Source organism: Neopsephotus bourkii, unplaced genomic scaffold, assembly GCF_033783945.1.
Source record: "Neopsephotus bourkii isolate Nb327-2 ecotype Australia unplaced genomic scaffold, CSIRO-AGI_Nbou_v1 NB_1036, whole genome shotgun sequence".
NCBI lineage: Eukaryota > Metazoa > Chordata > Aves > Psittaciformes > Psittacidae > Neopsephotus > Neopsephotus bourkii.
The window spans coordinates 4,094,394-4,356,981 of record NW_026901525.1 but is presented as its reverse complement, the minus strand read 5'-3'; the positions used below and the strand labels follow the sequence as shown (position 1 = coordinate 4,356,981).

Here is a 262,588-nt window from a genome sequence, read left to right as displayed (position 1 = left end):
TCCACCAGCTTCCTCCTCATTCACACAGAGCTCCTAGTTCCTGTCCTCCCACAACCTCTGCTGCACTCTGCAGGGCAGGTCTCGAGGGGTTCCTCAAGGAACTTCAGCACAAAGCGAGATGCATGTGGCTCCTTGGGACTGTGTTTCAGGTTTTTAGAGGAAGGCTGTGGAATGGGGCTCTGGACTGGAAACTCGGAAACCCGGGACCAGCTTCCATCACTCCCTAGGTTTCTGGAGTGAACCTGGACTCTTTGTTCAACGAGTTGGGTCACTATTTGTACCTTAAGTCACTTTTATTGTCTTTTTTTCTTATTGTCTTGCTTACTGAGGGTGTAAAGGGGTGAGACCTTCCTTTGTCGTTACCTTACGTAACGAGGTGGGGTTGTCCCCGGGGGTGCGCTCCGGCTGGAACCCCGAGCTCTGAGCCACCGTGCTCCTTTATTTCGGTTGTGGCGGGGGCCTGCCCGTGTGCTGGCCGTTCCGAACATGGCAGCAGCAGCGCTGTGCCCGCCGGGCGCTCGGGAGCCGCGGTGCCGGTGCCACCGGTGGAAGCTAGAGCCGTGGGAATCACCGGGCGGGCCGAACCACTGAGCGGGGGTGAGAAAGAGCGGGCTGTACCACTGCCTCTGTGCGCTATGTGTTGGTGTGGATGCAGCCGTGCACACATGCGGCCGCAGGGACAGCCCAAGTGCGACGGAGCGGCGGCGGGAGGGCGAGGCCGGGACGTACCAAGTGTGAGAGGGGGTAGCGGGGCGGTGCGTTCCGCTTCGTGCCGTGCAGGGCGAGCCGCACCACTGCTCAAAAGGAAGAGAAGGGAAACGTGCTAATGCTACCTCCCACGCGCAGGCGGAAGGTCTGTTGTAACAGCAGCGGGACGGAGGGACCCGTTCCTCGCGGCACGGGGAGGGGTACCCGGCACGGAGAGCCGCGGCAGCGCCTAGCGAAGCCGCCCCAGCGCTTCTTATGCGAGCATCGACATAGCGGGAGCACCCCCGCGGCGCTGCGGATGGGTGCGCCTAGCGCGCCGGATCGGGTCGGGTGGACCGTACCAATGCCGGGTGTGGGTGTGAGGCGGGTCGTGCCAATCAGCGGCGGGCTGGGCCGTACCACGGGGCGCGGGCGGGGAGGGAGCGGCCTGTGAGCGAGGAGCCGTGTGGCAGCGCGCGGGCTCTCTGGTGTCTCCGGGCCGGACCGGTCCAGCACAGCCCCAGCCCCAGCCCCGCCGCTACCGGTCCCCCTCTGTTCCCTCCGCTCCTTACCAGCGCCCGGCCCGGTGCTTGGGAGGCACCGGGCCCGCTCGGAAGAACGCTGACGCGCTCAATGCTCAGGGTGAGGGTCTGCGGCGAGGAGGAACTGGGGGGCTTCGGGTGAGGAGGAGGCTAGTCCCCGGTGCCGGGGATAATGGCTCTGGGGAGGCCTGTGGGGTCCTTCCTTCGGCTGCTTAGGAGGTTGTGGGGGGATTCCGTGGCCTGCGGGGCAGGTCAGGGACTTCCTTGGCCTCTGCGGACGGTTTGGAGGCGCCTTTTGTGCCCAGGGCCCCTCGCCTGCTCCGCCGGGATGGCTTGGGGGGGGGGCATCCTGGTCTTGGGGGTGTTTCCTGACCTCTGGGGCCTGTTTGGGGAACCCTTCCGGGCATTAGGAGCTGCCTTGGGCAGGCGTGGAGCGTCTCAGACTCTGAGATCTCTGCTCTGCTTCGGACTCGTTGTAGGGGATTACCTCTCTGCCTGTGGGGTGGGATGGTGTGAGGGGTCCCCATGGCCAGGAAGGCTCGTCTAGAATAGGAGCCTTTGCCTGTAGCGTCGGGTGCTTTGTGAGGTGTCCCACCTGCGAGACTGGTTTCGAAGGGACCTTCCTCGTTGGTGGGATGGGGTTAACGTCCAGCACCCATCCTCCAGGGCTGTGCGGCTATTTAGTGTGGGTCCCCCTTCAGTAGTGGTGCTGAGGGGGTGTGGACCCCAAATAAATGGCTTAGGGGAGAGAACTGCTTTCTGCCTGGGCTTGGGGTGCTGTAGTTTTGCAGCAATGAGAGGATACTGAGGCTGAAAAGGGGCTGATGTGCGTGAATGGGGGATCTTGCCTGTATCTGAAAAGGGGGGCATTTGTAAGGGTTGGTTTGAGGGGAGGGGGTGTTACTTCCTCTGTGTGTATGTATGGATAGAGAAAAGATGGGTGAGTTGTTTGGGGGGAAGAGGTTAGGCCTGGAGAAGGTCTGTGAAGGGTAAGAATTTTTTCCTGGGATCTGGGCTGGAAACTGGAGGGGAAAGACTGGGAGCAGTGTGTGTGTTGAATCTTTCTCAGGCTCAGGGGGAGCATGTGGAGCTGGAAAGGAAGGGTGTCCAGGATGTGGTGGTTTTCCTGGGGTTTGAGTGGGGGCAGGGTTGTGAATGCAGAGGGCTGCCCTGTGGGACTTGGAGCTTTCTGGGTTGGAAGCAGGGAGCTGATGAAGCCTAGCCAGGGCAGCAGCTAAAAGCCAGTGCTGATGTTGCTGAGGGTGCTGAGTGACCTGCAGGAAGGCCTGAGACAGGAAGTGCTGTGGTTGCTGGGCATGGCTGGGGTTTGCTGCTTTAGTGGGTGAGGAGCCCTAGTTACTGAGAGCTGGAGGTTTGGGATTTGGAGGCTGGGAGGTGTTATGGGATGGGGATGATTGTAGATGTGGCCTCCACTCAGCTGCAGTGATGGTTCCTCGTGGTTCCTTGGTGTGATTAGTCACAATCTGCTTTGTCTCTTGGGGCAGCTGTATGCTCCTTGGTTTCAGTGTGAGGAGGAGTAAGGCAGAAAGTTGGCTTTTAAAGGCTACTGTATAAATGGAATCTCGCTTCAAAACTCCCCAGATGAACCAGTCAGGTTCTGACTCAGAACTGCAGTTAGTATTTAAAGAAGAAAAAAAAGATAAACCCACCAGCAGCAGCAGCCAAAAACCTCTATCTCCGTATGACTCAACACGTAGAAATACTTCGATTTAATGAACCCAACTGCTGGAAAGAAAAGATTGGTCGGAGTTAAGGTAGGAGTAGGTATCTGCATACGTGTGGCTGCAGAACCAGAAATCTAGGTGGCCTTGCATAGGGGCTAGCTGCCATCTTTTTAATGGAATCTCTCATAAATGTAGATGATTGACTTCAGGTTTGATTACCTGCAAGTAGTCAGCATTCTGTTGCACGCAGCTGTACTCAGATGTCCTTCCTTGAGCAGAGCTGAGCTGTGATCACAGTAGCTCACCTCACTCCTGTCACTGGACTTTGCCCTGTGGTGGCATGTCCTGTTGGTTGACTGTGGTGACGCCTGGGAGGGAGAGTTGTTGCTTGTGGAAAGGCACATTTCTGTCCTCACTTGAAGGAGGATGGTGATCCACAGCTGAAAACACAGCTCTTGAGATCCTGCAGTGCAAGCAGATCACATCATTAAGTAGTGTAGGTTGTGTATTTTGATAGTACCTTGGAGGAGAAAACACGTTGTCAATGATGCGCCATTACTGAGCTGGCAGAGAGGAGCTCTGGGGTGTTTGTTGCATTTGGATTAGTTTGACAGCTTCTTTGCCTGGTAAAGAGCTGGAGATGTAAACTAGCTGTGTCTGACACTGAAAAATAGACCTAATGGCTTGAGGATCTGGGCTAAAAGTTACTCCTCTTTTTGAAGCTGGGTTAGGCGGGCACTTATTGAGCCTGGTATCTGGCTGATGCCTATCATCAGAGAGTATAAATTACCTTTAGAGTGGGTGTTGACTTTGATATCATCTTGGGGCTCATTTTTCTAATTGAGAAGGGCTAAAGGAGTCTTAAATCTCCTGATCCTTTTTTTCAGCTCTAAGAGATGAGACACTGTGGTGCTGTTTCTATTCACGTCACTGTTAGGTGAACCTTTTTGTTGCCTCTTGTTTCTCTGTTCTGTACTAAAAAGATAAATTCTGTCGCTTACACTGAAATTTAGCTCTGCTCAAAATAATGGACTCTGGATTCTGACAACTGAGACTCAGTGGAGGTGCAGTGAGATTTATCAGTAAGCTTCAGTTTGTGTTGTCAGGCTGAATTTAACTGCTGCAGGAGCAGGGAGAAGGAGCTAGCTCTCCACTCGGTCATTTTTCTGGCCAAGGCGCACACACATTCAGATGAGTGAGATGAGTAAGATGCAAGTAACTCAGTACCTCTGCAGGGTAAAGTCTCCATTGCGTGGTGTGAAAGTCCTGCTTGACTTGTTAAGGGCTTTTTTCTGGGTTGTTTGGTTTTTTTTTGCTCCGTCGTCTGAAAGTGTGAGAATATTTAGTTTGAGTTGTTGGGGAGCTGCTGACCTTGCAGGGCTGTGTTTTCAAAGACCAGCAGTTGATACAGTTCAGAGCACTCAGCATTCAGGTTTTTCAGGATGAGCTCTTAGTGTCACATTCTCATGAACTGTTGTCTAAAGTGATTTTTAATTTTATTGAAATACAATTCTGTGCGTTAAATGGGGTAAGAGCTTAAGTTTCTTTTTCATAGCAGGGCCTTTTGCTTGTGACTTTCAAAGACTTTTAGTAACTTTAAACTATTTGAGACATAGTATGTAAATAGCACTCAAATGTGTCTTCTGAAGGGGTTTTAGTAAATAAATGGTGGGTGGGGAAAGTGTTCAAAAGAGCCTGTGTCAAAACAGGATTTTTCACGACGAAGCAGCTTCTATTTTGCAGGAAGGAATCACAGAAACCCAGTCTGGTTTGTGTTGGAAGGGACCTCAAAGCTCCTCCAGCTCCAACCCCTGCCACAGGCAGGGACCCCTTCCACTGGAGCAGCTTGCTCCAAGCCCCTGTGTCCAACCTGGCCTTGAGCACTGCCAGGGATGGGGCAGCCACAGCTTCTCTGGGCACCCTGTGCCAGCGCCTCAGCACCCTCACAGGGAAGAGCTTCTGCCTAAGAGCTCAGCTCAGTCTCCCCTTGGGCAGGTTCAAGCCATTCCCCTTGGCCTGTCCCTACAGGCTCTTGTCAGAAGCCCCTCTCCAGAAAGAAAAGTTCTGAGTTGCAAAGCACATGTACCTGCTGGGCCTCGGAAGGAGCTCCGGTGGTGTCTCATCGCTTCCTGCTCCCAGCTTGCAGGGTCGTGGGCTCTGTGCATCAATGTCCTTGTTAGATGTTGTGGTTTGACCTCACTCAAATTTGGGGATGGCAGCTAAACCTTTCCTGTGTAGTACTCAGAACTGAGTTGTGCTGCAGGATTCTTCTCAACCCGAGTAGTTTTGCACAGCATAGTCGACAGTTCTTGCCGTTTCCTCATGTCACTTTTGAGTTACTTAATCTGTACTTATTTTCCCTCTCTTGCTCTGTGCTGCTGCGGCTTCTATGGGTGGGTTTTACAGCCTGGGCTGGGGTTGGTGTGAAAGGAAACGTGTGAGTCACCCGCAGAGCTTGTCTGCAGGCTGGGAGGGGAGGGTGGGACAGTAAAAGTTTGACCTCACCCCTCTCTAGGCACGTGTCATTCCAAGCAAGCTTCCTTCAGAGACCGTTCAATAACTCCTTCCAAGAACGTTCCAGAGTTGCTTTCCCATTTGTACTAGGAGAGTATATTTTAGAAAAGATAGTTGCTTTGCTTCTTGCTAGTGTGTGTTTCTGCTGGTTTAAGGCTCAGTTTGGAGGACTGGGTGAATTCGTTCACCTCTGAAGCACTCAGATGAAACAGGACGTTTTAAGGGTGTATGGACAGAATGTGGGTCACTTAGCAGGGCAGCGCAGAAAGGGGAGGTGAAATCTGACATACACAGTGTGTCAGGAAAAGCCTGGCTGGCTGCAGCCTCATATGGATGGGAATTTTCATGGGATCGGCTGGGCACCCTCAGCGTGCCGTGATGTTGATTTCACGTGCGGAAATGCTAACCCCAAGAATGAGGTTTCATAGAAAATGAAAATGAAGCACCACATGACCTGACTCTGTTAACATCCAATGCGGATTCCTGCTTACAGGAACAAAACCAGCTGAGATCTTTTGAAAATACTGGACTCCAGAACACAGCAGTGTTCTTCACTACAGCCTGACAAATTAGAGGGCTCTGCTGCACATCCTGTTGCTGGGTTGTTTTGAAAGAGGATCCAAGTGACCTTTCCACAGGTACCCGTGTTCTGCAGTCTGTGGAAACTGCAGCTGTTGCAGGCTCTTTGCTGCCTCGATGTAGCTAAGGCAGCACTTCTGCCAGTGTGTTCTGAAGGAGCTGGTGGAACTGGGAATTCCTGATGATGTTACTACTTTTTTTTCATTAGCCCTGTCTTCCTGCTTTGCATGGGCTCAATAGGGAAGAGCAGCAGCTTGTCCTATTGAAGCATCTAATTAAGGCATCAGTGTAATGACTGAGGCTGCAGGCACTGGAGGTGAGTGGTGTAGGTGTGCTGGGTTTTTGCTTAAGGCAATCTCAGGTGAAGCTTTTATCCAGTCAGGAATTCATTTACCTGTTCTCTTAATTAGTTAATCATCCTGATTTATTTATGTTAGTTAATGCATTGCCCCCTCCTCATGTTTCAAGCATATTCTTCCATGTTCATAGTAGTTTGAAATACATTCTTCTCAAATTGTTCTCTTTAGGCTTCACCAAGCTCTCTTGGCATGTGTGGCTGTGTGTGAGCGTGAGGTGGGGAGCTCATTGCACCTGAGTCCTGGCCGTAAGTGCACTGGCACAGCTTGCTAAACTCGGTTGTATAGATGCACACCTTTATTGGTGGTGATTCCCTATAATTAAGTTAAACAACATCATGATCTGACTCCCAAGCATATTTAGTTCTTTTCAGATGTATGTATGGCTATTGCTTGGCTTGTTTGTCCTCTCCCTCTGCCTTTTCTCTTCCTCCAGATCCTGATGGACCTCTTGCACTTCATTCATGGTGTTGACATGTTGGATACCTCCACTCCCTTTCTGAGGCCAGCCATGCAAGACGTGGTGTCATCTTTTGGTTTCTCTCCATGTACTATCTCACTTTCTAAATATAAAAAGTTGAAGATTAATTGGCTGAGAAATTATTCCTTTTTTATGTTGTGCATAGACCTGGTTTCTAGTTACTCTTGTTGGTTTGGTAGCGCTCTGTTCTCTTGGGATTTTTGAAGTGCAGATTTGCTTGCTAGCACAGGGAGGAAGAAAATGGTAAAGTATTTGCTTGGGGAGATCAGAAGTTGCAGACAACAGGGGTTTTCCTAGTTTTCATTTCCTTAATGAGGAGCCTAGTTTTTCTTTTTAAACTTCAGCTTAACAGCAGCTGAAAATCGAGGGAGGAAGGGATGTATGTGTCAGTAACCCAACTTCTACAAATAGGCTCCTGTGCTACATGAACTTCTTATCCTTTTGGAAATTATTTTTCAGCCTTAAATACAGCACACTGTTTTTAATCATTTCTTAGCTATTAGCTGATTAAACACTTCAGTTGTACTCCTTTGGGGAAGGTAAATTGTGTCATTTTCGCTCTACAGGATGAGCTGAGCTACTGAAAGTGGCTTGGCCAGGGTCAGACCACAAGCAGCTGCAGATCAGAGCAGAGCTGCCCCTGCCACTCTGGATTCACTGGAACATGGTATCTCCATGTGTCCTTTCTCAATGACTTGGTAAATCAGTTTTACAAAAAACTTAAAATAATTGGGTTGAAATTCCTTCTTTGATTTGCTTGAGGGAGGTGAAGTGTAACTATAATGATCTGGGCTGATACAACTCAGTGCAAATAGCACTGCATGAGGCTTTTCCAATGAAATTATTGGTGCTGAAAAGAAGAATGTCTAAAGGATTTGTTTAAATACGATGCAACAGCTCTTCCCCTCATGACAGTGTACTTTGTAATGCTGCAAGCCTCTGATGTGCAGGATCCAAGTTCTGATCTCATATGCCAAGATCTGTTGACCACTAATTTTATTTAAATGACCTTTTTGAGTGCTCAAAAGTTAGTTTTGGAACCATTGTGTAGCATAGGTGTGTGGGTCACTCTCAGGACATGCCATATGACTGGGCTGTGTTCAAAGCAGGGAAACCAGGTCAGAGTTGGCCTGAAAAGGGACTTTCTTGCATCAAGTTTTACAGACGTTGCACATGTGGACACTGTGACTTTGGTCATTCTGTTCCTGGTGCATTACAGCTACAGCAGGCTGGAATTGATTTTAGCAACCTCTACCCTTTGAGATTGGGTACTATGTAGGAGACAAATTGGGTATTGTATTGGGTAGTATGTGTGTGACAAATGTGCAAGAATTGACAATGTGTAAGGACTTGAGCGTGATGTGCTTAGATGGAATTCTTCCAGCTGGGGTGAAAGTGGATCCTGTAGTCATGACACTGCTGAAATATTCCTGGATTCATTTTTGAAATGCGCATTTGAGTCACTCAGTGGAGCTGTGCTAAGGCTGGGGCAGGTCATTGACAGCATCTCTGCTTTTGCCTCTGGCAACCTAATCCACGGATTTTTTTTGGCACTGAGAGCTGTTCTTTAAGGAAATAATTGTTGTTCTGTGGGTGAGTTCTGTCTTCATGTCAGTGAAAAAGGTGATTCTGTAGGACTTAATTTGACTATTTTCAAGTGAGGATCTCTTTAAAATGTTGGGTGCACCAGAAGTTTGGGGGGTGAACTTCCATGTGTGTATGTTTCCCTGATGGCATTCGCTGAGTTGCAGGTTTGTGACTTCTGGCTGTTAGTTTGGATTTGATTCAAGATTTCAAACTTTTTCCTTAAAACCCTGAAGTGTCAGTAGTGACTCTTTGGCTTTTTAAATGCAGTGAAAAGCCATGTTGCTTATTTAGTATTTCAGCCTTAAATGAGCTGAGCTCTTTTAGCTCCATTTTCATCTGCCTAACCTTCATGGTTGAATTGCATGGTTCCATCTTTTATTGCTTTTGCTGAAACATCTGTATTTTGAAGCCTATGTGTTAGGACTGGAATCTGCCACAGGCTTTTAATACCCTAGTCTGTGAACACAGGTAAGACTGAGAATAACTTACAGTTATTACTGTTAAGTGACCATTTGACTGCTGTTGAAATGGCTGATTTCTGGAGGGTGTCTCGCTGCTGCTGTAGGAGTTTGTGGATACAGCACTGTGGGTGAAATTTATCTGCTAGCAAAAGCTCAAATACGTGGCACTTTAGGTACACTCTTGTTTCTGCTTGTGCTGCTTATTTTGCTCAGGAAAAAATAAGCTATACCAACAGTATTTGTAACATATTTGGCCTTAAGCCAAGCAGGTATGACTGTACCAACAGCCACTTTGGAGAGTGTACTCGGCTTTGTGCTATTTTCTTCTCTTTTGAGGCACCTGAATGGGAGGGAAGGGCTGTAGAGAGCATAGAAAGGTTTCCTTGTTCTCAGTTCCGGTGTCTGCCAGGAGCAGCACTTACCAGAAGTCCATGTCTCAGTGCCCACAGGATATTCGGGATTGCAACTGTGAGGAGTCTAATGAAGATTGTTTTTTGTTTGTTTTTTAAATACAGTCTTCTCTAGTCTAACTCAGGTTTCTCTGGGAGGGTCAGCATTCAGTGTTTCTGCAAGTAGAAGCAACAAATCCTCTTACCTGATCTTTCTCTTCTCTCAGGTGTTCTGTTGGAGCATACGCTGCACATTTATGGCGATTCTGAGTGTGAGGGCAGAATTCTGCCAGGCCCAGCACAGCATCCTGGCTGACAAGTGAGCTGAGTGCAGGGGCTTCCACGTGCCATAATTACTTTGCCTTGAAGACTCCGGACACAGTAGACACTCAGATATATGGGATATCTTCTGCACATTGGAAGCATTTTCCTTTTACTGACTCTAGCAAAACGAAGCATCAAGAAAACAAAGTGGAGAGAAAATCTGCCCTTACTTTTTTGCCTCACCAGTGCCTAAATGTAGAACAGGCTGCCTAGTCTTGCATGTAGTCAGAGTTTTGGAGTCTGAAGGGTACCACCTGCAGCAGTTGAGGCCGAAGTTGAATTCAAGTGGATTCTGAAGCAAACCAGCTTTTCTACCAGCAAATTCTTTACGGAACAAACACGTCAAAGCAAGCTCTGATCTGTCCAAGGCATTTTAGTGGTCTCTTTAATGTTTTCTGCTGTGAAACCTTTCCAAGGTTATTGATTTTTTTTAATTTTTTTTTTAATTATTTTCCTCAATCTTTTGGCCCCTTGCACACTTCAGTTGCCATTATGAACCGTCCAGCCCCCGTGGAAATCACTTATGAGAACATGCGTTTCCTGATCACTCACAACCCAACCAATACAACCCTCAACAGGTTCACAGAGGTAAGGCAACCAGATAAAGCTTCCTGGCATGCTCATACTTCTGTAGAAGCACTGGACAGTCGGTCTTCACACCTGTGGCTCCATACTTTGGCTGTATATTATGTGTTACCTGAAACTTAAGGTGTTTTTATCTTTAATATATTGGTCACATTCTCCTGACAGGATGAGAAGAGAATCCACCGATTGCTTTTTCCTAAGTCCTGCATTTCTTTAATTACAAGAGGCTGAATGAACTTCCATTTTAGAATAGACTTACCTCGCCATGTTCTTGGCCTGGTTTCTGAAGGTCTGCATGTTCTGTGGTTCTAAATGTTATCTTTCATTAAATAATGCAGTGCTTCCAATATATCAATCTGTGGCTCACCTTTTGGCTTTTAAAGTAGTCGACAGAATTGTAATTGGTTTCTGACCTGCCTTCACCCTTAGACTAGGGGTAAGCACGATACTTAAACCCATGCTGTAGTTCACAGACTGTGTTACCAAACTGCCTTGATCCAGAACAGCCCAAGATTTTGGGTGCTAGACTGTATCTGTGAGACATGACATCTGCTGGGCCTGAGTGCTGGGAAAAATCAGTTACATGGGCAGTGGGTCGCACTGTCACTGACGCAGTCAGAACTTAAATACAGTAAAACCTAATATTCAGCTTTCTGAAAAAGCAGCTGATGATGGTATCATCAGAGGAATGGTAAGATGGTGTATTTCTATGTCCTGGGTCACTGCAAACCTACAGTTTCTTTGTGGCCTCATATCTAGAGGATTTCATGTTGCATGTGCAGGTCTATTTCTTCCAGAGAGATCCTGTCATCTGATACTGATGGCTGACTGTGGCTGTTGACTTCCATCATTCAGCAGTGGCCATTCACCAGGAACCTGCTCAGATATTATTGGTTAATTTTGAAAGCCACATTCTTTTGGTCTTTATGTATATTTTCCCCATTAACATGGATTGTCTTCCTTTTTCAGGAGTCCTGACTGGAATAGGTATTATTGCTAATTGTTAGAAGTTACAGTGATTCATTCCAAGCATGAGAGGAAATTCTGCTTGCTGTATGAACCTTCAAAGTGAACTGGAACAGCTTTTGTTTGATCTTCTGATTATTTATCTAGCACAATGTGCTACTTATAGTGCATTACAAGGAGGCTAGAGTATGATGGTGTGTGTGTTCTGTTCCTCCCTGCCTTAAAATGTCAACACTGTCCGAAGCAAACAGTTCCAGGCTTCTATTTAAAGAGAAGAAGCAGCTGCTTGGAGAATATAAGTGGTTATTTTAATATGGCTCTTATATATGCATTTTTTTTCCCACCTTGGCATTTCCCTGGATAAGGAGGATTCAGAGTGTTTTATGTTTATTCCTGTTATTTGTAGCCCTTGTCCTCTTATAGGCCATAGCCTCCCTTCTTGTGCTGGCATTTGCTCCTTCCCTGTGTAGTCACCTTGGAGCTGTATGGTAGTGGTGGCACCACTGACTGTTTAGTTCTGCAGCTCCTGGGAAAGTGCTTGTGTTGGTCCCTGTGTCATGTGCTCACCTGTGTTCCTTTTCCCTAAAGGAGCTCAAGAAGTATGGAGTGAGAACCCTGGTGCGAGTTTGTGAAGCCACTTACGATCAAGCTCCCATCGAAAAAGAAGGAATCCAGGTTCTAGTGAGTTGCCTTTGAAACTGTCTATAAATGAAACCCACGATAGGCAGAAGTGGCGGGGATGCCCCAGGCTTTGGGCAAGCAGTTGTGACTGTTTCAGACTGGCCAAAAGCAATGTGATCTCCATCATCAGCTAACGCTGGTTTTGAGAAGCTCACTGTGCTTTTGTAAGAGGTACTTGCTGGTTTATTACTATTGCCAGAGCTCTTTAGTTGGAGGAAAAATGCCTATTCCTGGATATCTGGGTTTGTTGAGGTACTTCAATTGCCTTTTAGTGACTAGTTTGTTACTAACCCTGTGTTCAGCCTTGTGGTTCATACAGCTTAGTGCTTTTCAGCACTTCCTGGCTTTACTGTTGGACCTTCTCAGGGTGCAGATAAAAGTCCATCCTTCAGAAAGTGCCGCCTTTTGAGACTTTCTGACATGTTGATACTGACTATGGCGGGATATTGGTCGACAGCCTCATCACAGCTCATCTCCAAATGGAGCCTGGCTGCTGGTGGCTCCCCTCTTCAGCAGGTGGAATTCCATAACTGCTGCTCACAGCTACCATTATGCAGTGACTGTCTGACTGTATGGTCTGGTGTTGCTCGGTGGTTATGGGAAGGTTGTTTTAGTAGGTGTGTGCTCACACGAAGCTAGCAGGCGGTATTTTTCCAGGCAGTACTTCTGAATCATCACAGTGTGTCAGATATAATCAGTTTATTTTACTGGAGTGAATAATACTCTGTTCTGAGGCCAGAAAATGCATCTTACCTTCTTGGTGCAGGTAGTCAGCCTTCCATTACCCCTTGATTTTTATGGCTCAGGCGGAGAAAAACTGCAGTTTTCCATTAGGAGAAAAACTTGTATCCTCACATGTCTGCGAACACTCCTGTACAGGTCGATTGGGTTTCTTGGCTTCTGGCCCTGGTAAGCATTTACTCCAGTTCTAGGCAGCCACGTGTGCCTCAATGTTGTTGCAAAAATCAGTCATTATAGGGTTAGCCATGCTCCCAGGGCTTTTTTTGTTCTCTCTGGAGCTGTCTTGGACTGGGACATGCAAGTGTTCTCATAATGCTGCTGTGAAGCTTCCAGCTGTGATATTCCTGTGCTTGCCAGAGACTGGAAGGATTAAACTTCTGGTGCCAAGGGGCTCAGAGCCCTGATTTAAGGTGGGGTTTAAGAGTTTGTGTTCCTGTGCTAGATCAAGAGCTGGGTTCTTTCTGGAAGACTTGGGACAGTTTTGCAGGTGTCCAGCTCTGCCCTGTGAGACCTTGGCGTCTGCAGCTGGGAGCCAAATCGACCTCCTGCAGTCCATGCCCCCGGGTCAGCTGCAGGAGCTGGAAGTGCACTGTCTTCTGCAGCCTCTGCTTCTGAAATAGTTTGGGGATTTTGGTTCTCAGGAAACTTTAGGAACTTGGTGTTGGCTTGGTTTGAACTGAAAGCAGGTTTTTGAGGAAGCTTTTGTAAAAACTGGAAATGTTTTTTTCTGTAGCTGTGCTAAGAGATCCTTTCACTTTAAGTAACACGTGAGAGTCTTGTGTCCACAGGTTTGTCTCAGCTAACAAGCCTCTTTGCACTGGGTGCATACGAGATCTTAGTGTTCCATTGCTGCAGAAGGACAAACAGGAGAGAGCATAAATCTGCCAGGCATCTGTTAAGGATAACAGAAAGCAGAAGGTAACAGGGAAGGTTTGCTGCTAATGTTATCCCTGATCCTGATGATCCCAGTCATGGGGTTGTCTTAGTAATTCACTGTATTGCAGTAGTATTTTCTATTTCAGATAAGCTTTAACTAGTTACCAGAATGACCAGCTTTGCTTTCCTAGGAGCACTTCCTTTTTCAAATCAGAGTCCTGTTGCTGTTCAGAACTCATACTGAATTACCAGCTGGCTTAGAAAATAACACGTCACTATTTAAAGCTAATATTTGCTTGCAAAAATAACATTAAGATTAAAACCAGCCTGACAGATTAGTGTCTATTTTAAAACTGTTGAGGTCAAAAGCATAGTGAAACCTCTCAAAATGAGAGCACTTGAGCAGAGCCTGCTCTCAGGCTGTGAGAGGAGTGTGCACTGGCAGGGTGGGTAGAACTGGCAGCTCCAGAGCTGCTTTGGCAGATGGCATAGTGAGAAAGTAGAGAATTGGATGTTCTGTGTTTGAAGTAGTACTATTACATGCATGTGTTTATCAACAGAGATTAAATCCAGGAGGTGGGAATGGATTTCGTTTCTGTGGGTTTCTGCAGTTCTTGGGTTCATGCATCAGGTCTTGTAACACAGAAATGTTACATCACAAAAACTGGTGGTTTTCTGGAAATAGTTTTGCACTGGCTGGTAACCAAGGAGGCTCTAGGGGGTTTGTTCATCTTCAGGATCAAAGACAGATACCATTGTTCTTCTCTCAGTCCTTCATGTGGGTTTTGAACATGGGATTCTTGTCACCTTGAAGTCCTGTTACTGCTTCTTGGTTGTCTCAGTTCTGCATTGCCAATCCTGCAGTTGTTGCCAACTGACAAACCCAGAGCTGTTCTGCTAAGCGACGCTGCTCCAGCTGAAGGATAGATAAGAATAACCCCTTCTTTCCTATCATCCTTCCCAGATCCTGCACAGTGGCACAGAAGAGTTGTGTATTCTGTTTATGCAATCTCGGTGCATCATCCTGGTTATTAAATGACTGGTTTGGTTGGGGAGCTTAGCAGTTGGGTTTTATCCTGTCTGACAGAAGCTCAGAGGTGATGCTGGCAGAACTCCTCAGCAGGAAAGACTCGCAAAACTTTGCTGCATTCACTCCTCCAGTCTCAAAAGTGTTCTTGTTCCTTGTCCTGAGCAGGGTTTTGTCAGTGCCTGTTCAGTGTCAGGGCTGTACCGTTCCTGGGAAGGTGATGCTTGCATGAGGTTGTGATTAACTGAGGCCAGCACAAGAGCTATGTGGATGTGATGTTTAATATATAAGCTCAAGCAGTGTAATGAGCTCCTGTGTTTAGTTTGAGGGAAAGGGTTTAGTTTAATGGAAAACCAGGAAGCAGAACTGACATGCAAATCCTGTTCTTTGGAAGGCAGTTTCAGAAGAAAGCACCTTGCAGTGGGCAATGCGTCTTCTCTTGGCAGCCCATACTTCTCTTCCTGGGACAGTGCATAATACTAGGTCTAAAATAATAGAGCTACCCATGTGTGATGGAGTGGAAAATCTGGTGAAAGCCTTTAATTAGAAAGAGCAAGTTTCACTTTATGATCTTGTTTCTATAGCCTTGTTGTCCCAGATACTTTTAATTTCCCATTTGCCTTAGAAAAGGAGTTCTCTGTGCCCCTCAGACTTTGTGTGTCTTTCTGAATTCATCACATACAGTGTCATTTCAGGAACTAAAAGCTTTTTGATTTGGTAGTTCCAAGACACAATTTCCACCTTTCAGCTTTTGTAAGTGCCAGCACATGTGCTTGGGTTCTCAGGCCGAGGGTTGTCCAAAGTTGTATTTGCTGTTCAGGAATTATCAGGGTAGCAGTAAAAAAAGGGAAAGCCTGGTGGGTTTTTTTACCTTTAGCTGTACTTGCTCAGTTTCTGCATGCTTCTTTAAGGCTTCACAGAATATTACTTCATATTAAGCTGTTCTCAAGACACTACATGAAAGACCTGTTTCTAGCCATTTCCCTGCCACTTGGAGAGGTGGCTGAATAATACAAAGCTCTGGCTAAGAGTCTCTCTTGTAAAAGGCATTGCGGTCTAATGAAAAGTGCTAAATAACTACTAAGTATTATGTCCCCCCCTGTGTCTGGTAGTGCTCTTTCTGCAGCACTCCCTGTTGTCTTGAGAAGATTATAAAGCACATGATGATCCTGAAATGTAGGACATGTACTTCACTTAGTGCAAGTTCCAGGAGACTGCTTGTGACTTCATGGAAATGGGAAACTTCTGACATGCAGTTTTGATTGACAGGCACGGTGATGCTGTCAGATGTGATCTCAGTAGTGAAATGGTGGCTGCCCCTTTAGTAGGCAGAAAATTAACTGTAAATGCTGTTTGCTTGGTGATTTGGCTGATGTCTGAGCACTATTCTTGCTTGTGAATGGGCTGGGGGATTTGGACTTGAGCTGTCTTGCTGACTGGATTCATGGCAGCTGGACAAGGTGATCCATTTGAGTTGTTATGAATAACCTTCTCCTCTGCTGATCCCCTTGAATTTTTAGGAAGTAGCTTCTTTGTACAGTCTGAAGTACAAATAGCACCTTAAAAGATTGACAGAATCACAGGCAAAAGTCTGCAGAGTTCTCATTTCTCAGATGTTTATTTGAAATGTCTTAATTTTTATTATTTTTAATAAAATGGATTTCCAAGGCAGCCATTTTTCTAAAAATTCTATACCACACAGGAGTTAGTAGAGTTTTATTGAAATGTTATTGGAAAGTGCAGTTTAATGGTTGTTAAACATTTAGTGTTGCATTATATTGACTTTCCAGCTTTCGTGCAGCCAGAAAAATAGATCTGTTTGTAGCACGCACTTCTTGCTGATGCAGTATTTTCTTTCTCCCAGTTCCGGTTACCTTGCTGTTGACTATGGTTTGAAATCCATGTCACTAATGCCTTTTTCTTTCCTTCAAAGGACTGGCCATTTGATGATGGAGCACCACCCCCCAATCAAATAGTTGATGACTGGCTCAACCTGTTGAAATCCAAATTCCGTGAGGAGCCTGGCTGCTGTATTGCTGTTCACTGTGTTGCAGGGTTGGGAAGGTTGGTGTTCTGCTGGCTTCTTTTTATACTGGACTTAAAAATTAGTTCCTTTGTCTGGAAGGTCAAGGAGGGTGTTAAGTAAGTGCCAATTCCTCCGTTTTCTCACAAGTAACACTTTAAAGCAGCAGCAAGTTTGTGCCATTAAAGCAAGAGAGACTTACTGCAACTTAATCTTGAGTGGTTTCATAACTCTTATCAAGGACGGAAGGAAAAACATGGTGAGATTGTTGAGAACACTCCTGTCAGGAGTGACACAAGCAGTTGAAGGTGCTATTCATTTGAAGGTGTCTTTTTGCTGTAAATCTCTTGGGCTTCTTGACACGTGTGGTACAATTTCTGAGGCTGTACAATTTTTAATTTCCTCCTTTTCAACTGATACACATAGTAAGGATGTGAGAATAATAATAAAAAAAAAGGCATTTAGAAAAACCAATTCAGTGACTTTCTTACTCTATGAAGTGGCTTCACTTCGGTTTCAGGAGGAGTTAGGCTTGTATTTCTTGCTCACATGAGGACTGATGTTTCTCTCCTTGCCACTCAACTTCCTTCTTTGCAGAGAACTTCCTTTCAAGATGAAATAATAATTTAAGCAGACTGATTCAGGAGAGCTCAATGCTAAATTCATATTCCCAAATGTAACCTCTGAATGTTCTGTTTATTCTGTGAGCTAGGAGGAAATGGAGCTGTCTACTTAGGTACTCAGCAGGCAAATGTTGTTCTATAGGTAATGCTTACAGAGAAAGTACTGAAGCTCTTTACAGATTAACTTGATGTATTTTGAGGGTTTCAATGTATGGTTTCTCTAGATCTTTCTAAAATACCGATTCTTCTCCTTTAGGGCTCCTGTACTGGTTGCACTTGCTCTCATTGAATGCGGAATGAAGTACGAAGATGCAGTTCAGTTTATAAGGCAGTAAGTTAAACTTCCCTTTGCTCAAGAAATCTCTCATTTATGTTGTATTTGAACAGTATGCAGCAGAATTCATTAGATTTCTGATTTGATTTCTAGTGCTTATATTCTGACATGATCAGCATGACTTTGACGTAAATATTGAGGCTTGTGCCCTCTCTCTCTCTCTCCCTCTCTTTTATTGTTACTATACATATATATATATATATATATACACATTAAACCTGGGCTTATGTATTAAGCCATTGACTTGAGACTCGAAGATTTTGAACTTGGGAGGAAAAAATGTCCAGGCTGGGGCTGTAAAAATTGTAGATGACCCGATCATGGGCTAGTTGCTCCTAATGAAACTGATACAAATGGTAGTGTGGGTGGGCCAGCACATGAGCACCAGCGCTCCTATGTGTCCTGTGGGGAGTGTTACCCACCTAGGAAATGTCTGGAAAATTGACAAATGTGATGAAGGATGAGACTGCAGAGCTCTGCTGGTTTAGTGATAACATCACATCTTGAAATGAAGCCCAGCAGGTGCGATTTATGTTGAATGAGCTTTGCCAAAAGAGCAGTTCATCCTTATACAGACTCCCAGGGTCCTCAGTTCCCTCTGTGAACTGTATTGCTGTTGAGAGATTTTCCTGAATTTTAACTTCCTTAAATTCCGTTTTTCTCATCTTGGGGATGATACCTTTATCCCAGGAAGCAATTTCCTGAGAACCTCTTACATGTTTGTATCTGAATGTCATGGCCTTGCTTAGCTGATACAAGTAGCCCACATACCTGCAAGAAAAGAGTAACCTTGATGTTGTTCAGCTGCTGCTGCTGGTGATGGAAATAAGCTCTCCAATCCAAGAAAACAGACTGAAATTTGTTCCCTGGATTTTAATATTTTGACATGTAGGCAGTGAGCTGGCCTGGTTTATCCCTCCTCAGAGAGTCAGTGAATTCAGAACTGAGACAGAAATGCTGGTTTTGTAGCTACAGGAAGGCTTTGAACAGAGGACTGATCTGCCTTGGGGGGTGTGGCGATTGAAGCGGTACTTTTTTCCACTGATATTAGCCTTCATTCTCTTTGTTTTAGGAAAAGGAGGGGAGCTTTCAATTCCAAACAGCTGCTTTACCTTGAAAAATACCGGCCTAAGATGCGATTACGCTTCAAAGATGCCAACGGTCACTGCTGTGTTCAATAAAGCATAATCCCAAACGAAGGCAGAAGCTAGCATGGCTCTTTTCTGGACTCTTGGCACCTGGAAATGTGAATCTGGAATCAAACTACAGCATCAGATTGGGGGGAGTCAGTCAGTGACCTCAGCCTCTGTCCTAATGGTGGTGATGATTGAAAAAAAAATAAAAATTAAAACAAACCTAAGAGCAACATTTCAGTGAAGGATTGTTTTCTCCTTGAGCTGCAGTTGGAACATCTGCAGGGAGAAAATCAGTTTCTGAATCTTGTGTATTTTTAACTTTTTAAGAAAAGAAATAAAGTAAATTTTATGTCTAAGGAAAACCAGCAGAGCATTGGCTTGTGCAGAAACTGTTTTCTTGATTGGAGGAAAGTTCCCCAAGATTAGGGCCTGATAAATTAATTCCTATTTAAAAGGACTCGTTGAAATGGAGTTGCCTTGCTTTTTGCCTTGCTGGGCCCTGGTTGAGGCACAGGAGGAGCATTTGGTGCTGGATGGGAGCAGTCTTGCAGCCTTAAGCCCAGCCTGGGCAAATTCTAGAGACTGGGTGTTGTCTGTTGTATGCGTACATGGTGTTCAGGCTCTGCAGGTGTGAGAAGCTTTCTTGTGGGCTTGAACAGAAGATTCTCTGCCTGATACTTCTGGTGACTCTGCTAAAGGCCTTTTCTGATGGGTACAAGGTTGTACTTTAACTGAGTGTGTGTAGCATGTGTGTGTCTCTGTCTTACTTTTCCAAAGCATTTGGCTGAGATGTTAATTGTCTTTCTGTTGTTAGAAAATCTATCCTGGCAGAAGACTGATGTCCAAGGGATGATTCAGACAAGGACTTAAAATGAATTAAGCTGTCATAAGAAAGAAGAAAAGGCTTTTCGCTGCTGTCCAGATTCTCTGCCTTGCTGAACACAGTAAATGAGGATTTTGGGGAGGGTCTCATTTATATCACATCTGAGGTAAAGGTGGGGGATGCACATAGAAAGGTGGTCTGTGAATAAATGCCTTGTATGGGTCTTTTCCCAGACTAGCCCTCATGTACAGCTCCATTTAGCCACTGATTGCCTTGTTTTTTTATTAGGCTCTTTTGGAGGGAAATCTCTAGTTATACAACAACTTGCCTCTCGTTCACCATTGGCAGGCTAGAAACGCACTCATTTTAGGAGTGTGATGGTACCATGTTCTCTTTGTATGCCATTGGTGTTGTCAGTGAATTAAGACAAGTCATGTTACAGCCTCTAATAAGTAGTTTCAACCAGGCTACTTCTACCAAACACGTTAACTTTGTGCCCTGCCCCAGAAGTGACCTCATATGCTTTGAACTTGACATTATATCTGTAATATTGAGCCATTGAGGGCTCTGAATACAGGTTTAGTGTCCTACTCTTCTGTGATATGCTGTGAAGCACCAAAGGTTCTTGTTGGTCTGGATCTGTGGTAGTAGATTGGTATCTGTCTCTACCTGTGCTTCAGCTTCGGGTGATGTGAACTGCTTCACAGGATTTCTTCCTATTCCAGATCTCTGCTTTTAGCCTGCAGGTTAACTGGGCACATGTTTTCAGAACACAGGTAATGGCCCTTTAGAATTCTATTCCTGGATTTATAAATTTAAGCTAAAAATAATGGCACTTGTGAAGCCCCTCCCCTCCCAGAGCTGCTGACAAACCTGTTTAAGGTCCATGGCTAGAAAACAGCAAGCTCCACAGAGCTTGGTTTGAGCCTGACTCAAGCTGTGGTGGTGTACTGAGTTCCTTCCTCCCTTTAAGATGTGTAACGTTTCTGATTAATAGATAAAGAAGACACAGAAGTGTTTGTGATGTTGATGCCTTCATTAGGGAAATAACATATCTGGTTGTGTTTGAGTCCACATGAAAGGTAGATGATGCTGAAAGGGGCTTTACCCTCCCCTTGCAAACTAGAAACCTAATGTTCTAACTGTTTCTGCAAAGTAAAATGGATGTTTCTAGTAAAATGAAATACCGGTAGTTAAAGCTGGGTTGGCAGATGGTGGAAGGTTGGAGGGGAAGGTGTTGATGGATTAAAAACCAAACCCTAAGCTCTTCTGAAAAACAATAAAATCAGTTTTTACATGCTGTATGTATAACTGCATTCTTCCCCCTAGTTTTACTCTTGATTTTTACCATACTAAGTATCCTATACTATGATTCTGCAGCCTTAATTGAGAAAAAATAGTGGAAAGTGCAGACTGTTATGGAGTGTAGACACAAAGGGGGGTGTAACTGTGACCAATGTCCAGTAGCACAAGACTTGGTTCAGCACTTGAGCATAGTGCAATAAAGTTCTTGCAGTAAAATGTCTTCCCTCTGGCTCCTGATGAATTTATTGCAGCTAATTAACATTAAATGCTCTTTAATCTGCTTTGTAAAGGCCCTTGGTAAGTTTGTTCATGCCCCTTGTGTTACTGGTGGCCACTGGGTTCTACGCTTGGGTTTGCTGGTGGGAAAGGCAGCTCTGCCTTGGAGAGAGGGTACAACCCTGAAGCCAGGAACAGTTCCCTTCCTTTCAAACATGTAAACTTACGTTCAAAGAACCAAAACAGCCCCCAACCCAAACAGCAGCTCTGAGCTTTCCCAAGAGCTTTCAAGGGTCTGTTGCAGAACCTACTATTGAGCCACAGCACAGGCCTGGGGTGGCAAGCAAGTTCCTGGAGCCTTGGATCCCAGGGAATTACCCTTGCTTGGCATTGGAATGCCAATGGCTCCATCCGTGTAATTCATTTAAGTAACAACAAGGTGCTATTTACTGGGCTTCATAGATAACAGCCCAATCAGCTCTGCTTTGCTGCCATCAAGGAAGTGTGACTTGGGAATCAGTGTCATGTTCCTAACATGTATCAGATTTTTCCAACTAGGATGAATATGAAGTGAAGAATTTCTTCCTCATACCTGATGTAAACCTACTCAGAGGGACACAACAGGTAATGCTTTTCACAAGTGTGTCTGGAACAGCTTATGCCTTAGGCCATCCAAGGGCTATGCAGACATCATTACCTTGCAAAAATATTTAACATCAGACCACCCAGGGACAGGAGCTCCTTTTCCTGGGCTTTGTGGAGCACTGGGTAGACCCTCGTTTGGGGGCTGTGGTTGGTACCAGGTAACAGCACTTTGGGAGGGTCGTGGTGTGACTGGCAAGGAGCTTGCCTCTTGGTGAAACATCTGGGTGAGGTTTAGAGGCTGCTGGAACAGCTGCAGCAGACAAGAGTTTGAGGGCTATGTCTGTGTCCTTTCTTACAGGGCTTAACTCTGTAGATGGAGACAAGTGAGGGACACCCTGAGCCAATGCCAGAGGAAAATCCTTGATGTAATTCTGTGGATGGATGAGGCGAGCTCAAGGAGGGAAAAGCACCAAGTAAGGAATCACTTTGGCTTTGTCCAGCAAGGGAAAACAAAAGCACTGAGTAGTAACGTGACTCCTCTAGGGCTGCACAAAGTCAACAGAGGGAGGGAATCTGGTCCTAGATGCGGTATGTCCTCTGTGGTTCCTGAAGCCACTTTGCTGGGAAGCAGGGCTGAATGTTAATGACTGCAGTCCTTCACTGAATCAATTCCCTCACTGACAAGCACCCTGAGGGGATGCATATGCCGAGAGTTGAAGGGTGGAAGGTTGTGAAAGGCCCCCTGCTCTCAGCGAAGCTGGAGGCTGGCGCTGGGAACATCTGCAAGCTTGTGCAGAGAATGGAGAGCACAGCATGGGCCCTCGGTTGTAATAATACTCATCAAGCCCTTGGGTTGTCTTTGGCAAGGCCATGTTCATGTGAAGCTCCTGACTTTCCTGGACTACTGTTTCTGTTTGTTATCCTTGCTATCCAGGGGGCTGCTGGATCGTGGGCGTGCTGGGTGGTGTGGGCTGGCTGAGCTGGTTATTTCAGTTGACTGGACTTAGTGCTTGGGCTGCCTTTAGCTGCAGGTGACTCTATGCAGGCAAGACTTGTGCTACTTGGTGATTTATTGCCATTTTGAATTTCAGTTTCCAGCAGTAAAAGGGAAGAGGAATTCTTGTGTGGAATAGAAATGGCTTTAGGACTGAAGTAAGAAATTTTCCTAGAGAAAGGACAGTGGGACCCATCAGGCTGAAGCTGAGCGGGGTTGAGGCAGAAATGTTAGTTGCAGCAGCTTGTTGGCATCTAACCCTTGCTGCTGCTCAAGCCTTGCTGCCTGTGCTTGGAGTGCAGGCAAAAAAGCCTCCTGCTTCTTTGAGAGCTATGATGGATCTTCAGTCCCATTGTTTCCACATTTGGCAGGAAGGGGAGCTTCTGTTTTGCTGGAAGATCTTTGACTATTCCTAATAATGAGCCTCACTTTTGTGTTTCTGCTGCTGAGGGGCAGTGAGTATGTCAGTGGGTTTCTTGCTATCAGACCAGGCACTGGAGTGGTAAACTAAAGATTTGATGGGCTCCCTGGGGACAGAGGGGTTGGCTGGTGCTTTGGAGACAGTCAGATGGGATGTGTTGTACTGCAGAGCACTGGCTGTGTGACTTGGGCTGGAGCAGCTCGTGCTGGGGTGGGTATAAGCCATAGATTTCTCTCTTTCTCCCTAGACAGTGAAAACAAGATGAAGGGTAACACAGTATTGTCCAGGTGGCAGGTAAAACCTAGGGGAAGAACTGTGGGATGCACAACTTCATGATAATTAGTAGCTTCTCAATTTTCTTTAGCTCCTGTGCCACTGCAGACTGTGTGGGACCAGGACCTTACATTGCAAACTGGCATCTATGGTGTTCCTTTTGTGGAATGCTAATTTGTACTCATAGAATCCCAGCCTGGTTTGGGTTAAAGGGACCTCAAAGCTCCTCCAGCTCCAACCCCTGCCATGGGCAGGGACCCCTTCCACTGGAGCAGCTTGCTCCAAGCCCCTGTGTCCAACCTGGCCTTGAGCACTGCCAGGGATGGGGCAGCCACAGCTTCTCTGAGCACCCTGCCAGCGCCTCAGCACCCTCACAGGGAAGAGCTTCTGCCTAAGAGCTCAGCTCAGTCTCCCCTCGGGCAGGTTCAAGCCATTCCCCTTGGCCTGTCCCTACAGGCCCTTGTCCCAAGGCCCTCTCCAAGTTTCCTGCAGGCCCCTTTTGGTATTAGAAGGCTGCTACTCATGGTGTCTTTGCAGTTGGGATTCAAAGTCAGGCCTTGTCTCACAGCCATGGACTGGGGCAAGGGGAATAAGAGCTGCTATTTAAAAGCAAATGTTGCCAAGGAAACTGCTCGGTGGCAGCACCGCGGCAGTGTGCGGCGCGGGTTAGCTCCACAAACGTAATTGAGACAGCAGGAATTCAGTGCTAACTACAAAGCCTTGTTTTGATTACCGCGTGGACTCCATCCCAACCTACTGTAGTTACTCTTTGTACCCTGGTTAAAGATCCAGCCATGCTTGCCTCTTCTGTAAAGCTAGCCAGAAATTTTAAATAGGAGAAGGGGTCAGGAGGAAGGTGACAGGGAATTACAGCAGCCTTGCTTTTGGTAACGCTGTTCTGCCTACAAGGGTAATTACTTAAAGCAAGACGAATGCACTGCATTTCAGTGAGCTCCTCTCCAGCCTGCCTTAAATCCATTACAGGATGGCTCAGTTTGACATCTGCGTCTTTGTCCTTAATGATGACAGTAAATTTAAACACCCTGGGAGGGCTGCGGGAGCTGCTGCTGCTACAACTCCTTTAACATCACCCCATGGGTGAGGCTTCTGGAGCTGCTTCACCGGGGAGTAATGAGAGAGGCTCCCACACACTCACATCACAGGGCAAAGCTGCGCTGTCAAAAGCTGATTGGATTCTGGTAACCTGCGGTTGCTTCCTGGTTACTAAGTAATAACACTGTCCCAGGTGAACCCCTCGTGCCTGCAAAGGTGATTTATCATATGGCTTTCCTGTTCGTGTTCTGCGAAGCTGAATCCAAACCTTCCAATTTATTTCGGGACCTTGGTAAGAAATCAAAGCAGGGTTGCCAAAGGGCAGCAGAATTAAAATGTTTGCCTTTGCTTGGAAGTGGCTTTAGATACTAATTCTGGTGCTCACAGAGCTGAGTCTGCCAGTGATAGTTGGGATGGGAGGCAGTTCTAGGCAGCTGGTTTGCACTTTGCTGCCTTTCCCAGCCCTGCAGCTGTGTAATGACTGATAGTGATAATAAAATCATGATATATCAGTAATAATGGATACATCACCAGAGCTTCTCTTACTGCAGACATGCATTGAACTCCTCTGGAGTGACATCCAGGGCAGCTCCACTGTGCTGCCAGGGCACTTCCCTGCTGACCCCATTGCTGCTGAGGGGCCTGCTTTATGTCCTGAGCTGGGTGGTCTGCAGGGGAGGGAATTCTGCCCTGGATGCTGCAGTGCCAGCAGGGCAGTGACAGAGCTTCATTGTGAATCCAGGCTGTTGTTGCTGCTAAACAAAGCAGCTCTCTAAGCCAGGCCTGCAGGGCTGAGAGACTAAATGCCCTCCAGCTCTCATGTTTATGCATATATGCTGTATACATTTCCATTATTCCACCTGTTTGGTGATAATGGGTGTTTGGGATGGAGCAGCTGCTGAAGTGGCACATGGGGCGGACTGTATCAGCAGGTGACATTTTTCACCGGGTTTATCTCTGAGGACAAGCTGGGCCGGCGATAAACTGGCAGCTCCTTCGTTTACCAGAGGACAAAGCTGCCATTATTCAGGGGCAGAAGAAAGTGAAACCCCAGGGGATGAGCTGAGTGCATGTGTGATAGCCCCGTTCTGGCTGCGCTGGCATTAATGCGAGGACTCAAGGTCAAAGGCTACCCGGCTCTGAGCCTCGGAGGCAGAAGGGGCCTCCAGAAGGAAGAATGGTTTATTTCTTTCTCTCATGGAGTCATGTATCAATTATCCCTGGTGTCTAGCAGCCTAGGAAGGGAATAGAATTTCTGCTCTTTGAGAGGTTCTGCATCTACCATTCATTTGCTGGGCAGAGGATTGAAACTCTGCATGCTTTTTGGGGCAGGAGGCTAAAAGCAGAGATGTCATGTAGCCTTATGAAAGGGGAAGACCCAAAAGGCAGCAGCTTTGCTTTTAATCTCAGGTGGTCCTTCTGTCGTTCATGAGGCAAATGGTGCTGATTATGTGAATTAGGGAAATCTGCTGTGCTCTGTTCTAGAGGGATTGTTGAGAAATTGAGGAAGAAATTACCAGTCCTGTGTGGCAGAGGAATGCGGCAGGGTTAAAATAACGAGATCAGCTCAAAACTGGAGAGACTTAAAAATCAATTTTGTCAAGCTTTTCTGACAAGAAACCGGTACCTGGGTCTGCTGCAATACCATATCATGACATGACCAGCTGTTGGCTGCTGCCCGGCTGCCTCTGAGCCCTTGGTCTTGCCAGTCTGCAGAGCAATGCTGCACCCTCCATCAGGGATGCTCATGAAGTCCCTGCCTCGTGATGAGCCTCAGGAAGACTCTGCTCACCACAGCCTAACAAACCAGCTCTGGGGCAAACCTGTCCTCAGCAGGAGCTTGAACAGGAGCAGAGCAGAGCAAGCTCTGAGCATTCATCACAGCCTCAGCTTCTGCAGGGGGACCCCGTTGGCTGTTGTACAAACAGGCAGAGGAGAGGATCCTGTGGAATACAAATGGATCTGGGCTTCGACACGGGCATCCTGCAGCACGCTTATGCTTTCCCTCACACCCAGCCAGGGCTCTGCTCACTCAGCAGGTTCCTGGGCCAGCTTTCCCTCGGGCAGCAGTGCTTGCTGCCAGCTCCTCCTTGGTTGAGAAACGTGCAGGCTAGAGAAAACTGGCCCTGGGCAGGAGAGGCTCCGAGGTGTCCCTGGCAATTCCCAGGCTCCTGGCCTCTCTGGGATAATGGGAAGCTGTTTCCACCTTCAGATCAATTGAAATCAGCACCTTGTTTGGGTGAAAATACAAGATCTGTTGTGTCATGGCCTCAGCAGTGAATTGATTACAGGAAGCAGTTGCTGTACATGCAAGAAATGCCTCTCAGCTAGACAGCAAGGAGCAGGTTGGTTTGTGTCTGTGATCTGTGTGCTTGCCTCAGCAGATGAAGGTGTCAGCAAGCACACCAGCAGATTTCAACTCTGCTGCCGCCTGACTCTTCCAGCTCGGCTCTTGGAGCTCTGGAAATGTGTTCCTTTGGAAGCAATGTGTGGAGCAGCCCACGTGAGCAGGGAGCTTTTTCCTTTCCTCTTGAAGCACCAGCATTTGGGTGCCAGGCACAAAATCCTGGCTGGATGCTGCTGTGGGCTGTGAGCTCTGCTGCCCTTTGCAGCTCTTGCCTTGATCTCCTTAATGGCCTCAGCTTGGGTCCTGCTTCCCAGCTGAAGCCAAATGGGAATGATTCATGTGGGAGAGAGGATTTGAACAGTTACGGTGCAGTTCCACAGGGGATTATGATGTCCCTGACAGATGAAGGGGATGGCTGCCCATCTTTTCCAGCAGCTCTGAGCCCTGTGTGCACCCCTGCTCCACAGGAGGAGCAGGCAGGAGGTGTGAGAGCCCCTAGCCTGGTGCTGGGGGATCGTTGCTATCAGCAGAGCTGTGGTCTGTGCTGGTTACAGCGAGCTGTGAGACGAGGAGAGAATGTCTCAGCCTTTCCCCAGGGGCTCTGGCTGTCTGCACCCTCTCCTGCAAAAGCACCGTCTCTGCTTACACAAGTTACATCCTTCCCTTTCCTGGGCCTTTTACTCCTTGCAGTAAGCCTGCAAGATCCCAGCAATGGGAAATGGTTGGTCCAGGCAGATGGAGGCCTCCTGAGTACCGTGTGAACCAGCTTCCCCAGTGTGAATTTTGGCATGAGATGGGAGTGGGTTCTTTGGGAGATGCTCTTTGGTGGAAGCCAGTCGTGCAGCACAGGATGCAAGAGCTTCCTTCAGTCCATCATCTTCTCTTGACACCTCTTCAAGAATTATCTGGCTGGCTTTATCCTGTGCTTTGTAACTTGGCGTCTGGCAGCTCCCTGGAGAAGGGCCTCCTCTCTCCCTTCCCTCCTTACAACAAGCCAATGTCTCCCTGCTGCCCTGCCCCATTTTCCTGGGATTACTTGCAGATACCCTGCAGTGCTCTTGCTGTCTGACTGCTGGGGCTGTCATTCGTCCAGTGAGCCATTTTTGATGGGAATAGATGTAACCTCTTAGAGATCAGTCTCGTATTGAAAATGCAATAATATAGAAAGCAGTTGCTCTTTGAGTCAGCCCTTGAGGGCTTCTGACTTATGTCTGCAGGGCTTAATGCAGCAGGGAGCATTGTCCTAATTGATGAGAGCTCTGTGTTGCTCCAGAACAGCAGTATGTGATCAATATGGGGTAGAAATGGAGCAGCATTAAATCTGTTCCTTCCCAGGACCTCCCATGAGAAGTGCAAGAAATATTTCCAGCCTCAGAAAGTGATTTCCCAGCTGGAGACTGACGGGGCCACATGTCTCTGTGGGGCTCTGCAGCACTGCCTTCCCAGTCCTGTCCCGTCCCCACGTTTCCATCATTACATCAGATCTCTGCGCTTCATAAAACCTGATTCGAAGCTCGAGTCTCCCTCACATTTGCTGTGTAGCTGAGGCAGAAAACAGATGAGAACAGCACTGAGAGCTGAAGTCTGGGGGAATGTCTCCAGCTCTAGTGAGAAAAGGGTCATAAAACACCAGGAGTGTTGATTTAATGCATGTCTTGCTTTTGGTGTGAGAGAAAGAAGGGATTTTAGATAGATTCCTTGGCAGAATGCAGGAAGGAGATGATCTTTGTTCCCTTGACAGGAATGTTTCAAGGGCAGACAGTGATGCTGAGGACAGTGACCTTCTAAATCTGCACTGTAATCTCAAGTATGAGCAGCCGTGAAGGCACATCAGTTACTCTCATGAGGAGCTCTGGCTCCTCGCTCTGCAGCATTGGGGCTGCGCAGTTGGGCATCTCCCTGTCCCATTGTTCACAATGATGGACCAAGGCCGTGGCCCTGTTGCTTGTGGGGTCCTGCTTGTGGGCTGGGGTGAGATGCTCTGCCAGTGCCAGGCTATGCATGGCAGGGCTCTTTGGGAATCTCACCTGGGAGTGAGAATAATTCCCAGCAGCTGAGGCAGTGGGACCCTCAGTTGCTCTGTCAGAAGCCTGCCAAGTGCAGGATTTGCCTCTTCAGATGGCATCAACTCATTCCTGTATTGGTGAGATCACAGAGCCAGATGTTGTTGCTGTTAGAGGAGAGGTTTCAGAGGCTGTCTCCTCATGACTCCAGGGTGGTGACTTCTCCACGCCTCCAGCTGTGTAAACCTCCCCTTAGGAGCCACGGGAGCCATGTGGAAGATCAAAAGGTGCTTCAGCTCTGCTGCCTCTGTTGCCCTTATACTTAGAGTGTAATTAGAAATACAATCCATCCCCTGTACGCCGGTGCCATCCCAGCCTGTCTGAATTCCACAGCTATATTTTGTGATTACCAGCACTGGAGCAGCTATTCCCGGTTCCCTGACTTCCCCATCTGCTGTCTGCCTCGCACAATCTGAACACAATCCCACTGGGAGACAGGATGTATTTGTCACCTGGCTGAGCATGACCGTCCGGACCCTTGAGGTCTTCTGCATCCCTTAGTGGAATGTCTTTGCTAACTAAGAGTGAGGAGGATGTAGGGGTGGCAGCGCCTAGCATGGGCGGGTTCGTGGCTGAAAAACAGCAAGTTCCATGAATAACTTCCCTTCTTGGTTATGATCCAGAATGGTGTATATCACTTTGAGAGGCTTGTGGGCTCAGACGCCTTTGGTTTTGATGCTCGATACATCCTTAAAGTTCAGCCATCTGGTAGAGCACCTGCCTTTGCCTTGCCAAGGAGTGAAGAGCAGATTCCTGTGGTGCAGTACCCTGGGATTTATCCTGACGGAGCTGAGAGAGACAGGGACTGAGTCATCCCAGGGGGTGGAAAGGGGATAAGGAGTGATGTCTTGCTGTGTCCTAATGGAGCGGTTCTCCTGCTCCATGCCAGGTGGAGCCGCACATGCCTGGGCTCCCAGGGCAGGGGTAGGGAGGGTGTGATGTGCTGTGGCTCAACAAGGTGCTGCTCCCCTGCTCTGCTTCCCATCCCCTCACTGCTGGCAAAAGGGAAGGCTCGTGTGTGCTGTGCCAGCGGTGGCCCTGGCATTGCCATGGCCAGGCTGCGAGTCCCCTCTGTCCCCAGCACGTGCACCACCCTTCCCAACATGTGGGCTGTGTTTCCCAAGCCCCATCTGAGGCAGGCTAGGCTGCTCCCATGTGCTCCAGTGGAATGCTTTGCAAAGCTTGCGAAGCGCCACAGGGATGAAACCTGAGGATTTTATGACGCTCTCCTTGTGTTTCCAGGCAGGGCTCTTGGCCAAGGCAGGGCTCGCTGAGCTGCAGCGAAATGGGATGTTTGGGCTAACCTGTTTCTGGGAATCTCCTGTCCTGGGAGAGGAGCCCAGCTTGCTGGTGTTGCTGCACAGTGCTGCAGCTCTCCTCTTTGCCTCTTCCCACTTCCCAACTGACTTTTAAAAACCTGTTAAAAGCACTGGAGTCCTTCTCAAGTCACATCCCTGTGCTTTGGAGGACATGCTGACGAGTGCAGCAGCCTGAGAGCATGATGGGAACACGTTTTTCAGAGCTTCTGATGCAAGGGGAAGGGGAGGGGAGCTGGCCTGCGTGGGAAGGGTCCCTGGCACTGCAACACAGAGAGCTTAAAAAGAAAGAAATCTGCAATTTGTTTAGCTGTTTCCTCCCCAGTTTTCTCACATTCCTGGGGCTGACTCATAAACCTGCTGCTCTGCATTTCTGGTACTCAGCCTGAGGGCCTAATTCATGTGGTACTGGGTGTCTTGTAGCTCTGCAGTACTGTTGTGGAGCATGTGGAAGAGCTCAGCACAACATGCTCTGCACCCTACAGGATTCATCTTGGGGACCCCTTGTCTGTAGCAAAGGAGAGAGCTGATTGCTATGGAATTAAAAACAGTTTGCATGTTTCTTGAGCCTTCGGGAAGTGTCCAGACGAGCTCTGTTTGGGATGCTGCTCTGTGCTTTACCCAGGGCTTGGGCAAGTTGTTAATGGGGATTCAGACGGGGATGGGGTGTACATCAGATCCCCTCGGCTGGGGAAAGTTGGCCTGGATAGTCTATAAATACAGCAGGGTCAGGAAACAGATCCGTGACATTTTGCATTAGCGGGGAGAAAACAAAATTTCATCCCAGGTTTTATTCAATAGAGTAACTGATAATGAACCTTCCTCCGAGCGGTCCATCGCCATGGCAACCGGCGTGACACGCTGGGATGGAGGCGAGTGGCGCCGAGAGGAGGGCGGGCTCCTGCCTCCGGGGCGGGCGGCAGCAAATGGCTTCACCGCGGTGCATGGATGGGCTCCTGCCCTGGCTGGCTCCCGGCGGCAGAGGTTCAGGTTGGCCCGGGGACGCGGTGTTGGTCTGGGGAGCGTTGGCTGAGGCTCGAGGTGTTGGGTTTGCAGCACTGGGTGGTGGTGGAGCAGCTCTTTCCATCGTGGAGGCTGTCACTGTCTGTCCTGTCCTAAAGGGAAGAGGGAGAGAGCGTTGTGCCTCGTAAAGCTCCACTGCCTGTCAGCAGGTTCATGGGCTGCTCTCTTCCATGGGATACACCTGAAGGACCCTGCAGGGCTGAGCAGGGGATGAGACACCTTGGAGCAGACCCTCGAGGTTGTGATCTCTCTTCCCTTTTGTCCAGGGAGGAAGGGTTCATCCTTTGGTTCATCAGTCACACATTGTGCAACCCATGTGCATTGCTGACCTTTGGCTTTTCTTGTTTGGTGTTTTTCCCACCCCCTGGAAGAGCAGGCAGTGGTGCTCTGAGGTCAAACCCAGCACTCTGAGGTCTTATCTTCATGAGCAAGAGCAGTTGTCCGACTCCACGTAGCCAAGAGCATCAGGCACTTGTCTGGGATGCAGATTCAAGCTAAGTCCCTCCTGTGAATGTGTCCCCAGCATATCATTGCTGGGGACCCTGACACAATGAAGTAGGCACTGGGTGAGAGACAGGCTTGCCTTGTGAGGCAGGGAAAGGGTTTAGGAGCAGCTTCCTTCCCAGGGAAGGGCTGTCAGGGAAGCAACAGGAGGTGGAAAGGTGCCAGCTGGAGCTGCCCACCCTTCCCGGGGTATGGCAGGGAGAGCCACAGGACTGAGTGAGGCCCTTGAGGCTTCAGAGAGGGAAGGCAGCTTTTCCCTGGCCCTTGGTTTTGTAACCTTTCTGCATGTTAAAACCTCCTGGTTTGTCCTTCAGAGGCTGGTGATCACAGAGCCTGTTGGGGCTGGGGGCCTTGTCTGTGCTTGTCACCTGCCTGCTCGAGTGCTTTGTGTCCGTACGCCAAGAGCAGGTCACTGTGGACTTTAGGATGGAAAATAAAAGCTGGAAGTGGAGCAGGTTGAATTCCTTCCAGGCGGGAATCATAGATCTCCTGTCTCCTGGGGGCATGTTGATGAATGTGGCAGACGTTCCTGGTCATTATTTCATAGCCTGTGGGCTTCTTTGTGACAGGCATCATCCCTGTGTCTGGTGTCCTTGTTGGTCATCTGGTTTGAAGACTGAATCTCTGAACTCCCCAGCCTGCCACAGGGAAAGCTCTTTGCAGAGTCGCTCTTTTATCTCTTGCAGAAGCAGGCGCCAGAGTCAGGAGGGAGAGCAGATGGTGACCTGGTTTTGCCAGTGAAAGAATGAGGCTGGAAAGGCACTGTTGAAGTGAGGACACGGGGAAGAGGCTGCCTGGCAGTGCCTTACATAAACAAGAGCTCATTTGAGCCAGCCCGGGCCTGAGACCTGCCTCTTCCCATGCTCCAGGAGGAAGATGTGATGGGGAGGTGATGGTAGAAAATGTAGATCTATGTGATGCTTGATTCTTAACCTGTGGTGTTAAAAGCACGTGTGGTACTATGGGAGGAGTTTGTCCACCATGTAGCTGGTCTTTGATTGTCACTGCATAAGTGACCCTCCATGAGATAGACCCCACTGTTCATGTTTCTGCCTGATCCCCAATATTTTTCCGAAGCAGGAAGGATGAGTGTGTTTTTCCCTTTGTTTTCCCATGTGCAGTTAACTATTTGAAGATGATTCACTGTTATGCTCATAAACATATGCTTCTGCTTGGTTGTTGCTAATTTCTTGGCTTCCGCAGCGTCTTCTGGGAGTTTGGCCATGTCTGGTTCGTGTCGAGTGAGCAAGTGTCGTTAGTGCCTATTGCTTTGTGAGGGGTTGGCTGTGGGGGAGTTGTGGGTTGAAGCTTGGTCCCTGCTCACATTCATCTCCTGCCTTCATCACAGCTTCATCGCTGGCAACTTCTGCTGTAGCAGGTTGCCCTGCAGAGCGGGTTGCCCTGAGCAGGAGAACTCAGAAGTCACTTGAGCTGCAGGGCTGGGAGGTGCTGGATGCGTTACCCTGGGAGGGACTGGCTGGTCTTGAGATGTGATCTGCAGTGGAAGATGTGGCTGTCACTTCCCAGTGGGGAATATGGAATAATGGAGAAAGGATTCAGAGGGTGGAGAAATGAGCCCTTTGCCTTATGATAGTTCATGCAAATCTGTCCTAGGTCCTATGTAGGTCAGATTTCCAGCTGCTAGCTCCTGCATGAGATGGAAGGTGGCCATCAAGGCCAGGCTGGGGCTTGGAGCAACCTGCTCTATTGGAAGGTGTCCCTGCTTGTGGCAGGCGGTTGGAACTGGATGAGCTTTAAGGTCCCTTCCAGCCCAAATCATTCTGTCATTCTATGGTCTTGATCCTACACAGGGCAATGCCCTACATCAGCTGCTCCCCACACCACCATGGCACAGCTTCCCTGGAAATCCCAGCTCTGTTGGAGCTAGCCCAACAAGGGGATGGATGTCCCTGTGTTTAACAAGGGTGCCGTGTACCAGCCAGTTATTTGGGAGGTATTAATGGGAGGGAGAGAGCGTTTCCAGGCCTGGGGAAGCAGCAAAATAGTCTGGAATGGTGCAGATGTGGATGTGCAGGGACATACTAAGAGCAAGAGGCTGAGGAGTGCTGTGGTGATTAGGAGGGGATACAGGGAGGCAAATGAGTCACTTGGAGATTAGGTAAATCTCAGCAGGATTATTACAAGCGAAAATCCTACAGATGTTGGATTTCAACAGCTTGAGAAGTCACCTTAAAAGGGGAATTTTCTAGGGCACTGACCTTGGAAAAATGCATCTTGTTTTAATGGGGATTTAGGTGTAAAACCCTGTCTCGTTCTGGCTCTGCTGGTCCATCCCTCTGTAAAAGAGATTCATAGCCCTTCGCAGCCCACGTGGAAGGGCAGATGGCCCAGCACACAGGTCAGCAGTGTCCTCTGGGTGCAGGACAGGGTACCCCGGCTGTCCTTTGGTGCTCACCATGTCAGGTCCTGCTGCTCTGAGCCTGCCATGGTGATGCTCCCCAGCTGTTTCTGCAGGACAGCAGTGATGAGACAGAGTGGTCCTGGTTCTGCTCCAGGGCATATGGCACTAGGGGATGCCTCCTGTATCCCTAGTGGCTGAGGCTGGGCTTTGAGCAAGGGGTTGCTTGCAGGGGAGATGTGATTGTAAAGGCCATCAACACTGGCTCAGAGAGCCAAGGGGAGCAGGCTTTGTTGTCTCAGTAGGACTGTGCACTGTCTGGGAAGCTGGCTGCTGCTGTGATCCAGCCTGTGATCCTTCTGGATGGAATATTAACTTTCAGAGCATGAAATGTTTATGAGTGAGGCAGTGGTATTTGGGCATGTGGTCGTGCAAGGCAGTAGCTCTGAGAGAAGTGCCCTCCTCTTTTTCTGGCAAACTTATCAGGATCATCAGTTTCTTTTTATGACCATCCAGTGGGAAGAAGGGGGCAGTTGGACTATGAAGGTTTCTGTGGGAGGGTTATGCCATGATGGATTTTGCTGTAGGGATGCACCTTGGGAGAGTGTGGCAGTTTAGCTGGCTGCTCTTCAACCCCTCTCTTTGTCTCCTGCAAGGTTGTAGATTAGCCTGGTGTAGGCAGGGGAGGGTGCAACTGATGGCCCTGTAACTGCCTCTTGTTCACTCATGATCAGTGATTTCAGCGTAGCTCACCCTGCCCTTGTCCTCTGGCTTCTGCAGGGAAAATGGGTATTAATGTCGATTTGGAGTCTGGCTCTGCAGCCCTGCCTCATGTCCCTTGGCTTGGTGGGGCCTCCTGTGAGCACCAGGCAAGAGGAGAAGGAGCTACCACCGCCCAGACCCTCATCAATGGGGGCATCTGCATGGCCTTGGGTGCAGAGGGGGTTGTTCCCGTTACTTGAGCTGTCTGCAGGGGGAAGCACTCCTCACGGGTCGGTGGCCCATTCGCTGGCAGTGCTCCTGAGTCAGTCTCTTGCACCCTGCCCCTTTATTTCGAATGGCAGCTCTGCAGCTCCCCAGGTAGCAGATGAGCAGCACTCCTGTCCTGGAGCACGGTGCCTTGGCTCACTAGGAACAGATTAGAACTTAATCCTGAAAAGGTAAAGCAGTGCTGCTCCTCAGGGAGATTAAGTGATAGCAGGAGGAATTTTCCAGCCCATGGAGCAGGCGGATGGAGGTGGTGAGCATCCCCCTGCATGGCAGCCCCTCTGCTGGGCTGTCACAGGAAGCCTTTATTCCTGACCCAGAGCATTCTGTTCTTTTAGGGGTAACTGGGCTCTGTGGTGCTTTGAGCTGCCAGGATCCACCTGTCTGGGCTCGCGTTCCCATCACTGGGATATGCCCGGCGAGGGGGACACATTTCCACAGCCACGTGCAGCGATGCTGACCTGGAAAGATCTGAAGGACGCGTATCCACAGCAGATAAAAGTCTGCCTTGTGTTTGCCACAGGCTGCAGCTGCTTCCAAATGCCGTTGCACAACATGAGCTCTCCTGTCGTGTGGAATTTGGCTTTAACAACCTTACAATTTAGCAGAGTGATGATTTTTCCCCTGACTTGTTGCCATCCTGGGAGTGCTGTGCTGCCCTTAGAGATGGACTGGAGTTAATAAAGGGTCAGCCCCTTTGCTAGGCACAGCACAGCTTTCTGCTGGGGCAGGGGTGAGGAATGAACTAGCTAAGCAAGCTGGCATAGGCAGGAATGAAAATACTGGCAAATACACCTTGGTCAGGCAGGTGATGGCCTCAGCCCTCCTGGTTCAGCAAGAGCACATATTAAATAGTCACCTCATGCAAGAGCAAGGTGCCTCTGTGCCATTAATGAGGAGGCTGTGATGCTGTGTGGGGAGATGCATGTCTGCATCGTGTTTTAAGAATGATTTCAGGCAGAAAATGATTTTGTTCTCTTGTCTGCATTGATACAAACAGGAGACAGGTTTGGGGAAGGCAAAGAATAAATTTTAATTGGATGCTGGGACTCAAATGGGCCTTCAATAGATCTGAAGAGCACCTTGGCCCGGAGGCAGCCTGCCAGCACTGGGAGTGCTCTGCTCGAGCCTTCAGTGCTCCTTGGCCTTGGTGTGTTGGTGCTGGTCTCCTTCACCTCTCCAGGGGCTGCAGTGGTGACCCTGGGGCCCACAGTCCTGGCACTCACAGGTTGGTGAGGACCAGTTCTTGGTGCTGCTGCTGGCAGAGGGCTTTATGGCACAGGTGAGGTTTCCCAGGGAAACCAGCGCTGTCTTGTTCAGCCTCAGGTCCTGCTTTCTGAGCACAAAATTAGGAATTCAGAGAGAAACTTGGAGCCACAGGGAGGTTTGGCAGGGCTGGGGTCTGGTCCCCAGAGTGCTGAGCCCCTCTTTGTCCCGTTTCCCAGAAGTACCTGCTGGCTGTCCACATGCTGCTGGGACACAGGTACCTTTAGCATCACCCAGAAATGTGTGCTGGGTCTGTGCCTGCTGTGCAAGGGTGGGCTGCCCTGAGCATCCCCCAGGCTGGCAGGGAAGCAGAGCCAGGAGCTTGCAGGTCGCTGTTCAGCAGAGACCAGGAATGATGGGCAGAGCTGCCTCCAAGTCCTGAGGGATAAGTACTGGGCCTCCCAAGGAGGATGTGGCTGCCAGCACCTGCGCTGGTGGCCCCGTGTCATCAGCCCTGGGAACAGCAGCATTCTGCTGCCCTCTAGTGAGGTCTGTCAGCCGGGCTCCCTTTAGGGTCCCCAGCACACTAACACCGCCCTTCTGGGGTCTCCAGAACAGGCCACGTCTGCAGGATGGTGGCACTTTGTGGTGGGAACTGCTGTCCCAGGGATGGCTGCTCCATGTCCTGCTGCAGGACAGGTCACCAGCTTAAAACCGATTGATTCCCAAAGCATCTGGGCTCATGTTCCCCTTCCCATGGCCTTATGGGACCCCTCTGTCTCCCTGCCATGCCCTGGGCTGCAGAGTGCTATCACCAGGGTGTCAGCCCCGGCCACCCCTTTCACTCTGAGACCTTCTCTTTGCCAAGCAGCGAGGAGACACTTACCCTGGTCCTGCCCGGGCAGCTGTTGCTATGTGTAAATAATACAAATTAATTAAAAGGAAAATCAAACCGAGGCACATTTATAATGACATAATCCGTGAGCCCCTGGGATAATTAATTATGGTAATAGGGCCGTCCGTACTGTGAGGCCTTGCGGGGGATCAGCGGTGTGGCACAGCAGGTCACAGTGGGAGGATGCAGGGATGGTGGCATGCAGGGATGTAGGGTCCAGCTCTGCCTCGGCTGGGCTCTGCTCCCCTGTGGTGTGGATGCAGCCAGGCCCCTGTCCCTATCTTAATGAATCTCAGCTGTGGGAGGTTTCCTGTTCCCAAGGTGTTTTATCTCCTTGCTTGTGGTGCCCCAAGCCCAGGCTCACCTCTTGCCCCTTCCAGCTGGGGAATAATTCAGTTTTGAGAATGAAGTGCTTCTGAAGTGCGTCTGAAGGAAAACAAGGGTTAGAGCTTCCCTCTGCTCTGCCCTTGGGGGTCCGATCCATCCCTTTCTGCTCAAGGAGAGACGTGGGCACAGTGGTATGTCGGCCTGTGACACCATGTGTGTGCCACATCTCTGTGTGTGTGCAGGGTCTGCCTGGGTGCTAAGATGCAATTTGCAACCCAGCACCATGGGGAAGAGTGTTAATCCCCAGGGATCCCCCAGCAAAGGGCCAAGTAGCCTTGGCTGGCACGTGACACTGGGGATGCCACCAGCACCTCCAACATGCTCCCTTCCTGCCATCCCCTTTCTTTCCTCCTTTCCCACACCATTTTTCATCTGTTCAGGCAACAGGGACAGGGATGGGGATGGCCAGGATGGGACTTGGTGTCTCCCTGCCCCCAGCCATCCCCTGCCCTGCTCCCAGTGCTCTAGGTCAGAGGGGAAGATGGAGCTTATGAACAGGCAGATGGATGGAGGCACCCTCCACCAGTGCCACAAATCCCTGTGTTAAACAGCTGCTGTAAGTCAAGATTAGAGCTGACACTTGGAGCTTGACAGGGGAAGATGTTGTTAGGAAACCTTGCAGGGCTCGGGGCGTGCAAGCGAGTGTGCTTGTCTCCTGCAGTGATAGGAATCCATCACTGCTGGGAAGCGAAGGGTGGCTCAGCGCCGGAGGGGAGCACAGGCAGCCCTGCACTGGGCCAGGCTCTGTGCTGCATGGCAGTGGGACATGGGGAGGTGTGTATGGGCATGTACAGTGTATGCAAACCTGTACGGGCATGCACAGTGTGTGTACACACCTGCATGGGCATGTACAGCACATGTACATACCTGCACAGGTATGCACAGTGTGTACACACACATGTACAGGCATGTCCTCTTCCTGGGACAGCCCTAGCTGCACCATCCCCTTGCCCATCCACTCCCCATGTGTGGCTCCCTCCAGGGCTGAAGCTCATTTGAGCACAGTGAATATGTAGATGTATCTGCTTTCTCTGAGCTTCAGACAATGCTCAGGTATTCTGAGAGCTGGGCGCCCTGAGGACACCTTGAATTAAAGGGAATTTTTCCATATTTGCCAGCTAAGTTTAAATAAAATAATGAAAACATCCCCCAACAAACCTGAGCCCTTGGCCAGCCCACCAGGAGTTTCAGCCGAGGGACTTTATAGTCTAAACCACCATAAAACAGAGCCTCAATTGCCTCACTTGAAACAATTACACTTTTTATCTGTGGGTATTAAGAGATGATTGCTCAGTGTAGCTGAAGAAGCCTTTCTTCTATAATTTAACCTTTATGGAGCTGAGGAGAGGGGTGTGGGGCTGCCCTGGGGCTAGGGGATGGGAGAAGGGGTTTGGGTGCACAGCTGCAGTAACAAGGGGCTTGAGCAATGCAGGTCCTCAGGGCTGGGAGAGCATCACTGTCTCTGTGCCGTGCTGGGGCTGTGCTCTGCAGCATCTCAGATGATGGGCTCCAGCTCTCTTACCACCTTCTTCCAGAGCTGTTCCTGGCCCCTGGAATTTGGGTGCTGCTGGAGGAAGATGCTCAAGTGCTTGGAGCAGGATTTGGGCTGGTTGCTGCTAAGCTGCATTGCTGCATGTGAGCTGCTCCAGTGTAGAGGTGACTGTCTGGGCTGGGGCTGGGAATGCAATTGCTTCTTGCTGAACCAGGCAAGGATGGCTCTGGGATACACATCCCTAGGATTCAGGGCTCTGGGAAGCATCCGTCCACTGGCTTGATTTAGGGACATTTGCACTTCTAGACCTTCCCAGCCCCCCTCATCATGGAGGGAGAAGGGGTCAGGATGAGGTTTTAGGGATGGGAAGGAGCCTAGCATGGCCCCATGGTGCTGCTGCCTGCTCTTACCCCAGGTAATTGGATTTACAAGGAGTGCTGTATCCAGTTACAGGATCCTAATTACGGGATCTGAGTTACAGTGTGCTGTGTCTTGCTTTCAGCAACTGTGATTAATTTTGCCAGAATACACACGCAGACGTTGATCACAGGATCCATGGGCAAACAGGAGCTGAATGCTGTTAACTGGGCTGTCAGCAAGGAGGAGCAGTGTGGGGACAGAAGGTCCTGCTGCCACCAGGCCAGGGGACGGTGTAATTCCCAGGGATGCCCTGGGATACACTCACGTACTGATGCATGGGGAGCAGGAGCAGCATCCCTGTGCAGCACATCCCCTTTGCTGCATCAGCACTCGCCCCTTGCTGGGGTTTTCCACTGCAGGAGCTGTTCTGTGGCTGTTTCTTGCCTTGCCAGGCTGGAGCAGCTCCATCTATGCTCAGGCTGAGCCACCACCGGGGACAGCTGGGGGAATACCAGCAGTGCATTGCTTGTGCTGTGATGAGCCCTTGGCAGGGAAGCTGCTGCGCTGCTGCTGCTGCTGCTGCAGAGCCAGGTGCCTGCCTTGAGGCGCTGGAGGGGAATCATCACGTTTTCTCTCCTTTGAAAAAGAAATAACTCCCCCCGCTGCCCAAAAGTCCCAATTGCTGGAGACACTTCAGTTGCAGCAGCGGCCCTTGGGCTTTGCTTGCACCAAAGCACTTGCTGCAGCATCCAGCATCGTGCCTGTCCAGTGCCAAGGGTACCTGCTTCCCTGCCAGGCACCCTCCCAGCTCCTCCAGCACAAGGGGGCTGCCCGGGCCAGGGGGAGCACGGCTCTGTGCCACGCTGAGCCTTATTGCTCCGTTTGCTGCTGCTTATTATCCTGTTCCCAGGCAGCTGCGAGTCCCCGGCGTGGGACACTAATCCAGCACAAGCCAGAGGCTTATCCAAATAGGGAATCTTCCTCTGTGATTTTTAAACAAAACTTGATAAATCCTTTGTGAAAGAAAAAGGGTTTTCATCTCCAAAGGGGCCGTTGTGGAGCTGATGAGTGATAAACGCTCCAGCACTGCACATCTTCATTTGCTGCACGTTTTCCTGCTGGGAGCCCGGGCTGTTCTTGTTCCCACTGTGTTTCCTGCTATCACAGCTCAGTGGAGGTTTCCCAGCCTGGGGACCAGATGCTGTGCCCCACGGCCTTGCTGCTGGGTTTGGTGTCCCTCATGAACTAGGGCTTTGTACTGGGGGCTGATGGGGTCTCAGTGGCCCCGGTGCTCAGGGATGTGCTGATGAGCAGGAGGGACCTTACCTCTACCTGCACCTGGGGGGACCCTTTGGTTGTCCCTTCCTGGGAGCATCCTGGTGGGTCTCTGCCTCCTGCCAGTGGGGACATGTGCCCTTCTGTCACCTCACCCCCCCCCGACCCTAGGGCTGCTCTGCAGTGCCTGATCCGGGGACATGGCACTGGGTGGTGGAGCTGAAGCGGGTGGCCAGCACCAGCCTGGACATTTTATGGTGGCTGGGGGCAGGGGGTCTCGGGCTGCCCCTTGCTGCCCTGCAGCTGCTGTCCCTGATGTTCTGCTCCTGCCCAGGCAGTGGGGAAGCTCCAAGTGCAGTCTCCAACCAGTGCTTGGAGCCACATCTCTGTCCTCTCCACCTCCTTTTGTTCCCAGCCCTTGCTCCCTTCCTCCCCATCCTCTTTTTCCTCTGCTCCCTCCATGTCCCTCAGCTCCTCCAATGCTCACGCAGGGCTTTGATCTCCTCTGGAAAGCCCCTTCCTCATGTCAAACTGACTGCAGTGCCTCAGCCGAGACTCATTAAAATAGATGAAGAGCTCCCTTTGATCACTGCGGTGCTCCCAAGACCTTTCCCCACTGCGAGGCTTCAAGCGAAGCTGTCTGCCTTTCATCCCCGGGCTCAGCGGGCTGGAGACCTGGAACTGCCTTACCCTTGGTGAGCCTGGCATGGACGGAGCAGGGCCATGGCACATCCCAACAGTTCGGTACCTGCCACACACAGGGATATCGGGATTCAAACCCAGCAAGGACACAGGCTTAGACACACCGGGGAGGAGTGTGGCTGGAAAGCGGGGGAAAACAGAGAGGAAAGGGAAAGGTGAAGATAAAAATAGTCCTGGGGAAAAAAGGAGAAGGGCTAGGAAGCAGAAGAGAAGGTGGGGGAGGGGGGGGGGGAGTGGTGTAGCTGCCTCCTGGGCAAAGCAGGAGCTTGGCAGATGTGTCTGAACCGGATAAAATATTAATTATTAATCCTCTTTCCCTCCTGCCTCCCCAATGGGGCTCTGTGTACATGGTGTGTGTCTGCAGGCTCTGAGCTGCCGCCGGCTGAGGAATGGGAGAGCCCCCACCCTGTTGGGATGCAGGAATGCAGGCTGTGGGGATGCAGTGTGACTGTGGAGATGTGTGGATGTGGGATGCAGGCAGTGGGGATGCAGTGTGACTGTGGAGATGTGTGGATGTGGGATGCAGGCAGTGGAGATGTCCTGGGCAGTTCCTCAAGGGAAATGGCCCTACTTGGGCCTTTCCCCTCAGCAGAGGTGACGACCAGGGCAGCATCTGGGGCCACAGGGGACCCATGGGGATGCTGCGGGCTGGACATGGCTCCTGCCCTTTCCCACACCAGCTCATCCAGCCCCGTCCCCGCAGGAGCCAGCCTGGCTGCGGCTCCCAAGCACGTATTTGCCCAGAGCACTCCACCGAGATGGGTGCTGCTGCTCCCAGCTGATGGCCTGCCGGGGCAGCCGCTGCCCTGTCTGTCGTGGAGGTGCTCACACTGAGCCAGCACGGTGACTGCTGCCGTCCCGGTGGGGACTGTCCCCAAACCAGGTGCTCTGCACATGGCATCTGCCCTCCTGGGTGAACGGTAGCACTGAGGATCACACCATGTCACCAAGTGAGAGCCGGGGGCCCATGAAAGCTCTGTCCCACCTCACATGGAGCCTCCACCGTGAGCCCCCATTGCCCGGTGGCAGAGGCTGCTCTGAGCCCTCAATAATCGTGATTCACACCGTGCTCAATTAGCAATTCAGTTAACGGTTTGTAATTCAGGCACGACCCTGATTGCATCCGAATGCTACTTTATTCCTCTCTGCTGCTTGCATTCTGAGCACTAATTACGCCTCTTTGGATGCTAATTGCTTCCCAGCCCTCTGCCGCTGTCTTTCCTGAACAACATTTATTTTTCATGCATCCATGTGTTTAAACTAAGGAAAGCCGGGAAGGGGAGGAGGGAGCTGCCTCCACGCAGGGCTTCACTGAGACCGAGCACCCCAGGAAGGAGAGCCGGGGTGTCTTAAGCACTGCCACTGCCCTCACTGCGGCTCCGGTGGGGAGGAGTGAGAGTGAGAAAGAGCTAGGCTGCCCTGTCCTCTTCCTCCTCCAGCCCTGGCTCTACCCTGTGCCAAACCTCCCCACGCTCTTCTCCTTCTCTGCGGGGTGGCCAGATGGGAACCCTCCACAGAAAGCCTTAAGGCTGGGTTAGGAGTGAACACATGCACCATGGACCAGCTCCCATCAGTTCAGTCCAGGACAGGCAGAAGATGCCCATGGAGGGTACAGGAATGAGCAGTTTCCAAGGCCGTGGGCTTGTCTCTAGCAGGGGGACAGGGCTGGGCTGCAGGCAGATGGCAGATGTCAGCCCCATCGCATGGGAGCAGACTGGGGAATCGATCACAGTGGGAGCCAAGGCAGCAGCTGGGGCTCGGGAGTTTTGGCTGCTGCACTGAGGTGGGAACGAGAAAGGAGCCAAGGGAATACTGCAGGGACCTCTGCTGCCCATGACCCTCCCAGGGCTCATCCTTCCCGTCTGCATTGCTCCTTAGAGAAGATGGGCTATTGATGGGCCACCTGAGCACATGCAGGAGCCTCTCCTGGTAAAGGTCCCTGGCCACAAGCCCTCACTGAGCCCCTTCATTTCCCCTGCAGATCTCTGTGTTCCCCATCCCACAGGAGCCTGAGCAGCTCCTGCTCTGGGCTGCTTGGAGGGGATGCTGCAGACAGGGCTTAAACGTTCCCCAGATTCCACCTCTTCCCCACGGAATCCTGCAGCAGCCTCAGGCCCCACAGGTCCTCGCTCTGCTGCTGTGGGGTTGTCCAGTGACCCAGCTGGTGGGAGCTGAGCCCTCTACATTCATTGCACGGGTGCTGATGGAGGTTTCCAAGCCAGGTAACGAGTGAAACTGGGGTGGGTTTGCTGCTCCCTGTTCTGCTGGGGGTTGGCTCTGGCAAAGTGGGGTCCCACTGAAGGGGCCCAGACCCCCAAGGCCTGCAGCATCCCTGTAGAGCCCCAGTGAGCGACCCAGCCCCCAGCCTGGGGCTTGCTGCTGATGGGGTTAACTGGTAGGTAATTGGTTCCCATCACTTGTTCACCAGCAACCTGAGCACATTGGTTACTGGGGTCCTGGGCCATTCACGGAGCAGCAGGACCGGTGACAACCATGGCCAGGAGGGGTGAGTCCAGACTTTGTGCTTTGTGGCTTTGTGCCTCAGTTTCTCTGGTGTGTACCTGAACACTTGGGCTTCCCAAAGCCAGGGAGGAATCTCCCATTAGGAGCAGAAAGAGCAACTCTGCTGAGAACCAAATTGCAGCACCCAAATGGGGCTGGGCAGGGCAAGGGTGAATGAGAGCATCCTGGCAGGCAGGACCCCCCTGAGCTGTGACCTGCACCAGGAGGAGACACGAGCCTCTTATTTGGTTTTCCTGCCTGTCTTGTTATGGTGAACAAAAGCAGGCTCCAAACTGGGGCTTTTTGTCCCTCTCAGTGAGTTTCCTGGGCTCTGTTTTGCATTAGTGCCCAGCACTTGGCTGTCAGGATGTCACTGGAGCAGGGCTGTGTTGTGTGCACACCAGCACCCATGGGACCCAGTACTGCGCTGCAGGTTGCTGTGCTGCAGGCGCTGGGCACAGTGCAGAGCAGAGGAGCCAGGGAGACCGGAGGTGGATTTTATTGCCCTCGTTAATGAGTGTATCACTAACAGGTATTTAATTAGCTCAGCTGCTCTTATTAATGGTCCAGCAGGGCTGTGAGCTCTGTTTCCGATGGGGAGCGCATTGCCATGCACTGGAGCATGCTGGAGCTTGGGCCCAGGGCACCAGCTGAGGGTGCTGAGGACTGCAGATGTGCAGGGGGGGTTGCAGTGACCAAGCTCCCACCACCCAGCACCGCACTACAAGGGGGGACCCTGGCATCCCTGCATCCATCCCCCCCACCCTGGGTGCCCCAGCATCCCACAGATGAGATCTGAAGGCAGACTCGCCTCTCCCAGCATTCCCAGTAGCATGGGAGGGTGAGGGTCATGGCCAGCGGTGCTGCAGGAGCTGCTTGCCACGGACCAAACCCGTTAACATTAGCATTTTGCCTGGTGTTTCATGAATAGTTAATGGTGTGGGAACCTGCGGAAGGGTCCCGCAGCAGCAGTGGAAGCATGAATATTCATCTGCTGGGGAGATGCGGGCTGAATGGCAGCTGTCAATCTGCAGCCTGGGCAGGCAGCGGGTACACTGGGGCATCCCTGACTGAAGGATGTGCTTGGTGTGGGGCTGGGGTTCTGTGGAGCTCCGTGATGTGTCAGACCGATGGCCATGGGGGGCAGGAGGTGGACACTGACCCACAGCAACCAGGATTTGGAGCTGGGATTTGGGCTGGTTGGGAGCCCAACACCTGGCTTTGAGCGCAGAGCGAGTCTGGATGCGGCTGCCAGGGGATTAAATTGCTGCTGGGGTGGGAGATGCCGGCTCTACTGCGGGACATTAATGCAAAGTGTTGTTAAGCAGCTGGTTCCCAGCCTGGGCTGGCACCGTGGGGCTGGGGCTGAGGCACGTGCTGGGATGCTCTGGATGCTCCCAGCAAAACCCCTGCCCGGCTTCTCCGGGAACGGTTTGAGCTCACCCCAGCACAGCCGGGGGCTGCAGGGGAGCCCGCAGTGGTGCCGGTGCCGGTGCTGTGCTGGGCCCGGGATGGGTTGGCACAAATGTGTTTATTTATTTAAGGTATTTGGCAGGCGGTGAGGGAGCAGAAGGAGGTAAAATCCTGTTTGCGCTGGGGTGGGCACGGCCCCACCGCCCCCCAGCCACGCGCCAGCTGAATACCCATCAGTAACCAGGAAAACAAACCCATGGATCCCTAACGCTCCACGTTAAAAGTTAATAATACAGGCAGCACCTGCAGCAGGAGCGGCAAATTAAGAGCAGCACTTGGAGTAACACAGTAAATGGAGGAGGGAGCAATTAACAACCATATGAAGATGAAGACAAACAACGGGGGGGAAGGTGAGCGCAGGCACACACATGCGCAAGGTGCTGTGTCGGATGCCTGGGGTGCTGCTGCCTATTCCCAGTGCCAGGAGTTTCTGTGGTGCCTCATTGTGTCCCTGCAGACCCCCACAGCGGAGGCCTGCGAGGCTCAGAGGAGGTCAGAGAATCCCAGCCTGGTTTGGGTTGGAAGGGACCTCAAAGCTCCTCCAGCTCCAACCCCTGCCACGGGCAGGGACCCCTTCCACTGGAGCAGCTTGCTCCAAGCCCCTGTGTCCAACCTGGCCTTGAGCACTGCCAGGGAAGGGGCAGCCACAGCTTCTCTGGGCACCCTGTGCCAGCGCCTCAGCACCCTCACAGGGAAGAGCTTCTGCCTAAGAGCTCAGCTCAGTCTCCCCTCGGGCAGGTTCAAGCCATTCCCCTTGGCCTGTCCCTACAGGCCCTTGTCCCAAGCCCCTCTCCAGGTTCCCTGCAGCCCCTTTAGGCACTGGAGCTGCTCTCAGGTCTCCCCTTCAGGAGCCTTCTCTTCTCCAGGCTGCCCCAGCCCAGCTCTCTCAGCCTGGCTCCAGAGCAGAGCTGCTCCAGCCCTCGCAGCATCCCCATGGCCTCTTCTGGTCTTGCTCCAGCAGCTCCAGGTCCCTCTTGTGCTGCTGCCCCAGAGCTGGATCAGGGCTGCAGGGGGGTCTCCCCTTCACGCAGCAGAGGGGCAGGATCCCCTCCCTGAGTTGCTGCTCACGCTCTGGGGGTGCAGCCCAGCACAGGGGGGGTTCTGGGCTCAAGCGCCCACTGAAGCTGGGTCACGGGGAGCTCCTCTCCCAACACCCCCAAGTCCTTCTCCTCAGGGCTGCCCCATCCCGCCTCTGCCCTGCCTGCAGCTGTGCTGGGGATTGCCCCAGCCCCTTCCCAGCCCATCCTTTCCCTTGCAGTGCCGTGTCTGGCCATGTGCTGCTCCTGTCCCCATCTGCCATAGCCCAAGGTGCTGCCGGCCCCGGCGCACGAAGGAGTGCAGCTCTGGCTAATCCCCTCCCCTGCTTCCATTGATCCGGTATATTCAGCTATTAAATGACTTTGCTGGTTTCAGCACTTGGTCAATAAACACTGAAGCTGTAGGAGGGAGCGACCTTTCCTGAGGGCTGCTCTTGGGCACGAAACCTGCATCCTCACTGACCAGTGATGGCTTTCGATGCTGCTCCGGGACCACTCCTCTCCCCTTCCTGCCACTGGGGTGTTTCCCTTGGAAAGGAGAGGAGCTGAGGCTGGTTTAGCAGCACCAGGTTGGTTTGTAGGTGCTGCTGAGGTGATGGGATCAGGCACATGCTCCGAGGTTGGGCACTGAAGGGGCTGGAGCCAGTGATGGGGCAAGGCTGGGGACACTGCTCTGGGCTGTGATCACGACACCGATTTTCCAGTGCCGCATTCTGGACCACTCCACATCCCAGTGATGCGGTGGGGCCAGCCCCAGCTTGCCTGTGCCATTAGGGAAACTGAGGCACAGCACTGGAGGGGACATCTCCCCTCTTTGGGAGGCAATGGGGATCTGTATGGGTTTGGGAAGTGAACCAGGGGATGGAGCCCCTGCAGCAGCCTGTCACCATCACAGGTGGGGATGTTTGCTGGGGGGGTTGTAAACCTGTGCTAAACGCGGTCTGGAATTGCAGCTGTAGCAGATCCTGGTGGCACCAGGGCTGAGCCGGCTTTGGAATGCCAGGAGTCATTTGGAAATATGGGGGTTTGTTGCCCTTCCTTTTTGAATCGGTATCAGAAGGGAGAGCTGCTACTGCTGCATATGCAGGAGAATCCTTCCTTGGGGCTTGAAACAGAGTGAAAGGTTTTAACTCTCACAATAGGGTATTATTAGAATGGCCCCAGCAGGACGGAGGCTGGCGCTGCTGGCGGAGCCACGGTGAAAGACGTCTGAAATCCTGAGAGCTCAAAGCCGAGCGAGTCTTTCCATTACAGATGTATTTTTGGCAAGCAGAGAAGTTCCGTTTTGGGTATATTTTGATCTGACAGATTACTGAACCCTTTGAGTTTTGCATGAGCAAAGTCAGTGTCTGGGGGTGGTGATGGTTAAAATAAGCCCCAGTTGCTCCAGCCTTCATCCCGGCCCACACGTGCAGCAGGAGCCGTGTCCCCACCACAGCCCCGGCCAGGCTGGGGAGCCTCAGCTCCATACTGCACTCAATGAGATGAGCAGCGTTGGTGGCTGCTCATAAAGCAGGAGCCAAAGCCCGTCCTCCACTGGTGATGTCTGACTCGCTGCCTATCACCACCACGCTGTCCTGTGAAGCTTTAGATCCCCGAAGCTGCTGTAATGTCATTAGTGACTAATTGATTCTTTGCAGCATCTTGGCGAGATGCAGAAGCAGGATCCTCATTTTGCAGCCAGACGAATGGGCTGCTGGAGCAGCAGAGTCAGTGCCCGGCTTCACCAGCGGCCCCAGCTCAGCCCAAACCCGCGCCTGGATCCTGTTTCTGATTTTTAAACCATTTTCCTTGGATTTTGGCATCCTGGGAAATGACTGGGGATTGGGTTGGCTTTTCCAGCGCAGGGGTGGAAGGGGGTGTCCGGGCTTAGCAGAGAGCAGCCTGGCTCTCCAGCGTGTCTGGGCCACCCTCTCCATGCCCAAAAGCCACACTGGGGATGCTGCAGCTCCAGCACCAGCCAGGGGTCGTGGCATGGTCCCAGCCACTGGGATCCCCAGCAGTAACTGGGATTTATGCCAGTGAACCAGGAAGGCCGGAGGGAGAGATAAATTAGAATTAGTTTTAATAAAACAGGGATCATTTTTAATCACGTTTCAGTTCCTTTTCTGCACCACCTTGCCCGGTGCAGGTTCCCCTGAAAAATGGGCAACTTTCATCTCTTACTGCTTGGAAATTAATTCTTCCCTGACAGCTGAGGTGCTTAATGTAGATAATAACTATTAGTTCTACCCCAGACAGCGCGTCCCGTGGGCCGGGGCTCGTTTTTCTCCCTGGATTAGACAAAGTCCTTCCAATGGCAGTGAATCCCTTGGGAGAGGAGGGGCTGGGGGGGATGTTAAGCCATGACGTTAAGCTGTATGGATGCTCCTGGTCCCCATCCCTGTGTGCAGTGCTGAGCGCAGGCAGCCTGGGAATGGGGTTTTTGTGCAGGTGATGGGGCTTGGTCCTGCAAATGGGTGTTTGGGGTTGGCATTGGGGTTTCCTCCTGGATTTCACCATCTCTGTGACCAAGGGAGGGGGCATTGCCCCACTCCCAGCACATGCCGTGGGTACCCTCCATCAGCAGTGACAACACCTGTGTCCTGTTAAAAGGGGTTGTAAAGGTGGAATGAATGGAGCTGGAAAACTGTCTGTTTCCTTGGTGTGAGTCCCTGGCTGAAATGTCAGGGCTTGTTTGCAAGTGGCTCCAGGGATTTAGGGGATTTACAGTGGGAATGGGGGGTAGGGACAGGGCTGGAATGACCCCCCTGGCTGAGGGGGTTTGATGGCTGATGGCAGCACCAAGGTGTTTGGTGTCTGCCCCCTGAAAATCTCAGTGACATGAGAGGAAAACAGGAATAGAAAATACTGTAATGGAGGGGATGCTGGAGAAGGACCCTGCTGGAGGCTGTGTCCATCAGAGCAGGGCTTTGAGGGGGCATCCATGGTGCTTTTGTGTCCTTGTGGCATTGCAGGAGTGTGGGACCAGCTGGCAAAGAGCCCTTTTCTCCAATACCTGCTCTCCCTGGTGCCCCAGGAGATGCTACAGGGAGACTGGGACCATTGCCTGGTGGGGTCAGGACTCCTGAGGGGGCTGGTTGTGCCCAGCAGCCCCAGTGTCACCTCTGCCAGCACCTCATCCATCCATCCCTGATGGCTGGCCCCTGCCCGGGAGCGTGGATCCAGCTTTTCCCTCCCTGGAGTCATTAATCTGCTCCCATCACTCGGGCAGAGATAATCTCCTTCCATCAGCAGCAGAAGCCCGTGGGGCTGCAGCAAGAGCTGCTTAAAAGCAGCACAAAGAAGCCGACGGTAATTTAGGTACAATAAAGGGCTTCCTGCTGCTCCCCCCGCGTGGAGCAGAGCCGGGCTGAGCTGTCCTCCCCTTGCATCCTCCTGTCACCAGGATGCAGGCAGCGATCGCTGCTCTCTCCTGGGCTCTTGTGCAAAGCCACGCTTCAATCAAGCATCCCCTGGTCCATGCTTGAGGCTCTGCTGGGGCTGGTTGTGCCCCCCGAGTAGGGCTGGAGGGAGGGGATGGAAAAGCCCCTGCTCGTGTCTCTGGAGAACCCTTACGGGAGCACTTTCATCCCCTTCACCCCGTAAGCATCTCACTGGTTTGTCCGCTGGACAGAGGCACTTAGCGCAGGGATGCTGGTGCTGAGGGGAAGAGCAAAGCTGGGATTCCCAGGGAAATCTCAGGAAACCTGGAGAGGGGCTTGGGACAAGGGCCTGTAGGGACAGGCCAAGGGGAATGGCTTGAACCTGCCCGAGGGGAGACTGAGCTGAGCTCTTAGGCAGAAGCTCTTCCCTGTGAGGGTGCTGAGGCGCTGGCACAGGGTGCCCAGAGAAGCTGTGGCTGCCCCATCCCTGGCAGTGCTCAAGGCCAGGTTGGACACAGGGGCTTGGAGCAAGCTGCTCCAGTGGAAGGGGTCCCTGCCCATGCAGGGGTTGGAGCTGGAGGAGCTTTGAGGTCCCTTCAATCCAAACCAGGCTGGGGTTCTGGGATTCCTGGAATGCCTGGCCACTTCCCAGCCTCCTTCTTCTCCAAGGGCATCACCCTGGGTCTGGCCCAGGGTCCAGCATCACCCACCCCATCTCTGAGCACAGTGGAGCATTGCAGCCAGTGCAAAGCCTTTTCCCCACACAGGCTATGGATGCTGTGGCTGAGCTAGGTGCCAGGGTTGGTGCCTGGGCTCACAGTGGGTTTGGGGGAGCAGAGACTAGGATGTGACCCGTCTATCCATGCTCTGCATCCCTCCGGTTGGGTTATTGTAACAGGAATTACCTCTCTAGTGTTGACATGCAGATCACAGGAGCGTTTGATCCAGGGTGTTTTTCTCTTTTGCTGCAATTTCACATTCATTAGCTGCACCATTTACTTAAAACATTGACAAACACACCAAAAGCCTGGGCTATTGTTAAAAGGATGCTTCCCTCAAGGGGTAGGTGATGCCCTCCTGCCTCCCGCTGGGACACAGGGCAGAGGGGATGCAAACAGCTCTGGGCTGGCAGCAGAATGGGTTGCAGGTGGGGCGTGATCCAGCTCTGGGATGCTCCCACTGAGCCTTAATTAGGGCTCATAACGGAGATGTGAGGATCCCGCGGCCGGCGCCATCAGTCCGTAAATACGGGAGCGGTGCCTGTGCTGGGGCGGGTGCCCGAGGCAGGGCTCGCTCTGCTCCGCACCCCTGGGAGCTCCCCCCGCCCGCAGCCGCTGCCGGGAAAGGTTCTTTTAATCAGGGGTAATTTTATGCATCATTAATATCAGGCCTGATTATAAGGAATCAAAGTTCGGCAGAGGGAAAGATGAAAGGAGGTGGGACGGGCTGGGGAAGGGAACCGCGGTCCCCGGCTGGGGCCGTTCTTTGTGCTCAGCGCCTCGGCATCCATCCTGTCCCCGTGTCACAGAATCGCAGCCTGGTTTGGGTTGAAGGGACCATAAAGCTCCTCCAGTTCCTACCCCTGCCACGGCAGGGACCCCTTCCACTGGAGCAGCTTGCTCCAAGCCTTGTCCAGCCGGGCTTGGAGTGTTGAACACTGCCAGAGACAGAGCACCCATCCTCTCTGGTGGCTGCGCCTGGCCAAGGTGACAGAATGCACCCTTTAGGGACCCTTTGGCTGTGGGTGTTCACCAGGAGATCGGGGACAGGAGCAGGTCTCCCAGTGCTGGAGCAGCCAGGGCTGGGGAGAGCAGTGGGATTTCAGGGAGCCCCAGCCAGCCCTGTCTGGCACACACAGGAGGGATTATTCCCTCTCTTCATTAATACCATTTTATGGATGTAATGTGCTTTTGTAGCCTCCTCTGCTTCAAAGGAATTTCTTTTCACAGGCAATTCATCAAATAAGCCTTGAAATCCCTTGTCCCCAGGGCTCATCACCCCGGGGCATTCCCATCCTCCCCAGCAAAGAGCCGTTGGCAAGATTGGGGCTGAACACCATAATGGGGCTCAGTCAGGCCCCAGGACTCGCTCACGGGTGGGGAGCTTTGGTGGTGGTGGGGGGGGACATGCAGCATTATGGGGGTTCACCCATTCATTTTATGTGGCTGCTCCCTGGGAGCAAGTGCAAGGATGAGCAGGGACAGAGCAGCAGTGAGCTGAGCGAATGGCTCCTCGGAGAACCCCCTGTTTCTGCCCCCTCTTCCTTCTCCTTGCCATCTCCTCCCCGCTTCCCCTTCGAGTGTGGGCACAGCCGTAAATTAGACCCTCTGTGAGGAAAACAACATCTGTTTACCCTCCACCAGTGTGCGGCTCATAAAGGGAGAAGGAGAAAAAGGCTCCCCAGTGGGTTATTTCTTTCTTTATCCCCTGGCTGGCACCAGGCACGGTTGGTCCCTGTGGCCGGACCTCCTCTGGATGAGGCTTCCCCACTCCAGGAAACAGTCATGGAGAGGGGCAATTCTCATTATCTGGGGTGTTGAGGGAAATACACCCAACCTCAGGTTTATTCCTTGAGAAGCACAGGATATAAAGTCTAAATGCCAAAAGAGTCTTCAGTGATGGGGTGTGAATTTATGAAGCTTCACCCCAATAAAACTTGACATCTTGCTGCTGAAAGGTGGCTGCATCCCTGGGGTGCTCGGTGTGATGGGAGCCAGGGAGGGAAGAGGTTCCTGCTGCTGGGATCTCCCAGCAGAGCTGGCACATCCCAGCGAAGCTGCAGATCCCCCAGTGGGGAAGTGCTGATGAATGTGATGTAAATGGTGGTTAATTGGATCAAGCCATCTCGGCGGCTTTCCTGCCTCACAGCTGGGAGCCGGTGCCAGAGCAACACTTGCACCTAAATGCCGTTAGCCACAACGTTAACAAGGTGCATGTTTAGTTAAACACTCATTTCCCTCCCCATCCTTGGCAAGGATGGAATGTGATGGAACCCTCTCCTTAACTGCCGCCCAAAGTTCCCCTATAATGTTAAACTGTAATGAGGTGAGCTTAACTGAACATGATGTTATACTCAGTTCCCTTTCCCATTAGGTCCTTCCATAACACATGAAGCCATAGGATTGTGAATTTCCATGAGCAGTTCGTTCCTGAGAGCCAGGATTAGTGGGATGGTTTAGAGATGCTGAAGTGGCTCCTGACTGGGGTTTTGAGAGAAGCACCGATGCTGCGGTGGGTGCAGGGGCAAAATCCTTGGTGCTCAGGGGATGGCAGAAGGAGGGAGGAGATGCTAACCCCATCCCAGCCCCTCACTGCTGGGTGCTCTCCCTTCCCCATTGCCTCTGTCTTCCCACCAGGAGTTAATTGCACTTGGCAACATAAACGACCTAATAAAATAGGGGCAAAAAGTAGAGAATGAAAGATGAGCTACAGCTTTGATTTAATGGCCTGCTGGCTAGGGAATTGTTTGGAATGCATAGCACAGGGCTGTCTGTTGACAGAGGGTCTGTGCAGTCCTGGAGCAGCACCCCACAGGAGATGGGGGTTTTGTCCAGCCCTTCCCTAGCACCATGGGCATTGGGATGTCTGGAGCATCCCTTCACCATGTCTTCCTGGAGTTACCACCCTGTGGGACCCACTTGGGCGCAGCCACCTTTGTAGTGGTAATTCCAAAGACCACGTTGGATGAGCCCTGCTGCAAAAATTCAGGGATTCAGCTTGTTTTTCCATGATGCCCAAGCCAGCATTTCAAAGGATTGACTATCAAAGGGCTGGGGGTAGGGAGATGTGGGGGGTAGGAGCTCACATGGGTGCTGCTGGGGGTCAGCACCCACATGCTTCCTATGGGTGCCGAATGGGATGAGCCCCTCACTGACCACGCAGAGCCTGAAACTGGGGCATGGCCCAGGTTTGTGTGCAGCGCTTGCACCACTGCGGTTGTTTGCCTCCCTTCGGGCTCCGAGCAGGTACGTTGCAGGGCAGAGCACTTAGTGCATTAGCAGCAGCTGTAATTAATCATTCATAGAGCTCCGGGACCCTGGCATCCTTGAGAGGGGATAATTGCACTTCTGCTCCTCTTCCTCACCGGGTGAGCCGGGAGGTTCTGACAAGGTGATCAATGAGGGCTGCAGCGCCGGTGCGGCAGGGGCAGGATGGGGAGGAGGGAAATAGAGCAGAAAAAGGGGCCTGGGAGGAGGGAGCCCATCCTAATGGAGCAGCCGGGCCGCAGGTTTTCCCAGCAGGCATGCCGGGGGAAAGGGGGATAAGAGCTGGAATGTGGCTGCGGTGGTGCTGACCCCTCACTGGAAGCCCTATGGAGACCTCGGCTGCTGCTTGGGATGCTGCCCCAAGTGTGCGGGGGGGACGTGATGGGAAGGGTTTTGGGGGTCTGGTGTGGGGCTGCTGGTGGGAAGCACATGTTTGCACATGGTCCCTCCAAGAGGAAGGTTGGGGCCAGTTTCTCTGCAGGGTGATCCAGTAACACCAGTGCTGCATTTGCTGCTGTCCCTGGAGATGCTTGAGGGTCACTCTACTGCACCGTGGATGCAGTTTGACTTCCCACAACTCCAGTGCAGCTGGAAAGAAGGGGGGAAAAGGCATAAAACCCACAATTTGGGATTGAATTTGCATCTCCAGCTGCATAAGGAGTCCTGGGATGGGTCTGAGGGGGGAACTCAAGAGGTTTGGGGGTAATGGGACCCATGGGCTGAGCCTGCAGCAATGTCAGGGTTGAAATCACTCCTCAGCCCCAACCTGAATCATTGTGAGGCAAAAATCCCACAGGAAAAATCTTGGTCCTTAAAAATGCAAATAACATGGCATGCTGAATGTCCTTGTTTGTGTGTAATTGCAAAATTCTTAGACTCAATCAGCCAAAGATAAACTGTGTTATTTAGGAGCAATTTGGAAGCAGACGGATTGAAAACAATGGGCGGGGATTCAGCTGTCAGCAGCTCAGGAACGAAGCCAGAATCCTGCTGGATCAGTTGGGCTGTGCAGGATTTACACCTCTTGGATGGAGAGCAGAGAGGTGCCTGGCATCACTTCCAAAGGCAAAGCCTGCGGGATGCATGCTGCCTGCACGCGTCTGCCTCCTGCCAGGGAGCCTTTTCCTGACAGATTTCCTGGGCATTCCCAAAGTTCCTCTACTTTCAGCCTTAAAACACCTGAATTGCTGCAGCAAACCCCTGGCTTGCTGGTGGCTGTGGGACGTACCCTGGAGCAGCATGTCCTGTTCCCACATCCCATGTATGTATTTAACATGTAGGGAAGAGCAGGCACAGGGACTCGTGAGCCTGCAACCTGCGCACATAAATCACTTCAGGCCCCAGCCCCAGCCCCTGCCTGGCCAGGCTCTGCTCTAGTGCTGCATGGGAGGCTCTCCTGGCAGTTCCAAGTGGGAATTGTCCCACTTGTCCCACCTGCACCCAGCTCCATGTCCTGGTGCTGTCAGCCTGGTGACAGCTTGGTGGGCACAGCAGTTCCCTTCTGCCCATAAATACAGGTATTCCCTGCTCTGCTCCCTGGGAAATGGAAGCTGGGACCGGTTGGTCTCTGCCTGTACTGCAACAACTCAGAACAGGACAAGAGCTGTCCCTGGGAGCTCAAATCCAGCTGGAGCTGCTGCTGTCTGAGTCCCGTCACTGCCTGTGCCACGCAGAGCACCCTGCTGCTGAGCAAGCTCTCCCTTCCATGGGTGCTGTCCCTTCCCCGGGTTCTCATCCTGACATGGATGCTCATCCTCTCCTGGGTACTCTCCCTTCCCTGGCCAGGGCACAGCATCCGATGCCCTATCAATACCCAGCAATCCAAGCCTCAGCCTTTGCCCAGCTACCAGGTTCTGCTGGATGCTCTCTGGGGCTCTCCTGGGTGCAGTGGAGTTGGGGGGGGGGGGGGTCGGTTGGAGAAGCAGGGGGGGCCCATGGTGATGCAGAACATGAAGGTAATTATCTTTAGACAATCACGTTTCCCTTCCTGCGCAGACCTGCGGGGATGTAAACAAGATCCCCTTTAAACACGCGCTTCCCGGCCATCCATCACCGCATCCACACTTTATTATGCTCTGCTCTATATGTTATAAATTACATTTTAATGATACATTACACACTCCTAATGCAAACCGCAGCCTCCTGTAGTTGGGAAAAGCAATAATAGGGTTGTAGAAAGTGAAAATTGGGAAACACATATTTATGAGGTTGGACAGTTTGGGGGGAAAAAGGCAATTGCTTGCTGAAATGTTTGGATTTATGAATTACTTCCGATTTTAAAAGGTCTCTGTGTCTTCCTGCATTCCCAGTGTCGCTGCAGCTCCTGTGTTGCCCACACCAGGCTGCTTGCTGGGTGGGCCGGAGCAAAGCCTGGTCCTTCATGGGCTTTATGGGGTGATAAAGAGCCAGGGAGGAAAGTTGTGATGCTCTGATGATGCCTGCAGGGCTGGGATGGAAGCAGGGACCCCCACAGGCGGGGCTGGGGCATGCAGCTGAGATTGCGGCTGCTGGGCAAGGGAGGGAAGCATCGATTTGGTTGGAACCAGATGATCTGAAGGTCCTTGCCAGCCCATTCAATGATTCAGCAGCACAAACACACAGCAGAGGGGAGAGCCCCCCCGCTCCCACCCCCATTTAGTTTAACCATGTCATAGTGGAACTGCTGTATTGAGGCTCCCCAGGGCTCTGCCAAGGCCATCCTGACAGTGACAGTCAATGTGGGGTTTATGCGAACTCGTGCCCTGCACAGGGGCAGAGGAATAGGGCTGTGATTTGGGAGGCTCAATCTGAAGGGGAAGGATGCGATGGGGTGGCTGCCTCCAGCAGAGCAGCAGTGGCCACTGTGCAGTGAGGAAAAGGAGCAAGAGCAGGAGGAAACATTCTTGGGTGTGCATCTGCTCTCCTGCCCCATCCTTGCTCTCTCCTTCCTTCCTTCCCATGATGTCTCCGGGAGCTGGTGGGTTTGGCAAAGGCACCTCTCAGCCCCAGCCGCATCCTGCACAGCTCCAGCTATTGGGGTGCCAGGACAAGGCTGTGTACCAGGATCCCTGGGTTTGGATGGAGACGAGCTGCCTCGTGCCCAGTGGCACACAGGGCTGGGGGCAGCCATCCCTCAGGAAGGAGGGGGTGAGGCAGCCCCCAACCCTCTGCTGCCAAGCCGGTGCTTTTGTCTGCACATGAATTACTGGAGCAGCTTTTGCCTTCAGCAGAGATCGTGTCTCTGGCCTTCAGCAAATGGCTTTTTCAAGGTGAACATCAGCTCTCTGCCAGAGCCAAAGCTTTTGGGAGCTTTTAAAAGAGCATCCTCGATTCAGCTGCAGCAGCTGGAATCCTGCATGAGATCAGGGCCCATGGGGGGAGCCCCTCAGCTCCTGCCTGCACAAACTCCCAGGGAAAACAGAGAGGGGCAGGAGGCAGGGAGGGTCCGAGGGGACGCAGTAGCCATGGGGCTGTCCCAGCCCTGGATGGGTGGGAAGGACGGAGGTCACCCATGGCTGGCTCCAGGAAGAGGAAGAGGTTTTGGGTTTTGAAGACCAGGGGCAAGGGGGGCAGCCCAGGGACAAGAAGGACAAGGAGAGCTTGCGCTGGTATCCCAGGTGTTGCTCCTGGATGTGCTCCAGCAGCTCCCAACCCCTTGGGAAGCCGCTCCAGCACTGGGACCAGCCCCGTTTGTACCTTTGTGCTCACCCCAGCTGCTTCCAGAAACGTCTGCTTTCGGCACCTGAGCTCACATGGGAAGGGCACATGGGAAGGGTGAACTTTGCCTTTGCTGCAGGTCATCTCCAAAACCTTGCCGGGCTCTTCATTCCCATCAGGCTCTTCATTCCCATCCTTTCCCATGCGGAGTGAAACCCATTGTTCCCTTGTGCCCACAGTGCTTGCATGGGAGAGCAGTGTGTTGCCTGGCTGTCACAAAGGCCAGCAAAGCTTCCCTCCCCCTGTCCATCAGTCCCAAGCCTGTAGCTTGGCATCACCTCCTCATCCCAGTACTCCATGGTGACCGTGGTCCAGCATCACCGCAGGACCCACCCGAGTCCAGGATCCCCATTGCCCCTGCAGCACTGGTGTCACCTCCTTTGTCACTGGGGGGCTTCTGAGGATCCAGTGGCCTGGAGCAGGGGACTGTGTGAATGCAGTTGGATGCTCACAGCTACGCCTAAGCTCCAGCACAGTGTGTTCCAGCTTCCCATCACCAGGAATAAGAGGAGTGAAAGCTCTTGTCGCTTTCTCTCTCCAGTGTGGTTTGCAGCCAGGGGGGTGGTGGTGTGATGGTGCAGGGGGGATGTCACCAGAGCCAGGGGCATGGGCGGAAGGGGTAAGCTGCCTAAACGGCACCAGGCTGCTGCCAGTGCAGCTGGGAGGTGCTGGGAGCTGGGCTGGGTTTTGGATGGGGGCCCTTTCACCAGGGCTTCTGGGTGCTGGCCTGGTCCTTAACATTCCAGTGAGGAATTTCATCCCTCCTGCTGGTCTCCACCTCTGCGGGACCGAGCGCTGCCAAGCAGCCAATGCAGCTGCTGCCGGTCGGGGCATTAAATTTAAAGAGCTGATTAAGTGCAATGAAAACCGTGTCAGCTCCTTGTCAGGAGGAGAATGCATCAGGGCTGCGGATTAGGGGTTGAGTGATGGCTGGGATTGCAGCGGGCAGCCGATCAATCAGCCACAGAGGGAAAGCTTTCCCGGTCCCAGCGTGCAGCCTGGGGTGCTTCATGTTCTCCTTCCCTGGGTGCTCGTCTCAGCCTCACCCTTCTCCCATCCAGTGGCTCACACCGAATCCACTGGGAATGCTCCAGGCAGAGGAGCTGGGGTGCATTCGGTTGTTATAGTGCAGGTACCAGCCCGTGCTGAGCTCTCCCTCACAACACAGAGCTCCAGTGACTGCTCCCACCCGCTGCTGCTGGCACTCGCAGGGTCCATGCCCACTTCACACCCTCCCTTCCCGGAATGTGGAATTCTCGCACGCCTGCGAGGTGGGAGCAGCGGCACCAGTGCTGCGGGGGGGGGGTTCAGCACTCGCTTCCCAGCCCTCCCCTGCTCTGCATCCGTCAAGGAATGCCGCAGGGCTGCGGGAGCTGGAGGTCTCACATAGCTCCCGCCACCTCCAGCTCTTTCCATGCCTCATTTCCCAACCTGGAAGGAAGGAAGGTGCTGGCAGAGCTTCCAATGCCAAGGCCAGCTCTGCCCATGGGGTCCATTGCAGTGGGCTGGTGGCTCTGCCCCATGTGTCTGGAGCAGCCCGGGACAGGCAGCACTGGGGCTGACCTGCCTTTAATTTGGGTATAAATGAATGCAAAATGATCATCTTGTTCTTTGGGGGCATCCAGCCTTCCCTCTCCTTCCCTTGGCTAATTAATTTAATGGGTTTATGATTGCAAAGAGATTAGCTAAGAGATATATAATCTATATATAGAGGTATAGAGGGGACTATAGATAGCACATAAAAGTGAGAACAGCCCCCACTCCCCTTGAATTGAGAACTTTGGCAGTGAAGGGGATGGTGATGGGAAGCCTGCAAATCACTGCAGATCGCTCCCTGGAATTTGGTAGGGCTGGCACGTGCTGGGAGGCAGAGAGGGCAGGGTGGGAATCCCAAAATGCTGAGCTGGGGCTGTCAGTGGCTGTAATGGGTGGTGGATGAAGTGGCTGTAATGGGTGTAATGGGTGGTGTCCTGCCCTCAGGGGTGCCTAAGCCTGCAGCACCCATCTGCTTTGGGGTGCCCGGGGTGCCGTGGCAGGTCAGGCCCAGCAGAGCAGGGAGACCTGTGGTGCTCTGGGAGAGATAGAAGTGCTCCCGGCTCTGTGTATTTGAGCTTTGGCAATGCTGGTGCCATGCCCATGATGTCCCCATGTCACACAGCCCAGCCTGGTCCCCCTCCAAGGGCTCCCTCATCACTACAGAGCAGGGGCCTGAGGAGTTATGGGCAGATGCACCCATAAAAGCACTTTTGGTGTGTTTTCCTGCTCAGGGAGGACCAGTGATGGCCCTGTGAGGGGCTGAACCCCTTTGCAAGATCTGATCTCTGGCTCTTCCCCCTCTTCCCCTCCACTTCCACCTCAATCCGGTGCCACTGTGCCTGGCAGTGCTGTGAACAGCCCCGTCCTCCCGCTCCAGAATCCTGGTCCCTTTGCCTGTTCCCTGGCAGAGAGCACAGGAACACAGGACCCAGCTCTATCACAGTATCACAGTATCACAGTATGCTAGAGATTGGAAGGGACCTCAAAAGCTCATCCAGTCCAATCCCCCTGCCGGAGCAGGAACACCTAGATAAGGTTACACAGGAACGTGTCCAGGCGGGTTTTGAATGTCTCCAGAGAAGGAGACTCCACAACCTCCCTGGGCAGCCTGGTCCAGTGTTCTGTCACCCTCACTGAGAAGAAGTTTCTTCTCCAGTTTAAGTGGAACCTCTTGTGTTCCAGTTTGTACAGGAACAGGGTCAGGGAGGATGGTCCCAACCAATGCCAGTGTCTGCATCCCATGGGTACCCCCAGATCCCAAGGCACATCCCACCACAGCCGTGCCTACACAGGGCATCCTCTGGATGCCTTCCTCCTGCTGGCCAGGGCTGCGGGATGCTGGATATGGCCGAGAGCCGCGTGGCGCCGTGGGCAGCATCCCAGGCCCCTGCAGCTGCTGTGGTGGCAGGAGCCATTCGGGCTCCTCTGGGCTCCATCCCCGTGCTGCTTCCCATCTGCTGTATTATTTCAGCATTTGATCAGTTACCGCGGGCTGTGTGGGCAGCTGCACTGAGGCAGCTCCTGCTTAATTGAGCTACTTGACTCCAGAGCTGCCAAAACAATGGCACGTGGCAAAACCGGACACCTCCTTGATGGGCAGCACCAGCCCAGGGCTTCCACTGGGAGCCGGAGGTGTTCTCACTGCCCCCATCCACACTGACGCAGACTTCAGGGCTTCCCCTCCACTAAGGTTGGAAATAGGGAGCTTTGTGGCGTTTTCCTGTTTCCCAGGGGGAATCCAGCCCCTTCTGCCACCAATTCCCTGTGACCTCCCTGTCTGTTGTTAGGCTCTGTGTCCCCACAACTGCTGCATGGGACCCCTGCCCCTGTGGCTGGCAGTGAAGAGCCGGAGAGCACAGAGCTCCAAGGATGGAAGCCTGGGGTAATTGATATTGGTATTGAATCCAGCAGGATGCAGATTGTCACAGAGCAAACATCTGCCCACTGCTCCTCAGGGAGCCTGGAGGAGAGGAACGGGAGAGGCGGCTGCTTGCATCTATCCCTGTAGTGGGGCTGGTGATGATGTGAGGGGGGAGGAAGTAAATGAGACCTAAACATATGTGTTGGGGCATGTGAATGCATGTGTGTGTATAGGTGTGCACATGTGTGTGCACATCCATGTATGTTCAAACCAGTGACTGCCAACACCCCTGGGGTTTGCGGTTTATGGTGGGGTGAGGGGGTTCATGGCAGGGTTTGGTACATCCCTGCCAGTGGCATCCAGTTCCACCCCCCCTCAGACACCTTCCACTGGAGCAGCTTGCTCCAAGCCCCATCCAGCCTGGCCTTGAACGCTGCCAGGGATGGGGCATGTGTACATAGAACAGGTGAACAAGCATGTAAAGGTCCTGGACTGTGGGTGCTGGGTGGATGGATGGGTCCTTTGTTTGTCCCTGTCCCCTAAATGTTTTGGGATTGAACTCAGGATGGGTTAAGCCCAGCACTGGACAGGGCCAAAGACAGGACCACACTGATAGGGACAGCACAAAGTGATGGGGGCTGTGGGTCCTTAATGAGAATCTCTAACGAGGACAGTGAGCATCTGCAGGGCTGGGTGGGTGGGTGCTGCTGCCCTCCCCACCCATGAGCCCAGCTGTGGGGTATAAGGAGGGTAGTGGAGGTGGAGGAGGCTCTTGCCCTGTTGGAGAGGGTTGAGCACATGGTGGGGAGCTCAGAGCAGCTTTGTCCCTGTGCTGGGGCCCCACGGGGCTGTGCACAGCCAAGCTGGGCCACTGAGACCTGGGGCACAGATGGAGGCAGGAGGAGCTGAGGGGGTGAGTGATGCGTACCGGAGCTGGGTTACAGACCCTGTGTGATGTGGGGCAGCTTGGGGTCATCCCTGGGCCCCCACAGCGTCACTGAGCCTGGCAGTGCTGCCTTGTGTCCCCAGAGCCACCCTTCGGGAAGACCTGGCCATGCGGGGCTGGGAGGAGCAGTTGTGTGCAGAGCAATAAATTAATTAAACCCATCAAATAAACCAGCACAACAGCCCCAGTGGGATCCCTGCTAATGCATTTGCTGCTTGCATTTAGGTATTAATACCCTGACAGGAAGGCTTTCATTATCAGCCTTTAAGCCTATTTTTCTCCTCCCTGCCTGAGCATCTCCTGGTGCGGGTCCCTGTGTCCTGTGGGAGCTGCTTGTTGGCTTGTGCTGCTCTCCAAGTGTATCCCTACTCCTCACTCAGCATCCACAGCCCCATCCCAGTTCATTTCCTGCTGTCATCCTCTCGCTGGCACTCCTCTGGGACTCAGCAAGCAAGGATCAAACTGAATGAGCCTGAAATTCTTGTGTAAGGATCCAGCAGAGTGACTCCCACTTATCCCATCGCACTGGTGTAACCTGTGCTGCGGGGGAGCTGGGGGGAGAACGTGCTGGGGAAGGGCTGGGGTGTTGTGTGTTTTGATAAGTTACTGGCAATCTGGGCTGCTGGAGTAGCTCGTGGGATCTTCTCGTTAGTCAGGAAAGGAAGGAATCACGAATCCATGTGTTTAAGCAGCCCCAGTTGTTGGTGTGAATCCCAGGCTCATAGTGTGAACAGTGTGCTTCAGGCAGCACAGAGGTAAAGCATGGCTTTGCCTCCCTTGGGTCCTTCCATCCCCACATGGGAGCATGTGGCTGGTCTCTTGTCCCTGTGTTCAGAGCCATCCTCAGTGCCAGCTTGTGATCACATCAATCCCCAGGCTCAAATCCGCCACTTGTAAATGGAAAAATGGGATTTTCCATATGGAGGGGTGAAGGAAAGTGTCTCTCCCACTCAGTCCTGGGCTCCCTCCCACCCATGTTCATCCTGGGAGCACCCACTCTTGCTGCCATGCCAGCATGATGCCATTGTGCCCATCCAGTCTTGGCATTCCTGCCTGGAGCTTTGCCTCCTCGCAGGATGCGATCCAGCAGGAGGACATGCACAATTTAGCCAGATATTGCAGGCTTAATAACACAGTCATTAGGAGTTTAGAAATTAGAAGGGGAAAACCAAGCCAGTGCTGTGCTCAATGCACTGGGTGCAATGGGGGTGAGGGTGGGATTTAGCTGTGGGAACCCCCCTGCCTTGGGAAGGGAAAGGAAAGGAAAGGAAGGAGCATGGGTTGGTGGAGTGGCTCTGGTGTGGTTTTGGTGCTGGCGTTTCCCAGCCAATGATGGTGTTGGTGGCCGGGAGCTTCTGGTCCTCAAACCCATGGGAGAAGCTGCCTGGCCAGAAGGGATGAGGCACGGCACAGCGCCTTGTGCGGCTGTCTTTTGATTGTAATTAAATAGCTGTAGTGAGCTGTGCTTCAATTAGCAGCGAGCCGCAGCCATGGAGCTGCCATGGAACCCAGGGCTCGGTGCTGTGCTTGTGTGTGGAGCTCATGGGGCATCTGGCAACAGAGCAGGGGGATCATCGGGATGGGTGCTCGCATGGGGAGGAAGTGGTGCTCCCCCGGGATGGGTGTGATGCTGGTGGGAAGGACTTGGATGGCAAAAGGATGGGGATGGTGCTGGAATGAGCAGGGGGAGGAGAGGATCCCCGTTGGAAACTGGGAGAGACCCGGCTCCATTGGAGGGGTTTGATCCTGGGCCAAACTGCAGGTGGGGCATGTGGATGCTGTTCCCAGACCGGCGCTGGGAGCAGGGATGGAGCTGAGTGGATCAGTTCTCTGTGCTGAACGGCTCTACCGGCTGCCTTGTGGCTCTTAATTCATTGGATTGTTATTTTAAGTATAGTGCAAAGCTTGGCACTAGATGGGAAGCAGCTCTCTCAGGAGCCTGTCTTGGGGCTTTCTCTCTATTTCCCTTCAACGTGTCAGAAATAACAAGTGTGCCATGTGGATAAGTCAACTTCCCATCCCTCCCGCTGCCCGAGCTGCCATGCTGGGCTATTTCTGACCCAGGCATCAGCATGGGAGCGACCAGGGCTTTGCTGGCAACTTACTGGCCGGTGCTCATCAGCAGCCCTGGGTGTTGCTGGCTGCTCACTGGGGTTCTGCTTAAGCAGAGGGAAGTCAGGAGCAATTCGAGGGACAGGAGGTGCTGTCGCGCCATGCAGTGTGCTGGCTCTTCCTGGCACTGCTGTCCATCAGGTCCCGAGCCATAGGGTTGATGCTGTCCATGGCGAGCAGCTCTGTGCTTTGGGAAAGCGGAAATCCTCTGAAGATGGAGAGGAGTGATCCCAGTGGGCACCCAGCAGCGTTTCCCTTGGGATGCTCCAACCCCAAACTCACTCCTCATGGGACAACACCAAGGACATCCAGCGGTGTTGGAGAGAGCAGCCCAAGCTGCTTCCTTCCTCAAAATCATTCCTTCTCCTGTTTCACCTTGGAGTGAGCACGCAGTGAGACCCAGCGCTGGAGTCCCCTTTACCTGATCGTTTCCAGTCTGGTGCCGTTTCAGGCTGCTCGCAGGGTGCAGCCACCTTCCCCAGCCCCCTGGACCACACATCCCCATCGGAGAGCTCACACTGCTCACAGCTCAGTGCCCCTGTTGGAGCTGGCAGCGCCAGCAGGAGCAGATCCGGCCTGAGGAGGGATGGGTTCCTTTCGGAGCGCATCTGCCACAGAACAGTTGTCAGGGCTGGCTCGTGTGAGCGCGCGGATTGTCCCACCAATAAACTTCTGCCACAATTACCCCATTTTTTATCTTTATGGTGTTGGACGCTGCAGGAGAGATTGGATCCATATTGGAGCAAAAGAGGACATGAAAAAAGCTACTAAAAGCAGAGAGGAGATCCGTCAAGCCGCCGGGTGAAATACGCTATTTTGATTAAGCATTCAGCAGGTAACACAAACATAATTTATGGGCCTTAAGCAGCTGCACGCTGGGTCTCACTCAGCTCCTTCGAGGAGCACCAGCTCAGCATCATCCACAGCTCAGCGTGGCCCATGGAGAGCAAGGACAGCCCTGGGGACCCCCAGGGGCCCTCAGCCTGGCCCTGTGGGGTGCTGCACCCCGGGACGGTGGTTCTGGGAGGCTGAGATTGATAAGAAGCAATTTGGTTGTGCTTGAACGGAAGAAGAGGCTTTACCCGTGCAGCTGCTCGCTGCTGAGGAGCAAGTGAGAAGCAGCCAAGGAGATGCTTTCCAGGAGCAGGGATTTAATTGCTTGAATAACGAAGCCCCACTGAGGGCAGGACCTGTGTTCTTACCCCCCTGAGCAAGGCTGGCTGCAGAGCCCTGTGGTTTTGGGTGCTCAGGGGTGGGCTCTGGGTGATTTTTTGGTGCTTTCGGCTGGGGCCTGCACAGCTCTGTGATCACCGTGCCAAGGGGACGTTTATCCTGGGGATGCTTTAAAGCCCTCATCCATCACCTGCTCTGATCGGGGCACTGGCAACCCCTCATCCTGCTGCTGCTGCAGGTCATGTGCAGGAGTCGGCCCTGCCGCAGGCTGCTGCTCTGGGGCTTTACAACGTGTATTAAAATCTAAAGTCAATAGGAAAGGGCTGGGAGGGATGACGGGGCCCATCCATCATGGGTGAGGAGCTGCCGTCGTGGCTGAGGCTTATCCCAGGGAGAGGACCATGGAACTGGCCAGTGGCCTCATCTGTGGGCTCAGGTCTGGGGTGCTTGGGGAGGAAGAGTGAGCGCTTTTGTTAGTTAGCCATCAGAAATGAGGCACTGTGAGACCTCAGGGGCTGGCAGTGGGTGATGCTGATTGGGATGCCCCAGGGACTGCGGCCTTCAGGCAAAGCTTGATCTAAATTCCCTCCCAGGAGCAAAGGCTGCTTTGGAGGTGTGTTGATGCTGGGGCTCTGCAGGGCGGGCGGGAGAGCAGAGGCCAGAGGATTTCCCTGCCCAGTCCATGGTCCTGTCATTTACCAGCAGCTAATGAGCGCTTGCAGCAGTATGTAAATCTGCTCTTTGCTCTCACCCCAAGGAATCACATCAGAGCAGGTGCCTTTTATTTTCCCATTCTCTTTTAATCTCGCCACAGATTGTCTTTCCTTTTTCCTCCTTTTCCTTTCACTTAGCAGCAAAGCAGCCGGGAGATCACAACAAAAGCTGGATTTACACCAGGGTATGTGGGTTTTATAGCCAGGCATTACCTGGGTATTGGTACCACGGGTGCTGGTGAAGGTTTTTGGACCCGTGGCATTAAAAACTCCAGCAAGAAACACGCAGCCTTGATGCCACGCACTGATGCTCAGGCAGGGAGCAGTGAACGCAGAGGTTTGGGCTGGGCTGAATTCACATGTGTTGGTTCAATCCTTTGGTGCACTGCAAAAGCAAGGACTTGGCTTTGTGCACATCTGTCTCCTTGAAGTACTTTTTAGCCCCTTTGCTTAGTAATTATTGTTGGTGTGAGAAAGCAGCTTGCAGACCTGGAGGGAGGAAACGTGTCAGTCATGGAACGATTTTCTCAGTATTTTTGCCCCTTCAACTGAAAGTTGGCTAATGGTTCATTTCGAAGAAAATAATTGCCACTGATTTCTCCAAATTGCAGAAAATGTATTAATGACACTTCTGAAGACAGAAATAACACCATTTGCATCTAAATGCGCCTCATCTTTGCAAACTCCACTTGGTATTTTCTTGTAGACACGTAAAATACTGAGCACTTCAGCACATCGGGGTTGTGGCGCGGCTCCAGAGCAGCACTGGTGAGCGGTGCTGGCAGCAGCAGGTGCCTGACAGCCAGGAATGGTGATAGGGAACGGATGGAGGAGCAGTGGCTCCATCTCGGAACTCTGGTGCAGGCACTGATGTTCAAATCATGCCGGGTTTGCTCGCCCCTGTGCTGCTGGGGGAGAGCGCAGCCTCCCTGAGCTGCTTTGCTTTATTAATAACCTGGCCCTTGATTTCTTTATTGCTGCCTCATTAGTAAGAGCCCATGGGAAACCAGTAACAGAAGTGATTTATGCAGTGGGGCACAGCTGGTGCAGGATGGGGAGCCCAGGAGGAGCTGAATGTCCCTGTCCTGCAGGGATCACCAGCAGTGAGGATGGCATTGGGGTGTCCTGGGCTCTGCCCTTCACCTCCAGATCCAGGGCAGCCTCCTGTGCTGCTGCTTCAGGTCTTGGCATCCTCAAAGGCTGAGGCTGTGGGTGAGCAGGCAGTGGGGTTTGGGTCATCGCGTCCCTTTGCTGTCTTTATGTGCCCACAAGCATTGCTGGTGATGGGAGGGATGATGCTGGGAGAGGTGGATGTGTAGAGCTTGGCGAGCATCCTATGCCTGGGGAGCAGGGTCATGTTGCAGGGAGGGCTGCTCTGCCCCCAGACCATTTGCTGTGCACCTGCACTCTCCACCACAGCCGCTGCAGTCTAATTCTACATTAGGCATAAACATACTTGAGTTTAGGAGATCAGAACAGACTCGGGGCTATTGAAATTGGACTTTTCCCTGGCTTGGGCAGGGCAGAACTGCTGCAGAGGAGCTGAGAGTGAAATCCCCCCGGTAGCTTCAGTGGGAGATCAAGAGTAGTCAAGAAATCACGATGAATCCTTGGTCTAATCCTCCTCTTCCCCAGTAATGATCAATCCCAGCTCCCTGCGCATGGGCTGCCTGCAGACTGAGCCCTCCCCAGCTGTTGCATGGGGAAGCTGAGGCTCGGGGCAGCACTGGTCCGAGCTGGGACAGTGCTGGGGGCTGGCTGGAGGGTTGCCCCAGGGGCAGCAGTGCAGGGCCTCTGCCCTCCTTCCACTCCTTGCTTTAGGAGAGATGCATTTACCTGGAGCACAGGGCCTGCAGACCCTTCCCCTCCTGCCCAGGCAGGGATGCTCAGGGTTCTGTGCTCCACCCCACCTTCCTGGCTGGGTGCCGGGTGTGCACCTGCAGTGCTGGATTAACACACACTGTGCTGCATAGCCCTGGGGGCTTAGCTCACCAGGTTGTGCTTTATGGCCAATGCACTTGGATCCCCCCTGCACCTCCAACTCCATAAAAAGCAAACTGCTGCCTTAAAAACTAAAACGAGGAGGAAAAGCTTTGTTTTTTAACATGGTCCATGTGCTCACCTTTCTGGGTCTGGCTTTCCAATTGCTTTTGCTCTTCTCCCCTGTCTTCAGGTCAGACCCTTTGCAGAGGGGCAGAGGCAATTCCTGCTTTGAGACTGGGTTTGGGAGCATCTCCATCACCCACAGTCCTGTTGCTCCCAGCCACATCCTGCTGTAAGGACTCATCCCTGGTGTCCCTGTCCCTCGGGAGGGGAATGGAGACACATGATAGATGGCACAGTGGGGGGACAGGAGAGGTGGATCTGAGCATGAAACACCAGGGCTGTTGCAGGGTTTATTGCTGGTACCCTTGGTGAGGACAGGGGCACTGGGGACCCTTGCCAGCCCCTCTCTCCTCCTGAAGTTCTTTCTTCCCTTTCCCCTTCTGTTTTCTTTGCAAACAGCTTGCTTTTGAAATTCAAATCTTGCTGCAGCCCTTTCCTCACCCGCTGCAGGAATATCTCTCTTTTCATCCGAAAATAATTAACAAATGAACAAAACTCCTCTGTGAAATTAAAATCCTGCCCAGAGGTGACCTTTGAAGCCCGGCTCTGGCTGCTGCTGGGCTGGGATTTTTATTTTCCCTTTTATTTTTCCTCCCTCGCGCTCTGCCCTGCTGCAGAAGGGCTCCTTTGCGCTTCCTTTGCTCTCTCCGTTTTTAATTGCATTACGCTGCGTTCCTCCAGAGATGCCCATCATCACCTCCCTCCCGTCCTGCGCTCCCTGATCAGCGCGGGGATGAAACCCCGCAGCCGGCCGTGGCCGGGCTCCATCTGCCGCTTGGCACCGGCACGGGGCCGGGGTCACCCGCCACGGGAGAGTAATTGTGTGTAATTGGTAGGGAAGAGCCGCGGGCAGCAGCCCTGCCCCTGGGAGGCTGCCCCGCTCCGGCCCCGCCGCGGGGGGAGGTCTCGATGCTGCTCATTTGAGCTCGATACTGGAGAGCTCTGCGTGCGTCTGCCTCGGTGCTGGCAGCTTGCGAACACTGCGGGGTCTGTCCCTCCTCTTGCCCGGTGCGACAGCTTCCTTCCAGCACATACAGGGGCTGCAGGAAACCTGGGACAAGGGCCTGTAGGGACGGGACAAGGGGAATGGCTTGAACCTGCCCGAGGGGACGCTGAGCTGAGCTCTTAGGCAGAAGCTCTTCCCTGTGAGGGTGCTGAGGCACTGGCACAGGGTGCCCAGAGAAGCTGTGGCTGCCCCATCCCTGGCAGTGCTCAAGGCCAGGTTGGACACAGGGGCTTGGAGCAAGCTGCTCCAGTGGAAGGGGTCCCTGCCTGTGGCAGGGGTTGGAGCTGGAGGAGCTTTGAGGTCCCTTCCAAAGCAAACCAGTGATTTTTACGACCCTTCCCACATCCACGCAAGAAGCAGCAGATTTTCTCACTAGAGCAACACGATGGCTCTGGCAGGAAACATTGAGCCAGGTGCAAGCTGCAGTGTGGGGTGTTTCAGGGAGGAGCGTGGGAAAGCGTGACCCACCCAGCCCTGGTCCTTTTGGTCTCCTTTTGCTTTTCACCCTGGTTTGGGTGGATGGTTGGGCCGGGCCACCCCAGCGCGTGTGGTGGGGCTCAAGGAGCAGTGAGTGTAGGAGTGAGGAGGGACAAGGGCTGATGGGGGAACACTGGTGCCTGGTAGCAGTGCCACAAGGAAAGGTCTATCCCTGCATGGGAACACCCTCTGCTGGCTTTGCCCTGGCATCCAGGCTAGCCACAAGCTTGGGTACGCACCAGCCTTGTTTCGTGAGGATGCTCTTTTAGGGCTGGGCGAGGACTTCCGGCTGCTGTGGGATCCTGTGGCTCCCATAACCTCCTGTCCTGCAGCCCTGGCTCTGCGGAGCAGAGAACAAACAGCCCCCTGCAGAGGCAGGAACCGGCTCTGTAATTAAGCCAAGTGGGAAACGTTGCCATGGTACCACAAGCAAAGAAATGAAGCTGCACCTTCATTGCTGCTCTGGAGCGTCCCAACATTCCCAGCCCCTCCGCCTGGGGCAGTGGGATGCTGTGGGGCACAAAGGACTCCCTGGTCCCCCCGCCTGCTCCCCGTCACTGCCCTGTGTCTGTGGAGGGGCAGAAATGTTGGGATGGGGCAACTGGGTCCTCAGGATGTGCCTTGTCTCTTCCCTAGGGATCTGGGGTTTGTCCCTATGGGCTTTCTTCTCCATCCTGCTTTCCACGTGTTGCCACAGTGCCTGGCGCAATGAGGCCATGTCCCTGTCCATGTGGAGCCTGCTGGGCTGCATTCAGCAATGGTACAGGTGGGTCTTGGGAGGATCTCCAAGGGATCCATAAGGACTCCAGCTGGGGGTCCTCCTCAGCACTCAATCCTGCTGTCTGTTGCATCCCCCACACCCCAGCATTTCCCTGTGCCTGCAATCACCCTGATGGAGATGGCTCCATCACATCCCGTTGTCCTGGCAACAGGGAAGGATGCTGCTGAGCCAGCCCCCACCATTCCCCTCCGGCTACGGGGGGCTGCCCTCACCCTGGAGTATCCCCTCTGTGTGGGGATCCGAGGGTCTTGATGTATTTCCCAGCAAAAAGGAGCACTTCTGCCCCAGGGGTGCTGGGGATCATTCAGTGCTCAGCCCTCTGCTCCCGTGGGTGCACACAGGATGGTGACGGGGGTGGCTGGAGGCATCTGTGTCCCTTTGCCCTGCCCGGTTCCTGCCTGGGTTGTGGTTATTTACGGGGTGAGGAGCGGAGCGGGGCTGGCGCCAGTGGAATATCAATTAGTTCATTACCAGCAGCCTGCCAGCGTGAAGCCATTTGCCACAGGGCTCCTCTGGGACCAGGGAGCTCCCTGCCAGGAGCAGGGACCAGCGCTGGAACCAGCAGAGCCCCGGGGTGCTCCATGCCAGGGCTGGGGTTTCGACGCAGTCCTCAGTGCCTGAGAGCACCCATCTCCCCCTCCAGGCCTCCTCCACAGACACAAGTCTTCAGTGCAGACTTGAAGCCTGCACCAGTTTAGACCATGGGGATGAGTAGATGCTCAAATAACCCCCATTGGGGTGAATTTCCCCCGTTTAAACCCCCTCCCTTGAATAAATCCACTGTGTACAGGGCAGATGTGCCTTTCACACCCGGTTTAATGTAATGAGCAGGAGCAGCAGCTTCTGGCCGTGAAGGGGGCACCACAGCCAGAAGCTCAAGGTGTTGGATGTGATGAGCAGGGGAGGTCTCAGCCATGCCTATGGCAGGTTGGGATTTATTCTTTCTGCCTCTGCCCCACATTTAGAGCCCGTTCCTTGCCCTTTCTCTGGCCTTGTCCTCCTGTTGTGTTTCTGCTGCGACAAAAATAGACGATGAGGTGCTAAAATAGAAATAAGGCTTGAATATGTAAATGCCATTTGCGCTTACCCCGTTGCCTCCTGAATTTCAGCAGGAATGATGCTTTTCTTCCAAGGAGGCAATTTTGGACTGGGGAGCACTGGGACACAAAGACATGTTGGAGGGGAAGAGCTGGGATCCCTGGATTTTGTGAGCCCCCACCAGTACTGACGTCCTCTATCACAAAAGGTCTGATAAATGTTGGTTTTCCACCCAAACTCGGAGAGTGCTGTCGCTAGCAATGGGTGAGCTTCCTTTGGACACCTCGGGGGGGGGGACCTGGGCTGGCCCCTGTCCCACTGGGGGATGCTCTGCAGTCAGCATCCTCCTAGAGGCAGGTGGAGAGGGGCCAGGCTCAGCCCTGAGCAGTTGGACCTCTCCTAAAGGAAGAGCTTCACAGCCCGGAGTCGATTCCTCTTCCTGCTGCAAGGGGTGATATTTCGGGATCACTGCCATGAATCTCAGCTGCCGCCGAGGGAAAGGAATTAAGCACTTTGAGAAGCCGGGAAAAGTCCCTCTGGGATCCTTATGATGGCTTCTTCAAACTCACCCTTGCTTTTCCTTCCCATTAGAAGTTACAATATGCGGTCACTGCCAGTGCTGACGCTGACCATCTCTGCTCTGCTTCTCTTGATGGTGGGGTCTGCATTGCTTCAACCCTGCACCAACCTCCCCATGAGGCAGCTGAGAGACTTGGGGGGCCCTTAAAGCCCTGCCTATGGCTGCAGGCTCCCATCCCACCCTTTGTCCTTCATGCTTCGTGCTCCTTCCTCCCCCGGTCTGGTTTCCCTGTGCGGGGGTGTGCTGCTGTGTGGCAATGGGGAAGGCTGGCTCTGAGACAGGAGGTCTGGGCTGTGGGTGTGAGCTCTGCCAGTCGCACAGATGCTGTATTTGCTCACACAACAGCTCTGCTTCCCCCCTCCACGTTCTGCCCTGCAGAGCTAGGGTGCACCCACGCTGCCCATGTCTCCTAATCCCCTCCCAGCATCTCCTGCGCCTGGTGCTGGGGATGCGGACGTGTCCCATGTGTGGCTCCAGCCATTGATTAGGGGGTCACAGTCAGGATGAGTCCTGCTGCTCCATTCCATCTCTGCCTGAATTCCCATGGCGAAATGATGGCAGGGTGGCTTTCAATGGCAGTGTAGGGGCAGCTGGTGCCTGGTTCAAGAAGGAGCAACAGGGCATCACAGGGATTGCACTGGGGGTGTTTCCTCTGGACCCTTTCTCCCCACCTCAGGCTTGCATGGAGCAGTGGGTCAGGCCCCACCATGGTCAAGCACCCATCAGCTCCAGCTCCGCAGCAGGCGGTTGCAGGGAGACAGCACAAATCTGCATTTAAATAGGGATATTTAAAGCTGGAGCCGGGTGGGAAGTGAAGGAATCAATTTCCCAAGTGGGAGGGTGGGGTGTTATTTTTACATATGATTGGATACACAGCTTAAATCTGGCCCTAGAAGATGAAGAGAAAACGGGGTGGGGAAGGGGAATCATGTGCCAGTGCTACTGCTCTGCAGCCACGGGCTCTGGATGCGCTGGGAGCGTTGCCTGTTGGTGCCAGCCCCAGCCCATGCCACGCTGTGTCCTCAGACTAGCTGGGGTGGCAGGAGGGGACAGGGACCTGTGTGAGCTGCTGCTTGTGTCCCCATCGGTGCATCCCTGCAGCTCATCGTGCTGCAGTGGTGCTGGGTGTGAAATGCAGATGGGCAAGGCATGGGAATGCAAAGCCATTGAGTTACCCGTGGTGCCCGGGGCTGCTCTGCGCAAGGATTCATCCAAAGGGCTCGCTGCCCTCAGCTCCGAGCATCCTCTCTGCTCCAAGCATTCCTGCAGGCTCAGGACTGTGCATTCTGGGCTGGGGCTGGCCCTGGGCAGGCTGCAGGATGGAGCTGTGCTGCATCCCTGGGCAGGCTGCAGGATGCTCCCCATGGAGCTGTGCAGCTCCTCCAGCAGGATGCTGGCTTTTGGAGGTGGGCACGGGCTCCTTTTGTGCTGGCTGTTAATTAAGAGGATCATTCAGAACCACTACTAGTGTAGCGTGTTGTCTCATAATAGTTGCAATTCTGTCCCTGTGCCAGCTTCCATTAGCAACAAAACCCACTTATCTTGTTCTTTCCTATCTCTCCTCTTTATATTTTTATCCTCCCCTCTCCCTGCAAATCTCTCTCTCCTCTTTCTTTCAACCCCCAGCACCGCAGTAATAATTCCACCAGTAGTCATCTGGGTTGACAAAACACTGGTGATGTGACAGCTCGGGGCCGGGAAATCTCCGTTACTGCTCCCTAATTAATTTACTAATTGCATGCTCTGCTTTGGCACAGCCTCGGAGGCAGCAGCGGGGCGGGAGGCGCCATCCTGCCCTTGGGAATGCCTGGAAGTGGTGCCGCCTTTGTCATGTGGACACGCTGCTGCTGGCCGTGCTGCTCTATGGCGGCTTTGCCATGGGGTGTTGCTGCCTTCCACAGATGTGCTTGTCCTGGGGAATGGGGGGAACCGGGATGGAGGGAAGGGAAAAGGCTGCATGGGGCTTGTCGGGGTGGCTGGTGTGCCCCACTTCCCCTTGTCTTTCTGCCTTGGTGAGCTGCCATCACTGCCAACCATGCTTGAGTGAGTGAAGGTGTCATCCCTCCGTTGCACCAGAGAGAAGTATCAAAACTGGGCCATCATCTGAAGAAAAAAGCCCTTCCTTGCTTGTCTCCTGGCTGCAATGTGGGCATGGGCTTTGCCCTGGTCCCAGGCGTCATGTGGGACCTGCCAGTGCCTTTGCACTGTGCGAGAGGAGGAGGTGTCCCCAAAACCTCCTCCATGCGTCCCATCCTGTCAGTTGGTTTCTTCCTCCCTGTTGAAGACTCGTCCCGCATCTCATGTGCACGGGAAGGTGCGATGGAGGGGAGTGCAGAGATCTCTCCTCCTGCCAAATCCTTTTAAAGCCAATTCCAACGCTAGCCTCCTGGCTGGAGCTGAGGGTTCCCACACAGGGATTTTGGTGGCTGGGAAAAGTTTGATTTGCTCTGGCTGTAAGAGTCAGAATGGACCAAGTTTGCCATGAACCAGTGCAGGATGTGGCAACAGCCAAGGGCTGAGTACTGGTGATGGTCAGTGCTGTCCCTGGAGGTGCTCAGGGCATCGCTGCTGCTCTGGGGACTGTGGCACTGTCCTTGTCTGAGGGCAGGGGTGGGTTCCAGCCCTCCAAAGTCCTTTCCTTTTCCACCCAGCCAGAGCCCCCAGACCCAACTTGCTTTCAATTCTCTGCTGTTTGGGTTGCGCGCTCCCATCTCCCATTGGCAGGCAGTGGGCAGGGGGATGCGCTGTGCTCTGTCCCCACATCTGGGAGCTGTTGCTGTGCTTGGAACTCACCTGGAGCATGGGAAAAAGCTGATTTGTCATTTGGGATGGGAGAGGAGGGGCGGGGAGGGAGGGCAGGAGCTGCTGGGAGCTGAGGCTGTTTGGGTGAATGAGTGATGGTTTGAGGCACGGTGCTGTGCCTCTCAGCAGCTTTTGAAGCCTTGGGAAATTTGTCTTTTTGACTCAGCAAGGTGCTCAGGCAGGAAGGGAAATGCATTACAAGTTGAAATGCTTTGAGAGCAGAGGGGAAACATTATGTGATTCAAGTCCCATTCCTCCCAGCGAGAGCAGCCCAGCGAACACAATCCATTGTATTCTCCACATTCCCCCACCTCCCTGTGCCATGTGTGTAAAGTGCTTGTTCCCTCCCCAGCTCAGGAGCCGGGGCTTCAGCCAGGAGCTGGCTGCTGCAGTACCTGCTTCCCAACAGGCCAGGCATCCATTGCACCCAGCCTGGCCCCGAGGGATGCAGGGAATGCCAGGAGGAGCTTGGGGAGAGCCTGGATCCTGGTCGAGGATAAAGCCCGTTCCTATTGTGAGCATCACGATGCTCCTCCAGCTATCCCCCAGTCGGTTTCTGCCCCATCAGAGGTGGGAAGGAGCTGGGAAGGCATGAGGGGGTGATGCTGAGCATCCTGGTCACCCTGATGCTCTCCTGGCCTCAACCCCGAGTGAGCTTTGCCATAGCAGAGGGGCTGTGGGTCGGAGCCGTGCTGTGCTGAGCACACACCAGCCCAGGGGAGCCTGGGAGCCCGGTGCGGTGTGTGAGGAGGTGAAAATAGAATCAGTGCTGGTTTGTTCATGGTAATAAATAGGAGCAGCTCGCAAACAGCGGGTAAGTGACCGACAAGTGCCGGTGTTTTAATGTCCTCACAGAAGGCCCGTGTGTAAGTGGGACTTTGCATGGGTAATTCCATACATTTTTAACGGTGGCCCCTGCAGGGGAATCAATCACGCTGCGAGCTGGGGTTCCCTCATGTGAGGGACAGCACAAAGTGATTCTGTTTGATCCGATGGCACTGGGAGCAGCAGCTCCCCGGGCCAGGATGAGCCAACAGCTCCTATGCCCTTATAGCAAAGTCATCCTGGGACCTCTCCCTGGGAGTATCCCTTTGGTTGTGTCTCCTCGGGAGTCATTGGCTGGGGTGGGGTCTCCTGGGAAGGTTTTTCCAGCGTTGCAGGACAAAGTTGTTGTTGGGGGATTGTGCATGGAAGGAATGTGCTCAGCGTGCCCATGCGTCATCTGCAGCATGAGATACATATGCAGTATGAGAGGCCTGGGGGTGCTGAGTGTCACAGTGGGATGCTCTTGCTGGTGGGACACAGAGACACTGGGGTTGGGTCCTGCTTTGGGATGTGGGGCCTGGCCAGCAGCCTCCTTCCAGGCTCCTGGTTTTTAGGAGCATCCTGAGTCTGTGCTCCAGGCTCACCTGTGCACCTCTCCTTGATATTCCTGGAAAGGCTGAGAGACAAGTACCACCTCTTGGGGGAGAATACACCGTTACTGGTATTCTGGATGATCCCAGCTCCATCCATCTCCGGTGACAAGACCCTTAATAAATACTAGCAGAGCTCCCAGTGGAGCTGCAGGGGAGGGTGCATCTCCCATAGCAGGGTGTCATTTGGAGATCTGGACCAGTTTTGGGCTGTGTTACCCATCCCATGACCATGAGGGATCACAGATCGAATCAAGGCCAGGTTGAACGGGGCTTGGAGCAACCCATGGCAGGGCCTGGATTTGGATGGGCTTTCGGTAGCAGAGGTGACAGGAGCGTTTTCTGGAAGGGCAGGCAGCAGGCATTAGCTTTTTGTGATGGAAATGGGGCCCTGCAGGAGCAGAGAGCTAATGTGCTCCGGGTAGCTGCTGAAACTTCTGCTGGGGATAGAGAGCACCTCATTTACCAGGATATTTTTTTATGCTGAAATGGAGGAAAGCAGCTGCTCTCTGTACAAACAAAATTAGGGCAAAGGAGGAAAGTAATTCTGTAAAAGAAATAGGGAGATGCAGGGGGAGATGGAAAGGAGACAGATGAATAAACACCATCTACATAGAAACTGATAAAAATTCAATTTCTGCTCACACACATCCCGGGCTAACTCGCTCCCTTCCTCTCCTCTTCTCCACACGCTCCGACGTTGTCTGCAGCCCGCGTGCATCCATCTGGGATGTGGGAGGTAAACACAATGATCCTATTCTGCTTCAACATGCTGCAGAATTTTCTTTAATTATGGTTCTTTAATTCCCCCGGCTCTGCCTTTATGTTCAATATTTTTCCCTTGTAAGCAGCGGGTGCCAGGGTGAGTGTCCCATGGGATGCGATGGCCCCAGTGCTGGGGGGTCCCTCTGGGCATGACCCTGCTCCCACCACCGGGTTCCCATGGAGAAGGGCTCTGGGATACCTGGATCTTGGATCTGGAACTGTAAGCCTGTGGGATGAAGGGGAGGGAAAACACTGGTGACTCCAAGCAATCCGTGGTACCCACACATCTGCTTTACCTCTGTTCCCAGGACCAGTGTCCCTGTAAACCTCATTCCAGGCTCTCCCTGGTGCTTTTCAAGCACATTTAAAGCCTTTGGCTGTGGGTTATATTGAGCAAACACCAGGCTCTGGATGCACTTTGAGGTGCTGCACCCCTGGGCAGACCCTGAGGACTGGTGGGGTGACATGGAGCATCTCCGCGGTGTGGGACCTGCATCATCCCTCCAGGAACCCCACTAAAAGGCCTCCCAGGAGTGGGTACTCTGCTCCCCCCCGGCCTTTGGCTCAAGGGTTTGTGTGGCTTCATGCTCTGCACCAAGCATCAGTTGATGCACTGGTGATAGCTGGGAGCAGAGATGGAGGGTGTGGGGCACCCACATCCCCCGTGCACGCACCCGTGCGCGGAGGCTGAGCTGAGCTGCAGGCTGGTTTCCATAGGAAACCGAGTGCAGCCCAGAACCACACTCAGAGGCACTGGAGGGGCTCTGAGGAGCTGCAGACCCGGGAGCGTGTCCCACCCGGTGCTCTGGGGACACTGATGGCAGCGGCAGTGTGGTGGCACTGGGGGGGCTGTGGGTGCAGGAGGGGCTCTGCTGGTGGCGGCTGGGGGTTTGGAGAAGTGGGTTCAGTGATGAAGCAACCTCTGGATGCTCCCCTGACACTAAAATGACCTAGATTGGGTGGTGATGGGCTCACCGTGATAGGATGTGTCCCTGACCTTCCCACTGCTGTGGCCTGGCTCAAAGCTCACCCAGACCATCCCCTTCAGAGCAACAGGGGGTTTGGGTCTACCCAGAGCTGGTAACGCTGCTGCCAGAGGGGCTGGGAGGCCACATTTCACTGGGAAGACCCCATGGATGAGGGGGAAGAAAGGAGGGCATCGTTTTGGGGTCGAGCTGTGGCATCAGCCCCGTTTCTTAAGGAGCAGGCAGGATGCAAAGGAAGAGCTTGCAGGCAGCCAAGTCACACCTTACCCTGCACGCCAGCCCTCCTACACTTCCTCCTCTTCCTACACCTCCTCTTTCTCCTCCTCCTCTCCTCCTCCTCCTCCATGGGCCTTTCGCACGCTGCCAACTGAAGATGCGTTTGCCGTGCTGCGCGCTCCAAAGTTGATAATTCCCCTCCAGGCAACTAAAAGGAGCCTTTTCTCCTCAATCAGCTGTATTTGAATATGGAAATGGTTTTTAATTACTCAGAGTCAATATCATTTTATCACCAAAATGTGTTTGAACGAGGCTCGCCGCACTCGCAGGGCACCTCATAAGAATGCAAATTCCCTGTGATTCATGGGTTTTAGCTGGTCGGAGGGCAAGGGATGGTGCTGCCCTTTGAAGGTTTCATTCCCAGGTTCCTGACAGGCACAAAATGTCACATCCCCTCCTGCCACCGCGGGTGCAGAGGCAGACAGGACGTGGCAGGGGCCACAGGCCCAGTGAGGACATGGGGACCGTGCCTGCCCCTTCCCATACGCGGCCATCCCTGGCTTGTCTGGCCCCGAACATGCTCAGGGTCAGCTCCACGTAGAGCTGGTGACAGCGCAGCAGCATCAGAGCCCCAGCTATTGTCTCCTGATTAATCTGCTAATTATGTTCTGCTTTCATCCCGGGGCCTGGGAGCGCTGTGGAAATGTCAGGCTCTTGCGTGTGCCCCAGGTTGCTGGCAGAGTGACAAAGGCAAAGTCCTGGAGGAGCCACACATAACCTGGCTCTGATGGCTCTGGCATCACCATCACCCTGCCGTGGTAATGGTGATGCTGGGAGCACGGTGGTGATGGGACCATGGGGCCAGGACTGAGCTGCTGAATCTGCCACCGACAGCCCTGAACCTATCCTTCTGTCTCAGTTTCCCCCATGGCAGGAGCTGAAAACATCCAGATCCATCTGGATCCATCCAGATTCAGACCAGTAAGTCCAGTTTATGGCTTACTGGGAGGTACTCGGGCTGCAGCCCCTTGTGGAAGAGGCCACCAGAGATGCTGAGGGGGAGAGGGGATGTGGCCATGCAGCTCCCCACCATTCAGCTCTGGGTTTTCCTGTTGTGAAAAGCCATCAGGTGCCAGTGTTGAAGGCAGCAGGGCTGAGCAGCCAAGATAACATCCTGCTGACGCCTTCAGCCGGGCTTTCTGCAGCCCTCATGTATATTAATCCAGATGAATATTCATGCAAGGTTTCTGCTCTCAGTGCTAACTCGTGTGCCGTGCGATGCGCCTGAGGTTTGGGCACTGAAATGGCTCTGGTGGCCAGAGGCTGCAATGAGGCAGTGGGGTGGGGGAGCAGGGGTGGGTGCAAGCTTGCTCCTTGCCAGGCTGCTCCAGTCTGGGAGGACCTTCCAGCACGCTGTGATCCAGAGGGATTTATCCTCGTCGAAGCCCCAGGATGGAGCAGGGCTGTTCTGAGGCGTGTGGAGGATCCAGAGGTAGAAATCCTGCAGGTTTCCCATTTCCTGGCTCCTTACTGATGCTGTGCTCATCCCTCGACCCCACAGATCCAGAAGGCAGCTCCTGCCCCCTCACCCAGCAGAAATGACTCCAGTCCTTGCACTGCTCTGCTGTGTTCCAAGGCATCATCTCCACATTGGCACAGATGGGCACGGATCAGCCCTGGTCCATCTTTCAGCACACAAAGAGCCTGGAAAAATCAAAATGAAGCTCCTGAGCTGAAACCGACCTTCCTGGGCACAACGGCCACATCCATGAGCCTGGGAGCCGCTTGAGATTGGGAATTGGCTGGGCCATGGTGGCAGCACTCCTCAGTCTGTAACAACACCCAAAGTGACATTTGCTTTGGAGCTTATTCACATCCTTCCTCTTCTGCTTATCGCTCGGGCTTCCCTCGCTCCTTTGCTTTTCTCCCTGCCACCACCAGCTTCATGTGAAGGTACCTGGAGGGGTGCAGTGGCTGCAGGCAGCCGGAATGGGGCTGCTCCCTCCATCCTGGTGATGGGCTCCTGGCACCTGGTAAAGGCTCCTCGGCCTGCGCTTGCTGCCTCTTCCCATTAGAGCGGATGCCCCTGCAAACCAGACTTCCCTGTTTATCACTGCTTTTGTTTTTCCACGGGAGCGATTCACAGTGAAGTTTATGGGAAGCGGTTCAGACAGGCGGCTGCCTTCTGCTGCTCCTGTCCTGCTCTGAGCTTCGAGCCGCTCCTGCTGAGCCCTTCTGCAAAGCTGCTGCTTGGGGGAGATGAGCCCTGGGGCTGGGGCCCATCTGGAGCCATAGGAGCTTGGGGGCATCCCCACATTCCCCCAGCCAGGAGCTGGAGTCAATCTCTTCCCTGACTCCTCATCCAGGGCCAGGCACGGAGGAGCTGCCACCTTGGCATTCTCCCCTCTCTCTCCTTTCTGTGCCAAATGAAGGGGAAATAGGAGTGTTGGAAACCCAACTGTGCCGGTGCCTCAGGAGCCCCCGGCTGGTCCCTGCCCCGTGCTGCCTGTCCCGGTGATGCCCGTGGATGCTGGCAACTGCAACGGCAGCACCTATATGATGATTGTGGTGGCACCAGGGGCCTTGTGTCAAATTGGCAGGTTATTATTGCCTTTAATGGACAGGTCTAATTCCCATCCAGCAGGCAAAGCCCAACATCCACACATGTGGGTGCTGCTCTGACTCTGCCCTGCTCTGATCTCCAACCCCCCTGAATCCACAGCACTGCTGAGGCTGGGTACCCTGTTCAGTGCTTTCCCCATATCCCACCTCACTGAGGGAAGCAGGATGAGGAAGGCTTTGGGTGCTCACACCCATCACCCAGGGAGATGCTTCGTTTTGGCTGAGGGGTCTCCAGCTGCTTCCTGAGCACCGGCAGGGTGCTGGGAAGGCTCAGCACCCCTCTTGCCTTGCTTTGGGCCAAGGGTATGGCTGGCAGCAGAGCTCACACTGTGCTGGGGGAGGTTTGAGGGATGCAGCAGCAACAAGCAGCTACAGAGAGCACCCAGTTGTCCTGGTAACAGTGGGTGCCTCCAGCTCCCGCAGCTCAGTGCCGCAGGCAGGGTCCCACTGGGGGCCGAGGAGACTCTTGTAGCTGCAGGACAGAGCGGTGCAAGCCAGGCTGTGCCACAGCTGGCACCGGGGTCAGGGCAGAGCATCCCACATCATATCCTGCATCGCACCCCTCGTGGCTTGCAGGGCAGTGGGAGCTGGTGACAAGCAACGTATTTGAGAGTCTGTCAAGCATGCAGACCTAATCAGGAGCAGAGTGTGGCCCAGAGAGCTGGGGTTTGGGACCGCTCATCTCCTGAGCTGCAGGCGCTGCAATGATCTGGATTTGCAGAGACGGGCTCTGGAATATCCTCCAGTTATGTCTGAGCTAATGATGCTTTTCTCCCTGGTATAAAGATCATCCTGAGAAACTGGTGTGCTTGCTTTCAGCCTTAACCCAGAGGGGTCCAGAATCTGTCTGGGGACACTGGGTCGGGCACCCTCAGGCTGCAGGGGAGCACTGGGAAAAGGGAATGCCAGGGAAGGAAGGAGCACAAAGGTCTTGAGTGGATACAACCCTGCAATTGCAGCAGTGCTGGGCTGGATCAGGGCTGGTGCTGAGCTACAGATCCCCAGGGTAATGAACAGTGGTCATGACGGTGCCTCCTGCTGCTGGATTTCTGCCTTGAATGCAGGCTGTAAGGGGCCACCAGTGACCTGTGCACTGCAGGGCTGACACAGTGCAGGATGTGGCCAGTGGAGGAGGACAGGCTGCAATGGGAACACGCTGCATTGCCAGCACCATGGCAGTGAGGCTGTGCTATATCCTGCTGGGCTCCCTGCTGCATGGCTGGGGCTCCGTGGTGGTGACACCCCATCTCTTCCAAGCCAGACCTCCCTGTGCTCCTGGTAGGCTCTGCCCTGGGCAGGATCCAGGCTGCAGTGGAGCCTCTGAACCAGCTGCTCTCTATTGCCTGTGAACCACCAGGCTTACCCCATCTAAGCACAGGTTTCGCATGGGAAACTGCAGCTCTGCAGCCCCCCCAGACACCCCTGTGGCTCTGGGAGTCTGGCGTCCCTGTGTCACACACACACGTGCCACGTGTGTGCAATCACGGGGCGGGCCAGCCCCATTTCTGACCTGCTGCAGCTGCTCCAGCTCTCCCTGCATCCCACATCCAAAACATGCCATGTCAAGGCCTCCTCCACCTGTGCATGCTGGCAGCGAGCACACGTACCCCACACAGGGGAGTGCCATACACATGCATGTGCCCTCCACATCACCCTCCCATGTGCACGTGTCCCTCAGCAAGCCCCAACAGCCCCACATGTGTGCACACATGAAAAGCGCGGCCATGTGCATGCAGACACGGCCCAGCGCCTGTGTGTACATGAACCAGTTCACGTGTGTGCCTGCACACGCCAGGCACACGCATGCACAGCCTCCAGCAGCATCACAACACCCGTGTGCACGTGTGTGTGTGCACCACATCCATGTGTGTGCGTGCCCCCCCCCCCCCCAGCGCTGCAGCATCCCGGGGGTCACCTTCCCACCCCCCCATCCCGGGGTGCCGGCCGGGGGGGGGGCACCCCCGCTCCCCCTTCCCCTCCCCGCCGCTGTCAAACCGGCGCATGCAGCAAGTGCCCGAGCGGCGCGCGCCGCCGCCGCTCCCCCCCCCTTCTCATCCCCCCCCCCCTCCCGCCTCCTTCTCCTCCCCTCCGCCGCTACCGGGGCCCGGCGCGCCCGCTCCCGGCCCCGCGCGCCGCCGCGCTCCCCCGGGCGCGCCCGGGCACCGGCAGCCGCCGCCGCCGCCGCTCGGGAATGGCCGTCCCGCTGCACGCCGCGCCGCGCTGCTAACGGAGCGCAGGTAAGGGCGGCGGCGGGGAACCGGGACCCCTCCGCACCCCCGGTGCACCGACCCCCCCCCCCTTCCTTCCTTCCCGGTGCACCGAGCCCCGATGCGCTCCGCTCTCCCCGCCCCCGATCCGCGGCGCAGCGGGGGCTGCGGGATGCGGCGGCCGGGCCGGTGCCGCCGGTTGGCAGAGCCCCGGTTCCGCTGTGACCCCCCCCCCCCCTCTCCGCCCCCCCTTTTCCAGCCCCGGGGCCAACTTCCCTGCCCCGGGGGTGGGGGCCGGGGCCGGGAGTTGCAGCCGCGCCGTGGAACCGCCGGTGCCCGGTGCTCGGTGGGGGCAGCGGCACCCCCGGGGCGGCCCCGGCCCTCCTGGAAGTTGCGCGGGGCTGCGGCGGGTGCGGGGCGCGCTCGGTACCGGGGCTGGCTGCGGGCGGCGGCATGGCCAGGGCTGCCGGTCCGGCCCCCCCGGGTCTGCCCGGTTCCGCGGTTGCCGGTCCCCGCTCTGATTGCCGGTTCTCCCGGTTACCGGTCTTCCTCCAGAGCTGCATCCCCCCCCCTCCCCGGTACCCGGTTCCTCCCCGTGGCTGCCGGTTCCACCCCTGTAGCATGTTCCCCCTCCTGCTGCCGGTCCCCCCCCCCACTGCTCCCGTTCTGCTCCGGTTGCCGGTCCCTCCCCAAAAGCAGTGTCAGGGCTCCGGCAGCCCTACATTGGTGGTGCTGCACGTGTGTTAGTGGGCACATATGTGTTGCTGGGCGCACGTGTGGCACCACGGTGCCGTGGCATGTCATCCAGAAAGGCCACGGCTGCGTGCTGTGCCAGCCCTGGCGTGGGCACACGCGTGTGGGTGCTCTCCCCATGCCATCACCCGTGCCATTGGGCCCGGGTTTTGGCACGCACCAGGAGCGTGGGCCCGCGTGTTGGCAGCGGGTGGTGCTGCAGCTCTCCCTGCGTGGGGCTTTGTGCAGTGCTGCTGGTGGGGACCCTTCGAGTCACGGCACCCAGGCACTGTGGGCACCCAGCGTGTGCCGGTGCGGGCACGTGCGGCGTTCAGGTGGATCTGGGGGGAGCTGGGAATTGCTTCCCTTCCCCATGGGACCAGGGGTGGATGGTGGGAGGGGTGCCACGTGTGCACGCGTGTGTGTGTGTGCTCGTGCAGGTCACTTGTTGAAGCAGGGGTGCGTGTGCACCGTTGCCTGCATGGTCGGTGGCGGGGGCTCACGGCAGCGCTGCGTGTGAGCAACCCTTTGCTTTTCTAGGTCATGTCACTGCTGCCTGTGCTGGATGGCGCCTGGCAGCCGGGGATGCCGGGGACGTGGGGAGGTGGCCCTGGGGTGGCTGCTGTGGCGCGGTGTCTGGTCAGGGTTTCTGGATGGGTGCTGCTGATGGCTGTGGAGCTGGTGGCGTGGGGCTGGCACTCATCTGGAATGCTCCCAGTGGGTTGTGGGGTGGTTGTTTGGGACTGACTTGTCCCCCCTTGAAGGCAGTGGCTGAGCAGAGGAAGGCTCATGGGGATGGAGCTGGCTTGCGGGAATCGCCCCAGTGCCCGTGGGGAGGAGCGGGGTGACGCGGCTGTCGTCACCGTCACCATCACCCGGCTGTTTTCCAGCCACCCTCATTGGCACCCGTGTCTCAACGAGTTCGTTACCAGTGGCACGGATGGCGGCAGGGGCTGCAGTTGGCTGTGGGGCAGTGCAGGAGCCTGGCAGCAGCTCCTCTCCAAGGCCTGCCTGGTTGTTTGTCCAGCCTTGTCACCAAGCCCTGCTCCGATCCCAGCCTGCAAGCAGCCAGGCTCCTACGGATTTTGCTGGAGAGGAAACGGATCCGGCACTGGCACCATGGGTGACCAATTGCTCTCCGATCGACAGCCACGTGGCAGAGGGGCTCCAGCACTGCCTGGGACACGCTGCCTGCTCTTCCTGGCTGCCTCCAGCTCTTCTTGATGCCTCTAAGGACCTCTGGCCGTGCAGCACAGCATCTCTTCCCAGAGAGCTGCAGTGGGATCTGTCCTCCCCGGCACGCTCAGGGGCTGCGCGAAGCCCTGCCCTGGCACCAGCTCCTGCACAGAGCAGTGGGAATAGATGGGTCTTCTTTCCCCTGGGTTGTGCCCAGCGCTGCCAAGTCCCCATGGCCCACGCTGGATGGGGGCTGCAGGATGAGATCCCCACATCCCCCTGCCTGGAGGAAGATGATGCTCAGCCAGATGGATGTACAAACCGTGGGACAAGCTGCTAGCACAGCCCGTGGGGCTGGGCTGCTGCGATGACTCGACGCTTCCCCACGGGAACCTGGATGCAGGCCCTGCAAACTCATTTCCTACCACGGAGCCATCCTCTAACGGGGACAGGGCTGGGTCTGAACCACGCAGTCTGGCTGCCAAATGTCAGAGGCTCTGTAGCTCCTCAGTGCTCATAAGTGCCACTGTGTCCCCCCCTGCTCTCCTCCCATCTGTTCGCTCTTGATGTTCCCCAAGAGCAGGAAGGAGCCAGGCCCCTTCTCTTCCTTGGGGCACCTTTGGAGGCTCCTGGTGGATCTGGGTTTGGAAGAGATGGTGGGTTATGAAAACGGTCCCTCTGGAGTGAGCACACATCCACCCTGCGACTTGTCCCCCCATCCTGGGCCATCCCTTTTGCAGGATGGAGCTGATGGAGAAGAAGGAGCCACATCCCAGCGACAGGGAAACTCCTTGGAAGCAGCAGGAGCAGCTCAGCTGCTGCAGCCCCTGCGGGTGCCCAGCTGCAAGGGGGGGGCTTTGCCTCCAGGGACTCTGGTGGAGGGGGAGGCAGCACACGCTGTTCCCTGGCACAGCCTAATCCCGGATCCCGGTGGAGGTTTCCGTGTGCTGTCTCCCGGCCCTGCTTTTGGAGTGGAGTTTTACCAACAGCAGTTAAGTAAAATAAATAAACCGGCCTGTGCTTGCCAGTGCGAGCGGGGCTGAGGCAGCGCCTGGCAAAGCAGCACCATTAATTACAGCGCAGTGCTGCTGCCAGCCTGCCCGCGCCAGAGAGCCGGTGGCAGCACTGGGGAAGCCAGAGATGGAGGGCATGGAGAGAGGGAATCATGGAGCAGGGCAGCGGGGGGGTGCTGTGCCGCAGCAGGAGGGAGCAGCACGGAGAACCCTCTCCCTGCCGAGGGCTGTGTGTGGATGGAGCCCACGTGTGATCACACGTGTGCGTGCACACGCCTTGCAGGAGGATGGGGTTTGGTGGGTGAGGGGAGGGATGTGGTGGGGTTTCTCTGGCGATGCTCACAGTGGTTGTTACTCAGTAGAGCTGCGGTGCTGGTGTCGGTGCTGGATGGGGTTTGGAGCTGGGGGTCAGTGTGGAGGCAGCCTTGAGCTTCCCAGATGCCTTTGAAGCACTCATGAAGATCCTGGTAATTGGGGGTTGAGGACAGTACCGGCGGGAAGAGCTTGTTCTGGTGCTTGCTCCTTGGCATCACTGCTGGGCAGACAGGGATGGAGTCGGTTTCATGGCCCGTTCCTCCCCAGATGCTGTAGCCTGTCAGCAAGAAATGAGGCTTTTCCAGCCATAGCTCAAGACACAGGATTGCCCAGCCCTTCCTTGCCTCGTGCCTTTGGCCCGAGCCATCTTTGTGTAAGGAATTCTCATGGATCGTTTATTTTCTACAGCCTATTGAAAGAACACTGTTGAGCTAAAAACCGTGTCTCTCAAAACCCAAATCCCTTTTACATTGCTATTAATCGTTTCTCAGATTATTAATGCTAGCGGGGTTTAGTGCTGCCTGTTTATCACTTTGGGGTTGGTTGGTTGTTCCTGGCTGGTCCTGGTTGGAGAAGGGTGGCTGCAGGTGGGTGGAAGCATGATGGTCAGGAGCTGACCCCCTTTGTGCCAGGAGGATGGAGCTGGATCAGATCCTTGCCAAAATTGTCATTCAGGAAAAGCACCTTCAGGGAAACAACCTGTTTGTGAAGCATGATGTAGAGCAGTGCCTCCTCCTGCCATGCCGTGGTGAGGGAGACATGAGCCCTGCTCGGATTCAGCTCTGTACCGGAGCCAGGAGGGATGCGATGGCATTGATGGAGCGGGACCGTGTTCTGATGCCTGGGAACAGGGAGTCTGGGATGTCACTTCCACACAGCTGCTTCCCAGCTCTTGTGATGACTCTTTAAAAGCTTTAATTAACATCCCACCCCCTTCCCGCACCAGGGTGGGGAGTAAAGGCAAATGGAAGGTGCTGGAGCAGGTGCCTGCAGCACACGAGTGTGCCAGGCTGTGCCAGCCCTGCTTCAGTGCCATCACGATCCCAGCAGAGCAGTACCCGCTCCCGCAGCAGCCCAGCGAGGTGGTGGGATGCAGTGGGTCCTGGGGGCAGTCAGCATCCCGCATCCCACCATGGGCAGGCTTTGCCAGTGGTGCTGGGTTGCAGTCACTGTTGATGGGTGGGTTATGCCCATGCATGGACCAAGGCTGTTTGGGAGGCAGAGGGGTGACGGGCTGTGGTGCCCTGGCATCCCGTGGGGCTGGGCTCACCCTTGCTGGACCACACGATGGTGACACTGCAGCATGCAGGATCCTCACAGTGGTGCCAGGTCAGGGGTGCCGGTAACCCCATTTGGGTGACTTTGGTGCCCCAGATGTTAAATATCTGTTAACATCTTGCAGCTCAGCAGCTCACCCAGCTTGCAGCTCTGTGGAATGTTTTCACTGCAGCAGCAACAAGCGCTGCAGGGAGCGGGGCTGGTGCTGAGCGAGCTGGAGCAGATCTGAGCTGCTCTTCACAAGCCATGGCCTTCGGTAGCGGCACTGGTGCAGTGCCGGGCTCCTGGACAGCCGCAGCCCTGGCGGGGTTTTGGGGTGGGAGGAGGCTCCCCACGGTCCAGAGCAACCAGGGTTTAAAGCGTGGGGAGCCCGGGGTGCTGGGGCAGTGCTCTGCTTGGCCTTGCCCATCCCCAATGAGCTTTCCAGCAGGCTGGGCACCGGCGGCAGGGAGGGATGAGCGGATGGCGGTGCTGGAGCATCCCTCCTCGCTGCTCCCGGGCGAGGGAAGCAAACACCATCTTGTGTCCCTGCCAGGCTGCGGGAGCCCCAGGAGCTCGCTGCAGAGCGGCAGCGTGTCCCTGCCTGACCTCCTCCTCCTCTGCCTCCTCCTCTTCCCCCTCCTCCTCTTCCCATCCTCGGCTCCTGGAGCAATGGAGGGCTGTGACTCTCCAGGGCATCCCAGGTCCTTGCTGCGAGCTTGAGGAGCATCAGTGGGGGGTCCCCATGGGGCTCCCCTCTCTGGCTGCCCCTTGGCTCCCTGCTGCAGCTGCCATCAGTGAGGGGTTTCCTGGTGAATCCCCTGGAGTCTCTCAGTGTTGGATGTGGCTGCAGCACAGGACAAGGGCTTTTCTTTTGCCCCGGATCCCCCTGCTTACATCAGGGTGGTTCCGCCTGGATCCTGCCGCAGGAGTGGCTGCTCCCCCTGGCTCCATCCCAGCCCCTTTCTCCCCAGGCCTGTGTCCCACTGGCAGGGGCCGGCTGCCGGCACGGATCCCCACGCTGCCAGGGCAGCGGGAGCCAGCGCCAGCCTGTTGCATGAGAGCAGAGTTATTTTTAGCTGTAATGTGCCTGTGGTGGCTTCGGCGCAGGCTCTGCTGAGGCTCAGGCTCCCTCCCCACTGAGCACGGGGGATGCCCTGGTACCGGCGTCTCAGCCAGCGGTGATTTGGGAGCAGGAGATGGAGAAGAGGATCCCTGTGTCCTGGCGAGCGCTCAGCATTCCCCATATATGGCTGGGATAGAGGGGAGCAGGGACCTCAGTGAGCCTGGAAATCAGCCTCTGGAATAGCATCCATCCCCTGCGGCCATTCTGAGCGTCCCCAGGGCTGTCCCAGCAGCAGACTGGCGCGGCAGAGCACTGCCGATGCACACGGTGGCCTCGGCCTCTGTAGAGCCGTGCTCCGGTCCTGTTTAATAGGGCCGCTGCATGCATTATTTTATTAATGAGTTATTAAAAAGCCATCCTCGGCGATGCTGCTGCGTACCCGGCGTGGTGTCCAGGAAACACGTTCTTTAACTACTGATAGCCCTGTGCCAGGGTCTCAAAGGCACTGGGGGGACAATGCGCTGCTGGGGTGCCTGTGTACCCCCAGCACAGCACCCTGGCCTCCTCTGTGAGCCTCTGGCATGTCCTCGCAGTGCTCTAGGGCACCAGCAATAGCTACAAGGCTTTTTATAGCCCCGTCTGGGTAGAAGCTTCTTGGTGGCTCCTTGCCCTGGTTGTGCCTGGCTGGCTCCTGAGGGCAGGGGGGTCACTGCCATGGGGGTCCCTCCGTATGGGGTGGGAGCTGGGTCTCTGTCTGGTGTTTTTTGGGTGACATTCCCTGTGCTGCTTGCTCCCCACCCCAGGGGCTGCCTTGGAGCAGCCCAGGAGACAGAGCAGGGGTTCCCGATGGCTGTCCCCTGCCTGCAAGGTGTCAGGTGGGGACATGGGCCACACCACTGACCCCCTGGACCAGCTCCTTGCTTGGACCCACAGCGGGTGCCTCCTGGGAAGCATCCATGTGTCTGCCTATCCGTCTGTCTCTCCTGCAGGGCAAATGCCATAGGATGACCGCTGCTGGTCCCCTCTTACTGGCTGTGATATCGACTCTCCTGTGGCTCACGCGGGGCTTCGACCCCGCTCCCAGCGCCTGCTCTGCCCTGGCCTCCGGCGTCCTCTACGGCTCCTTCTCCCTCAAGGACCTCTTCCCAACCATCGCCTCCGGCTGCTCCTGGACCTTGGAGAACCCCGACCCCACCAAATACTCGCTCTACCTCCGCTTCAACCGGGAGGAGCAGGTCTGCACCCACTTCTCGCCCATGGTGCTGCCACTCGACCATTACCTGGCCAACTACACCTGCGACCCCCGCAGCGAGGCCGCCAGCCCCCCGCCTGCCACCCGGCGCCCCGAGGAGGAGCAGGAGCAGGAGCAGGAGCAGGAGGAAGCGGAGCTGGAGCTGTGCGAGGGCGCGGGGCCCTTCACCTTCCTGCACTTCGACAAGAACTTCGTGCAGCTCTGCCTGGCGGCCGAGCCCGAGGCTGCCCCGCGCCTCCTGGCCCCGCAGGCGCTGGAGTTCCGCTTCGTGGAGGTGCTGCTCATCAACAACAACAACTCCAGCCAGTTCACCTGCAGCGTGCTCTGCCGCTGGCTGGAGGAGTGCCTGCAGGCGCCCGGCGCCCGCCGCTGCGGGTTCACGCACGTCGGCTGCAGCTGCCAGGCCGAGCCCCCGGCCGCACCGCGCCACAACGGCACCCGGCACGGCCCCCGCGCCCCAGCCGCGCCGTCCGCCACCGCCTGCTGCCCCACGGACCTGCGCTCCGGCGATGCCGACGGCCTCGACCGGCCCGATGGTGAGCGCGGGGGGGGGCACCCCGGCTCTGGCCCTGCCTCCGGGGGGGTGCCATGGATGGGGCCTGCCGGGGAAGGAGGGTGCAAAGCGGGGGCCGTGCATGGAGCGGGGAGGCTGTGCCGCGGATCGATGCTGCTCGTGCGTGTTCGTTGGGGCCCTGGGGTACAAATCGGGTGCTGTGCGTGGAGCGGGGAGGCTGTGCAATGGATGAATCCTGCCCGTGCGCACTCCCCATGGGAAGAGGGTGCCAGTCAGGTGCTGTGTGTGGAGAAGGGAAGCCATGCAATGGATGAACCCTGCCTGTGCGCACTCCCCATGGGAAGAGGGTGCCAGTCAGGTGCTGTGTGTGGAGAAGGGAAGCCATGCAATGGATGAATCCTGCCCACGCGCGCTCTCAGGGCAGTGGGGTGCTATGGCCAGGCTCGATGGAGCTGCCCCTTGCTCTGCCCTCATTGTGGTCCGGCTGGCACTGTGAGCACCGCTCCGTGCCATGCCAGCCCCGGCTGTTTGCCACGGCTGCTGTGGCACAGCCAGCACGGCACAGGGCTGCTGCTCGCCGCGCTGCTCGCCCGGGGCAGGAGCCCTTTCACTCTGCATTGGTGGAGACGTGGAAAACAATTTGCAGGTAAAATGACCCTTTCCAGTGGCAAATTACCCTTGACTGCTGCAGCCCGGGCGCTTGTTATTCCAGGCAGGAAGTCGCGGCAGAGCGCGGCCGGGCTATTAACCAGCCGGAATGAAGCCATTTGCTTGTTACGGAACCTCAAGTGAAGATAAAGCAGCCGTGCTCTCCTGGGCACTGGGGTTGGACTGCTTGTAACAGAGGCCTGTCTCGTCCAAGTGCTCCCTTCATCCGTGGAGCATCTCTGCTGAGGCAATGCAGGGGGGTTTGGGGCACATCTGGCCAGATGTTGTTCCCACTCTGCCAGTGCTTGGTGATGCACAGGGAGGAGTGATGCCCAGCTGTGCTGCGTAGGGTCTTTATCCAGCAGCTTACGCAGTAGTGATGGGCTGTGGGTGTATATATAATTTCATTGGGATTTAGCGTTTATTTCAGGAGCTAAATGTCATTACGGGCAGATCCCCTGACTAAATCCCTGGTCCGTTACAGCTGCAGGGTTACAAATCGCCTCATCCCAAGGGGAGCTGCTTGAGCTGGTTTTATTTATTCTGTTTCTTACTTTTTCCCCCTTTAAATGCAACTCCACGTGCATGATTAAGAGCTCAGTGTTGGGTCCAGGTGCCATTCCCAAAGTCAGGGGTCTGACACCTTTTGTGGGTGCTGTGGGCTTCAGGATGCCCCATTCCTGTCCTTCTCAAGGGGTTCTGCACCTCTCCACAGGTGGTTTGGTGGGGTTAGCAATGCCAAGCACAGCTCAGAGAGGGGATGCTGGGCTGGGTGATGGAGAGCAGGGTCGCTGCAGACCTGGCGCGCTTGGGCACTGAGCTGCTTGCCACCTCCCTGCAGGCTGGCACAGCAACCTCTGATGGTGAGAGCATGAACTCCCCGCTCCTTCCCCACACCGCATTCGGCGTTCCATTAAAACCTGGGGGTACAGTGCTCCTGCAGCACCGGAGCCGCAAGGGTAGCGCGCTGCCTTGGCCACCCCCTGTGCCACGCTGCTGCCAGCCGGTGCAGCCCCTGCGCCGGGGTTTAGCCTGCACGGCCACACGGGGCATGGGGCCGGAGCACAGAGCACCCTTCATGGTGGCGGGGGGGGTCTCAGGCTCCCCCCGGTGCCCCATGGCGTGGAGAATGGTCGCCTTTCAGGGGGGTGGTGGCAGCGGGGCTGAATGGTGCCTGTGAGCGGAGCCTTGGCGGGCGCCCAGCGCTGATCTCACCGGCTTCTCCTCCTCTCAGCGCCGCAGCCGCGCAGCGACGTGGGGCTGGCGCTCACCCAGCCGCTCCTCAGCCCCCCCTGCCAGCAATGGCCCCCTCTGTGCACCGGGTGTCCCATGGGCATAGGGAGATGATGGAGCTGGGGAGCCCTGTTGCAAGCACAGCGCTGGGTCTCTGGGGGCAGAAAGCGTGGACGGGCGTGGGGATGAGGTTGAGGCTTTGTGGGGTAGCATTGGGCCCTTGCAGCCATGCATTAGGGATAGGCCCCCACAGAGCACACAGTGCTGAGTGGTTCCTGCACTGCCCCAAACCCATCACCCTTCAGAAACCAATCCCCAGGGAGGTGATGCAGGATGGGACTGTGGCTTGTGGGGACACAGCTGGTCATGGGGGACACCCTGATGTCCCCAGGAGAACAGCCCTGCCCTTGCAGCCCAGGCACCATGCCATGGGGGGGGCACTGGGGACCCCCATGGCAGATGTGGGTGCTGGGGGCGGCCGCAGCCACCCCTCAACGACAGCCATGGATTTAGTGCTCTCTGAAGGAAATTGAATTTGGTGCCTCTGTTGAACACAGCCCGGGAGAGCTCCCTCGTATATCCTTGGGATTTATGGGTTTCCCGGGCACTCGCCGTGATGTGCATAATCCTGCTCACGGGGGAGAGCAGCCCTATGGGGACTGCCTGCACATGGAGCAGCATGCACAGGGGGAAAGGAGCTGGAGGTGACAGCGAAGGGCCCATGCAGGGGTTATGGTGCTTGAAGGCAAATGTCAGTGTATTTGGGTCTGGTCAATGCTCTAATAGGTGTCAGTGCAGGCAGCGCTCCCTGCCTGGGGCTGGGATCACCAATGTGTGTTACAACAGGAGCTGCAGCGTGCCCAAAGCATGGCTGGGGGCTCCCCTGCCCATGGGTGTCCCCATGTCACTGCCCATCCATCCCGGGGGACATCGCAGCGCTGAGCTGGGTGAGGTGGCTCTGCCATCCCTGGCTCTGTCCTGGCTGTCACTGCAGCGGTGTGCCCCTGGGGGACACATCCATGGTGCCTGGGGGACCCCCTGCTGCTTCCTGTGGTCCACAGGAGCTCCCCAGTGTCCTGTGCCCAGGGACAAGGGCCCCTGCTGCAGGGCAGGGGGTGGCCGGGGCCGGAGCCCTCCACGTGCCGGTTAATTTCACGCCAAGTGCTCTTGATGGATCAGGTGTTATTTTTGGTGAGCCGAGCCATAAATTGGTGCCACCTCCCTGCAGCAAGCTGTGCGGAGGGGATGGGAGAGCACCTCTGCCCAGCACAGCGGGGACGCAGCACCCCAGGCCATGCTGCTGCAGCCCCTGTGATGGGGGACGATGTGTCTGGGGGAGCTGTGACACATTTTGGCGGGTCTATGAGTGTGCTCACCCAGGCTCAACCGTCTCCTACCCTTGGGGATGCCACACGGTGCATTCCTGTATCCCTCTGCAATGTCCCTCTACCCACCGTGGCCTGTCCCCATCCTCATCTCCATCCCCTGCCTGATCTCACAGGAACACTTCTCTCTTCCAGGCAATGCAGTCGAGGAGAACCAGAAGGTGAAAACCCAGTGGCCACGGTCAGCAGATGAGCCGGGTGTCTACATGGCCCAGACAGGTACCAGCGCGGCCCCAGCACAGGACACTGGTGGCACGGGGCTTGGTAGCCAGTGGTGATGGAGGTGGAGCGATTCCCTTTGCTTCCTGCCCATGGAGTGGTGTGATTTGCTCCATTTATATGGTTTTCCTTTACACCTTCCTCTGAGGCTTGTAAAGCAAAGGACAAAAATCCATTATTAATTGTTTCGTTCAAATGTATTTATTTGGCAAATCCATCGGGGTCACCTGAGTGTGCTGCCCCCCCCCCCCCCGCCACCCTGATTTATGGTCAGAGGGCTCGGAGGTGAGCACAAGATGGATGCTCCAGCGCTCCGAGGGCTGTGCTCCATGTGCCTGGCATGCAGATATCCTCCTGGCCACACTCAGGTGCTCAAAGGGGTCCTGCCCCCCTGGGCTCCATGTGGGGTGACCCCAGTGGTGACCCGGTCCAGCCCCAGGGTGCCTGTGTGACACAGAGCATTGTCACCTCCATGGGAGCCCTGCATCCTGCCTGTCTCCAGGACAAATTATCCCCTTCAGAGCCCTCCTCTGTGTATTCCTTTTTAATTTAAACTGATGGCCTTTTCTTCTGGCCTGTCCAATAGCTTCAGAGGCACCATCAAGCTTAATAAGAGCCAGGTGGTTGTAAATGTCAGCGCTGTGCCTGGGTGGGGAGAGGGAACTGCACCCGGCTGCCCTGGTTTGGGGCTTTGGGTTGGAGCTGGAGGAGCTTTAAGGTCCCTTTGACCCAAACTGTTCCATTATTCTGTGATCCCATGGCCCTCCACGGCCCCGCAGGCAGTCTCCATCTCTCAGGCTCCGTCTCTCTCTCCCTGTTTCCCACAGGGGATCCGGCAGCTGAGGAATGGTCCCAATGGAGCGTCTGCTCCCTGACGTGCGGGCAGGGCTCCCAGGTACGGACACGCTCCTGCGTCTCCTCGCCCTATGGGACGCTGTGCAGTGGGCTCCTCCGGGAGACACGGACCTGCAATAACACAGCCACGTGCCCAGGTACGGGGGGCACGGGGGACCCAGGGGGTGCCCAGCGCTGGCTGGGGACAATGGGGGTGTCACTGGGGGTGCTGGGATGGGTGAGGAGGGTGTCTCTGCACGGCAGCACTGTCGTGGAAGCAGGCGCTGCCCATCCCGTGCTGGGCTGCTCCCAGACATCTGCCCATCGTCTCGCCTTCCCAGCTGTCCCAGCTCTTGGGAATCCAATGGGGAGCAAGCAAGCTTGGAATGGGTGCCGCCGTGCCGGGGCATCCTGGGAAACTCGGGGAGTCTGTGCTTTGTGCTGGAGGAGAAAGCCAGGGCTGGAGCCTGCGCCGGGGACTCTGGGTGGTGTTGGGGTCCCCAGCCATGTAGGGCAGAAGGGGGATGAGCTGCTTGGTGCATTGAGGCAGGTTGTAGGCAAGGAGCAGGCAGGATGCTTGGGGGCTCACTGGACCATGTACTGGTCTGTCTGTCCATGATGGTGTCTGTGTCTTGTGTGGGACGCTGGCAGTGTGGGATGTCCTGTCTGAGCCTAGGATGTTCTGGGGACTTTGCACCCCCAAAACACGTTCCCTTCCATACGGGGGAGCACAGCCCTGTCCTGGCATTCCAGGGGGGTCACAGCTCATGCGGGAGCATCCTTTAGGATGTGTATGTGCCATGTGGGTCCCCGCTCCCTGAATCACCCATGGGTGCTACATGTGAGGAGCCATGCGTGGTGCGGCGCCGTGGGCTGGGGGGTCCGTGCTGTGCGTGGATGTGGGGATTCATGTGCGCCGGGGCCAGGACATGAATGGGAGGCTGGAGCAGGGCAGGGGGCGGCAGCGGCAGCGCTGCCTGCTTGGGGCCCTCAGGGTTCAGGCTCAGGCGTGAGGATGGGCAGGAGGTGCCAGTGGAACCGTGCCAGGCTCCTCCATGGAGCACAAGGGGTCTGCCCTGGGCAGGACCGCAGTGGCAGGAGGAGGCGTTGGGCGCCGCGGGGCCGGGGGCTGCGGCGATGGCTCTGTGCTGTGTTGCAGTTCACGGCGCATGGGAGGAGTGGTCCCCGTGGAGCCTGTGCTCGGTGACCTGCGGGCGAGGGGCCAGGACCAGGACGCGGCGGTGCGTGGCCCCGCGGCGCGGAGGGAAAGCCTGCGAGGGCCCCGAGCTGCAGGCCAAGCCCTGCAATATCGCGAGCTGCCAGGGTCAGTACCTCCTCCCCCTGCTCCTCCTTCCCCTGGGAATGCCAGGACACAGCTCCCGGCACGGGGCTGCGGCGCTGCGAGGGACCGGTGGCACCGCCACGGAGAGCGGGGCCAGCCCGTGGGCACAGGGGTGCTGTGATATGGGCGCACCCTCGGGTCCCTGCTGGAAACCTGGCTGCAGATCCAGCTCTGTCGGCCGTGCCAAGGCACTTGAGGCCCTGCTGCAGGCAGGCAGGACCAGCGTGGGGACCATGGAGGAGCTGGCTCCTTCCCTGCCCATTGCTGCTCCATTGATGCTTGCTCCATCCCTGCCCTGTGGCAGGCGCAGCGCTGGCACCGGTGCGACAATGGGGACATGGTGGGCAGGCGGCCAGAGGTGGCAAAGGGGGTCAGTTTGCAGGTCTGTCTGTGTGCGGTGTGACATCTTCATCCCTTCCTTCTGTGTGCCAGGAGAGGCTGTGGTGGTGGCCGTGGGGTTTCTGTTGTGATGGACAGAGATGATGCTGTGTCAGGCATGGACCCCACACGTGGTGTGGAGATGCAGGTGGCCGGCTGGGAGCCGGAGAGAGGTCAGGAGCTATGGGGTGCATGGGGTGCACCCCATGTGCAGCAGCTCCACCGGAGACCTGCCACTATGGCACGTGGAGATGCTGCTGGAGTGATGGAAGCTCACAGCAGCTCCTTCCCTGCCTGCAACCGGTTTGGTGGAGAGTGATGCCGGGACTGCTGGTGTTGGTGGTCGGTGATGGCAGGGTCCATGGAGTGCGGCCATGCAGCAGAGCTGGGTGCTGCAGTGCTGCAGGAGCAGCACTCAGGATGCTGAGGGGGCCAGTTCTGGTGACGGTCCCTGTCCAGGGCAGGATCCTGCGCTGGCTGCTGGGGGCAGCACGGGAGGAGCCGGCCCGTCCGTAGGTTGGACCCGTTGCACAGAGAGCCCGGTGTGGGTCACGGGGAGCCGTGGCCGAGAGGCCACCGGCCGGTGGGGGCTGACGCCGCTCTCCTTGTCCCCGCAGTGGAAGGGCAGTGGCTGGAGTGGGGCGCCTGGAGCCGCTGCTCCGTCACCTGCGCCAACGGCACGCAGCAGCGGACGCGCAAGTGCAGCGTCTCGGCACACGGCTGGGCCGAGTGCCGCGGGGCACACGCCGACGCACGGGAGTGCTCCAACCCCACCTGTCCCAGTAAGGCCCCGCGCGGTGGAGGGAGCGGGAGGGGAGGCCACACGTGCCAATGGCACGGCACATCAGTGCACGGCACATCAGTGCACGGCACATCGGTGCACGGCACATCGGTGCACAGCACATCAGTGCACGGCACATCGGTGCACTGCACATCGGTGCACGGCACATCAGTGCACTGCACATTGGTGCACACCACGTCAGAGTGCAGCACATCAGTGCACATCACGTCAGAGCACACCACTTCACTGCACACCACATCACTGCACACCACTTCATTGCACACCATGTCAGTGCACATGGTCCAGCCTTTCATCTGCTGCGGTGTCACCACTGGTGACATGAGGATGCAGATTTGGGCGTAGGGGAGCAGGAGCCAAAGGGTGATGCCAGAGATCAGCAGCCACCCTCCCTCGTACCGGCTGAACCCACTGGGCACGGAGGCAGGGATTCACCCTGTGCCCTCGCCCCTGTGTCATGCTGGGGGCACCCGTTGGTGCTAGGTGGCTCCAGGTCCTGGCGTGCTTTGGGTGTGCAAACACGTTCGAGCTCTCGTGTGCGCACACGGGGCTGGCTCTGGGGATGGAGGGACAGCAGGCAGGGGATAGGCAGGCCAAAGGATGGATCCTGTTCTCATCATGTCCTTCAACCTCATCTTCATCTTGTCCTTTGAGCCCTTGGCATTGGTTGCAGGCGCGGAGAGGGGTGGTTGCTGTGCCATGGTCACCACAGCAGCCGGAGCGGGGATTTGGCTCTGCCATGCACCCAGGGAGGCCCTTGGGCTGCTGGCACGGGTAGCGTCTACAGGAGATTTCAATCATTGATCCATGGATTTCATACCCAGAGGGGCTTCTGGTCCATGGCATGGGGGCAGCTGTAGCTGGTGCCCGCCCCGTCTCCATCCCTCTGGTGCCGCTTCCCATGCTGAGCCAGGTGCCCCATGGTGTGCCCATCCCCACAGCAGACAGCAAGTGGGGCCCCTGGAACCACTGGAGCCTCTGCTCCAAGACCTGCGACACGGGCTGGCAGCGACGCTTCCGCATGTGCGAAGGCACGGGCATGCAGGGCTACCCCTGCGAGGGCTCCGGCGAGGAGGTGAAGACCTGCAACGAGAAGAAGTGCCCAGGTAGGGATATCCCCACCCCAGTGCCCATCACCCTGCATCCAGCCTGCACCTGACCCCCTGTTCTCACCCCCCAGCCTACCATGAGATGTGCAAGGACGAGAGCGTGATGCTGATGACCTGGAAGAAAACAGCTGCAGGGGAGATCATCTACAACAAGTGTCCCCCCAATGCCACGGGTGAGGGGCGCAGGGCAGGCGGTGGCGGGTGGCACCAGGGGTCGTTGCCCACCCTCAGAGTGCCGGTTCCTGCGCCAGCTCCAAACCCGGTTGTCCCACACAGGGTCTGCCAGCCGCCGGTGCCTGCTGAGCCCCCACGGTGTTGCCTACTGGGGCGTCCCCAGCTTCGCCCGCTGCATCTCCCGCGAGTACCGATACTTGCATCTCTCAGTAGGTGCTCGCTCTGGCGTGGACCCTCCTTACCCTCCTCTCCCCTCCCCAGCACTGGGGGTCTGGCCCATCCCTGGGCAACCACATGGGGAAACTGAGGCAGGGGCCCCCAGACAGGGCTGGGAAACAGGACCCCATCCTAGAGCCAGAGATCCAGGCTGTGCTCCTGTGTCCTTTGGAAATCAGGATAGGAAGGACCCTCAGCACCCCGGTATCCTGCTGCTCCCCTAAGTAGTGCACTTAGCCCTGCAGCGTCCACCCTTCCTGGGCTCTGAGCATGGGGAGGGACTTGAGGGTGCTGGTGGCCAAGTGACACTGGTGTCGTCCCCCTTGTACAAGCTGCGGGAGCACCTGGCCAAGGGGCAGCGGGTGCTGGCAGGCGAGGGCATGTCGCAAGTGGTGCGGAGCTTGTTGGAGCTCATGGCCCGCAAGACCTACTACAGTGGGGACCTGCTGTTCTCCGTGGAGATCCTGCGCAACGTCACCGACACCTTCAAGAGGGCCACGTACATCCCGTCCTCTGAGGACGTGCAGGTAGCGGGGCTGGGGACGGCGAGGGACAGCCCTGGGAGGTGGTCGGTGCCCAGCCCCGGCCCCGCTGAGCCCTGGCCCCGCAGCGCTTCTTCCAGGTGGTGAGTTACATGGTGGATGCGGAGAACCGGGACAAGTGGGAGGATGCGCAGCAGGTCAGTGGAGCCGGGCACGGGCACGGGCACGGGTGGCTGGGGCACAGCTGGCACGTCCCCAGCACGGCCCCTCGCCCGCAGGTCTCGCCTGGCTCCGTGCACCTCATGAAGGTGGTGGAGGACTTCATCCATCTGGTGGGGGACGCGCTGAAGGCTTTCCAGAGCAACCTCATCGTCACCGACAACCTGGGTGAGCACTGGGGAGGGGGCACGGGGCTCCATGAGGGCACGGGGCTGTTTGCTGACAGCGGCTCTGCCCCTGCAGTGATCAGCATCCAGCGGGAGCCCGTCACCGCTGTCTCCAGCGACATCAACTTCCCAATGAAGGGGCGCCGGGGTATGAAGGATTGGGCCCGCAGCTCCGAGGACAAGCTCTTCATCCCTAGGGAGGTGCTCAGCCTCGCCTCTGCCGGTGAGCCAGCACACGGCACATGTGCTTGCATGTATGCGAGTGAGCGTGCATGTGAGAGAGCATGTCTGGTGCTCTGCACTTGTGCACATGTGCATGGGCACGCACGTGTGAGTGCACATCTGGGGCTCTGCCCGTGTGTACATGTGTATGAGCACACACATGTGAGTGCACATCTGGGGCTCTGCACGCACATGTGCATGCGTATGAGCATGCACATGAGTGCACATCTGGGGTCTACACACATGTGTGCATGGAGCGTGCACATTCACACACGTGTGAGCAAGCATGTCTGCGTGTGTGGGTGTATGTGCCCGTGAACACGTGCGGGCTGGCACGTCTGGGGCTGCATGTGTGTAGCGGCACACCTGGGAGTACACGCGTGTGCCCACGTGGGCTGTGCCCGTGTCAGGGAGGGGCTCCCCGTGTCTTCCCGCGTGCTGTCACGGGTGCCCCCGTGCGGGCTGAGCCCCCGCGTGTGCCGGGCTCACGGTGCCGCTCTCCCCGTGCCGCCCCTGCAGAAGCGGAGGACTCGTCCCACTTCGTCATCGGGGCCGTGCTGTTCCGCACGCTGGGGCTCATCCTGCCCGCGCCCAGGTGAGTGCTCTGCCCGCTGGGCCCGCGCCTGCCCCCGTCCCTGTGACAGCCCCTGCTGCCCCCCCGCAGGACCCCCCTGGCCGTCACCTCCAAGGTGCTCATGGTGACCGTGCGCCCTCCAACCAAGCCCGCTGAGCCCCTCGTGCTGGTGGAGCTGTCCCACATCATCAACGTGAGTGTCCCCAGCCCGGACCGTGGCACCCCCTGCTCCCAATGGGTCCCACCAGCCCCATCCCCAGGCGGAAGCCAGCAGCTCCTCTGTGGTGGGCATGTGCCAGTGCTGGGGGAGCCGGGCAGGTCCCCATGGACCAAATACCCTTCTGGGGGCGGGAGAAGGGCAGGGGGTGAAGTTCTGACCCCCCCCCCTCTGTCCACAGGGAACGTCCCACCCGCAGTGCGTCACCTGGGACTACTCAAGGACGTGAGTGGGGACAGGGGCACCGCTGGGTGATGGGTGCTGTGGGAGGGATGGGGACCGAGCTGGTCCCTCACTGGGGTGAACCGGGATGGCTGCACCACGGTGCCGATGCTGCCAGCCTGCCAGATGCGATTTGTGAGCACGGTGCCCGGCGCCGTGGCAGCAGCGAGGGAAAGTAGGGCATGGGGAGGGGGCCAGGCTCCTGTGGGGGCTCTGCACCCCGGGGCACTGGCTCCAGCGCAGCTCCAGTGCCGACAGGGAGGCGATGGGTTGTGGTGAGTGCGGCCGCTCTCAGCCTGGCCCTGGGTGGGTTGAGCTGCCCCACAGACCCAGTTCCCAGGTTCTCTGCCTTGCTGGGAGCCGTGGCTGCTCTCCCTGTGCCTGGCCACTGTCACCACGGGGTTAGGGTTAGGGTCTGGCTTTGGTGCAGCACATCTCTATTGTGAGCCATGGGGGCTCCTGCCCTGGTGCTGCCTCACCCCTATCCATCCCCACCACCCCTCCTCCTGGGCCTGTCCCCCCCTTCCTGCGGTGTCCCCCTCCACCCAGACCTGTTTGGGATGATTAAAAATGAAGCCTTCACATTGCACAGCTCCGTGAGGATCAGAACCAGGGTGGGCAGGGCAGCGAGGGGGGGATTAACCTGTTCCCTGGCAGTGACCCCTCCATCCACCACCCCCTAGGCAGGGCCAGCAACGGGTTAATTCTGGAGAGGCCAAGGGGCTGCGCCTGTGGTTGATCATTTCAGACTGCTCCCCCTCACTCTCCCTGTCCCATTAATCAGGGATGCTGGCTTGGGAAACTGGGACACGGAGAGCTGCCAAACCCTGGAGACCCTCCCGGCGCACACCAAGTGCCAGTGCCGCCAGCTCGCCACCTTCGCCGTCCTCGCCCAGCTGCCCAGAGACCTGGTAGGGGACTGGGATGAGCCTGCTGGGAACATGGGCTGTGGATGGGGGGCGATCCCTGGGCTGTGGGGCCTGGCCGAGGCGGGGTCCCAAAGGAGGATGGCGATAAGCAGGGTGCTGCCTGCAAGCATCCTAGTGGATGGGGTGGGCACTGGAGGGTAGGGGGGTGTCCTTCATCACCCATGGGAAGGACCCCAGCCCCCTGGCACCCCAAGGATGGGCTCATGTGGGGATGGGGCTGTTGTGGTCTATAGTGCTCCATGCAGAGCATTGCTGTGCGCCAGGAGGGCAGGGGCAGGCCTGGCCGCAGCATCCCCCCATCCCATTGCTATTCCACCTGCATCCCGCGTCGGCATGGAGATGGGCATGGGTCCCCGGGAAGCCGCCTTGGCTGCGATGCCACCACCCCCCCGGCAACTGAGGGTCCCCCACCAGGGGGGTGGAGGGGCCCAGTGGTGCACAGGGAGCAGCTATGGGGAGGCCAGGCTCAGCCATTCCCCGCTCCCTGTTCCACGCCAGGCCATGGACTCCTCGGGTACCCCATCCGTGCCGCTGATGATCGGCTGCGCTGTGTCCTGCATGGCCCTGCTGACACTGCTGGTGATCTACGCTGCCTTCTGGAGGTGACACAGGGACAGAGGGGAACCTGGGGGGCACATGGGGTGCAAGACCATGAGGGAAGGGGGTGACAAAAGGGGGGCACAGCATGAACAAAGGCTCAGCACCAATGTGATGAAATGCAGTGTGGTGGGAATGGAACAACCATAGCAGCAGCTGGGCTACCCGGTACTGCCCCTGGTGCAGGACAGCACCCGCAGTGTGCTGGGGACAGGGGACGAGTGTGGGACAGGCTGGTGCCCCGGCCCCACGCTGCTCCTACCCGCAGGTTCATCAAGTCGGAGCGCTCCATCATCCTGCTCAATTTCTGTGTGTCCATCCTGGCCTCCAACATCCTCATCCTCGTGGGGCAGTCCCAGATGCTCAGCAAGGTGGGTGCCAGCACCGTGCCTCCTTCATGGGGGTCCCTGGGTGGGCACAGGGGCTGCAGTGGGGTTCAAGCCCTCTTCTTCTGGCCGGTCTTCTCACCCCTGCTGGCTCCCAGCATCAGACTGGATTTGGATTAACTCAGTCTCAGGATTAAATCCTTTGTGCTCGTGGCTTTGACACAAACCTTGCCGGGGTTTGGGAATTTGAGCACCACGTGGCTGCGGTGATGCCGTGATGCCTCCCCTTGATGTACCCACATCCCCGCAGGGTGTGTGCACCATGACAGCCGCCTTCCTCCATTTCTTCTTCCTCTCGTCCTTCTGCTGGGTGCTGACGGAGGCCTGGCAGTCCTACCTGGCAGTGATCGGCCGGATCCGGACACGCCTGGTCAGGAAACGCTTCCTGTGCTTGGGATGGGGTAAGAGCATGGCAGGGTTGGTCCCAATGGGCAGAGGGGAGGCACCGCAGGGTTGTCAGGAGGGGAAACTGAGGCGCAGTGGAGGAGAGCAGACCCTGGTGACTTGGCTCCTCTCACCAGGCAGACCATGGGGAGCTGACAGAAAGGCCCCATCCCCATTCATGGGGGTGATGCTGGGGGGGTAACGGTGCTGCCACCAGCTGCAGCTCCAGCCTCATCTCCCCTCTTCAGGGTTGCCAGCCCTCGTGGTCGCAGTCTCTGTTGGCTTCACACGGACCAAAGGCTACGGGACAGCGAGCTAGTACGTGGGGGCAGAGGGACATAGGGCTGGGCATGGGACCGCTCCGGGCTGGCAGCAGCGCCGGGAGCAGGGGATGGGGACCCGGATGGTCCCATCTCCACCAGCCCCTGACACAGCGCGGTCCCTGCAGCTGCTGGCTCTCGCTGGAGGGCGGTTTGCTCTACGCCTTCGTGGGACCTGCTGCTGTCATCGTGCTGGTGAGCTGACCCCGAGCCTGGGACCCCCAAACCCCACCCCGGTGCGTGGTGGGTGCCAGCCCTGCCTCGCCGAGGGCTCCGTGCCCTAATCCCGGCGCCGCTCTCGCCCAAGGTGAACATGCTGGTGGGCATCATCGTGTTCAACAAGCTCATGTCCCGCGATGGCATTTCAGATAAGTCCAAAAAGCAGCGAGCTGGGTAAGTGCCCTGCGCCCGCGGGGCTGTCCCGGGGCTGCCGCGGTGCTCCCGGCCCTGCCGCAGGGCACGGCAAGGGGTGTCCGGCAGCAGCGTGCTGAGCACGGGGCACACTGCTCTCCATCAGCGGGTGGTGGGAGCCAAGCATGGGGCAGCCACAGCCCCTTGCTGCAGGCTGCTGGGGGGGGGGGAGGTCACCCCAGCACCTTCCCCTGGGGAAGGGGGAGCCGCACACTGCGGAGCCCATTCCCTGCTGCCAGCGGAGGGGGCTGAGCCCTGCTTGCCCCATCCCGCCACCGCTCATCATTAACAACTGCTGCTTCCCTCAACTAACCCGTCTCTTCTCTCTCTCTCTCTTTTTCTTCTCCCATTTGCTTTTTGCCTCTGTCCCTCCCTCCCTCTGTCCGTCCATCCATCCGTCTGTCCATCCATCCATCCCTCTGTCCGTCCATCCATCCCTCTGTCCGTCCATCCATCCGTCCATCCATCCATCCCTCTGTCCATCCATCCCTCCGTCCATCCATCCATCCATCCCTCCCTCTGTCCATCCCTCCCTCCCTCCCTCTGTCTGTCCACCCTGCTCTCCCATGGCCTTGCTCCCCTCACCTCCATCCCCGCGTGGCCCGGTCCTGGCCGCGGGGCCCCGGGGGATGGTGGGCTCATAGCTCCAAGCCCCCCCCCTGCGGCAACCTGCTGCTGAAATGCACCAAGTGCGGCGTGGTGTCCAGCGCGGCCATGACCTCCGCCACCGCCAGCAGTGCCATGTTAGTGCCCACCACGCGTCCCCTCCGCCCCCAGCACAGCCTTGCACCCGGGGGGGGGGACTCTGGGCATTGCTCTGGGTGGGGGACATGCTCTGGGTTGGGGGTCCCACGGGCAGGGTGAAGGCTGTGTGCTTGGGGCGGCCCCACCGTGGCCATCACGTCTGCATGGCATGGCTTCCCGCAGGTCACGTCATCGTGAGGGCTCAGCTTCTCTTCCCTGGGGCAGTTTGGGAGTGGGGAGGGAACAAGGGGACCCACGCCATGGGGCATGGGACAGTCCTGGCCTTGGGGTGTCTCTGGGACCCTCTCCCTGGCTGGGATGTGTCCAGAGGGCCAGGCTGTGACCACTGCACCCCAGTCAGTGGAGATCCCCAGCCCCAGGGGTTAGTTGCAATAGGAGCAGCCCCAAAATTCACTGTTCAAAAAGAAATAAACCCCATTTATGCTCTTCTTGTGGCTGTGGGTGGGTGATGGTGTCCCCATGTCCCCCCTCACACTGTGTGGGGACAGGGACGTGTGGCTGTGCCCTGCCTGGGCTGCTTGGCAATGCACCCCTCATCCTAAGGCAGGCCCCCAGCCAACACTTGGGGACACCACAGAAGAGGCGTCCGTGGGGGCTGGGGGGATGCTGGGGTTTGGTCAGCCCCATCCACATTGCGGGGCGAGGGGTGATGCTCGGGGCTGTTGTGAGGCAACCCCGGCGCAATGGGCTTACCCCAGCCCCTCTCTCCCTGCCCCAGGGCATCGCTGTGGAGCTCCTGCGTGGTCCTGCCTCTGCTGGCGCTGACCTGGATGTCGGCCGTGCTCGCCATGACCGACCGGCGCTCCATCCTCTTCCAGGTCCTCTTTGCCGTCTTCAACTCTGTCCAGGGCTTCGTCATCATCACCGTGCACGGGTTCCTGCGCCGAGAGGTGGGGTGGCCCCGGGGCTGCTGGGGCAGGGGGGACACCCCTGGCTGCGGGGCCATGACCGGCTCTGTCCCCACAGGTCCAGGATGTGGTGAAGTGTCAGATGGGGGGGTGCAGGAGCGAGGAGAATGAAAACTCGCCCGACTCCTGCAAGAACGGGCAGGTTCAGATCCTGGTGAGTGCAGCAGTGCCGGTGTGGGATGCAGTGGGCAGTGCTGTGGGATGCAGTGGGCAGTGGTGAGGGATGCAGCGGGCAGTGGTGTGGGATGCAGTGGGCAGTGTTGTGGGATGCAGCGGGCAGTGTTGTGGGATGTAGTGGGCAGTGGTGTGGGATGCAGTGGGCAGTGGCATGGGGTACTCACCCCACTGGGGCAGGGTCCCCTTTGCAAACTTCACTGCCCCCCATGCTGGCCAAGATGCATCCATTTCCCCATCTCTCTCCCCCTCTTTCTCTCTCCTCTGTCTCTCTCTTCCCCCGTTTATGTATTTTTATAGACAGACTTTGAAAAGGATGTTGACCTGGCGTGTCAGACAGGTGAGGTGTCCCCGGCCCCTGTGCTGGGGCTGCTGTCACCATGGGACAGGGACAGGCAGCGTGTGGACCCCTGGGCTGGCTCTGACCCCGCTCCCTCCCGCAGTGCTGTTCAAGGAGGTGAATACCTGCAACCCTGCTACCATCACGGGCACCTTATCCCGCATCTCCCTGGATGGGGATGAAGACCCCAAGCTCAACACCACCTCGGAGGGTGGCCTGGGCTTCTCCAGCCTGCCAGGAAACATCCCTCCCTCCAGCATCCTGGTCCAGGTCCCCAAGATGACACCCAACGTGGTGGCGGGCTTGGGCGAGCTGGGGGACCCCCCGGCGCAGCAGCTGGGTCTGGAGGCACCAGGCCCTGTGTACCTGTGCACGGAGAGCAGCCTGCGGCCGCTGGAGTACGGGTGGCTGCGGGCCCCCGAGCCCCCCCGCGAGAGTGACTACATGATGCTGCCGCGCCGCACCAGCAGCCTCAAGCGTTTCCCACGGGATGAGAGCACTGAGGAAGGGGTGCCCGGCGGGACGGGGCGCCCGGCAGCCGAGGGCGATGCCTACCCCGGCTTCGTCGCGGTGGATCACGTCAATGTGAACTTGAACCAGCCCTACGGCACCGTCAAAGCTCCCTACGGCCTCCAGTTCAAGCAGCATCCTACCGTGCGGCAGATCCTGGCCTCGGAGCTCTCGGAGCGCAGCCGCACCATGCCCCGCACCGTGCCCGGCTCTGCCATGAAAGTGGGGTCCCTGGAGGTGAGTGGGGGGAGGGTGAGGACACACACCCAGGGATGGGGTTTGGGTGAGGGTGTAGCATGCATTGCCCCCATGCTCCCTGCTCAGCATCCCACCCTCTGCATGGGGCAGCACGGTGGGTGGCTGCATGTCCCCACCTCATCCTGGAGCTCCATGTCCCCAGCTGGGCTCTGCCTCATGCGAGCGGCACAGCCTAGGGCTGGCATGAGCTTCCCCCTGCCACATCCTGGGCCTGCAAAGACCTTTCCCTTTTCTTCTCCATCTCCTCCCCCTGCTCCGGGCCCTGTGTGTCCCCTACCAGAGGAAGAGGTTGCGATACTCAGATCTGGACTTCGAGGTAAGCCCCGCCATGGGGCTGGGCAACATCCGGATTCTAACCCAGCTCATCCCTGGTTCCCTCTGCTCGATGTCAGCAAAGCATCAGCCGACCTCAGAGGGGTTTATACCAGGCAATAACGAGTGTTGGCTCCTGATTAAAACACCAAGAGGGAGCATTGCAGGGGGCTCTGGGTGCCCCAGCAGGCAGGAAGGGGTCAGGGGTGGGGATGGCAGTGGGGAGGATGTTCCAAGGGGCACAGGGCCATGCAGATGGCCACAGGCCCTGCTCTAACCCCGCAGAAGGTGATGCACACACGGAAGCGCCACTCCGAGCTTTACCATGAGCTCAACCAGAAGTTTCACACACTGGACCGGTACCGAGCGCCGGCTGCCGGCTCCTCCAAGGTGAGGTCCTGGGGACCCTGGTCTGCTCCTCTGCACCCCTCCTTCTCCTCCTGCATGCCCTGGGGCTGATGGGGAAATGGGGCATCCCTGAATGATGCTGGAGCTGAGCACGGTGGGTTTTTCCACAGCGAGAAAAGCGGTGGAGCGTCTCATCGGGTGGCGGGGAGAAGAGCATGGCCAATGTAAGTGCCTGGGCCCCAACCCACATGGGATGGAGCATGGTGGTGGTGGTTGTGCCCCTGGACAGGGTGGTGGTGCTGGGATGTTGCCATGCACCCGGCTGCTTACCGCAGCTCCCTCTTTGCTCACAGGATGCGGCCAGCCCCAAGGAGCAGCAGCTCCAGGCACCGGCAGCGCCACCGAAGCCCTGGAGCACATTCAAGGCGATGACACTGGGGTCCCTGCCCAGCGCCCAGTGGGACCGGCTGGAGCTGCGATGCACAGACTGGGGGGGCCCCTGCGCCGGCCTGGATGTGGCCGATGGTGACTTCCAGACCGAGGTGTGAGCCCCACACCCTCCACCACCGTCTTGGACCAGCCGAGATGCTGCGTTTGCTCCATCCTCCGCGGCGGCCAGGGGCCCCTTGCGTGGCCGGAGCCATTCCCATGGGACACACCGCGCTCCCCCCAGCTGCGGCCGCCTCCCGCCCGTCCTTTGCGTGGATTCTCCTCCTGCCACCCTCCGGATGCGGGTGCGGAGGGGACGCGTGCACCCCCCTGCCCATGCTCACCCCACCGCTCACGCCTGCACCCCCCGGGGCAGGTCCGGCCGTCGAGGCCGTCGGATCCTCATTTCTTTTGTACCGGGATGTTTCTTCACGCCGTGCACCGTGTGCACGCGAGCGGCCGCCCCCGGCGCCCCGTCCCAGCCCTCCCCTCATCCCCCCCACGGGGAAGGTGCTGTTGTTGTTGGAAATAAAAGTTCACTCTCTGTGGTGCCGTGGGGCCACGGCCTCGTGTCCAAGGCAGGGAAAGGGGGTGGCTGTCACCCGGTGGTGGCTGGTTCCCACACCCCCCCAGCCATCAGCATCCTGCCGAGCCCGTGCCCTTGCCTTGCAAATGAGTGTCTTATCGCAGGAGCCAGGAGCGCTGAATTACATGGTAATTAATCCATGAGCAAATTAGTAACTTCGGAGGCAATTCCCATGCAATCTGCAGAGGGATGGAACATGGAGCATCCCTGGCATCAGCACAGGCGCAGCTGCCTAGGGCATGTGAATGCCAGGCTTGTGCTAGAGCAGGAGCTGTGTTGGGAGAGCAGGGGCAGGACTCGAGCTTGGGGAGTGCTGAAGGAGAGGACATCCCTGCACCATGGATCTCGAGGACTAATGGGGGCTATGCTAAGGGTTGATCCGTGGTGTGGATCTCCAGCAGCTTGGCTGGACTGTGGCATTGAAACCATCCCGCCGTGGTGCGTCATAATGCACCGGGAAGGGTTGTGATGGTTGGGACCATGTCCTGGTCATGGCTATTGATCAGCACTTGTATTCTGGGTGCGCAATTTTCGCTCAGCGATGGAGGTGGTGGGAGCCATGGGATACAGCACAAGGGATGCCAGCACTGCTGGAACAGCTGGGCAAAGGATGCTGCCCAGTCTGGACCAGTGGCCTCTAAGGTGCTGGTTTGCTCCTCATCTGCTCAGCACCCTGCAAGCCTGGGATTCCCTGAGCCCCTGGGTGCTGGGGGTGGGGGGCGGATGTGCTTTCCCCCACCACAGCATCAGTTTGTCCTCCAGAGCAGGCTGGGAGCCATGGAGATGTTGACTGTGAGATGGGGCATGAAATGAGGCAGCGTGATGGGGAGCATCATGGGCTGAACCTGCCTTGGGAGTGCCTGGAGCTGCCAGTACCCACCACCCCCGGGAGTGGGGGGGTCTCTCCCAGTCAGCCCAGTTAAGGCTGAAGCAGTGATCACAGCTCATCCCAACACCACCCAGTTTGGGTTTGGGGTGTGGGAAGAAGCAGGCTGGGGGCTGCAGCACGGTGATGAGGGCAGGGAGGAGGTGGCTGCCCTTGGGGAAGGCGAGGGAAGGCGTCAAATTGTTCCTCCTCATTAGCCCGTCCTCAACGACAGCAGGAAGGGGATCCCAACCCGGCACAGCCGCCTCCTGCCCGGGGTTTGCCGGCTCTGGGCTGGTGCCAGCTCCAGTTGTGCAACAGATGCCGGAGCACGGGATGAGGGGACAGGGCTGCAGCAGGGGCTGCGACGGGGCTCATCCCATCCCCAGGGATGTTTGCCCGCTGCCATGGCCTGCCTGCTGACCTGCCTACTAACGGCAGCCGCATCCCCTTGCCCCAGTTGCCGGGAGCCCCATGCGATGGGATCCCCCCGCCCCGCGCTCCGGAGGCTGGCTCCAGCTCCTTTCCCTTCCCTTCCCAGCCAAGCGCAGCCGCGAGAGGCAGCGTCAAGGCTTTCCCGGGGCATCTGTTGGCAATTAGCAGCTTTTATTAGTCACGGAGACGCCATATGCGGTGAGGGAACGGAGCCCGGGCGGGAGGCGCAGGCTTGCGGGGGGACAAGAGGAGCCCCCAGTCCTGCGGGTCTGGGCAGTGTCTGCGGGGTGCAGACGAGTCCAAGCAGGCTGGAAAGCTCTGGAGCCATTTTCCATCCGCAGCTTCCACCCGAGCCAAGCTGCCTGCTCCTCCCCGTGCCAAAACTGTTCCGTTTGGGGGAAGGAAATGCTGGAGAACCGGCTCTGAGGCTGCGCCGCGCCCGGCAGCGCGGGGGGACCGGAGCTCCTCCGCTTGGCTCCCCTCTTCGGCAAACTGTTCCCTCCGAAAGAGGCGAAACTGCTGCTCTAACGCCGCGGAAACAAACGGGCCCTGTCAGGCTGGAAAGAATCCCCGCGGGCTCCTTCCTTCCCGGCTGAAAGCTGGAACCTGGGGGAGGGAGGGGGCATCTGTGCCTTAACCAGTGCAGGGATAAACGCTGAACCGCCGAAATCCCCGCCACAGGAATTCCCTCCTGCCCATTGCCCAAGCCGGTACCATGGCCCCCGGCTCGGGGGGGGCTGAGCTCGGCGCGGGAGGTGGGAGCCCCGTGGTAACGCTTGGGGTTGGAATCAAACTGTCTCCAGCCCGAAAATTGCCGGGTTCTGCTCCGGCTTGTATTTCCTGGCATGTGGCGCCGGTGTTTCTGGGAAGAGCAGCGTGCCTCTGCTTTTTCCGTGCTGGGTCGGTGGGCAGGGGCCGCAGGATCTGGATTTTCCATCACCCAGCTCGGCAGCGTTCCAGGGAAAGCCGGCACGGGATGGAGGCAGACTGTTCCCCCCTTAGCAGAGTGCTGGGGAGGCAGGATCCCATGCACCGGCACAAGGGAAGCAGGAGCGGAGGTTTCCACCCAGTGTTGCTGGGGCTGGCGAGGTCCCTTCATGCTACTGGACTGGGCAGAACGCACCCAGGGGAGCACCCTGGCCAATGAGGGAAACTGAGGCACAGGAGGAGCAGCAGGAGGGAGGAACCCGAAGATGTTCACAGCTAGATTTGAGGGCCCAGGCTGCTGCTGGCTGTGCTGGTCTGGCTTGAGAGGAAGGGATGCGGCTGCCCTTCAACCCTGCTCTGCTGTGGGGCCAGGGCTGGGCTGTGGGACAAGGATGGTCCTACCTATGAGGTGCTCAGACCCTGCACGGGGAGTTGTTGCTGCTGGGTGGCCACAGAGAAAAAATCAGCTCGGGATGAAAAATTGCCTAATGAACGGGAATTATAGAAGTTTCCTTCTATCTCGTCCCCACTTGCTTTAATTACCCTTAATTACTGCAGCAGGAACCTTGAGGGAGGATGGAGCGCTCTGTCACCGCACCTCGGGGGCTGGCCCTGCATAAATGGCAGAGTGGAGCCGCTTGGTTTGCCCGCGACAGCTTATTTACTGTGGGCTGAATAAATATCAGCTGTTAATTGCGGCGCCTTCATTGAGATGGATGCGTCCTGCACACGCGTTTGTAAAGCTTCCGTGTAAATAGATCCATCACAGTTCGGGAGGAAAAGCAGCTGAGCAGGGGCCTCGTGGTGCCGTGCGGGGCTTCCTGCAGAGATGGGATGAAAGGAGGGGGACACCCATGGGTGCTTTGCATCCCGCAGACCCGAACTTGAGTGCGTGACTTGCTGTGGTGGGTGGGTCTGTTCCCCACCTGCTCCCTGCCCCTGCAGGGGCTCGAGATGGCCTGGCTCGCCTTGGCATGGGATGCTGGCATGGATCCGAGCAGCCAGGCACTGAGGGCAGTGGTGCAGTATCCGGGGCTGGCACATCTCTGTGGCTCCTGGTGGGAGCTGGGACGGGTGCTGGAACCAACCAGTGCCCAGTGAAGATGGTTCAGCCTTGGAGAGTCAATGGCTCTACTGCTGGGGAGCAGGGGGATGATGGCAGCAGAGATCCTGAGCCCCAGCACCTTGTCCTGGGGCAGACTATGCCCAAGCCACCAAGCACTGGAGGAGCCCTCTAGGAGGACACCGTCATCCCAGTAGGGGTGACCATTCTGGCCAGCAGTGCCCATCCTCAGTGCCACGACCTGGGTCCCCTCTGATCCCTGGGAATGAAGAGCTGCTCCACAGGGCTGGAAGCCAGGGAACGGAGCTCGGGATGGGTCCTGTCCTCCGGGCGGGGGTCCAGCCCCGGGGAGGGAGGGGGGAAACGGGTGGGAGGCGCTACAGGAGGAGGGGAAAAAGAGGAGGAGGAGGGAGGGGAGGGGAGGCGAAGGCGGGCGGCAGCTCGGGCCCCCCCAGGCTGGGAGGCGGAGGGCGGGCAGCGCCGGGGGCGGCCCGGGCCCCCCCGGAGGGAGGCGGGGAAGGCGGCGGAGCTCCCGGTGTCCCGCGGCGCTCCCACCGCCCCGACCGGCCGGACCCGCTCCCTCCGCGGGCAGCCCCGGCCCCGGCCCCGGCCCCGGCCCCGGCCCCGCCAGGTGAGCCCCGGGCACGGGCAGCGGGGCAGAGCGCGGAGCCGCCGTCGGGCGGGCGCGGAACCGGCGGTGCCCCGTTAATTATCGTCATTAATCACCGCCCCGGGGCGGGCCGGGGCCGGGGCCGGGGCTGGGAGCAGGGCCGGGGCCGGGGGGACCCGCCGGTGCGGAGGGTGCGAGGGTTGGAAAGACGGGGGGCGGCGGGAGCGGGATGAGGGAGTGGTGGGTGCGGGGGGGGCAGGATGGGCTCAAGAGGTGCCCGACACAGCAGAGGAGAGCCGGGAGGTGCAGGCAGGGAAGAGCTGGGGGTGCGACAGAGCTAAGTGCAGGCAAGGCGGAGGCAGGGCTGCCGGTGACAAGGGTCCTCGGTTGCTGTGGCTGCGATGGAGGCGCAGGGATGCAGGTCCTGCTCTTGCCGTGCTGAGGAGCTGAGCGTGTCCGGTGTGTCCCAGCGCCGGCTCCTGCAGCCCGGCCTTGCCTCGTGGCAGGAAGCAGGCAGGAGGGAGCCAGGTCGGCTGGAATTGCAGGGCCTGGGCCAAGCGGGGATCCACATGGGATCAGGAGATAAAACGGGAGGGAGCGAGACCTTTCCGGGGGGGTCCGTGCAGGAGGCACCAGTCCTGCTCTGGGGCACCTCAGCCTCTGCGTTTCCAGATGTTTGGAGTAAATCCGGGTGCTGGGGTTGGACTGAGCCCATGAATGCCGGGATGCTGGGGCTTGTTCTGTGTGCTTGGGCTGGGTGTGGAGCACATGGGGGATCCAGCAGTGGATGGGGGCCACGCTGAGCCTCCAAAACCTGCCCGAGCCATGGTCAGCATCCTCTCAGTGCTGGTGGCTTTGCTGGTGATCCGTGCCCGCCATGTGCCTGCCCCGCTGCTGCCACTTCTCTCTCCCTCGCAGGCAGCCACATCACCCTGAGCCACTACCCTGGGCACCATGAGGGGTCTCTGGGCCCTCATGCTCGTGGGGGTCATCAGTGCCTGTGAAGGGAAGGAGCTGCCACCGGCAGAAGGTAAGCGCACTGGGAGCGAGGGCTTGGGGTCGTCATGGGAGAATCCCACCCTGCTCCTTGCCTGTGCCTGAGGAGAAGGAGGGATCACAGGGCTGTGGTGCCCAGGGGACACCATGAGCCATGCCAGGACTGCACACAAGGGCACGCTGGTGGCCGTAGTGGTGGCTGTGTGTATCAGCTCCCTGCTGTGTGCTGCCACCGGGCTGTGGGGCTTTGCTCAGCATCCCGTGCAGGCAAGAGGCCAGGGAGAGCCCTGACATGGGAAGCCAGCCTAGGGAGAACCCTGACATGGGAAGCCAGCCTAGGGAGAGCCCTGCATCACCCCTGACGCAGCTGAGCACTGGACATGCTGCGGCCTCATGGAGGGAAGAAGGGGTTTGGCCACGCTCCGGCCACTGAGTGCCTGGTGCCAGCTGGCAGCCAAAGCAGCGCCGTCTGGGGCTGCTGTGTAGGTGATCCAGGAGCACTGGGCAGCAGTGAAGATGCACTGGGCTCCCGAGGGGGATCTGGCTTCTGGCTGCGAGGTGGGAAGAGGTTTGGCCGTGGTCCATGCCAGCGGTGGAGGGTTCAGTGCTGTCCACATGCAGCTGGGGACAGCCGGACGATGACTGAGCCCATGGGGGCCACTGTGTGTGGGTCCCAGTGTGGGGCTGGCTGCGACTCGGGGGGAGCTCCAGGCGGATGGTGGGGAGGAGCCACTGGCAGCGAAGCCGTGGTTGCATCAGTCACTGTGGGGTGGAGCAGTGGCTGCTCCGGGGGGCTTTACCCATGCGAGGGACCCCGCGGCCAGCACCAGCGCCCAGCGTGTTCTGGATCCCGGCCCTTCGTTAGGGAAGGGGCAGCGCTGGGGCGGGGAGAGGCTTCCCAGCGGCCGCTCTGGGGTGATTCATGTTCCCTTTCCACCCCTGCCCCGCTGGGGATGATCTCATCACCGGCGGGAGGGAGCTCGCCCCGGCCACCACGCGACGCGTGTCAGGGTCCGGGGGGCAACGTGCACCTCCCTGCACTGCTGCTGGCCCTGTGCGAGCCAGGGGTCAGCGTGGGGAGATGCCTCGGGCCGAGGTGGAGGTGAACGTGGGGCTGTTGGGGCCAGAGCTGCCCCTTGGGAAGGGCTGAGGGCTGGGAAGGGGTGGGTGAATCCATCATCAGGGGCCAAACCTGCTTCAGGGCTGGTGAGCACCGAGACAAAAACAAATTCCTTTGTCAGTACCGGTTTGTTCCCTTCTCTGTCTCACACCTCCCAGCATCTGGTAGCAACCAGCGGAGGTGGATTGATGCTGCTAGAGCAAAAATACATCAGCAAAGCTCTATCCCTGGGACCGTCGCTGGTCCCTGCGGCTCAGAGCCCTCACCCTGTCCCTAGGGCCACCAGGTCCGAGGATGTCACCAGGGTAGCACACAAAGGCTGGATCTGGGTGCCATTTCCCCACCTTGGGTGTCCACGGCACCCATCTGAGTCTCCTGATGTTGATTCCAGCCAGGGGGCTGGTTTGGTTCCAAGCACACATTTGCTTCACCTGGGACACTTGCTGGGGGGGGGGCCCCCCGCAGGCCAGCTCTGAGCTCACTGCCCACCCCTTCCAGCCCTGTGCCTCGCTCCTGGTGGGCTGGCTGCGAGGGGCTGTGGTGTTTGTTGGAGCTGTGCAGCCCCCAGACCCACTTGGGTTTGAGGAGCTCTGCGCAGCCCAACCCTGTTTGCAGAGCAGCCCCGTGCCCCGGGGACACTGCGGTGATGTGCGGATTTACCTTGCAGGGGAGCTGTGCCCACAGCTCTGGGATGAGGACCTGGTGGGGGACAAGTATGAGAATGTGACGGGTAAGGAAAAGCCCCTCTTGCTCTGCAGATGGGGTCTGTGCCAGCCCCGACTCCATGGGGATGGGCTCCGTGCCCTACGCGGCGACCATCAACCCCTAGTGCCCATGCCAGGGCCAGCTCTCACCTCCTCTGCTCTTGTCCTGTAGGTTTTAACCTGATTAAAAGGTTCGACCTGCTCAAGATCTCCTCCATCAAGAAGGTCCGGCACGCACGGGGGCCGGTGGTGCTGCGCCTGGGTGCTGTGCCTCTGGTGCAGCCGACACAGTGAGTGTGGGCGGCACAAGGCAGGGAACTGCAGTGGCCAAAGCATCTCTGGGCACCTTCTCCGTGTTTTAGGGATGGGGGAAGCTCTTCAGCTTTGCCTTTAGCTCACGCTGGAGATGCCAGGCAGCTCCGTGGCACTGGGGGCACGCAGAGGTGCCCAAGCCACCTTTCTCCTAGAGAGTAGATGGGCTGCAGCGGTGGGGCTGGGCTGCAGCCAGGCCTTGCGCAACTGCAGCTCCGTGGCTGCTCCGTGGCCTCAGCTTGGCAGGCGCTCGGCAGGGTCCAGACAGGCTCAAAATGCTGCTGAGCTCCGAGCAGGCGCTGCCGGGGCTGTGGGGCTGCTGGGGGAGGCGCGCACAGACCCGGTCCTGGCCGTGCCGAGGCTGTGCTCGCTGCCGGGCTGGCACGGATGCTGCAGTGTGGTGAGGTGGGAGCAGGCCCGTGTCCTCAGAAGGAAGCTGCTGTGGTTTGCCTCCTCCTGCCTGTCCCCACATTGCCCCAGGGCTGGCATGGAGCTGCACCTGGCATGGGGCTCTCCCGAGGGTGATGGAGTCCCAGCCTTGGCTCCTGACCTGGGCAGCCAAGTCCTTAGATGGCTTCAGGATGGTGGATGCTCCAGACTGTGCTGCTCTTGGCTGGGTGCCTGAAGCAGCCTAGAGCCAGCCCTGGCACATGCTCAGCATGGAGGTGGCCCCAGCAGCCAGGTCACAAGCTCCAGAGGGGCACCCATGGGTGCTCCTTGGTGCCCCCCCCAGCCCTGCTCCGTGGTGCCCCATGGAGAGCAGAGGGGCCCGGTGGCTCTGGCCTATTCCCCACGCCTTGGTCCAGCTCCAGAGCGGTGGCTTGGAAAACCACTGGTGTGGAGCCGAGGGGGGAGCAGAACAGAGCCTGGAGCAAAGTACTTCCAGGGCTGAGCAGGCTGCGGGCGAGCTGGGCACATCCCACTGGGAATGGTTCCCATGCTCCCTGCCATGGGAGCATCCGTCCCATGGAGCCTTGGGGTCAGGGCCAAAACCAGACACTGTGGTGATAAGTGCACGGATCCCAGGAGCGGCTGTGAGGTGGAGGCAGTGGCTCTGGGGTGATGGTGGTGGGTGCTGCAGGGGTTGGGGTGCTGGGGCCAGCGCCGCCACCAGCACTGGAGCACAGGGCAGGGTCTGGGCACCCCTGACACTGGTCCCTGCAGGAAGGTGTTCCCCCGAGGGCTGCCCCACACCTTCACCCTCGTCCTCACCTTGCTGCTGAAGAAGAACAGCACCGGGGAGCACTGGTACCTCTTCCAGATCAGCGACCGGCAGGGCTACCCCCAGGTACTGCCAGGGGCCAAGGGATGCTCCAGAGGGCAGTCGGGAGCTAGCCCTGACCCCGCTGCCCCGCTCTGCCCAGCTCTCCCTCGCCGTGCATGGCCCCGAGAAGAGCCTGGAATTTCAAGCCAGGGCTCCGGGGTCCTCGTTCGTCAGCGCCGTGTTCTCCGGGAGGGCCGTGGCCTCGCTCTTTGATGGCTCATGGCACAAGGTGGTGCTGGCGGTGCAGAGCCGCGCCGTCTCCGTGCACCTCGACTGCGCCTCCATCTCCTCCAAGCCGCTGTCGGCGCGGCGGGCGCTGGCCACGGAGGGCAATGCCCTGCTGGGGCTGGATGCCACGCGTGGCACCCCTGTGCGGGTGAGTGCGGGGGCCGGGTGGCTGCAGGACCCCCCCCCCCGCCTGCCCCTCACCTCCCGCCCCGTCCCGCTGCAGTTCGACCTCCAGCAGGCTCAGATCTACTGCGACGCCGAGCTGGCCAAGCAGGAGGGGTGCTGCGAGATCTCGGCCAGCGGGGTGAGTCCCCTCCGCCCGGACCCAGCCCTGCCACCGCCTAACAGGGGCCTTCCCAATGGGGAAACCGAGGCAGGGTCAGGGCAGAGCTCACCTGCGTCCGGTGGTCGGGGGTGCTGCCTGCCCCCATGGCCAGTGTGGGGCATGGTGCTGGATGCACCCCTCTCCCGAGGTGCACGGGCGCTCCCGGCTCTCCCCCCAGGACCCCTCTTTGTCCCAGCAGTGCCTCCCAGAAGCACCCAAGACGCGTCGGCAAGCGGAGCTGGTGCAGAGCAGCAACCTGATCGAGCTGTCGCCGCAGCCCGAGGGCCGCCTCTACACCCGCTGCTTCTGCCTGGAGGAGCCGCTGGGCACGGTGAGCTCCCGCATCCCCGCAGCCTGGCTCAGGATGCTCCTGCTCTGCTCTGGGGGGGCTCAGCCCGAGCCAGGCCTCACCGTGGGTGCCACACGCAGGATAACACAGGGGTGCACAGGCAGGCAGCACCCATGGGTGCTCTTCTGTCTCCGCAGGAGCCATTGAGGACCTCAGGAAGGACTGGCCCAAAGGGAGATCACAGAGAGGTGAGGGGAGGTGGCAGAGTCCCTGGTGCTGGCTCTGCTCCCCTTCCTCCTGCTGATGCTGGTGCCAGGCCAGGAGCCCGCCCATGCCCTGGGCTGGGTCTGTTCCCGTTGCATTTGGGATCTTGCTGCTGCTGCCAGAGCTGCAGGACCCCTGCAGAAGCGGCTGCTCTGCTCCCCCGAGCAGGAATTGAGGCCCCACTCACTCGCTGCTGGTGCTGGACCGATCCCAGCCGCAGCCAAGGGCCTCTTTGTTCCCTCCGAGTGTCTCCGGAGCGCTGCCAGAGCCGGGAAGCGTCTCCAGTGCACCCCATGTCCCATCCCCACATGTCCTCATCTCCCTGCGGTAGCTGCATCCCCATATGGGACCTTACCAGGGATCCCCGGGCTGTAGAGCAGGTCCAGCAGCTGGACCGGGGGCCCTGAGGCTGTGAGGTCCATGCATCTCCTGTCACCTTCCCCATGTCACTGCTCTGCTGGGTGACTGGGCCCTACCCGGTACCAGGGGGCACCCAGTGAAGGGTGAGGCTGTGAGGCTGGTCCCGGCTGTGGGTGCTGCAGGGCTGCGGGTGCTGGAGGGGTTTGGGTGCTGTGGGCAGTGCGTGGAGCTGGCACAAGCCACCACCATCCCCGTCTCTTCCAGTGCCCACCCTGCTCGTCACAAACGGCCTCGGCAAACGTGAGTGTGCCACTGGGCAGCACTGGTCCTGCTGGCGGGAGATGGGGACCCCAACACGGAGACTGCCAGGGCCAGGCTGAGCTGAGCTGGGGATGGGGACAGCCACCATGGTGCTGATTTGGGGGGTGTGAGCCCCCCATGACCACAGCTCCTCCTGGCCTGGAGCCCATCAACATCTGGCTGCAGGGAAGAGAAAGTCTCCGATCCCTTCCAGATGTGGCTCCATCCTAAGGCAACCTCTGGCTGGAGGTGTGGGGATGTTTGGGTGTTTGAGAGCCCACATGCCCCATGGGGCTCCTGGGGTGGCACTCGGGGACAGGGTGTTGGGGGGTGGTGCCCATGGCAGGGATGGGGCTCTCTCCTGATGCTCTTTGGAGGGGCTCAGGGCACTGCAGGGCACCTTTCCCCTTCCTCCCTAGGTCACGCTTGGCCCCGCAGGTCCAAAGGTAGGTTTGCTCCCCCCCCCAGCACACACAGAGCCCGGCTCCAGCAGGAGTGCGGCCACACGGAGCTTTGGCTGTGCCTGGAGCATCCCTGCCCGGGAGCTGTGGGCATGGGGGCACCCGCGCCCTTCTCACCGCCCACATCTCCCCTCTCTTGCAGGGTGGGAAGGGCGAGCGAGGTCTGCCCGGCACCACCGGCAGCAAGGGGGAGAAAGGCGAGCGTGTGAGTGCCCCGGGCAGGGACCCCTCTGCTGAGGCAGCACAAGGGGGTCCCACTGCTCCTGCCCCCATGCCCCCCCATCCCTGGCCATGGCTGGTGCAGGCAGAGCCCTGAGCTGCTCTCCCCTTCCTCAGGGCGCTGACTGTGTGCGCACCCACCCCGGCGGCCCCGTGCAGGTGAGACCCCCCCAACCCTCTGTGCACCCCGCTGGGTGCTGCCCACCCTCACCCCACTCCTTCCTCATCCTCCCCAGTGCGCCGAGGGGCCGCGGGGCGAGAAGGGGCAGCGTGGAGAGGCGGTGAGTGATGGTCTATGGATGGGGCTGAGCATGGGGTGCATCCCCCCCATGTCTCCTGTGTACCCCGGGTTGGGATGTGGGGGTGCAGCCCGGAGGAGACAGCTCAGTGGGTGCTGGTGGGGCGGAAGGAGCAGGAGGGAAGCCCTGCATCAGCCCGTCCATGGGCACGCACTTTCCCTTGCAGGGAATACCGGGGACAGCCGGCAGCGATGGGCAGAAGGTGAGTCCAGCGCCGCTGCAGGTCCCAGCATCGCAGCAGCCCCATGGGTCCTGTGGTGGTGTTGGAGGCTCCAGGACCTGCCAGGGGTGACGTCTCTGTGCCCTGCAGGGCCAGAAGGGTGAGAAGGGCGACGGGGGACTACAGGGCAAGCCGGGGCGCCCGGGGCGCGATGTGAGTAGCGCTGGGCGGTACCTGGGTATCCCCTGGGGCTCCCCCCGGGCACTGGGGTCCTGCTGCTGGCCCCCCCTCCCCGTGGCGCTGCACGTGTGGGGCGCTCACACCCTGCTCCCCCCTGGCAGGGCCGGCCCGGAGAGATCTGTGTGGTGGGACCCAAGGGGCAGAAGGTAAGAGCTGGGGTTTGGGGGTGAACGGGTGGGAACCAGGGCATCCTGGGGCATCCCCAGCACTGCCCCCCCCCTTTGCCTTCCAGGGTGACCCCGGGCTGGTGGGACCCGAGGGGCTGGCCGGGGAGCCGGGGCCGCCGGGGAAGCCAGGATCTCCTGGGATCGGCTTTCCAGGGAAGCCGGTAAGGAGCCTGTGCCGTGGGGCTGCGGCATTCCCGGCTCTGCAGGCAGTGGCTCTGCCGTGGGGCACCCAGGCTGACACCTTCCTCAATGCATTGCAGGGAGACCCTGGTGGCCCCCCAGGTCCAAAGGGAGAAAAGGTGAGCTGGGGGCAAGGCGGTGCTGGCTGCCCTTGGCATGGCCATGGGCTGCGCCGAGGATTCCCGGCTGGAGCCGCATCCAAGCGGCTGAGCCAGTGCTGGCTCGTGGTGCTGCCGACCCGGAGAGCCCCAGCCGGGTGGCCCAAACCTTGTCTTGGGGGACAGGACCCCCAGGGGTGAAGGGAAGCCCAGGGCTGCGGCTCTGTCCCTTGCTGAGCTCAGGCTCTCCCACCTCTGGCTCCAGGGCAGCTCCGGAGCTCCTGGACCTGGAGGATCCCCTGGGATGCCCGTGAGTACCATGAGCCTGGAGCCAAGGCCTGGGGTCAGGGATGGGTTTCTTGGCTTCGGGTCGGGGCTGCTTGGCCGGAGCAGTGATGGGATCCGGGCTCAAGCATGGAGCAGGGTTTGGGAGAGCCGGTGGCTCACCTGGAGCTGGGATCATCCCATGCTATAGGGGGTGGCAGGGACTGGGGGGCGCTGGTGGCAGGGACTGGGGGGCGCTGGTGGCATTGCCGGGTCAAACGTTGGCCTGGGGGCTCCCAAAGCAGCCTCATTCCCTGGCTTCATCCCACAGGGTCCTCCCGGCATCCTGGGGCCGAAAGGAGACAAGGTGGGTGCAGCAGCTGGGGGACGCAGGGACGGGCACGGGCAGACCCCGCTGGCACGGCCCCCCCGCAGAGCCCGTGCTCGGGGCGCGGGGCTGCTCGGCCCCCCCGGGCTGACCCTCACTGTCCCCACGGGCAGGGGGAGCCCTGCGAGGTTTGCCCCACGCTGCCCGAGGGGGTGCTCGGTGCCATGGGGCTGCCCGGAGAACCGGGACCCAGGGGAGCGCCCGGAGCGCCCGGCAGGGACGGTGCCTCGGTGAGTGTGAGCGCGGGGGCTGAGGGGCAGGGCAGGGGCTCCCTCCGCGTCCCTCACGCTCCCTCTTCGCTTCCCCCTCCTCAGGACAGACCCGGACCTGCAGGACCCAAAGGGGACAGGGTAGGTGACATGGGGCCGAGGGGGGGCTCATCCAGCCGGAGCAGGGGGATGCTGAGCAGCACCGGGACCAGCTCCTGTGTTTCCTTCCCAGGGAGACCCCGGCATCCAAGGGCTGAAAGGGGACAAGGTCAGTGCCCATCCCCTCATCCTCTGGCCCGCTCGGCCTGGGCCTGAGCCGTGTCCCCTCCCTGCCCTCCCAGGGGGACTCCTGCCTGGCCTGCGATGACCGCGTCCTCGCCGCGCTGCTGCGGGCACCCAGCGGGGGGCTGCGGGGTGACCCCGTGGTGAGTACGTGGGGCTGAGCCCCCCTGCTGTGCCCGAGGGGCACCCTGGGGCTGGGTGTGTAACTCCATGGGGTGTCGGACAGGGCGAAGAGGGGCTCCCCAGGCTGGCTGGCATCAAGGGGGAGAAGGTGAGTGACCCCCAAACCCAAGTGGCTGCATCACCCCATGGGGATGGGGCAGTTCGGCTTCCTCTGGGGCCGGTCATAACCCTGCTGCCTTCCAGGGGGATGGTGGCCAGCAGGGACCCACAGGCACACCGGTGAGTGGGTGCTGGGACCCAGGGGTGCAGGAGCCGGGTGCCGGGGGCTGTAGGGTCACCTCCACTGCGGGTTCTCCCTGCAGGGTCTCCCGGGACACAAGGGTGATCCGGGTGTGCGGGGGCTCAAAGGAGAGAAGGTGAGTGCTGAACCCCCCCAGCTGAGACCTGTGCAGCTCACTGCATGGCACAGCCCTGAGGCGGGGGGGGGACAGCAGTGAGGGGCTCTGAGCTGCCCCCCAAAGCTCTGGTCCCCAAAGCCAAGCTCCAACCAACCGGGATGTCCCCTGCGCAGGGGGAGCCGTGCGGGCAGTGCCCTCCTGTGCCACAGGCCCTCGAAGGGGCTGCCACGGTGCTGGCGGTGCCGGGACCACCGGGGGAGAGGGGCCAGAGCGGCCCCCCCGGCAGAGCGGTGAGTGCCCCCCCCCACGGGTGCTCCCTGGGGGATGCTCCAGCCTGAGCCATTGCTCCTTTCCCTAGGGCAGGCCCGGGGATGCTGGGCAGAAGGGGCAGAAGGTGAGCGGCGCTGGGAACGGGGTTCCAATGGGGCTGGGACCCCCCCCAGCTGTGGGGCTGGGGGAGCGCTGTGCCCCTGCCCTGTGCCAGCCCTGTCCCTTCTCTCTGGCAGGGGGACGCAGGCAGCCCCGGGGACCCGGGCACCCCAGGCATGGCCGGAGTCCCGGGGCTGTCGGGTGAGCCCGGCCTCAGGGGTCCAGCCGGTCCCAAAGGCGAGAAGGTGAGAGCCCCGCTCTTGTATGGGGACCTGCATCCCGTCCCTGGGGTGTCACCCGTCCCAGTCTGCCCTCCTGTGCTCCCTCCTCTGCAGGGAGATGCTTGCGAGCCTGGTCCTGCTCCACATGGGGAGGTGGTCGGCATCCCTGGAAAACCGGGGCCCAAAGGGGACCAGGGCCCCCCAGGCATCGGCCAGCCGGGCAGAGCCGTGAGTGCCCTGTCCCCACTGCGGGGGGTGCCCAGAGGTGGCACCGTGCCCTGCGGTGATGCTGGTTTGTTGTAGGGGAAGCCGGGACTGCCGGGGGTCCAGGGGCCCATGGGGCTGAAGGGGCTGCAGGTGAGCGGGGCCATGGGGGGCCGGCCATGGGGGGCCAGGGGCTGCTCACTGCCCCTCTGTCTCCATAGGGCGAGCCAGGACTACCGGGCATCGGCCAGCCGGGACCACAGGTACGTGCCTGTGCCGTGTGCAGTGTTGTGCTGTGCCATGCTGTGCCGTGCTGTGCTGTACCGTGCCATGCTGTGCCATGCTGTGCCATGCTGTTCCATGCTGTGCCGTACCGTGCCATGCTGTGCCGTGCTGTGCCATGCTGTGCCAGTGTGCCGCTGTGCCGTGCTGTGCCGTGCTGTGCCGCTGTGGCTGTGCCGTGCTGTGCCATGCTGTGCCGTGCTGTGCTGTGCCGTGCCATGCTGTGCCATGCTGTGCCGTGCTGTGCCATGCTGTGCCATGCTGTGCCGTGCCGTGCCGTGCTGTGCCATGCTGTGCCGTGCTGTGCCATGCTGTGCTGTGCCGTGCCATGCTGTGCCGTGCTGTGCCATGCCCGTGTCCATGTGTGCCGTGCTGTGCCTGCTCTGCTGTGCCGTTGCATGCCATGTGTGCTGTGCCGTGCTGTGCCGTGCTGTGCCATGCTGTGCCCTGCTGTGCTGTACCATGCCATGCTGTGCCGTGCTGTGCCATGCTGTGCCATGCTGTGCCATGCTGTGCCGTGCCGTGCCATGCCATGCTGTACCGTGCCATGCTGTGCCATGCTGTGCCATGCTGTGCCATGCTGTGCCGTACCGTGCCATGCTGTGCCATGCTGTGCCGTGCTGTGCTGTACCGTGCCATGCTGTGCCATGCTGTTCCATGCTGTGCTGTACCATGCCATGTGGCTCTGCCAGCTCTCATGCTCTCTGGTTTTCGCAGGGAGAGCCCGGGAGCACCGGAGCACCCGGGACACCCGTAAGTAGCGTTTTGGCTGCCCCATCCCTGGCAGTGCTCAAGGCCAGGTTGGACACAGGGGCTTGGAGCAAGCTGCTCCAGTGGAAGGGGTCCCTGCCCGTGGCAGGGGTTGGAGCTGGAGGAGCTTTGAGGTCCCTTCCACCCAACCCGTTCCACGGTTCCATGGGCTGTCTGGGGCTGCTGGGGGCACCTAACACCCTCTCCTACCCCCAGGGCCCCCCCGGACCACAGGGCCCCCCAGGGCTGCCGGCAGAGAAAGGTGCCAAGGTAAGGGAGCATCCCCCAGCCCCCCCTCCCTCTCCACTGCCCCCAGCTCCTGCTCTCCTTCCTCTGCAGGGATCTCCGGGGCCCAAAGGTGCTGCGGGACCCCCGGGGCCACCAGGGACCAGTATCGCAGGGCCACCGGTAAGTCCTGGGTGGGCATCACTGCGCATCCCTTGTTGTAAACCACAGCAGGGCCTGAGCCCAGAGCTTCCTCACCCTCCTCTTCCTCACAGGGCCCCGAAGGGCATCCGGGGCTCCCCGGGGCACCCGGGTCCAGCGGGCTGCCGGTACGTGCTGGGCACAGCAGGGCGCTGAGCCATGGAGGGGGGAGCGGGGGGGGTCCAGCGGCCTCTTGTTGATGCTCATCTGTGGCTTTCCTCCTCACAGGGGGAGAAGGGCGCCCGAGGCGAGAAGGTGAGCTGGGGTTGGGGTCAGGCTGTACCCCCACATCACCCTGTGCCCCCCATCACCTTCCCTGCCCTCACCTCCCCTCTCTGCAGGGTGACCTTGGGGAATGCTCCTGCCCCCCCAGCCTGCGCCAGGACCCCAGCTATGCAGGGATGCCGGTAAGCACTGCAAGCACCCATGGGCACCCCCAGCACCCATGGATACCCCCAGCACCCATGGGCACCCCCAGCACCCATGGGCACCCCCAGCACCCATGGATACCCCCAGCACCCATGGATACCCCCAGCACCCATGGGCGCCCCAGACCCATGGCCAGCACCCATGGACCCCCAGCACCCACCCAGCACCCATGGATGCCCCGCCCCAGGGCCCAGCACCCATGGATACCCCCAGCACCCATGGATACCCCCAGCACCCATGGGCAACCCCAGCTCTGCTTCACCCCCCTGACCCCTCTTCCTTTTCCCTCTGCCCCAGGGAGCCCCAGGCCTATGGACAGGGATGAGCTGGCAGCCGCAGCCGGGCCCACAGGTGGGTGCTGCCCTCACTGTGCTGAGCCCCCCCATCCCCACCACCTCCTCCCCACCTCTCTCTGTTTGTGTCTTGGGGTGTTGCAGGGTCCCCCCGGAGCTCCCGGGCCCCCGGGCCCTCCCGGTGCCCCAGGCCGCCAGGTGAGAACTGGGAGATGGGAGCAGGGACTGATCCTGCCCAGCTTTTAGCACAGGGGTTAAACAGTGAAGCTCCCTCCTTGGCTTTAGGGAATGCCAGGACACAACGGTTTGCCGGGACTGCCTGGGCCAGCCGGAGACCTGGTAGGTACCAGCTGTGCCCCTGCATCCGTCCATCCTGCTCCTGCGGCACAGGGACCAGCCCCATCCCTCCTGCATCTCTTCCAGGGCCCGCTGGCCATCATGGCAGAGAGGAACATGGAGGTGCTGAAGGTGAGAGCGGGTCGTGCCCGGGGGTCCCCAGCACCTCAGGGTGCCCCTGACCCCCATGTTCCCCCCAGACCCTGTGCGGGGACTGCGCGCAGTTGCAGGCAGCCTTCGAAGCGCCCGGTGGTGCCAATGGCCAGCAGGGCCCCGGGGGGATGCCGGGCGCCCCCGGCAGCGAGGCGTGCGCCCAGGTGGGTGTCGGTGCTGACCGCTGGGATCCCGGTGCCCGCAGCCCCTGCTCCTGCCGGCCCGAAGGGCGGCGCTCACACAGCAGCGCTGCAAGGCAGCTTTGGCATGCGCTGGGTCCTGCTCCCATGCACCGCTCCTGCCACCGCAACGGGGCCCGGGGGGGGGTGGGCCCCAACGGGTGCGGGATGCGGGCTCTGCCCCCGCGGGGGTGCCCGGGTGACCCCCGCCTCTCCTTGCAGTGCCTGGCGCAGCTCCCGAGGGCGGAGGAGGCCCGGGTGAGTGATCCCCGCTCCGCATCGCCCCCTCGCGGCCCTGCGGCGGAGCTGCGGCCCCGCACCCGCGCTGCGGGACCCGCCGGGGCTTGGGGGGGCAGTGGCGGGGCTCAGCCGCGGGCCTGAGCGGGACCCGGCCCCGGCTCCTGACGCGTCCCCGCTCCCCGCAGGGTGACAGCCCCGACCCGCACTGCGCGGGTGAGCCCGGGCTGCCGGGCGCTCCAGGGATGCCTGGCGAGAGGGGAGAGCAGGTCCGTGCGCACCCGCACCCGCACCCGCACCGGGCCCGGCATCCAGCCCCTGTGGGGCTCTCAGTGCCCCTCAGAGCCGGGCCCTGTCCCCGCTCTGGTCACATCCAATGCACGTCTCCCCCCAGGGTTCACCAGGAGTGCGGGGACCCCCAGGGCCACCCGGACCCATCGTAAGTAAACCCAGCCGGGGGGGGGGCTGCCAGGCTCTGTGGGCATCATGGTATAGTCCTGAGGGACTTGGAGCCCCCCACTGCAGTTCACAAGGGGGCTCCGATGCCCCGCTCTGAGGCCGTGGTGATGAGCGGAGCGCCAGGGTCATGGCCAGGAGGTGCAGCACAGCACGGCTGTTCCCAGTGAGGCTGGAGATGGAGGTGGAAGTGTTGCCAGCCTGGAGACGGAGCAGGAACCCGGCTTGGTGGGAGGCTGAGGCCAAGCCAGCCCCTCCCCAGCCACTCCATGGAACCCCCAGGACTCAGCCCGGGCTCTGGGTGCCACTTCCAGGCTGTGACCTCCCTGTTTCTCCCCTCAGGGCCCTCCAGGTTTTCCTGGAACGCCTGGCGCACCCGGACTGCCCGTAAGGACCCAGCACGGCTCTGCTCTGTGCCTCTTGCTGCCGCTTGGTTTGGCTGTGTCCCGTGTCCCTGTGCCCCGGGAGCAGCCGCAGCCCAGCTGCCCCCCACCTTCACCCATCTCCATCCTCCCATTTTCATCTCCTCCATCCCTATGCAGGGGGTCTCGGCAGACCCGGGAATGATCTTCCCGGGGCCCTGTGCTGGGGCCCTTTATCGCCGTGGGACCTGCGTGTGCTGAGGGCAGCAGCAGTCCCCAGGCTGCCGTCAGGGTGCCAGGGACCAGCTGGCAGCCAGCCTCCACCACCATCTCCATCCTCATCTTGATCTCCACCTTGCTCTTGGTCTCCACCTCAGTCCTCACCTCCATCTTGATCTTCACCTCCATCTCACCTTGATCCGTCCTCACCTCCATCCTCATCCTGCTCCCCCTGTGCTCCCTCCTCGCACGAGGTGGCAGTGGGGCTGTGCCGGTGGCTCTTTGTGCCGGTTGTGTCCTGCTCCTGTCCTTTCGTCCACGAATGTCCCTGTAACACCACGGTCTGTGTGGGTCTGTGTGGGTCTGTGTGGGTCTCTGTGGGTCTGTGTGGGTCGTCGCTCTGCGGTGTGCCAGCGTGTGCTGTCCAGGCTGCAACACCACATCACCCCACTAACCCATTGAGTGCTCCCATGACACGGAGCCCATGTCACCCGTGCCTGGGAACCAGGATGCAGCTGTGGTCTAAGCGTGTCCTGGTGCGTGGCCGGGGTGCTGGGAGCTGGCACCCCATGGGCTGAGCTGCCCGTGGCTCCAGGGCTGCCCCTGGGTCCTGCCCGCAGCAGTGGCCCCTGCCTGGGTGTCCCCCGGCCACCCCTGGGTGCCCAGCGGCTCCTGCCCGGGGCTGGTGCAGGTCCCAGGCCCCAGGGGCCGTGCCCGGGTCCTCATCCCCGGCTGTGCTGCGGCTGCAGCCGGGGCAGGGGCTGCAGGAGCCCCCCTGCAGCTCCTCTCTTCTCCCTCCCAAGGGTCTCCAGGGGGAACGTGGCCCTGCCGGGCTTGCTGGAGCCAAAGGGGAGCCGGTGAGTGCCCCGTGGGCAGCGGGGACGTGGGGACGGTGCTGCCCGCTGGGCTTCGGGCATGGGGCAGGAGCAGTGCAGGGGGCTCAGCATCATCCTCCTCCTGTGCAGGGACCTCCAGGGCAGCCCGGCTACCCGGGGGCGACGGGGCCCCCCGGCCTCCCTGTGAGTACTGCGGGGCCAGGCAGCCCCTGCCACCTCCTGTGTCCCCGTGTACCCCCCTGGTGCCTGGTGGGGGCCCCCCATGCAGCTGGGGCAGGGACCCCCATGGGCAATGAGCACCCTGTCCCTGCAGGGCTCATCCCTGTCCCATCCATCCCGTCCCACACATTCCCGGCTCCTCTCTGTTCACCCCATCTCTTCCCTGTGCATCCTGTGTCTGTGCCCATGTTTCCTCAATCCATGCTCCATGTCTCAGCCCATCCTTTGTCCTGCATGGAGCCTTCATCTCCTTCCTTCCCTAGGGCATCAAAGGCGAGCGAGGCTACGTGGGCCCCCCTGGGGAGAAAGGGGAGCTGGTGAGTCACTTGGGGCCCTGCTGTGGGGCTGGGGGCTCTCCCAGCGCCCCTCTCGCTGTGGGCACCAGGGCTGAGGTCCTTCCAGCCACATCCATCCAACCTGTTCCTTCCCTTCCCAGGGACCTCCTGGCTTGGACGGTCTCCCCGGCCCCATAGGGCCAGCGGTAGGTCCCGGGGGCTGTGGGAGCGATGGGGGGACTGTGGGTGCAGTGAGATGCTCCTCACCCTCCTCACCCTCTCTTTACACAGGGGCCAAGGGGCGAGCGTGGGCTCCCTGGCAGCGCTGGTGAGAAGGGGGAGCAGGTGAGCACCGCCGGGGCCCCCGCGGGGCAGGATGCGGCCCTCGGGGTCCTGCTCAGCCCTTGTGTCTCTGCAGGGTTTCCAGGGCCAGCCTGGCTTCCCGGGACCACCGGTGAGTGCATCCCAAAGGGGCTGCGGGAGCGGTGCTCCAGCACAGTGCATGTCCCGGGCTGTGTCCCCATGGGGCCAGGAGGGGATGGAGGGTTCCACCCCGGGGACACGGGCACATCCCATGGGATGAAGTGCAGAGAGCAGGCACTGCACTGAGCCTGGAGTCGGTGCTCTGCGGGGCCGGGCTCTCCCCTCACTCAATGCTGCTCTTTTCCTTAGGGACCCCCCGGCTTCCCAGGGAAGGTCGGGCCAGCCGGGCCACCGGGACCTGCAGCGGAGAAGGTGAGCGCTGTGTGTGAGTGCCACCGTGCACTGACACGGTGCAGTACCACCGGGACATGGCTGGGTGGTGGCACCCTCATCCCTCGGACTGGTGGCCAGGTTGGTCCCTGCTCTGGGGCCCATCCCCGGCTGTTCCTGTGACTCCCTGTGGCTCTTGCAGGGCAGCGAGGGCATTCGGGGCCCCACGGGGATGCCAGGGCCCCCCGGGCCCCCCGGACCCCCAGGCATCCAGGTAAGACCCCCCCATGGGGGGCAGAACCACCGATATCGTGGTGCTGCTGGGGAGTGCTGCTGCTGGACTCATTCCCATGCCCTGGGGGACCCCCAGAGCCCCTCAGTGCAAGCCACCCCCTGACCCCCTCACCTTGTCCCCACAGGGGCCCGCTGGCTTGGAGGGACTGGACGGCAAGGATGGCAAGCCAGGGCAGCGGGTGAGGCTGTGGGACCCATGGGGGTGCCCGGGGGGGGGGGGGCAACACAGCCACCCCTCACCCCCCAGGACACCCACACCCTCTGTCTCTTTCCCTCCAGGGTGACCCCGGCCCCCCTGGGCCACCAGGGATGATGGGTCCTCCGGTGAGTGACAACCGCCCTTGTCACCCCTCCCTGGTGCTGGGGTGGGTGGGCACAAGGGGCGGGCATGCCCCCATCCTGGTGCTGCAGGACGGGGACCCCCTCAGCTCCTTTCTCTCTCCAGGGTTTCAAGGGGAAGACGGGGCACCCGGGTCTCCCGGGACCAAAGGTGAGTGATGGTGGCACTGGGGACACTCAGTGGTGATAGCCCCAGGGACCACACTGCACTGCCCCTGGTGTCCCTTCCTCTTTCCAGGGTGACTGCGGCCAACCTGGTCCCCCGGGGAGCACGGGCCGGCCAGGAGCAGAGGTGAGCAAGGGGATGGGTGCTGGGAGCCCTGAGCTGGATGGGCCCCTCATCCCCCTGCTTTCCTCAGGGTGAGCCTGGACCCATGGGACCCCAAGGCCGGCAGGGACCCCCAGGGCTCATTGTAAGTTGGTCCTGCTCTCCCTGGCACACCGGGATGGTCCCCATGGATGGGATCTCCCTCTGGCACATGGAGTGGGGACGTTGCCATGGTGCCCCCGAGCTGACACCCTCCCCTCTGCCTGCAGGGACCCCCTGGCACCCCGGGGCAGCCGGGTCCTGCTGGCCTCGCTGGAGTGGTGAGTGGTGCCTGTGGGATGTGGGGCCGGGTGGGCGCCATGGGAGCAGCTCTGGGGACCCCGTCCCTGCAGATGCTCCTGGCTCCCTCCTCCTGCCTCCCTGCAGGGGCTGAAGGGCGAGCGCGGCTCCGCGGGGGAGCGAGGCCTGCCCGGGATGCCAGGACAGCCGGGACCCCCCGGCCACCCAGGGCCACCGGTGAGTGCGGCGGGCACGGGAGGGGGACAGGGCCCTGCGCTCCGGTGCAGGGGCGCCTGCAGGGCAGCACCGCCTCACGCTGCCCCGCTTCGGTTCCACAGGGGGAGCAGGGACCAGACGGACCCGTGGGTAAAGAGGTACGAGTGCGGCTGCCGGCTCTCCCGCACAGGGGGACCTGCGGCTGGGTGGTGGCAGGCTCTGGCCTGCCCGTGCTGGGGACATCGCTGCCACCCTGCTCCTCTGTGTCCCCCCAGGGTCCCCCAGGAAAACCTGGCATCGCAGGACCGGCTGGGCAGAAGGTGAGGGCAGAGCCTGGCTGTGCCCCTCCCGGCACCCCACGTCCCTCTGAGGGCAGGGGGTGCCAGCCCTGACGTCTGTTCCCAGGGTGATGCTGGATCCCCCGGCGAGCGCGGATACCCTGGGGAGAAGGGCAGAGCCGGCATGCCGGGGGGGCCCGGGAAAAGCGGCTCCATGGGGCTCGTGGGACCACGGGGACCTGCAGGAGAGAGGGGTCCCCCGGGTTCACCGGGCCCCGCGGGCAGCCCCGGGCTGCCGGGACCCCCCGGGATGATGGTAAGGAGCAGCTGCTGGGGGGCAGGACCCTCCCCTGTCCCCCGGGGGGCCAGTGGCAGCGTCCCCTCACGTGTGTCCCCCAGGGAGATGTGGTGAATTACGACGAGATCAAGAGGTTCATCCGGCAGGAGCTCAACAAGATGTTTGATGGTAACGGGGTGGGGGGGCAAGGGCCGGTCACCCCCCGGCATCACCTTGTCCCCGCCGGTGCTGAGCGCAGCCACCTCTTCCCGCAGAGCGGATGGCCTATTACACCTCCCGGCTGCACTTCCCGGTGGAGATGGTGGCATCCCCGGGGAGACCCGGTCCCCCGGGGAAGGATGGGCTGCCCGGCCGGCCGGGCCCGCCCGGCTCCCCAGGGATGCCGGGGCAGATCGGCAGGGAGGGCCGGCAGGGTGTGCCGGGCATGCGGGGTAGGTGCTGCTCCCCGCCTCCCCCGTCGCGGCGCTGTCACCCCGGTGCTGGGGTCTCACCCTCCTCCATGCACATCTCCTCCAGGTGAGCCGGGCGCCAAAGGAGAGAAAGGAGAGAAGGGCGTGGGGCTGATGGGGGACAGTGGTCCCCCGGGACCCCCAGGTGAGACCCTTCCCTCCTCGTCCCCACCAGCCCCATGGTGGGGCCTGCACTCATCCCCACACCCTGCCACCCCCCCTTTCTCTCTTCCAGGTCCCCAAGGGCCCCCAGGCTATGGGAAGATGGGCCCCCCCGGCCCCGTGGGGCAGCAGGGCATCCCCGGCATCCCCGGCCCGCCCGGTGCCACGGGGCAGCCAGGCAAGACGGGGCACTGCAGCCCGGCGGAGTGCATGGGGGCGCTGCCCATGGAGCAGCCCCTCTTCCAGCCCAAGAACGTCAAGGGCCCGTTCGGCTGAGGGTCCCGCCGTGCCCCCGTCCCCCGCCTGTGCTGTTAATATTGTTTCCCCGCTGTGCCGGGGCTGTGCCTGGCCCGCGGGGGCGGGAGGCGGGTGTAGTACAGCTCCGCTGGGATCGGGAGGGCGGGTGGATCCTGCCCGGTCAAATACACCCGTACTGGTGCCCCCACGCCTCCTGCCTCCTGCATCCGCCACGTCCCTGTCCCCATCCCTGTGCCCGAGGGATGCTCTGCGCACCCATGGAGCCCCAGCCCTCGGTACTAAGGCCACCCCAGCTGGGGGCACGGTGCCCACCAGACCCCTCTGATGGGGAAAGATGCTGAGGAGATCCCAGCTCCTATTCCAAAGGATTCCTAGCCCTGATCTGTGGATCTGGCCCTGCCTCAGGAGCAATCCCAGACAAGCTCATGTGGAGAACCCAGCACTGACCCAGGTGTTCCCAGTCGTGATCTGGGGCAACCCCAGACCAGCTCCTGGGGAGATCCCAGCTCTGACTTGGCCCTACCCCTGCTCCCAGGCTGATCCCGGCCATGCTCTTGGGTTGATCCCAGCTCTGCCTCTGGGGACGTCCCGGACCAGCTCCTTCGGAGTTCCCAGCCCCACTCCCAGTCTGATCCTGCCCCTCTTCCTGTGCTGATCCCGGGCCCCATCCCGGGTAGATCCCAGCCTTGCTCCGGCCATGATCCAGAGGGAGCGGTGGGACCCACCTCACCTCCCTCAAAGGCCATTGCCGCCTTAAGGCGCCTCGGCGTTTGGGCTTACTCCCGCCCCGCCCAGCTGAAACCCCTCCCCGAGAGGGGCGGGGTCATTGCGTGACCAATGGGCGTGCGTGCCTCCCGTGGGGGGCGTGGTCAGGGGAGCGGAAGCTGTGTCATGGCGGCGTACCCGGGGCAGGTGAGGCCGCGCCGGGACCGGGGTCCGGAGGTTACGGAGGGGTCCGGGTCCGGGTCCGGGTCCGGGTCCGGGTCCGGGTCCGGGTGAGCGGGGGCGCGGGGCGCGGGGCGCGGGGCGCGGGGAGGGTGGCAGCGCGGCAGCGCGACAGCGCGGTGCCCGGTACCGGCCGCACACCCGGGCTCTGTCCCCTCCGCAGGGCTTCCCCGGCGCAGGACCGGCCCCCGGCGCGCCCCCGGCCGGGCCCTACCCCGGGGCTCCGTACGGCAGCGGAGCCCCCCCAGCTCCCGGGGCTCCGTACGGACAAGCCCCGCCGGGGGCACCCTACGGATCGCCCGGCTGCGGGCCCCAGCCCGGGCCTTACGGAGGAGCGGCTCCCGGCGGTGAGTGGGGCTGCGGGGCTCAGGAGACCCGGCCGTGGTCGGTAGCGAGCCCCTGGGGTGGCGCTGCGGGGGTTGGGGTGTTCGCAGCCCCGTGCCCCTTAGCCGGCTCGGCTCCGTTCACCCGTAGGTGAAGCTGAGCCCCGGTTTGGTGCGTTAGGATGTGCAGGAAGGTGCTCAGGAGGCTCCAGCCCCGAGCAGCACCCGTTAAACCTCCTGACCACGCGTCAGCGTCCGGGTTTATGCCCCCGAGTCGTGCCGGGGGCTGGTGCGTGTCGCCTCCGGAGCCCCCAGGGGCTACGTGCGGAGCCCTGGCGCTCCCAGCCCGTTTCCCTGGGATCATCGGGCTGTGAAACGCCGCTTACAAAGCACTGAGGCCCTGGTGCCTCTGAGCCACCGCCGGGACAGAGCAGGCAGCGGTCGCTCCGAGGGGAGGGGGGAGCTGCTGATGGCCTCTCCCCATGCAGGGAACGCTCCCCCGGGTGTGGACCCGGAGGCCTTCTCCTGGTTCCAGGCGGTGGATGCCGATGGCAGCGGGTACATCTCTGTGAAGGAGCTGAAGCAGGCGCTGGTCAACTCCAACTGGTCGACGTTCAACGATGAGACCTGCCTGCTGATGATAAGTGCGTCTGGGGGCTCCCTGCCCTCCTGCTGCTCCTCGTGCCGGTCTGTCAGGGTGAAGCCCAGCCCAGGCCGTATTCCCCTGTCTCTGGGTGTCACTTGGGCAGCTGGTCTGTAAGGGCTCTCTGGAGCAAGAGCTGGGCAAATCAGGGAGTTGTGAGCACCCTTTTAGTGTGGGACATGAGTCAGGGGCTCAGAATGCTGCTTGGGAAAGGGAGCCCAGCTCCACCCGAGCCCCTTCTCCCAGAGAGCCAGGAGGAAAGGGGAGAATGCTCCAGTTTTGAGCCAGAGTCACCCCATTCCCCTGCATGGCCCAGCATCAGGGCTTGGTGCCATTTCCTACCAGCCTCTTGGGTGCTGGTTGATCACAGCTTTAGGGGCCAGAGCTGGGTGCTGGAGAGCCATGCACAGATCCTGAGCTCTCTGGGAGTTTCTGCAGTGCACCCTTGCTCCGTTCCTCACTGCTCTGCTCCTCCTCTCTGCTCGTGCCTCCTCAGACATGTTCGACAGGACCAGGTCAGGACGCATCGATGTGTACGGCTTCTCAGCCCTGCTGCGCTTCATCCAGCAGTGGAAGAACCTCTTCCAGCAGTATGACAGGGACCAGTCGGGCTCCATCAGTTTCAGTGAGCTCCAGCAAGGTGGGTGAGAGGCAGACACCAACCTGACCCCTGCTGACACCAACATCTGCTTCTGCTGGTGTTTATTCCCAGCCCAGACTGGTGCCGTCTGAGCAGCAGGGCTGGGTGAATCTGAGCTCAGCTCCTGGGGTGCCTCCCATGCAGTGGTGGTGGAGCAAGGAGCATGCTGGGCTTGCTGAGCCAGCCACGGCAGAGCTGGCACTGAGCCTTCCCATGGGACAGGAGACGAGGAGCCCCAGCAGGATTGTGGCACAAACTTCCTTCCTTAAGGAAACCCCAAATGCCCCCTCAAATGGCATGCGGTTAAGGCCTGTTTTCTGGGAGGAGCTTTTGGGTGTGTGTGTCTGATGGAGGGGAAAAATGTCTGGAATTCATGCCTTTAGTTTGGTTTCTCCCTTGGGAGAGCCCTGCCTGCACACACCCGCTGCTGCAAGGGAAGCCGTGGGGCGGTGGGAGGTGGGCTGTGTGCCAGCAAGGGGCAGGCAAGGCGCAGTCACTCTCCCTCTTGTCAGGGAGGTTTAATCCAAGTGTTTCTTGCTCCCAGCTTTCTCCCAGATGGGCTATAACCTGAGCCCCCAGTTCAGCCAGCTGCTGCTGGCCCGCTATGCCCAGCGATCGCCCAGCCCCAGCATCCAGCTGGACCGCTTCATCCAGATCTGCATGCAGCTCCAGAGCACGACCGACGCCTTCCGCGAGAAGGACACGGGGCTGGTGGGCAACGTGCGCCTGAGCTACGAGGACTTCCTCACCATGGTCGTGACTCGCATGCTGTGATGCCCCTGCTGAGGGTGGGGAGCTCTCCTCTGGGATGTGACCAAGCTCTTTTCCCAGGGCAGCTTTCCAAGGATCCCTGAGCGCTTCCAGGACCCTCCTGGCTTCGATTCCTTGTCCCCACTCAATGGCAGTAGATGCCTCCATGCCAAACTGGAACCTGGTTCTGGGGCCACACTGCAGGGTGGGACAGCCAAAATGATAGCCGGTGCTGTGCCTCCTGGGGAGTGCTTAGGTCTTCCCTTGCCAGACACAAAATCATCCTTAGAGCCGCTTTGTGCTGTCCCTTGGCTTGGTGGGATGTCTGCAGTGGAACAGCCGCATCTCACTGCGCTTTCAGGGACTCTCCAGTGCCCAAAAGCTGGGCCTTCATTGGAAAAGCAGCAGGAAGGGTTCAAGTGATGGCAGAGCTCATTCTTCCTCACCTCACAAACGGCTCTTCCTGCCCACGAGCACTTCCAGCCCCTCCGATCTGCTGGAAGTGCTCCAGCTTTCCTGAGCCCAGTTTCTCTCTAGGCCACGCTGGATCATTGCCCCCGTTGTTGCCAATGTGCGTTTTGATGCGTCTCTGCCAAAGCCAAACTTGGAAACGGTTTAGAGCTTCTTTTTACAGCTTTTGAATAAAGGGTGATGTGCACTGGCTGCTGAGTGGTTTGTGATTGCATGGTCCTGCCTCCTGTCTCCCCCATGAGGCCGGCAGCAGCTCTGGGGCACATCCTGTGCTTGTAGCCCAGCTCTGGAACTGGTTTTTAACCCAGTTTGTGTCAAATCACAGAAAATCAGGTGCTGGGGTCTGCTGCTGGGGTGCAACCAGGAATGTAAAGATTTAGCCAACACACAAGTGTTTTCCTAGGGTTTTGAAATGGTGTCTAAGCGGTTCTCCTGGAATTGGGCTTGTTGAGAAGCTGAGGTGCTTTTGGAGACTGTCTATTTGAAGGAATATTTATGAAACAAAACAGTTAAAACCCAGGTAATTTACCTGCAGCTTGTAGAAGGTAGGTAAGGAAGAAAGAATACCCAGGGAAGTGTATGTATGCGCAAACACCACCCTGTGCACACATACACACTTACTGACAACCCTCTGTGGATGCATGTATACACACAGGGCTCTGTGCACATGTATGTATACGCATATATAAATATATATGGAAATATATAATAATGTATGTCTTCTATAATAAATACATAGATAGACAGGGGTGTGTGTATATGCACACAGGCCCTGTGCACATGTATGTATAAATACATATATGGAAATACATAATAATGTATGCCATATGTATATATATACATACACACATAACAAATATACATATATGTATATACATACATATGTAACAAATATACATATATGTATATACATATGTAACAAATATACATGTATATACGTACATACGTATATACATACATATGTATATACATACATATGTAACAAATACATAGATATGGGGGGGTAGGTGGGTGTATGTACACACACAGAGTAACAGACAAGCCTGTATATACATGCATATATAGAAACCCCATACATACAAACAGGAACCCCGTGTGTACACATACCTGCACACGTGCACTTACTGATATGGGTACACGCGCACTAACAGGCACTGATGCACCCAGAAACACACCCCTATGTGTGTATACACAAAGTAAGACCCTCGTGTGAGTAGATACACGCTGATAGAGGCCCCTATGTAGCCACACAAGCTGACACACCAAATGTATACACACATGTGCACGTGTGTGTGTGTTTGTGTGTGTGTGCACACACAGATGCTGCTGCTAATACAGAGCTGTAGGCACACACTCTGACAGGCATGGCTGGGTTTGTATACATACACACACAGACATATATATATATACATACACATGTGCCATAGAAGCACAGAATCACAGAACAGTTAGGGTTGGAAAGGACCTCAAGATCATCCAGTTCCAACCCCCTGCCATGGATTTTTACTGCATGGCTCAGCACAGATGGGCTCGGGGGGGGAGAACGGAGGAACCAGGGCACCGAGGGGATCTGGGGCATATATATATATAAACATATACACATATATAGATACACACATATATACATACACAGACACTGTTGGGGTTCTATTTATATGTATATACACAGTGCTGGGGTTTTATATACATATATATATATGTATAGACACACAGTATGCACACCCACAACTATACAAAGTGCACAGGCAGTGCTGTTTGAAATCACACTGTTCTCTGTGTGTATAAAGTATACATATATGTATCTATCTATAGACAGATTAAACACTGTGTTTGCATATATATATATATAATAAATCTCAGAAAAAAACCACCTGGCACTAACAGTATCTGTTTGAGTGCATGTATACGTATACACACTTATATATATATATATAAAACAAAACCCCAGCAGTGTGTCTGTCAGTGTGTGTGCATGTATGCGTGTAACTAGATAAAAAGCAGTGCCTTTTAGCTTGTGTGTGTATCTATAAAAACTCCACAGTGTTGGTCAGTGTGTCCCTGTGTGTGGTTGAGTTTATGTGCATTTATATGGTTTATATTTATAAATCCACATACAAAATTCCAGCAGTCTGTTAGTGTGTGTGTGCTTGTGTGTGTATATATATATATTAAAAAAAAACCCATCATTGTCTGTGTTTGTATATATATATATAAAAAATATAAAAAAAACACCACATCAGTGTCTGTTAGTGTGTGTGCATATGTGTATATATATATAAAATAATATATATATTAAAAATATATATTAAAATATATATTAAAAAAACAAACAGTGTCTGTGTTTGTATATGTAGACATAAAAAAAGCCCATCAGTGTATATATATGTGTATATATATGTATATATATGTGTATATATGTATATATGTGTGTATATATGTATATATGTGTATATATGTATATATGTGTGTGTATATGTATATATGTGTGTATATATGTATATATATGTGTGTGTATATGTATATATGTGTGTATATATGTATATATGTATATATATGTGTATACATATGTGTATATATGTGTGTATATATATACACATCAGTGTGTGTGGGCGGGTGTGTGTATGTGTATATATATGTATATATATATATATATATAAAAAAAACACTGTATCTGTGCTTGTGTGTATATATAAAAAACCATCAGTGTGTGTATATATATATTAAAAAATTTCCAGCAGTGTGTGTGTGCATGTATACATATATATATAAAACCCCACATCAGTGTGTGTATAAAAAACCCTGCATCAGTGTGTGTGTGTTTGTATGTATATATATATATATATATATAAAAACCATCAGTGTGTGTGGATGTGTGTATATATATATATAAACCCATCACTGCCTGTGTTTGTGCATATATATGTATAAAAGAAACTCCATCAGTGTCTGTTAATGTGTGTATATATATATAAATATTAAAAAATATCACTCTGTTCATGTGCTTACATAAATACATAGATATATATACATAAAACACCAACACTGTTTGTGTGTGGTGTGCGTTTATATAGCCCCAGCAGCATCTGTTCATTACAGTTCCATATATGTATAAGTGTATATGTATATATGTGTATGTGTCTATGTATGTGCATGTGCATATGTATATGAATATATGTGCTTATGTGTGTGTGTGCATAATGTGTACATGTGTGTATATGTGTATCTGTGTGTACAATGTTTAGACGTGTGTACAACATGAACATGTGTGTATAATGTGTGTATATGTGTGTGTACAATATTTATGTCTGTTTACAATGTGTACATGTGTAAACGTGTGTGTATAATGTGTGTGTATGTGTGTGTACAACATGTATGTGTGTGTACAATTTGTATATGTGTGTGTACCGTTTGTACATGTGTGTATAATGTGTATATGTGCATGTACAATGCGTATGTGTGTGTGCAGTGCGTACATGTGTGCACAATGTGTATATGTTTGTGTACAATGTGTATACATGTGTACAATGTGTATATGTGTGTACGATGTGTATATGTGTGTATGATGTGTATATATGTGTGTATAATGTGTGTATATGTGTGTGTACGATGTGTGTATGTGTGTGTAATGTGTGTATATGAGTGTATAATGTGTGTATATGTGTGTAGAATGTGTATATGTATGTGCACAATGCGTATATCACAGTATCACAGTATGTTAGAGATTGGAAGGGACCTCAAAAGCTCATCCAGTCCAATCCCCCTGCCGGAGCAGGAACACCTAGATAAGGTTACACAGGAACGTGTCCAGGCGGGTTTTGAATGTCTCCAGAGAAGGAGACTCCACAACCTCCCTGGGCAGCCTGGTCCAGTGTTCTGTCACCCTCACTGAGAAGAAGTTTCTTCTCAAGTTTAAGTGGAACCTCTTGTGTTCCAATTTGTACCCATTACCCCTTGTCCTTTCATTGTTTGCCACTGAGAAGAGCCTGGCTCCATCCTCGTGACACTCCCCCTTTATATATTTATATACACTGATAAGGTCACCCCTCAATCTCCTCCAAACTATAGAGACCCAGCTCCCTCAGTCTTTCCTCATGAGGGAGATACTGCACTCCCTTCATCATCTCAGTTGCCCTGAGCTGGACTCTCTCCAGCAGGTCCCTGTCCTTCTTTGACTGAGGGGCCCAGAACTGGACACAATATTCCAGATGAGGTCTCACCAGGGCAGAGTAGAGGGGAAGGAGGTATATGTGTGTATAATGTGCGTATATGTGTGTACGATGTGTATATGTATGTGCACAATGTGTATATGTATGTGCACAATGTGTATATGTGTGTATGATGTGTATATGTGTGTATAATGTGTGTATATGTGTGTGTACGATGTGCATATGTGTGTGTAATGTGTGTATATGAGTGTATAATGTGTGTATGTGTGTAGAATGTGTATATGTATGTGCACAATGTGTATATGTGTGTATAATGTGTGTATATGTGTGTACAATGTGTATATGCATGTGCACAATGTGTATATGTGTGTACAATGTGTATATGTGTGTATGATGTGTATATATGTGTATATAATGTGTGTATATGTGTGTGTAATGTGTGTATATGTATGTGTAATGTGTGTATATGCGTGTATAATGTGTGTATATGTGTGTACAATGTGTATATGTATGTGCACAATGTGTGTATGTGTGTACAATGTGTACATGCATGTACGATGTGTATATATGTGTGTATGTGTGTATATGTGTGTACAATGTGTATATGTATGTGCACAATGTGTGCAATGTGTATATATGTGTGTATAATGTGTGTGTCATCATCATGGCTTGACTTCACGAATGAAGATTTGGGAAGGGCTTTGCCCACGCTTACTACAAGTGCGCTGATGGCTAAGAAGGCCGATGTGGGCTAGGCAAATCCGGCTACAAAAAGCACAGCAGCAGGTCTCCTTGGGTGGTACAGGTGGGGAGTGAATCTTTCTGCATTATCTTTTCTCCTCAAGACTGGTTCTTCGTGAGCTCTCAAAGGAGTCAGCGGCATTATGTATGGTGTGCCTCCAAGTGTCCCGATTGGAGGCCAAGGTGGACCACTGATGGTAGTCAATATGGCCAAGGCTAAGGTATTGTGTCAGGGAGTCCTTATATCTCTTCTTTGGGGCACCTCTCTTGCGGCTACCGGTGGCAAGTTCACCATAAAACACAATCTTGGGGAGGCGGTGATCCTTCATTCTAGAGACGTGCCCTGCCCAGTGCAGCTGCAATTTCAGCGCTATGGCCTCGATGCTGGTGACCCCTGCCTGTTCGAGGACAGTGACATTAGACACATAGTCAGTCCAATGGATGGTTAGAATTGTACGGAGGCAGTGCTGATGACTCATGATTCAGACCCATATAAAACAGTAGACAATACAATGGCTCTATAGACACTGATCTTTGTACTTTTCTTCAGGTGTTTATTGCACCAGACTCTTTTATGGAGTTTTCCAAAGGCTCTAAATGCCTTTGCTATTCTATTGTCTATATCTGTCGATCGTGGCATCCGAGGAAATGATGCTTCCCAGATAGCTGAACTGCTGAACTGTCTTAAGCTCTGACTCGCTGATGGTAATATGGGGATGGCGATGATCTTCTTGGGGTGCAGATTGGTAGAGGACTACTGTCTTATTCAAGCTGACTTCCAGCCCAAAAACCTCAGCCACCTCTGCAAAGCAAGATGTTAAATGCTGCAGAGCTGCTTCTGTGTGTGTATATATGTGTATAATGTGTATATGTGTGTACAATGTGTATATAGTGTGTATATATGTGTGTATAATGTGTATATGTGTGCACAATGTGTATATAGTGTGTATATATGTGTGTATAATGTGTATATGTGTGCACAATGTGTATATAGTGTGTATATATGTGTGTATAATGTGTATATGTGTGTATAATGTGTATATAGTATGTATATATGTGTGTATAATGTGTATATGTGTGTACAATGTGTATATAATGTGTATATATGTGTGTATAATGTGTATATGTGTGCACAATGTGTATATAGTGTGTATATATGTGTGTATGTGTATATGTGTGTATAATGTGTATATAATGTGTATATATGTGTGTATAATGTGTATATGTGTGCACAATGTGTATATAGTGTGTATATATGTGTGTATGTGTATATGTGTGTAAGTGTATATAGTATGTATATATGTGTGTATAATGTGTATATGTGTGTACAATGTGTATATAGTGTGTATATATGTGTGTATAATGTGTACATGTGTGCACAATGTGTATATAGTGTGTATATATGTGTGTATAATGTGTATATGTGTGTATAATGTGTCTATAGTGTGTATATATGTGTGTATAATGTGTATATGTGTGTACAATGTGTATATAGTGTGTATATATGTGTGTATAATGTGTATATGTGTGTATGTGTATATAGTGTGTATATATGTGTGTATAATGTGTATATGTGTGTATAATGTGTATATAGTGTGTATATATGTGTGTATAATGTGTATATGTGTGTATAATGTGTATATGTGTGTATAATGTTTACATAGTGTGTATATATATGTGTGTATAATGTGTATATGTGTGTATAATGTGTATATAGTGTGTATATATGTCTGTATAATGTGTGTATGTGTGCACAATGTGTATGTAGTGTGTATATATGTCTGTATAATGTGTATATGTGTGTATAATGTGTATATGTGTGCACAATGTGTATATAGTGTGTATATATGTGTGTATAATGTGTATATGTGTGTATAATGTGTATATAGTGTGTATATATGTGTGTATAATGTGTATATGTGTGCACAATGTGTATATAGTGTGTATATATGTGTGTATAATGTGTATATGTGTGCACAATGTGTATATAGTGTGTATATATGTGTGTATAATGTGTATATGTGTGTATAATGTGTATATAGTGTGTATATATGTGTGTATAATGTGTATATGTGTGTACAATGTGTATATAGTGTGTATATATGTGTGTATAATGTGTATATGTGTGCACAATGTGTATATAGTGTGTATATATGTGTGTATAATGTGTATATGTGTGTACAATGTGTATATAGTGTGTATATATGTGTGTATAATGTGTATATGTGTGTATAATGTGTATATAGTGTGTATATATGTGTGTATAATGTGTATATGTGTGTACAATGTGTATATAGTGTGTATATATGTGTGTATAATGTGTATATGTGTGTATAATGTGTATATAGTGTGTATATATGTGTGTATAATGTGTATATGTGTGTATGTGTATATAGTGTGTATATATGTGTGTATAATGTGTATATGTGTGTACAATGTGTATATAGTGTGTATATATGTGTGTATAATGTGTATATGTGTGTATAATGTGTATATAGTGTGTATATATGTGTGTATAATGTGTATATGTGTGTACAATGTGTATATAGTGTGTATATATGTGTGTATAATGTGTATATGTGTGTATAATGTGTATATAGTGTGTATATATGTGTGTATAATGTGTATATGTGTGTACAATGTGTATATAGTGTGTATATATGTGTGTATAATGTGTATATGTGTGTACAATGTGTATATAGTGTGTATATATGTGTGTATAATGTGTATATGTGTGTATAATGTGTATATAGTGTGTATATATGTGTGTATAATGTGTATATGTGTGCACAATGTGTATGTAGTGTGTATATATATGTGTATAATGTGTATATAGTGTGTATATATGTGTGTATAATGTGTATATGTGTGTATAATGTGTATATAGTGTGTATATATGTGTGTATAATGTGTATATGTGTGTACAATGTGTATATAGTGTGTATATATGTGTGTATAATGTGTATATGTGTGCACAATGTGTATTTGTGTATATATGTGTATAATGTGTATATAGTGTGTATATATGTGTGTATAATGTGTATATGTGTGTACAATGTGTATATAGTGTGTATATATGTGTGTATAATGTGTATATGTGTGTACAATGTGTATATAGTGTGTATATATGTGTGTATAATGTGTATATGTGTGTACAATGTGTATATAGTGTGTATATATGTGTGTATAATGTGTATATGTGTGTACAATGTGTATATAGTGTGTATATATGTGTGTATAATGTGTATATGTGTGTATAATGTGTATATAGTGTGTATATATGTGTGTATAATGTGTATATGTGTGTACAATGTGTATATAGTGTGTATATATGTGTGTATAATGTGTATATGTGTGTACAATGTGTATATAGTGTGTATATATGTGTGTATAATGTGTATATGTGTGTACAATGTGTATATAGTGTGTATATATGTGTGTATAATGTGTATATGTGTGTACAATGTGTATATAGTGTGTATATATGTGTGTATAATGTGTATATGTGTGTACAATGTGTATATAGTGTGTATATATGTGTGTATAATGTGTATATGTGTGTACAATGTGTATATAGTGTGTATATATGTGTGTATAATGTGTATATAGTGTGTATATATGTGTGTATAATGTGTATATGTGTGCACAATGTGTATGTAGTGTGTATATATATGTGTATAATGTGTATATAGTGTGTATATATGTGTGTATAATGTGTATATGTGTGTACAATGTGTATATAGTGTGTATATATGTGTGTATAATGTGTATATGTGTGTATAATGTGTATATAGTGTGTATATATGTGTGTATAATGTGTATATGTGTGTACAATGTGTATATAGTGTGTATATATGTGTGTATAATGTGTATATGTGTGTACAATGTGTATATAGTGTGTATATATGTGTGTATAATGTGTATATGTGTGTACAATGTGTATATAGTGTGTATATATGTGTGTATAATGTGTATATGTGTGTACAATGTGTATATAGTGTGTATATATGTGTGTATAATGTGTATATGTGTGTACAATGTGTATATAGTGTGTATATATGTCTGTATAATGTGTATATGTGTGTACAATGTGTATATAGTGTGTATATATGTCTGTATAATGTGTGTATGTGTGTAAAGATCCCCAGAGCCGGTCCGGGCGGTTTTGTCCCTGCCCGCTCAGGTGCTGCCTGTGGCCACCAGGTGGCGCCCCACTCCACCCTGTGCGTGCTGCCCGCGGGTTGGGGGGGCCATGGGGGGCTATGAGGGGGCTATTGGGGGGGGCAGAAAATAAACAAATTCTAAAAACTAACACCCCCCATCCCCTCCCCCCCGTCCCCGCTGTGCCGGCTGCGAGGCTGCGCTGCCACATGTGGATGCAGGAACACATCTGGCGGTGGTTGCACATCTGCATCAAGTGGCCAGGGTGGCAGATGCGGCTGCGGGGGCACTTCTGCCGGCACCGGGATGCCTGGCTCTGGTGAACAGGATGGCTGTGATGGCCAGGGTGGCGATAGCGGCCCACCTGGCTGCAGTGGCACATCTGGCTGCAGTGGCACATCTGGGTGCAGTGGCACATCTGGGTGCAGTAGATCATCTGGCTGCAGTGGCACTGGTAGCCATGGGGTGGCTGCGGTGGCAGCTGCAGCGGCCACTGTGGCTGCATGTGCCCATGGCAGGCGCGGCGCTGGCTGCAGTCACAGGCAGCCAGTGGGGCCGGAAGGCAGCACAATGAGCGGGGACTTATCTCACCCCACAGCCCTTCCTGGGGCCCGTGTCCCCCCCCGGGAGGGGGCAGGCAGAGGCCAGCAGTGCCCTGCGTGTCCCCAGCAGCGCTGGGGCAGGAGCGGAGCCGGGGGCACCGAGGGTTCAGGCACTTTATTTACAAACAGTAAAAAGCAAAATAAATACCAAAAAAAGTCTTAAAAGTCCAACCCGGGGCAGGGAGGAAGGGGCGGGGGGGGGGACTGGGGCTGTGCTGCTGCATGGTCCCCAATTGTGGCCCCAGCAGGACAGGGACACGAGAGCTGAGCCCTCTCACGTCCCCAGAGGGGGTGGCAGGGGCCATAGCACCATAGGGACAGGCAGAGGGGACGGTGAGCACCCCATGCTGACCCCCGGCCCTGGGGGTCCCCCGGAGTTATTTTTCTCTCTCAGCCCCTGGATGAGGGGCGCTGGGGTGGGGGGGGCAGATACATGGGTGCAGGAGCCCTGCGGTCCCAATGCAGCGCTCCTCAGCCATGGGAGGAGGAAGAGGAGGATGAAGCCACCTTTGAAGGGCCCCCAACCGCCACCAAAGCCCAGCGGAGCCCAGGGCGGGGGGGATTAGTGGGTAAATCCCACGGGATGCAGGAGCAGCCCCTGCGGCACCCCCAGCCGCATGCCCCGTGCATGCCCCACTGCACCCAGCCGCTGCGTCAGCACAGCGAGGACCCAGGGGCCGATCCCAGCCCCCTGCCCCGCGGTACTGGGGGGGGTCCCCAGGAGGCGATGGAGGGGCTGCGGTGCTGGGCCATGGTGGGGCTGGGGCTCACTTGTGGGGCATGTCCTCCACGCTGACCCGGCCCCACACCCCCACCACGAAGGTCTCCACCTCGCACTCGTTGACGCCGCGGGCGATGCGGAAGTGGCCGCCCTCTCCCCACGCTGTGCCCCAGGAGTTGGCTGCGGTCTGCGGGGGGGACACGGCTCAGCCAGACCCCAAGGAGCAGGAGCCCAGCTCCTGCAGCCCCCCCCCGCCCCAATGGCTGAGCCCCAGCACACTCGTGGCACCCACAAGCACTCACCCAGTATTTCTGGGTCTGGCCATCGGGAAGCTGCTCTTCTCCCCACCTGCAGGAGGAGAGGAGGGCGGTGAAAGGGGATCCTCCCCATGCGCCCCATACTGCGGCCATCACCCCACCCAGCACCATGATAGCGGGGTGCTGTGCTCACCCCACTCCCTTCCCGGCCTCGGCACCTCCCTGCGGGCCCGCACAAGGTATAGAACACAGGCAGGTGCATTCAGCCATGGGGAGCAGGAAGGAAGCTGCTGCAATCTGCCCCTCCAACCCCCCTCCCTCTGCAGGGGCTGAGCACTGCACACTGCTGGCGCTGGTGGCCCCCGTCGCACCCTGCACCCTCCTTCCCCTCCCGCTTCCTCTCCCTGCCCGGAGCAAGGGGACACCCCCGGCCCCCCCCACCTACCCGGTGATTTTAACGGAGTGGGTCCCGTGCCGCTGGTGCTTCGGGCCCTTCCCCTCGGCCACCGGCGTGTGCCGATAGATCCCGCTCTTGTACGTGAAGAAATCCTCGTGCACCTCCAGGATGGCTGCGGGGAGGGGAGGGTTGGGGACCGGTCCTGCGGGAGGGCTCCAAGCGCCTCAGGAGAGAGGATGCAGGCAGCAGGGACACGGGGGGTACCCGGCAGGAGGGAGGGCAGGGGCCGGACCCCCGGAATGGGGCCGGGCTCGGAGGAGGATTGAAGCCATGAAATAAACCAAGCCCAGGTGCCAGGGCAGAGAATAAACCCCTGGGGTTAAGAAGCACCAAGCGCTGCTGCGGCAGCGAGACAGGAGCAGGAGCAGGGGTAGCACTGAGCAGGGGAGGAGCTGAGGGGGGGTCCCGGCCCCGAGCTGGGTGGCTCACCACCCCCGTCACCCCCCAGCCACTGCGGCACCAGCCCTGGGGCACACGGCCCCTTACCTTGCACAGGACCGTTCTCCAGCAGCTCCTTCATGATCTCCTTCTCCTGCAAGCACAGAGCTGGGATGGTGCCAAGGCCAGGACCCCGGCACTGCCCTTCCCACCCCATGGGGATCAGAGAATCATGGAATGGTTTGGGTTGAAGGGACCTTAAAGCTCCTCCAGCTCCAACCCCTGCCATGGGCAGGGACCCCTTCCACTGGAGCAGCTTGCTCCAAGCCCCTGTGTCCAACCTGGCCTTGAGCACTGCCAGGGATGGGGCAGCCACAGCTTCTCTGGGCACCCTGTGCCAGCGCCTCAGCACCCTCACAGGGAAGAGCTTCTGCCTAAGAGCTCAGCTCAGTCTCCCCTCGGGCAGGTTCAAGCCATTCCCCTTGGCCTGTCCCTACAGGCCCTTGTCCCAAGCCCCTCTCCAGGTTTCCTGCAGCCCCTTTAGGCACTGGAGCTGCTCTAAGGTCTCCCCTTCAGGAGCCTTCTCTTCTCCAGGCTGCCCCAGCCCAGCTCTCTCAGCCTGGCTCCAGAGCAGAGCTGCTCCAGCCCTCGCAGCATCCCCATGGCCTCCTCTGGCCTCGCTCCAGCAGCTCCAGGTCCCTCTTGTGCTGCTGCCCCAGAGCTGGATCAGGGCTGCAGGGGGGGTCTCCCCTTCACGCATCAGAGGGGCAGGATCACGCTCTGGGGGTGCAGCCCAGCACAGGAGCCCACGGGTGGGTGCTCTGGAGGTGCTGGTGGAGGAGCAGCTTCCCCAGGGGCTCCTCAGTGGGATTTTCCCAGCTTCATTTCCAGCCTTGGCTTTCCCAAGGAAACGACCCTGGGCCGAGCCCCTTCCCGCTCTGGGGCACTCACGCTGGAGGAGAGGCGGTAGGCAGGGGTGGACTGGTAGATCTCGTTGGCGTGGGTCTGCGGGTTGGGGCAGCGAGTGGTCGCCTGCCGCTTGCCCCGGCCCGTGGAGCGGCTGTGCATCATGCAGGGCTGCGCGGCAGGGCTGCTCTCCTGGCTGGTGAAGGGGTAGCACTCATCCGTCACCACCCTGGGCACAGGGACAAGCACAAGGAGGGGATGAACCACCCGGCTCCATCCGCATCCCCGAACGCTGCTCTCCATCCCACCTGGGCACCGTGCTCCCTGCTGGTACCAGGGGCAGGATGCGCACGGAGCAGCCCTGTGCTCTCCGCAGGTAACCAGAGCCTTGAAGCTCCTTATCCCATCCCATCGCCCTGCCCCATCCCATCCCCACTCACCCCCGCCTGCGCAGGTACCACCAGGCGCCATCCAGCCGCCCCCCGCTGCAGCCCCGCTGGTTGCGGGTGTCGCAGGACAGGAGGTTTTGGGGTGACAGGGCGGGGGTCATGTGTCCCATGGAGTGGATGGAGATGCGGTCCGAGGCGACGGCTGGGAGTGAGCAGGGGTCAGGGAGGTTCAGCTGCTCCCCCGGCTCCTGCCCTGCCCACAGCCCCACAGCAGGGCTCCGTCCCCACCGACCGCCCCATCCCACCCCATCTCACCCGCCGTGGAGAAGGCCCAGGAACCGGCGCAGTTGCCCTGGTCCAGGGGCTCATGGATCATCCCAGGCCACTTTGCAGCTGCATCGAAGTGGCGAGGCAGCACCTCGTTGGAGTCCATGTTCATCTATGGGAGCCAGAGTGGAGGAGTTCTCACCACACAGGGACCCTCCCCTCTGTTCCTCCTCCTCCCAGCATCCCAGGACTCGCTCCCAGGGTCCCCAGCCAGCATCAGCATCCCTGTGACCCACTGCAGGACCCCTTGGGATGTGGATACTCAGAGACCCAGCCAAATATGACTGGGATTTTGGTGTTCCAGGGGAGAACTTTCCCTAAACTTGGGTTCTCCAGCCCCAGCAGCTCCTTATGGGACACCATCACCAAGTGTCTGGTCATGCACCAACAAGTGCACGGCACTGGGTGTCCTGAGCCCCTCATTGTGGCCTCCGGCCGTTGACTCAGGCCCAGCCTTTCCGCCCATGGGGAGGACGCGGCCACGGCCCCGGCGTATCCCAGCACAGGAAGCGCCTCTAAAATTAAACCTCAAGGCCTTGGCTCGGGGCATGCGCGGTGCCTGCTCCCCACCAGCACCCACGGCCCCCGCACGCTGCCCGCCTCGAACGGGAGCTGGGGTCGGATGCAGCCAGAGGCACCCCACTCGCAGGGCGCTGGCGCAGCCGGTTCTGCTGACTCAGCACTATGGGGCTGGCTTTCCGATGGGAACCCAGTACGGAGGAGAAGGGGAAAAAACAACACTGGCAGCACAGGGATTGTCAGGGGGAATGTGCTGAGCTGCTGTCTCCAAACACAAGGGCCGCCTGCGGCACCCACCCGGCACAGCCCCTTCCCAGGGCAGGGGACACAGTGGGGACACACAGGGCAGGGGGATGCTGAATCTCTGCCCAAACCCTGCCGTGCCTCCGCTTCCTGGGCACCCACGGGGACTCACCTGCATCTCGTTCATGTTCATGACGGTGGGAGAGGGCCGGAAGGTGCCCAAGCGGTGCCGGATCCCATCCTCCAGGGTCATGCCCCAGAACTGGCTGTAGTTGGTGGCTCTCCAGCTGCAGGGAGGATGGGACATGGCTCAGGGGTGCCCCGAGAAGCACTGAGGGGGGGGCAGCCCCTCCTCACCCTCCTGTGCCTGGTCCTTACCCATAATTGCCCCTGTTGATGGCGTCAATCAGCTCCCCGTCCATCAGGCATGCGTGGTCCTCACACTGCCACTGCCCGCCGGGGCTGCAGGTGCTGCAGAGGGGATGGCACCAGAGGGTACAGTCAGACGGGGAGGGACGATGCCCTTGGGGTGACGGGGGGGGGGGCTGAATGGGTGTTGGAGCTCCCAAACCAGGCACTTTCAGCTCTCGCTGGCAGCCAGCGGCGGTTTGGGGGTCACGCCGAGGCTCAGCACCACGGGATGGGGTGAAGCTGGGCCAGGGACAGCCCTTGGCGAGGCCCTGGGGACCGCCCCAGAGGGCAGCGGGAGCATGGGACAGAGCGCGCTGTAAAGCAGCCAGGGCTGCAGCCACTTGGACACCAGCGGGGGGGGGGGGGCGGGGGTTCGGGGCTGGAGATACCCCCCGGGGGAGCTGCTTGTGCCCCATGGGGAGCCCCGCGGCGGGGGGGGGGGTGCCCATGCCGGGTGCGGGGGCCGGGGCCGCGCTCCCCCCGCACGGAAGCAATGCCTGGCACGCTCCCGCGGCCCCGCCATGCTCTTCCCTTTTAAGGAGCCCTCCGAGGCCGTGTCCCGGCAGCCGAGCCCTGATCCCACCCACGGCACCTGCATCCCATTCACCCCATCCCGTCCCATCCCATCCCATTCCATTCACCCCATCCCATCCCATCCCGTCCCATCCCCGGCTCCACTCTGGTGACCCTGTGCCTGCTGGTTCCCTCCATGGGAGCACCTCGGGGTGCAGCCAGCTGGGTGCCCACAGCACCTCCCGCGGCTTCACACTGCCCCCTTGTCAGCCCCTAGATCCCACAGGAGCCAGGCAGGGATAAGGTCTGGGCTGAAGCACTCCTGGAATTGCTGCTCTCCACGTGCCAAGTGCGGGGGAAGGATCTGGGAGCAGAGCCTCAGCCCCCCAGGGCAGCGCTGGTGAGGATGGGATGCAGGGATGCTTCCCCAGTGCACAGCCGGGGGACCTCCACCTTCACCGCGGCTTTGGGACGTCCTCCAGCCCCACAGCTCTCTGCCCCATGGTCCTGGAGAAACCCCAGGCAGCACCAGAGCTCCATGGAGGGGTCGGGCTGGCTTTTCACCTGCAGCTGCGGCGCGCACGCCTGCCCACACATGCACACACACGTGCTCGTGCCCTCACACATGCCCCACACGGAGCCTTTCATTCCCCTTATCTGCTGCATCGCTGCGAGGCAGCCGCTGGGGCTGCTCCCCGCCGCTTCCCCTCTCCCCCACCTCCAGGATGCCATTAATACCATTCCCGGATAAACCCCACGCTCTGGATAACGCAGACAGCGAGCTCCTGGCACGCAGCACGGGTGCGATGGCTGCACCGGCGCCGGGCTCTGGCCGCGCAGGCACGTCCCGTCAGGCTTGGGCAAGCCGGGCTCGGACCTGCGCGGCCAGAAAAGCCCCGGCAGCCCGCAGCCGGCCCGGCCACGCTCCACCAGGCCGAGCACTGGAACATGGGAGCGGCGCAAGGCCCCGGGCTCTCTGCTTGGAATATGCTGGAGCAAAGCACTTGGCACCGGCGCCCGCCACCCAGCTCAGGGCCCCCCGACGCCCTTCCTGAGGGCAGGCAGCGGTGCCGCGGCACCGGCAGCACCGGGGCACTCACCACAGGTTGCAGTTCTCCCGGTACGTGGCTCCGGTGGGATAACTGCGGCCAGCGCGGGCACAGCCTGGATGGGAAAAGGGGGAGCCCCGGTGAGCACTTGGCACCAGCACCCCCACGGCTCCAGGAGATAAATACCGAGGGGAAAACAAATGAGGTCTTTAGAGCCAGGCAGGTTCCTGGGTGCATCTCGGCACCTCCAGAGGTGTGATGGGGACCAGCTCGTGCCCCACGGCGCAGGGGTGGCTTGGCAATGGGAGGGTTAACGATGGGGCTGCTGAGCACAGCCTGGCGGGACAGGGATAAAGGGGCCAGTTGTGCCCGGGAGCTGGCTCTGCTCTGCAGGGACTTCTTAGAAAGCCTTGTCCTGCACGGGGGGGCTGCCCGTGCCCCCCTCCCGCCCCCATCCAGCTGCTGGAGGGGTTAAGCCAGGGCCAGCATCCGCCTGCCCCAGACATGACCGGGGATGTGTCCCCCCGTCCCCCTCTGACCCCCACAGCCCTGCCGCTGGGGAGGCAGGGGGGATGTGCTGTGGGGCCACGGGCTGCTCCCAGACCCATCTCTGGGAGCCCACCCCGTAGGTCCAGAGCAACCCTGCAGCGGGGACAGGGACACGGGTTTCCATATCCAGCCACATGCATGACCCCCACAGCATCACACAGCACAAGAGACACCCCAGGGCTGTGGCCCTGTCACACACAGCCCCCTGCCCGGCTGGACCAGGGGCTGCCTCACCTGGAGCTTTGGGGAAGGGGGGCGGGATGCCCAGGCAGTACTCCCAGAAGTCGGGGCAGCAGTCGGACACTGTTCTGTTGCAGAAGAGGTCGCAGTAGCAGAGGGTGTCGTGGTAGGGCACGGTGCAGGCGTCGTCGCGGCCGTGGCAGCACACGTCCCCCCGCTGGCAGTAGGACCCCCCGGCATCATAGACCCCGTGCTCGTAGAGACCGGGGGCCAGCTCCCGGCGGGTGCGCACCCGGGAAGCCCGGGACGCCTGGGCCAGCAGCCAGAGGCAGAGCAGGGCCCGCATGGTGCCAAGAGTGTCCCCAAGCTGCAGCCCTGCGGAGGGAGGGCAGTGAGCACGCAGGGCAGCTCCGCACCGACACCAGCCCCATCCTGCTGAGTCACCCACCCCAGAGCGCTGCCCACCTCTTCGCAGCCCTGCTCTCCCCCGGGACGCTCCACGGTTCGCGTTTATTAACTCCCCGTGAGACCGAAGTGGCTCTGGGCATCCAAAACACCGCTCCCCGCCGGTGCCCTCTCGGGGGGCCCTGAGCCCTCCCACACCCCTTAACCCCCTCCGCTCCAAAAGCAAAATCCAGCGGGAAGGGGCTCCCCTGGGCACCCGGGGGGGGAGGAGGGCACCGGTCCCAGCCCTAACCCCAGTCCCCGAGGGCGTTGGGACCACCCAGCCCCGTCCCGTTCCGTCCCGTCCCGTCCCGTTCCGTACCTGCCGCTCCCGCGCCGCCGCCGCCGAGCGCGTGCCCCGGCCCCGCCGCTCCTTATAACCGCGCCCCGGCCGGGGGGAGCGGGGAGGCGCCGGGGCAGCCGCCATCGGCCGGGCCGCGCTGCCCCTCCCCGGGCGGGGCGAGGCGAGGGTCGGGCCCGGGGCTCCGGTCGGGGCGAGCGGGAGCGAGAAGCGCGGCCCCGAACCCCCCCCCACCCCCGGCCGTGGTACCCAGCGGCACCTCCTGCCCTGCGGACCGGGGCTCCCCGGGTCCTGCTCCCAGCCCCGCGCCCTCACACACTGGGGGGGTCCCGCAGCTCAGCCCTGGCACCCAGCGGGGTCCCTCCGCTGCCCGGGACATGCAGGGGAGCGAGGGTAGGGGGGGTTCATGTCTCCCCCCTCCCAGCAGCCCAGCTGCAGGCGGGCAGGTGGATGCGACACAGGGAGGGATGCAGACGCAGGGACACCCCACTGCCGCCCAGGGCACGGAGTCGGTGTCTCTTGGATTCAGCCCCGTGTCCAGGTGCTGAGGACCTGGGAATGGGGGTCATGGCCACCCCACAGGTTCTGGTGTCCCCTGCAGCACCAGCGCTCACTGCAGGGCTTCAGCTGCCCGCCCCGTGGCTCTTGCCTTGTCTCTGCTCCACAAGGAGCATCTCCCAGCTCTGCCGAGGGGATCCTCCTGGTTCCCATCTGCAGCCTGCGGGGAGGATGCTAGGACTCATCAGGGTGTGCTTGCACCCCAAGACCCCATGTACAGGGAGCACCGCATCTCACTGGGCATGAGAGCTGCCAGGGTCCCCAGGGCGCTCTGAGTGCCCAGACAAGGGTCCTGCAAGAGCCCCATGCAGAGACCCCTGCCCAGCTCCTCAGCTGTTGTTCTCAAAAGGGCTTTTCCTGGAAGTGTGGCCTTGGGCTGGAGCTTGAGCTCGAGGGCTGTGGAGCGCCTCAGGAAGGAACTGGGTCCAGCCCGGAGTCCGGCTGTCTCCATGACTGGACTGCCAGGAATTCAGTGAGTCACAAATTCCCCAAGACCCTCAGGGGACAAAGCAGAGCCACTGGCTAAAAGGACATCCCCAGCGTCTGCTCCGGGTCCTTGTGCTGCTGCCAGGCAGCTCCCTGGCGGTGGCTGAGGATGCCGTGGGGTGCTGCCAGCAGAGATGGCCCCTTCCCGTTGCAGTCCCCATTCCCCCACAGCAGATAAGGGCTCGTGAGCGGCGGCGAGAGCAGCAGCAGTCCAAGTGCTTGTGACCCCCCTCGCTTCCTGCGCCGTGCTCCGCATGCCAAGTGTGGCTCCTGGTGGGACACAGCGATGCAGCACTGCGGGGTCACGGTTTGCTGCCTTCCCTGATGCCAACATCTCCCCCGCTGCGCGGCCCTGCTCCGGGAAGTGCCAGCCTCTGGCACACGTGGGGCAGCCAAGGTGGACGAGGGCAAAGTCCAGCTGGGGCACCTTGGGCCCACGTGGCTGCGGGAAGCAGAGCAAGGAGCTGTGGGTTGGCACCGTGCCCGTCCTGCCCTCACCGCTGCTGCCTGCGCCCCGCAGGAGAGCCGGTCCCACCACTGCATGGAGATGTGGAAAGAGCCCAGAGCCAGCTGGGTTGGTCCTGGATGCCCCACGGAGCAGCAGGGACGCGCGGAGCCGCACCATTGCACAGCGCAGGGTGAGCACCCCACGATGCACAACCCCGTGCACGATCCCTCCAAACCCACCCTGGAAAGCCACCGATCCGGCCGGGGAGCCGGGCAGTTTGCTCACACGGGGCTTTCCTGCTGCATCCTGGCTCGCCCTTCAAAGCCTCTGCTTCAAAGCAGCGTGAGCAGGGGGTGCGCAGCGTCAAGGATCCCCAGGGATCACCCAGAGGGGCCAGGGGACCAGAGTGACCCCAAAGCCCCCATCCCAGCAGGCTGGGGCAGCGCTGGGGGCAGTGGGGCCAGGGCAGGGAGGCGCTGGCCCCTGCAGTGCTCCGAGCCAGCGCTGAGGCTGTTGGCAAGAAGCATCCAGGAAAGGCAGGACCGACCTGCGGCCGGCCCCGGCTTCCTCCCCGGCCAGCGCTGGGGCAGGGCGGTGCGGGAAGGGGCCACCCCGAACCCCGACACTTGCAGGCTGGGGTTCACATTGTCCCCACGACCGCCAGCGCACAGGGATGGGGTGAAGGCTTTGTGGTCCCTTGAGGGGTTGTGGTGTCCTGGATAAGGGGGCTGCACCCCCCACCCCCGGCGTGGTCCTGTGGAGGCACCATCCCCGCCTGGGGACAGACTGCGACACTTCTGAAGAGGCAGATGGGACACAGCGACCCTCCCAGGGGGTCCAACCGCAGGGCACCGGCCCCTCTGCGGCGGCATCGCGCCTGCAGCCAGGGCACGCAGCGCCGTGGATGTGGGGATCGAGCCGGAGTCGGGGCCCCGTTCCCATGTCGGGGGACTCAAGGCGAGCCCGGGGCGGGGGGGGTCATGGTGGTGGCCGGACGGAGGGTCCGTGGCCGCGGTGCTCGGTGGCGGGGCTGGAGTGCCACCTCCCGGGGGAGCCGGGACAGAGACGCGGGCGGCGACGGCCTCTGCTCCAGGCTTTAATGAAACCAATCCGTTAATGGTTAATCAAGTGAGGTCACGGCCCGCGGGGAGGGCTGCGGGCACCCGCCACGCTCAACCCACCCGGTCAGCTGCTGCGTGCGCATGCACCCATAGCACCCATAGCACCCACAGCACCCACACACCAACCCACCCATGACACCCAACCAGCCCCTTGTGCCCCCCACAGCACCGCTGCCCCACCGCCCGGGGTGAGAGGAGGAGGCCAGGGTGGCATGGGAGCACTGGGGAGGCTGCAGGTGGCTCTGGCCGCATGCACTGACAAGGCAGAGAAACGAGCAGGGTTCGGGGTTCCCAGTGCAGGAGCAGAGGCACAGGGGGGCTAGGGAAGGGGGTGCAAATCCCATGGTGCAAAGCCCAGAGGGGGGCTGCACTGGCAGCAAGGGGATGGCCAGCACCGAGCCCCCCGGGACCCCCGGCTGCCCCAGCTCGGCAAACTTTGGCACTACCATGATCCTGCAGGGCTGGAAACCGGCCCCAGCTCTGGGGTCAGGGCATGACAGGAGTCATGGACAGCACCCCCTTACCTGACCTGTGCCTCCCAGTCCACAGAAGGGATGGGGACATGGAGAGCACTGCAGGACCAGGCAGGGAAGGAATCCTCTTAGCAAGAATAGAGTCTGGGATACAAGAGGGAGAGATGGCTCTTTGGGACCACTGTCCCCATTGCCTGTGCTGCATCCCTCCCTCCTCCCCAGCCTCTGCTCAGCCCTGAGCCCCCGTGGGCAGCAGAATCCAGCCCTGTGTGCTGGTGGAGGGATTTGCTTATTGCCTATGAGCCCCATGGATTGCTCTTCCCGGGGATGTTGCATATTAAGACATTATTGCATAAATATATATATATGTCATCTATATATATATTGCCCTGGGAGCATGCACGGGCAGCCAGAAGGCTCTGCTGTGCTTCTAGAGGTGCAGCCAGTGCTGCAAGCAGAGAAACAACCCAGGCAGAAGAGGGTGAAGGGGGCAGAGCCCCGTTACCCAGCCTGAGGGGGGCCTGACACAGCCCTGACACAGGTAAAACCACAGTGGGTCTTGCCCCAACATCCCTGCTCCGTCCCAGCAGCCGGAGGGAGATGGAGCCTTGCATAGCTGGAGCTGACCCTGGCTCAGCTCTGGGGGACCAGACTGGACCCTGATGAGGAGCTGGATGGGGCTCGGCCTGGAGCATCTCCTCCATGGCTGGGGAGAACTCAAGGTCCCGGGAGCTTGGGGGTCTCCCCCCTGCGGAAGGGCAGGAGCATCCCAGCAGCGTGGCCTGGCCATGGCGCGGTGCCGCTGGCTCCCAGCCTGTCCCGGTGCGGGTGCCCCACTGCAGCCGTGCTCCCACAGAGGAAGACTTGGTTCAAGTAACGCGGTGCGGGCCATCCCAGCACCCATCCCGGCGGCTGCACGGGGCAGGATCCATCCGCTGCCACCCTGCTCAGTCCATGTTGGTGCTGGCCGACCTGGAGATGGTGAGGGTCTGCGCAGAGACCGAGATGTCCTCGTGGTCCACGGGGCTGTGGTAGTCGGAGGTGATGTCTGGCTCGCAGGGGGGCACCTGCACAGCGGCCAGGCTGAAGGAGTTGATGGAGCCCTTGCGGAGGCACTGGGAGTAGAGCCCAAGCAGCAGGTCCAGCTTGTGCTCGATGGACTGTACCTGCAAGGGTGGGCAGAGCTGGGGGGGTCCATCCCCATGGAGAAAGGACAAGGGGGTCCCAGCTGGAGATGGTTTTGAGCTCCCAGGGTGCTCCCCTCCTGACCTGTCTTTCCACCTTGACCACGCGCCCCATCATGCTCAGCTCGTCCACCAGCTCCGTCTCCAGCGCCGGCTTCTCCACCTTCTCCCGCACCTTCTTGTCCACAGTGAGGGTGCCCCTGCCCACAATCTGGTCCACGCTGGCAGGGAGGGAAGGGACACAGCCCATCACTCCCAGTGGGAACAGAGGGAGTGAGGCCACAAGGGGCTCCAGGGACATGGTCACGGGTAGCGATGGGTGACCCAGGCAAGCCTCGAGGGCAGCTCACCGTGTCTGCAGGCTCTTGATCCTGCCCAGCATGTCCAGGTGACCGGCCGAGTACTGCTCGATGACGTCCTTGACGTCGTAGGGACGCAAGGTCTCCTTGAACTTCCTTTTGGCCACCAGGAACTTCAGGATCCTGCAGGAACACCAGGCTGGCACTGGGGAACCCCAGGGGCTCTGTGCTGAGAGGGGGGGGTGAGCACTTGCAAAACACCAAGGTCCTGACCACTGCCCCTTTGGGATTGAGCCAGGATCCATCCCTGCTCCCTGCCTGGCTTGGGCACCCCCATGGGCTGGACCGGGGGTCTCTGGACAGATCCACTCATCCAGATGGGAATGGCAGCACAAGCACCGGCGGGCACAGGAGGGGATGGCCTCACCTGACGGCCCGGATGAGGGTCTTCACGGCTGGCATGATGTCCTCACAGGTCAGGTCGCAGTGGGAGCTCTTCTCCTCGCCGCTGTCCTCCAGCGGGCAGTCAGCTGTGGATGGAGCAGAGATCGAGGGCTGCAGAGACCCCTGTGCCCCCTGAAACGCCAGCATCCGGAGCCCACCCGTCCCGTGGCTCACCCTCGACTGTGGTCCGCGGCTTGAGCCTCAGGGATGCTCGGAAGCGCGTCCGGTCGTTGAAGCTCCAGCTCTTCTGCACCTTGGTGGGGCTGGAAGCCTCGGGGAGGTCCTCGGTGCTGGGGGAGCGGTGCAGGGGGGGCCCGAGGTGCTGCCTGCCCCGGCTGCCTCGCTGCGAGCTGCCCAGCCGGATCCGCTCCTTGATGCCCATCCTGTTGCTGTGTGGGAAGAGCCGGGAGGCAGGTCAGTGAGGGGGGACAGGGATGGGGACAGGGCAGGGAGTGGATGGATCCCGGCTGTGGGAATACCCGGTGCCCACACGGTGGGGGTGAGGATGGGGGTGTCCGTGCCGAGCTCATGGAGAGTCCCTGGCACATGATGGGCACAAGGTGTGAGCTGGGCCAGGGGCGGGCGATGCTGCGTGCCCACGAAGGAGCGGCTCTGGGGTTACTCCTTGAAACACCCGAAAAGCAGAGAAAGGAGACACAGAGACAGGGAAGGAGGGGACAGAGCTGTACGGTGCTGGGGAGGACACAGCAGAGCCACGGCAGAACACCCGGCCCCTGTCCCGCAGGGAGCAGCGCTGCTCCTGCTCCATCCCTGCTGGCACGGAGGCACCCAGCCAGGCCTCTTTATCCTCCTCATCCTCCTCCTGGCTACACCTCCTGATTCAGGCTCTGCTCCAGCGGGCGGGCGGAGCAGCCCCTGCCTGCCCTGACACGAGTTCTGCTCCCAGGTCCAGCCGGGGGAAGAAACAGGCTTCGTTTATGGAGGACCTACACAAACCCACCACCTGGAGCTCCCTTATGTAGGGTGCAGGACCGCAGGCACACCCTGAGCCACGCAAGGAGGCCAAGCAGATGCACAGCCCCTGAGCAGGGGAAGCCAGAGCCTTTGGGAAGCCTCCCGCATCTCCCGGGGCAGGAATCCCAGGGCAAGTCAGAGGGAAAGGAAGGGTACTCCCAGTGCGGGTCGCTGGTGAGCTGGTCCCAGGCAGGGCTGTCACAAGCCCCTGCAGTGGGTGTCATGCGATCCATGCCGGAGCATGGGAAGGATGTGTCCTGGGGAACTGAAATGAGATTCAGTTTGTCCAAGTGCCCCGCTGATGGCCATGGTAAGCCCAGCATGGCCAATGGACCGCGCTCATCCATGCTGCATGGGAGGGGAAACTGAGGCAGGGGTCGATGTGGGGACACTGGGGACAGGCAGCTCAGCACAGGCCATGCACAGACCCCTCTGCCATGCAGAAGAATCAGCCTGCAGCCTCTGACCCCGCTGCCTCAAGCCCTGGCCCCTGCTCCCTGCAGCCAGCACGGGCACCATGCAGGATGCTGTACCTCCGTCTCCACGTGCCCCACGTCCGCAAGAGCCTCCTCTTGCCACTAAGGATGGGGCTGGAGGGGCAGGGCAAAGACATAGGAGAAAACAAGAGTTAGCCCTCGGTCAGGAGCATCCCAGGCCCCAGTGCTCCAGGCATGACCCAGTGCATGGGTGCAGGGGCCCAGCCTGCCATGGTGAGCATCACATCACCCGCTGCACCAGCACGGTACCCGCCTGTGCTGTGGAGGCAAGAAGCACGAGTAATGCTGTTTGTGTAGGTCCTACATAAACACTGAACGCCTGCCCCGCAGGGGAAGGTCCGGTTTCCCAGCAGTGGGGCTCTCCCAAAGAGAGATGCTGGCACATTACCTGAGGCGTAAGCACTTGTGAGGCTGCACATCCTCCTCCTTCCAGCTTGGGGGTGAATGGGGGGCACAGGGGGTTTGGGGTGGGTTGGAGGGGTGGAGGGGAGAAGGGTGAGCAAGGCAGGGGAGGAGAGAGACAGAAGATGAGATGTTATGAGAGGTGATGCTCACAGAGGAGATGGGGGCTTGGGCCCCTCCCGGCTGGGACGGTTGGGGGGTTCAGTCCCTCCCCTGCCAGCTTCTGAGCCCAACAAACGCATACTCACCTTGGGTCTGGCAGGCGCTCCAGGTCCCCCGGCCCCACACCTCACTGCACCTCCCATAGCCCCTGCTCCTTCGTCACAGGGGAAACCGAGGCACGAAGCTGCCTCTCCCCACCTAACCCTGACGCTGGCCTGGGTTCTCCTGGGCACTGGGGCAGCTTGGAGCGGCTGCTGCAGGCGTGGGAGCCCCCCTCGGACGGGAGGAGCTGGGTTTGCCCTCGCCTGGCTCTGCAGCAGCCCCAGCCCCACGGGCTCACAGCGCTGCCCTCGCAGGACCCTTTCCAGCCCCTCTGGGCCGCCCTGCGCAGGGTCCTGGTGCCGCGAGGGGGAGATGAGCGGAGCAAGAGGCTTCCCCATGGCCCAGGGGGAGTCCATGGGGACCGAGCGCGGCCCCGCCGGAGGCAGTGGCTGGAGCGGGGCTCTGGGTTGATGCTGACGGGCACCGCGGTGGCACCGCAGGAGGACAGAGAGGAGCAGAGAGAGGGCAGAGAGGGGAGAACACGGGGCTGGGGCTGCACCCTCCTACCTGTCCCCTGAACAAGCAGCGGGGCTGGCGCTTTTCTGGCCAGGGGTGAAGGGGTGATAAGGCGGTGGGGCTCCGTCCGGCAACTTTTTCACCTCTGAATTCCTAAATCCTCCGTTGCGGACTCGGTGCAAATGCTCAAAGATAAGGACCAGTTCTCTGAGGTTGGGGTTAAATAAAAACATGGAGAAATTAAACCTTCCAAAGCAAAGGAGCTGAGCAAACCCAGGCTGCGCAACGCCAGGCTGCCTGCGAGCCAAAGCAAAACCAGGGCAAGAGAAGCAGCAAAACCCAGCACTTTTCTTTCGAAAGACGGCTTCTTAACAGCTCCGAGCGCTGCTGCTGGCTCCTGGGGTGACAGAGCAGGGGCAGGGGTGCTGGGAGCCCCACAGAGGGGTTGGATGGGTGCGGGGAGGGATGGGTCAGGCAGGGAACAGGCAGGACAAGCACCGTGCCATGGCGCAGGGACAGGGGTGCTCGCCTCCACCTGAGCCGGGGGTCTGGGCGCTGCTGGAGCAGCCAGGAGGGGCGAGCTTAGAGCTGGCCCTATCCCAACCCCTGGCACAGAGGGAGGGGCCGGTGGAGCCCCCGTGGTGCCCGCACTGGGATTGCCCCGCAGTGGTGCTGGGGAAGCCGGATCTCCTGGGGTGGGACCAGAGGGATGCGCCCGCGGCTCGTGAGGGCCTGTCCTTGAGCAGATGGAGCGAAACAGAGCGCGTCTGTGACTGCGAAGGAACTCGTGGACACAGCAGGGGCAGGACATGAAGGCAGGGGCAGGACGTGAAGGCAGGGGCAGGACGTGAAGGCAGGGGCAGGACGTGAAGGCAGGGGCAGGACGTGAAGGCAGGGGCAGGACGTGAAGGCAGGGGCAGGACGTGCAGGCAGAAGCAGACCCTGGTGGGCTCAATGTGATGGGAACACACAGAGTATCTTCAATCCAACCATGGTGGCAACATCCAGGGGCCCCAAGAGGGGAGAGTGTGACATGGACAGGGCATGGGGCTCCCTGCCAGACCCCCACGTCCCTCTACTCTGCTGCCAGGCTCAGAGCCAGCGCCTGGCTGGCTGCAGCTCCATCACCCCAGCCACGAGGTCCTGTGGCACCATCCTCTTCCTCATGGTGGTGCTGGAGGAAGGCTATGGATGGGTGAGAGGGGACATGGGTGGGATGGATGCTGGGGGATGGTGAGGATGAAGGAAGGAATCCCAGCTTGGTTTGTATTGAAGGAACCTTAAAGCTCCTCCAGCTCCATCCCCTACCACGGGCAGGGACACCTTCCACTGGAGCAGCTTGCTCCAACCTGGCCTTGAGCACTGCCAGGGATGGGGCAGCCACAGCTTCTCTGGGCACCCCGTGCCAGCGCCTCAGCACCCTCGCAGGGAAGAGCTTCCTCCTTATCTCCAGCCTGAACTTCCCCTGTTTCAGTTCGAACCCATCACCCCTTGTCCTGCCCCTACGGTCCCTGGTGAGAGCCCCCGGCTCCAGCAGATGCTGTGCTCCAGTGTCCCGGGGCTGAGCAAGGATCCAACCGCGCTGCTCAGCCCCACAGAGCCCTCAGCGGCTCCACGTGGCAGGGGCTGCCCAGGCTGTGGGGCACCCCATGGCCCCACAGGGACCCCCTGGGACCCCCGCAGCCCTCGGCCGGGCGCTGCCTACCTGAAGGCGGGCAGGAGGCTGTCGTAGTAACACCAGGTGGCCGTCAGGTACGTGCGGCTGACGTCCGTCGCGTACAGGCGCCAGGCAGCCTGCAGGGAGCGAGGAGAGCTCCTGAGCCCCTGCCAGCCCCACGCATCCCTTGGCCACCACAGGCAGAGCCCAGCACCCAGGACCCACCTCTGGGGTTTAGTGTTTGGGTTCGGCCTGCAGCAGGCAGGGGCAGGCAGAGCAGATGGGGCGGGGGGAGAGCGGAGCATCCCCAGGAAGGGATGCAATGGGATGGGATGGGATGGGATGGGATGGGACATTCAATCCTGTGCTACCTGGATCAGGTTTGCAGCTGGAGTCCTCCTCTTCTCAAAGTGCTTCTGCCGATGCTGCTCCTGCACTTTCAGGGCGAAGCCAGAGCCCAGGATCCCCTGGGGATGGGAAGGATGGGGTCTGTGGGTGCCAGCAGAGATGGGGACGCTCTCACCACAGGGGTGGATTTGGTCCCTTTGTCCGCATTTCCGTGGGGCTGGAGGCACAGGGACCTCTCCCTGCCCTACTCACGGCGGGCAGCGCAAAGAAGGAGATGCCGAGCAGGGCGAATCCAGCCGCCAGCATCCGCCCCAGCCACGTCTGCGGTGTCTTGTCCCCGTAGCCGATGGTGGTGAGGGTGACCTGCCCGGGGGCAGAGCAGGAAGAGGCCTGGAGGGAGCTCCCCCACCGCAGCCCCATCCCACCCTCCTCATCCCCTCCCGGCACTGGGAGGCCGCGGCGGCCGAGCTTACCGTGCCCCACCACAGTGAGTCGGCGTAGGTGGCAAACTCGGCATTGGCATCCTTCTCGGCCAGGTAGACGAGGAAGGAGGAGAAGATGAGCACCAGGAATCCGATGTACCAGGCGGTGATGAGCTCCTGCTGGGGCACGGGGGGTGAGAGGGGCTCGGGGGCTGTGTGTGTGGGGGGCCGCACCGGGACCCCATGTCCTCACCTTGCTGTGTGCATAGACAACAGAGCCCAGCAGCTTCCAGGTGCCGCCGCGCCGGTCCATGCGCACCATGCGCAGGATCTGCAGGAAGCGCATGCTGCGCAGCGCCGACGTGGCGAAGATGTTGCCCTGCGTGCCCGCAGCGATGACGGCCACCGAGGCCACGCAGACGATGAAGTCTGCGGACAAGCAGAGGTTTCCCCACCATCCGCAGCAGGGGCCGACGCTGCCGCTCCCCGCATTCCCGCGCTCCCACCCCGAGCATCCCGGTACCTATCACGCAGAAGGGCTTCCTGGCAAAGCGGAACCGTCCCCGCCAGCCGCGGTAGCGGCAGCAGCAGCCGGCGGCCCACACGCGGATGATGTACTCCATGCCGAACACCACGATCATGACAAACTCCTGCCGGGGGGGGGGAGAGGGACACGGGGTGAGGTGGGGGCACTCGGCTTTGGGGGGGCAAAGTGAAATGCAGGTGTAAAAGAGGGAGAATGGTGTCGCTCTGACACAGCCCCGCCTGAAGCCATCCCCAGGGAATCAGGGCAGCGAGACGGGAGCCGCAGGCGCCGAGCCTGCGTGAGCAGCCCCGGCTCCTGCCTGTGCCAAGCTCGTACCGAGCTGGGTCCTTTTCCTCCACCGTCAGCATTGTCCTCCTGCCTCTCTCACACACTGCTTACTCGTGGAAAGTCACAAGGACCTTCCCAATTTAGTCTCCATCACTCGGGAGAACTCCGGCGTCAGCTCTTTGTGACAGTTTGGGGGAAAGTTGCCTTTTTTAGCCCCTCCTGCCCTGCCTTTTCCAGCGGTTTGTACCTGTCTGCACCAGTGGCGGTGATGGGGCTTCCTGAGCTGGAAACAGCTCCTCCTGTCACTAACACCAATGACCAACAGCGATATCTGGGCTGGGAAGGGGTTGGAGGGGTTTTGTCCGTGATCTTGTCTTTTAGAGCACAATGTGGGGGGGAGGACCCCGAGCACAGCGCTGGTCCCCACTTACCAGGATGAAGAGGCACTCGTTGGCCAGTTTCTGGTGCTCCTGGATGGTGGAGAAGACCGACAGCACCAGGCAGCTGAAGACGAGGAGGAATCTGGAACGAGAGCGGGTCAATGGGGGCATCAGGGCAGGCTGCTCACAGCGGGGACCCCCTGTTCCCTGTGCAACCCCGGGCATGGGCTCGGTGCATGATGCCCCCCTGACATCGCTCCCACTACTCCCCCAGTGTGATGGGGACCAGCCTTGCGTGGCACCCGCACACCCCTGAGCAGCAGCAGGAGGAGGACCAGGCTCCAGCAGCCGCAGGGCTCAGCGCCAGGCTCTGCTGCAGCCTCTGCCCAGGGAAAACAACCACTAATTAAAGGCAGGGAGGAAAGAGGGGGGTCCTGCACCACAGCAGGGTGCTGCTGCTGCAGAACAGGGACCAGAGCTTCTCCTGACCGCCCCCAGCATCACTGCCACTGAGGGGATCCATTCCTGAGAGCTGGCTTAAGGCACAAGGGGCTTTGGCCCATTTAAAATAGAAGGGGGGGGAAGAAAAGAGACTCCGAAGCTGAAGCAAATGAAACTCCAAAAATACATTTTTTCCCCTGATCCAGCGATTCTAAAAATAGAAATAGGAGGGTTTGTGCCACCGGCCACGTGACGGCGTGCTACGGGCCACCGCTGCCAGAGCCGGCACCGGGATGGCACCGGGGGCACGGGGCACTGGAGCACCAGGGTGGACGGGGTGAGGCCCCGGCATGATGTCCTCAAGCGGGTGAGCATCCACCCTGCCCACCCAGCACCATCTCCCCAGTGCCCGTGGGACCCATCAATGGTGTGGGGGACACCTGCTTGGGACCATGCTCCCATCTCCTCTTGTTGCTGACATGGAATTTAGAGCTGGGCCTGGACCAGCTGAGGGGTGAAACCAGACCTGACCTGCATCCCTGCCCCAGCGCCGCGGGTGGAGACCCTGGTTGATGCAAGGGAGAGGAGAGGATGCTCTGTGCTCTCTGCACACCCAGACAAGGGGGTAGCACCCAGCTCACACCCCAGCCTAAAGGGGACAGGCAGGTCCCTTTCCCCAGAACCACCAGGAGGGGAAACTGGAGATGGGACTGATGGAAGAGAAACCCCAGGGAACAGGAGAAAGTCTGGATCCAGAGTACGGAGAAGTGAGAACCGGAGCAACACACCATGAGTGAGCTACAGGAATGATGGGGCTGAGGGTACCGCAGCCTGAACACCACCCTGCCCTCGCTGCGGAGGATGAGGCTCCTCTCCTAGGCACTGCCCATCTGCAAGGCAGAGGCTGGAGCCAGTTCCTTCTCCCTCTGAATTATTAATGGAGCCCCTTTCCTCCAGCACAGCAGATCTGCGTTAACTCCTCCAGCAGCCAATGGCACAGCGGGCACATGAAGCCCCTGTCCTGCCCGTGCCAGCACGCTGCCGGCTGCTGCTTCCCAGCCACCGTGGTCTGAGGAGCAGCCCCAGAGCTGCTGAGCAGAACCTCAGCAGGGAGCATCACACAGTCGGCACTTAGCAGGCGATTACATGGGCAGCGAAGCACAAGGCAGAGGAGGAGGCAGGAATCTCCCAGCCTGCAAAGATTTGTCCCTCTCACCCCAGCCAGGAGCAGGGAGGGGGGGGTCTCGGTACCTGGGATGCTGCTCCCATGGGATGTGCTGTGGGTGGCCCTGCCTTGGCGAGCAGCAGGTCACAGTTAGCACCAAGCTGAGGCCCCCACTTCTCACCACGAGCAATGGGGCCGGTTGGTAAAGCCGTGCTGCAGACACCTTGCACCCGGCCCCCGGCATCCCACAGGATTTGGTGGAGGATGCAGGCATGTGAGGCCCCTTGGGGCCGGCTGGGAAAGAAACTTTCTGGGAACACATCACCTGCTTGGAATTAACTCATAAGCCTGGGCAAACGCCCCGTCCCGCTGCCGGCAGCGCGTAAGCAGCTTAGGGAGAGGGTCAGATGCCTGAAGGCAGCGGTGCCAGCAGTGCCAGGCTTCCCACCCACCAAGGGAGGTCAAGAACCCAGGAGCAGCACCAGGGAACATGGGGATGGTGCAGAGATGGTGGGGCAGGAGCCAGCAGCAGCCTCGCTGCCTCCCCGCTCCCCTGCGCCAGCATCCCATGGGATGCAGGGAGCAGATGCTGTTGTTGCTGAGCCGGTGCATCAGCTCTCCCCAATTAAACTTCCCAGCTCCCAGCAGCCCCCTCCCCGAGGGGCTCCCATGACCATCCAGACACCTTCCCACTGGCACATGTCCCATACAGGAGGGGACACGGGGATGGGATCCCTCTGGTTGCTCTCACCCCAGCGGGAGCGGAGCCTGGCTGCAGGAACATTCCTCCCCAAAATAATTAAAACCCGATGGGGGGCCTGGCTTGGAGCGGGTGAATCTCCTCCCATTAATCTTCATTACAATGGACTTTGCCATATGCTGCTGCCCACCCGGCGGCGCGGTGCCAATGGAGCTCCAGGTGAGCTGGGAAAGCTGCTGAGCACAGGGAAGTGGGGCCGGGTCAGCCCTGGCCAGCGAGGAGCAGAGCTGGGCATGGGGGCAGCAACCAGCACCCAGTGCCCACCCAAACACCCCCGGGCTGCAGCCTGGGAGAAGCTGTGCCACCGCACCCGGGTGAGTGAGGGGACCGTGATGCTCAGAGCCCATGCAGTGGGATGGGATGGGATGGCACAGGGCAGCCCAGCTGCAGCCCCAGCCCCAGCAAGAAGCCGGTGTCCAGGCTTGGAACAGCGGTGACAATGGGCACCCACCCAGACCCCGCTTCACTCTCGTCCTGCGCAGGCAGCATCAGGGAGGCTCACAGTGAGCCCAGCGATAACTCAGCAGAAGGAAAACACCACGTGCTGCAGGATAAACGGCTCAGCCAGGGGATGAGCGAGCCGCAGCCTCCTCCCAACGGCCCAGCTCCCTTCTCTGCCAAACCTGGCCCCATCCCGGTGCTGGCAGCAGCGCTGGGTGCCCCCCCCCCCGGGCTGTGCCACTGTGGGAACCCCGGAATCCCCCTGGTTTGGGTTGGAAGGGACCTTAAAGCTCATCCAGATCCAGCCCCCTGCCACGGGCAGGGACCCCTTCCACTGGAGCAGCTTGCTCCAAGCCCCTGTGTCCAACCTGGCCTTGAGCACTGCCAGGGATGGGGCAGCCACAGCTTCTCTAGGCACCCTGTGCCAGCGCCTCAGCACCCTCACAGGGAAGAGCTTCTTCCCAGTGTCTAATCTAAATCTCCTCTCTCACAGTTTAAAGCCATCAACCCTGGTCCTCCCCATACATCCCTTGTCCAAAGCCCCTCTCCAGGTTTCTTCTGGCTGTTTGGACCAACACTGGCCCAGCCCAGCTGCAGTGGGATGGGGATGAGGATGCAGATGGTGCTTTGCTCTCCAGCTTCCCCAGCCCAGAGGCTCAGCTCCCCGAGCACCGTCTGCGGCTGCATAAACACAGTTTACAGATCCCCATCCCTCTGCGCAGCAGCCCATGGGCAGAGGTGGAGCAGGCAGCCTGTCTGCCCATGGGATATAAATAACCGGGTGTACCGGGCCTGTTTGCGCCCGTAACCATGGCACAGGGTCCGTCCCGCACTGCAGAGCAGCAGCAAAGCAGCGAGCCCTTCCCCACGGTCAGGGAAACCGGAGCTGGAGCCAGGAGCCAGCCCAGCACCGCCATGGCACCGGCACTGCCAACCCCAGCACATGCTCAGAGCCGGGTCCATGACCTGGTTATTGTCAATGGCAGAAGGAACGTGCTGCTCCGAGTGCTCTCCTCACCCCGGAGCCAGGGGTGCAGCAGGACAGTGCCTCCAGCACCCTGATGCAGACTAAAAGCAGGGCTGGGATGAGGAGCAGGCTGCAAACCTCCTCCTGCAGCCCAGCAGCACCCACAGCAGCAGCTCCAGGCGACATCCCAAGGCACGCAGCAACCAACGGCTCCAACATCCTTGTGCTTTGGCAAGCAGGAGCCAAAGCCTGCAGTCAGCATCACCCATCGCCCTCGCACTGCACAAGTCTGCACCCCCCTGTGACTCCCATCGCCCCTCTTCACTGTCCCCATGGGGAGCTCGGTCACAAGGCTCCTGCGCACGCTGCCAAGATGCTCACACGGAGCGGCCGAGATAGTTTTGCTCTTGAATCATCTGGCAAGGAGCTGGCTTAAGGAGGGGGAAAGGAACCCAGCACATTCTCAGCTGGACCTTCAGTGCGTGGTGGGCTTTGAGCCCCGGGAGCGGAATTGGGGCTGTCCCCAGCTCCAGCACCCAGGGACTCTGCAGGGAACGGGGAGTTTTGGGATACAGGGACATGAAGAGCCCCAAGGAGCAGAGGCAGGCTGAGATCCCAAGTGCATTGCACAAAGGGCAGAAGCACCCACAGGCAGACAGAGGGTCAGGCAGGCACTAGCTCAGCCCCACTCAGGGTCAGGCAGGCCCTAGCTCAGCCCCACTCCAACCTTCATCCACAGGGTGTGCTGCTGAGCATCACCTCTGCACCCCGCAGCAGTGGGGCATCCCCCATCCTCAGGTACCCAGACTGGCACCTCCTGCTCCGGGCCGAGGAGCAGCAAGAGCGGAAAGGGGGGAAAAAGGAAGAAAAAAAAAATCAATGCCCAGTTTCATATTGCGCCAAAGTCGCTTAATTTTATGCCCTGGTGGCACCGCAGCCGGCTGGGAAGTGCTGCGCCGGCTTCTCCTCCCCCTGGCGTGTCCCCCAGACGCAGCTCCCGTTTCAAGCCGGGAAGGTGAGCAGAGCCAGCCCCGCGAGCAGGACCCCCTGTTCAGGGCACAGCCTCCCCAACCCCTTTTCTCTGGGCCATACAAGAGTAGCAGCATGGCAGGAGGCCACCAACCACACCAGCCCCTGCTGGAGATGCAGTGGTGGCAAGTTACAGCCCAGAGCAAGGCGTGAAGCGATTTCCCTGCAAACCCTCTGGGCCACGGAACAGCCGCGGATGGGTTGGCAAAGGGTTGGGATGGAGCTGATGCAGGCAGTGACCATGGCAGCAATGCCCAGCTTAGCAGGGAAAGCGCCCTCTCACTGCCCAGGTGGTGATGGAGGGATGCGGCGAGATGAGGGGAGCACAGCACCACAGCCCTCCTCCCTGCAGCAGGGACAACGGACCCCTCCTGCACACCACAGCCCTCACCGGGACCACAGTAGGACCAGAGCACCGGGAAGCTCAGGGACAGCCCTGCTGTCAGCAGCCTGGTCCCTGGCCAGTGCATGGGGGGACCTGCCAACTGCTGCCCTGCGCCCATCAGCACCCTCTGTCCCTGCCAGCTGGGATCCCCATGGCTCCGAGTGAGGAGAGCCCAGTGCTGCTGCCTGGCATTGCTCAACCCGTGCCAGGGCTGCCCCAGGGCTCCACTCCCAAAACACACCCGGGGACCTCACAGCACCAAATGCAAGAGCAAGGGTGCCACAAGCACCCCCCAGGCTCTGTGCTCTCATCTTCTCCCTGCCCCGGGTACAGGGTGACGCTTCCACAAAGGCAATGACACCAAATGAACCCAGCGGCCCCCAGTGAGGTCACGGTGGCAGGCAGGGGCTTGCGGGTTGTTCCCGGTGCTGCCAGCTCCGTGTTCCCCAGTTCGCTCCAGGTCAAACTGCTCTTCATTAAAGCGTTCCTCTAGGAACAGGGGCAGCGCTGAGCTGCGCTTCTGGGGCACCCAGCAGTTTCATAACCATGGACACCAGCTCCCAGACCCTGGCTGCCATGAGGCAGCCCCATGGGGACCATGCTGGGGGGGTGGCAGATGGCCCCAGAGAGCCCGGCTGCAGGGAGAAGCCTCAAAGTGCAGCAGGAGCAGCTTGAACTGAAACCTGTGCAGTGCAACCCCTGCTGCGGGGCAGCCCACTGCCGGGCAGCACCAGGCCGGGCTGGCAGCGCTGCCTGTGCCAAGGGCAGAAGCCTGCAGCGGGTCCCCAACAGCTCCATGCACAGCACGAAGCAGGAGCTGGGCACGAGAACAGCCCTTCCCTTGGCTTAAAGGGATTGGGAAAAGAAGTTTCCATTTTGCCTTCTGGCTCTAAAGCCTTTAGGTTAATGCACTGGTCACGCTCCTGCATTCGCTCTGCAAGCTCCAGGGCTGGAAACTCTGATTGCAAGAGGACAAGGCACAGCTGTGAGAGCCCAAGTGTCTGCCTCCATGGTCGGCACGGGGTTAGAGGGGATGGGGCTGCCCAGTCAGCACCACACACCTCAGCCATGGGTCGGCCCCCGCACGGGCACCCACATTCACATCATCCCCTTCCTACAAAGGCTGGGAACGCACAGGAATGCCCCGCATGGGACCCTGAGGGGCTGCAGAGCCCCAGCAGCAGCTCTGAGCCCATCAGGCCAGAGCCCACCACAGCTCAGGGGCTGCAGACACCGTGAAGCCACCAAAACACCCTGCATCAGCCCAGCCCCAAGTGCTGGGCACAGGAAGCTGTTCGGGATCAATTCTCCATTCAAGAGAGACTGGATTTGTCCTTTAAACGGTACCAGCTCACCCCTGCCCCTGCCGTTGAAGTGCCCCGGGGAGGGAAGCGCGCTGCTCCTCAGCAACGTTTCCATCCTAACAGCCCCATGGAGCCAGGCAGCGCTCAGACGATGCTCAAGGATGGGTGCTGTGAGCAGCGTGGCCCTGAGCTCGGGCTCCATCTCCCCCGTGCCTCGGTCTCACCGCACATAGGGGTAACACCGCCCTCCTCTCCCTGGCACCCAGTGCGCACGTCCTGAGGCACCCCAGTTCCTGGGAACTCCACTGCCCTTCGCTGCTGCGCACAGGGGAAACGGCTACTTTGGAGAGGCAGAAATGAGCCACGCTACAGCAAACGGCTTCACGGAACAGTCGCCCACATCTTGCACCCACTGCGTCACCTTCCCGGCTGTGAACCCAGCGAGTGACGCAACCCCACATCCTCCGAGTGCTCCACAGGCTTTGCTCCTGCCGCAGACCGGGCACCTCTTGCCCACACAGAGCAATGACCGTCTCCTACAGCCTGGCGCTGGAGGGACCTGGGGCTCGGTGATGGGAGCAGATAGGTCCGATGTGGCTGTTCCTGGGGCAAAACATGCACAGGTTGGGAGGAGGAAGTGGTGGAGGACGCTGGGACACACGAGTTTCAGCTGCGAGATGAGCAGGGCATCTCTCCTCCAGCACCTACACCAAAGTCTGGTCCCCCTCCTGCAGCGGGAGGTTTTCGCTGCCACCGTTAATTCCCTGCAGGAAAAGCTCATTTGAGGGCAGGATTTGCAGCGTAGGGATTCTTGTGGAAGCTCAGGGCAGGCGTTACAAATGGCCCCCGGGCTCCTCTCCCGCTCCCCGGGGAGCTGAGGTGCCCTCTCAGCCGGTGACTAATTCATCCTGCCACCCCGATGTGCTCACCTCGGCAGGAGCCGCTCTGCTGCCTCCTAATGAGCTCCCGCACGCCGGTAAGGGCCCAGCTCCGAGGGGAGGGCAGGAGGCAGGCTTGGCTCACGGTGCCACAGGGGTCTGCGCACGCCAAGCACACAGAGGGAACCCGCTTCCCCCGCCATGGCTGCAGGGGTGTCCCGGCAGTGTCCGGTGCAGTCCTGGGCTGGAGCATCCAGAACATCCCCCCCCAGCATGGAGCCTCCCCGCAGCCCTGGTGCGCTGTGGACAGCTCAGCTCCGCATCCCTCTCAAAGCAAACAACCCCAAAGGGCTGAGTACTCAGCCCTGAGCTGTGCCTCTTGGAGAAGCTTCCTTGTAAAACCCACGGGTTGCTCAGGGAGCAGCACCACAAACTGCAGGGAGCCAGGGCAGGGAGCAGATGGGAGCATCCCAAGCTCCATGGCTGGAGAGGGATGGTAAAGTGCAGGGGGCTGACAGCGGCCGTGACCCAGGAATGGGCACAGCTCTTGAGGTACAGCAGCCAGCGGCTGCAGGGACAAGGACACCCCGTTCCCAGCTCCCCCGTCCCACCCGGCCACAGCTCCGGGGGTGCCGGGCTGGCACTTCTGTCCCAGCACTCCAGGTACACAACAGGACGAGGAGCCTCTTCCCACCCGGCTCTATCCGCTCAGCTCTGCCTTTGAGGCTCAGAGAACCCGGCAGCAGCCGAGGGGGCAGCGGGACGTGACCCAGCTCCGCGCCGGTGCCGCCGGGAAGGGGCTCGCTGCACCGGGGACACCAGGTCCCATCCCCCGGGACGCGCTCAGCTCCCCGCAGACGGAGCCGGTGCCACGGATCCACTGGGTCCCCGCTCGCCCTCCCCCCGGGATCCCGCAGCGCGCTGTTCCCATCGCTCTGACCCCGTTACCGGGAGGAGCGGCTGGAACCGGCACCGGCGGCGCTTCCCGGCCACCAAAACACGGAGAAACTTCTCCGGTGGAGCCCGGGAGCCGGAGCCCGGTGCGGGGCTCGCTCGGAGCCACCCCTGCCCGCGGCTCCCCGCGCTCCCTTCCCCTCCCCTCGGGCACCGGCACCAGCAGCGCCCGACCCCGCGTCCCACCGGGACCGGGAGTCCCGGGACGCCGCTGCCCGCCGCTCCCCGCTCCCCGGCACTCACATGAAGACGTGGTAGACGAAGGCCCACCCGCGGGGCCGCTCCAGCACGTTGTACAGGCAGTTCTGGAGGCGGCGGCGGCAGCACCGCGGGGACCCGGCGGGGCGGGGGGCGGCCCCGGGGCGCGGCCCCGGCAGCAGCTCCCGGCGGCGGGGCGGGGGGCTCCCTCCGGGCTGCCCGGTGCCCTCGGTGCGCACCGCGGTCAGCGCCAGCACCGCCCGCCGTTCCCCGCCGCCCTCCGCCCCGGCCATGGCGCGGCCCCGCTCAGGGCACCTCCGCCGCCCGCTGCATTCCCCCCCCCGCTGCCGCCGCTCCTCCTTCGAACGCGGCGCGCCCCGGCCCCGCTCCGGGGCCACCTGCCTTTAGCTGCCCGCCGCCGGGCCCTCCCCCGCGGGGCAGGCCCGCCCCGCCGTACCTGGCCCCCGCCCCCGTCTCCAGCGGTGCCCCCGGTGGGAGCTCCGGACCGGGTGCGGGACCCTTCCCCGTGAGGGTCCTGGGGAGCGGGGACTTCTGCTGCCCCCCAGCAGCGGGGACAGCGCCCCGGCCACGGGTGTGGGGCACCCCGGGGGTGAGCATCCTGTGAGTGAGTATCCCAAGCCATGGGGCATGGAGCAAGCATCCCAAATCAGGGGGTGTGGAGCACTTCGGGAATGAGCATCCCAAACCAGGGGGTGTGGAGCACTTCGGGAATGAGCATCCCAAACCAGGGGGTGTGGAGCACTTCGGGAATGAGCATCCCAAACCAGGCGGTGTGGAGCACTTCGGGAATGAGCATCCCAAACCAGGGGGTGTGGAGCACTTCGGGAATGAGCATCCCAAACCAGGCGGTGTGGAGCACTTCGGGAATGAGCATCCCAAACCAGGGGGTGTGGAGCACCCTGGGATTCAGCTTCCCAAACCCCATGGCATCAGAGATCTCTGCTTGGAGCATCCCAGGCACAAGCTCCCTGGGGCAGCTGGCACCGACGCCCCCCCCCGGTGCTGCTTGACACAGAGTACCCCAGCCCATGCCACCCCTTTCCTCTCCTTTGCTCGGGGCCCAGGAATTGCTGGGCACACTGAGGTTTAGAGGGACACCAAGTACCTACAGGTGTGTTTCCCATCTGTTTTCCCATCTGCCTGATGCCCCTCCACACAGCCCCATTAACCACTGGGGAAACTGAGGCAGGCACTGGGAGTCCCTTTCCCAAGCAATCCAGGGGCAGAGCTGCCCCGTCCCTGCTGTCCCCGTGCACCCTCTGCACCTTTGCAGCAGCGGGGTCCCGCCACCCCCGCCGGGCTCAGAGCAGAGCAACCTAAAGCCTTTGGTTGGTGAATTATTTAACATGGTGTTGGAGATCCTGGCACGGGCCCTCTGAGCACTGCGGTCTTGGGGAGCTCTGGGGAAACGCACCATAAAGAGGCTGTTTTAATAGACAACAAACAGCAAATGTTATTTACTGGTGCACAAGGACTGGTGCTGGTGAAGCTCACCCCAGGAACCAGCCCGCATCCCCTCCCAGGATGCTGCCCCATCCTGCTGCCACTCGGCCCCCACTGCAGCGAGAGCCATGTCCATGGAGGCTGAGATCCTGTGAATCCAGCCCCAGTTCTCCCCAGGGAAGCTGCGGGGTCTCCTCTGTGCTCCCCTCCTGCCCTCACCCCCTCTGCTGGGAACGCAGCTCCTGGACCATGGCCCTGGCTGCGCTCAGGGTGCCCCTGGAACGCCTCAGCCCCGGCAGTGGGAGCACCTTGACCTTCACCGGCTGCCTTCGGTTCAGCGTACGCCCAAGGTTTAGGTTTCACCTGGTGATTGATTAAAGCCTCCGGGCTGCGGCGGGGGCAGAGGGAAGGTGACCTGGAAAGGACTGCGGCCAAGGTGGGCCCTTGCTGAAGAAGAGCCGGGGCGGTTGCGGAGTTGTTTCGTTGCTGCTGTGCTCCAGCGCTGGATGGGGAACATCCAGGCTGGTGTCCCAGGGAGGCACCGGCGGAGCTGTCTGTGGCCGAGGAGCTGCTGAACGATTCCGTTTTAAACAAAGACGTCACTTCTCTAAACTGTGCTGGAATCCGAGGGCTGCTCATGAGTTAGGGGAGAGGGCTCGTCACCACCAGCCGCCCTCCCCGCTGCGCCCGCTCTGGGGCCATGGGGTTGGGGGTCCCCACATTAACGCCCATCCATGCCTCACAACCCTGGGAACCACGATCCATCCTGCGGCTGGGAGGGTTTGGGATGGAGCCAGGGAGCCTGAATCCGCACGGTGCTGACCCCTCCGTCAGAACCGGTGGAGGTTTTGGGAAGCGACCCCGGGGTCCCGCAGAGCATCCTTCCCATGCGGAGCTAAAGAGGATTCCCGAGGCCGGGCGACGGCGAGCGGGGAGGCGGCGTGCTCGGAGCCTGCTGCCCTCTCGGGATTGCAGCTCCGGTTCCTGGCACGGGCGGGAGGCCGGGATTTGCATCCACAGGATTTCCAGTAAGTTTTGCAGTCCTGGTATGCGGCTGCAGGGCCGCGGGCTGGGAGCGGGGCAGGAGGGACCGGGGCGAGCCCAGCACCGGAGCAAAGCCTCAGCCTGGCGCCCTGGGCATGGGGGGGCACTGGGGGTGGCATCGCGGTGGGGAGGATGCGGGCAGCCCCCTCCGCGCCAGGGAGATGGGTTCGGCCCTTGGCGGCCGGGACAGGGAGGGACGGACGAGGCCTCAGGGGACCCGGTGCTGGCGGTGCCCCAGGAGCCCCGGGGACAGCAGCAGCGGTGGCGGCGGCACGGGGAGGCTGCAGAGCACCTGCTTGTGCTGGGGCTTGGCCCCGACCCAGCGCGATGAGCTCCTGGCTCCCTGCTCGCACGGGCTCCGACGAGCAAGAGGCTGCGGCGCTCCGAGGGCTCCATCCCGCCCGGGGAACCCTGGGGAGCAGCGGGGCTGCTCGGCCCCGGGGCTGCAGCGGGGCCCTGTCGGCTCTCGCCTGCGCTGACCCCGCGCTCGGAGCGGAGCCAGCACGGCCGGGAGCTGGGGCAGGGCCCAGCGCGGCCCCGCGGGAGGAACCGGGACGCTTCCGCCGCAGCGCTGCCTGCAGGGGATGGGTCAGGGCCTCAGCTCCGCTCCCCAGCTCGAAAGGCGAGGAAGGAAGCGGGGATGAGGGCTTCAAGAGAGCTCTGCACCCCTGGCTCTGCGGCCGCGGCTCGGCAGCTCCGGCGCAGTTCACACCCAGGTTCCTCCCGGGAAGATGCAGGAAATTCCCGCAGCAGGGAAGCTCCAGCGCTGCTCCCCAGGGGGACGCTTCCTGCTGCAGGTGGGAGCCCAGAGCCTGCACCGGGAGAGGCTGCGAGAGGGCAGCTTCACCCCAGCGCCTGGGCGACGGTTGGCCAAGCACCAAACCCCATCAGTACCAAACCCCATCAGCACCAAGCCCCATCAGTACCAAACCCCACCAGTACCAAATCCCACCAGCACCAAACCCCATCAGTACCAAGCCCCATCAGTACCGAACCCCAACAGCACCAAACCCCATCAGCACCAAGCCCCATCAGTACCAAACCGCATCAGCACCAAACCCCATCAGTACCAAACCCCATCAGTACCAAACCCCACCAGTACCAAACCCCACCAGCACCAAACCCCATCAGTACCGAACCCCATCAGCACCAAACCCCATCAGTACCAAACCCCATCAGTACCAAATCCCATCAGTACCGAACCCCATCAGTACCGAACCCCATCAGCACCGAACCCCATCAGCACCGAACCCCATCAGCACCGAACCCCATCAGTACCGAACCCCATCAGCACCAAACCCCATCAGTACCGAACCCCATCAGTACCAAACCCCATCAGCACCAAACCCCATCAGCACCAAACCCCGCCAGTGCCAACCTCAGCCGTGCGGCTTGTGCTGAGCTCATCAGCCCTGAGGAGAAACGGAAACCCAAACCGCTGCTTCCTCATCATCTTGCACCCCCCCCTGGCTCCCTGGAGGCGTCTGGGCTCTGCCACCTCCACCCACCAGCACCCCTGCAGAGGGTCCCACATGTCCCCCAGCCCTCGGGAACGCGCCCGTCCTCCTCCATTACCCCCCATCACCCCATTTGCCATGGGAAGATACCCGAAGTCCTCATGCAGGAGACCTGGCTCCCGTTAGCACCCGAGGGTCACCGAGCTGGGACGGACAAACGAGGTCAGCTCCCTCCAAAACACGCTGCTCCCTCCCCCTGAAATACTCGTTCAAGCAGGCGAGGGCACCCTGCAGCCTCACAGAGCCTCGCTGTTAGCCAAACATTAACACAACCGGCATTAACTGCCCATTAAATTCCCACACTCCAGGGTGGGATCTGTCTGCGAGCATCGAGGCGACACCGAGCGGGTCAGAAGCAGCGTCCCCGCCAGCTAGAGACAGAAATTGTCATGGGAAGCCCCTCTGCTTCCAGGCGCAGCGCCTCACCCCCGTTTTCCGCCCTTCAAGCGGTTTGTTCCTATTGAAACGAGAACCGTTCCCGTTCCAACCAACCCCCGGCGCAGCGCTCACGGGTGCCCTCTCGCGGCCGGTCCCGAGCACGGAGCTTTCACGCGAGGTGCATTTTCCCCTTCCAAGTTCATCTTCTCCATGCACAGGAGATGCTCCTCCAGAGCCCTGGGAAGGCGCCGGGCTGCATCACCCCGCTGCTGGCTCGCAGGCACTGCAGGGCCAGGGAAAACACTTAAAACCAAGTAAATGAACACTTACAAAGGCCAGGGGGTGCAGCCCGGGCAGCAAGGTCCCAGGGCCGACTGGAGGAGCCAGGTCCAGATGAGCCGTTCCCATCAGCGAAGGGCTGGAGAGGAGTTTTCCTTCCTCAAGCAGGACAAGGGGCACCCAGGGTCCCTGGGCACTGCCAGGGAGAGCAGACACAGATGGGCCAAGGCTTCTCCTCGCTGTGAACCGCAGCACACTGAGTGCTGCTGGCAGTGAGCTGCAGGAGCCAGCGCTGGCATCGGCCCTGGCAGGCGCCACACGAAGCCGCTCCTGGACCAAGTGCCAACTGTGTCACAGCGTGAGGCTCTCAGTTAGACTCACAGCTAAGACCTGAGTGAGACTCAGTGACCCAGCACCACCGGGGTACTTGCAGTGTGTTCAGTTAAACCTGCCCCAAACCCCTTCCCTGCTGCTGGATGAGCAGGGAAGCTGCAGGGAGAGGCCGTGCAGCCACAGCACCCGCAGCTGAAGGCCTGCACTCAGACACTGATCAGTGCATGGAGCTCCCCTTGCTGTGGGAGGCAGCCACAGAACAGCCACCTCCCCGTTTGAGCCCTCATCCAGCCCACCCTTAAACGCTGCTGCTGGTTTCACTACTTCAGTGGGGTAGTTTCCAGGGATTCAGGATGCTCTTTGCTTGGCAGGTTGACACCAGGCCCTGGGGCTCAAAGAAAGCACACACGTTATCTTACAAAGGAGATTTATTTCATTTTATGAAGCTTATATTACATGCAGGGACTGCAGCTGGTACAACAGTTGACAGCAGGGCTGGGGTTTGTCCACACTTCCATTAGTGTTCCTGGAATAAACCAGGCCAAATTAAAGAACCTTTTGCCCTTAGAAAATACAGTCATAATACAAGGAATGGGGTTTATTTGTTTTCACTTTAATCACTCCTCCCCTGCTCCCTGCCCTCGAGCTGCATGTAGCCAATGCTCTGGCTTACCAAAAAAGGAGGCAGGAGAGGAAAATCTAACACACACATTCCCCCCACTCCCCTAACAAACCACTGAGATGGGAGGACTGAATCTAGCTCTAGTCAGAGAGAAAACACAAACAGAATACTGGGAATGAAGCTCTCATAACAAACCAGATGTAGCACCCTTTAATAATTGTATTAGGTAAAAACGTTTTACACGTTGTTGTTGTTCAGTGAGATGCTACAAACTCCTTTTGACGAGTTCTCTTTCAGGTTTTACGGGTTTGAACAAGCAGCTGAATACACAGAAATATTAATTTCTAAAAATAAAAATATTGCATTCTTGGCAGTGTCTGTTGGATATTCCCTCATACCCACCAGAGGAAGGTGTACAGTGCACCGGAGACCGCAGCCTACTATAGGCTTAATACCGAGTACAGAGACACAGAAGCAGATGCATTCATCAGACCAGGGCGGGATGGCACACGTCAAGCTGGTATGTGCTCCTTCCTACAGAGACAACTTGCTCCAAGGTCCCTGCTCAGTCCCCTGTCACTTGTGTGGCTTGGCCATCTGAGGTCTGGTTGGTGGACTGGATGAACATGGGCTGGGTGATGTCCTGGCCTGCAGGCATGGTCACTTGCTGGATCTGATAAAGTTGCTGGCAGAGATGGAAGGAAGAGAAAGAAATGACTGTCAGTTCTTCTCATACTCAGTGCCAGGTCCCTCTGAGCAAAACACGGTGCATTAACCCACAGATTTAGAGGTGGCTTAACAACAACTCGCAGGTCCAAGTAAAATTCATCCCCCTGAAAAAACAGGCCATGAACACTGCTAGACATCTGCTGCTAAATCCTAACAAAGTCATCTCATGAATTCCTGATCACAGAATCCCAGACTGGTTTGGACTGAAGGGCTCTTAAAGCTCATCCAGTTCAAACGGGCAGGGACACCTTCCACTAGAGGAGGCTGCTCCAAGCCCCATTCAACCTGGCCTGGATGCCCAGACTGAGCTGGTTAGGACTAAAACGGATCCCACCCAGAGTGCAAGGGACTGGACTGAGAGTGAAAGCAGCAGAACACAGGGAATGCATCTGAATTAAGACTGGCACAACATCCACTTACCCTGCTCCTGGTTAGGGCTTGCCAGCAGTAGCAGGGTTTTACCAGGAGGAGCAGGTTTGCTAGAATATGCACACTTCTGGACAGTCTTTCTAGCCCTTGACTTCAAAAGGGTGTAGGACCCAGGGACTCAAGTTCTTACCTGTCCGTCTGTGAACTGGCTGAACTGCTGCTGCCCTTGCTGGACTTCTGTCTGCGTTATCTACAAGGATAAGAGAAGGACGATCATCGACAGCACTTCGCTGAGGGTCAGAACCCCACTAACAATATTGTGCTGCTGCTTTTCAAGAGCTTTTAGACTCTTTCAAACATCATTACCCCACCACGTGGTAAGATACAGCTTATGCCACCAGCCCAAAATCATGCTGGTGCTAATGGCAAGTCAAGAACAAAGGACAAGGGATTCAGGCCTTCCAAACCAGACACAAGCATCACCTCTCTGACTTAGAACGTGGCCTCCAGGATCACAGAAAAGCAGCAGCCTTCCTATCCTCTGAAGGCAGAGAAGAATCCCTTAAGAGACCAGCCTCAACAAGAACATGAGAGAACCTTCTGGCAGCAACGCTGGTCTTGATGTTTCACTTCTGAAACAGCTTTCCTGAGAGGCTGCACAGCTGCTTCTCCCTCACCCAGCCAGAAGGAGCAGAAGTAAAGAGAAGGTTGATGAACTGGGGTTTTACCGGCAACCAGCTCAGAAGCAGCGTGAGCTTTGTACAGTGAGACACACACACACATACATATATGCATGCACCTTTCACATACAGGTAAAGGAGGGTTCCTCTACGCTCCTTGCTTCATTACTGTGATGAACGTAAAGGGAAGAAAAAGAAATGCAGGAGACCTAGCCCAAGAGTTGGTAAATTCCACTGGGATTTGCAGTTTCAGGAGCTAGGGAACAACACTTTACCAGTTCATGTCAGCCCTGCTGTTCCCGTGCGTACCTGCTGTGCATTGGTTGCAAGCGTCTGGATCTGCCCCTGGACTACCTGGGTGCCTGACACAGGTTGGGCTAAGCGGATATACTGCAGCTGGCCAGCATTCAACTGAACCTGGAGACAAGTGGAGGGGGCAGGGAAAGAAAATTAAACAGGTAACTGTAACCTGAAACACACAAACCTCCCTTCTCGTTTCCACAACAGGAGCCAGAGTAACAGATGACACCGGGAAGCTTCGCTTGATTAACGGTTTAGATGAGTAACTACCACAGACCCTGCCAAGCAAGAGCGAGCTCCACAGAACTCCTGCACATTCCTAAGGCAAACCCCTGAGGAAGCCCAACATTACCTCTTGCTCCAGAACGGGGTGGTCAGTTAGCAGCTGAAGCACATTAACTGCTCCATTGCAGAGAGCTTTGAGAACACTTCTTTTTGGTTACGAGAACCGAGTTACTACTTTGATGTAGCACTTCACATAAGGAAAGCTGTTAGGAGCTAGCTGCACATAATGACACTCCTATCTTATCCTGCCAAAGAAATATTACAGAATATATGGGATATTTTCACATAAATAAAGACAGCAGAGATGACAAAACCCAAGGATATATTTGGAAGCTTTTAATGCAGCTCTCTGCCAGTATACATCAACCCCCATCTGGCAAAGGCCGGCACTTTCTGTGTTGATGCTCTGTGTATAGCATTGAAACACAAATTCATTTCCTACAAACCTGATCTTGCAAGGTGAGATGCTTGGGGGTGTGGGATACAAAGACATTGTCATCATGCTAACCTGTGATATAAACAGCTAACACACATCTGAGAAGGAATAAAAGGGTCACAGCATGATGGATACTACAGTTGAGTTTTTCATTTTGTGTTACTTAACTTCAGGACATTTAGATGTCTTAATTATATACAGAAAAAGGTTTTGAGTTTTTTTCATTTTACAAAGGGGAAAGAAGGACATACAAAATACTTCACAAACTGCTCACTGACAGAGGTTCAAGTGCCTAGAACTCGGTCTTGGCATTTACACAGAGGCTGCTGACTTCACCAGCCGTGGCTAAAAGCTCCAAGATTATTTCAAGAGCAAATAAACTCCACATGAACATCAACATTTCAATAAAGAATTTGTTTCTGCACTGAGATCTGCCAGCAGATTTTGTTTTGCACACTGGGGGCTTCCTGCTTCCATTTTAACTACACCACGAACTGAAGGGGTGAAAAGCGATTCAGAAAGCGTTCTGTCAGCAACGAGAGCCAGCTCCAAAGCCCAGCGAGCTCTGGTGAGACACTGGCTAAGTCTCCAACAAAATTAACGTAGTCAAACAAGTGATGACCATTTCACTGACGCACACGCTTCCTCTCAGTTTGTAAGCCACGTCTCCAGAGGCAGCCCGTGGTCCTAACTGGTAAATCACAACAGAGATGTGTACATGGGATCAGGAGCACGTGGGAAACCAGCAGGGAACACTGGTGAGACACTCCCGCAGCCGCCAGAGGCACGACCAGCTTCATGAGAGTTGTAAAGTGTCACATTAGCGTTATGAAAGATTCTCTGCTAAACCCTAACATGCATCAGAGGGAAAAGGAACTATGAGAAGACAGCACTAACTACAACAAGAGAGAAAGGAAACCCAAGGGAAACATCAGACAAGCACAGCAGGAAGAGCAGAACAGGCAGCAGCACTGAAGAGACCCAGGGCTGAAATTCTCACAAATCAAACAGGTCAGGGCATTACAAAGCTCCTGCAGCAAATGCACAGCTCCGTGTCCTCTTTTACTTCACTCTCTGAAGTGAGCAAGGGGAAGATGCTTCCTTCAGCACAAACTTGATTCTTCAACACGTTGCGATTAAGAAAAATCCTCTTATTACAGTGCAAACAGCATCTCTGCTAGATCCAGAAGTGTGAATTGTGACTGTTTCATTAAGACACTGCTCCAAAGTTGCTCTGTTTTGGAGTCCTACAGTTGTCAGAGACCCAAGTGCTCCCAGAGGCAAAAGATACTACACTCAGCAGTGTAAGGAGCTTCTGAGGACCAGCTACCTACTCTTAGATGCTCTCAAACAAGAGGAAAGTAGAAACGTGCTTGGCCAAAAGCAGACACTAGAGAAGAGTCTCCAGTCTCACACTCCTAAAACATGGGACCACTTGCAATGGGATCCACCTATGCAGAGAACAGTTCTTTCAGCAGGTTACAGCCCCCTCGCTAGAAAGAATCCCTTCTCCTAGTAGATGTCCAATCCTCCTCTTTTTTGTGAGTTACAGAGTTCACTGGAGACAGCTGGAAAACACGACTGAACTGTTCCTTTTACTGCTGAACCAAAGGAGGATGCCGCAACGTTCAGTGCTGTTCTAACAGATGCTGCAACATTCACTGCTGTTCTAATGGACTCGCTGAGGCTGGAGGTGGAGATCTCTTTCCAAAATGCTCTGTAGAACAAGTATCTCAGAGAGACTTTCATAAGAAAGGAAGGAAAAAAGATGTAAAAAGAAAGGTAAGAGAAGATCACAGGGAAGAAAAAGGTCGCCCATAGTAAAGCACCATATTTGACAAGCAATTCACTTCCTTTCTGACCAACACCTTAAAGCCAAGCAGTAGGAATTAGCTGGAGACTTCAAGAGGTGAAAAGAATTTGGAAGTGGGTAGGAAAAATCTGGCAACACTCACAACTGAAACTTTCTTCAAGACGCCGTGACAAAGCAGGAGCATTTCCAGCCATAGGGAGGGAAGCTCCACAAGTGTTGAAGAGCAGCACTGCTGTGAAAGCTCAGCTTAATAACAGAAATCAAAGGCAAAGTGAAATGTTGGTCTTGGTCACCCGCTCTGACCTTTGGCTGCTGGTTAAGTACACACAACTGTACAGATTTTTCTTTAAGAGGTGTGAAATTTTCCAGATGGGAACCGAAAGACCTGGCTTTGTTGTGAATGGAAGTTACACAGATGGGGGAAAAAATGTGACTTTTTTGACCCACGTGTTTACCCAGGACGCATGCCAGAATGTCACTGCTGATGGTGGGTACTCAAAATCCCTTTCTTACAGCCACAGCAAGTCTATATTGATGTGAAAGTGAAGAAGTATCTTCTGGCTTTGCAAAGCTGTTCCTTCAACCAGCCTGAAGTACTTGTAGAAATATTTCTTATAACATAGAAGTTTATTAATAACTCACAGATGGCACCTTTCCCACTCAGTCTGCCCAGTCATGACTTCAGATTGCAGAGGCAGAACCAAGTAAAGGCAAAAGAAGTCAATTATGCTTTATTGAAACCATGTTGGAGTAAAGAACTGAGGTTTATCCAGGAAACACTGCTTCCTAATCGTAGCTATTTCACTCAGGGGCAAGTGCTGGGGGTGGGCCATGTGCCTACACTAGTGGGTAGATTTATTTCCCTCTTCACATCACACCTGGTTAGTTTTCCTCTCTATGTGCAGGAAACACACCACTCAATCCAAACTTCCTCTTCAGTTAAAAAAGCACACGTCTGCAGTCTCGTGCCAGAACACCAGCAGACAGTTTGCTCTCAACACTGTGAGACATTTCTCCTGGCAAAGCCTTACCGGGATTTGCTGGATTTCTCCTGTGTTGGTGATGATCTGCTGCATGACTTGCATGGTCTGCCCCGTCCCGCTCTGAGCCTGCTGGCTCTGGCCTTGCGGCTGGGCCTGTACTATCTGTACCTGCTGGCCTTCTCCGACCTGCATCGTCACAGGGGTGGTCTGCATTCAAAACAAGGATAAGGACCAAGCAAGGACTGAACATGAGCAAAACAGCCACAGGATACAAAGACTGCAACAGACAGACTGCTTCCTAGACCCACTGTTACTTGTTGATCCATAAATCACCACAAATGGAAGCCAGGACCTAGATGATCCTTGTTAGTGAGATATCTGAACACCTGGTTGTGAATAGCACACACTTCTGGCCTTTACTGGCTGTTCTGAGCAGTGAGATCCGGACACTGCAGTACACAACGCGTGAGGTGAGGGTTTCACCAGCTACACTGACCTGCAGAGCCTCTGAATGCTGCTCATGGCTCACCTGCCCTTGCTGAGGCTGGGCGATGATGATCTGTCCTGGCTGGATGGTCGTTGTAGATGTGGTGGTCTGCTGTCCTTGCTGCTGCCCCTGAACCTGCACTGCAGCAGGCTGCTGGGCAAGGGTGAAGTAATACTGCACAGGCTCAGCTGGGGTCACAGCCTGACGTACCTCTTCCTGCAGCAGAAGTAAAAGCCAGGTAAACAGGGAGGGAACAGAACCATATCCAAGCCCTCCCCAGCTGAAACATCCACCCCCTAAACACAATCTATGTGAAAATACCTTTAATACCTCGTTTGAAACAGTTTAACCAAATAAATATGAAAGGATAAATCAAAACAGGGTTTCCTTATTTATTCCAGCTATGGGGGTATCAAAATGGTTTCCAATACCCTCTATACAATATGCAGTCACCAATTTCGTTAAGAGAAGCAAATGAATAAAATTACCATAGCTGAAATCCACACAACTCCTTACCAATGAATTCTATCATCGCCTGTTACCTTAACTCAGAATGAATTGCAAATGCATCAGAAGACTTATGAAGCCTCATCCATTACCAAACCCTCGTCTTAGCCTAACACAAATCTCCATCTAGCTCTGACATTAAACCCATGGGAATAAAAGCCACGGACTTGATGTACCCTGTTGTGCCTTTATTTAAATCCAGCTTCTCCAGAATGGTAACAATTCCATCTTGTACCACAGCTTAGCAGCCTGATTCTGCTGGTGGCAGGAGTATCTCAACAGTGTGAAGAAACAAAAGGCTCTGCTCTAGCTCACTGTCAGAAGCACAGGCTGAAACGCTGGTTTGTTTTATTGAAGTATGTCTTTAGTAGGGAAAAGCCCCTTGTGATTAACAGTGTTTTAGGCACAGAAGTGGATTTTCAGAGCTGATGTGAAGTGCAAGCTGTTAACGCTCAAGAAACCAAACTCTTAAGCTCCTCAGAGGAGCAGCCGGATCCTGCACACACGGAAGCTGCAGACACAGATGTTCACTCCATGGCAGAAGGCGTAAACAATCCTCTCCCAGCCACCTCGAGTTCACAGCTGAGAGTGTAGGATGTTTACACGTGCTACAACATGGTACTTCGCACTTACACCAGGCTGCTTGGCTCCCCTGCGTTAAGTGAGGCTTGTTCATGGGTTACCTTCAGTATATCCAACTGGACAGAAGAAAAATCCACATTACTCAAGATCAATACATGTTGCCTAGACGGGCATCAGCCTTGAGTAAAAGAGCCTGTTTGCTTAGATGCAGGTCTCTCAGAGACAGCAACTAAAGGAAAGACTTACTCTTGGGAGGTTTTTAACAGCCTACAGAGTATCACCCCCCAAAGATGAAGCTGCTCACGGGTGGCGGTAATCAAGATGCAACTTCTAAGCTTGGCTCTTGGAGCAAACATTGACACTATCCCATGGTACTGCACCACTGCAATCAGATACTCACCACACTTCCTACATATGGGAGCTTGCTGATTATTCCTATTTGCTTCATCAAATCCTTTGGGGAGGGATTAATTACAATTTTAAAATATATATTCAACAAGGCATATTTCAGTCAACCACAAACTGCACGCACAGGAGAGCTGTGGCTGCTTCTGTACACCCCAGTCCTCAGACATGTTATTTCTAGAGTGCTCCAACCCTTCATTCCTAGCTGAATCCCATAACAACTAAAGCAACTGAATACTTCTGTAAGCATCTATTCCAGGCTAAGCTGCATTTGCTACAGGCAAAAATGGCTTTAAATCCAAATCTGCTTGAACTACGCTGTATCACATCGTTTGCATCTTTTATTTTCCAGCCATGGCTTCAGTTACCAGAGCAACATAACAGTGATGGTTTCATTCCCAGCTCTTCCACGTAACTACCACTAACTTGTCAAACAGTGGTAGAGAGAAAACACAGACTGTGCCCCCAGGCAGAGGTGCCAGCCCACAGGCAGCCACTTTTCAATGCTCTTGAGGCAAAGGAGTGTTTTCCACTGCAAAGTCCTAACTACATTCTTATCAGGCAGCTGCTTCTTCATTAAACTTCCCTTCCATCAGAAGCATTTCTCATGACACAGTAGTGTTCACAGCCAGTGGAGGTATCAGTGACAGACAGATCTCTAAAGCCTTTTTCAAACCAAAACCCAACAGTACTTCAGTGCTGATGCTGTGCAATCCAAAAGACTGATGTATCATCAAGACACGTTAACCAAGCAACCTACATGCATCTAACACACTACTAAAATACTTCAGGCATTCATTTGAATACAGAACTCGAACGTTCCATAATCAGAACATTCTGATGTGAGTCAAAAAACTCCAGCAAGGAGAAGATACAGGCAATGTTCTCCCTCCCAAACATGGAGTACTTCTAAAAATAGCTCTACAAAGTAGAATAACCAAATGAAGCACCTAAAGGAACTGAATCTGCAATGCCAGAATTAACTTGTGCTATCTCAGGCTGCTTACAGAGCAGAACAAACCAAACGTGGGTTTTCTTTCCCCCCCATGAAGTGAAGCATCAAGAGCAGCTGTGGAGGCTGCTGCTTCATTTTTCATATAATACAGAACTCAAGATCTTTGGCTAAATCATCTCTGCTGCTGGGAGAAAACAGGGAATGTGGGGAAGGAATTGTGCCATGCTCCCACGTGATGCTCCCTGCATGTGCAGAACAGAGCTCCAAGCACACCTGGAATGAAGCCTTGGGATGCCGCTCACTTTAGCCCCAGCTGACTGCGGCAGCAGCATGGACCATCCTGCCTACATTGTGACACAAAAGGTGTTTTCCTTGCCAGGAAGATGTTTTCCAGCTTCTCCAGTAGCACTCACTTGGGAAGCTAAAGGACCACCTTGGATTTTTTCAAAGACTTAACACACTGCAAACCTTTCAAAGCAGCAGAAAACCAGTTGAAGGAATTGTAACCGTCACTGAACTGGTGACCTTTCAGCAGCAGAACACCAAGTTTTTAGGTGAAGGAGAGAAATGAGTCCACCAGGAGCTGTGTTTGAAGCAGCAAGACCGAGCTTCAACCCCACCTCGTTGCCTTTTCAGCACTGTCTCAAGCATGGAGGGAAACAAGTGCTTTGTAAAACAAGCAGCTTGTGACATTTCAGAGACCCTGTGCTCAGATGATCGTGGCAGCCTGCTGCTGTAAACATCCGACTGAAAGCCCCCTTAACACCTTAAAGCTTCCAGTCAAGGATGTTTACAGTAGCCAGGACTGCCCCAAAGGAAGCAGAAGCAAAGGAGCCTTTTTCTCCCTTTGCAAGTCAAAGGATGTAGCTTCAGCACACTTTCTAAAGTTAGTTTTTTAACACTGGCAATATTGGGTATGAGAACTATTTAGTAGTTTTTGTCCCCATGTCCGACTTCTGTCAATCTCCTCTCAAGCTTTATTTCTAGTAAAAATCTGAAGAACACGAAAACTACTGTAAACACATATGTAAAAGAGAGAGGCACAAACCTCATGTTTAATCTTATCCTGTACTGTTTTATCAACCCTGTTTAACTACAGACTGAAGTCACCCCAAGGAAAGGACAAGCCATAAGGCCTGTTTGTGTCTCACCTGCCGCTTTGGAGGTTTCAGTTCGTCTCTTGGAACAATATCAATAAGAAAGTCAAACTGGTCAAACTTTGTAATGGCCATGGCAATGTCATTCCTCTAGAAAAAAGAAAACAGAGAAAGACATTCTTCAGCTTTAGAAGTCAGGTTTGTCTCTGGATAACTAAAGTTAGAGCTTGTTAACTGAGTCAAGTGAGGCCTCCAAGATGTGCAATAGAAGGTGCTTTTACAGCCATCTACTCACCCACCAGGCCCCATCAGGCTGTCCACAATATTACAGCTGTAATTCACCACTGAGGGTTCATGACAACCACCATAAACCTTTTAGCATATTAAAAAACAGGGCAAATTCTTCTAAAAAAACATTTTAAAACCCCAAAGTGAGCTAAAATGAATCTTTGCTGGATGGCTGCTCCGTGGAGCAATGTCTGCAGAGCCTCTGAGCTTGGCAGGGATTAAAAGAAAGAAAAAAAAAAAGTATTACAGGATCTTATTCAAGGCAGGGGAATCCCAAGAGATGTCGAGAACAAGCGTCAGCATGCGGATGGGCAAAATGGGTAGAAGAAAGCATAAAGATTAAAACACACTCAGCAAACTGGCCAAACATGTATCAGAAAAAGGATGTGCAAGAGCCAACGAGCCTCTGTGAAAAACTGGCAAGGTAAATGTCTGCTCCAAGCAGCTCGTAACTTTGCTTTTATACCATGCCTGAAAAAGAAATCTAAAGAATAGCATTAGGTCAAAGCATTAAGGACCTGCATAAACACTAACCCAGCAATAAATCATCACTTAAATGTATATGCTTAAAATCTGAAAGAACCCCCATGATAAAAAAGCTGAATTTCTTAATAAAACCACAACAAAAGAAGTACTGTGTCATTTTAAAACCCCTGCAAGCCTTTTTACAAAGCTGGGCTAATTGAAGAAGCTGTTTAAAGTCTCATTAGCCAAAGATAAATCTGTAAAGCATATAGATGTTCTATATATACACGTATATGAACAAGACTTGAGACACAGATGCCCATGCTGCCTGATGAGGTGAAATCTGAAAGACCATCAATCCTCTGGCTTTGTGCTAGTTGACATTTCTAAACCTTACACTGCCTTTGGCATTTAACTGCCAAAGAGTGATCACACACAAAGCCTGAGAGACTTCTTTTGTTCTGCAGGCAGCACGTGTTACAGAAGTGTCTTCACCATGAAGAAAACTTGGCCTGAACTGACGCAGCTCCTGTTCCATTCTCCCTGCTGAGAGCTGGGTTCAATCCAATCTCCTCGGGAATACACTTCCATAACTCAGACCACTCCAAGTTTTCTTCCCAAGTACTTGATAAGCAGCAACTGCATTTCTGCAGCTGGGCTGACCATGTGGAGAGCAGCTGCTGGGGAAGGCAAGACAGGAACACAGCCTGAGACAATTCAAGGTCTTGCATGTTAGGATCAGGTTTTAAGTACGATTCTGAAATAAATGGACCCATCCAAGCTTGAAAACTGTTAAGAGGAGATGCCCAAGTCAGCACTTCTACTTACAAAGCACCTTGATCATGGAATGTCTATCAGACACATCCTCTGACAGTGACTGTGTTAAAACCTGAATTAAACAAGTAGCATTAGCCCAGTTTAGCGAGGATTAAGTGGCTGGATGCCCATCCAATAGGACAACTTTGGACTGGAATCAGATGTGTCTCCTTGCCACCACAGCCATCTCAGTGCCAGGGTACAGGAGCGTGACATGGTCCTAAATTCCTCACCTCTGATCTGAAGGCCTGACTGATTGTTGGTGTAGTTTCAGTTATTTCTAGTCAACATGCCAGACTAAAAATTAATGGAAGAAGAACCAAACAAAACCATAAAGAGTTACAGTTTACTCCTGAACCACTAAAATATGACTATTATTGAGGTCCCCTCAATCCAGAAGAAACAGTCATCTGTCCGGAAGGAGGGTATTTTTGGTTTCATCTCGATTTATCCATACAACCATCTACAGGTTTACATTAGAACTACTACTGAAAACCCAATCAACCACAAGTTGACCACCACAGCTACCTGAGTCCTCACAGCAGGTCACAGTTAGCTCACAGCTGCAGCTCTGGTTTGGTTTTGCTGTTGTTGCTTACAGCATTTCGGTTGCACTGCGCCCTGTGCGTGGTACACAGGTTTGTACTGGTAAACACAGACACTAAAGGTACTGTCCACAAAACATGCTTCATATTATGGAAACAAAGAGCTGGAAAGTTGGTGAAGCAGCTGAAGGCTGGGTGGGAGCAGCTCTGTTACCTGCAGCGTCCTGCGCTTGTTATCCTCTGTGTGTATCCACGCTCGCAGAGTCAGTTCTGTTATGAATATCTGGGCAGCCTTTGCGAACAGCACCGGAGCTTCTGCACTGATCATCTGCAATCAGAGGCCCAAAGAGTCACCACATTCCAGTTAAACACACTGTGAACACGATTCGGCATCTAAAGTTTGCCACCCAAGTCTGCTTCCTCCAGTCAAATGTCAGTTCCATGAGGTCATGGAGACCCTGCAAGCCTTTAAAGGATGACTATAAAGAAGATGGGAACTCCCTTTGCACAAGGGGTCACATGGAAAGGACAAGGGGTGATGGGCACAAGTTATTCTTGGGGAGATTCTGACTGGACACAAGAGGAAAATTTTTCCCAGGGAGAACAACCTGGAATAATCTCCCAAGGGAAGTGGTAACTCCCCAGCACTGAGCACTCTTAAGATTCACTGGACAGAGTGATGGGCCATCTAGTCTAGGTCATGCTTTGCTTAGCTAGGTTGGACCAGATGATCCTCGAGGCCCCTTCCAACCTGGGATTCTAGGATTTGACGGTTCTGTTGTACTTCATTTTGGCCAGTAAACAGCATCAGTGCACGTTCACCAAGACAGTGGTGAATCAGCAGCTTCTCCTAGCAGTGCCCTGGCATGTGCATAAGGGATTTGGCAACTGAAGAGGACAGGCTGAGGGCTCATTGTAAAACCTGGCCCTTACTTTATCGTTACACTTCTGTAGTTTGGAATGAATATCAACCTGCTGTTCTGTGACTCCGTAACTGCTGAAACTGCAAAGGAGGTTTGGAGGCCTGAGCAAGGACTCTGCCTCCTCTCCAAATTCCTGCTCCTTAAAAAGTCTCTAGCTCAAGTTTACTCAAATTAAGCACTTTCATTATTAGCTGGCTTGGCATTAGTGCTTACTTCTAGTACAGCCTTCTGATTAACGTTCCAGGCCAGAAACTTGCCCTGCCCTACAAATCTCCTCTTCCTCTTCATCAGCAAAAACGTGGCACTCATCTGGTTCAGACCCAGACCTGGGACCTCAGACCTGGGTTTGCTCCCGTCCCAGATGAATGAATGGCTCCCTTGTACAGGGAGACAACACACACCTCCTTCAGGATCTCGTTCAAGTGTTAAAGGCTGTCCTAACAGAAGTTAGGTGTCACACTGGGAAAAAAAAGGAGGCAGTGCAGTTTTCATCAGTGAATGCACTTGTTATGGCCATCAGTCACACGTCAAGGGCTCAGCTCCAATACTGGTATCACACCCCTGTCACCCGCCTGAAGTACTACTTATTTTTTTCCATGTAACTTGAAAGAGCAGAGCACAGAGTTAAGGGCTATCACTTCATAAAGCTTTATAGAGGGAAGAACTGTGAGAAACAAGGAGGACACACGAGCAAAGACAAGCAAGCAGTAGAAAAAAACAGGAAATATCCAGAATTACACAGAAAACTGATCTTTACCAGCAGAAAGCAAAACTGCCAGAGTCTTGCAAAGCTCCCAAATCAGTCTGCTTTCCAAGCTCAGTTTAATTACACAAGACCAGCTACTATTGCATTCAAGGCAACTGTTGGAGTGTGCTTTAAAAATAATAATAAATAATGCTGGTAAGAAATAACGAATTGCAAGGAATTGCTACAATATCCACCAAAGGATGAGCAAAAGTCCAGAAAACCCCGTGAGTCTACCTTCACATCTTCATCTAGTTTCATTATCTTCTTAATCCGAGCCAGAGGGAGTTCTTGAACCCTGAAGTCTTTCTGCAGAGAGATGCACATTTGAGAGACACTTTACTGATACTTAAAACAAAGGTAAAATACAAGATGTCAGAACAAGTCTGAATTGACCAGAACTGGCTAACACATTTATACAAATAAGTTATTTTCTTTGAGGCAGAGCAGCTTCTCCTCAAGCCTGAGAATTCTCATCTGCTTCTCTGTATTTGGTACTGATAGAATTCTATTAAATCTCTTGTCAGACATTTGTATTTACTATTTCATCTCAAAGCTGCAGCCATTCTGCAGAACAGGATGTTTCTGATGTTAGACATTTCTGCATCTATTTATACTTGAGGCAACTAATGCAATTAAGTGTCTTGGGACCAGAAACCCTTGGAATTCACCAAAAGCCACAAGAGAAAATGAAGGCAAACAAGAGCTATGTGAGGCCACAGGATGAAATCTTCTGGGCTTTATTTCCACTTCCCCACTGCCCGATACCAATTTTGGTGTTAAAAACCTTGCAAGAGTCTCCTTCATAGAAATCTCTTCTTTTCCTGTTTTTAGCTGGATTTCTCACTGTTTTCCAGCATCTGTTGCTGACTCCAAGTGGTGCAGCGCTGGGTTCAGGGATGGAGAGTGAGTGCTGCACTGAATGCTCCTGCTCTGCTCAGCTGTTAGCACGTACCCAGCGGGAGCAGCACTGGAAATACCAATGACATGGCCCTTGGAGAGATCCTCTCTGCAGAGCTCTTAGGGTGAGGGAACCTGCTGAGCTTCACTACGAGCAGTGCTCTGCCTCCTCTGAAGGGACAGAGAGGAATACAATAATACAAATCCACAGTGTGCTGTACCAGGAGCCTCTTAAAGAGTGAGAAAGGCTGAGCTGATGCGCCACTGCATCAGGAATGAAGGGTCCCTTCAAACAAAGGGCTTTGAAAGCACATCTTCCCTTCTTCACCAAAATGTTATAGAAAACTCCTTTCTCCAGGGAACAAAGAACTGTGAGACAGGGTAGTGAAAGAAAAAAGAAAGGAAAATCCAGAACTAATCTGAGAGGTGGGGACATCCCTGCCTGGTGGAGTGCTGAGAGCGCCTCATCCGCTGCTGATCACGGAGGTTTGGAAGGATTTGGGGGCAATGAGAAGACAGCAGCCAGGGCTGGGACCCGTGTTTGAACATAGAACATGCTCAAGGTGGCATTTTCAACCAGTAACCACCACACAAGCAGGGTAAGGGGCTCCAGGGCATGGAAACACATCCCAAAGAGGGGGGTGTTACATTTTTTGGTTTAGTTTTTTTCCATTTTTTTAAAGCTCTTTCCTTTTTCAAGAGCCTGGTGAGCTTTGAGCAAGCCTTACAGACAGATGAGGACGAAGTGTCTTGTTTGTGAAGCTCTTAACAGCCTTAAGCACATCAACTTCTATGACGAGCCGAGCTGCAAGCAGAGCTGCACAGGTACAGCACCATTAACATCTTCAGAGAGGAGAGGCAGTGGGAGAAATGAGAGAAGAATTAAAGCTCTTTTATTCCTTTAAGGCAGACAGGCAAACGCCACATAAATCACCGTTAGCACACAAGCATGGTGAGGAAGGGAAGCATGACCAGCACTGGCCACCTCCCAGCACAACAAATCTCACACACCAAATCTTCATCTTTTCTTTTTCCCAAATTAGGCCTCTTCTAACTCCCTGCAGGGCTGGGAAGCTCCTTCCAGCCTGGTTCTGTTTCCCATTTCTCTAAGCCTGGGCTAAAGCCCTTTCTGCTGTGGTGGGCAAAGAAGAGGGAGCTCTGGTTTGGTCTTCAAAAGCAGCTCCCATGTTTTTCCCTCTGAACTGTAGCTACAAGTGGCACATGACACAAACCCAGACAGAACGTGCCCCAGAAAGCAGGTTTCCACCAAACAGCTCTGACCTCTGCTATGGAGCACAGGCAGAAGAGGCTGGAGATGGGAATGGTGAGACAGATTTAAGCTTACTTACGTCCACACCCACGGGATGCCAATACGTTTCAGGATTTATCACACAGGGATGTTTCGCAGTTATCCCTTTTCCTTTCCAACACTACTGTCCCCAGTGCAATATTCAATGACCTCCTAGCTTGCAATGCAATAAATAAATTCACACGACAGTTAAAAACGAAGCTGCCCGTACTTGATAAGCTGCATAATAAACCTCTTTCATGTGGGGATGAAGACAAACTACAGCTCTTGAACACAAGAATTCACTGTGCTCAAAGAGGAAAGTCATTAATTCTGGTTATGCATACAAATTTCTACATCTGTTTCTTTAATCAACTATCTATGCACAGCCTGAAAAAAAACAGCTTATCTTCAGGCTGGGGGATTGGGGTTTTCACTTTGAACAGCCCATCTTCCACTGGAGCTCTTTTGTTTTCAGCTCCATTAGAAGCACCGGAGTGTGCTGTCAGGACCACTGTATCACAGTAAGCTATCAATCTCTCTTGAAAAGTCACTTTTATTATATGCCCTTGTTCTCAGGCACATCTCTTTTGGGGATGGAAAAAAATAGAAGCCACTTAGTCCAATTCTTCTTCGCAGCCTATACAGGATTTTTCTAATCAGATGTCTTTAAATTAATAAAGCCTGTGATAACCATGCACTTGGCATTCAAGTATTTTTCAGATTTTCAGGCTTGTCAAAGGAGATGTTTCTAGAAGAGGACACAAGAGTTCTACGCAACAGCCTAAACCTCTAAATTCATTTACAAAAATGCAACTGGCATTAGCCAAGTGTTTGAATTTCTGAAGGGGAAAGGACTAAGTGGCATTTTGGACAGTGATATCGCCCAGGGTGTGCTGATGTGGCCTGTCCTTCAGCATGGACAATGCTGATTCCTCATTTAAACAGAGTGTGAACGGTAGTTAAACAGCCCACGGAGTATAACCCAAGGTGTATTCTCAAACCCCAGTCTCTGGAAGCTAGGACAGCACATGGCAGCTACACACCATGTAGCTATTTTAAAATCACTTCCCTTTCCTTTGCAAACAGCAGATAACTCCTCTGCAGCTCTGCAGGCAGCAGCCATGGTCCTCAGGCAGCCTGTTAAAAGAGCCTTCGGAAACAACTCTGGTGTCTGGCTCAGTCCAGAACGAGCTGCAGGCACAACTGTTGCACTTCATTTTGCTACGAGCCAGCCCTGTGGTGTACACAGCAACTCTACTGGATCCCATGAGCAGCAGGGATTTTCAAGCTGATTTATCTTGCTCCCAGGCATTAGCAGGCACTCTTCAGCCCCAGTTCTCCAGGAGGAAGGCAGTGGGTAAGGGCACTCACCACAGTCAGGTTGCGTATCTCCTCCATGACGCGCGGCCAGAAGGACTGGAGGCTTTGCTGGGCATCGCTGTTCCCGGCTGTGCCAAAGCCACCGTCCGCAGACATCCTGGGAGCTGTAGAGAGAACAAGCCACGTTAGCAGTGAGGGAGGGGGGAGGCAAAGGCTCCCCGAGATCCCCCCAAGCCCCAGGAACACAGGAAGGGGGGGGAAGCATGCTACATGCTACAGCAACAATGCAGACACTCACAGACTCCAAAGCCGGTTTTAAAGTTTTATTTATTTTTCCAGAGATTGAAAAAGAACATTAAAAAAGATATAATTGAAACAAAGAAACAGTCTCTTTATTCCCCTCTCGGAGCTCTGCGTTTCCACAAGGAGTTACAGAACGTAACTGATGCCCAGTCACAGCTCCCGCTCCAGTACACACCTATTGTAAAATCATTTTGCTCTTGCTTGTGCAGGATATGGCAGTAAATCCCCTCAAGCTGAAACCAGAATGTCAATGTCAGCCTGATATTATAGTTAAGAAGTGAAATGAAACAGTTGATTCTGTGCCTATTTGAAGGGTGTCAGTTTTTGTGGCTTTATGCTAAATTTACAATACCTCTTCTCCTCGGGTACAATCAACAGGAGGAATTAAGAGCCTGTATAATGCAGAGCGTCAAAAGCACAAAGTGAGATTTAAAATTCAAATCTTAATTGAAACAATTGTAAAAGCCCCACAGCTGTCATTCAGTGCTCTGCAAGTGCAGGCTGTTCAGCAAGCCTGGCTGTTATTAAATATACACTGGACGTTGCCTGTGCATGAAGACGTGTATTGTTGCTAATGCTATTATTCACAGCGTGTATCAGTGGCAGCAGCAGAAAACAGAGCGACAACAACAGGGTTCAGGCTTGCCCCGTGCCTGTGCTGAGCTGCAGGGGGTGGAGTGTTCAAGACACACAGCATGGATCAACCTGGCCCCTTGGTGACCAAGGTGGCACCAGCCCCTGTGGCACTGCCCAGGCACAAGGCAAGTTCCAGCTGACACAATTCTTCCCCCCCCCATAACCTCCCTGACCAAGTTGTGCCTCTCTGACAAGGAACTCTTAGGACAGCTCTAGTTAATATTAAAATGAAGTCAGATGCACACCTCTGCCATCCCTTGGAACACCAAGGGCAGTCTTGCTGCCTCCCCCGTGTGACAGGAGCACGTGGCTCTGGCAGGATTCCCAACAGGGAATGCAGCTTGGAAGGCCAGAGCAGACATGCCAGAGGCACGCACGGGACCTGCTGAGACACAACCCGGCAGGACCGGACTCAGTGCTTCCCGTGCACTGGAAGCATCCTGGTGGATGCCAGCAGTCACCACGCACCGCTCAAGTGAGGCTCTGATGTTAAACGCTCTTAGGGTCACCCAGAGCATCTTTGAAGCTGCCATGAACGACAAGCACATGCCATGTACAAATAGTGTCTGTGCCTCTCTATCAGCAAGAGAAAGGTGCTACACCTTCCATAGGGAAATATCTCCAGATATGCAGGTATTTCTGTGTCACCATGTAATGGAAAAGGACGCAAGAGCAGATTTAGCTTTGACACAGACAGGCACAATTACCCTTTGCTTTGGATTCACTGTGTCAAGGTTGATTTCAGTCCTTCCTCAAGCCAAAGGGAAGCAGGGGTAACTCTTACAACACACCAGAACCCTGGTGATACTACTGGCAGTTGGCTGCTGCCTCCCTAAATCTACTATTCCAAAGCAATGATGATCCATAAAACCCCATTATCAGCTCAAAGAGGTGAGTGTCAGACAATGAGCTGGTTCCCTCCTGCAGCCCGCAGCTCCCCAGGCTGCCTGTGAAAGGTTGCAATTCTTTCATCAACCTGAGGAGAGGACACGGGAAGCGTGGGAAGAGCCAAAGGGGATTCTGAGGGGGATGACAAGGAGGAGGTCAGAAGTGCGTATCTGCAGCCTCAAAGCAAGACAGGAGGAACTCCAAGTAAGGAACCTATGGAAATAAGTGACTGACAAGTTGCTTGATGACTCTTCCAACAACGATTTGCATTATAATACTATCTGCCTACAAACTCAAGTATTTCATGTATTTATAAGAAAATACAGAGATATATGTTCCAATGAGAGTGTTAAAGTGGCATTTGATGCTTCCCTGCTTCTCCCTCTTGATCTGCATTGTCAGATGTAGACAAGAAATAGTTTAGCACCTAAACAAAAGCTAATCCTTGAAACCTGCTCGGTACCGGCAGTGTTTCAATACCAATGCTAGAAGGGGTCTTTCCTGCAGCTGGAGATGCAATTCACCCTGCAGACAAGCCACAGCACTTTTCAAGGCTTTAGTTAAAACTACAAATTACTTAATTCAACCCACTTAAACGCTGGACTGGAACATAATGCTCCACAGAACCCTATGAAATAACAGGTTGAAAAAAGGAGGAAAAAGCTAATGGAGCAAAGAGGAAGAAAATTCCACCACCACCACCTCTTTACTCCCTACCACAGGCAAAAGCAAACTTCTTGCATTAAATATATCATAAATCCCAGACTTGTTTGGGCGGAAAAGGACTTTAAAGCTCATCCAGATCCAGCCCCCTGCCATGGGCAGAGACCCCTTCCACTGGAGCAGCTTGCTCCAAGCCCCTGTGTCCAACCTGGCCTTGAGCACTGCCAGGGATGGGGCAGCCACAGCTTCTCTGGGCACCCTGTGCCAGCGCCTCAGCACCCTCACAGGGAAGAGCTTCTGCCTAAGAGCTCAGCTCAGCCTCCCCTCTCTCATATGCCTCCGTGGTACCCATCCAGACTTCAGGAAGAGCTACCAATGCTTTACTCCAGCCATCTAGAGTTTTAAAAGCCCTGTCAATGAATACAAAACCCTTCCTCTCTTCAATGTAAGCACAGGACTGGTTCAGAGCCACCCCAAGGGACAACTGCTGCTTTAAGTGACTGTTTAGGATAATTGTTAGGAATTGAGTCACAGTAGAAACACAAGTCAGCAGTAGGCTGATTGTCTGAATAACTTATAGAATGATATCACTATAAACTCCAAAATAAAAGCCTAAGCAGGTTGAAACTGTTCAGCACATACTGGAGTATTTTCTTCCCATTAACAGAGATACACAAGTGTCCTTGAAGGTGCTTGCAAGCATTAAGGAAGGACTATAAGAAAAAGAAGCCAACCCGTCATGCAAAACTATAGAGCTGGCTCTGGGAGACAAACTAATGTCTACTGAACCCATTCCTGAGCACTTAGGTAAGTTCCTTTACAAGGGGAAGCTGTGTTCTCGTCTTTTAAGAATGCCTCGCATCAGGATTAGTGCCAACGAATACCAAAGCACCCAACAGAAGATAAGCCCACCAAAGCTGAAGGGAGGCAGTTCCTCTGCTTTCACACTATTGGTGTCTAAACCCGATTTGTCTTTTTTGATACGCAGTTTGCTGGGGACTTTTAGAGCTTCCTTATACTTTACCCTTCCTCCTCTGAACATTTCCTCGCCAGCCCCATGCAGAAGGGGAGAGGTGCTCTGAGGATCCCTGTGCTGTGGATTACAGAGCAGATCAGCAAAGCACAGCCAAGAACCACCCCATCAACACTCTGCAATTAGAGCTTTGCTGCTCACCAGAGCACAACACCCTTTACCAACATTAAACTCACAGAATCCCAGGGCAGCTCACAGCCGCTGAAATGCTTCAGTGCATCGGAGCACAAAGCACGAGGACACCTCTGCTGTCTGTGGGTTATGTGTTTGTGGGTTTTTCTTTCCTTTTTTTGTTATCTGGACTTTAAACAGATGCTGGTTTGTGCTCTTTAACGCTGTGGGAAGGGGGAAGCAGTCCAACGAAGCTCTCTCACCCTGGATGCCTACAATCTGCACACTTAAGAACCTGCTATTGAAAACACAAGGTACAGTATAAGCACAAATAAAACCTTGCAATTCCACCTGGAGGAGGTACCAAGGGCCTTCTCTCTGCCAAACCCATGGCCTGGAGGAGCCCACCAGCCCCAGGTGAGCAGGAGCTGCCAGCCCCCACCATGGGACACTGCCAAGCATCGCGGGTGTCGCTCGCTAAGGGAGCTTGGGAACCTGAGGACAATGTTCCCGACAAGCCAGGGTCATGTCGCAGCTTCTGACGTGCCTACTTTTAAGTTGTTCCCAAGCTGGCCTTGACTAAGAAGTCAACCAAACAGAACCAGCTGGGTGGAGAGCAGATCCAAATGAACTTTATCCAAATACCCAACGGGATATGCAAAGGGTGTGTGCCAGGGGCAAGCACTGAAGGGCCTCAAGGCTCCTGATGAAGAAGGCAGTAACTCAGTAACATCATCAAGTATCACAGGCTCTGGTAATATCTGAACCGTCAGCTTCTTTGCATACAGAACTGTCGCATTCCCATGACTTACACTATGGGAAAGAGCCCGTTTTGCACCACGCTGTATTACGTGGCAGAAGCAGCATATTCCATCCAAGTGTCTTAAAAAAGGCAGCTAAAACTGAAGGTGGAGGCTAAAAAGAACGACAGAAGCTCAGGCAAACTTTCTGCCTCAACATCCTTAGATTACAGCTACAAATCAGGGTAACACATAAATATTAGTGAAAACTGACACTGCAAAACCAAATCCCCTGCCCGAGGGGAGACTGAGCTGAGCTCTTAGGCAGAAGCTCTTCCCTGTGAGGGTGCTGAGGCGCTGGCACAGGGTGCCCAGAGAAGCTGTGGCTGCTCCATCCCTGGCAGTACTCAAGGCCAGGTTGGACACAGGGGCTTGGAGCAAGCTGCTCCAGTGGAAGGGGTCCCTGCCCGTGGCAGGGGATGGAGCTGGAGGAGCCCTGAGGTCCCTTTAACACAAACCAGTCTGGGAATCTATGATTCTACCACCATACAGATTCACCACCACATGGACAATGTTTAGAAGGCTCCCACCCCCCCTCTCCCCCAACTCTTCTTAAATACTCTCGGCTTTGCACCATCCACTATTGCCCAAAACTCACTGCTTCATTATTAGGAAGTAGTGCTACAGGAGACAATAAGCAATGGAGCTCCTCTTTGGTTTAATATACCACCTTCACCAGCCAAGAATACACCCCAAAGCCACAGCACCCAGAAAAACCCAGGAAGCCAAAGAATTAAACATAGATCCATAGAGCTGAAAAGTTACTTTTGTGAATAAATCCAAATTCTGTGACGCTTCAGTCTCATGTGCTCTCCAAAGAGCAGTGTTCCAGGCTGGGAGCCTGTCCCTTGATTTACAAGGGAAATGTGCAGAGCCACACTTCCATGTCTAAAGAATGAGCTGTGTGTAGCAGCGAGCAGACACCTGATCATGCCAGGATCAGAAGGAACAATCTAGCAACCAAGAACTAGTTTCACAAGAATAATAATTATGGGTTTATATGAACTTAGTAACACATTTCTGTAAATTCAAGTGAGGAGTCCCCAGTGCAGGAGAAAAAGCCAATGCCTTCCCGAGATGCTGCTCTCATTACTTCAGTTACAGCAATTAGCAACCTGGTATCCAACACCTGACTTGATACCAGAATATCACATACAGAATATACACAGAGTTGGAAGTGGACTACAGCAGAACTCTTTGTTCTCAGCAGCAGCCACAGTGGCTGAACCAAGCTGAAAGGTTGTCTCTGCAGAGCAGGTCAACACCACTTGTTTTGTATGTATTATGCTGTCTTAATTCTAAAACAAACCTTTGAGTTTGGACCTTTAATGGTCTAAAATTGCTTCCAGAGGTATCACACCTCGATTCACTGTACAGCAGCTCTGCTTCCAGATCTACTCCAGTCAACAGATAATTCCAGGTGAATTCCTTCCATGAGACAAGGTCAAATTCATTTCCAATACAGTTCCAATGAACACATTCAGTAGGCAGAGGCCAAGCAGCACCAGTGCAGAGCTTGGCTACAGTACAAAGGTGGCAGAACCCCAGCCAAGAGCTACTTTTTCTTGCTTTGGTGGTGGCAGTGATGGTGTAAAAATGATTCTGATTCTGATTCAGCTTGAGCTGTGAGAACTCACCTGACTTCTGACACAGTCATCAGAGCAGGGTCCAAGCTGGGCACACCACCACTGTCACCCCCTGCAGAAGGCTTCTAGCCAGGGAACATGCACTGCAGTTACAGCCCCATAAAAACCTGAAGGAGAATTGGCAGCAGTGGCAGGAGCTGAACCAACCAAGCTGGAAATCCTGCTATAGAGGTCTAAGAATTAAACAAACAGCAGCACTATGGCAGATGGAAGAGCCCCTGAGAAGCTCTGTGCTGAAGCAGAAGGAAAGACACAAGCTGCAGCACGCAGGGATCCGCATTACGACACACGAGCCTTTGGCTCTCGATGTCTTGAATGATTCTGTGAGAAGTAACAGTGAACACATCCTGGGAATGGGGTTTGGAGAGACCCCGGCTGGGGTGCGCTGTACAAAGGGGTCAAACGCCTTCCAAAAGGCGGAGCTGCTTGCATTTACACAGCCTGTTGAGACCCAGCACAAAACTTGCATTATTATTTCTAATTCATCACCTGTACATAAACAGCTAAACCATAGGCCCAAAGCAGGTATCTTAGACTGAATGCTAGCTTTATTTATGCAAAAGATAGAGGGAGTCTCTTTCACTTCTATAAATACAACTGTAAAATCTAACGCAGCTTTCAGGTGGTGGACAAAGGTGCTGAGCACAAACCCAGGCAAGTGTGCAGCTCTGCTCTTGACGACAACACAACCTTTCAACTTGTGAACAGCCATTCGAGAGGCTGTCAGTAAAGCAGCACAATCCAGAACATGAGCTTCCTTCCAGTGGGTTATTCTAAGGAACTTTTGCAATTCCTTGTGTTTATTTTTATCCATTCCCTCTTGCAGTACCACGTACACACAATCCTCTCAGCACATAGGTGGTACCAGAAAGGGTTGATTTCAGCTGACAGGAGAATCATTCTACACTGTTGGATAAGGGGTGTTTTGCAGGTCTCTCTGAATGTAAGCAGGTAGTTAAATGCTGCACCAAGTTACCTACAGTGGGTACCAAGTACTCACTGCTAAGGGTTTTTACGAGCAGGTTGCAAAAGGGTGTTTGGGTCAAACTGATCTTGCCTTAAGGTAGAAAAAAAAAAACCCAGACGTCTTCAGGTGCCTTCCAGCCCTTTTTCCTATGAATATTTAGCAGCAGATTATTCCACCTTCAAAGTTTGAACACTAGCCCCCTAATACCGGTAACGCATTACTGCTGCTTTCATTCACACGAGGTGAAGCGTTTGATTTAAGCCCAAATCAGTTACAAATCCCGGGATCTTCCAACACCTCCAACAACCCGTTAAACCAGCGACGTCGGGTTTCAGCAGCCAAATCTGCTCTGCACCACTCCCATGGCTCAGCTCCTGCTAAGAGCACTGCAGTCTGTGTTGTGCTGGATCACACGACTCCTACTCTCCCCTTCTCCACCCTGGTACCTACAGCAGGAATTCTCCTCCTCCCTTCTCCCATCCCCAGGCGCTGGGTTTCATCAGCCTCTCCACTACCCACTCAATGACAGCATCACAGAATCCCAGCCTGGTTGTGTTGGAAGGGACCTTAAAGCGCATCCAGCTCCAATCACAAGCAGGGACACCTTCCACTAGAGCAGCTTACTCCAAGCCCCACTCAAGCTGGCCTTGAACACTGCCAGAGATGGGGCAGCCACAGCTTCTCGGGGCACCCTGTGCCACAGTCCCACCAACAGATACCACCAGAGCTGAAAATTGTCATTAGATTTGGAAATACCTGAAGCACTTTCTGAATTCCATTTGTAACTGAAATTTCATTTGTATTTCAGGCAGCAGCAATTCCATCAAGCAACATACACATTTCCTGCTCTGGAGTGCAAGCACAAGCAAAATGCCTGTTCAGACAGCAGGGATTACACACGCTCAGCCCGGAGATTTTATCTTTCTAGTTGGGACTCTGAATTTAAAAATAGTTCTGCATTAAATCAGGAGTTTCTCCATACGAAATCTTCTGAGCGCCCTCCCACTTCCTCCTGCTCCTGACAGCCATGGAAGTGGCTGGAAGAGCTGAGCTGGGCACTCACTGTAACCTCCTGTCACACAGGGACATGGGTGGCATCTGGAGCAGACGCGCATCATCTGCCCCTGCACTGACACCCGGCTGCTACAGCACCGTTAGGGTTAGGGTTGTAAATCTCTAACCCTCTGCATCACCTTCATGGCGGAAAAAAGACAACTCAAAGTGACCCATGTGGATTTATCAGGAAGCAACCAAATAGCAGAGCAACTTACAAACAGTGAGGACTCAGCAGGAAGAAAACCTGACTTTTTGAACACAAACCAAAGAAAAACTTCCTGTAGCTCCTGGGCAGCTCTGTCAGGTATCCTGGAGCTGGAGCTGGCTCTCAGTGCCCCTGGAACAGTCACACAGTTTCTGACTCTCTGGAACACAATAAAGTGCCTGCTTTATCAAAAGGTACTCATGAAAGCGTTTAAGTGAACAGTCATGCAAATGTAACTCACTTGCAACATAGGCAGATCAGTAAGCCCTGAAATTAAGAAACCACTTCATGTGCCAACGCTATTAAGATGCAGATGTCACCCTGCATTATAGCAATGTAACATCCCAGTCTGATTAAAGCCAACAAAAATCACTCCAAACCCAAAGACACGGCTTGAGAGGTGACCTCCTGCAGGCAGCCAGCACCATCCGAGCGAGGCACACACACATCCTCATCCTCCTCCTCCTCCTCTTCCCGCTCCAGGCCATCGAGGTGCTCAACCCAGCACTTTCCCACATAAGCTTGTCCTTCACACCTCTGCTGCCTGCACTGCCAGTTAAGTCAGTGCAAACCAAGCAGGGAAAGTCCCTTCACCAAGAAGATGCTCCCGTTTTGTGCGCCTGCACTTCCAGCCAGTACCACTGGAGCCCAGGGATGGAGGGCACACGGAACTGACTGCTCCGAGAGGCAGAAAATGGGATCCAAGGACCTTCCCCTACGGCACTGCAAGAAAAAGTCAGGAACTGGTATTATTTGTTACTAAATCCCTTTCCGGAGCTACCAGAGGCTGTAGGCTTTACCTGCTGCTCTTGACCTAGAAAGATCAAGCAGCACCCATGTGTACATGCCACAACCTCTTGCGAGCTTAAGCAATGCAATACGATAAATGCTGGGTGTAATGAGACTTCTGGAGGATTTCTTTCTTCATCTCACGCTAGCTACAGATTCCCTCACGTTCTGCCACCCCTTCAAATCACGTAGCAGCTGAATATAGCCTCATTTCAAGGCAAAAATCAAAAGATACCGCGTTTTTGCTTAAAGATGCTACCATTGACCTTCACACAGCCAGTAAATCCCCCATCCTGGCCAAGAGCCTGCTGCAGGAGCTGCTGCTCTTCCATAGACATACCGGAGCTGCCACCATTATTAATAGATGACTTATGGTGACGCTTCTCACTCTGCCCCTTCTCGGACTGAAATGTGTTCGACACCACCAGGAGCTGGATAAGCTTTGCCTGGGCCAAGGTGATGCCCAGTCTTAACACCCACAATAATACTTGACAACTGTGGCAATTCAAAGACCTTTCAGGGTGAGGCTCAACCCCAAGACTGCCCTTTGTTAGGAGCTGACAGCAGCATGAGATGAGGTTAACATGTGCTTTTTCTAACATCCACAAAAACAGGCTGCACAATGGAATCACCTCTCATTTGTTACACTCTTAAGGTCAATCAGAGAATGAATAAATAGGGTAAGAGCAGGACTGAGAACACTGGAGCACGTCACCAGCTCACCCTGAGGAGGCAAGGACAGCACCAGCGCTGCTCAGCATCTCAGTGGGAGCGGAGGAGAAGGAATGTCTGCAATGTGAACCGGCTCCTTGCTGAAAACTAACTTCAACCCTAATCTACAGCCTACCCCACACTCCCGCTGCCCCCGGCCACCGGCACCAGCTTTTTGCCACTCGGATTCTCCCTCCTTTTTTCTCCCCTTCAGTCCAAAGTGCCATAAACAAACTTTGTCCTTCGCTCTCCAAACTCGGAGCAGTGGGATTTCAAGGTCACTCGTGCTACGAGGGAAGGCCCAGCCCGGGCTCTGATGGCGACACCGGGCAGCAGGAGCCCGGCCCCACCAGAGTTCGGGTGTTACCGGCAGAGCCGACAAAGCCCTTTAGGCTGGAAAACCTGGAAGCTAAGGCACGCTCCGACCCGGTTCCTGCCTGTCACCGCCGGGCTGCGGGGCTCCCGTGACCTTCAGCGCTTATTTGCAATCAGAAAGGAAAACAAAGGGCTGCTTATGCTTGCCGGAGGGTTGGCGGGGGGTTAGGGGTGATGGGGGGCCCGCTGCCTCCCAGGAGCCGCGCTTCTGACCGGTGCCCGCGGGCGGCTCCCAGGCAGCCGGGCAGCCCGGCCAAGGGCAGCCGGGGGAGACTGACCCACCCCTCCCCTGGCTCGGCGGCGGCCCCGGGAGGGGGAAGGCGAAGGCGCTGCCATTTTGTGTCCCCCCACTCCGGTTACCGGCCCCGGGGCGGCGCTCCCACCAAGGGTGCCCCCGGCCATACCCACAGCCCCGGGGAGCGCCGGGGGCTCAGCACCGGGCTCCGGCCGCCGCCATGAACCGGAGCCTCCCGCCGCGCCCCCCTCGGAGCTCCCGGGCTGCCACCCCCCGCCGAATCCGCCTCCTCCCGCCACACAAGACCGGGACACGGCGGGGCCGGGCAGGCAGCCGCCGCCAACGGGGCCTGTTCGCTCATTACCGGGCCGGGCCACAGCCGCCCCCCGCCCCAGCAGCGCGGCTCCGGCCGCCGCGATTCAACTCACCGGGCCGCGGCCGCCGCAGGCCCTGCCCGCGGGTCGGGGCGGCGGGAGCGGCGGGGGGCGGCGGTCCCCGCGCCCTGCCGCCATGGCTTTGTCTTTGAGCTGACCCCTGCCTGCCGGGACTCCGCGTCCCCGCCGGACCGGGCCGCCGGCCCCTTTAACAGCCGCCGCTCAGCCTACCCTGCTGCGCCCGCCCCGCCCTCTCCCATTGGCTACGCGCCGCCGGGGGAGGGCGCGGCCCCGCACGCTTATTGGCTGCCGCCGGCGGCGCAACCTCGCCGTCCACTTCCTGTTTTAAAGTTACCTTGAGAGGCGGCGCAGGGGTCAGAGCGGCGCCCGGCCGCGCGCTCCCCGCCCCGGCCGCCTCCTATTGGCGGCGAGGGTCCCATTCAAACACATGGAGGCGTGGCGGGGGCTGCTGCTGATTGGCTGGCACGCCTGCCACTCCGGCAGCACGCGCACTCCCGCCTCCTCCTCCCGCCGCCGCCGGGTCACGGGGCAGCGCGCGGGGCGCACGTGCACGGCGCGGGCGGTACCGGAACAACCGGGGCCGCGCCGGTGCATTGGACCCGACCGCGCTGCCGCCGCTCCCCGCCGAGGGCTCCCGGTGCTATCAGAGCCTCGGGGAGGGGACGAACCGACCGGCAGCGAACGTCCAGTGGCGCGTCCCGAACCGGCACGAATGCGGCCCCCCACGGCCTCAAGAACAAGCTGGGGGTCGGGAATATCCCCTCAAATCGGGGTCCGCGGGTCGGGGGAGCGCCCGGTGCCGGGAACGGCGAGCTGCCGGTGGTATCTGAGCCCAGGAAGTTACCGAAGCTCCGAAATACCGTTGGGAATAACTGGGAATAATGAGCAAACGAGGGAAAAATAGCTCGGGGGCTGAGCCAGTGCTTCCCTGCTCCTGCGGGTTACCGGGATGTGGGGCCGGGAGCGAGGAGGGATTAAGTAACAAACCACCAGCAAGACCTGTTTTTATACGTAAATGGTTAAAATGTGTCTTAAAACTAATAATAATCATCACACTTGGTAACCTTTGTGCTCTTCCCAGTAATGACTAGTGGAAAAGTGGAACCCTCGGGCCCAAATGAATTTTGGGAACCCTGTGGTAAAGGATTCATTGCAAGGGCCGCAGCCCTGGAATCCCACGGGGCATTGCGTGTCCCGAGGTCATTGAGCTAACTTGGGAATTGCCAAAATCCCACTTGAAAGGTTTCACTGCAGAGCCAAAGGGAAGGGAACTCTAACCCCGGACCTGTCACATTTTGGGAGCTGCAGCACTTCCAGATAAGCTCCATGGGCTGTTGGGGTGTAAGGGTAGAACAAAGCCACTGATTAATACCCAGTACAGAACAACGCAGGGAGCAGCTGGGCCGGGCAAGGGGCTGGCTCAAGACTGACCCACAACTGGGGTGAATACACCCAATTCCCAGGCTTCACTCAGAGCAAACAGCTCTGGGTGCTGCCTGGTGTCCATGAGCACCCCCAAACACCAGCATCTCAGATGAGCCCTTTTAAGAGCAACACGAACCTCAGGGCAGTTACAACAGAGCATGACATCAGGTTGTCACCACCACAACCAGAACCTAAGGGACAGCTAGCTGTGCCCGGAGCACGGTGCAACTGAGGACAAACAGACCCAGCAGAAGTAGCCCAGTTCAAACCCATAACCTAATTTGCCAAGGGCAACAGCAGCAAAAGGTGTTTGATGAACCAGGAGTCTATTTTCTGGATGTAGGACTAGAAGAGAAGGTACCCACGTGCTTGCTCCATATCGCCTGCGCTCAGACAGCTATTGAGACAGACAAGAAGCATTTATTCCTAAGGACACTGAGAAAGCTTCACTCAACCAAAGTGTTTCAAAAGGCAACATGAAGAGCCACACTACACAAGAAGTAGCCAGTCAGTGGTAACTGTTTTCTACAAGCAGCCCAAAGCCTGCAAGAGCTCCAGGTTCTGGCGCCAGCCCTGGGACACAGGACAGCCAAACATGAGGATAAACTGGTGCTGCCATCCCAGAGCTGTCCTGTGCCCCAACCCCCAAACACCTGCACAGGTAATTCCAGAACGGATTGGGTGGGAAGGGACCTTTAAAGCTCATCCACAGGCAGGGACCCCTTCCACTGGAGCAGCTTGCTCCAAGCCCCTGTGTCCAACCTGGCCTTGAGCACTGCCAGGGATGGGGCAGCCACAGCTTCCCTGGGCACCCTGTGCCAGCGCCTCAGCACCCTCACAGGGAAGAGCTTCTGCCTAAGAGCTCAGCTCAGTCTCCCCTCGGGCAGGTTCAAGCCATTCCCCTTGCCCTGTCCCTACAGGCCCTTGTCCCAAGCCCCTCTCCAGGTTTTCTGCAGCTCCTTTAGGCACTGGAGCTGCTCTAAGGTCTCCCCTTCAGGAGCCTTCTCTTCTCCAGGCTGCCCCAGCCCAGCTCTCTCAGCCTGGCTCCAGAGCAAAGGGGCTCCAGAGGATGAACGGACCTGACTAAAACCTCAGTACTTGCCCTACTCCTATTGCTTTTAGCTCACAGCACTTCACTGTTCTTGGGGACATTTATGCCATTTTCTCAGCTCAGGGAAACGCAGAATTTAGAGACCATGTCTATGTGCATGTATTTTCACAGCTCTCTGTGCCACCGGGCTTCAAGCACAGGCTGAACAATCCCTCAGGTGTCTACCGGAGACCCACAGCTCATCTGCAGCTGAACGGTAACACGCGGCCTCACCGGCCTATCAAACCGAGCTCTCCCACACTGACCCTGCAGGCCCCGGTACCCCCGGCGACCCCCCCTGCCCCTCCGCTCCGCGCGGAGAAACGGCTAGGTTTCCGGTCCTCTCCCCGGTCCGCTCCTCCATATCCAATCAGCGTGCAGTTTCCTTCACCCGCCTCCCACAGCGCGGGCCAATCAGCTGCCGCGGTGCTGCTGTGCCAATCGGCGCGGAGCCGTTGGCGGGGATGGTGGAGAGGAGGGGGGGAAACCCCTGAAGCCGCCCCCGCCCCGCGCCCCCCTCACGGGCAGCCGCTTCCCCTGCTCCCCGCGCACTCACCGGCGCTGCCGGTGCCGCGGCCTCCGCCTCGTCCGCTCGGCGCCCGCGCTGCCCCCGGCCAAGCTGGCGGGAGGAGGGAGGAGGGGGGAGGGGGTCACGTCCGGAGCAGAGCGAGCACCCAGTGGCCGCTAAACAAGATGGCGGCGGATCCGTGAGGCGGTGGGGCGGAGGCTCCGCCCCTTTCCCCTGCGCGACCGCAATGCGCAGGCTCATGACCCGCGGCTGATCTCGCGAGATTTACCGCGGGGCTGGAGCCGCCGGGTGCGGGGCGGCCCCGGGCGGGCCTTGGGGCGGGGCCGCGGCCTCGGGTGCGGTCTCTACCGGGGCAGGGTCGGTCCCGCCGGGCTGGGCTGTGCCTCGGTGTCTGCGAATCCCCGGCTCTCCAGCCCCGTGCCCCTGGGTCTGGCGGGCGGAGCTCGGCCTCCCTCAGCCCAGCCCCGCGGGGGAGCTGCTCCTCCGTGAGCCGGGTCTTGGCTCTCCCGGGCAGGGCTCCGTGCCTGAGCGCTGTCCACGCTAAGCCTGGCTGAGCTGTCCAACGCTCCTCGCCAGCCCCCAGTCTGACATCGCATGGGAACGCTCTGCTCCCGTCCCGCCCGAGCTGGAGCCGGCTCAAAGCTGCAGTCCCGCTCGTTCCCCAGGGACCGCTCCCCCGGCGCCGGGACACGTTACACCGGAGCGTGCTCCAGTGCTTTTCCCATGAAAAGTCCCGTCCTGAGCAGCGGCTCCATCTTCACCTGCTCCGGTCCTGCTGGTGCACAAATCTTGCGCATCCAGTTTACAACTACAGCAAAGTTTTGCCTCTCAGGTGCTTTAAACGTCATTTATATGGGGGAAAGGAAAGCTGTGTCCTGCTGTGCCACCCTCACCTTCCCACAGAGTTTCAAACTCAGCCGTGTCTGCTGGTGGAGTTCCTGATGGGGCAGAGAAAATCCCAGCTGCACCCTGTAAACAGGGCTCAGAGCAGTGGTTCCTGTTGTGGGACATCTGCCCAAAGGCAGGAAACGGGGCACGTTTTTCCTCACGCTGTGGGTTTGGAGCTTGGCTGCCCTGAAGGCTCTGTGTTAGTGCTGAAGCGGGAGAGATCGTGCAGCAAAGGGCTGCAGTTTTATCCAAAGTCTTGCAACTTCATGATCTCAGGGCACTTGCAAGGCAGCCAAGAGAAATAAAACTGCTGGAGCTGGGATGTTGTTTTCAATGCTAATTCTCACCGTTTCGGAGCCAGCCTGGTGGTGGTGGTGCCGCTCCAGGGCCATGATAAGCGAGGCCCCTCTTCAGAATGACTCATTTCTAAGTCAGTAACCCGGCGCTGCTGCTGACTTTGCTGCTGGCCGCAGCTGTGAAACCCTCAGCTCTGACTCCTGCAGCATCCAGGCCCTGCTCGAGGGGCTCCTGCACAATTCCCCCCCTCTCCTCCCGCTGAATCCCGCTGCGTGCCGCTGCTCCGCGCTGTCATCTCCCTGTCCCCCACCTGCGCTCTCGGCTGCAGTGATGCATTGTCTGGAGCCGCTCCGCTTCCCCCAGCAGAGTCACAGCCATCCTCAAGCACAGAGGGCTCTGTCTCAGCCTGCCAGGAACGGGGAGGAGCCAAGGAAAACAAGAAAGCGGGGAAAGAAAAGCACTCTTCGTGTCTGCTCTATCAGAGCTTGCACCGGTTTGTTCGTGCTTTGTTGGTCTGCGCTTCACCAGCACCTGGTACCTGCCGAGCTGCACCACAGCTCCAGGAGCTGCGCTGCCTGCGCCCCACGGCCGCCTGTGGGAGGCTTGGCGGTGTTTGACTCTCAGAGCAGAGGGGACGTGCCTGACCCCCCTCCTCCTCGGCTCAGGCCCATCCTGGCCCTGGGGCTCCGGTTACAGCCGATCCCTGGACTCATCCCAACCAAGCTCTTGCTTCGGGGCAAAGAAAAGTGTCAAAAGAAAAACCTTGGTATAAACGGTTTATGGACATACTGCTTTGTGGATTCTGGGGGGAGAAGAGGTTATTGGGAGCCAGATTTTGAGGCCTGGTATTTTTACCTTCTCTAGAGCCCCCAAATATCTGTTGTGCTCCCCGTTTCTCCCAGCCCAGCTCCAAGTGGGGACCCATTCCCAGGAAAGCACCCACATCGTGCGGCAGCAGGGAGCGGATGCAGCTCCCAGGAATGGGATTCAGTGCAGCCTGGTCAGTCCCACTGCAGTGGGGTTTCCCGGACAAAGCTCTGCCAAACACACTGGGTTTACCCAGCCCCAGCATAAAGCATCCTCTCCCCCTAACCCTGCTCGAGGTGCATCCCTCTCCCCCCAAATACCCAGCCCAGATCCCTGGGGCCACCCCAGACCCCCAGGCACTTCTTCCCCCTCCTTGGTGTGTTCTGCTGCCCACCCCATCCACATCTCACCGGACAAGCAGCCACCACAGCACAGGCAGGTGCTAGCCCATGAGGTCTGCAGAATCCCAGGGTCACCCCTGCAGGGACAGCAGGGTTTGGGGTGCCTGTGATGGCCGGGCTTGCACCCACAGCCAGCACACTCACCCCTGTGCCACGTGCTGCCAGTAGCACCGCAGCACCACCAATCCTCTTATGTGGGGCTTTACTGGGCTAATCGCATTAAACCACTTCCCTTTCCCGGCACAAACCCAAGACGTGAAGGAGAAAGTGGTGAGGAGCTGACAGAGCAGAGAGCTGAGCTCTTGATGGGTTCAGAGACATCAGAGGTGGGATCCCAGCACAAGACCAAGTCCGGGGCTTCTGTCCATCCCTGGGGATCAGCTCAAGCCACCAAGTCCCTCCCAGTGGGAGGTCAGTGAGGGATCCTGGAGCAACCTGCCAAGGGAAGCAGAGACACAGAGCCCATCAGAAAGTTCCCTACCAATTGAACTGAAAACTTTGTCATTCTTGTTTTATTATTGTCATAAACTTCACGTTTTATCACCAGAATGTGGCAGTTGAAAATGATGCATTAACAGGAAACACTTCCCCCTCCTGAGACGCGTGTTTCACTATCTCCTGCCCCCAAATAGCCTGTTCCCAGGACTGACACTTTCCCCACAGAGCTGGAAGTTTGCTCTGATGAACCAGCCTCCCCTACCGAGATATTTTCAGCTGCTTTTCCTAGCCATTCCTCCGAAGGCCCCTCAGACAACCTCTCTCCTCCTGACTTTGTTTATATGCTTTGACTTCTGTTAGGAAACCATCTCCCTACTTCAGCGAGGTTTTATCCAAGTTTCCATATTTAGTTCTTTCAGCTATTCCTGCTCTCTATCCAGCTTTCCCGTGCCCAGCGCCGGGACCCGCCGCATCCCGGCTCTCCCCGGTGATCCCTTCCCTTCCCACAGCTGGAATTCCCCTTCCCATCCTCTCTCTGCACTGTGGGTGCCCATTGAGCACCCAGCTCACCAGTCCACCCTGGGGACACTGCCCCCGATCCACCCAGGCCCTGACCCCACCACGGGGGCTCTGCCCACTGGGGCCGGGTGGTTCCGTGCACGGGTGAGGATGGGAGCCCATCGCTGGGGAATGCAAGCCCAGAGCTGGTTGAGGGAGGGACAGAGTTAAAGGCAGTGAAGGAGGGTTTCCTCCCAGCACGTGGCTCCATGTCAGCCTCAGAGGCAAGACAGGGAAAGCGCTGGAGGAATTTACACGAGTGAAGAGATGCTGCTGAGAGGGAAATGAGTGCTTGTGTGCGGGGAGCCAAGGTGAGTCCAAGGGCAGCACGGGAACGGGGCTGCCTCTGCTCCAACTTCCTCCTTCAGAAGGAGCCAGGGCACAAGAAGGGCTCTGTCCCCTCGGCAGGGCCACCCTCTGCTCCGGTGGCAGCCGAAGGGACCGGAGGCTGCAGGTTCCTCTGGTCCCAAAGGAGCAGGCGCTGAGCAGGGACCGAGGGCTCCCACTGCCCTGTGGGAAGCCTTGGGGTCCAGGTGATGGGCCTTGGGTCTGGTCAGCAGCTCTTGGGGACCGGTTGGTGGGAGAAGGGTCAGGGTGGCAGCTGTTGGAGTCCAGCTGATGGGTGCAGTGTCTGGCCGGCTCCTGGGCTCTGGCCCATGGCCCTGAGGTGCAGGTCCTGGTGTCCGTTTGACGGGCGCAGGGTGAAGCTGGAGGCTCTGGGGGTGCCCCTGTCAGGTGCAGGCTGCAGCCGCCAGCCCTCGGGATCCATTGATGGCTGCAGCGTCCGCGCCGGGCTGCAGCTCCCGGTTTGCCCCTGCGGGACCGGGTGCAGGCGGCAGCCCCCGGCCGCGCTCTCGGGGGGACGCGGGCCCCTCTCCGCCGCCGCCCGTCGGGGCCGGGCCCGGGGCTCCCCCGCCCGCCGCTCCCAGCAGCCCGCCGGGGCCGAGGGGAGGAGCGGGCACGGGCGGCGGCGGCGGCGGCGGCAGCGGTGAGTGAGTGCCCGCGGCGGCGGAGCGGGGTTGGCGCTCCCGGAGCCCGGCGGGGCCGCGGCACCGGCTGGGTCCGGCGGGGAGCGGGGCCGCACCTGCCCCGAGCATCCCCCGGGAGCGGGCGGGAGGCGATTCCGGTGATGCCGTCGCGGCTGCGGTGCCGGGAGGAGCGCGATGGGAGCGCCGGGGATCGGGGGGGGCGCGAGGGGACCCGACCCCCGGTGGGACAGCCCCGGTGCTGCCGCTGCGCCCCACGGCTGCGGGCAGGGTGCACCCAGGACCCCTAAAACACTCCCCAGGCTGCAGCCGGGACGTGAACACCCCCAGAACATCGCTGCACGGCGAGCGTGGGGGCTGCGGCTGCGCTGCCCCAGTCCCCAAGGGCTCCCCGGGTGGGTGCTGCCGGGGCCGGTTCACCGGGGCCCCCCCCGGCTCGGGGCAGCGATTCCCAGGCTCGGGAACGGGAGCTCTTTCCCGTGCCATCCATCATCCCCGCTGAAAGCCCGTTGACGTCAACCCCGTCCCGTGCACGCTGGAGAACCGGGGGTCGGGACCGGTGAAACGGGGGGGTCCTGCTTTGGGGGAGTGGCACCGAGCAGCCAGCGCTCACCTCTCCAGCCGGTGTTCCGGACACGGCTTTGGCTCGCTTGATCCATGATCCATGGTGCTTTGGGCAGGTGCTGTAGGGAAATCCAGGACAGAACTGGTGAGGAGGAGCGAACCGATGCCCTGGGACGGGCAGAGGAGCTGCGCTGCTCCCTGCTTGCTACAACCGGGGCTATTACAGTGGGTGGGCAGCGTGGGCATCGCTTATTCCAGTCGTAGGGAAGCACTGGGATGGGGATGGGCCTGGCCAGCCACAACGGTGCCTAAAGCCAGGGCCACTCCTGGGTGCTCACGCTGAGCTGCAGAGGTGCCTCCATGGGAAGTGGGGTCCGAGAAGGACAGCGAGCGGCTCTTGGAGGCTGAGCAAAGCCCTTGGCCCTGGGCTGAGTCCCATCACTTGGTGCACAGCGAGCATCCCGTGGGGCTGTGCTGCTCATTGCCTTAATGAGCTGAGAGCAGGAGCCTGCGGGACCCCTAGGGCCACAGCACAGGGATGGGCTTTGCTTGTGGTACAAACCCAGTGTGGGGCTGTCCCTGCACCATGGGACATGGGGCTGCATGCCCAAACAGTGCCCGAGCCAGGCAGGGGCTGCTCCTGTGCCTCTCACCCAGCCCCAGCTCAGACATGTGCCTGTTCCTCCCTACAGCAGCACCCCTCGGAAGCCAGCCCTTGTGCTGTGCTCACATCTCTCCTGAAGAGCACTGAACCTGCTCCAGCACTCTTTGTGAGGGCAAACTCCTGCCACCTCCCATGTCCCAGGTGCTCCTCTCTGCAGTCACAGCACTCCCAGGTTCATTTCATCCTCATTTTCAGCCCCATCCTCACAGCACTGCTCACAATTACCTTTATGGGAGGATGATGAGATCACGGCATCTTGGTCTGCTTCTTCTATGGCTCCTTGCATCCCAGGGCAAGGGGGAAATCCCCCCCCAGTTTCCCCACATAGCCCAGCTTTGTCCTCCCGCAGGTTCTGCTGCCCCTCAAGCTGAGCCAACCGGTGCCACCGGGCCCTCCACGGGCTCCCGGCTGCTGTCGCTGCAGCACAGCCTACGGGAAGCATCACAGTGATGCAAGAGACACTTTAAAGTTAGGAAAACGCCTCATTTTCCTGCCTGTGAAGCCCCGGCCGTGTGGCACCGGCTCCTCGCATCCATTTCAACTCACTCCAAATGTTTTGTCACGGCACCTCTAATAGCAGGAAACAGGCTCCTGTAGTAATGACTTGAAAGTGCTTCCGTGCAGGATTGACAGCCCTGCTGCCACTGTGCTCACTGCCTGCCAGGTCCACAGCTCCCAGTGCTGGACCATGGTGGGACAAAGGGAATCCAGAGCTGGGGTCCTCCGCCTGCAAGGACTTGCACCTATTTTAGTTGTTGGGTGGCGAGTGATGCTCTCCAGGGTCCCATCATCCCCTCCTGCTGCTCTGCCAGGGATGTGGGTGCCGGTGCTGCTCCAGCCATGGGCAGTGCCAGGCTCCCGTTGTCTCTTGGCATCGCTCCGGCTCACAGAAGCCTTCCCACAGCAAGTTTTCTGCTGATCCCTTAAGAAGCTTTGCTGGAATAGTGCTGTCTTAGCATTTAAAAAGCAACTTTTCCTGCAAACAGCCTGGTCCACCCTGGCTCCCACTGGGATCAAGCTGGGACCTGCGGCTGGATGTGAGCTGGGCAGCGCAATCAGACCTGGTCAGGCAGAGTCAGGGCTGCTGGCACCAAGCTGCAATGGGGCCACATTCATCATCCTGTGATGGACGTGGAGCTGGGGGGTGGTTTCAGTCACCCATCCTGGAGCTGCAGGTCCTGGGTGCCTGCAGCATTGGGCACCTCTGCTGCGGGCAGGCTCCGGTGACCACAGTGCATTGATGTGACCCCAGAGGGACCCCAGAGCTCTCAACCCCTGAAAGGCAAAGAGAGGTTTGCAGGTGCAGAAAGGGGAGGGAAAGAGGGGGCTGGTGGAAGGGGAGCGGATGTTCTCCCCAAGAGGAGGATGCCGGTAGGAGCAGTGGAAAGCAGGAGCCGAGAGTAGCCGTTCCCCTGGAGGAAGCAGCTCCATGCAATATTGATGGGATTCACACACACAGACAAGCTGTGTGAGCTGCATTGCAGAGCTTGGAGCCGTGCAGCCGGGAAGGCAGCGGCTGCTGGGAAACGGGAAGAGCTCCTTCCCACAGCCCCTCGGTGCTGGGGAGAGCCGCACCGGCCCCAGCGTGCCAGTGCAGGGCAGGCACGGGGCTGAGCCCAGGAGATCCCATCCCTGGTCCATCCTGGGGGCCACCAATGCCCCTGGGCTGGTTTCCTGCGTCCCTGCTGCCTCCCCCTGGAAGTGGCCCAGTTCTCGGGGCCGCACGCCTGCAGCATCGCGCTACCCAAGGCTGCTGCTGGTGATGGGCACGCGCCTGCTCAGGCACATCCCCAGTGAGGTTCTGCTCCCTCCCAAGCTGCCCATCATGGCCAGAACCAGCACCAGGGTGCAGCCAACACAGAGGCACCGAGCTCTGCCCTGCAGGAGCCTGCGGGATGGGGCTGGACCACCAGGGATGTGCCGGTGCTTGCCTCAGTGCCATGAGCCCTCGTTGCCAGGCAGGTGACCCGGCAGAGCTGTCCGTCCCTTGCCGCAGCTTTTGCTCCTCTGATGCTTTCATGTTGCCTTGGAAACGATGGGATTCGGTGCAGATCTGATTTAACCGGGCGGCAGACGTCACGCAGGGAAAGGGACTGTGTCAGGGACACGGTTGTGGGCGTCTCAGAGACCACAAGATCAGGCCACCAGGCGGAGGCACGTGGGTGCCCCCAGCTCCCATATCCATCCTCCCACCCAGTGAAAGATGGCCACGAGGTGGGTGCAGGAAGATGCCCTGTTCCTGCCTGTCCCACCTGGAGGGACTCGGTTCCCTGTCCCAGTGCTCCCGGATGGAGCCAGGAGCATCACTGCAGCTGGAGTGGAGGTGACAATGACTTACCTTGGCCAAGATGCGTCTGGACACAGTAGGGATGAGGAGGACAGCTGCTCCTGCATGGAACAGTTGGTTCTTCTGTGGCATCGAGGTGCTGGGCTGCAGCTCTGGTGGTCCTTGCTCTGGGTCCCAGTGGTGCTCCCAGTCCATCCTATGCCCAGGAGCAGTGCAGGGGAGAGCAGCCGGAGCAGAAAGGCTGCTCAGACCTGGCCTGCTCCTGGGCTTGAGGAGCACCATCCCACCGCTTATCCTAGAACAGAGGTGATGCATTGCTTGCGTTGCTGGAGGAGCTGCTCGCCATGAAGCCATCTCTCAGCCCTTAGGGACATCCACAGGCCACAACATCAGCCCCTGTCACTGCATCCCACCAGCAGGGCCATGGGAGGGATCCAAGCTCTTCATCCACAGCAGCACTCCCCATGCCAGTGGATATCCTCCAGCTGCCTCAGACACGCCGCTAAGCTCCACTTTTCCTACAGATGGAGCCCATTTGGACCCATCCTTCCCACAGAGGCTGTGCAAGAGCGTTAGTGCTGTGTCTGCAGCAAGCATCAGCCAGAATCACTGCTATAACCGGCCTGAGCAATGAGATGCCCAACTCCAGTAGCTGGAGTTGCAAGTTCTCAGCTCACATGCCCTGATTTATACCTCTTGCTGGGCAATTAAATCTCTATGAGCAGCTGCCTATCAAACCTGGAGCAATTAATGAGCATTAAGTACTTACAGGCAAATAACCCTTTGCTTTACCTGTTAATATTGAGGATGAGCACATGCTTGTGAGCAGTGCCGCTGCTTGCCCGGGGTGCTGTGCCCTGCTCAGGACTGGCAGGTCCCACAGCAGCAGCCACAGGGAGCTTCCCTTCCCCTCAAACCGATGATTTTAGGTCCTACCTGCTCCAGATACCAGCAGCATTGCAGTGCTCTCCCTCCCTGCTGCAGGCTGCCCAGGAGCAGGGGGAGCTCCTGCCCCACTGCTGAGGCTTTCAGACCCCAGCTCTGCCTTGGGACACCGACCTGGAGGGCTTTGAGGGAGCAGAGAGCTCCCAAACCCCCTCTGCCTCCTTCCCTTGCAAGGCACCAGCTCAGCCGGCCCCACCATTCGCATTTATCACCTCCCTCCTCCTCCTCCTCCTCCTCAATCCACCTGTGTGTGGGCTCCGCTGGGCTCCTCCCTCCTTCCCCAGGGCCTTTGCCAAAGCACCCGATTTTTTGTAGAATCAGGGAATGGTTTGGGTTGAAGGGACCTCAAAGCTGAACCAGCTCCAACCCCTGCCACGGGCAGGGACCCCTTCCACTGGAGCAGCTTGCTCCAAGCCCCTGTGTCCAACCTGGCCTTGAGCACTGCCAGGGATGGGGCAGCCACAGCTTCTCTGGGCACCCTGTGCCAGCGCCTCAGCACCCTCACAGGGAAGAGCTTCTGCTTTATCTCCAACCTTCCCCTGTTTCAGTCTGAACCCATCACTCCCTGTCCTGTCGCTCCAGTCCCTGATGAAGAGCCCCTCTCCAGCATCCTTGTACCCCCCTTCAGACACTGGAAGCTGCTCTGAGGTCTCCACGCAGCTTCTCTTCTCCAGGCTGAAGAGCCCCAGTGTTCTCAGCCTGGCTCCACATGGGAGCTGCTCCAGCCCCTGAGCATCCTTGTGGCCTCCCATGGACTTGCTCCAATACCTCCATGTCCTTCTTATGTTGAAGATACCAGAACTGCACACAGTGCTGCAAGTGGGGTCTCATGAGAGCAGAGCAGAGGGGCAGGATCACCCCCTTCGACCTGCTGGCCACCCTCCTTTTGATGCAGCCCAGGATACGGTTGGTTTCTGGGCTCAAGCATGCATTGAAGCCGGCTCATGTTCAGTTTCTCATCAACCAACACCTCCAAGTCCTTCCTTTCAGGCTGCTCGTTACCGCTCTCCAGTTTTCCCATCAATACTTTGCCCTTCATGTCTGTTTCAGTGGGATATTTGGGGCTCCCTTACAGCCCTGCATTGTTGCTCACCACATGCAGCCCCAGAGGCCCTCCAGTCACTGGGATGCACCAGTTCCTGGGGTCCCCTGTGACCCCTAACCCTCCATGTCTTGCTCCCCACTTTTCCCAGCCCCACCATCGCCTGGCAGGTCCATGTTGTCCAGTTGGAGGGACCCAGCAGGGTCATTGGGCACCCAAAGCCCAGCAAAGGGATATCCCCAGCCCGGCCAAGGAGCATCCCACCCTGCTGGACCCCTTTGCCCGTGCTTGGGGCCGGGAGGAGAACTGGGTCGGGGATGTAACCATGGAGATGCTGGAGATGCTGAAGCAGCGGCACAGCCCCGCTCTCCGGAACCCTTTAAAGATTAACCAGCCCCGTCACCTCCGTCTGCGGCCGGGGATGGGTTCTGGAGCTGAGCCTCGGCGGGGACAGCGCTGCCCGCTCCTCCCGCACGGCGGTAAGGTGCCTCCCTCCCCTTTGCCTTTGGGTGCCGGTGTGGGGAGGGCAGGGTCCAGCCCCGGCCGCCTCCCGGGGCTCGGGGGCCGCAGCAATGCAACAGGGAGCCCGTTTGGCTGCCGGTTGTGCAGCGGCGCCAGGCGCTGGCTGCGGGCAGGGGGGGATGCTCCAGCCATGACAGCGCTCCCGGCTGTTCCCGGCGGCTCCGTGCATCCCACCCCGATCCCGGCCCGCTCCGGAGCCGGGGCCGGCTCGCTGGGGACCGCGGAGCTCGGGGCCGTGTCCCGGGAGGACGGTGCGCGGTGCCGGTAAGCGCCGGTGGCTCGGGATGCGTGTCCATGGAGGGGAAGGAGGGGACGTGCATGAGAGCGGCGGGAGCCGCGCGGCCGCGCCGAGAGCCCCGGTGCTGTGCGATAGAGAGAGAAATAAACCAGAGCCCGGCGGTGATGGGAAGCGGGTGGATTCCCTGGATCCCCGCACCCGCTGCCGGGGCAGCCCCAGGCTGGCTGGGCCAGTCGGGAGTGCTGTTGCGGTGCCGAGGCCGGCTCAGGGGTGGGAGCCGCGGGCTCTGGTGCTTGGGCACGGTCTTGGCCAAGCTCATCCCGGCAGCTCCCTGATCTCCGCATCCTGCACCCACCAGCAGCAGGTTGTGGAGGGGGAATACGCGGTAAAACCATGGGCATGGGAAAGAGCATCCTGTGGGCTGAGGAGCGTGCGGGCCGCATCCTTTGCGGTGGCTTCATCCGTGCGTGTGATGCATTGGAAATGATCCCATTAGCGCTCCGCTCTCCTCATCTAATTTGCTTCCACCAGAGCCCGGTGCTCTCCTGGCAGCTGAAGCGCCAGGGGGGAAAACAGCAGCAGGAGCCCTTTGTGTTTCCTGGCCGGGGCTGGGATGCGCTGCAGCTTTCCTTGCTGGAACACCGCGTGGGGAGGCCTGAGCCGGGCGCTGCCCCCGCTGGGCCCATGCAAAGGGATGGGTGTTTCCTTAGGCACTGCCTAACGCCGGGCTTGCAGGTGGGGAAACTGAGGCACGGGGTACGGAAGCGGCGTGGGACAGGGGAGCGCTGAGCTGTGCTTGGGGCACGGGTGGGATCCATTCCCTGCAGCAGGAGCTTCCCAAGAGAAAATCCCCCCTTGTGAGGGGCTGCAGCGGGTTTGGGGCCTGGATAGGGATGGAGAGTGGCCCTTGGCATCAGAAAATACTCATCCCAAAGGTCCTGGTTCTTCCTTGAGCAGGCGCTGAGTACAGGACAAGTGCTGCTGGCTGCTCTCGCCTCTCCCCCTCGCCTGGGCACACGCTGTGGGCGATGGCTGCAAGCGGGTGCTTGCCCCTCACCAACGGCTTTATCCAGAGGGCCCAAACCCTCGGGGCAGAGCTCGTTCATCAGCAACTGGAACCTATGCACACGAGGGGAGCGTGTGCTGCTGCTGGGGGCACCCCAAATCCCACTGCATCGAGCCACGGTCCCGCTCAGCACCGAGCACCAACGGGGATGAGGAGTGGAAGCGGTGCCTGAGGGAGCCTGGGCAGGGAGGGAGGGAAAACACCAACCAGGAGGGAACCGTGGGCTGGGTGCTGCTCCCTGGGAGCCCATCAGTAATGGCAATGACTGGTTACTGATTGCCCCTGTTACATCCCTCCTGTAACTGATGAATCCCTGAGCTCAGCAGTGCTGGAGCTGAGCCCACGGCTCCCCTCAGGGACTGTGCCCCTGTGAAGCTCCTTTTCCAGGTGGCAAGGGGCAGCAGAAGCCCCCTCCTTGCCCTGCTCCCCTGTTCCCATCGCTCATCCCTGCATTGGCAGCCGTCTCTCTCTTGAAAAAGAAATGTTTTTCCAGGCGCTGCCTCCATCCATTATCATAAAGTGGCTTCACTTGCCCTGGAGTTAATAATTCACCTTTCTCCAGAAGATGGATGCTCCCATCCCGCTGGACTTTAAATATTCATGGAGAAGGGAAGGCAGCAGCCACAGGAGGTCTGCCTGTACCCAAGCCCCAGCATCCCCTCCTCCCTCTGCCCACCGGGCATCGCGCGCTGATGGGGGTTCCTGCACCCATGGGTGGGGAAAAATGGTTCCAATGGGTGGTGATGCCGGAATTCCATGGCTTTGTCCCCCCCCGCCTCCCCCGCAGCTGATCCCTGCCAGTGGCTGACCATGTTCAACGGGGATGCGGCGGCCGGCGCGGGCAGGAGCGTGGTGCGCAGCTCCAGCATCAGCAGCGAGATGTACAGCACCGAGAAGAGCGCGCGTGGCAGCGCCGACGCCGGCACCGCCGGCACCGCCAGCAAGAAGCGGCGCTCCAGCCTCGGTGCCAAGATGGTGGCCATCGTGGGGCTGTCCCAGTGGAGCAAGAGCACGCTGCAGCTGAACCAGACCGGTGAGCGCTGCCCCCCCTCAGCCCCTGGCACAGCCGCGGCTGCCCAGAGCCACCATGGAACCAACTGGGCTGGAAGGACCTTTAAGGTCAAGTCCAACCCTTGCCCCAGCACTGCCAAGGCCACCACTAACCCATGGCACTGAGGGCATCATCTACATGGTGTGTGGGCACTTGCACGCTCTGTGTCTGATGAAGGCACCTAAACTTGCCCGTTGGAACCCGTTCCCTGGCGCACCAGCACTTCTGCAGGTGCCAAAACCAGTTGCAGACCTGAGGTGGGGACGTTGTCTGCTCTGGCCTCAGCTCCCCCCATCCCGGTAACAGCCATTCCTGGCCACAGGCACAGAGGGATCCCAGAGAAAGGAACTGTCAAACAGCCTGGCTCTGGGAAACATTTAAATGCTTAAAATAGCTTTTTAAAGGGCGCAGGACGCTAAAGCTCATTTTAGTGCCGGCTTTTCCTCTACTGCTTTGTTATTCCCCTTCCTGTTGGCATTTTGTGATTTGGGAAATGTCCTGCAAAGACAGGAGGTAAAATCTGGACCCTCCAGCCCTGACGTCCAAGGTGCTCCTGAAGGGGTATCATTATCCCCAAAACCCAAGCGAGAAGTGATGGAGCCAGGCAGGACCTGGGGAGGGCAGAGCCAGGAGGCCCCTGCTGTGGGTACCCAGGGGAGCAGCACCCACTCGGGGGGGCTCCCAGGACCAGAGAAACGCTTCCATGGGGGCAGCCCTGAATGTGGGGACAAACCTGACTGCCCCGGAGCACCGCGGCACTGGCACACACAGGCCCACACGGCAGGAGCGGGGCTGCCAGCGATGCCAGGGGGGATGCTCGTGCCACACTCCTCCTCCTGCCATCTGCCACCGCATGGGACATGCGGCAGTGGGGCCAATGTGACTGCGGGAGAAAGGGAGACATCAGTGTTGGGGCTGTGCCTGCTTGTGGCACTGAGGGTGCCCATCCCCACTGGCACAGGGACACGGGCACACGTTGATGGGGATGCTGGAGGCCAGGCAGTGAGCTGCACTGGGCTGTACCGGGGAGCAGCACACGGGGATGCTCTGGCCATACACAGCACTCCGGTTCTTGTGCCTGCTTTGATGCGGGAGGGTCTGGGTGCAGCCGGCGCTGCCCGGGCTCACCCCTGCCTTGATTCCAGAGGGTGGCCCCAAAAAGCTGCGCAGCAACATCCGGAGGAGCACGGAGACCGGCATCGCGGTGGAGATGAGGACCAGGATCACCCGGCAGGGCAGCCGGGAGTCCACCGACGGCAGCACCAACAGCAACAGCTCCGACGGCACGTAAGGCACCGCGGGGCGACAGGGGCTGGGGATCCCGCTGCAGCCCCAGCCGCCCGACCTCCATGAACCCCTCTGCTCCCCCTGGCACAGGTTCATCTTCCCCACGACCCGGCTGGGCGCCGAGAGCCAGTTCAGTGACTTCCTGGATGGGCTGGGGCCAGGCCAGCTGGTGGGACGGCAGACACTGGCCACGCCGCCCATGGGTGAGCCAAGGGGTCCCAAATCCGGCCCCATGGAGTGCATGAGGATGCTCCAGTGAGGGGGAGCAAAGTGGCCGTTGGGATGTGACCACTGGGCTGGGTGCTGAGTGCATCTTGTCCCTCCTCGTAGGTGATGTCCACGTTGGCATGGCTGACCGCAACGGGCAGCTGGAGGTGGAGGTGATCCAGGCGAGGGGACTTATCCCGAAGATGGGCTCCAAGTCCATCCCTGGTAGGTGGATGGGAGGGGAGTGGGTGCGGGATGGAGGGGGAATGATGGGGACGGGATCCGTGCCGGGACCACACCGGAGCCTGCTCCCAGCTGGTGTCTCTCACCCGTTTCCCAACGCAGCCACCTACGTCAAGGTTTACCTGCTGGAGAACGGCATCTGCCTGGCCAAGAAGAAGACCAAGGTGGTGAAGAAGACCTGCGACCCCTCGTACCAGCAGCCTCTGCTCTTCGAGGAGAGCCCCCAGGGCAAAGTCCTACAGGTGATGAACTGCCCCCGCACAGCTCCCTGGGGACAGGGGGGGATTATGGGGGCAAGGGCAGGGTGTAGGAACCCAGCATCCTCATTGCTGTCCTTCAGCCTCCCTGCTCCCGTCACGGCCAGTCCTTTCTGGTTGGACATGCCGAGTTTGCCAAGATTTCCTCAAAACCCCCACCCATGAGCAGCGCAGTGTCCCCAACGCCTTCTCTGCCCCACAGGTGATCGTCTGGGGAGACTATGGGCGCATGGACCACAAGTGCTTCATGGGGATGGCGCAGATCATCCTGGAGGAGCTGGATCTCTCCAGCGCGGTCGCGGGCTGGTACAAACTCTTCCCCACCTCCTCGCTGGCTGACCCCAGCATCGGTCCCCTGACGCGCCGCCTCTCCCAGTCCTCCCTGGAGAGCTCCACCAGCCCCTCCTGCCCATAGGGGCCCGTTGGTGGGAGAGGCTGGGAGGGGAAGGGAGCCCCTGCCCCGGCAGAACTGTCACTGGATGCTGTAAATATCCTTTTTCTTTCTCTCTTTCCCACCCTCCCTCCCTGCCCTCCACACGCTGCTCCCTGAGCACATCCCGGGATGTCGGAGAGGGCCGAGGGCTGAGCGCTTTGAGGCAGGGGGAAGGGGAAGCACACCCCCCCCCCCCACGAGGCAGAGCAAGGGCTGCGGGTGCTGCCCCATCCCAGGACTGTTGCTGCACCTCGTCCCGTTGGGCAGGATTCAAAGCGATGTGGTTCTGTCCTGCCCACCTGGCGGGAGCATCTCGGGCCGCTCCATCCAGCGCCGCTGGAGCAGTGCGGTGACGGGGTTTCTTTTCCCTGGATTCCATCCCCTGCCTCGGAGGCAGAGCTCTTCAAAGAGGAAAACGAGCACTCGGAAAGAAATCCAACTCAGCACTACTTTTGTTTTCCAAGGAATGTAGCATCTTCTATTATGTAGCTTGCCACGTGCTGACACACACTCACTTCTCTGCAATATCCCAGAGGCTCCGGGCTGACCGGAAACATCTGCCAGTCCTTTCCCATTTGTTGTTTTCCGACATGAATCCCGCGACACGAACAAGCACTTCTGTGGCCACTTTGCTTTATTTCTGATTGGTTTGTTTCTGGTAGTCGCATGTAGCCTGTGACCAGTGACGTTGCCAAAGCAAGAGAGAAGAGAAGGTGCACTCACCTCACCTGAGCACACGCTGGTTTCTTCCTCGTGTTTCTCCACTGACCCTGGTCTTGTACGGCCAAAGCAAGACCTGAACTGTAAACTCTGCGATGCCTCACATGAAGATTTGAGTCAGGAGAAGGTGACCCAATGGAGCAGGAGCTCTGTGATGTGGTCAATCGCCTGCCTCCCAGCCCCTTCCTCCTGCGAGGTCTGGGATGCTGCCGTTGGGCCCAGGGTGTTCTCCTTGGCTCTGGGATGCTCCCCTTGGGTCCAGGATGCCCTCCTCAATACTTGAATGCCAAGTAGGAGCCGAGGGTTTACCAGACCCTGGGGCCACCCCTTTCTCTAACTCTCAACTTGTTGGTACGCTACAGGGGAACATCTCAACAGCATCTTCTGCTGATCTGGAATTAGGGTGACTGAGAGGTTACGAACAAAGGACTGGATGCTTGGAACCTGTGATCAGGATGAGTGTTTGGGGTTCTTTCTGTTTGTATGTTTTGTTTGTTTGTTTTTAAGCAGCATCTTGGTTCCCTCCAAGGGACCGGTTCTTGTAGCAAAACCGAGAATTCCGGAAGCTTTTTATGAAGGTGCCTAATGAAATTTGCTGAAAATACTCAGGGGAGACACCACTAAAAACTCTGGTTTCTTCATAAAATACCCTTAACGCAAGGACTGGCCTGAAGGATCAGTTTCCAAAAGAGAAAAAACCCAGCACACCAAAAGAGGAGCGGTCCCGAGACTGGAAGAGGACAAAAGGTTAACGGGGAATTCCTGCCACGCCGATGGCTCTGACCTTCAGCCTTCACTGCGGCTCAGCCCTCAGCACAGCTGGGATTTGTACAGTTCTCTACTGGCGAAGCTGAGGGTTTTCCAATGCAGAGCACAACCCCAACCCGTGGTTCTGGTGCCACCAGGGCCCAGGAACCAGCTCGAACCTGTTGCCACAATGGAACAAAACCAAACCTGAAGGGAAGGACTGCTGTGATGGAGGTGATGGGGCTGTCCCCTCTGCAAGCCCAGCCTGGGTCAGCGGAATGCTGCGGCTCGGTGCCTGGTTTACCCAACCCCACCACAGGGTCAAGCGGCTCTCGTGGACTTTGGATCTTTACCAGCTCAAGATCACTGCGGACCTCTGAGGAGAGAGGAGGTTGGATGCTGCTGACAGGGGGGATGGAGAGGGGTCGGCTTCAGGCTCCCAGCGGATCCAGTCCTCGCCTGCTCGGAGCAGGGCGCCCGGATTGCTGAGCTCTGAGGTACGGGGCCACGGATGCACCAACAGCCTCGAGTGCTTTGAGGAAGCAAACGCGGTGCCCTGACGACTGCAACGGGAACAAACAAAGGACTGAACACGACGTTCCTGCCAGAGCACGAAGCAGCTACATGAGGTCAACCATGCCTGGATGCAGCTAAACCCTCTCTGCCCTGGCGTGCTGGGTTTTCAATCTACGTGAGGGAAGGCATCCTAAGAGGCAAAGCTTTCTGCTCTTCAAGCTAATGGTATTGCTTTTGCTTTACCAACTCTGTTCCAGTGGAAAACCCCACCTGTGGCAGGATAATGACCATGTCCCGGGGAAGGGGAACAGCAGCATGGGCAGAGCAGGGAGCTCTGTGGGTATTTTCTGCTCACTGGCCTGGATGCAGCATCCCAGCCCCTTCCCCTTCCCTTCAGAGCTCACTGCCTGTGAATCCCTCCAGTGAGCTGCAGAGCTTTAGTGCTCCTCTCTCAGCAAGCAGCATAGAATAATGGAATGGTTTGGGTTGGAAGGGACCTTCCAGTTCCAGCTCCTCCAGTTCTAACCCTGCCTCGGGCAGGGACACCTTCCACTAGAGCAGCTTGCTCCATACATGATGCTTTTCTAGAGACACAGAACAGAAAGAGATGAAGAGCAGCAGGAACAGCAGAACAGGAGGTGCCTGAGGTCCAGCAAGAGGCTCACTGGTTCTGCACCAGCTGGAAAAACCTGCCCTTGCTGGAACATGGAAAATCCACGGGAAAGAACATTCTGAAAACCACAGGGCACAGGGAAACCCAAATACTTCTGTTTCACTATGGGCACAGTGAGGATGCACTGGAGGGTGACAGCGCAGCTCCAGCAGAACCTGGGCCCTGGCTCGCTTTCAGTGCTGGGGCCTCGCTCGCTGCAGTGTGATTGCTTCATGGGAACAACTCCTGCTCATGGAGAGGCTGCCCAGGTGGGGCCCCCGTGCCAGCGGCTTCATGACCCTCACTCACGAGACTGAAGCCCACCAAGACCTTCAGTTCTTCACCTCCAGCACCCAGGCCCCTGGAGCTGGAGCCCTCTCTTTGCTGGGGAAGCCCTTGCCTTGTGTGCTAGAGCTGAGATGGGAGCGAGCCACATCCCCGTCCCCACATCCACTCCTCATCCCCAGGCCACGCGTCAGAGGTTCCCCCTCCCCGAACAAGAACACAAAGCCCAGACGCGCGCGGTTGCTTCCTACATGGACACAGCAGAAACCCCGCAAGCTGCTGGACCCCAGGGTGATTCCTGGGGGTTTCATTGCAAAGGGCATCTCTCAGTGGTCTCTAGGACTTGCAGATGGCAGCTGCAATGACAAGGGGGGAGGCACTGGGTTACTCCCTCTCTTCCATCCACTGTGAAAGGAAATTCAAACCATTTGACTTTCCAGATGTTTTGCCCTAGAAAGAGTAATTCACATTAAACTGACTCAGCTCTGCAGCCTGTTCTATACCCAGCACCAAGTGAGGAGCAAGCAGCACTCACCTGAGACAAGACCTTCCCATAGCACAGCTGACAGGAGATGCTGGTGTCAGAATCAAGGCACCCAGCTTGAGTAACAAGGACGGATTTTGCCAAAACTGCCTTGAAATGATACTTAAACATCCCTTAAATGCTAGAAACAAGAAATCACAGCCACACAGCAAAGCACAGAGAGCACAATGGGATTTCACACCCAGGCCCGAGTTATTCCTGGGTTTTCTACAAGCCTGGAATGGGCTTCACTTGCCAAAGCTGAGTGAAAATTTGCTAGGACATCAGATGTGGGCTCAGAAATCAGCTCCTCTTTCACCAGTGTCCCTGCACGTTGCAGCACACGGAGAGGATGCTCAGACATCGGGATCCTGAAATCCGGTGAGACCTGACCCAGCTCTTGGCCAGCAGTGACAAAACCAACCTGGCTTTGGAAAACGCCGCAGAGCAACGGCGAGAGTGGGAAACGTTCCCACCACGGGCACCTCCAGCGCCGGGAGCTTGGACCTGGTCCCCAGAAGCAGTTACAGAGATGTAGCTCCTGGTGGCAAACACGAGACCAGGCATTCCTGCAGGCACGGATCGGGATTCCCTTCGCTGTGCAGTTTGGTGCCCATGAGAGGAGTTAACACCGTGAAACACCTTCACTTGGTCAGGAGGGACCGCAGATACTGGGCAGCGGTGAGTGGTTTAAGGGTGTTTCCTGATATAAGACCGTTCACAGAACAGCACCAGTGATGGGTTATCAGGCATAAAGGTTTCACTTTCTATTTTCTTCCAGTTGACTCGGACCCTTCTTCCCAGCTTGATGTGAAATCCTTGGGCAATGCACGTCCCTAAAGCTCCTTCAGGAGTGCATTTGGTGACCGATACAGAAAATCACTGCATTTTAAAGGTCAAGGAACGGTTTTCAGTGCTCATCAGTGGCTGAATTCAAAGTCCAGATGTGCTTTGCCCCACAGACTGAGATCTCCTTGCTTTCCTTTGGGTTTTTGTGCCTCCAGAGCGAGCTGTAAAATCACCTTTGGTAAGAGCAAGGTTTGCATCCCCTGAAGTGCCAAAGGCACATTGACCCATTCCAAAGTTTCTCCCGCAAAGCTGTTTCAAATGGAAGTCTTCCTTCTACTTCATGTTCACCAGAGAACACCCCCACCCTAGGCTGGTTGTTAGAGGTGCAAGGATTATGAGCTAAAAGGAAGGTTGAAAAGCTGTAGAAGAGACTTGCTAGGGGGAAAGAAGAGCCTGCAATGAGCATGGCTGGAACTGGGGGGTAATGATGTGCTGTAATGGAGCACAGAAGAGACGGTGACCAGATGTGACAATGACACTCACCTCATCCAGCTGGTCCGTATTTGGGGAAGATGAGGTTTTAGAAGCAGGCTTGGAAGGAGGTGAAGAGCCTCAGTGTGTGTCTCACTGCCCAAATAACCGCCACACTGTTGAACCCCGACCCTCTGCCTCGGGCACCGCCACCAGGACACGGCACGGGAGCATCTGGGAACGCAGGAGAAAGCAGCTCCCTGCAGGAGCTGCCACCGAGCCCCAGGAGCTGGTGCGAGCGCTGTGCCCAGACCCGCGACCAGCGCTATACCTCATCCTTTTGGTTGTTCTTTTGTTCTCCTCCTCCTTTTTCTCTTTTTTTAAGAACCAGAGCTTAGTGCACTCGATCACATTCAGGTTATTTTCTGTTGTAACTGTGCGATGCAGAGCAATCATACAGGGTGTGCTTGTACCACCTGCCCCATGCTGGCTCCTGCGAGCCCAACCTCCGCTTCATTCAGCACTTGCACTACTGATTGCTGAGCTAAAGGGCAAGGGAAGCAAGAGGCCAGAGTGGGAGGGATGGTTCCACGGACAGTGGGTGCCCCCCGGTCATCTCTCCTGTTACAAAGCAGCGCTCAAAGGCTGGTTGCAGCCCTGCTCCCCTGCGGTCCTCCCCTCCCATGGAGGGCCGGTTAGGTGACGAGCATCCCGGACGTGAGGAGCTGGGGCCAGCGCTGCTGCTCTTGGAGGGGCACCAAGCCCTTATGAAGCCTTCGCCTGCAGCGTGGATGGAGAGGGACCATGAAGGGGCGTCCCACCAGCAGTACAGGTACTGACCCCATTTCCTACCAGGATTCACTATGTATGGATCTGCTAGAGCCCCGTGCTTGCTAAAGGAGGGCATTTTGTGTTAATGCTTGCAGTGAGAGCCGTGGAGCGATGCGCGGTGTCCGATGGAGCAGCGCTGCCCTCCCCGTACCCGACCGCCTGGGGACCTGCTGTGGACGCCTCTCAAATGATCGCACTTTGAAGTTGGTGGCCTTGTTTTCTTTAAAGGGCTTGATCTTTTCATGCAGTTAAAGCTAAATGACCTTCCCCATCACGTTGTCCTCGTGCCCACCTCGAAGTGAAGCTACGAACAAGCACCAGGATCATCCAATCGATGATCCAGGACTCAAGAATCTGTCATTAATCTCAGAAGTTTATACCTCAGATATGAAAGCATCCAACTGAACTGGTACCGACACTTGGGAAAGCGGCAGCTCCAAGTCTGAACTGATGTTTGTCCTTGAATTTGGTTACTGACAGCAGCAGACAAATAACACACGAAACCCCAACCCGCAGAAGCACACACAGAAAAGCACCGAGGAATTTTTTAGAAGCACCTGAAGCATTCACACCATCAAAAGAATCAGAATTTGTATGCCCAAACCACGCATGGGAGGGGTGATTTTAACCTTTTAACCTTAGAATCCGTTAAACACAGCCTATGCCTTTGAAACTGCATTAGCTGCCTAAAAAGAATGAGGGGCATAAATGGGTCTGAGATTGTTAAAGGTACAAGGCAGATGCAGCCAGGCCAACCCAGCCAGGCAGTCACCACAGCCCCTCAGCACACAGCTGCCTCAAAGGCAGAAGGACAGGGATGCATCAGTGATACAACCAAGCAAGGACACAGGGTTCTGTGCTACTTCACACCTTCCTTGCTGACGTCCCCCCAGGAGAGCCCCGCTGGGTTGGGAACGTGTCAGAACTCCATTAGCCACAGTCAGTTGCTACCAAGAGCTGACCCTTCAGTCTGTAAGGGAAAGGGCAGCAGACACCTCAGTGCCCGAGGGGCACACATCAACCCCAGGGCTCTGTGTGCATCCATCACCTAGGGGGAAAGGCAGAGTCAGGGCAGGCACAGGACTGACACTCACCCCAGTAGCTTTGCTGGAAGCCAGGATGTCAGCACATGGATGAAGAGCTCCGGCTGCCCTCACTCGTGTCTTGTGATAAACTTTGCTTTGATGACAGATTCATTACATTTAACAACCCCACCTTCCAATAACCGCCACAGGGGGTCCTTAAACCCAGCTCCATGTTCAAGACAAGGGGACGGGCTTATGATGGAAACTTGAGAGTGGGAATAGATTTAAAAAAGCAAATGGCAATTTTATACCTGTGTTCTGTAATGTTTTATATGTGCGTGGTCTTTCTTAATGTAAAACTCTTGTATTTTTGTGGTTTATATGCAGCAGGACTGAGGGCTGTGAGGGTGCACGCTGTTTTGTAGAATATTCTTAGCCAGTTTTCCCCAAGGAGGGAGACACTCAAGTATTCACCTTTTCATTGGCTTGTACCTGCATGTACAGTATCGGGGCAACAAGTGAAGATGATTAAAGCCAGCTTGAAAACTTTCTTCTGTGCTTGAGTTGAGCTTCTCCAACCACCCACAGCCCAAAATCGCTTGTGCAGCCTAAGAAAGTCAACACCCCCCCCCCCCAACAGCTGAGCTACGGAGGAAGGGAAGAAACCCTCTTTTCAGGGAAAAAAGAGCAGGTTTTGACTTGAGGAAAGCACCACCACCATTAACATGCAAGCAGAGTCCCATCAGCTCCTCCCTCCCCTGCAGCTGCACATCACCATTCAACAAGCAGAAGGGGAACTGGCCTTGGGCTGTGGCCTTTAGTGGCTCCTGAAGCCTCGGCCTTCCATAGTCTCACAGTTACCCCCTCCTGTAAAAGCTTTTGGAAGGGCCTTGGCTGTGAAGCTGCAGCGCTGGCCTCCAGCTCTCCTGCGGGCAGAGCAGCAGGAATGCTGCATCCCCCAGCTGAGCTGCGAGGCTCCTTGTATATACAAGTGTCAACTGACCTGAGGGTGCCTCTGCTTCTCTGCATGCTGACAGCCCTTGGCTTGCAGCAGACGCTGCTCTCTGCTGACATTTGGGACACGGCCCTGCTCCAGAGCAGATGGAGTCGGTGCGATTTGGATGAGAGGCTCCAAAGCCCACACCTGAAGTGAACAACTCCCAGCAGTGCCAGCAGCATTCAGCACAATCTGCTGTGCTGGTGAAGAACACGGGAAGCAGCTGAGGTTTCACTGCAATGTTTTATTGGGAACTGACATATACACAGGGTAAAGCAGACTGCGGAAGTCTGCCTTCTTGCTCACGCTGATGAGTTGAAGCAGTTGTGTTCTACTGAAGATGAGAAAAGAAATCTGACCCACCTACTACTTATGCCTAGATTAAAATGTCAGAAACCACCTGGGAAGGGGGACTGGGATTACACAGGAACAAAACCATAACATGAAACCAGTATAAATTAGGATGTCGTTTTAAAAGTGTAAGAAAAGTGGCGGCGGGCTCTCAGCCCTCCGGAAGTTACCTCTCGAGTGAGACTGTTAAAAGTTAAATACTTCAATACCACATTTTCGACAGAAAAGCCACTCGAGTGCGAGTTTCACATTCCACAGCTTGCCCCACGCTGCGCGAGAATCCGGCTTGCTCAGGGGGGAGGGAGAGGGGGCTTCACAATGACTTTGGTTCCAATGAGGGTTGGTGAGCCAAGCACAGCCAGGCCTCAGCTCCGGAGAACTCCGCTCAAGGGAGGAGGTAGCAAGGCTTGCCTGCCCCTGGGCTCGGGTTCAAATCCAGTTCCTCAGCACCAAACCAGGTTTCTACCCCTCTGCTAACCACAACCCCTAATACTGACATTGAAGTGACTCCTAGGAGGCCTGACACCGCAGGCAGGATTAAGTGCAGACTTCCCAAGTCCCTCAGTCACACCTCCGCCAAGATACCCTGCAGGACACCAAGTGCTGCCCAGAAGCATTGGTGGAGGCTTGTGCAAGGAGGGGTCCGCCCCAGAAGTGTGCATTGACTGTGCTAAATACAGGGGAGCTCATGTTCTGATCACTGAGGTTTCACCGTGTCTGACAGTGGCGAGGCAGAGATGGGTCTCGGTTATGGAAAGAGGCTCAGGCTGAGCAGGCAGCCAGAAAGAAAAACCCTGAATGTCTCATGGAGCAGTTTTGAAGAACAGAACAGAAGGCAGAAATGGTCACAACGCAAGGGCTCATTTCCACATCTGAGTGCTGAGGGACTGATTGCTTCCCTGGGCACCTCCTCCACCCATTGACTGTCCATAGCCCATCATGCCATTAGCTCCATAGAAGTTCATCCCAGCCATCTGCTGGGTCATCTGCAAAGAGGAGCGGAGAGGAGTCAAGGCTACATCAAGGAGACTGGTAGCCCACAGTAGTCAAAAGTAAAACTATTGCTCCCCAACACAATCACAGGCCTAAGCAAGTTCTAGAGAGCCATGGTGAACAGAAGGCACTGGCTCCTCAGGGGTACAGCCCTAGCAAGCTGAGGGAGTTTTCCTTTTAGCTGCCATTGCACTGACTTTTGATCTCCACCAAGCACCAAGACCTCTGAGCAAGTTACTCCTTTGTGGTTCCTCACCCAACCCCAGGAGCCAGGCTATGAAAGCCCTGAGGTCTCCAGTAATAGGCCAGGTTTAACCACAGGAGCCTCCCCTGCCCTCTACCCACCCCTGCCCTGCAGCAGATCAGTGCCTTACCTGAGCAATGTTCCACTGAAGCTGCTGTGCTGGCTGCACACCATAGACAGGCTGGGGAACTGCTGCCATGCCAGCTACGTAGCCAGCCTGCTGTGCAGCCATCATCCCATTGGGAACACCAATGACTGCTGCCTGCACATTACCCACATATCCAGCTGGAATGGCCATGGGAGTCACCATCCCGGCAGCTCCAGGCTGGGCCATCATTCCCACCGACGGTGCCATCATGCCTCCCATCATGCTGCTGGAGGAGGCTACTCCTGGGAAGCTAGTGTACGCTGCTGCAGGATATGCCATCTGAGCTGGGGCCATGAACATTGCTCCTAGAAGAAGGCAGAGAGGTGACGAAGGGAAGAACTGTCAGGGGATTAAATGCCAACCTTCAAATCAGGGACTATCACAACATTCACTTGGCCACGACATCCAGGCTAAGCTGCTCATTATGCTGCTCACCAGATCTCAAGGACCACCTACATTCCCACATCTTTCCCTGTCAGCTATCAGGACACCCCACCCTCTCTGCATTGATGTGCTGCTGTGCAGCAGCTCTATTCTGAGATCTGTTACCTTGCGCAGGCAGCTGAGGTGTTTGAGAGCCGTACAAGGAGAGGATGGAGTCTTTAGAGAGCTGCTTCTTCCCCACTTCCTCCCCTTTGCTTCCTGGCTCAGGGAACAGATTCAGGTTTTCAGGAACAGAACCAGCGCTTCCAGAGGTTGGCATAGAGCCAGTGACCTGAGACAGAGCCAGCACAAGCACATTAGCCACGTTCAGCACCAGGTAAGACAGATCAGCATCAAGCATCAAGCACTGATGTTCCCCACTCACCTTCCTGGAGTCAGAGTTTGATCCCACCGATGCAAAAAGATCAAGATCCTTCTCTAAGCTGCTCGGCCTGCCGTTTGTCACTGTGCTTGTCACAGGAGCATCTGGAAGAGACCACGCTGTGATGGGTGTTCACATGGATGGCCTTGGGCTGAGGGAAGCCTCCTTGCTAATATGCCACTCAACCCAGTGGCCTGACCTGTAACCTGCTGTAGCCAACACATGTCGCCAGCTCTTTGCTTGCCCCTTGCTGCTGAGAAGGAACTGGCTCAGGACCAAGGATGTGCACTGTGCTGTATCTGCCCTATTAACCTCGGAGCAGCCAGGAGCCACAGTGTCTGGAGATGACTACAGCAGCTCCTCCACAGGCACAAGCACTGTACCAGCACAGAGGAAAACAAGGAAAACTGTTTCTGCTGCACCCTTCAGCACTGTGCTTGAGTTGCAGTGGAGCAGTTAATAAAACTCTAGTGTTCCCATCAGCTATTGTTCACCTGACATGGGAAGTGAGTGCTAAAAGCACTCACAAGATCAAGGCTGGGGTGTATGGTAATTGTAACACCTGCAATAACGTTGGAAAGGCTCTTACCAAGTCCTAGCAAGTCCATTACTGGCTCAGTAGATTTAGGAGAACTTTTTCTAGACTGCTGTGTTTCTTCTTTCTTTTGAGGCTGGGGAGAAAGAACAGCAGAGGCCTTGGTCACATTATGGGTTTACTCTGATAGATTAAAGGTTTTAATGAGAGATTAACCCTCGAAATCCTTGATTTGCCAGTGCTTTCAAAGCTAACAATTTAAGTATTACAGAGCTGGTTTATTGTCCCCCTGTGTTGGAGCCCACTGCCAAATTCAAGCATGCTCTAAACTATGAAAAAAGAAACGGCTCAAGCTGGAAAGCTAAGCAAGGAGTAGGCGGATTCCAATCCCTCTGCGTTGCAAGGCAGAACACATCTGCTTAGTATCTGGTTGAGCAGAGGAAAACAAGCCACTACCATTAATGTGACTCAGTGCATCCACTGCTGTGACTGGGGGCAGAAAAAATGCTTCCATATCAAGCTGGATTACCTCTGTTCTGCTTGAGAGAAGTCTTTACAATTGATCCATGACCATGCCTTTTGGTCTTACCATTTTCACCTTCTCAAAGATGATAGGTTCCAGTTTTCTTTCTGATACTGGCTCATTACTCCTTTTCCATTTGTCATCCTTTTCTTTCTGGAAGGAAAAAACCCCACTAACATGAGGGTCAAATCTCATGTCATTTACCAAGAGAAAGTTCACAGAGTTTAGAGTTACTACTCTGGAAAGCCAGAGGATAGAGCTAAAGAGCTACATTTGAAGCTAGCCCTGCTCTGAGGAAGGTGTTGGCCTTCAAAGGTCCCCTCCAGTTCAAATTTGTTCTCCAGAATGAGTGACTGCAACCAGCCCTGGAGAACAGATTAGTCACTAATACAGGAACCATCTAAACTGTCTATTCTCAGAGGCACTGCTTACTCATCAGACAGACACACGCTTACATCTTAACATGCATTCAAGCTTCTGCAGAATTGATCAGACACTAACCCTAAAAGCATTGATGTCAATACTTCGGTCCATGTATTTCTTCTTCTCATATTTGTCCCGAATGAAGCTCTCCACAGCTCTGCAGGCAGCTTGTTAAAGACCAACGATTCAAGAATAGAAGACTTACACAGATTATCTGACATGCGGATACAAGGTACAGGCTGCAACTAAACTAATGACTGTTTAAAGAGCACTTCCAGCAGCAACTTTCTTAAAATAATTTAGCGTTGGATCCAACTACTTTAGCTCCTCAGTTTTTGCCCTTGGATTATTCCAAGCATGACAGAGCTATAAAAGGTACATCAAATCAGGGCTTAAATTCCTGGTGTATTTTCTCCCCTGATGTCTATTTATTTCAACCATCACCTAACAGCGTACATGCCATTAGCACAAATCAGGCAGAGAAATGAATCCTGCGTGTACAAAAGCACCTCAGCCACCAGCTTAAGACACAAATGATGGCAGAGCTGCTCCTGTGTTGCTTTTGGGTCCCATCTGTGCTATACTCCTGGTGCACTCAGTACCTAGAAACCCTCCTGTAAGGTAGAAGCTATAGCTTAACTTTTCAGAAGTGTTAAACCTTTATATCTGTCCCCACTGGGGCTTTAAACTCCTCAGCACTTTTGACAGCCAACCTTCCTATCTGCCACATAATGTGCATCTCATGCCATAGCTCCAGGCTGTAACATGTTCCAGTTCTGCACCCCCCTAGCTCAGAAGCAATCCTCTGAGCAGCCTCCTGCTCTGTTCCATAAGCATGCAGCCACACTCACAGGGTGCCTGGCTAGGAACTCAGTCCTCATTCTCACAGCTGATGCCCAGGCACATAAAGTGAGTGCAGCTGCAAAGCTACAAGATGAAAAGGCTCTGTGTTTCCCCAGCAGCAAAGGAAGACAGGATGCTGATCCGTTTGAGGTCTCCTGAAGTTCTCTGGCAGGTAGGCTTCATAAAGACGATTTGCTTTGCCATTTCCCATCTCTTGTATGCACTGCAATTCAAAAGGATTCTTGTTTGTTTCATAGACACTAAAGCTCTTACATATGCTAACACACCAGGCTACCAAGGAAGAGTCTATCTGTGTTAACTGGGAGGCACATGTAGACTTCTGAAGCCTGTTCCGCACCTGAAAGCGCTCTGCAGGGTTTCAGTGCCAACCTCCAGGCTGGGAATCCCTGACACTGCTCCTATGATCCCTCCGTCCCACACAACTGGCCAATCCTAAGCCCCACAACACAGTATTTGTTTGAAGACAAGGTAAATATCACATTAGCAACCTAAAGTCACTCTGGAAGTCCAGGATTTGTCTTCAAGGACACCTCAAGGAGGAGGTGGGCAGCAGCTCCAGACAACAGCAGCTTTACATACACTTGCTGAGCATTCGTCCTTCCCCTCTGATGTTTGCTGAGCCTGAAATGATGGCATTTTCCTTCCCAATCTAACCTACCTTGGAATCTTCTTCCTGCTTCACTTCCCACAGCTTTGGCCTATGCAGACTTTTACTTCCAGGTTTCTGAAGCCCCTCTAAGAGAACACCACTGCTGATGCTTCACTCACCTGTATCTGTTCTTGTGTCCACTGGTCCAGATTGACAGATTTTACCCTGGATATATGAACTCCTAGGTTCCTGTGGATCCCAGCACAACGAATACAGATGAATACACCGATGTTCCAGGATGCCCATCGTGGCCCTGCAAAGAGACACAAGTGTTTCATACCATGAAGTTAACCTGTAGCTGCCTTCAGCAACTGGGAAACTGGATCAAGTGAACTGGGACTGAGGCATTTACATTTTCATCCCCATTAGTAACTGGAATTAGACATCAGTGGGATGTTTAAAGGTCATCTCCCAATCACATGCTTTTAGAACTCGTATTTTATTGCCCCCCTCTTCCATTTTGAGAGCTCTACCCAAGACAGACAGCTCTAAGGGGAGGAGGGAAGAAAAAAGATATGTAAACCACCCAAGACACTACAAACCCCTGATTTCAGCTTGCTTAGCCCATGGAACAGTCACACCAATATAAGTCTGTGTTCCTGCTTTAGCAATGGAGAATCTTTCCTGGATAACCATACTGCAGTGGAATCAGCTCCAGAATACCCACTGCAGCTCGAGGAAAAGCAGCCTAAAATACTCAGCACTTGACACAGGGATTGCATAATGAAATCTTCTGCTACTCTTACGCAGGAAGCTACAGCTGAGCAAGGAGAGCAGCACAAAGCCCAGAACCTTGGCCCCACCAAGGTGCAGAGGCAGTGGCAGAGCCCAGGCTGCAATCCTGGCCTGAGGATGAACAGTTCACTGTGCAGTTTCTACAGCCCTGAGCACCCCGATGGGTTGCATGCGGCTTGCACGCAGGCAGGAGAGCTCTGAGGAGCGGAAGGGAAATCATGCCAAGGAGAAAAGACACAAGGGAAAGATTGCCAGGCTCAGCTTTACTCACTGCAAGCAGCTCTCTGAAGGAACCCCAGCAATGCACTGCCCAGGGGACAACAGGGGTCCACAGGGACTCCACCACTCACAGCTCCCCCCCAGCCAGGACCAACAGCCCCTGACCAGCCAACCCCTCAGTCCTGCTGAAGGAAAACCAGGCACATGCCTCTCAGTGCAAGACAAGCAGGTTTTCAAACTAAATCCTCCAGCTAGAGCTGCCAGCCAGGCACACAGTTAACGTGGCCAGCTCCCACCAGGGGTTGGATGTCACTGTCAACGGGTAACTGGCCAAAGAGCCACAGCAAAGCCACGTCCTGAATAATGGAGCTGATAGTCCCCAGTAAACCATGCCAGCTCTTCCTACAGGCATTACTGCAGATGAGTTATTCTGTCTTTTCTTGCCACAGTTAAAATAGCAAGCCTCAAAGCTAATGAGACTGAGGTGGGAGGGGGAAGAGGGGGAAAGTGTCATTTCAAAGCTCTAAAAAAGCAGCACTGCATTTGACTCTCCTAGATATGTTAGGTGGTTGTTAACAGTTTCCTGGCAAAGTCCAGAGTACCCCAAGGGATTTGGGGCTGCTAATGCAGGTGGCTCATGGTCCCCTTCAGGGCAAAGACATGCACTTTCTAACTTGCCTCCAGAACCTACCCCAGCTAACGCATGTTATGATTTTAAGAGTGTCTCAAGCCTTCTGGCCTGTCCTGCCATTGCTTTCTGCCTTGTCACTGAAAGAGTGGCCCTTGAGAATGATAATATTTTAATGAAGGTTATAAAAGTCACTTTCCATCTTAGGAGGAGCTCTTGGTGAAGACGCTCTTACCTATACCTCAGCCCCTTTATTATACCTACCAAAATCTAGGACTAACTGCACCAAAGCAGGGGCCCAGACGTTTAGCAGCACCTAAGTAAGGCAGAGGAATAAAAGGCTTGTTCAACATTACACCTGTAACAATCCAAGGTTAAGCCAGGACCCTGCTCCTTCATTTGATTTATTCATGGAGTTCTCTCCCAGTGACACCCTGAAGCTATAACGTGAGAATGCCAGCAGGATTAAGCACAGGAGTCAAGGTTAGATTTAAACTCTAGATATATTTAGCCTTTGTAGGACTAAAAGGATTAACAGGCAGCTAGATACTACATCAGGCTGTAGTAATCAGCTCACTGGTTTATCACATGTGCTAGCTCAAGCCACTGAAACCTCCCACCCTGCGATGCCACATAAGAGAGTGACTCAGTGGTAGAGCCTGTGACACCCATCCTGCTTCAGCCTTACCTCATCTGTGATGCAGGACCTGAAATAGCAGGAGCTGGGTACAGGAGGAACAGCTGACTGATGCTGCAGCTTCCAGCTCTGGAAGACCCCAGGACTGAAGCAGCTTCCTTATGCCAGTGAATGTTTAAGAGGAAAAAGGCACAGGCTTTCAAAAACCCTCCTGGCAGCTAGCATTCCCTTTGGTGATAAACATGTATTACACAAACCCAGGGTAGGTCTCTTCACTGATGCTTATTCCAGCCAGGGCTTGGGCATCCTCGCAGTGTGCTCAACTGGTATCACAGCCTTCCTCCTGGCTCTGGACAAAACCCCAAGCCTGCAGCTACCTCTGCAGTCCTGCAAGGCACATGGATGTGAACTCTATATCCAAAAGCATGGTGTGTTCAGACAGAACTAATAATGTCTTTAGCCCAGTTCCACAGCCCTCTATATTCTATCAACAAAAAAAAGAGGAACAAGATATGGCCAGAGTGAAAAGGTGCTTTAAGATAAGGAGCTGCACAAGAGAAGCACTACCCTCAACAGCAGCAGAGGGCTGACAGTACACCAGGGCAAGAGTCATGCTTCAATCATCAGCACTGGGCAGAGCAGTGGCTTGTTAGCAGCAGTGTGAGGCAGGTGAAACTTGTCCAGCTGAGTGAAGCTCCAAATAACTGCACACTCATTAAAATCATCAGTTGGTGTCTTGGGCTGTGAGGAACATCACGAGGTCTCTTTTGCTGAACACAAGAGTATCTCAAGCAAGACAACCTCTTCTAACTGGGCTGCCAGCAAGGAAACAGAGATGTCCCAGTTAGGTTGGGTCAGATGCAACATGCAGAGGCACCAGCCCAAACACACGCCCTCACTAGACCTTCAGCTTTGCTAGTACCTAATGCCCCAGTCATTAAGCTAAACCAACATTGTTAGCATCTCGTTTCTCACAAAGCACTTTGTTTTGGGGCAAGAGGGAAGGGTGCTGCTGCACACATAAACAAGCCTCCCACTTCCCTCTTTACAGGCCACAGTGATGGAGCTTGCACTAGAAATCAAATGGGGAAGTGCCTTTGAGAACTTTGTCCACTCACTTCCCCAGCTTCACTTGCCCTTCTCAAGGTGACTGCCTGCAGAAAGCCCCAGGTGGTATTTACAGATGTGGGTGCAGTCACATGTTGGAGCTTCTAACTTCCTACAAGCTGAGGATGTACCAAAGCTCCAGTGACAGAGCATTGACAGAAGGGGAAAACCACCTCAGCAGACGTTATGGGTAAAGTTTCTCAGAGAAAGCTGGTTTTATCTCAGTAAGCAGTGTTTGTCAGCATTCCTAGAGCACTATCTGCCCTTGCAGCCTTTGTGCACACCCCAACACTCACCACTAATTGCGTGCACGAGGGCACAGCACACCACAGGGAGCACTTTACCCTTTGGGTTGAGTGATTCATGGAAACTAAGGCTTTAGGACAAGGCTAACAAGCATTTAGCTTGTTAAACCACTAGGAACATGAAAGAAATTGGTCCTTGCATGAATACTCTTGCTAATGTTATAAAAATAGTTCCCCTGAGGAATCATTTTATCCTGTCCCTACACCCACAGATGGCTTTGGAGCTCAAGGCCTAAAGTCACCTCCATGTGCAAAACTGGCAGTTTGCTTCAATGACAACCAGCAGTCACTTTTCTTTCAGTGTTATGGCTAATTTTAACACCCATGGTAAGCAAGTTACTTGGCACTGACCCGAGCCGGGCATAGCTTGTTCTGTGCTGATTTAGTACCTCGTGCCCCTGTACATCACCCCATCTGCACACAGATCCAACCACCTGCAGGTGAGCAAGAGGTCAAAGAAAATTAGTTGTAAGAATTGAACCAGATTGAAGAGCCCAGCTACACTGTTTTGGCACAGTAGTAAGGATAGATCAGGCCACACTGGGATATCTTCCTAGCCTGGCAGTGGTTGCTGGAAGATCACGAGCTTAAAAGCACCTCCTGCTCAGTCAGCTTCCATTTGAGAAAGCTGCACTGAATACCTGAGTGTATTCCTGAGCGAGGATGCACTGCCATCCAGCAGAGACTGGAAAGCCATGTGCAAGAAACATAGCTGCCCCATCAGTGCTTCCATGAGCCTGTTTCACAGCCTGCTTTATATCCCAGCCTGTCAAAATAAACCCCGCATACCAAGCTGCTCATCCTGGCTTAAGTTAGCATCTAAACTGGCATCATTAATGCCTACAAGGGCTGCCTGAATGATCTGCCCTTATGAAAAGGCTACAAACTCCCTTTAAAACCCCAGCACGGCATGGCTAGGCCATTTCACATTGTGTCTTAGGCACTTGCTGAAAGTTCACACCCTTAAGTGGTTTTAATGAAGGAATCCCAGAGGGATTCACTCCTCACCCTTTATTCAGGAATTAGACTTCGGCTGAAGCTACCCAGGCAAGTTTCTTCTGTAATAACCCTCCAGAAGGCATTTAAAAATAAAACAGAAGTTGGCTGCAAAGCCCCTGCTCTTTTGAGAGGAGGGGGTCAGGGAAAAATAGCTGCTTTCATGGGCAGGAAGGAGGGAGCATCGCTATTCAGAGCCTGATGAAACATTCTTGGTGCAAACAACCCTTTGCCTCGTGGGCTCCCTGCCTGGGAGCACTCCAGCAAAGCCCAGCTGTAACAGAGAGATGCTCCTGCTCTGCCCATTGAGCCCAGCTAACACTGCTACATGTGTTGGAGCAGGGCTCCCTACAAGCAGCCCCTCTCAGCACTCGCAGGGGAAGTGGATGTGGGAAACTCTCCTTGGAGCCGGATAATCCCTGCGAGGTGACAGTCACATCCTCAGCGAGTCAAAGTTGAAAAGCTCTACTTTTTTCAGAGCCAAATGAGGAAACAGCCAAGTACCCAAGAGCTGCCTTTGACTTGTGGTTTCCTTACTCTGGAACGAGATTGCTTAATGACTTACTGAAACGCATTCTGCTCATAGAAAAGCTATGACAAAGGCTGTCTTACAAAACAGCTTCCTCTGCTCTTTACTGTAGATGTCTGTTCTACAGTCAAACGTCCAGATGAGTCTGGGGAAACAAGGTAAGCTCTGCTAGCAAGTGAAAAGCACAGAAACTCAACTTCAAGAGCTCCAGATTACACTATTTAGTTATTAAATAGCAATTTAGTTATTAACACATGCTAATTAGTTACCAGCCTGAGCATGCACCCCAATGCTGCACTCATGGACCTACCCCAGTGAAGCACCACTACCTGCTGTACTCCCAGATTTAGTACCAGACTAAGCTATTTGTGTAGCTTTCAGGAAGCCATTGGAACCCAGTGAAACAGGGATGCTAAAGCCAAAATGCTCTGTAGGAAGGGTATATACCTGGTCAAGTAGCTTAGTGGTTCAAAAATTCAGCCTGATGCCATCTTTTAGAAGAGGAAAGGGCTGGTTTGGGGTTTTTTCTTTGTCTTGTTTGCTTCTAGTTCTTCTCCCCCCCACCCCAAAAAAGATCACTGCAGTAATTATAGGCTTTAACCAGTCTCTGCAGGAAAAAGGAAGAGCCAGAGGCATCTATGGGGGTTGAAAATACTGCTTTCAACAACAGCTTGGAGCTTTGACTTAGAAGTCTTCTTGGCTGTATTAGCAACAACCAGTACACACTCTTCACCAAACCATAACGTTTGCTACAGGTACCTTACTGACCAAGCGAGACCAAGCTGACCGGTGCTGTGATTCAATAGCCTGCTGATGGAGGAGCTGGGGCACAACAGGCTTTTGGTGAATATTAGCAGTGTGGTTTATATTAATATTAGTTTGGCTGGATCAAACCAACTAGGATAAGCTACCTCCCCCATTCCATGGGAAGTCATCCTTCCTTCACTGCACCTACTCTACCCCAAGCTTCTTATCCTGCTCTTCCTGCTTCCCATCCAATGTTTAACCACCTCTGCACAGGTAGCTTCAAAGTTCTCCCCCTCTTTCAGAAAAGAGCAGTTGAAGAACTCAGACCTGGCTTTCCATTTGGCAACAAATGGTTTCCCATCCAAGCACTGAAGCCAGAAGGGGTTGATTGGGGTGCAGAACCCACAGTTCTCACAACACACAAGGGACGAAGGGAAGAGTCAGACAAGCCAGGAAGAGCACAGGGCAACCTTCATTGTGGACAGATAGAGCAGTCCTCGCTGGTGCTGCCTGTGCAGGAACCTGCCATTCCAACGCCAACGCAACTGGATCCAAGGAGCCTGTTGGATAGATAGGACTGGAAGAGTAGAGGGGAAGAGTTTGGGAGAAGGAGAGAACCAAACAGAATTAGCTGTACGTTACATTCAGCCCGAGCTCCAGAGGCAGAAATGCAGAGAAGAATCCAGTTAATCTCAGTGCTACTCAACAGAAGACATTTCCCATTTACTGGAAGCATCTGAACACTTGGTCAAGTCCAGCTTGCACAAATTATACCACATCCCTCCACATCTACATTGCAATTTCAGCCTCCAGACTCATTCTGATGTTCAGCAGTGCATCTTCTGACGGAAACTCAATAGTCAGACTGCTTGACAGTGGCACCATTTCTCACACATGTGAAATCACACCACCACAACTGCCCCCAGAAGGCCCTTTGCATGAGGAATGCACAGGTAGAGGAAATCCCCCTCTCGCTCAACAGCTTCTTTTAAGGTGTTTTGTCCAAGCTATGGATACAAAGGCCTTCAAAAAGAGGATTATGATAATCCCTCACTCCAGCTTCTAGTGAAGACACTGCACCACCTCAGCCATGCTGGGCAGTGCTGCCCGGACTCAACACAGGACCATTGCTCTGGATCAGCACCACTTCCACGGTGACAGCACTGAGAGCTGCACATGGAAACAGCCCAGATAGGAGATCTGCTGTTCTGTTTGTGCCCAACACGGCTGGACCCTGTCCTGAAAGGCTGCCACTGAGCTTCCAAGTCCTGTTTTGATTAAGCAATGAAACCCCCCGCCCCCAGATCTAAGCTCCACTGCCAGAAAGCAGTCGAGCCACGCTCTGCTTCAGCACAGGATGTACTGCTCACTACCTGCCACACATCACCCAGTTTACCCACACTTACTTTGGGCTCAAAGTTTGCAATGCAAAGAGGAAGAAGCAGGCGGGGATCTCACCCAATTTCCTCCACAACAAGAGCCTCTAACCACTGAAGTTTCGTTGTTGTAGAGGCAAAACCAAACACCCTGAGCTTGCTTTCCCAGTCATCTTGTCCTTCTTCCCAAACACAACGACTTAAACCCAGGACATTAACAGCTGTCTAGGGAAGCCAAAGGGAAGCCATCAAGCTCATGTTTCTGCAGTTAAAGATATGAATTGGACTAGGAGTCAGTTGTACACACTGCTTGATGGAAAGCAAGTAGTAACAAGAACACATAAGACCTTCTCCCTAAGCAATCACTCTGATGAGGGTAAAAGAGATGGATAATCCTCAGCTGTTTGCCAGCAAGAGCATGTTTCCTATACTCACCCCAGAGTGCAGGGCCCAGGCAGTAGCCAAGAGAGCTGATGCTCCTGAAAATGTGACTTTAACACAGAGAATGCCTCTAGAGCATGAAGTCAAGCGGGTCCATACCAGCCCTGCAGCTAATGCTCACAGGTACTGTAATCTTGCTTAGTTCTGTATATAGTAGAGGGGGAAAAGACAGTAATGAAACCCAGCAAGTAGTTAGGTCATTGGGAACAGGCATAATGGAAGAGTGGGTGGCATCTGAACAGTCTCTGCCTATGTGTCATGCTAGCTTTGAAACGCTCACATCAAGCAGGAAACCACTTCAAAATTCAGGAACTTCAGCAGAAAAACAGATGGTCAAAAGCCAGGGTTTTATTGTCAGTGTCCTGATAGGTGCTGTATGAGCTGCCAGTTCTTACTCTGCCTTCAAGCAGCATTCTTTGTGTGCCTCAAAAGCAGCATAGCCCGAGCAGAGCAGCAGGCAGCTGTAGAGAAGAGCAGCCATCCTTCCAGGTAGGCCTGGGACTGCTGATGGGAGCCATCTGGAGCTAGCAGCTACCACGTGGCCTCTCATTAGCACACACTTGCAGACAGTTTTAGTTATTAAGAAGCTATACATCAAATAAAATGTGCTCTTTGCTCGAGTACACCTGGGGCTCATCTCCATATGCAAAGCAGAACCTTGCAGTTACTCTTAGCAGCAATAAGAACATCAGGCCTTTCTTGCCATCATTGCTGCAACCCAGCTCCAGTGCCTTGCTGGGAGAACACCGCATTAAACCACAGGAACCAAAGTGCAGCCCAGTTTGATGCTTAGACTGGCACCAACTACCAGTTAGATGCCTGCCTGAGAGCTGACTGCATCTACCCCTCCTGTGTCCACAAACTCCATCTGCTGCCCTCAAGAAGGAGATTCCCCATCTCCATGAACCCCATTAGTATAGTGGGCAATTGTTTTGCCAGTCACCTCAGTACAACAGAAGTCCGTTCTTCCTGACTGATGCAGCCTTGCTTCCAGCTTTGGTGGCAATGCTGAACTGCAACACTTTAATGCCTGGTTAACTGGGATACTGCACTTGCAGGATGTCCTATGAACAGGAGAAGCTACATGATCACATCAAGTAACCTGGAACTGCAAGGAGAATTTGTTTCCCTATTGTGTACACTACTGTCTCATGCCTCAGAAGACAAGATAAGCAGCTATTTTTGCCCTTGGCACTGTCGTTGGGTGCCAAGAGATAAGGGATTTATATGCAAGAGGCACACTGTGCTCTCTGCCAACAGCACCACGTTCAACCTACATGGTCAACCAAAGGCAGTTGTGAAGCACGTCTCAAAGTAAGGCAGGTTGTTAGGATGAGGTTCCTGTGTCCGAGGGCTCCTAGAGCAGGGCTTCAAGCACATCCTACCAACACCACGTTAATGCTGTGCAGCACTGCTCTCTCCAGTTTTCTAGAGGTCACCCTGAGGTGAGTCTCCCACACGGACACAGAAAGACCCTGCTCTTAGTTCATTTATTGCAGCTCTCAGGAAACAAGCCTCAAGTTCAGATCCCCAAATGATTATAAAGCTCATTAAAACAGGATTTTAGCAAGGCACGGGCATAACCTTAACTCTTTCGCTACAGGAAAGCAAAGCATTTCACAGCAGCAAGCCACAGAAGGGGATATGGAACAAGGAACAGTTGTTCGATTCATTTGTTTTGTCTTCTGGAATTCAAACATCCGCACCCGACTCTCCGCTAGGAGAGATAAGGACTGGATCACAACGTGCCTTGAAAGCAGTCGCAAAAAACTGGGATTCCTTCAGCGGTTCCAGGGCTCCAGTTCCTTCCTTTCCCTTCCACACTGCACCTCCAAGCACAGCTCCTGCCCGGTCCCCAAGCACCAGGGCTGCTCCACAGGATGTGACTCCTCGGCTGGGGTGCCCTCCACAATTATGCAACGTGGCCTCCCGGTTCCTCTGGGCACAGGACCCTCAGGAGCGCGGCTCCCACCCAGGAGGAGGTGCTCCCACACCGGCACTCGGGACCCAGCCCGGGGGCAGCCGATGTGCGCCCACACAGCGATGGGCAAAGGGGGTTGGAGGCCCCCGGGGCCGCTCCAGCGCTGCCGCTGCGCGCACCGGGAGCTCAACGCGGCTGAGCCCAAGCCTGCTCCTCTGCGGGGGGGCTGCAGCAGGCACCCCGCGCTGCTCAGCCATAGCAGAACCCCCCCCCCCACCTCCTGCCAGCCCCAACCCCTCGGCCCCACTGCAGCAGCCACAGGCAGCCACTGCCTGCAGCCGGCTCCTTCCCTGCCCACTCACGGCGGGGCCGGAGCGCGGAGCCATCACCCCCTCCACGGCCCAACCGGGCCCGTCCTCCCGGAGGCCACGTCCCTGCAGCGGCCCCCAGGGAGTAGGGAACACGGGCGGGCCCCGAGAGGAGGGCGGCAGGCTGCAGGGCGGGCGGGCAGAGCCGCGCTACACAGCAGCACCGGGGATGGGTGTGCGGGGGGCACCGTGCGGGCTCGGGCCCACCGGCCCCTGCAGGCCCCGCCGCCCCCCGGTACCTTTGGCCTGGCAGTCGGCGCAGAACTTGTTCTCCTCCTCGGCCAGCAGCGCCGCCAGCACCGCCTGGTACCGCTCCACGTCGCGCACGGTCTTGCCCGTCATGGCGCGGCCGGCGCTGCCCGCCCGCGGGTCACGGCGCCGCCGTCCCGGGCACCCGCTGCTTCCTGCTTCCGGCCCAACGGCGGCGGCGAAGGGCGGGGCGAGAGAAGGGAGGAGCCAATGGGCGGGCAGCGCGCGCTTTAACGCCTTACCCCTCCTCGCCCGCCTCTCCCTCTAGCCGTTGATTGGCTGAGGAGAGGAGGTAACGCCCGCGGGAACCAATCGGTGGAGGCGGGGCGGAGGAGGGCGGGGTGGGACGGGGGACGACGACTTATGAATGGGCAGGGTCACGTGACGGGCTGAGCTGGGGTCTTGGGGGACCTGGGGGTGCAGGGATGCAGGTTGTGGTATGCAGGGTGATGGTTTGGGATGCAGGGTGATGGCTGTGGGATAGAGAGGGCTGTTGGATGCAGGGGGCAGCAGGGCCCCCCCTCCCTGGAGGGGGCAGCAGGAGGAGGAAGCCAAAAACAAATGTTCTTTTGGATCCCACAGTAAAATTAATGAGAAAAAGTCTTGAGTCTTTTGGACAAGATGGAGATGATGAACTGAACCCCAGTATTCACATTGGAAAATGGGAGAAAGGGCAATACAGGAGAAGCTGCCACCAGATGAGCAATTGCATCAAAGGGAGACAAGAAATACGTCACTGTGTAGTAACCTGAGAGACACTGCAAATTGCATAATTCCACCAAAAGTGACACTGGTGTCCCAGAAAGGCGCCAGGCCAGGTGGCAGCACTGGGATGCATCTGCCTCAGGCAAAAGCAGAAATATCCCAACGGCCCCATAGCTCTGGGAATGGTGAGGAGCCAAATTTAGATGTTCTGAAAACAAGGAGCTCTCAGCCAGGCAACGAGAGGATTTTTGTCCCAGAACACCAGGTTTTGGTGGAAGTGCTTCCAGGAGGGGCTTTGGGAGGGCAGGAGCCTGTTGGCCTTCCCATTGGCAGGCTGGGACACAGGGAGACACAACTGGAGAGGAGATCCTTGGCCAGTGGTGCATCCCCAGTTCTGGCTGGTCCATATGCAGGGATGGTCCCCTGCCCATGGAGAGGATGTGGACCCCATTTTGCTGCCCCTGATGTGCACTGGGGTGCAGGCAGCAGCCTGCCCGTTGCTGGGGGGCCACTGAGCTCCCCCACTACCAATGAATCAGTGTTCAGTGCTCATTGTGGAGCCTTTGAGCCCTCCATGAGGAGGAGGAGGAGGAAGGAATCACTGAGATGAATCATTCCCATGTTCCCATGGAGTTGGTTGGTGGGGGGGTGTGAAAATGGGGGGTGGCTGTGGGGAGGTGGGTATGGGGGGGGTGATGAGTGGGGCATCCATCCCCCCATGTTCACAGCCTCATGCCCTGCCTGTAGGGAGCAGTGACCCCCCCATCACTGCCTCCTTTCGTACCAGTGCCAACCCCCTCACAGGGAGTGGGGGTAACCTCAGCCCCAGCCCTGGGCAGCGCAGTGCCCCATGGCCTGGCATGGGCAGCACACTGGGGACATCAAGGGGACACCGTGGGGGTGCCCACGCGGCAGTCCTGGCTGGGGTCTCACCATGCAGCCCCACCAGCAGCTCCCCAGCTTGTCCCCCTCATCTCCCAGCCCCTTGGTCTGCATTAAAAGCCCCTTTGTGCCACCCGTGTCAAATCCCACACTGCCATCGACCACCATCCTCCAAATCCTCACATCCACCAGTGCGAGGTGTTGCTGCCCTTGGCAGAGGGTCGGAACCGGATGACCTCAGGGTCCTTTCCAACCCCAAACCGTTCCATAATTCCAGGACTCAATGGTTCTACCGTGACAAGCCCTCCAGCACAGTCCAGCCCAGCACAGCCACAGGCTCACCTGAGCGGGGGGGGGCCGGGGCTGCCGCCTGCCCTCATCCCCCTGCTCCATATTCATGAGCCCCTCCTGCTCCTCCCGCTCCTCCTCCTCTCGGGGTCCGCTGTGCAGTCGGGGCTGGTGCCGTACCTGAGCGCAGCGGCCCCGCCATGGCCGGCGGCGCCCCCGTGCTCCAGCTCTGGCTCCTGCTCCAAGCCGCCTGCCTCTGCCTGGCCCAGATCGTGAGTTCTCTGCTCGGCCCCGCTCCGAGCCGGGCCGGGATGGGGGACGGGGAGGACACGGAGAGGGGATAGGGAGGACACGGAGAGGGGATGGAGAAGGGATAGGGAGGGGATGGAGAAGCGATAGGGAGGGGATGGAAGGGGACAGTCTCCATCTCCCTGCCATAGACGCTCGCAGTGCTGGGACTTCTGCTTCTTTTCCCAGCAACTTTCCCTTGCTTTTCCCAGGAATGACCCACTATGGGGGGTGGGAGCAGCACCCAGCCGGGACCCCCAGCTCTGACCCTACTGGGATCTCTCCATGCCGAAAGCTGCCTCCAGCCCTGTGGGCCAGGGCCAGGGCTGGGATGCACACCTTGGGGTTGTTAGTTGACCGGTTGAGTTTTCTTCTCCCCTTGGGCAGCAATGGGGACTCTGCCGCTCCCCTCCCCAGCAGCCGCCGATCTTGTGCCTCCCATCGCCTGGATAAATGCTTACTCACTTCTGCTTTGCCGGATTGAGGGGGGCTGAGAGGGGGCTGAGACCCTCCCAGGGCTGTGCTGGGGTTCTATGGGGCTTGCCGGGGGGCAGCGAGAGGGACACCAGCAGTGGAGGCACTTGGGATCCCGGCGGATTCTCCCAGCTCACCCAGGGGCAGCAGCAAAAGCATTGGAAAGAAGCAAAGAGAAGGTGTCGCTCTGCCCCTCGGGGCCAGCGGGCAGGCAGGGCTCCCCCTGGGATCGCACTGACAAGAGAAAACTCCCCCTGCCTTGCGAGTCCAAAAATCAGGTGTTTAGGGGAGATTTCGGGATAATATTCCCATGTGGGTCCTGAGCTACCCGCTGGCACAGACATGGCACAGATGTGGTACAGACATGGCACAGATGTGGTACAGACATGGCACAGATGTGGTACAGACACGGCACAGATGTGGTACAGATGTGGTACAGACAGCATACTGACAGCATCACTGCAGAGAGCTGGGGCAGCTCCCTTCCTATAACAGCCCCTCGGGATGCCCATGGGCTTGTGGTGGCAGGGTCCGGGCAGTGGAGCGGGCTCTGGTCGGAGCAAGGGAGCTCCTGGAACAAGGATCCGATTGGAAATGACTCTGGCAGGACAAAGCCGCCATTCACGGGTGCTCCCAAGTCCGGGCGCTAGCTCCCAGGGTGAAGCCAGGGCTCTCCTGGCTCCATGAACAAACCAGCATCACCCCTCATCCTGAGATAAATGAGCCTGGAAGGATGGGGGGGTCGCAGCCAGCCCGTCTGGTTTCATTTCCAGGAACAGCAGGATTCGGTCTCCAGGACTGGAGTCTCTTCACCCCCAAACACCCCGTCAGGATAACAGAGATCCCTTTGCAAAGCCGCTCCTGTGGAGTCCTGTGCAAACCTCAGGGCTGGGGCCAGGCTGTGCGGGCTGAATGGTGCTTTTGTGCGCGGTGCTGCGGGCAGCAAGCCAGCCCCGAGCAGGCAGGAGGGAGCCCTCGGAGGGGCTCGGGGTCCCCGTTCCATAGCGGGGCACCCAAATCCTACCGGTGATCTTAGAAATCCCAGTGCCGGGCTTGAGCCCCGGGCTGAGAGAGGCCCTCACCCCATGGAGACCCCGCACCGCTGGGGCAGGAGGGAGCTGTGATGGGGCAGAAACCAGGCAGGGGATGGGAAGCTGCTTGTGCCTCTGTGGGGCAGAGTGCCTGGAGTTCTCCATCCGTTCCCTTGCTGGGGGCACAGCTCGGATGCCTTGGGGTGCTCACTCCATCCCAGCTCTCCGGAGATGGGTCCCCATCGAGCGCTGCGCCCTGGGCTCCCTCTGACCCCAGCATCTCCCGGGGTCGGTGTGATCCCTCCTGACGTGGGTCCCATCCCTTCTTCCCCTTAGCGAGGGCCTCCGGGAGAGCCCGGCCCGCGAGGGCCCCCCGGTCCCCCAGGAGTGCCGGGAGCGGATGGCGTTGATGTGAGTACGGCCGGGAACCTGGGCAGGCCGGAGGGAGGGAGGGAAGGAGGGGACCTGCAGCACAAAGAGGGACATTGTGTCAGGCAGAGGCGCTGTGGAGGGCAGGGAATGCCGGTGCCGTGCGGTTCCTGCACTGAGCTGGGGCATATGGAGAATCCCTGGTGTTGCTGGTGGCCTGGGTGGCAAAATTGGCATGGGGGAGCCCAGCTCCCGCACTGTGGCTCCATCCACCTCCCTGACAGCAGCCTGTGGCTTCCTGACCACCTCGGGAAATGGGGCCTGGAATGGGAGCAGAGCGCAGGGAGGTTTGGGTGCAGGATGCTCAGGGCACCCCTGTGTGAGCAGCAGAGGATGCTCGGGGACCTGGGTGCAGGGCTCAGCCCATTGAGGAGCTGGAGCTGAGGGGCTGAGGGGGAGCAGGACCCCCAGGTTGGGTGTCCACAGAGTAGAGCCATGGCCGAGGGCCGTGGCTCCAGATCCTGCCCAGAGCCTCAACAGAGGAGTCTGTGAGCAGCAGAAAGGGCCCTTTCTTGCCCCAGGCTGTTATTTTAGTGCTATTTCCACCTGGAGCCGCCGCAGCCCTCCCTGCACCCAGCGCAGCCCTCACCTCTCCACACCAGCCCCATCCTCATCTGGCTCCTGCGCTGAGGGATCCAGTGTGGGAAGGGGGATTGGGGATGCGGGTCCTGAGCCCCCTGCACTGCCTGGCCCGGCTCTGTGGGGTAAAGGACCCCGTTTACAACCTTCATCCCTTTCCCCAGGGTGACAAAGGCTCTGCCGGAGCCCCGGGGTCCCCGGTGAGTACCCACACATCCCCCCCCAGCTCATTGACGGTCTCACCCTGCCTGGAGGAGCATCTTTCACGCTGCCCCTTGCCTCTTCTCTTTTACAGGGTGTCAAGGGGGAGCCTGGAGCCCCTGGTCCAGATGGGCCCGCAGGGAAGCCGGGCATCGATGTGAGTACAGCCCCCGTGACCCCCCTGAGTCGCAGCAGGGTCTCAGCAAACTCCTCTTCCTCCCTGCACGAGCATTCTTTTATGTCACACATAAGAAAAAGCCCAAATCTCTTTGTGCAGGAGCTGGAAGCACCTTTTGTGTCACAGCAGAAAATGTAGGCAGAGCTGGGGCAGCGCTGCTGCCTCCCTCCTGCACTGCCCAGCTCCAAAAGCACATCCCCTCCATCCCACATGGGCAGGAGCTGTGCCAGGAAAGCCACAGCACCAACACCCCAACATGGAAAGGCTTTTCCTTGTCCTGCACTGCAGCCACTGCCCTGAACCCTGGTTCAGCTCTCGTTTCCTCCAGAACAGACCTGGAGCAACCCCGTGCCCCAGAGCCATCCCCTTGGTTCCAGAGTCCTTGGGGGTTTGGTTGTTCTTCAATAATAAATGAATAGAATAATAACGGTTATTATAAGCATGCATCATTCATCCAGGCTGAGCTGCCTGCGAGAGCTGGGCTCCTTTGGAGGCTGGGCAGAGCCGGGGCTCTCTGGGGATCAGCCCCTGGGTGATGCTCAAGCCATGAGCTCCCAGCAGGAGCAGGGGCTGGGGAGCAGGAGGCCGCAGTCACCTCCCGCTGTCTCTCCTCCTGCAGGGCCTGGCGGGAGCCAAAGGGGAGCCAGGACCCATCGGCGGGCCAGGAGTTAAAGTGAGTGAGGAGCTGCTGCAGGGCTGCGCTCCGGGCTCCCCCCTTTCCCCCCTGGATCCAGTGGGGCTTGGCTGGCCTGGGACCAGCCCCAGCACTGTGGGGGGGATGCACAGATGCAGGAACTGGGTGATGGAGCATTTGGCAACGAAGGGGCACTGAGGCTGGGTCCGGGGGGGTGGATTTTGGCCGCTGAGATAGCAGTGGAGCAGGGCTCGGCAGGGCCACCCCCTCCTGTTCCAGCTCCTGACTCTCCCCTTTTGTCCCTACAGGGCCAGCCCGGACTTCCAGGGCCACCAGGGCTCCCCGTGAGTATTCACCTCTCCTGTGGGCACCAGTGATGCTCCCACTCCCAGCTCTGGCAACCATGAGTGGAGTGGGAGCGGAGCAGGGATCCAGTCCTCCTGCTGCATCCTTGCTGGCAGGGTGGGCATTGCCCTGCTCAGGGCAGCGATGCTGCTGGGTTTGGGGGGTGGAGGATTGGACCAACTGTGTCTTTCTTTTTGTTTCAGGGTCCTTCACTGCCAGGACCACCGGTAAGTGCTGCCTCTGTGGGGCTGGGGGGGCACACACAGGGATCTGCTTGGAGTTGGGCTGGAAGAGCTCAGATCTCAGCACCCTACAGCAGGGGGCTCGGGGCTCAACCTCTGTAGCTCAGTGAACTCCTGTCTTCTCTTTAAGGGGCTTCCAGGCCAGGTTGGGCTGCCTGGAGAGATCGGAGCACTGGGACCCAAGGTAGGGGGCAGGAGGGGGCACAGGAAAACCTTAAACCTCCCCTCCTTGCATCAGCATCCACTGCTGTGCACTGCCGGGCTCCTGGTGCATACAGGGATGACCCTGTAATGTGGGAGAGTGGGATCCTACAGTGGGAATAGAGGGTGATGGAGCAGCCAAGTCCATTGGTGCCACCCATCTGCTCCCAGCTCACAGCCAGGGGATGCCCCAGTTCCCACTGCGGGTCTCTGGTGCTCCATCACCCCCTCCATCGGTACCTGCTGCCTCCCCACCCCTGCATCCCCTCACTTGGGCTTGTTCCTTCCCAGGGTGACCCCGGACCCGACGGCCCGCGGGGCCCCCCAGGCCCTCCAGGGAAACCCGTGAGTACCTCCCAGTGCCCGTGCCTGGGGCTGGGCTCCGCACACACCTCCCCAGGCCCCCCCCTCCAGACAGAGCATTCACTGCAGCACAGCGCCGCTCACACCGGGGGTGCTGACGGGCTCCCTCCCGCAGGGCCCCCCGGGACACATCCAAGGAGTGGAAGGCAGCGCTGACTTCTTGGTGAGAGCTGCATCCCCTTGTCCCTGCGCAGGGCAGTGGCTGCTGGGAGAGCCCTGCTCTGAAATGCAGCCCCCAGTGGTGTTGGGTAACTGGGGGCTGATGGGGCAGGAGGAGCAGGGTCCCCAGCCAAGGCCATGCTGGGAGCGGAGGGTCCCCTGTGCTGCGGCGCGGGAGCCCGTCCTTCCAGCGCATCTCTGCAAGCTCTGGGACCCTTTCCCACCCCAACTGTGCTGCTTCTTCCCACCAGTGCCCCACCAGCTGCCCACCAGGACCGAAAGGCCCCCAAGGACTGCAGGGACTGAAGGTAAGGGAGCCCTGGAGCTGCCAGGGGGTGAGCAAGGACCTCCTGTGTTCTGAGCGGAGCCTGCCCTGCTCTGGGGCATGGGGAGCTCGGGACCTGCCCTGGGAACACAAGGACAGGCACACAGAGCCCTGCAGCAAAGGTGCTATGGGAGAGGTCCCCTGCAGCTCCCCAGTTCCATCCAGCCCCTTCCTTTGGACCCTCCCAAATCCCCAGCCCCAGCCATAAAGCTCCCTGTGCTGGAAAACCAGAGCGTTAAACCCAGTGAGCATCCCCACTGTGTGCCCTTGGCTGCGGGATGCTGAGCCCCAGCACTTCACCAGCAGGATGCTGAGCCCCGCCATGTCACCAGTGGCTTCGGGTGATGTGGCCATCAAGGTGCTGGCTCGACCCTGCTGCTCTGCCCAGGGATGCTCATGATCTTCCTCTTCATCCTTAGGGTCACAGAGGCCGCCCCGGTGCCCTTGGGGAGCCCGGCAGGCAGGGCGGGCAGGTGAGAGACCTCTCTGTCAGCTTCCCAGCAGGAACCAGGAATGCCTGCCTCTGGGAATGCTGGGCTGGATCAGAGGGCAGGGGCTCCGGGGAGAGAAAGGGGGAAAGAAGGAAAGCAGTGGGAGAGGGAGGAGGGAGATCGGGGCTGGGACATGGAGGGTGGACAGGGTGATCTTCCCATGGGGGCTTCCTGGATGGGGACACTCTAATGGGTCCCAGGCAAGGGGCTGTGGATGCCCAGGGTGGTTTGTACCCCTACTGCACCCCAACACTGACCTTTCTCCATTCCTTGCCAGGGCCCCAAGGGTGATGTTGGTGTCTCTGGAGAACAAGGCATCCCAGGCCCCCCGGTAACATCCTTCTCTTTGCAGCTCTGCTTGGTTTGTGCTTGGCCTCAGACATGGGGGATGTGACACTATTGTGTCCCCACTCCTGGGGACCCCCTGCTTCATCCCATCCATCTCCCTCCTCCCAGCCATGGAGCTGCCACCAGGAGGGTGGCAAAGCCACATCCCAGTGGAGGCCCCCACAGTCAGCACACATTCACATGGATAACTCAACATCCAGGGATAAATCTCTCCTGTACACTGAGCCCTTACCCCTCCTGACTGGGGGGTACGGCATCCAGTTCACTGCAGGGATGCGGGGATTAAAGCTGTTTGCTCAAACTGAGCACTTTGAAGAGGAAAAGCAATTAATGGGCTGCACCCTCTGCTCTGGGAAAGGGCAAAACTGCTTTGAAGCCAAGAGCTTTGGCTGGGAAAGTGGCACTGGTTTGGTCCCGTTGCCATCATTGAAGTGACAACTGGAAAGGTGCCTGCTGGGCGGCTATGGAATGAGGGGGCTGAAACACCTCCGACACCTCCAAACCAGCTGGTTTCCAGGACTGCTTCTGCTCTAATTGCACCTTCCCCCTGGGGCCGTTCCCAGCTGAACTGGCTGCTGTTTCCTTCCCATAGGGACCACAGGGCTTGAGGGGTTACCCTGGCATGGCCGGACCCAAGGGCGAGGCGGTAAGTGCTGTGCTTCCTAGGAGCATCAGCAATGCTGCTTGGCCACCTCGGGGAGCTGGGTGCTGCCTCTGGCCAGCGGGATCAGACCTGACTGAGCGCTGAGCCTGGGATGGGAGGGACTGATCCCCTTGTGTTCTCTTTGCAGGGTCCTGCTGGATACAAGGGGATGGTTGGGACCATCGGTGCAGCCGGGCGGCCGGTGAGTGCCCTCCCTTGTCACCAGGGGCCGTGGGGCAGGCAGGGGACCCCACACTTTGCTGCTCAGCCCTCATCTTTCTCCCTTGCAGGGTAGGGAAGGCCCCAAGGGACCACCCGGGGACCCTGGCGAGAAGGGAGAGCTGGTAGGTATCCCATCAGAGCCCGTGCGATGCCAATGCCCCTGCTCCCTGGCATGGAGAGGGGCCCTCCATGAGCACCTCCTCCCTCTCCCAGCTCCATCCCCTGCCCAAAGAGGGCAGTGACACTTTGCTCCCTCCTACTCTAGGGTGGCCGAGGCATCAGGGGCCCCCAGGGAGACATCGGCCCCAAGGGGGAGAATGTAAGTACAAGGCGGTGGCACCCGTGCCCACATCCAGGGCTGAGCCCCCTGCAAGGGGAGCTCTGTCCTGTTCAGGGCTACCCCGTGTCCTTGCACCCTGGCTCAGCACAGGCCTGGAACTTTCCTTCCCTTTCCCAGCCTTTTTTGCCCCCACCCCAAGCCTTCGAGCCCCTCTCGGAGGTCTCAGACCCAGCAACTCCTCCCCCTTTTGCAGGGTCTCCCAGGCATCGATGGCAAAGACGGGACCCCGGGTATCCCAGGAGTGAAGGTGAGAGGCAGGGGCTGCTCTGGGCACGGGGAATGGACACAGTCATGGAATGGTTTGTGTTGGAAAGGACCTTAAAGCCCATCCAGTTCCAGCCCCTTGCCACGGGCAGGGGCACCTTCCACTGGAGCAGGGTGCTGCTCCTCGTACCAGGGCTTGCTAGAAGTAACAGGAATGGCAAGCGGCATCCCAGCCCTTGATGTGGCATCTCCTGGCCATTGGATCCTCATCCCCACAGGGTCAAGGGCAGAGCCCCCTGTCCCACCTATGGACCCCTCATTGCTGCGCCTTTCTCTGCCATGCAGTAACATCCTGTGTCCCCCACAGGGCAGCGTGGGACAGGCCGGACAACCAGGAATACCGGGACACCGGGGACAAGCTGTGAGTAGGGGACCGCGGGACCCAAGGCAGATCTCCATTACCATGGGGTGGCACCTCCAAGCCGAGGCAGTGCTGGCACCCGCAGGGATGCTGCCCCCATTGCTCTGCACGAGGTTTGATCCTGGCTTTGTCTCCACAGGGCTTGCCGGGTCAGCCGGGAAGCAAAGGGGGCCCAGGAGACAAGGTGGGTCTGGGGCAGCAGAGCTGGAGCACCCACGCTGCAGCCCCACTCGCCCTACATGGTGCACTCTGACCACCCCTGCCTGCCTTCACAGGGTGAAGTGGGTGCTCGCGGCCAGCCCGGTGTCACCGGTGCCCCGGGGCAGATGGTGAGTACAGAGATGCCACCGGGTTCCCCCTGGGCACAGCCCGGGGTCGCTCTCCTCCTCGCTCTTGTTCTGTTTTCCCCATTTGCTGTCAAACAAAGCAGAGTTGGGCACTTTATCCCCAGCCCTCCTCTTCCCCCTGCCCCACAGCAGTACTCTCATGGGGCCACATCCCCAGTGCCCTGGTCCAGCACCTCCTTGGCCATGCAGTGCAGTGGGAGCCGGGGGCAAGGGCAGGGCCACACATCCCTGGGGCAGGCGATGATGTGCGAGAGCAGCAGCTCCTCCGGGGCTTCTCTTTCTCCCTCCTAGGGTGAGCCTGGACCTCGCGGCGAGCAGGGACCTCCGGGAGTCCCCGGAGTGAAGGTGAGGCCCTGGGGCACTGTGGGGCTCGGGGCAGGGCCAGGAGCTGCCCCTGACCCCGCTCCCTTCCTGGTTCTCTGCAGGGTGACCGTGGAGAACGGGGCCCTGTGGGTCCCGCCGGGGAGCAGGGGAAAGCGGTGAGTCAAGGGCTTAAATTCCCATGGAATGGAAGGTGAAACAGTGGCAAGTGCACTGTCGCTTCCAGTGGGAAGCTGCAGGGCAGGTTGGGAGCTGTGGGGCAGCCAGAGCTGGTGGAGGGGATGGGGAGCTGCCCAGGTGTCTCATTCCCTTGGGAAGGATGCTCTGATGGGGGAGGGAGTCTGCCCCCCACCTCTTTTCACTCATTTGTCTCTTTTTCCGGTGTTACCCTCACTTCCAGGGGCCGAAGGGCGAGCAGGGCCCACCGGGAATCCCAGGGCCCCAGGGCTTGCCAGGAGTCAAAGGAGACAAAGTGAGTGCTGATTGCAGGGGCTGGGCTGCCCTGGGCTCCAGCTCAGGGACACTGCACTGATCCCCCCCCCTTCTCCTTTGTCCAGGGCTCCCCAGGGAAAATCGGCCCCAAAGGCAGCACTGTGAGTACAGCACCCTCCTGCCCGGGGTGGGGGGTGTCACTGACACTGTGTTGGGCACCCACCAGCACCAGGAGCTTTCTCCATCAATAGCCCAGTGTCCTGGTCAAGTTCTTGGTGGAAGGAGGGATGAAAGCGGCTGTGGAGGATGGGGATGCTGGTGGTGAAGGTTCACATTTCTCCATTGCCTTTCCTCCAGGGAGATCCTGGTGTTCATGGACTTGCAGGGCTGAAGGGAGAGAAGGTGGGTTCCTACCGGTGGTTCCTGGGATGCGGTGGAAGGACACGGGGTGGATGTGGGTCTCCTGCCCAGCATGGCCCCTGACACCAGCATCACACCCCAGTGTGCTCCATGGGGTACCTATGTCTCCCCCAGGCTGTGTCTCTAAATTCATGCTGTCTCCCCATCTCATTCCTTGTGTTCTGTCCCCAGGGTGAATCAGGAGAGCCAGGACCAAAGGGACAGGTGAGTGATGGGGACTTGGGACCAACCTGTACCTTCCTGCTGGGTGGCTCTGCAGGATGCTCAGTGGAGGAGATCCTCCTGATGAAGGCAGCAGTGATCCGCGGAGCTGGTGCATGCTGCACACTGGTGGTCTAAGGAAGTATTTGCTCTGGAGGCGGGCTTCAGTAACCGCGTTCAGCCCTGGATTCAAGTTCAGACCCTGCCTGGGGCCAGATCCCAGCTGCGCTGGTTGATGCTGGGAGTGTTCAGGGTCTCGGCACAGGGCCGGGCTCAGCTCCTGATGCCTCTCTCCATCCCCCCTGCAGCAAGGCATCCAGGGCGAGCTGGGCTTCCCCGGCCCCACGGGGGACGCTGGTGCCCCCGGTGCCCAGGGCTACCCGGGACCCCCGGGGCCACGAGGACTCGTCGGGGAGCGCGGTGTGCCCGGCATGCCCGGCCAGCGCGGAGTGGCGGTGAGTACCCCAGTACCACCATCCACACAGCACTCCAGTACTGCAGTGCACAGTACACACAGTACCCCAGTAAACACAGTACCACAGTAAACACAGTACCCCAGTACTACAGTACGTACAGTACACAGTACCCCAGTACACGCAGTACACACACAGCCAGCCCCTCCTCACCTCCCTCACCGTGCTGTGCTGCCCCGACCCTTCCTTACTCACTGGTTCCTCTGGGAAACCGCTGTTCTGGTCAGGAGCTGGATCCAGGAGGGCTGAGCCCAGTACGTAAAGGGGATTAAAAAGAACCTGGAGAGGGGCTTTGGACAAGGGGAGTGGCTTTAACCTGCCCGAGGGGAGACTGAGCTGAGCTCTTAGGCAGAAGCTCTTCCCTGTGAGGGTGCTGAGGCACTGGGGGATGGAATTCTTCTGTATAAGCCTCACTTTAGATTTGCAAAATGGGGCTGCAGAAAGCTGACACCGTGAGCAAGCTGCACCATGAGCTGAGGCTGGAGCACATGCACTGGGACCAAATGGAAAGTAAACAACGGTGGGAACATCATTGGGTGCAGGGAGGTGCTGTGGGCCGGGATGGGACCAGCTTTGTGGGTACAGATGGTGACAGGAGCAAACTTCCTCTATGGCATGTGCCTCTTCTCGCCGCTGGCAGGGCCGGGATGCTGGGGACCAGCACATCATCGACGTGGTCCTGAAGATGCTGCAAGGTGAGGGGGTGAGAGGGGCACTGGCAGCTGGGTGCTGCTGCCCCATCCCGCCCCACATCGGCCTCTCTCTGCCCTACAGAGCAGCTGGCAGAGCTGGCTGTCAGCGCCAAGAGAGCTGCCCTGGGAGGAGTGGGTGCCATGGGACCCCCCGGGCCTCCTGGTCCTCCAGGGCCACCCGGTGAGCAGGGTCCACACGGACCCATGGGACCTCGAGGTGTCCCCGGCATCCTGGGTGCTGCTGGGCAGATCGGCAACATAGGACCTAAAGGTAGGTGGTGGGTGGCCATACCCACACCGTGCCCGGCCGAAATCCCCCTCTGGGCTCCTGCCACCCCTGTGCCCCAGTGCAGTCCCCGCGCAGGGGCAGCCCCTTCCCCTGCCAGGTCCGTGTTTCCTGCTGCAGCTCCAGAGTCCTTCCCTTCCTCTTTCTCTCCCGCAGGGAAGCGAGGCGAGAAGGGGGAGCGGGGAGAAGCTGGCCGCGGCCACCCAGGCATGCCGGGCCCCCCGGGCATCCCAGGTAAGCCGCTGTGCCCCGCACAGACAGGGCGGGCAGCAGCACCCCTTGTGACAGCCGCTGGCTCGGGGTTCCCTGCCCCATCCCTACAAACGGGCCCACGCCGCAAACCCCCAGCCCGGAGCAGCCTCTGCTGCCTGCGCTCTGCCCCCCCCCCCCCGCTGCTGCTCCCTCCCTGACGCCCGCGCATCCCCTGCTCTCCGGTTCCCACGCCCCGGGCTCTCCGCACACCGAGGCCCGCGCTCCCGTTGCAGGTCTCCCCGGCAGCCCGGGCCATGCTGTGGATGGGAGGCCGGGCGAGCGGGGCGCTCCGGGCTCCCCGGGCCTCGCGGGCCGGCCGGGCCTGCCCGGCCCCACCGGGCTGCCCGGGTTCTGCGAGCCGGCCGCCTGCCTCGGGGCCTCGGCCTACGCGGGTGCGCGCATGGCGGAGCCGGGCGCCGTCAAGGGCCCCGTGTACTGAGGAGGCACCAGCGCCGTGACGGACCTGGGCAGCAAACCCGCGCCGGGGCTGGCAGCGGCGACCGGGACCCTGCGAACCCATAGGGACGGACCGTGCCCGGCTGCGGGAGCGCTGGGATCGGTGCCGCGCCGGAGGGGACCCGCGGCCCTGGGAACTTACCTGGAGCAGGTACCACCGCCCCCGGGCTGGGCACAGGGAGGAGTAACGAGAGGGCACCCAAGCGCTGTCCTCATCCATGGGCTCCGTTACCTGCCCCCTCTGCCCGTCCTCCGCCCCCCGTGCCCCTTCCCAGAGAAATAAATTGGCTTTTCTACAGCCCCTCTCACTGTTCCGTCCTGCTTGGTGCTGCACCGGCTCATTGCCTGCTCCTTCCCCCCCCGCCCCTTTTCTTTGTTAAAACATTGTGGTTTGATTATTTAAGAGACTCACCCGAACCGGCCTTGTCCCCGCAGGGCACTCGCAGAGCTGTAAATCTTTGTAAAATAGGGTTATTTTGTGACTATGAAGAGAAAACCACCAACTTTGTACAACTGGACAATAAAACTGGGATGGATTGCTAATGAACTGAAATGACGCGTTGAGTCCTTTGAACCAAACCAAGGCTACGCCGGTGGGGGGTTATTATTTGAGGGCTGAAGCTGGTTTTCCTGTTGTTTCAAGCCCCTCGTTGGATGTCTCAATTGCTCATTCCCATCCCTGGGGACAATTTTAGCCTCTCAGAAGTTTCTTTAGCAAAAGCTCTTCCTTTCCTCACCCTCTTGCAGCAGTGCAAAGAGGATTTGCCACACCTGATCCCCCCCCTCCATGTTGGAGATGGAGCAAATTTGCCAGCAATGCACCGAGTACCTTTAAATGAGGCCAAGTGAACCTGATTCCCCTCGCAATCAAGTAGCCAGAAAGCTATTAACAGCGTTGCAGCTGGTATTGATCTCGTAATAGTTAAAAAGGAGGCCTGTGGCTCCAGGAGGATCTGCAGGTGTCTCTCTCATTACTGCCATTGACAGCAGCAAGGATTAAAGCTGTGCAGCGGGAGCAACGGGGCCTCGCTTTGTAACATAAATAGAAATCAATTCAGGTTTATTAGCGAAGCATGTTGGGCTTGGCAGCAGAACAGCTCCTGGTGGGAGAGGCTGGCGGATCCCTCCTGCGGCACTGAGCATCACCACCTCCACCAGGGACATGGCAAAGCATGGCCAAACCAGGGCTCGGGCTGCTTTGGCAGTAGGGAGCTAATCCTGGCAGGGACCAGACCCAAGCCCCAAGTACTGCTCCCTCCCCATACACTGTATCAGGGCATTTTCCCATATGAGTCCTTAGCTTTCCCCATGTCCCCAGACTCCTCAGAAGTGCCCTGCACTTGCTCCCCACATAAATCACCTTCTCTGTGCCCTTTGCAAACCTCTGCCTTGCACTTAACGTGCAATCAGCCAACTTTAAGGGGCCTGTCCTAAAACAAAGATGGAAGGCAATTGCAAATGTTGTATTTGCAAGTTGGGATTCAATCAGGGAATTGAGGTGGCTGCATATTAATTACAGGCCAGACTCTGGTTGTTTCCAACGAGTGGCAAATGCACTCCGAATCTGCCTCTTCATCAGAGACCTTATAAATATTCAT

The 262,588-nt window shown here is 56.7% G+C and overlaps 10 protein-coding genes and 1 long non-coding RNA gene across 22 annotated transcripts; 7 read left to right on the top strand and 4 right to left on the bottom strand.

The window, feature by feature from the left end:
• The first annotated feature begins 1,130 nt into the window (after positions 1 to 1,130).
• Positions 1,131 to 18,959, top strand: PTP4A2 (protein tyrosine phosphatase 4A2). Of its 2 annotated transcripts, none has more exons than XM_061360828.1 (6): positions 1,131 to 1,329; positions 9,509 to 10,193; positions 11,745 to 11,837; positions 16,415 to 16,545; positions 17,384 to 17,458; positions 18,534 to 18,959. In XM_061360828.1, exons 2-6 carry the CDS (start codon positions 10,098 to 10,100, stop codon positions 18,640 to 18,642), a joined length of 504 nt encoding a protein of 167 aa, XP_061216812.1. In that variant the 5' UTR covers positions 1,131 to 1,329; positions 9,509 to 10,097; the 3' UTR covers positions 18,643 to 18,959. The 2 variants fall into 2 exon arrangements, with proteins under 2 accessions (XP_061216812.1, XP_061216813.1); XM_061360829.1 differs by having other exon boundaries at positions 1,131 to 1,367.
• A 12,310-nt stretch (positions 18,960 to 31,269) lies between these two features.
• LOC133216249 (uncharacterized) lies at positions 31,270 to 32,695 on the top strand. The gene is made up of 2 exons (XR_009726594.1): positions 31,270 to 31,582; positions 32,207 to 32,695. It is a non-coding gene; the product is annotated as an uncharacterized LOC133216249 (long non-coding RNA).
• Positions 32,696 to 89,058: 56,363 nt separating this feature from the next.
• ADGRB2 (adhesion G protein-coupled receptor B2) lies at positions 89,059 to 107,970 on the top strand. Of its 5 annotated transcripts, XM_061360827.1 has the most exons (31): positions 89,059 to 89,931; positions 93,311 to 93,394; positions 94,222 to 94,386; positions 95,388 to 95,552; positions 96,566 to 96,730; positions 97,689 to 97,853; positions 97,928 to 98,029; positions 98,133 to 98,239; positions 98,579 to 98,773; positions 98,857 to 98,925; positions 99,007 to 99,115; positions 99,191 to 99,337; positions 99,856 to 99,931; positions 100,001 to 100,103; positions 100,309 to 100,352; positions 101,134 to 101,260; positions 101,777 to 101,880; positions 102,144 to 102,246; positions 102,512 to 102,662; positions 102,894 to 102,963; positions 103,094 to 103,160; positions 103,273 to 103,358; positions 104,021 to 104,119; positions 104,860 to 105,031; positions 105,108 to 105,203; positions 105,524 to 105,563; positions 105,667 to 106,310; positions 106,612 to 106,647; positions 106,929 to 107,033; positions 107,162 to 107,215; positions 107,345 to 107,970. In XM_061360827.1, the coding sequence occupies exons 1-31, from the start codon at positions 89,100 to 89,102 to the stop codon at positions 107,537 to 107,539; spliced, it is 4,677 nt and encodes a 1,558-aa protein (XP_061216811.1). In that variant the 5' UTR covers positions 89,059 to 89,099; the 3' UTR covers positions 107,540 to 107,970. The 5 variants fall into 5 exon arrangements, with proteins under 5 accessions (XP_061216811.1, XP_061216806.1, XP_061216810.1 ...); XM_061360822.1 differs by lacking the exon at positions 89,059 to 89,931 and having other exon boundaries at positions 93,214 to 93,394; positions 97,692 to 97,853; XM_061360826.1 differs by lacking the exons at positions 89,059 to 89,931; positions 96,566 to 96,730 and having other exon boundaries at positions 93,214 to 93,394; positions 97,692 to 97,853.
• Positions 107,971 to 112,821: 4,851 nt separating this feature from the next.
• COL16A1 (collagen type XVI alpha 1 chain) lies at positions 112,822 to 131,523 on the top strand. The gene is made up of 70 exons (XM_061360853.1): positions 112,822 to 112,936; positions 114,690 to 114,752; positions 114,899 to 115,016; positions 116,203 to 116,326; positions 116,403 to 116,678; positions 116,754 to 116,834; positions 117,055 to 117,186; positions 117,342 to 117,392; positions 118,033 to 118,068; positions 118,488 to 118,514; positions 118,672 to 118,734; positions 118,866 to 118,907; positions 118,985 to 119,029; positions 119,214 to 119,249; positions 119,358 to 119,420; positions 119,549 to 119,593; positions 119,680 to 119,775; positions 119,875 to 119,913; positions 120,158 to 120,202; positions 120,488 to 120,523; positions 120,658 to 120,774; positions 120,859 to 120,894; positions 120,986 to 121,021; positions 121,095 to 121,178; positions 121,262 to 121,306; positions 121,402 to 121,437; positions 121,521 to 121,574; positions 121,730 to 121,846; positions 121,915 to 121,950; positions 122,063 to 122,170; positions 122,261 to 122,374; positions 122,450 to 122,503; positions 122,572 to 122,613; positions 123,350 to 123,385; positions 123,599 to 123,652; positions 123,722 to 123,790; positions 123,883 to 123,936; positions 124,037 to 124,063; positions 124,150 to 124,215; positions 124,535 to 124,588; positions 124,675 to 124,728; positions 124,816 to 124,869; positions 124,954 to 124,998; positions 125,067 to 125,183; positions 125,421 to 125,456; positions 125,624 to 125,704; positions 125,830 to 125,874; positions 126,234 to 126,278; positions 127,276 to 127,329; positions 127,438 to 127,491; positions 127,791 to 127,844; positions 127,964 to 128,008; positions 128,094 to 128,147; positions 128,221 to 128,256; positions 128,475 to 128,537; positions 128,698 to 128,769; positions 128,915 to 128,968; positions 129,069 to 129,113; positions 129,235 to 129,279; positions 129,367 to 129,420; positions 129,488 to 129,541; positions 129,666 to 129,716; positions 129,823 to 129,912; positions 130,014 to 130,049; positions 130,167 to 130,211; positions 130,297 to 130,485; positions 130,569 to 130,635; positions 130,722 to 130,898; positions 130,984 to 131,061; positions 131,152 to 131,523. The coding sequence occupies exons 1-70, from the start codon at positions 112,861 to 112,863 to the stop codon at positions 131,352 to 131,354; spliced, it is 4,830 nt and encodes a 1,609-aa protein (XP_061216837.1). The 5' UTR covers positions 112,822 to 112,860; the 3' UTR covers positions 131,355 to 131,523.
• Positions 131,524 to 132,201: 678 nt separating this feature from the next.
• Positions 132,202 to 135,298, top strand: PEF1 (penta-EF-hand domain containing 1). Its single transcript, XM_061360849.1, has 5 exons — positions 132,202 to 132,248; positions 132,445 to 132,628; positions 133,093 to 133,248; positions 133,744 to 133,887; positions 134,432 to 135,298. The coding sequence occupies exons 1-5, from the start codon at positions 132,228 to 132,230 to the stop codon at positions 134,659 to 134,661; spliced, it is 735 nt and encodes a 244-aa protein (XP_061216833.1). The 5' UTR covers positions 132,202 to 132,227; the 3' UTR covers positions 134,662 to 135,298.
• A 10,247-nt stretch (positions 135,299 to 145,545) lies between these two features.
• TINAGL1 (tubulointerstitial nephritis antigen like 1) lies at positions 145,546 to 162,939 on the bottom strand. Of its 2 annotated transcripts, none has more exons than XM_061360852.1 (6): positions 149,148 to 149,262; positions 147,543 to 147,726; positions 146,700 to 146,745; positions 146,202 to 146,325; positions 145,802 to 145,847; positions 145,546 to 145,686 (listed from the first exon to the last, which is right to left on the bottom strand). In XM_061360852.1, exons 2-6 carry the CDS (start codon positions 147,660 to 147,662, stop codon positions 145,546 to 145,548), a joined length of 477 nt encoding a protein of 158 aa, XP_061216836.1. In that variant the 5' UTR covers positions 147,663 to 147,726; positions 149,148 to 149,262. The 2 variants fall into 2 exon arrangements, with proteins under 2 accessions (XP_061216836.1, XP_061216835.1); XM_061360851.1 differs by lacking the exons at positions 145,546 to 145,686; positions 145,802 to 145,847; positions 146,202 to 146,325; positions 146,700 to 146,745 and adding exons at positions 149,354 to 149,446; positions 151,000 to 151,063; positions 151,732 to 152,052; positions 162,932 to 162,939 and having other exon boundaries at positions 147,564 to 147,726.
• On the bottom strand, positions 155,143 to 172,465 carry KCNQ4 (potassium voltage-gated channel subfamily Q member 4). The gene is made up of 14 exons (XM_061360832.1): positions 172,218 to 172,465; positions 163,702 to 163,792; positions 162,980 to 163,106; positions 162,710 to 162,885; positions 162,508 to 162,633; positions 162,287 to 162,424; positions 162,058 to 162,153; positions 161,735 to 161,823; positions 160,081 to 160,236; positions 157,610 to 157,824; positions 157,419 to 157,521; positions 157,043 to 157,174; positions 156,778 to 156,913; positions 155,143 to 156,674 (listed from the first exon to the last, which is right to left on the bottom strand). The coding sequence occupies exons 1-14, from the start codon at positions 172,463 to 172,465 to the stop codon at positions 156,456 to 156,458; spliced, it is 2,052 nt and encodes a 683-aa protein (XP_061216816.1). The 3' UTR covers positions 155,143 to 156,455.
• Positions 172,466 to 177,597: 5,132 nt separating this feature from the next.
• NFYC (nuclear transcription factor Y subunit gamma) lies at positions 177,598 to 208,782 on the bottom strand. 3 transcript variants are annotated; one of them, XM_061360841.1, is made up of 10 exons: positions 208,615 to 208,782; positions 194,782 to 194,894; positions 191,457 to 191,528; positions 189,766 to 189,879; positions 187,492 to 187,587; positions 183,934 to 184,107; positions 183,453 to 183,611; positions 179,897 to 180,004; positions 179,098 to 179,157; positions 177,598 to 178,494 (listed from the first exon to the last, which is right to left on the bottom strand). In XM_061360841.1, exons 2-10 carry the CDS (start codon positions 194,884 to 194,886, stop codon positions 178,375 to 178,377), a joined length of 1,008 nt encoding a protein of 335 aa, XP_061216825.1. In that variant the 5' UTR covers positions 194,887 to 194,894; positions 208,615 to 208,782; the 3' UTR covers positions 177,598 to 178,374. The 3 variants fall into 3 exon arrangements, with proteins under 3 accessions (XP_061216825.1, XP_061216826.1, XP_061216827.1); XM_061360842.1 differs by lacking the exon at positions 208,615 to 208,782 and adding an exon at positions 205,577 to 205,762; XM_061360843.1 differs by lacking the exon at positions 179,897 to 180,004.
• A 3,396-nt stretch (positions 208,783 to 212,178) lies between these two features.
• On the top strand, positions 212,179 to 223,785 carry RIMS3 (regulating synaptic membrane exocytosis 3). Of its 4 annotated transcripts, none has more exons than XM_061360844.1 (7): positions 212,179 to 212,287; positions 221,078 to 221,323; positions 222,487 to 222,628; positions 222,719 to 222,831; positions 222,959 to 223,060; positions 223,181 to 223,320; positions 223,538 to 223,785. In XM_061360844.1, the coding sequence occupies exons 2-7, from the start codon at positions 221,101 to 221,103 to the stop codon at positions 223,748 to 223,750; spliced, it is 933 nt and encodes a 310-aa protein (XP_061216828.1). In that variant the 5' UTR covers positions 212,179 to 212,287; positions 221,078 to 221,100; the 3' UTR covers positions 223,751 to 223,785. The 4 variants fall into 4 exon arrangements, with proteins under 4 accessions (XP_061216828.1, XP_061216831.1, XP_061216830.1 ...); XM_061360847.1 differs by lacking the exon at positions 212,179 to 212,287 and adding an exon at positions 212,950 to 212,964; XM_061360846.1 differs by lacking the exon at positions 212,179 to 212,287 and adding an exon at positions 219,063 to 219,250.
• A 7,763-nt stretch (positions 223,786 to 231,548) lies between these two features.
• Positions 231,549 to 247,287, bottom strand: SMAP2 (small ArfGAP2). The gene is made up of 10 exons (XM_061360839.1): positions 247,108 to 247,287; positions 236,979 to 237,112; positions 236,327 to 236,412; positions 235,425 to 235,503; positions 234,990 to 235,076; positions 234,455 to 234,536; positions 233,869 to 233,969; positions 233,610 to 233,775; positions 233,043 to 233,365; positions 231,549 to 232,661 (listed from the first exon to the last, which is right to left on the bottom strand). The coding sequence occupies exons 1-10, from the start codon at positions 247,208 to 247,210 to the stop codon at positions 232,536 to 232,538; spliced, it is 1,287 nt and encodes a 428-aa protein (XP_061216823.1). The 5' UTR covers positions 247,211 to 247,287; the 3' UTR covers positions 231,549 to 232,535.
• A 1,808-nt stretch (positions 247,288 to 249,095) lies between these two features.
• On the top strand, positions 249,096 to 261,056 carry COL9A2 (collagen type IX alpha 2 chain). The gene is made up of 32 exons (XM_061360830.1): positions 249,096 to 249,264; positions 251,122 to 251,196; positions 251,958 to 251,993; positions 252,089 to 252,151; positions 252,792 to 252,845; positions 253,115 to 253,150; positions 253,355 to 253,378; positions 253,524 to 253,577; positions 253,886 to 253,939; positions 254,073 to 254,120; positions 254,368 to 254,424; positions 254,861 to 254,914; positions 255,210 to 255,263; positions 255,873 to 255,926; positions 256,072 to 256,125; positions 256,214 to 256,267; positions 256,411 to 256,464; positions 256,679 to 256,732; positions 257,057 to 257,110; positions 257,250 to 257,294; positions 257,386 to 257,439; positions 257,749 to 257,802; positions 257,883 to 257,936; positions 258,179 to 258,250; positions 258,336 to 258,371; positions 258,568 to 258,612; positions 258,802 to 258,834; positions 259,140 to 259,286; positions 259,945 to 259,999; positions 260,079 to 260,267; positions 260,439 to 260,516; positions 260,768 to 261,056. Exons 1-32 carry the CDS (start codon positions 249,193 to 249,195, stop codon positions 260,971 to 260,973), a joined length of 2,073 nt encoding a protein of 690 aa, XP_061216814.1. The 5' UTR covers positions 249,096 to 249,192; the 3' UTR covers positions 260,974 to 261,056.
• Positions 261,057 to 262,588: the final 1,532 nt, after the last annotated feature.

Excerpts from the sequence above, each read along its gene's own strand:
- COL16A1 (XM_061360853.1), top strand. The coding sequence starts at position 112,861 with ATGAGGGGTCTCTGGGCCCTCATGCTCGTGGGGGTCATCAGTGCCTGT. Across the intron at positions 114,753-114,898 it reads CAAGTATGAGAATGTGACGG|GTTTTAACCTGATTAAAAGG; the intron begins GTAAGGAAAAGC and ends CTTGTCCTGTAG. Across the intron at positions 128,538-128,697 it reads CGGGACCTGCAGCGGAGAAG|GGCAGCGAGGGCATTCGGGG; the intron begins GTGAGCGCTGTG and ends TGGCTCTTGCAG.
- KCNQ4 (XM_061360832.1), bottom strand. The coding sequence starts at position 172,465 with ATGGCCGGGGCGGAGGGCGGCGGGGAACGGCGGGCGGTGCTGGCGCTG. Across the intron at positions 163,107-163,701 it reads ACGAGTGCCTCTTCATCCTG|GAGTTTGTCATGATCGTGGT; the intron begins GTAAGTGGGGAC and ends CCCCCCCGGCAG. Across the intron at positions 162,154-162,286 it reads CCTTCTTTGCGCTGCCCGCC|GGGATCCTGGGCTCTGGCTT; the intron begins GTGAGTAGGGCA and ends TCCCATCCCCAG.
- PEF1 (XM_061360849.1), top strand. The coding sequence starts at position 132,228 with ATGGCGGCGTACCCGGGGCAG. Across the intron at positions 132,629-133,092 it reads CGGAGGAGCGGCTCCCGGCG|GGAACGCTCCCCCGGGTGTG; the intron begins GTGAGTGGGGCT and ends CTCCCCATGCAG. Across the intron at positions 133,249-133,743 it reads GACCTGCCTGCTGATGATAA|ACATGTTCGACAGGACCAGG; the intron begins GTGCGTCTGGGG and ends GTGCCTCCTCAG.
- ADGRB2 (XM_061360827.1), top strand. The coding sequence starts at position 89,100 with ATGTGTCTGCCTATCCGTCTGTCTCTCCTGCAGGGCAAATGCCATAGG. Across the intron at positions 104,120-104,859 it reads GCCACCGCCAGCAGTGCCAT|GGCATCGCTGTGGAGCTCCT; the intron begins GTTAGTGCCCAC and ends TCCCTGCCCCAG. Across the intron at positions 106,311-106,611 it reads TGAAAGTGGGGTCCCTGGAG|AGGAAGAGGTTGCGATACTC; the intron begins GTGAGTGGGGGG and ends GTCCCCTACCAG.
- TINAGL1 (XM_061360851.1), bottom strand. The coding sequence starts at position 152,023 with ATGCGGGCCCTGCTCTGCCTCTGGCTGCTGGCCCAGGCGTCCCGGGCT. Across the intron at positions 151,064-151,731 it reads CCCCTTCCCCAAAGCTCCAG|GCTGTGCCCGCGCTGGCCGC; the intron begins GTGAGGCAGCCC and ends TTTCCCATCCAG. Across the intron at positions 149,263-149,353 it reads ATCAACAGGGGCAATTATGG|CTGGAGAGCCACCAACTACA; the intron begins GTAAGGACCAGG and ends TCCTCCCTGCAG.
- NFYC (XM_061360841.1), bottom strand. The coding sequence starts at position 194,886 with ATGTCTGCGGACGGTGGCTTTGGCACAGCCGGGAACAGCGATGCCCAG. Across the intron at positions 191,529-194,781 it reads AGATACGCAACCTGACTGTG|AAAGACTTCAGGGTTCAAGA; the intron begins GTGAGTGCCCTT and ends ATCTCTCTGCAG. Across the intron at positions 183,612-183,933 it reads CCCAGCCTCAGCAAGGGCAG|ACCACCCCTGTGACGATGCA; the intron begins GTGAGCCATGAG and ends TTTTGAATGCAG.
- PTP4A2 (XM_061360828.1), top strand. The coding sequence starts at position 10,098 with ATGAACCGTCCAGCCCCCGTGGAAATCACTTATGAGAACATGCGTTTC. Across the intron at positions 11,838-16,414 it reads AAGAAGGAATCCAGGTTCTA|GACTGGCCATTTGATGATGG; the intron begins GTGAGTTGCCTT and ends TTTCCTTCAAAG. Across the intron at positions 17,459-18,533 it reads GCAGTTCAGTTTATAAGGCA|GAAAAGGAGGGGAGCTTTCA; the intron begins GTAAGTTAAACT and ends TCTTTGTTTTAG.
- SMAP2 (XM_061360839.1), bottom strand. The coding sequence starts at position 247,210 with ATGACGGGCAAGACCGTGCGCGACGTGGAGCGGTACCAGGCGGTGCTG. Across the intron at positions 234,537-234,989 it reads TCTTTGAGAAGGTGAAAATG|CCTCAAAAGAAAGAAGAAAC; the intron begins GTAAGACCAAAA and ends CTTTCTCCCCAG. Across the intron at positions 233,366-233,609 it reads ACCTCAGCTGCCTGCGCAAG|GAGCAATGTTCATGGCCCCA; the intron begins GTAACAGATCTC and ends GCCTTCTTCTAG.
- RIMS3 (XM_061360844.1), top strand. The coding sequence starts at position 221,101 with ATGTTCAACGGGGATGCGGCGGCCGGCGCGGGCAGGAGCGTGGTGCGC. Across the intron at positions 221,324-222,486 it reads GCTGCAGCTGAACCAGACCG|AGGGTGGCCCCAAAAAGCTG; the intron begins GTGAGCGCTGCC and ends CCTTGATTCCAG. Across the intron at positions 222,832-222,958 it reads ACTGGCCACGCCGCCCATGG|GTGATGTCCACGTTGGCATG; the intron begins GTGAGCCAAGGG and ends CCCTCCTCGTAG.
- COL9A2 (XM_061360830.1), top strand. The coding sequence starts at position 249,193 with ATGGCCGGCGGCGCCCCCGTGCTCCAGCTCTGGCTCCTGCTCCAAGCC. Across the intron at positions 252,152-252,791 it reads CAGGGAAGCCGGGCATCGAT|GGCCTGGCGGGAGCCAAAGG; the intron begins GTGAGTACAGCC and ends CTCCTCCTGCAG. Across the intron at positions 257,803-257,882 it reads CGGGAGTCCCCGGAGTGAAG|GGTGACCGTGGAGAACGGGG; the intron begins GTGAGGCCCTGG and ends GGTTCTCTGCAG.